The following is a 255,828-nucleotide window of genomic DNA, read 5'->3' as shown; positions in this document are numbered from 1 at the left end:
CAAGCTTTTGGAGTCTTGCTGGAGCCCATCCTGAGGTAAACTCCCTCCCACCAATGAAATTCCGGTGAGAGAGAAGTTTCCTGAAAATGGGCTCCAGCATGAGTCCGAAACCTCAGCAGACTAAACTTCTTCTGGTCCCGGTGATTGCATCCTTCTCCGTGTTGTTTTTAGAACTGTGTTGAACATCAATTTTTAACCCCTTCAGTTGGCCAGAGATGATGTCAAATTGATGCTCAGCACATCTGGAGATGAGGATAAACAGACATGAATTAAGATGAAGAGTGGAATCATTAGTATATTCATGTATGCACCTGACAGGAAGACAGTCTCTATATTGTACAGGGAAATGTGTTATGAAGATGCAATCCAACATCTCGGGTTCCTTCTGAAAGAATCACTAAAATGTGCCATTTGTAATTTGTTGTTGCACCTGCTGCTGCTGTGCAGTTGTTCAGGCACTTCTGATTCTTTGTGACACAATAGACCACATTTTGTCAATTATTGCTTATTTAGATTCTTTAAATCTCTTGCTTGTGCAATCAGTATTCATATCTAGTCGTGTACTCTTCTCTGGGCCTCTTTTTTATATTACTTCCTAAACTGGGGTCTTTTCCATTAACTCTTGCTTATATTTTATTTTATTTTATAATTTTATTTTATTTTTTTGCATTATATACATTTAAAAAAAAAGCTTTAGTATCATTGTTAGTGCTTCTAGTGACCAGCCTGGTTTACTTCACCTACTATTGAATTGTTGGATCTTCTTGCAGTCATAGGTATTGTCAAAAATTTTCTCCACTGCTACGATTCAAAGGTATCGCTTTTTCTTCATTCAGCCTTTCTGATGGTCCAGCTTTCACAGTTCTATGTTTCCACTAAAAAAAATAATAGCACTGACAATACATTAATTATTGTACTGTCAGCATGATGTCTCTGCACTACACAGGTGGTGCTTGACTTTCAACCATTCTTTAGTGATTGTTCAAAGTTACAATGGCACTGGAAAAAGTGATTTATGGCAGGAGTCCCTAACCTTTTGGGCACCAGGGACCGGTTCTGCGGGGAAAAGTTTTTCCGCGGACCAGAGAGTGTGTGGATTTATGTGCTGCCTGCATCCCACGGGTGGGGCTTTGCTTGTTTGTGCGGACCGGTTGCTGGCATGCCACGGTCCAGTATCGGTCCATGGACCGGGGGTTGGAGTCCCCTAATTTATGGTTATTTTTTACTTATGACTGTTGCAGCATCCCCATGATGGTGTTGGTACTTACCTTTAAAGCCCTACATGGCCTAGGCCCGGGATATTTGCAGGACCGTCTGCTGCCAGAAACGACTTCCCATCGCCCAGTGCGCTCACACAGGGAGGGCCTCCTCAGGGTGCCGTTGGCTAGACAATGTCGGCTGGCGACCCCCAGGGGGAGGGCCTTCTCTGTGGGAGCGCCAGCCCTGTGGAACCAACTTCCCCTTGAGCTCCGGATGGCCCCGGATCTCCGGTCCTTTCGCCCCGGCCTTAAAACATTCCTTTTCCATCAGGCTGACCTGGACTGACGATAGGGATTTTTAAAATGTTTTTAAATTTTAATTTATTAATTTTAATTATTTTATTGTGGCTGTTAGTTTGATTCTTTTTAACTTTTGCATTGCTGTATTTTTATTGTTGTTAGCTGCCCTGAGTCCTTCGGGAGATAGGGCGGCATATAAGTCCCAAAAATAAATAAATAAATAAATAATGATGATGATCAAAATTCAAACGCTTGGCAACCGAGTCATATTTATAATGGTTGCAGTGTCCGGGGCTTATGTGATCAATCTTCTGACAAGCAAATTAGTGGGGAAGCCAGATTCACTTAACAACAATGTCACTAATTTAACAACTGCATTCATAACTGTGGCAAGAAAGGTTGTAAAATGGGGCTAAACTCACTTAACAACTGTTGCTTAGCTACAGAAATGTTGGCCTAAATTATGGTCAGACGCTAAGGGCTACCTATAATGATTAAATCTAGGAAGATGAAGATAAATGTACTACTCCAGCTTCTTCTTACCTATTTGGATTAGATTGGTATTGCTTGCTAACATAATTTTAGGTTTTAAATACTCAGCTGCAGACTAGCCATTTTATTCTCATATTCAGTGCTTTTTTTGTAAAAGAAAAAGGTGCCGGAACACACACATGTCATACAACCCGCCTTGCCTATCCTACAAGGTTCCATCCAAAAAAGGTGCCGGAAGTCCGTTCTGAGCGTTCTATGAGAAAAAAAGCCCTGCTCATATTCAACGAGACAGTGTCTTAAGCCTTCCTTTCTTCCAGCCATCAAATTGTATAATCAGCATATCTGAGTTGTTGATATTTCTTCTAGCAGTTTTAATCCCAAATTTTATGTATTTTATCCAATCCCAAAAGACTCTAGGCTAAGTGGGTCCAACTTGCCACCCACGTACCACATGCAGCCCTAAACTGCTAGTAATGTGGCCCCAGAACTTTTAACATTACTGTGATTTATATATATTAACTGTACTATTTACAGTATTTTACATGCGATCCAAGACAATTCCTCTATTCAAAATGTGGCCCAGGCAAGCGAAAAGGTTGGACACCCATGCACTAGGCGGATAACAATTTCATCGTAAAAGAAAAAGAAGAAAAATAAATAACACAAGCAATACCAAAAAAGTCAAAAGATAAAAAAACAAACAGAAAACTACCAAAAATATCTTTGTCTTTCCATCACCTCTGACTTATTAGAGGTTTTGCCTTGCATAACTTACTAAATCAACCCTTCCCCTGAAAAACTTAAAGAGTGAAATTAATGGGTTTTTTGCTGATGTTTGAAAATTAATGTACAATTAAAACAAACCAAGTAGTTAAAAGGAATAGATATACCTAACTGTAGCTGCATTATTACTACCATAGTATCTGATTCGCATACACAGACAGGTATGACGTTAGCTTAATTTGCATTAGTACATTTTTTTTAAAAAAATTCCATTTATATCCCGCCCTTCTCCGAAGACTCAGGGCGGCTTACAAGCTTAGCAGTAGCCTTCATTCTATGTATATGCCTGCTTATTAGGGCTTTCGCCCCCCCCCAGCGGCATTATTACAAAGTCAGCTTAATTGCCCCCAACAATCTGGGTCCTCATTTTACCTACCTCGGAAGGATGGAAGGCTGAGTCAACCTTGAGCCTGGTGGGAGGCGAACCTGCGCTAATTGCAGGCAGCTGGTGTTACTTAAGGAGGCATTAGCCCACTGCTCCACCAAGACTCACAAATGTAGTCTGTTCTTAAGCAGTATGTATAAATATTTGAATAATATGTAAATTGCTCTGAGTGGGAATTCCTAATGTGTAACACATTTTTATCTTGCATAGTTTTCAACAAAGGTTTATAAAACAAATAGTACTTCTGCTTAATGTTTCTCTGCCACCTTATGGTACATTCCCTCCCCTGATGATCCGTTCTTGTTGATTTACCAGAAAACAACACAGTTGTTAAGCAACTCAGTGCAATTACGTTAATCATGTGGCTGTGAATCTGCCTTCCCCAATTGACTTTGCTTGGTTTCACTAAGCTCATAGCCACAATGTAGTCTTATGGACATAAAGTACAGGTAGTCCTCGACTTACAACAGTTCATTTAGTGACCAGTGTTACAATGGCACTGAAAAAAGGGACTTATCATTTTTTACACTTACGACCTTTGCAGCATCCCTGCGGTCATGTGATCAAAATTCAAGCGCTTGTCAACTGGCTCATATTTATGACAGGTGCAGTGTCCCGGGGTCATGTGATCCCCTTTTGCGATCTTCTGAGAAGCAAAGTCAATGGGGAAGCCAGATTCATTTAACAACTGCATTACCAACTTAACAACTGCAGTGATTCACTTAAGAACTGTGGCAAGAAAGGTCGTAAAATGGAGCAAAATTCACTTAACAAATGTCTCACTTACCAACAGAAATTTTGGCCTCAATTGTGGTTGTAAGTAGAGGACTATCTACTCTCTATTGCCAAGCTTCATTTCTTAGTCACTTTTGGAAACTGTTCTGTACCAGCCTGCTAGCGGCCCTGCAGAAAAGGCAGGGACAACCCCTTTTACAAGAAGGCAAGAGGCTGGAATTACGCCTGCCAAACTGAGGGCTCTCATTAGCAAGATCTTCAACCCCCTCAGCAAGGTCTTCAACACCCCCCTCCTCCTCTGAGTCGTCTGACCCAACTGCCGAACCCACAGGCTGACCCTGAATCACAACAGAAACTGCTTATTCATTGCTTTTTAACTATTAAGAATCTTTCAACTGATAAATTTTATAACATGCACTGGTTGAGTTTCCTTTAATCCTTAGTGATTTTTTTTTAAAAAAATACATTTATGGACAAAAAATACATCTTCTTTTGGGATAAACACCAAAAAGATTAGAATATTGATTACGGAAATTTACATTTGGACTAAGGGTCCAGATGGACTCAAATAAGATAATGAAATTAATCATAAGATTCTTTTATGTGGGAACATTTTCTTGCTTTAAACTATTAAAATAATGGTTAAATGAGAATTTGAACATCAGACAATACCAGGAACTAAAAGGAACTAAAGACTACAATTGGAGGAAAAGAGAACTTAAAGTTGACCTACCAACACAAAATGGAGAAAAATATTTTAACACAGGACATATTGCAAAATATTGGTGAGCAAAGGAGCCAGAAATTAATCTTAAAAAATCTCTGTCATTATTGATAAACTGTCTTTAAAATACATTCTTGAAGAGGTACAAGTTTTACTGGGCAAGACTGAGACTGATCTGAAAGTGGGTTTAAAAGTGGATTTAAGAGGAATGATATGGAAAAAGATGTTACGGTGGATATACAAATGAAACCAGATGATTCTTTATTGATTAAAAAGAAGTCATTTTTTCTCTCAGACCAACCCACTCAGTCCAACCCACTCCACAAGTTGGTTGTTGTTGTGGAGGAATAGAGGGGCAGGATTATAAAGACTTAAACAAACCAATAAATAAATATACAAATGGCAAATCAAAAGATTTTGTTCTATATTGGATATAAAAAAGAGATCCGTTAAAAGTTCTGAAGGATTTAAGTTCTAGGACATTATCTGAAGGGATTAAAGATCAACATTGTTAAAAGTAAAAGGAAGGAATATGATGTGAATTCATTTGATTAAGGTTAAAATAGCTATGTTATTATTTCTAGTAATCCTTGATGGACTTTTGCTGACTGAATAACAATGACAAGGCTTTAAGGATCTGTTTATAGTAAGAGATGAGTTATGAGTTTGTTGTGTTTTAAAAGAAAGGTGATAAGGTGCTAAAATTGTTTATACTTGTTGTGATGAAGGGGTGATTAATTCTATATGTATTTTCTTTCTTTCTTTCTTTCTTTCTTTCTTTCTTTCTTTCTTTCTTTCTTTCTTTCTTTCTTTCTTTCTTTCTTTCTTTCTTTCTTTCTTTCCTTCCTTCCTTCCTTCCTTCCTTCCTTCCTTCCTTCCTTCCTTCCTTCCTTTATCTTTCTTTCTTTCTTTCTTTCTTTCTTTCTTTCTTTCTTTCTTTCTTTCTTTCTTTCTTTCTTTCTTTCTTTTTCTTCCTTCCTTCCTTCCTTCCTTCCTTCCTTCCTTCCTTCCTTCCTTCCTTCCTTCCTTCCTTTCTTTCTTTCTTTCTTTCTTTCTTATACTTTACGCAAAGGAACAATACTTCTCCTTGCTTGTTTATCTTCTAAATTTTTTTTTGTCTGTCATGATTGGATGAACAAATGTGATTACCATATTCCTAGATTCCTTCATCCTTGTGAACCTAAGATTATGAGCTGTAAATACTTGGCATTCCTAGTAAGCAATTAAAGCTCAGGAAATAATTAACGTCTCCCCCCCACCAATTATTCTTATTAATATTCTTTGCTTTTTTTTAACCACCTCTGACCCTCAATTGCTCCTTCAGCTGCAGTCCTTTAAATAGTAAACACCAAAGTTCTGATGTCTGTTAATGTCTTTTAGGATTTTTAAAATACTAAAGGCATTTTCTATACTAAGAGCATGCCACAACATGCAGTGCGACACAGTCATTCAAATAACATGAATAATGTACTCACAGCAGGTCATGACATGAAATGATGCAAAAGTACCTAATTGGCATCATTTGCACAATTATCTCGTGCCACATGTGTCAATTTTAGCATCCTCGTGGTTTGTGAAGACGTTTATGCCCTGCAATCTTTCCTTCTCCAGGTTAAATGTACTCAATGCCTCCAACTTTTCCTCGTAAGTTTTTCCTTAAATATTTCTTACTGTAATTTCTCTGTGTTCGTCCTAAAATGCAGAGTCCAGACCTGAAAATAATATTCTGGGTGTGATCTGATGAAGACAGAACAGAGAGAATTAATTACGTATGGATACTTTTGCTAGCATTTTAGCATTTAGATCAGGAAGAAATACCTCACTTTCTAGTTTCATTTTCTCTTTTCTTTATTCTCTCCAAACTGTTTTCATTTTGTGAACTAGCTGAATTGGCAATTTAACCAATTCATTTGTCCCATTGAAATCAGTGAGGATACTTTAACTAGGCATACACCTATACAAAGGGGTGTGTACCTTACTGGATGGGGAAGCCTTTCCGATCTCATAACCTAGTAATTTCAAAGCTTACCGTAATTAAAGCAATATGCTTTACATGGGGCTGCTCTTGAAAAAAACCCTCAGAATAACAAATAATAATAATAATAATAATAATAATAATAATAATAATAATAATAATAATAATAATAATAATAATAATAATAATAATAATAATAATAATAATAATAATAACAACAACAACAACAATAATAATGATAATGATAATGATAATGATAATGATGATAATAATAATGATGATGATGATGTTGAAAGGGACCTTGGAGGTCTTCTAGTCCAACCCCCTACTCAGGCAGGAAATCCTATACTATTTCAGACAAACGGTGTTCAGTCTCTTCTTAAAACCTTCCAGTGTTGGAGCATTCACAACTTCTGGAGGCAGGTTGTTCCACTGATTAATTGTTCTAACTGTCAGGAAGTTTCTCCTTAGTTCCAGGTTGCTTCTCTCCTTGATTAGTTTCCATCCGTTGCTTCTTGTCCTGCCCTCAGGTGCTTTGGAGAATAGCTTCAACAGGTCCAGAATAAAGGGGCACGTGCACGATGTGTATGTCCACATGAGCCTCTGATTCCCAAGGTGCACTGGTTGCCTGTTTGTTTCTAGGTGCTTTTAAGATGCTGGTGATCTATATACTACTAAAACTCTCATGTCTGTAACCTTTAATTGGACAAAATGGTACATTATGGGACAAAAACATTTTGAGGTCAGGTATCTCAAATGGGCTAACTTACCGAATGTGTCCAAAATCAGGGGCCTCTGACTCTTGTAGAACTGAAATTTGAGAAATGTTATGAAGCTTTTTATGACATAAAAATTATCATAAAGCATTGTATGACTTAATACAAAATGTCATAGAACATTTCCTATGGTCAGCTCCTGATGTTGGACTGTGTTCTACAGATCAACGTTGGCTCTGTTCAACACAGATACCTCGCTGATTATCTCCCTGAATTTTTACGAACCTTTCCGGTACATTAGAAGCTCTGTCATTGCTGAAGGCATTAAGGAATCTGATAAGGGAATATCTCTGAAACCATAACCCAAGGGATGGTGGGCTGTCTTGTCACCTATAAAGCCCTAAATGGCATACAGCCAGGTTATTTGAAGGACCATTTACTTCTCAAGGTTTCTGTCTGGTTGATATCCCTATTTATTGGGATATAGGGACGTGGTGGCTCAGTGGGTTAGGACGCTGAGCTTGTCGATCAGAAGGTCGGCAGTTTGGTGGGTTGAATCCCGAGTGCCACGCAGCAGAGTGAGCGCCTGTTACTCGTCCCAGCTTTTGCCAACCTAGCAGTTCGAAAGCACGTAAAAATGCAAGTAGAAAAATAGGGACCACTACGGTGGGAAGGTAACAGCGTTCCATGTGCCTTTGGCGTCTCGTCATGCCGGCCACGTGACCACAGAGACGTCCTCGGACAAGTGCTGGCTCTTTGGCTTTGAAACGGAGACGAGCACCAGCCCCTAAAGTTGGAAACGAACTAGAACGCATGTGCGGGGGAACCTTTACCTTTACCTATTTATTGGGATACATAGGATCATGCTTTCTCTCATGGTGCTTGCAGTGTATGCCACTCAGCATACACAATGAACAGCACAGCAGGAGGCTGGACAGCTCCGGGCTATAACCGTTTACGCGGGAAAAGCCTGAATGGCTCAAGCAGTTGACAGCGTCAGGCATGGTCAGCCCTGGCAGGAAGCCAGGGTTTAAATCTATTGGCCACCTGCACTGGCGGGAAGCCCAGGTTTGAATCGATTGGTTGTGATTCACCTGGGCAGGTATAAATAGACGACAGGTATCCCCTTTGCCCCAGATTCATTCTGCTCCTGAATAAACGCATCGTTACCCAGCTCTTGTGTCCGTCTCTCTGTGAATCACGCGATCTTGCATTGGCGACAAAGGTGGGATCCTGCACCGGACAACGCTAGCCGCGGATGAATTCCAATCGGCAGCTCGGAACCCAACGCAGGACGACCGAGACCACGGTAATGGCACAACTTGGTCTGGTCAATACCCCATTTTCCACAGCAAACGCCCTGAGGAGTGGGAGGCGTTCATAGGTCAGCTCGAGTGCTACCTGCAGGCGAACGGGGTCAAAGATGACCGACAGAGAGCGGCGGCGCTACTCTGCAGCTGCGGCACGGAGATGTACCAGCTGGCGGTCGGTCTTTGCGTGCCCGACGACATTCACGCCGTCGGGTACAACGAACTAATAGCTAAATTGACTGAGCATTTTAAGCCCGAGACATCGGAAATAGCATGGCGGTACCGGTTCAAGAAGCGGGACCAGCGACCAGGTGAGTCGGCCAAACAGTACATGGCCGCCCTGCGACAAGCAGCTCGGCTCTGCAACTTCGAGAATTTAGAGGTCCGTTTGCGAGACCGGATAGTCTGCGGGCTGAGGGATCGCAAACTGCAGCAGAAAATATTCGCTAAACAGAAGCTGTCCCTACGGGACGTCCAGGAGGAGTTCCTAGCCTGGGACGCAGCAGAGGAATCTGAAGCGAGGGAGGGTGGAGCCATCCACCAGCTGTCTGGCCACAGCGACACGGAAGGGGGAGAGCTCGAGGTGGACGCCATTCACCGCCAGCAACGACCTAATGCCTTCTCCCGGGACCGCATGAGGGAACAAAGACCAGCGGCGGCTGATCAACGGTACCAGGAGTGCGGGTGTGGAACGAGCGGACCCCGGTCTACCCAACTCTCCGGCTGCGGCGCAAATCATCCCCGGTCTACCCAGCATTGCGGCTGCAACCCCAGGTCTACCCAGCCCGGCGGTTTCGGTCAACCCCGATCTACACAGTGCACCGGATGCGGATCAGGAAACTCCGTCTACCCGTTGCGCCAGCTGCGGAGGACAGCATCCCCGGTCTACCTGCCATTTCAAATCGGCCAAGTGCAGAGCGTGCGGAAAGACCGGTCACATTGCGGCGGTTTGTCGGAGCCGGCAGAGGGACAGTCTACACGAGGTGGAGGCAAAATTCCAGCTGGCCACAGGTACTGGGGAGTGGTTGCCGAGGCTAACGGTTAGCCACACGGCGGGACAGTCGGCTGTTTGTGTGACGGGGGGGCGTCCGCCCCTAACGCCGAAAATCAAACTAAGGGTCAAACTCCAAGGGGTCCCCTGCGTAATGGAGCTTGACTCTGGGTCGGCCGTATCCATAATTTCCGCGCGGACATTCAACGAAATCTGTAAGCGGAGCGGCCAACGGGTTCCCTTGAGGCCATCCAGACTGACCCTCTTGGATTTCCAGAACTCTCCAATTAACATCAGGGGGGAGGCGTCGGTGATGGTCCATTACAAGGGGTTCAAGGGAAACCTAAGCGTACTGGTCATCGAGGGCCAGCGGACCAGCCTCGTGGGGCTCGGGTGGTTCAGGGCGCTGGGCATCGGGATCACGGGGATTCACCAGACGTAGAGCCATCTCTCGTTGGAGGGTATTTGCAGGGATTTCGCAGATGTCTTTGACGAACGGCTGGGCAAGTACACCAGGACCCCAATTTCATTTAAACTAAATCCCCAGGTCCAGCCTGTCAGGATGAAGGCGAGGAGAGTCCCGTTCGCACTTAAGCATAAAATTGAGCGGGAACTAGACAAATTGGTGGAACAGGGGGTGTTGACGGCGGTAGATGGGGCGGAATGGGAAACTCCCATAGTCACACCATTAAAAGCAAACGGCGACATTAGGATCTGCGCCGACTATAAGGGGACAATCAACCGGGCTTTAAGCGCACATTCCCACCCAGTCCCTGCCGTAAGCAGCATCCTGGCGTCCCTGCAAGGCGGGGCAGTGTTCGCTAAGCTCAATCTTGCCCAGGCTTACCAGCAATTGCCGGTAGACCCAGAGGCAGCAAGGGCTCAAACAATCATCACTCATAAGGGGGCGTTCCGGGTAAACCGGCTGCAATTCGGAGTCAGCGTAGCCCCGGGGATTTTCCAAGAGGTCATGGAAAGGACGCTCAAGGGGATTCCCGGGGTTTGCCCATATTTCGACGACGTTCTCATAGCAGCCAGCTCAGAGGACGTCCTGGCATCCCGTCTAAAAGCAGTACTTGGACGGTTCAGGGATGTTGGGTTAAAATTAAAAAAAGAGAAGTGCAAAATTGGGGTGACGGAAACAGAGTTCCTGGGGTTCAGAATCGATGCCCAAGGCATCCATCCGTCCGCCTCTAAGGTCAGGGCAATCAAGGAAGCTCCGACCCCCCAAAACAAAGCAGAACTGCAGGCGTTTCTTGGTCTTTTAAATTTCTACCACACATTCTTACCACACAAGGCAACCATTGCAGAGCCCTTACACAGATTACTTGACAAACAAGCACCCTGGGACTGGACTGCCACACACACAAGTGCGTTCAGGACTCTAAAGAACATGCTAGCAGGGGACGCCACAGTCACACACTTCAGGGAGGACCAGCCTATCTGCCTGGCATGCGATGCATCCCCTTATGGGATCGGGGCAGTCCTCAGCCACCTAAGGGAGGATGGCACACAGGCTCCCATCGCATACTACTCCAGGACCCTGTCAGCTGCTGAAAGGAACTACGCCCAAATAGATAAGGAGGCACTAGCAGTGGTCGCTGGAGTAAAAAAGTTTCATGATTACCTCTATGGGAGGAAATTCCTTATTTACACAGACCACAAGCCCCTGTTAGGACTATTCACCACGGAGAAGCAAACACCACAAATCCTTTCACCCAGAATGCTTCGATGGTCCATATTCCTGTCAGCATACTCCTGCAAGCTGATCCATAGACCAGGGAAGGAAATGGGACATGCTGATGGCCTCAGCAGACTTCCATTAAAAGAGGCTGGGCCAGACCCCGCTCCTGCTAATCAAATACTAGCAATACAGGAGTTGGCTGAATGCCCGTTGGACGCTAGGGATATAGCATCTGAAACTCCCAAGGACAAGGTCCTCAGCAGAATACAGTCATGGGTAAGCAGCGGGTGGCAAGACAAATCACCTGGGCCAGAATTCACGGCATACTTCTCAAGAAGGCACGAACTATCCACTCATAAGGGGTGCCTGCTGTGGGGAAGTAGGGTCATCATCCCCACAAAACTTAGGGAGAAAGTCCTTCAGTCACTACACGAGGGCCATCCAGGAGTGGTAAGGATGAAGGCTCTGGCCAGGAGCTACCTGTGGTGGCCAGGGTTGGACAAAGACATAGAGGGGCTGGTAGCTGGGTGCTACAAATGCCAAAGGTCACGACCAGAGCAGGCACACGCACCAGTCCACAGGTGGGAACAAACACACCCCCCATGGTCCAGGGTACATATAGATTATGCGGGGCCCTTCCAGGGACACACATTTCTGGTCATTGTGGACAGTCATTCCAAATGGTTAGAGGTGGTACCTGTGACTAACATGACATCAGCAGGAACCATCCAAGCCTTAAGGGGGGTGTTTGCCACTCATGGGCTGCCAGATGTATTGGTATCAGATAATGGAGCACAATTTACCTCCTCGGATTTTCAGGTGTTCCTGAGGACCTTGGGGATTAGGCACGCCACATCAGCACCTTTCCACCCTGCCAGTAATGGATTGGCAGAGTGATTCGTGAGGACCACCAAGGATGCACTCAAACGGATAGTACAGGGGGACTGGAAACAGAGGCTGGCCACATTCCTTCTCCATCAACACGCAACACCCTGCACAGCCACAGGCAAGAGTCCAGCGGAGCTCAGGTGGGGCAAACGCCTCATAACAACACTAGACAGACTCCACCCAGACAGGGTAGCAGCTGACACAGAAACCCCAACTCTCAAGACCACTTTCAGCGCAGGAGAGCAGATCTGGGCCAGGAATTATAGCACAGGCCATCCGTGGGTACCAGGGGAGGTAGTAGAGCAGACAGGGCCCCTCTCCTGCAAAGTAAGGGTGGAGGAAGGACTCCTGTGGAGGAGACATTTAGACCAATTAAGAAAGAGGGCCCCTGAAAGGACAGGAGAAGCATCAACAAGGGCAGTGGGGGAAGAGGCAGTGCAAACACAAGCACAAGCACAAACACAAACCCATTCACATTCACCCAGAAGAACAACAGGGAGGAACCAGGGGCAACCCCTCACCTGGCAAGAAGCTGGCAGGGAAACAAGGCAGGAGCCCGAGGCCAGCAGGTTACAGAGATCAGATACAGAATCACACACCCCCACACAAAACAGACCACTTCAGCTACACCAAGAACCAAGAAGCAGAACCGCACCACCTGGAGAGCCGATCCTGAGAAGATCCAACAGACCACACAGAGCCCCTAGTTACCTTAACGACTATGTTCGCTCTTAAGCCTGGGGGAGGGGGAATCACAAGGGTTAAATGTAAATATTGTAAATTGACTGTATATAGTTAATATGGAATGACAGAGGGTAATTCCTCACCATGGGGGAAGGGGTGCAGTGTATGTCACTCAGCATACACAATGAACAGCACAGCAGGAGGCTGGACAGCTCCGGGCTATAACCGTTTATGCGGGAAAAGCCTGAATGGCTCAAGCAGTTGACAGCCCCAGGCATGGTCAGCCCTGGCGGGAAGCCAGGGTTTAAATCTATTGGCCACCTGCACTGGCGGGAAGCCCAGGTTTGAATCGATTGGTTGTGATTCACCTGGGCAGGTATAAATAGACGACAGGTATCCCCTTTGCCCCAGATTCATTCTGCTCCTGAATAAACGCATCGTTACCCAGCTCTTGTGTCCGTCTCTCTGTGAATCACGCGATCTTGCAGTGCTGCCCTTTGGAATGAGATCTTCCCTAAAATCCATGTGGCTTCCATGCTGCTGGTATTGTGTGAAGCCTGCCTGTTCTCCCTGCTTGTTGTCCAACCCTCTCTTGGGGTTGACATGGATAAAGCCTCCTTTCAGATGTGGGGTCTTTTTTTGGGAGTAACGTGATCCTATCCTATTATCTTTTGTAATTTTTATGGTACCAATAGAAGATCATTTTTGTAGCTCGGTGTCCTTGGTATTCTCTGGCATCGATTGTTTTCCTGCAGACCTTTCGGTGCCCAACGAGATAACACCATCAGGGCTAGAAGGAAATGCAGTTTATATACTAGTGGCTTGCCCTGTTAGTGTTGATGGGAGTGTTATTGTTGGTTCCTTAATTAGATGTTGTTTACTGTTGTGGGTCTAAGCTGGCACTTTTTATGGTTTATTACAGATAGTCCTCCACCACAATTGAGCCCAAAATTTCTGTTGCTTAGCGAGAAAGTTGTTAATTGAATTTTGCCCCATTTTACGACCTTCCTTGCCACACTTGTTAAGTGAATCATTGCAGTTGTTAACTTAGTAATACAGTTGTTAAGTGAATCTGGCTTCCCCATTGACTTTGCTTGTCAGAAGGTCGCAAAAGGTAATCACATGTCCCTGAGTCAGTTGCCAATCATCTGAATTTTAATCATAAGACTACGGGGATGCTGCAATGGTCATAAGTGTGAAAAACAGTGCAGTTGTAACTTTGAATGGTCACTAAATGAACTGTTGTAAGTAGGACTACCTGTATATTGTGAGCCACCCAGAGCTGATTTGGAATCAGGCAGTGCCTAAATTGAATTGTATGAAATAAAAATATTTTCCTAAATCTGGTACCAATTTATAGCTATGTCTTTACATATGAGAACAAATTGAGGAGAGAATATGGGAAAATCTACGCACAACTGTGTGAAGCAGGTGGAAGAAAGACCACCAGTTGAAGTGTCCTGCTGCTTGGTGATACAGTAGGCTAAAAATGAGGCTGAAATGAGATACCAGAATGGGATAGAGTTTAAAAAAACAAGATTATGAGGATAACAAAGGATTAGCAGATCAGAAGTAGAACTTGATGTATTCTTTCAACAGCAGAACTCAATCTGTAACGCTATATGTGCTTAGCTTGAAGCAAGAGGGACTGAACTCAGCAGAACAATAATTCTGTGAAGAGATGCACAGGATTGTATTGTCAGAGATCACAAAGATATGAGTTGTTGGTAGAAGATGTTGACTTTCACCAATTACACGGACTATTCTGGAAGTGGATATGCATTCTAATTTCCTTGTCTGTGGGGATCTTTACCTTTCTAACCTGGGCACACCTGGGCATCAGTGTTTCTCAACCTCAGCCACTTTAAGATGCATGGATTTCAACTCCCAGAATTCCCAGTCAGCCTGCTGGCTGGGGAATTCTGGGAGTTGAAGTCCATGCATCTTAAATTTGCTAAGATGAGAAACACTGCTGTAGATCATGATTCATCAAGGCTGGGAATTAGACCAGACTTTTCTAGACTGACAACCCTCCTTGTGAGATTTCAACTCTCAGAATGCTTTGCAATGGTCAGGCTGGCAGCTGAATTTTGAGATGTTTGTGTACTTGAATAATACTCAATTCAGTAAGTTGAATAAGTTAAGCAAGTTGAATAAATCTCTATCTCTGGTCCATCAGTATCCTTTCACCAACTTTTGGGAATAGTCCTGCATTGCTCCCCAAAGTTTGCTCCCCTAAATCTAAAATGTCTTCAGAAAACTATGGTTAAATAAATCATGGTTTAGTACAAAGTGTGATCGCAGCAAAGACCCCCCCCCCATAAATTGTGTTGAATTATAAAAGACTCACACCAAGGACAAAATGTGTGGGTTCTAAAGTCAAGTCTGATAAATGTCAGGATACGGAACTAAGCCATCCATTACGCTGTCACTTTCTGAAATTCAGACAGAGAAACGCTACTTCTATAATTAAAAAGTATGCTAGGAAGAGATAAGAATCGAACTGGAAAAGTGACATTTGCAGAAACCGCCCGAAAGAAAGAAACATTCAAAGAAACTTCAGCCAAACAACTCTGCACGTGCTTAGTTATCACAGGATGTTGGCTGATGGAGGAGACGAGATTCCACGTGAGCTAGAATGCATACAGGAAGTGTGACCAGCAGCATATTTCTCTATACAGTCTTCTTTGTGCTAATTTAGGGGAATGTGGTCAAGGAGCATTGGCAGGTCCTGAGAAACTGGCTAGTTCATTGTGCCTGATCCCTTCTGCAAGCCTTGGGACTTCTTGCATGGCTTATTGCAGGGGTGGGCAGCTATGGCTCCTTTATGATCTGTGGACTTCAACTCCCAGACCTCAAGCCAAAGGGTGGCCTTGCTTTAGAGGCTTCAGGCTCAATCTTTCCCCTTTGCCTCCCCACCAACATTGAGTGGAATCAACCATAGAAAAGCAGGATGACCACACCACTGTGCTCCCTATTCCTAATCCAAGTACACTATTCAGAGGGCTACCATGATAGATGCTATCAAAAGCTGCTGAGAAATCAAGGAAGACCAGGGCATTTGTATGACCTCCTTCCAGGCTGCACCAGAGGTCATCAACAAGTGCAAACAATGTTGTCTCAGTACTATCTTCCAATCTGAACTATGACTGAAAAAGGTCTTGATATCCATTTCCTCCAGGACCCTCTGAATCCATAGCCCAATAACCTAATCAAAAATCTTCTCTTAAAAATGAAGTTAGAAACTGGACAAAATTTTTCCCTGAACTATTGAGTCCAGCAATGGCTTCTTGAAGAAACTGTACTACTGCCACTTCAAGGCAGGCAAAACTATCTCTTCCCTTAAGGATGATGACACCACCACAAGGACACAACCACAGATCATCTCCCAGGTAGACTTCACTAACTAGGAGGGCATGGATCTCAAATACGTGATCAGATTTTAGGACTTGCCCAGTCAGAGTCCAATTCCAAGGAGATCAGAGTGACCTTATCCATCAAGTATTTGGAATATTCTTCATAGTAGCCCTGTAGATCAGGGCTTTTCAACCAGTGGTACTGGTACCACCTGTGGTACATTGGCACCTGGCAGGTGGTACGTGACCATCCTAGAAAAGTGGTAGCGGGGGAGGGGAAGGAGCTGAACCGGTGGCAGCACCGCACAAGCCTGAGCGAGAGACGGCTGGAGCTGCCGGGCTGTCAGGGCTCAACGGAAGCACCAGGATCAGCACCAGGCTCCAACTGGAGCTCAGCACTGATCCTGGCGCTTTTGCTGAGCCCAGAAGCTGGAATGTTTCAGCATCTCCAGGGTCTTGTGATTTACATTCAGATGCTTGGCAACTGATTCATATTTATGACGGTCACAGTGTCCCAGGGTCATGTGAAGTGACCAAAACCTGCTGCAACCACCCAGAAGACGGGGGGGGGGGGATAAAAACCAAACACCTTCCCCACCCCACCCCGGCTGCCAATCCTCAACAGAAATGCTCACAACAATGAAAACCTCGGACAGGAGGAAGAGCGCTGACTGGTGGGCAGGCAGATGACTTGCTTGGCTGTGGCTTGGGGGGCACTTTTTTAAGTGCCATTGTAACTTCGAATGGTCACTAAGCAAACTGTTGTAAGTCGAGGACTACCTGTACATCACTTTTTTCCTTTTTTGGGGGGGGTATCATCAAGGTTTTGACACCTTGCTAGGCGACTGGTGGTCCTTGGATGTTGCCATATCCTAAAAGTGCTACAATGGGTGAAAAGGTTGAAAAGCCCTGCTGTAGATGATGTTGTGCCTCAGCCTTCCTCAGGAAAGATAAGTGACTGGATGACTATCTCCAAATGGAACAACAATGGAAAAATAACTACATTTTGCCATTGTTATCACTGCAGTGTCTTCCCTAATATGGGCTCTTGCTCACATTTGCTCAGAGTCATTGTCTTTCATATTAGGGCTATGATTCACAGAAATAATTGGAAGCTATAATCTTAACACATCTGGAGCCCAGCAGATCAAAAAAGACTACTTTGAACTTTCCATAAACAGCATGTTTGCTTTTTTTCATCTCTTAGAGGAATATCGATCTGGCCATAATTAACTTCTGCTGCTTTGGGGAAGTTTTGGGTATTTTGCGTTAAGATCAGTTGAAAGTCTCTGCATTTGTACAGAAATGTATCACCATCTTACAAAAGATTCAACTCGCTCCTGGTTCTAATAAATGAAACTGAGCTTATTTTTCAGCAGGGGTGAAGTTTGATTCAGGAAAGGAAATTCAAATATCTCTCAGTGCTCCGGCTATTTTGTTTTGCTACCTCGCCCCTAATACGAAAAAAACCCAAAACAATCTAAGATAACTCTACTAGCCCAGCCAGATACGTGGATGGGCGAAGAATCAAAAATATTTAAGAAGCAGATGGACTTTTTTTGCTGCAACAATGGCCCATTTTTTTTAGAAGGGTTTAGCCACCAGGTGGTGCCAGAGGCTGTGGCTTCTTCTCCCAACCTCAAGGAGACATCAAACCCATTCCAGCTCACCAGTCAAAAATGTCTCTTGTCAACTTCCTAGATCTCTGTTTTTCTAAAGCTTTGAGACCACTCCTTTCCCAGAGTTAAGGTCAGGAATTCTGGCGCTCATCACCTCTTCTGTGAGGCTCCCTCCCACTTTGTGTATGGCTTACCCTCCCCCAAGCCAAGCCCCCAGGAAGGTGGAGTGATAGATCCTCAGGACTGAAATTCAATAGCTTTCCTTTACTCTTTCTCTCCTCTCTCAACCTCTAAAGCTGCAGAGGAAAAGCCAGAAGAACTGAGGGAGAGAAAACCATGATTAGGAAGATTAATCACAGGGGATTGAAGACTGCAATGCCTTAAGAGCTAGGAAGCTGAACAACCTCCTAGAGGCAAAAGAGGGGGGGAGGGATTGGAGGGAAATGGGTAGGTGGAGAAGAGAAGGCTAGATAAGAGGACTAGAGTGGGACTAGCGAAAGAGAGTGATAACAGAAGTGGGGAGCAGCCAGGAGTGCTGAGAGAGGTGACTGGCACAAATAAAAGCGGGGTATAGTCCCCCCAGTACTGATGCCCAAGAGCTACAGCTGTGGAAAGCAAGGAAGACAGAAAATTTCCTGGGACCAGTAAGTTGCCAAGGAGGGTGGTCCAACTTTCTTCCCTCAATCTACCTAGAGATTGGGCCACCACCCAGAAGCCAGGTAAGATCAATGATTCATCCCTTTCATCTTAATATTGCCCTTTTTATTCGCAGGTTCCCAGGTGGGGGGTGGGTGACCCTACTAGAGGCAGCAGTTGCATTCCAACCACGCTTTGCAAGCAAACTGTGCAAGATTGCAAACAAAAGTGGCATTTTCCTGCAACGGGATGGAGGGACAAGGAGAAAAGTGGGCATCAGGCACAGCATTTGGGATGCTGTGTGAGAGAGGTTTGAAGAACGGATATCCGCAGATGAAGGGATAAAAAATGTTAAGGGGCCATAGTATGGAAAATCTACTGCTTTTTATGTGCATTGCAGATGATTGTTCACTGTGGTCACCAGCTTGAGTTTGACAGATGTTTGGAAAAAGTGGCTCAGATTTTGCCCTCGGAACCTACAGTTGCTCCTCTGTAAATGTTGTGTGCTTAGAGAGATAATGTTTTGAGTTCAAGAGCAACTTTATCTTCTTGCCTAGTGGTAGCAGTGGCTCTGCAGCATGCTGATCAGCCACAATTAATTGAATCATAGCTTACTGCATTAGTCCAACATGTAGGGTTCATGTTATGCCCAGAATTGCAAATGAACCACAGGCCGGGTGTGCAAATACTAAAATGTAGTTGGCTAAATTGTAGCTCAGGGGCCTCCTACAAAGATAAGTCCCTGTATTCTGGAACGACGATGTTGTGCTTTAATTAATCTCTTGTAAGACTTCTATGGTCTGTGTAAGCAGATATAATTAACTTTAACAGGTCTCTCCAGATAGTTTAAACTCGTAGAAACACCTTTTATATAGAAATACCTTTATTGCAATTCAGATGACGTTGTACAGCATTTCCAAGATATTCCCGAGGTGTCTCCAAGGTTAGAAGATGATAATGGTCCCAGGGTCTACATGTTGGGACCCCATGTTTTCTGCTAATGAAGCATGGCTCACTAGGCAAGAGGGAGGAGGAAGCCCATGCCAGAAAGGGGAGGGGAAAGGAAATACATCATATGGTAGGAGGGTCTGACTGCCCACATTGTGATTTCTCCACCCAGCCACGTGGTGGCAGCACACTCCCCGTCTGGTATTTCATAATACCACCATATAAAATCCCATAACGGTAGTTATGCAAATGTGAACACGTTTGTGGTTTGTTGTTGTCAGAAAACGCCTAAGAAGTATAGGTAATACATCTGAGAAAAATATATAAAAATAAACATGCATACATATAAATGTAAACTTGAGGGATATAAAAAATAAACATGATATATGAGGCATAAAAACCTGAGAGATATAAGAGGTAAACATGCGTCCATATAGGACATAAAAACCTGAGATATATAAAATAAACATGCATACATATTGCAATAATAAACTGCCATTTCAGGCTGAGGTTTTGCTTGTTGCGTTCAAGACCTGAAAGATATAAAAGAACATGCATATATATTGCAACAATAACAATTGCCTTTTCAGGCTTCAATAGTCTGGATCAGGTTGAAGGCACTTTTCTTCTTGAAGGCAGGATTCAACAGGGAAAGCAACGAGTTCAGTCTTCAAGAGGTAGAAGCAGGATGAGTTCTGTAATGGGTCTGATGAAGGTTTTTATGGTGCCTTGCTTTGCGACCCTTACTTCCACTTTACGTACCTTCCCATCGTCGCTGAGAATGGCCTTCTCGACAAGTCCCATGGGCCACTCAATTCTTTGAACTTGTTGGTCTTTGAGCAGAACAAGGTCTCCAACTTGAAGATTGGGGTATTGATTTTTCCATTTTCTGCGACTTTGCAAAAGAGAAAGATATTCCATCTTCCATCGATTCCAGAAGCAGTTGGCAAGGTGTTGTACTCTCCTCCATTGATCATGATACAGAGTTCCTTTTCCAAAATCTCCAGGTGGAACAGGAACAGATCCAAGCTTTTGAGTGAGAAGAGTAGCTGGAGTGAGGATGGTCGGGAATTCTGGATCGGTAGACACTGGTACTAGTGGTCTTGAGTTGATTATAGCAGACACTTCTGCTAATAAGGTGGTCAAGACCTCATGAGTAAGCCTTGTGGAGTTCAAGTCCATTAACATAGAGTCCAATATTCTACGTGTGATTCCTATCATTCTCTCCCATGAGCCGCCCATGTGGGAAGAGTGAGGAGGATTAAAGATCCAAGTGCAGCCCTTTCCAGCTAAAAAGTCCTGGACTGACTTAGAATTGATGTCTAATTCTTTGCAGGCTCCAATGAAATTAGTTCCACAGTCAGATCTTAATGAGTTTACTGGTCCTCTTATGGCAAGAAATCGCCTTAGAGCATTAATGAAACATGAGGTATCCATGGATTCCAAAACCTCAATGTGTACTGCACGTATGCTCATACAAGTGAATAGGACTGCCCAACGCTTGTTATTTGCTTGGCCGCCACGTGTCCTACGTGCTGTTACCGACCATGGGCCGAAAACGTCCAGACCAACATGAGTGAATGGTGGGTCAGTGCTTAGTTTGTCGGTTGGCAGGTCTGACATTTGTTGTTGCTGATGCCTTCCTCTTAATTTACGGCATTGCACACATCTGTGCAGTATAGCTGCAATCTGTCTTTTTGCTCCTACAATCCAAAAGCCTGCCGCTCTTATGGCACCTTCTGTGAAATGTCTGCCTTGGTGCTTAACCTCTTCATGGTGATGGCGTATGAGCAAGGTACAGAGATGATGACGACCAGGTATTATAAGAGGATGCTGTTCACGCTCTCCCAAATTGGCCTTATGTAAACGACCGCCAACCCTTAGCATGCTGTGAATGTCTATGAATGGGTTCAGGTTGGCGATTGGACTGTTTTTTGGGATGTTCCGTTTGTCCTGGATGGATTTGAATTCTGCGCTAAAGACATTCTGTTGTACACAGCATATGATGAGCAGCTCACTGTTAGCGATGTCTTTTGCTGATAGAGGGTTTTTACACAAGTGCCAGCCTTGACATTCAATGTCATCGGACTTGGTGTGATAACATCGTGCGATGTGGACTAACCTTGCGATGGTGCGTACGAGCTTTTTCCACTCGGAGAACCGTTCAAAGCGTTGACAGTCCATGATGGTTCTTTGTTCAAATCTGGTAAGAAGAGTCTTGATTTCAGAACGAACCTCCGGATCATTGTCCGGATCTTGAAGATCAAAGGATTCGACTTTGTTTTCTTCTGTATGATCAAGCAGGAACTTAGGACTTGTTAGCCAAGAGGAACTTGTAAAAGCACTTGCTGATAGTGGTCTTGTAGCGTGATCTGCAGGATTAAGTTCTGATGGAATGTAATGCCATTGTTCAGGCTTAGAGGATTTTCTGATCCGTTCTACACGATTGCTGACATAAACATAAAAGCGTTTTGTCTGGTTGTGTATGTAGCCTAAGACAACCTTGCTGTCTGTATAAAATTTAATGTCATGTATGTGAATGTCCAACTCACGCAATATGAAGTCTACAATTTCAACAGCCAATACGGCCCCACAAAGTTCAAGTCTAGGGATTGTGTGCTCAGGCTTAGGTGCCAACTTGGCTTTGCCAAACAAGAACCCAATGTGGGTCCGATTTATAGAGTCTTTAACCTTGAGATAGGCAACAGCTGCTATGGCCTCAGTGGATGCGTCTGAGAAAATGTGAATTTCCCTGGTCTGACTTGCTGTAAGGGAGGCTGGAGTGTAGCAGCGTGGTATGTTGATTCCATCTAAGGCATGTAGAGATTGTTTCCAGGACTCCCATTTTGGGAGCTTGTCTCTTGGTAATGGTGTGTCCCAGTCTTTGGTGGACTCTGAAAGCTGTCGTAGTAAGGATTTACCTTGTATGGTGATGGGAGCTACGAAACCAAGTGGATCATACAGGCTATTCACTACTGACAAAACACCACGTTTGGTGAATGGTTTATCGATAGAGCTGACATGAAAGCCCAAGGTGTCGTTAGATAAGTTCCATCGTAGACGCAAACTTCTCTGTTTGGGGGGCATGTCCACTCCCAAGTTAAGGTCCTTAAATCCTTTGGCATAATCACTGGGCTGGAAGGCTTTCATAACTGCAGCACTGTTTGAGGCAAATTTGTGGAGTCTAAGATTAGCTTCAGAAAGCATACTTTGTGTTCTTTGGAGTAGGTCTATGGCTTCTTCGTCTGTGGGTAAGGATTTGAGTCCATCGTCCACATAGAAGTCCCTTTCGACAATATGTCGAGGATCTGCACCATAGTCTTTCTCACCTTCTAGAGCGGTCCTTCGTAGACCATATGTTGCAACAGCAGGTGAGGGACTGTTTCCAAAGACATGTACTTTCATGCGATATTCGGTGATGTCATTGTCCATGTTGTTGTCACGGTGCCACAGAAACCTTAAGAAGTTCCTATGGTCTTCTCTTTCTTTAAAGCAATGAAGCATTTGCTCAGTGTCAGCTGTTAAGGCGACGGGTTCTTTTCTGAACCTCATGAGTACACCTACAAGGTTGTTGGTTAAGTTTGGACCAGTGAGAAGGGCGTCGTTCAGGGACACGCCTTGATATGGAGGTTTTAGTGCCTTTCCATTCCTGAGCTCGTTGGTCCTTAAACAGAACAAGGTCTCTAGCTTGGAGATTGGGTGAAGATGAAACATTGGTGACTGGAGCATGACTTTGATGCTCCCCGCCATAACTTGAAGCAGGGTTGGATACAGGTGGTTGCTGTGGATTGCCTGGAAGTGGATCAGGATGCGTAGCTGTATCCTGTTTGTCGCTGCCACATTCTGTGCACTTGATGAAGGCTTTTCAATTTTTAGCAAAATGGCCATATGAAGCACAGCACCTGTAACGTATACGTCCCCACCACCTGAATTGCTCCATTTAGGAGGAGGTGGTACAGGATGTGAGTTGCCACCGCCTGAATCACTCCAAAGAGGAGAGGATGGTACAGGAGGTGAAATGCTACCACCTGAATCACTCCATAGAGGAGGAGATGATACAGGAAGTGAGATGTCCATCTTTCTTGTAGACACAGCTCCACGTGAGTCTCTGTGTTGAGCTGCTGTGTTATCATTCCTTGGTGATGGTAATGGAGCAGGCACACTGGATTCAGCGAAGTCGAAGCTAGGTTCATTGTTCGTCCAGGCGTGATGACTTATAAACCTACAAAAATATGAGAATAGGGGAAAGGAAAAGAGTATGTCGAGTTCCTTTCTGGCGGTAAGGTTGAGATCACCAACAACCGCTTTGAAGATTGTTTTCCAGGATCTGAAGTCTTCTGGATGGTCATTAAACTTTGAGAGGCTATTGGCAGTGAGCTCTCGACAAGTCGCGTGTTTGGCGTACTCAGGGAGGTCTGGTCTCTCACTCTTTGATGCCGAAGAAACTTGTGGAACCTCTTGGGTGTGAGGGTTCTCTGGTGAATAAGGATCAGGTACACCAGGATAAAATGATGTTACAGGATCATTTAACTGTGGTGTAATCTCTAAAATTTGTGCTGGTTGTTGATTCAACCATTGATCATTGCTGGAAATTATGTTGTCACTGCCAAGAGGTAATGCAATTTGAGGTGTTGGCGCACCTGTTTCTGGGCGTTGAAGAGGTGCTGGCCTTGGCAGGCTTGGGGCTTCTGTGCTGTCTGTAGGAAGCACAGTTGATGCACCTGTGCTGCTTTGAAGAAGAGGTGTAGGCTCTGGCAGGTGCGGGGCTTCTGTGCTGTTTGGCGGGAGCACAGCTGACGCACCTGTGTTGCTTTGTTGAAGAGGTGTTGGCCCTGGCAGGCACAGGACTTCTGTGCTCTTTATGGGAAGCACGTTTGACGCACCTGTGTTGTTTTGAAGAAGAGGTGTAGGCTCTGTCAGGCGTGGAGCTTCTGTGCTGTTTGGAGGGAGCATAGCTGACGCACCTGTGTTGTTTGGTTGAAGAGGTGTAGGCTCTTGCAGGTTCGGGACTTCTGCGGTGGTTGTGGGAAGCACAGCTGACACACCTGTGTTGTTTTGGAGGAGAGGTGTAGGCCCTGGCAGGTGCAGGGCTTCTGTGCTGTTTGGCGGGAGCACAGCTGACGCACCTGTGGTGCTTAGAAGAAGAGGTGTAGGCCCTGGCAGGTGCGGGGCTTCTGTGCTGTTTGGTGGGAGCACAGCTGACGCACCTGTGTTGTTTTGGAGGAGAAGTGTAGGCCCTGTCAGGTGCGGAACTTCTGCGGTGTTTGTGGGAAGCACAGCTGACGCACCTGTGGTCTTTGACTGGTGAGTGGGAAGTGCCGAAACTGCACTTGTGCTGTGGTGTTGAAGGAGTGCAGGCCCTTGCAGTTCTGGGATGTCTATGATTTTTGTCGGCAGTGCAGAAGATGCACTTGTGCTGCGTTGTTGAAGGAGTGCAGGCCCTTGCAGTTTTGGGGTGACTGTGATGTTTGTAGGCAGTGTGGAAGATGGCTTTGCATCGTTGCAAACATTTTGCTTTAACACATATTGACTGGTGCGCTCCATCGGAGCCTTCACTTTTATTGGGATGGAGCACTCTGCATCGGTGTTTTTCTTCACTGCTTGTTCATAGATCTTCAGCTTTGCTAAAGCAGCTACTCGTTCCTTTTCTATTTGCAGAATTTTCATTTGGGCTTCTTCCTCTGCTTGGCGGATTTTTCTCTGGGCTTCCATCTCTGCTTGACGGGCTCTTTCCTGTGCTTCCAACTCTGCTTCCTGTTTGGCAAAAGAAGCTTGTACTTTCTTTGCTTCTAGGTGTGCACGTGCCTCTAGTAGCTTGTCATGTATCGTTGAAGCTCTGGAGCGAGTGTGTCTGCTTGAGGTAGACCTATGAGATCTAGTTTCTTGCAGGTCAGCAATACGCTTTTTTGCCTTATACTTTGCCCCTTGCACCAGGAGATCTCTTTGCTGGTTCAGATCCTCGATTTTAATTAGTTCTGCTGAGGAATCATCTTCATTAGAGTCCTTTAAGAAAAATGTGTATTTTGCAGATAGCCGCTGGTAACGTTCATAAGCTGCAGATAAGCGATCTATAGAGTCTCTTAATACAGCAGGATTACCATCAACACTGAGCAAAATTCTCATGGCGTATGCCGTTCTGTCCCATCGTTCTGACAGATTAGTGGAAAATTCATCTTTCATTGTCTCATAAATTTCTCTGAGTATCTGGGTTAGGTGTATTGTACGCTTGGGTCTTCCATCTTCTTGATGAAATTCAGGGTTGTTTGGTTGAACTGGTTCTTCAAAATCAATGAGACATTCCGCCATGGCTAAGACAGATACAGAAATTTTCTAGATATTTTCTGATTAAATTCAGTGAACTTTGCTCTTCGACCACTAGGGGGCGCCTTCTGTGCGATCAGAGACTTCAGGGAAGTTCACCTGTTGGCCACTAGGGGCACCTTCTGCATGGTTAGGGACTTCAAGAAAGTTCACCCTTTGACCACTAGGGGCACTCTACACGTGCCTGAGGACAAGCTTTTTAATGCTGAGCTGCCACTGGAATGCTGCTTGTGTAGGTGAGTACTTCAACGAACTTCACCTCTTGACCACTAGGGTCGCTGTATGGATGCAAGCCTGGTATCTTCCCTAGCTTAAGTTAGGACATTAAGTGAAGCAACTCTTCTTCCCTATGAGCACAAGTTGTGAGCCGGTTTGAACCCTTGGAGGAACTGTCTCTCCGTGTTGAGAGCTAAACCGTAGGCTGTAACTTGTCACTGACAGAGGATAATTGCTCCCTCGTTCCTTTGTTTAAGCTAGTGGGGCTGGGGCACTCTACATGTGCCTGAGGACAAGCCTTTTAATTGCTGAGCAGCCACTGGAATGCTGCATGTGTAGGTGAGTACTTCAATGAACTTCACCTCTTGACCACTAGGGTCGCTGTTTGGATGCAAGCTTGGTACCTTCCCTAGCTTAAGTTGAGACATTAAGTGAAGCAACTCTTCTTCCCTATGACCACAAGTTGTGAGCCGGTTTGAACCCTTGGAGGAACTGTCTCTCCGTGTTGAGAGCTAAACCGTAGGCTGTAACTTTGTGTCACTGATGGAGGTTAATTGCTCCCTCGTTTCTTTGTTTAAGCTAGTGGGCTGGGTAGGATTGATTTGCTTGCTGAATGATCTCCTTTTTGGAGGTTTAAACACCTATTTTAGGATTTTAGATCATTGTCCTATCATAAAATGCTTGCATAGCTTGCTATAAGTGTGAAGCAAAGTCTCTCTCTGTATACAAGCTTTCAGCTGCGTTTTGAATTTGCAGACAATTTAAGCGTTTTAGATTGGCCACAGGACTCCTGCCTGTTACTAGGCAACTAATTGCTTAATTGCTCTTTTATTGTTGTTTTCTCAGCAGAGAGGAAGGAGAAAAAAAAATTGCTAGCTGGCAAACTTTTGTTGGAGCTCAACTTTAAAACCAATGGCTAATAGCACAGGATGATCTCTGTAGAAATGCTTGCATAGGTTTCATTTGCAACTGGCAAAATTTTGTTTGAGAAAAATTCAACTCTGAAGACAATGGCTATCAATGAATGCTTTTCTCTCTGTATAACATCAAGCTTACAAGCTGTCGCACAGCTCGCATTCCTGAGGTGGGGTGAACCACCAAGAGCTGGTTACCAGGACAACAAATTACTTTATTGTCTATCCTTCTGGCCACTTAATAGCTGGCCAGAGAAGCAGAGTTGTTTTTCAAAAGGTGAATCTCTGAAACTTTTAGAGAAAAACTATTTGAAAAAAGGCAGGCAGGAACTTTCTTAAAACTTTCCTTTCGTTTGACAAACTTGAAGGTGCAAACAGTGATTCTAGATTGCAGGCAATAACTGGCAAAGAGGCAATGAGATGTTTACTAGCCTTTTCAAACAAAAGCTCACAGGATGTTATCTCCAAATCCTTTGTTATCTCTGCCTTGCTCAGAAACAACATGCACATGAGGGATGCAGAGAGAAGGAATTCAGATTGCATTTCCTGACTGTTTAAACTTGCTTGTAGAAACGTTACAGACTTTGAATTGCAGATTTTAGAAATTAAAACACATTTCTAACTGGACTTTAAACTTCATTGAGATAAACACATGCAGGCCAGTAAGAGTAATTGTTATCCTTGACTTCTTACTTGTAGACAACACACACACAATGCAGCTAGTTAAATTGATCACTGATTTTTCACTTAAGCTTTGCAGATAACATGCATACACGATGGATTGCAGGCAGTAAAATTAGTACTAGTCTTTTGACTGAGCAAGGATGCAGAGAGAGGGAATTCAAATTACTTTAAACTTGATTGCAGAAAAATTTTCTAACTTTTGTTTGTTGAGCAACATGCAGACAAGAGGAATTTAAAATCATCTTCTAACTATTCTGGAACGACGTGTTGTGCTTTAATTAATCTCTTGTAAGACTTCTATGGTCTGTGTAAGCAGATATAATTAACTTTAACAGGTCTCTCCAGATAGTTTAAACTCGTAGAAACACCTTTTATATAGAAATACCTTTATTGCAATTCAGATGACGTTGTACAGCATTTCCAAGATATTCCCGAGGTGTCTCCAAGATTAGAAGATGATAATGGTCCCAGGGTCTACATGTTGGGACCCCATGTTTTCTGCTAATGAAGCATGGCTCACTAGGCAAGAGGGAGGAGGAAGCCCATGCCAGAAAGGGGAGGGGAAAGGAAATACATCATATGGTAGGAGGGTCTGACTGCCCACATTGTGATTTCTCCACCCAGCCACGTGGTGGCAGCACACCCTGTTAGTTGATAAGTGCATTCCAGAAAGGAAAGGCCCATAGATACACAAGTAATCCTCGACTTAAGACCACAACTGAGTCCCAAAATTTCTGTCGCTACGTGAGACCTTTGTTAAATTGAGTTTTGCCCCATTTTACAACCTGTCTTGTCAGAGTTGTTAAGTGAATCACTGAAGTTAAGTTAGTAACACGTCTGTTTCTGAGAGGAGTCAGTTGCCAAGCATCTGAATTTTGATCACGTGACTATGGGATGCTACAACTGTCGCTAAGTATGAAAAATGGTCACAAGTCCCTTTTTTCAGTGCTGCTGTAACTTTGGTCACTAAATGAACCATTGTAAGTCGAGGACTACCTGTACGGGGGGCAGGGCAGTGACACCATCACTCAAATGACACACAGTGAAGCACGTGATGTCACTGTGGCTTGCACCACAGGGCTATGGGAAGCATTGGAGATATGTTTAAAGTCCTTATTTGCACTGCCAGAGGCCTCTTCCTGCCTCAGTGGGTGGAGATTGGGATAGGACATGGAGCCCTGCTGGGACCAACACACTTAATGAGGCTTAACCTTAGGGCCAAAGCATAGGAATCCAAGCCCGGAGGAGATTTCAAATGGCCAGAAAGTAACCTAAGGGGTGGAGAGCAGCTAACATGACTTCATTTATTTAAAATGTGTTTATTCAATGCCTGTTCATTCTTCCTATTAGGAGAGATTGTTTATTCCCAAGAGCTTCATACCTAGATTAGACTATTGAAAGCGGCCTCCGGGATTTAAAACAGACACAAAGCCCCTCCAGTTAGCAACAACGTTGATCTCATACTGAAGCTTAACAATAACGACTATTTATTTATTTATTTATTTATTTTATTACATTTATATACCGCCCTTTCCCAGAGGACTCAGGGCGGTTTACAGGGTAATTAAAAACCAAAAATACAAAAGTTAAAAAACCAAGTTTAAAAAAGATTAAATTTATCCCTGTATAAATAAAACCCCAATTAAAATAAATTAATCCTCAGGACTATGCATATTCCGACAGTTTTAACCTAGCGTGCTGCATGATACTGTCTAGCCTGTGTGTGTGTGTGTGTGTGTGTATGTGTGGGTGTCCTGCGATGCTATGCTACAAAAATAAAATAAAAAATAAAATGGATTGATTACATCCAGAATAAATATGGGACTAAAAAGTTTCATTTAGCATTTGAATACCGGTAAGTATTGATGGGATATTTATATTGCTTGTAGTCATTTTATAAGAGCTAAAGTGCGATAGACCTAATAGTTTATTGTTGTTAGCATATGGTAGTTTATGATTGTTTTTTACTTTTATACCTTGTATTTAGCTCTGGGAAGTCGGGGAGGGGGGAAGGGGAGGGGGGGAGGGTTGGGTTGGGTTGGGAAGGGGGGGAGGGGGTGGGGAGGGTTTGTTAAAGATAAAATGTATTGAAAAACTTTTCAATAAAATAAAATAAAATAAAATAAAAAATTAGTTTATTCGGTTACCTTCACTCCGGAGGACAAATAGACGGCAGGAAAGAGTCCGTGTATGTCTGTGAGCTGCCCTCTATCGGTTCCCCGAATTTCTGCAATCCAGACCCCATAGCCCTATCTGAGTGAACCATGGTTAGTTAATCCTGGGTAATTACATTCTATCCACCTGGGCAGAGTTTCCAAAGTCAGCACCTGCTTGGCTGTGGCTTAGTTTACAGCCTGGCCCCGTGTTCCCAAACTCTTCTGCGCCCGATTGCCAGTTCTGTGATTTTAAAGGGTTGCTGCGCTCCTGTGTTTTTTCACTGCACATCACTACCAGCCAGGAGAGGTTAGTGCAGGTGGTCCTCGACTTACGACCACTACTGGGTACAAAAATTATTGCTGCTAAGCGAAACATTCGTTAAGTGAATTCTGCCCCATTTTATGACTGTTCTTGCCATTGTTGTTAACTGAGTCATTGCGATGGATAAGTTAGTACCACGGTTGCTAAGTGAATCTGGATTCCCCATCGACTTCGCTTGCCAGGTCATAAAAGCTGATCACGTGACCCCAGGACACTGCGACTGTCATAAATACGACCCAATTGCCAAGCATCTGAATTTTGATCATGTGACCACAGGGATGCTGCAACGGTTGTGTGAAAAACAGACCTCAGTCACTTTTTTCAGTTGTAACTTTGAACGGTCCCTAAATGAACTATTGCAAGCCGAGGACTAAAGAATGTGAGGTTTTTTCCCCCTACTGGGCTGCTGTAAGCTGCGTTGGAGGAAGCAAAGCTGGTAAAGGAACAAAAGAAGAAGAAAAAATTTAGGTTACTTTAGCTTGAGTTGCTAGTTGTCCCATCTAAGATGTCTGTTGAGATTGTTATCCAGGTTGTGATTGTCTCAAAGGCGCTTTTTCAAGAGGCAACTGGACTTTCTTGTTTTTCTTTGAAGACATTTAGCTTCTCATCCAAGAAGCTTCTAGAAGCTTAAAAGGTCTTCTAGTCCAACCCCCTGCTCAAGCAGGAGAACCTATACCACTTCAGAAAAGTGACTGTCCAGTCTCTTCTTAAAAACCTCCAGTGATGAAGCACCCACAACTTTGGATGGCGAGCTGTTCCGCTGGTTAATTGTCCTCACTGTTACCTCCCCTTAATTCCAGGTTGCTTCTCTCCTTGATTATTTGGAAAATAAGTTGACCCCCCCTCTTCTTTGTGGCATCCCTTCAAATACTGGAATACTACATGTCTCCCCTAGGCGTTCTTTTCTCTAGACCAGCCAAACCCCAATCCTTCAACCGTTCATGTGTTTTAGGCCTTTAGTTGCTCTCCTTTGCATTTCCCCCCCCCCCCCAAAGTCTCAACATCTTTTCTGTAACGTGGTGACCAAAACTGGATGCAGTATTCCAGGTGTTTGCCTCACTAAGGCTTTATGAAGCGGTACTAATACTTCGCGGGATTTTGATTCTGGGCCTCTGTTTATACAACCAAGGATCGTCTTAGCCAGTGCTTTTTTTGTAAAAGAAAAAGGTGCCGGAACTCACACATGTCATACAACCCGCCTTGCCTACTCTACAAGGTTCCATCCAAAAAAAAAGGTGCCGGAACTCCGTTCTGAGCGTTCTATGACAAAAAAAGCCCTGCTTGTCAGGATACCCTCAGTCCTCTTGAGTTCTATAAGATCTTGATTGAGTCAAACATGATGGAATCTAGCCAGTGCTTTTTTTGTAAAAGAAAAAGGTGCCGGAACTCACACATGTCATACAACCCGCCTTGCCTACTCTACAAGGTTCCATCCAAAAAAAAAGGTGCCGGAACTCCGTTCTGAGCGTTCTATGACAAAAAAAGCCCTGGTTTTAGCTTTTTTTTTTTTGGGCTGCTGCCTCCGCCCACCACTGGCTCAGGTTTAAGTGAGAGACTAGGACTCCAAGGCCCCTCTCACAAGTTACTGTTTTTGAGCCAGGTTTCACCTCATCTGTAAAAGGTAAAGGTAAAGGTTCCCCCGCACATGCATGCTAGTCGTTTCCGACTCTAGGGGCCGGTGCACATCTCCGTTTCAAAGCCAAAGAGCCAGCGCTTGTCCGAGGACGTCTCCGTGGTCATGTGGCCGGCATGACTAGACGCCAAAGGCGCACGGAACGCTGTTACCTTCCCACCATAGTGGTCCCTATTTTTCTACTTGCATTTTTACGTGCTTTCGAACTGCTAGGTTGGCAGAAGCTGGGAGAAGTAACAGGCACTCACTCTGTTACCTTCCCACTGTAGTGGTCCCTATTTTTCTACTTGCATTTTTACGTGCTTTCGAACTGCTAGGTTGGCAGAAGCTGGGACAAGTAACAGGTGCTCACTCTGCTACGCGGGATTCGACCCGCCAAACTGCCGACCGCCACCGCGTCCCTTCTACCTCATCTGTACTTGTAACCTTTTGTTTTGTCCTGCCTAAGCGTAAAACCTTGCTTTTCTCCACATTAAATTTCATGTTGTTGGAGAGGGCCCATTGTTCAAATCCGTCAAGATCTTTTTTTTTTGGATCCTGAGCTTGTCTTCCGGTTTTTTTCAGGCCATTCCTGAAAAAGCATCTTTGGGACGTCCATCTAAGATCCTTCTCTCTCTCTCTCTCTCTCTCTCTCTCACACACACACACACACACACACACACACACACAAACCCCTTTTAGGCATAGGGGCGAAAGTGGCAGGAGGCGGCTTCTGGGTGGGGCCGGGGTTATGCGGACACACGAAGCCCTGTGACTGATGCGAAGTATGCTTCTTCGCCCCCGCGACCAGCTGCCCCCCGACCCCCTTTGTCTCAGCTGCCGGGCTCAAATGCCAGCGGATGAATAAACGAAGCGATCCAACGGCTGAGAAAGAAGCACCGCCAGCCAGCTACGCTTAAAGACTATTCCAAAGAAAAAAAAACCCACCCAGCCCTCGGTTCACTTCGGCACACCCAGCGCGAGAATCGGGGCTGCTGGTTTGGTCGCCGCACCTCGCAGAGGACTAGCCCCGCTGGAAGTACGTAAGGCAGAGAGGAGCGCGGGGGGGGGGACGGGGGTCTTTTGCAAGCGGAGGCTCCAGGGGCCTCTGGCTGTGAGTTTGGGGGAAGTTTCTGGGCGGGGAACTCGACCTGTTGAACTCATTTATCCCGCAGTTGGCTGGCCCTTAGCTTCCCGGGCTGCGTGTTAACGTCTGATTGTAACTAGCTTTGTTACAACGGGCTGGCGGAAAGTTTCACCTACAGTAAGTACAACGCGCTGAGGAGCGTTGGTTACCAAGTTCGTCGGGGCAAATTCGGTTGCAAGATTTGAGCCCTGGAAGGGCAAAAGCGGGATCTTCGGGGAATGCTGATAGAATTCCAAACATCTGGAAAGGATTGGGAGGCTGCCGGGCTGCCAATGTACGTACTCCCGATTCTAGGAGTAGCAGGAAACAGGTGCCTTTGTTGCAATCCCTGAGTAGTATTTCCAGGACATTAAAAAGGAATTTTAGCTACTGACCTTCTTCCTTTAGCTTCCACAGATGGGAAGAAAACTCAGAGGCAGCTTTTCCTGCTCTGCTGCTATCTTAATAATTTGAAATTATATGTAATTTTCCATTTAACGGGTATAGAGTGCATGTCCCTATTAGATGCTGCGCTTGCACAGAAAAGGATCTTGTTTTTAGTGGCCCCATGCGTTCCAGTGGTGTTTGGAAGGACTTCCTAAATTTCAACCTCAGGTTATAGTGTGTGCATTTCCCCACGCAATTTTAAGTTTTGGTATTGTTGCCTCTAGAAATCCATTGCTTACGTGGGGATGGCACCATTATTCTACGTTGGTTTGGCAAAGCTGCAATTCTATCACTTAAATACTTTGCCTTATTTGCATGCTGCATTAGAATGTCAGGATGAAACTTGGATCACAAAGTATTAAAAATCTATAAAATGTAGGACCAGATATTGTGGAGCACTGTAAGTCACTTGAAATGGTACCTATTCGTAGAAATGTACAGCGGTTTCTGGACCCCTTTCAGAGGGTCCACAAAGTCAGCTATTTTAAAATTCCTAAGTTTTAGGTTCTAACGCAGTAAATTTCAATAGAGATAACCCAAGGGCCTTTGGCGTCCTCAATCATTTTTAAGAATTGGGTTCTGAGACCAAAATATTTCAGAACTGCTGCTAGTATGATGACTAACAGAGATAATGCATTACAGGTTGTCCTCGAGTTACGACCCTAATTGAGCTCAAAATTTCTGTTGCTGAGTGAAACATTTGTTAAGTGAATTTTATGACCTTGGCGTATTTGTTAAGTGAATCACTGCAGTTGTTAAAGTTAGTAACCCAGTTGTAAAATGAATCTGGCTTCCCCATCGACTTCATTTGTCAGAAGGTTGCAAAAGGGGATCAGATGACCCTGGGACGCTGCAGCCGTCATAAGTGTGAAAAACGGACCTGAGGCACTTTTTCCAGTGCTATTGTAACTTTGAACAGTCACTAAATGAACTCTTGTAAGTCGAGGACTACCTGTAGTGGCTCTGCTCTTGTCTGTGCCATAATTTTAATTAAGCTTTTGTTTCTCCGCTTTTCTCCATGTGCGCTATTAAAAGTAAATTAATTTGCATAAATTTGTAAGGATGAGGATTAGCTAAGGAATGCCAAGTGTTTTAAATATTCCAAAGTTATGCAGAACATTACTGGTTGCATTCTTTAATCATGCTCCCTTAAATAACCATCCTCAAAAGATTCCCTTTGCTAAGGAATGCAAAGTGCTTTAAATATTCCAATGTTATGCAAATCATTACTGTTGTATTTTTAATCACGCTCCCTTAAATAATATATCGTCAAAAGATTCCGCGGTTTTTCCACTCTGCTTTTGCAATATGTACATGAACATTTGATTGATTTTCTGCTTCACAGTTCGTCTCAATAGGTTAATTCAGGGGTCTTCAAACTTGGCCCTTTTATGACTTGTGGATTTCAACTCTCAGAATTCCTCAGCCAGCTCCACAAGTCATAAAAGGGCCAAGTTTGAAGACCCTTGGGTTAATTGCTTGGCAAGACTTTTGTGAGGGGTAGTCTCACCTCCTATGGAGGAATCCATGTGGAATCCATTATAGAATGGATCGTTCTTGTGGATTCTTGAGAAATGAGCTGCAGGCAGCAAGAGACCTGTTGGTTAGAACTCTGTGTGGGTGACTCTTGTGAGATACAGCATGTTCCAAGTGTTTTTCTTCACCGACATGATTCTCCCCTTAGGAAGATATCTCAAAGCAAGATCTTTTTCTTTGATTTTTTGACCCATGCTAGCAAATAACCATCGTAAGCTTTGGAAGAGCAGAGTTGCCCAAGCAAGATTAGTTTCCCGTGCTAACTCCTTTTATAAGTTAACTTTATGCAACCTAGTGTGCATGTGAAGGATTGCAATGCACCTAGAAACAAACTGGTTGAATACTTTGGAGTTTGTTACTGAGTAAACTCATCCAGGTTACTAATAAAGGAGAATATTTTTTTAAAATCCCATTTATATCCCGCCCTTCTCCGAAGACTCAGCGCGGCTTACAATCTAAGAAGCACAAATCAACGTGCTTAGCAATAGCCTTCATTCTATGTATATGCCTGCTTATTAGGGCTTTCGCCCCCCCCCCAAGCGGCATTATTACAAAGTCAGCTTATTGCCCCCAACAATCTGGGTCCTCATTTTACCTACCTTGGAAGGATGGAAGGCTGAGTCAACCTTGAGCCTGGTGGGACTCGAACCTGCACTAATTGCAGGCAGCTGGTGTTACTTAAGGAGGCATTAGCCCACTGCTCCACTAAGGCTCTTCTTTGTAGCTAAGGGTATTTGAATTTGAATTTGAATTTTATTGAATTTATATACCGGTAGACGTGAAGGATCCTTTGTGGTCTCTGAGCTTGCTTGTTTTCTTGCAGACGTTTCATTACCCAAACTGGATAACATCATCAGTGCTAGACTAGAAAACAAGCAAACTCAGAGAGCACCAAGGACCTCTCACATCCAGGTTAGGTTTCAGACTTTCAGACTTTCTTTCATGGAGATGAGCTAGAAGCGTTTTCAGGTAAATCTATGCTGGGTTCACCCATCAACAGCTAGGATTTAACAGAATAACAGAACTGAAAGGGACCTTGGAGATCTTCTAGTCTAGCTTAAATAGGAAACCCTGTAGTATTTCAGACAAATGAGTTGTCCACTCTCTTCTTAAAAACGTCCATTGTTGGAGAATCCCACAACTTCTGGAGGCAAGTCATTCCGCTGATTCATTATTCTGTCAGGAAATTTCTCCTTAGTTCTAGATTGGTTCTGTCCTTGATTCGGTTCCATCCGTTGCTGCTTGTCCTGCCTTCAGGTGCTACGTTTAGAGGATACCGTGTTTCCCCAAAAATAAGACCTGTATTTTTTTTTCGCCTCCAAAAGAGGCATAGGCTCTTATTTTATTTATTTTATTTATTTATTAATTTTATTTGTATACCGCCCTTCTCCCGAAGGACTCAGGGCGGTGAACAGGGCAGTACATGTTAAAAGACAAAATACAAAAATTAAAAGAGATTAAACAAAATGCCCACAACTCTTACAATAGGTTAAAACACAGTTAAAAGTAATAAAACCCAACCCCATCCCATCAGGCCAGGCCAGCTTGTTCAAGGGATGTCTTATTTTTTCCGTGCTGCAGGGCTGTTGCTGCCGTCATTGCGACACCTGTTGTGAGGTAGCCACTGCCTTCGCGAGGCACGTCCTACCACCATTGCCGCCACCACTGCAAGGCATGTCCTGCTGCTGTTGCCACTGCCACCGTGAGGCGCATCCTGCCGCCACTGCCTCCGCCGCAGTGGTGGCGGCAATGTCAGAATGCACCTCGCAGCAGTGTGATGCACCTCATGGTGGCAACAACAGCAACAGCAAAAGGATGTACCTCACGGCAACAGCAATAGCAGCACACTGCACCTCACGGCGGTGGTGATAACAGCGGCGGAACACGCCTTGCGATGGTGCAGTGTGCCTCATGGCGGCAGCAACAACAAGACACGCCTTGCGGTGGCGGCAGTCAGAGCACAACACCCCACACAGCGGTGGCGGTAGTGGCAGGACATGCCTTGTGGTGATGTGATGTGCCTCGTGGTGGCAGCAACAGGACGCGCCTTGTGGTGGCGGCAATAGCAGCAAGTTGTACCTTGCGGTGGCAGAAGCAGCAGCGCAACACACCTTGCAGCAGCAGCAGCACAAGGAGCCCTGTGGCACAATAAGTGAGTCTGGGGCACGTGGGGCAGCTCCCCCTCCCCCCTCCCCCCACCTCACCAGCAAATAAGTAAGGGCTTATTGTTGGGGTAGGTCTTATTTTCAGGGAAACAGGGTAGGTTGACCCCCTCTTCTTTATGGAAGCCCCTTAGATATTGGAGCATTGCTATTAGCTTTGGGTAAATATACCCAGTTTGCTGAGCTCATTTATCATGGAGCCAAACCCCAAATCATAGTTTAGCATGATGCGTGAGCCCAATCTTTTTTGTTGGGTGCAAAGGACATCATTTTCTGGTGGTAACCCTCATGAAGGTAATTGGAAAAGCTGTACCATGTCTTTGGCTTGGTAGTGTCCTCAAGCTTTAGAAATATATAAGATTAGAGGCTGAGGTGCAGCTCTTACCCGGAAGTAGCCCTTCCGATGTAATGGTGCAACTCCCAGAATTCTGAACTGATTTTCAAGCTGGATGGGAATTTTGAGTCCCATAGATCCAACCCACCTCTTAAGGGTGGCTAGATAGAGGAAAGAAAATGAACCCACTGCAGAAGTTGTGAAGTCATAACATGTACAATAAAGATAAAACGTTTTCTTGGATCTGTTGACACACAATGGTGTACTCATAGGATTGCTTCAGTCTAAAGGCTGGATCTACTTCTGAATCAAGAACTGAATCCACTACATACATACACTGAACAAGCCAGGTGATGGCAGAGCACAAGGTTGTTAGTGCTTCGTTCCCGTTAGCATACATTTTTCTTTCCACAATGGGACAAATAAATGGATTTTCATCTCATCTTGTATGGAGAAGAGTTAAGGTGTCAAAATCGGGAATTGGTGATCCCTGCTTTGCTGAGCAGGAAGTGGCTTTCATTGCTCGTCAATTGGAGAAACTTCCAAGTGGACTGTACCAGAGCCATGCTAAGGTATGTGGTCCAACACAAAATGTACAAGTTGGCTTTCTAAGCTTGGCTGCTCCATGGCTTCCTTCTGTGCAGAAGTTACGGGGTGGCCAAGACAGAGCTGCCTTTGAAGAACAGCTTTAAATGTGACTTTTGGCCTGCTACCTTCCCTGTCAGAACCACAGGATGAGGTAAAAAGTTAAGAGTGCGGGTTTTTTTTATAAGGAGCACATAGGAGCAGAACTCTAGAGATCTCAAAAGGAAGATGATTTGTGGAAGGGCCTCACTCATAACCAGAGTAGGCCCATGGGCTGAAAGTTCCCCATGCCTGCCTTGTAACCTGTAAATTAGAATCGTAATTCTTACTTAAACGTACTTTCTAAAGATGCAGAAACAAGAAACAGATCATTCAACAAAGCAGGACAGCAATGAAAGAATCTCGAACAGGTTTGAGTTAAACCTTGTGGCTTTGAAATTGGAGAGTAGAAAATGCCTTGAATATTTTCTCTCTTTACATAACTTTAGGGGTACAGTCAAAACAAGAGGTCAGGGTTAGATCATCCAAAATATTAGTATTGGATGGGAGTTGGAGGCAATAAAGCAGCAGAGGAATTTTTAACAATGATTTGTGCATAAAGATATATTGGGGCAGGGGGGGGGGAGGTCATTTGTAGGTGCCAGACATAGTTGCTGCAGCGTTTCATCGGGTAGTGCAAAGTATGACTGTCAATCAGCTCATTACTGCAAAATGCTGTTTAGTGCATGGAATTATTTTGGAAGTTTACCATTCTAATTAAACTTCATAATTAAAAGCTATTCCTTTATTTTAACCTAAAGTTTTTAAGGCCTGGATGATAAAGCTGTGGTCCTTTAAATTTGGTTGAACCTCCTTGTAATCTCTGACTGTTGACTGCCCTGGTTGTGTCTGATGAAAACTGAAGCGCAGGAGAACTTAAAAAGGTTTCCATCTCTGCTTTAGGAGAAATATGTACAACGTAGAATCTTAGAACATAGGGTATATTTAGAGGGAGGATAAGATGCACATTTTGAGCTCCATTGGAAGGAGGATAATTATGTTTTCTAAATGTAATATATTGTTGGATTCAGTAGAACTTAAATTCAAAGCAAACCTGCATAGAGTAAGAGAAAAATGCTATAGGTTAGGTGGGAACAGTTATATAGGGCCCCCGAGATTCTGAATTCCTTGGGATTGCATCACCAAAATTTGTAGTAAATAGCCTTGCTCTAAGGGCATGTCTAATTCTTTTTACCAACAAAATAAGCACTAAAATAGATAGTTTAAACATCCTGAACCCTTTCAAAGCAAGTAATCTGTCCTAGGCGTGTTGATACGATGGCTGTGCTGGGATGAAACACTTTATAAGGTCTCTATCTTTTTTTTTAAAGGATTTTTCTGAAAGTTTTAACAAGAATGAAAATTAATGCATAAAGTGTAAAAAGAAAAAGAAAAAGGTAGAAGAAAAATAGGAAAGAAAAAAAAGATAAACTAGTGTCCAGTCATTATACCGGTTATAACTACAAATGTAAATTTACTCTTTTCTGCAAAGTTACATCATGACTCTCTTCTTTCCCTAATCTATCCTATCTAATAGTCAAAACCGTAGATCAGAAATTCAAGGTTTCCTGTTTTATGCAAAAAGTCCATAAATGCTTTCCAGTCAGCAGTAGATGTAGATACTGCCTTTTCTCTAACCAAACAGGTCAATTTGGTCATCTCGGCAAGTTCTACCATCTTCCTGGGTCGTTCTCTTTCTAACCATGGATTTAAGGGAAGAACAGTGCCCCGCTATAAACTCATCATGAAGGGTTGCCAGACAAACTGGAGTGTGTGCCTTGGTGGGTGGAACAATGCTTGACTTCTTGCAAATCATCTCTGGAGTTTCCTTCTTTATCTGGAGCAGGGGTGTCAAACTCAATTTCATTGAGGGCCGCATCAGCATTGCAGTTGCCCTCAGGGGGCCGGGTGGGTATGGCCAGGGTGGGCGTGGCCTACTGGGTGGGCGTGGCTAGAGTGCGTATGGCCTACTGGGTGGGCATGGCCAACTCTACATAGTTCGTATCAAGGGTGCCTATGGGGGCCTGGGCAGGAGTGGGACAGATCTGAGGGTCTCTGGCAGAAGGAGGGTCTCTGGGCCAGGGCCAAGGCAGCGGGGGCCGTTCCCTCACTGTTTCCAGGATGGCTTCGCGGGCCACACGAAACCACTTCGCGGGCCGGATCCGGCCCCCGGGCCTTGTGTTTGACATGTCTGATCTGGAGCCTTCTGTGTTTGTGTGCTTTCTCTTGGCTTTCCTCTGTCTTCAGAAGTTATTGGGGGAAGAGTTAAACTTACCGGACAGCTGCAAAAAACAAATTTGACCATGTAAATACTTAATTTCATTCTGACCTTTGGTCAAACTGTGAAGTGCCAGAGCTAAGCCATGGTATTAGGACATTTCAAAACCTCTTCTGTGTGTTCTTTGAAGGGGGGGGGGGGGAGAGGGGAAAAAAGAAATTTGAGTTAACAGGCTGAACAAAGCAAGGCACTGCTGTGGGGAAGTGTACCAAGCTAGAGTTGGAGACACAACAGCATAGCCCCAGCCTAAATGCTAAAACGTGCCAACTCCAACTGCTCTCCAGCTTTTAACTACTCCCATTTTTTTAAAAAAAGAAAGAAACGGCAATTACATGCCATTTTAAAATATTTCATGTTTCTATTTTGTTGGGTAATGCTCCGAGAAAGCCACTTTGTTGAAGGGCAGCATATTCATACATAGAATTAAATCAAAAGAAACTTCCCAGGACCTCTCATTATGCCTCCAATGCTCAGCCAACATTCCTGCAACTGGTAACTTTGAGAAAGATTACATGCAACCTTATCATCTCAACTACTGTAATAGGGTCAACAGCTGTCCTGGCTGGGAACGATGGGAGTTTTAATCTGGTGCTGTGGTAAATCAGTCACTTTTCAGCAGCTCTTTATCTACTCCCCAAAATATTTATATAGCCATTTTCGGAGAATTTGAAGCAGCTTGTGTTTGTTTCCTGAATATTGTTTACAACAACCTGTTTTATTACAGTTGGCAGCTGAGAATGAAACTACATTACTTAACCTGGGTGGTCCTTTGCAAGCTAGGCATCCAGCCCTGGCATCTTTGGACAGCTGCCAGAGCTTCAGTTTCTCAGTGCAACTCATAACCAGTATTTATTCCAAACTTCCTCCAGGGAAAGAAAAACAAGCTCCTCCCCCCCCCGCATTATTTTTTTTGGGTAATGAGTTCAATTAAGCACTTAGTTCAATGTTTCTCAACCTTGGCAAGTTTAAGGTGGGTAGACCTCAACTCCCAGAATCCTGATTCTGGAAGTTGAAGTCCGCCCATCTTAGATACCAAGATGAAGAAATACCGATTTAGGTCTTCCGTGGGAACCTGGAATCACATTATAATCGGGTGTATTTGGAGGTATCAGAGACGGTGTACACTCACTAATCTGACTCAAGGCGCTTGGAGGACACTAACGTCGCATCCTGGATGGTTAGAACATAGAATAATAGTGCTGGAAGGGACCTTGGAGGTCATCTAGTTCAATCCCCTGCCAAAGCAGGAGACCCTATACCATTTCAGACAAATGGTTGTCCAGTCTCTTTTTGAAAGGCTCCAGTGATGGAGCACCCACAACTTCTGAAGGCAAGTTATTCCATTGGTTGATTGGTCTAACTCAGGGGTAGGCAACCTCGGCTCTTTTATGACTCATGGACTTCAACTCCCAGAATTCCTGAGTCAGCTGACTCAGGAATTCTGGGAGTTGAAGTCCATGAGTCATAAAAGAGCTGAGGTTGCCTACCCCTGGTCTAACTGTTAGGAGTTTTCTCCTTAGTTCTAGGTTGCTTTTCTCCTTGGTTACTTTTCATCCATTATTTCTTGTCTTGCCTTTTGGTGCTTTGGAAAATAGTTTGACCCTTCTTTGTAGAAGCCCCTCAAATATTGGAACACTGCTATCATGTCTCGCCTAGTCCTTCTTTTCACTAGACTAGACATATCCATTTCCTGTCACCGTTCTTAGTATGTTTTAGCATCCAGTCCCCTAATCATTCTTGTTGCTCTTCTCTACACTTTTCCAGAGTCTCAACAATTTTTTTTTATAGTGTGGTGACCGGAACTGGATGCCGTATTCCAAGTTTGGTCTTACTAAAGACCTTACGTTTACTCTTTGTCTCCTTAAAGCTGAACTGATATCCCTGTCCCTCATACTAAATTCTTAAATAATTTTTACTAATTCTACAAAAGGAATTGAGAGAGAACTGCACGCTTTCTCCCATCTTGACTGGATCTCTGTGGTGGAACACATTATTTCAAGCAGGAGAGTTCAATCCTTGGTGTCTTCTGGAAGGCCTAGAAAGTCTGTAGAGATTTGACAGATTAGCTTAGATATTTTCCCTCAATAACCAATATGGTAACTGTCCCTTCTCTTCCTGGCCTCTGATGCTGCAATTTGACTGATTTGGCAGTTGAATCTCCCTTTAATAGAACTGTATCCTGAACTACACGTGAAGGGAGAAAGCAAGTTTAAGAGCCATGGGTCATTCCCTGTGACATATATTCTCCTGGCATCTGTCTCACTTTGCTTAGTGCACCGTTTCCTCACTTAGTAAACTTTAAGATGGATGGACGTCAACTCCCAGAATTCTCCAGGAAGCATTTTATACAGTGCTAAGGAATTCTGGGAGCTGAAGTCCACATATTGGACTTGGTGGAGCAGTGGGCTAATGCCTCCTTAAGTAACACCAGCTGCCTGCAATTAGTGCAGGTTCGCATCCCACCAGGCTCAAGGTTGACTCAGCCTTCCATCCTTCCGAGGTAGGTAAAATGAGGACCCAGATTGTTGGGGGCAATTAAGCTGACTTTGTAATAATGCCGCTGGGGGGGGGGCGAAAGCCCTAATAAGCAGGCATATACAAATGAAGGCTACTGCTAAGCTTGTAAGCCGCGCTGAGTCTTCGGAGAAGGGCGGGATATAAATGGAATTAAAAAAAAATTAAAGCCACTGAGCTTGGGAAACACTGGTTTAGTGATGGGGCTTGCCCTAAATCCTGAAGACCTGGGTATGTGCTAAATGTTTTGGGATTGGGCTGGGAATGTTGGGAAATGGAGTTTTACATCTTTTAGAGCCTTAGATGAGTAATGTTAAACTTGATGGATATAAATTCAAAACGGTATCCTGTCTTCAGCAATTACAACCTAGGATCATGTCTCATCACCAAAGTTGGCTTTTTCCCCCTCATTTTTGATTCCTCCAAAAGTATAACCTGTCACCATGAACTGGTATATTTTCTTGCATTGTCAGTTGGCAACCTTGAAATCTTTGAATTTGGAAACAAGAAGATGACTGACTGTACAAGCTTCTGATTAGATTCACACATTGCATTGAGCCAAAGTGTGATACCATAGGTTTTTGTTCTATATGAGTCAGCCATTTGACTTAATATCAAGTGTGAGCTTAAAAGCATAATTGAAAGCAAATCATAGCTTAGCACGATGTACCCTTCTAAGTAGTGAACTATGCAAATTAGCATGTTAAAAATTAAAGCAAGGGAAGGAGCCCCTGTACATCAAGGCTTTTCAACCAGTGGTACGGGTACCACCTGTGGTACATTGACATCTGGCAGGTGGTACGCGACTATCCTAGAAAAGTGGTAGCGGGGGAGGGGAATGAGCTGAACCAGTGGCAGCATCACACAAGCCTGAGCGAGAGATGACTGGAGCTGCAGGACTGTCAGGGCTCAGCGGAAGTGCCACGATCAGCACCAGGCTCCAGCTGGAGCTCGGCACTGATCCTGGCACGTCTGAGCCCAGAAGAAGTGCCAATCAGCTGGAATGTTGCAGCATCTCCAGGGTCTTGTGATTTACATTCAGAAGCTTGGCAACTGATTCATATTTATGACGGTCACAGTGTCCCAGGGTCATGTGAAGTGACCAAAACCTGCTGCAACCAACCAGCAGCTGGGGGGGGAAATAAAAACCAAACACCCCCCCCACCCCTGCTGCCAATCCTCAACAGAAATGCTGACAACAATGAAAACCTTGGACAAGAGGAAAAGCACCGCCGGGCGGGCAGGCAGATGTCTTGCTCAGCTGTGGCTTGGGGGGCACTTTTTTCAGTGCCATTGTAACTTCGAACAGTCACTAAGCGAACTGTTGTACATTGAGGACTACCTGTACTTCATCACTTTTTTCCTTTTTTTTGGGGTCATCAAGTTTTTGACACCTTGCTAGGCGACTGGTGGTACTCGGATGTTGCCATATCCTAAAAGTGGTACAATGGGTGAAAAGGTTGAAAAGCCCTGCTGTACATCACTGCAATAAAGCTTATGCTAAACTTTATGGCCCTAAACACCAAGCTTGGAAGCAACCTAGCCACGTGTTGCGTTTTGCATCATGTAGTGCATTTGTGAAGACGGTTCTTCTTCACTCCCATGATTATGGGGAAGGTCAAGCTGCTCCTTGCCAGTTCCCTCATTGTATCTTATTGCCCCCATCTTAAATATTCCATCTTTCCCTATGGCTCCGGGCGAAGGCAACAACATGATGTTCCTCAAACGCAGTGTGGGTGTTTGAATAAGGGCCTTCAGTGCTCCCCTTGCTGTTCAGGATCCAGGCGGGGTTTGGGGGTGGGGGGGGTCCTTCCTGAATCAATGCTCCATTCATCCACTTGGCGTCATAGCTGGGGTAAGAGGTGGGAGGGAGAGAAGGGATGCAAAGGCAACGTGTGCCAGGAGTTATGGAGGTGCCCTTTGGTTGGGGATCATGAGACAAAATGTGTTGCCAGCCAGCGCTGGTTGGGAAGAGGTTTTCTGCAAAATGCTGCGTTATCTTCTTTGTTTTGTTATGGTGGATGGCAAATTCCCATTGGTTTACATGTAGTCCTCGACTTAACGACCATTCAAGGTAGTTTTAAATCCTGATCATCTCTTTGCTCAGGTCTCTTCTCCCAATGCTTGATAAGGTACTCCTCGTTTAGAAACCATCTCGTTTAGCGACCCTTCGCAGTTACGGCGGTAGTGAAAATGTAACTTTATGACTTTACTACCTTGGCAGGTTTGTAAAGCTGAAGGTCAGAAGCACAGTCCTGGTCTTACTGCTTTTCTTAATGATTAACCCAGTTGTAGTCACTGAAGTAGAACTGCTGTGTGAAATTGATTTTCTGAATGGTTGTATGGAAATACAGCTAGTCCCCAACTTAACAACCACAAGTGAGCCCAGATTTTTTTTTGCCAGGTGAGACATTTGTTAAGTGAATTTTGCTCCACTTTCCTGCCACAGTGAATCAATGCAGTTGTTAAATTATCGTAGTGAAATGGTTGCTAAGTGAATCTGGCTTCCCTATTGTCTTTACTTGTCAAATGTTCTCAGAAGATAATCACATGACCCCAGGACCCTGCAACCGTCATAAATATGAGTCAGTTGCCAAGCGTCTGATTTTTGACCACGTGACCACAGGGAAGCTGCAACGGTCATAAGTGTGAAAAACGGTCATAACTCACTTTTTTCAATGCCCTTGTAACTTTGAGCGGTTACTAAATGAACTGTTGTAAGTTGAGGACTACCGTAGTTGTACTGTAATTTTACAGGATTGTTTTAGCATATTTGATGTTATACATCAGAGGTGTGAGACTTTTTGAGGGGCGGGCAAAGGCTGCTTTTGGCATCCAGGGATGGAGGGCTCCAAAAATTGGGCAGGACAGGACAAAGTTTTGAGTTTTGCAAAAATTTGATTGAAATATTAATGTAATTTAAAAAATAAATTATTTTAATACAATTAGATTACTTCCTATCTATTTAATACTTCTTTCTTTCACATTAAAACTTACATTTCAGTAGCAGTTCAGGGGGAGGACACATGTACTCCATTGACCGCTTAAAAAGGTAAAGGTAAAGGTTCCCCTGCACATGCGTGCTAGTCGTTTCCAACTCTAGGGGCCGGTGCTCATCTCCGTTTCAAAGCGGAAGAGCCAGCGTTTGTCCAAGGACGTCTCCGTGGTCATGTGGCGAGCATGACTAGACACCAGAGGCGCATGGAACGCTGTTACCTTCCCACCGTAGTGGTCCCTATTTTTCTACTTGCATTTTTACGTGGTTTTGAACTGCTAGGTTGGCAGAAGCTGGGACGAGTAACAGGTGCTTACTCTGCTACGCGGCACTCGGGATTTGACCCGCCAAACTGCCGACCTTCTGATCGACAAGCTCAGCGTCCTAACCCACTGAGCCACCGTGTTTTTTTAAAAAAAAATAAATATTTTTTTTTTAAAAAATGTAGGTATAATTTGCAGCAACAGCATTCCTGTGAAATAGAAGCCGTGGTATTTGAAAATTATTCTAATTGCAGCACGGTAGACCTGTAGGGTGTCAAATCATGCTTGCGCTCGACAAAATATGAATTATGCATGGAAACCAACCATAACAAAGAGTTATCATCAGTAACTGAGAAGCTGGAAGCTCCAAATACCACTTAAGCATGAATCAAAAGTGGCCTGCGAGAGTTAGAATCTCAGATATTTAGAAATGTGGAGGTTCTGGGTTTTAACAACAAAGGGGACAAGTAACCGCAGAACCCTTCTGGCAGCGAAGGGGATGGAATTTCCCATCTCCAAGTCGATAATGTCTGGAAAGAGATGCCAGACACAAGCAGGTGGGTTTGATCCAAAAATAACTGAAGGGAATTAATGGCAAAGGGCCAAACAGAAGGGTTACTTCCCTAGTTTCAATACTTCCATTTTGAGTTTTGGCTCCATTTAAAAGAAGGAGAAAAGATCAATGGGGCATTTAAAAATCTCATGGTAAATGTGTAGATGCAGGAATGAAGGAAAGGATTTTAATTAAAGCAGGCTGGGTTGGTTGTAAGCCTTTCTGCTTCTGCCCTAAAAACTTTTAATTCTGTGCCCCTCCCCACTTTTTCAAATTTTGCTCTGACGTAAAGTAGGGAAGGGAACACAACAGGTTAATACAGATTTCATATAAGGTTGATGATAGGAGGAGTGCTTTTTTTTGTTTGTTTCCTGAAGATTAGGCTGTAAATGTGAAGAAAATGATTCATAAATTGAGAGGAAGGGGTGGATTTGACAGAGAGGTTTGTGGGGTGCTGGGTTTGTAGGGTGGAAGTAAAGACTTAGCAGGGCACAATATTTTTCCTATTCTCTGGGTTATGCTTAACAGATTTTTAAAAAAAAACAAAACAAAAAACTTCACTGCTATTAAAACCCAGCAAAGTCTTTGTTAATGAAATGTCCTGACAACAAAATATGTTAGCAAATCTGGCCTGCATATTTTCTACAAAGAAAAAAATCCACCACTGAATATGCATATCTTCGGGATTTTTTGCAAAATGGCTAATAAAAGGAATAACTAGAACAATGACTCATTCCTTTAAAAATAGGAATAATTTAACTTGTGGCTTTAAAAAAAAAAAACCCCAGAAACAATAGAAACAAGAATGCTGATATGTTCAGGAATCCAAATTCCATGTCATGCATTGGATTTTGGATGGAATTCAGGATGATGAAGTTCTGATTACAGATATCATAAGCCAGTTTTGTATTTAAGCATTATCTGGTTGCCATAGGTGACAGAAGAATTCTCAGCAGATCAATGATCAGGCTGATGGGAAAAGGTGGTTGCCTTCCATTTGTGGTCTGAAGTTAGAATAAAAAATTCTCATTTATTACAGACCTCCAGCCAGAATCCCCGAGCTTTAAATGTCTGATCCCAGTTGGCCAATAAATTCTTTTGCAGATATGGAAACTTCATTTACAAGGCTGTTATAAAAAGTGAGTTCGTATTTCCTGAAGTAGGCCACTGTGGCTTGTTTGATAAACTTGGATTAGGACAATATATTATCCTAGACAGAGACAAAATGCATTTTTGTTAAGAGATGGAAAAAGAAAGAAGGAATGAAAGGGAAGTGGCCAAATATGAATTCATCAATTGATTGGTTAGGGTTAGAATTACATACAATAACAAGGGTTAGAAGGGACCTTGGAGGTCTTCTAGTCCAACCCCCTATTTGAGCAGGAGACCTTACACCATTCTGGATAAATGGCTGTCCAATCTCTTGAAAATCTCCAGGGATGGTTACATTTGATACCTTTTGAAAAGCTGACGACGTATGCTCTGTCTTTCTCAAAAATGGATTGTTTCAAATTGGTGGTCTTCTACTTGTAAGTTCCCCCTAAGCCAGGGGTCTTCAAACTTGGCCCTTTTATGACTTGTGGACTTCAACTCCCAGAATTCCTCAGCCAGCGTGCCTGGCTGAGGAATTCTGGGAGTTGAAGTCCACAAGTCATGAAAGGGCCAAGTTTGAAGACCCCTTCCCTAAGCAGAGGTCCCCAAACTTTTGGATACCAGGGACTGGTTCCACGGGGAGAGGTTTTTCCATGGACCGGAGGGTGCGTAGTTTTGTATGCTGCCTGCATCTTGCGGATGGGGCTTTGCTTGTTTGCGTAACCCAGTTGCTGGCATGCCACAGCCCGGTACTGGTCCACGGACTGGAGGTTGGGGACCCCTGGCCTAAAGCAGTGTTTCTCAGCCTTGGCAACTTGAAGATGTGTGAACTTCAACTCCCAGAATTCCTCAATCAACATGGCTGGCTGAGGAATTATGGGAGTTGAAACCCATGCTTTCTCTTGTCGCCATGGCTGAGAAACACTACTCTAAAGCATTACATTTATAATATAATCTGGTTGGGTTTTTTTTTTTGCAGATTAACATCAAATTCACCGGGGACAATGTCAGAAGGGAATAGACCTAAAAGTGGTCTGAGTTTAGCCAGCAGTACAGCCACCATCTCTTCAGTCTCGATGGGAACAAAGGTGAGGACCTGGAATTGATGGGAACCTGACAAATGAGACATAAAAATGAGTCACCCACCATTTCTTTCACCTATATTTGTTTTTCCTGAGTGTTGTTGGGCTGTTACTCAAGTCTTATTTTCAAAGAACTTCAAAGTAATTGGTTATCTCTTGGGTCAAACACTTGTGCTTTTTAAAAGAACAACACTAGAATCCTATTCCAAGAAAGAAGGAAATCTAAAAAAACTTGCATAACAATTTCTAATCCTCAAATATTTACTCTTGTCCTTATATGCCTGCATTAGCTATTGGGGGTATCTTGATGGTTTGAAAAGAAAATCTCACTGACCTTTTAGTTCCTTAGAAAGATAAAGCACTTTTCAAGGAATAAAGCCACAATATAATAGTCTCCTATGCACCTAGATACAATTTTAATGGTTTAAACTTCTTATTTAAAACTTGTGATACAGTAATAGCAATTAAAACATCCATTGCTTACTATGAGAAACAGGACACTCCCTTTGGGGCTAAACAACATTATACAAAGCACAGAAAAGGAGTTAAAAGTAGTAAGTAAAAAAACAATGAAGGCAAGAAATGAGGGACAAGAAAATAAAATACAGCTGGGTTCAGACTATATCCCTCAAGTCCATCCATAAATTTGTGGATTGCCTTTGATTCTTTTAACTTCTCCTTTTGAGGATCTCATCAATTTCACCCAATCAAAACTTATTTTCGTCCACTTCCTTTTGATCCATTCATTTTTCCCCCCGCAATTAATGGTTGCAACTGACGGATCAACATTTGATCCAAAAAGCACACCTTATACCTGCGGGAAAACACCAGAAAGAAAAAGTAAGTTTTCTGATACAGTTCTCATTTGTTCTTTGTATATGGCCAACTTCCTTGATGTTTCCTACAATGTTTCACATTTATTTTCAGTTCAAATTCATTCCTTTACATTCCAGACAGCCCTCAATGTACGACCACGGTTGAGCCCAAAATTTATGTTGCTTAGTGAGAAATTTGTTAAGTCAGTTTTGCCCCATTTTACGACTTTTCTTGCCACAGCTGTTAAGCAAATTCACTGCAGCTGTTAAATTAATAACACAGTTGTTAAGTGAATCTGGCTTCCCCATGGACATTGCTTGTCAGAAGGTCACAAAAGGAGGTCACATGACTTTCCCCGGGACATTGCAACTTACCTTAGGGAGCACTTGCTGCCGGCATCAACTTCCCTCCGCCCTGTGCGCTCCCACAGAGAGGGCCTCCTCAGGGTGCCACCGATCAGAGAATGTCGATTAGTGGCCCCCAGGGGGAGGTCCTTCTCTGTGGGCGCCCCGGAGCTATGGAACCGGTTGCTGGTTGAGCTCCGGATGGCGCCCGACCTTCGCTCCTTCCGTCGCGATCTGAAGACACTCTTATTTGAACAAGCCGGCCTGGCCTGAAGGGGGATGGGTTGGGTTTTTATGGTCATTTTTAATATCTGTATTTACTGTTTTTAGTTGGGCATATGTTTAATTTTCTTTTAACTTTTGTATTTTTGTATTTTTTATATATCTGCCCTGTTCACCGCCCTGAGTCCTTCGGGAGAAGGGCGGTATATAAATAAAATTATTATTATTATTAACTGTCATAAATGTGAGTCAGTTGTCAAAGTGACCGAATGTAAATCACGTGACCACGAGGATGCTGCAACGGTCATAAGTGTGAAAAATGGTCATAGCTCAACTTTTTATTCCAGTGCCATTGTAACTTTGAACCATCACTAAGCAAACTGTTGTAAGTCAAGGACTATCTCTAGTCCACTCACTCATCCATTCTGTTGATTTTACCATATTCCCACTGTTGCAATTTATGTTTGGATGTCTCCTGATTCACCCAACTCTCACTTCGGTATAACTGAGTGTATAGATCAGTGATGGCGAACCTTTTAGAGACCGAGTGCCCAAACTGCAACCCAAAAACCACTTATGTATCGTCGGGTGCAGGGTGGGCGTGGCCCATCGGGTGGGCGTGGCCCATCGGGTGGGCGTGGCTGCGGTGGTAACGGCAGACTGGGTGGGACTAAAAAGTTCAATCAATTCCAACTTTGCAAGATCTTTTTTTTTCCATGAGAAGTTGAAATTGATTGATTGAAACTTTTTTTTTTTTTGCACACGGCGGCAGAGGCCTAAAGCGAAAAGGTTTTATAAAACCCAGCTGAAGGCCTAGGACAGGGGTAATGGCGCGTGTGCCCAAAGAGAGGGCTCTGCCTGCCACCTCTGGCACACGTGCCATAGGTTCGCCACCACGGGTATAGATGCACATTATTTTCCCTTCTTTTGACAGATTTATTCTTCATAACAGACCACATATTATCTTCTCAGATCTTTTTCACCTGGCCCTCGAATACATTGCTAATACACCCCTTTCCTCTTACCGTAAGACCAGGTCTTATATTAATTTTTGCTCCAAAAGACGCACTAGGCTAGGGCTTATTTACAAGCGCTGTCTTATTTTTTCACATAGAACAATCTACATTTATTCAAATAAATAATGTCAATAATATTTATTTATATTTAATTAAAATTAATATAATTATTTTATAATTTAGTACACCCATCGTGTGTTGCAACGGGCGTACTAAATGCATCCAACTGGCTGATGATCTTAACTGGGGCTTATTTTGGGGGTGGGGCTTAAATTATGAGCCTCCTGAAAAGTCACTCTAGGTCTTATTTTCTGGTTAGGTCTTATATTCGTGGAAATACGGTATTTCTAACTTGGAGATTTTAAATTCCTTGAAAGCTGCAAAAACACCTTTTTCCCCCCCTGCGGTGGGTCACAGACAGAGACATGGTTTTCTTCACGGAGGATTTTGGTTCAGCTCTTAGCTTTTTAACTAGGATTCTTGGTTTGAACATCGTTCTGGAGGACTGTTTAAGGTCAGTAATGCTGAGCTAAATGGATGGATAGCTCAGTAGAGAGTGTACTCTTTAATATAGTAAGTTTATTTTGCATTTATCCATTTGTTTCTCCATAGCCACATGTAGCCCGGCCGGTCCGGAAAGTGCACACATTTGGGAAGAGAGCAAACTCCTTCAAGAGAGATCCTAACTCTCCTGTTGTAATGCGTGGCTGGCTTTATAAGCAGGTAAATGGTTTCTGAGAAATGCAGGAGGATGGATAAGCTTTCACGAAATTGAATCCAGGTACTCTTTGGCTTATGACCACAACTGAGCCCAAAATTTCTGTTGCTAAGCGAGACAGTTGTTTTTTTTTTATTGAAAAGTTTTAACATACAATTTTTCCCTTAAAAAATCCCCCCTCCCCCACCCTTCTCCCTCCCCCCCTTCCTCTCCCCCCTCCCCCCCTCCCCCCCGACTTCCCAGAGCTAAATACAAGGTATATATAAAAAAAAACAATCATAAACAACCATATACTAACAACCATAAACTCTAAAATCTATCACTCTCTAGCTTATATAGGATAAAACAAACCTTAGTAATATAAATATATATAAAGAAAAACTAATATAGAAAAAGAAACAAAGAAAGAAGACTTATTCAAATATAAAACTTCTTAACCCTATACTTATTCTAGATAAACTCAAGCCATTTTCTCCCTTCCATAATATAGCGTTCCTGCAAGTAATCTTTCAAATAGGCCGAAATCTTCGCCATTTCAACCAGGTCGGAAACCTTTAAAGTCCACTCTTCTATGGTCGGCAGTTCCTCTTTCAGTACTAACCTATCAAAAGTCTTGCTGCCGTAATTAAATTCAACATCAACTTAGTATGTTCCACCAGACTTTTATCCAAAAAGCCTTAACCTTTTTACAAGTCCAGCATATATGAAAATATATTACGTCTTCATCACCGCACCTCCAACATTTAGGCTAATAATTCAAATACATACTTAGCTTTTTAAAATCTAAATACCATCTATAAAACATTTTGTAAAAATTCTCTCTTAGATTTCAAACTTATATAAATTTTACATTCCTCACCCAAATCTTTTCCCACCTCCCACTACTTGGCTGTAAGTACGTTGTGAAAGTTCCATAGACTTCTGCTGATCTTGTTCTTTTATCTTTCTTGATCGTTTTAAAGCAGCACGCGTCACCCTCTGTTCTCTGGGATCATCCAAAGGTGTTATAACTTGATCTCCTCCAGCACCATTCTCCTCTGTCTGTCCATCTTCAGCCTCTTGATGTTCACCTTCTCCAGATCCCTTTGCAGCTTCCAGAAGTGTTAATGGGGTTGCTTTTAAAACATTATTGTAAAAATCACGCGCTTGCATCACAGTAACCAGACGGTACCTTTTACCTTCATGCATCACCATCAACCCAGCTGGGATCTCCCATCTGAACCTTATATCTCGTTGCTTGAGCTCTTGCACAAGAAATGTAAAATCCTTCCTTCTCCTTAAAATCTTTGGAGGAATTTCTTTTAGAACCAGAACTTCTTGATCAGCAATCACGACTTTAGTATCATAGGCAGCTTGTATAACTTCATCTCTAATTTCCCTTTTTACAAAATAAACCACCACATCTCTAGGCAACTTTCTCTGTCTAGCAATCCATGAGTTCACACGAAACACTTTATCCATGCCTCCTTTTATTTCAGATGCTGGCTGATTCAATACCACTTCGAGAGCCTCAGAAACCAGCTGCTTTAGATCTTCCTTAATATTCTCCTTTAAACCTCTGATTCTAATGGCAAACTGCATCTGGAAATATTGAGCAAGACTCAATTCTCTATCCATTTTGTCTCTTAAATCTTCATTCTCCAATACTTTTGCTTCTAATATGGCATTCTTTTGAGTCAAATCTTCCACTTTTTCATCCAAATCTTCCACACATTCAGCCACTTTATACACTGAAGACAAAATGTCTACCTTCATCACCCTGAACTTCTGTTCCATCCTCTCCTCCATTCTCTCCTCCAACTTCTTCAATTTCTCCTCCATCTGTGCAAATTTATCACCCATTGATTTCAAAATTGATTTCAAAATTACCTGGGTATGTTTTTCAAGAGCATCTTGTAAGTCCTTCGATGTCAATACATCAGGAGGATGCAATGCCTGCAATGATGATTGTTGCACCGGAGAAGTTCCAGCACTCCGAAGAGTTTTAGGGGGAGGTTTAGCCGCCATCTTTTACTTTCAATTGTGACGCACTTTCACTTTAAGTTTAAAAAGTCCATCAAGCTCGAGAGTAAAATAAAATAATCCTCTTCACCTTTTCCTCTTGTACCGCTCTGCCTGCTCTTTTTATTCCATAGTCCTTCCTTCAGGCAGGGGTGGTCGCAGACGCCTGGCTCTGCTCCATGAAATCAGGAGCAGAGGCGCTGGCCAGCTGGGAGCGACCCAGGCTACGGGGGAGTTCGATCCTTCGGCCGCCCAAGCTACAAGCTCAGGCGGCCCCGGAGAACTCGACCCCTACCTGGGGCCTCACCCCCTCCTCTTCTCCCGAGGAGGGGGCTTCAAATTCGCCCGAACAGCTGATCGGCGCTGTTTCGGGCGAAAATCACTCAGCTGAGCCGCGGGCAGCCCGGGAAGGCTGTCTCCGGCGCCGCACAGCCACCGGAAGTCCAGCGAGACAGTTGTTAAGTGGGCTATGCTCCATTTTACGACCGTTCTTGCCACACTTGTTAAGCAAGTAGTTGTAGTTGTTAAGTTAGTAATACAATAAGTGAATCTGGCTTCCGCATTGACTTTGCTTATCAGAAGGAGGTTGCAAAAGGTGACCCCGGGACACGCAACTGCCCTATCGTAAATACACGCCAGTTGCCAAGCGTCTGAATTGTGATCACATGTCTGTGGGGAAGCTACGATGGTCGTAAGGGTGAAAACCAGTCATACGACACTTTGTTCAGGGCCATTGTAACTTCAAACGGTTACTAAACAAATGGTTGTAAGCTGGGGACTACCGGTACTATTGCTGAACTGTTGTTTTCTTGCTAGCTGGACTTTGGAAACAGGCTAAAACTGTAGCCAGTTTTAAATTGGGTTTAGCATCATGCAAAAATGAAACAACTCTTCACAATTCCCTTTTAAAACCTCAGGGGAAAAAAAATGAAAAATTCTGATCATGGGTGCGAAATGGCCCCAAATCACTTGATATCTTTGCAGAACTCTGGCAGACCTGGGCCCTAAAAGGGGTTAAAATTGGGGAATCCTGTTCTACCTGGGTAAAACTTTTGACACAGCTTTGGACTAACCCACCACTTTTTCTTTTCGTTTCTTTCAGGATAGCTCTGGGCTCAAATTGTGGAAACGGCGCTGGTTTGTCCTTTCCAATTACTGCCTCTTCTACTACAGAGGTAATTTGGATTTTCTTGATTTTTTTTCTGTTTCAGTTTCCTTGAGGTGGAAGCAAATCATTTGGAGGTAAGGACCGGTGGTGGGATTCAGCCGGTTCGCACCACTTTGGCAGAACCGGTAGCTAATTTTTTTGGTTGCCCAGGCCCAGAATGGACTTCCGGAAGCGGCATCCACACAGAGAACTGGTGGTTCACCTATTTGAATCCCACCACTGGGTAGGCCTGTTTCGTGGGCCAAGTGTGGCGATGCATCAACAGGCAGAAATCAAAGGCAACATTCCTAAGGACTAGGAACAGAAGTTTAAAAACAGAAAGGCAGGCAGTCCTCGGCTGACGACTGTTCGTTTAGTGACGGTTTGAAGTTGAGAGACACTGCTGTGAGCGTAACCCAGTTCCTTGAAACAGTCGTGTTGGTGGACAACGGGGAGTTTTCTCCCCATCTGCTCTGAGCAGGAGCCCTGACAAGTTTCTTTCTGTGGGGGTTTTGCGGGGTGTGTTCTAGACAGCCGTGAAGAGATGGTTTTGGGCAGTATCCTCCTCCCCAGCTACGAGATTCGGACAGCTTTCTCCAAGGAGAAGAAGAACCGACGCTTTGTATTCAAGGTCAGGAGGAAGGACCCTCATTTATGCTTTTGTCCCTCCTGTGATGATGGAATTTCTCCTTAATTTATCCATGGTCACCACCATAGAGTCTGACCATCGCCTCAGCTTTAAGCAGCAAGATCTATATGTGGTGAATACTGTACGGGAAGCTATTTGCCTCCATTATTGGCTCATCTATCTAATACAGGTGGCCTTCGACTTAATGAACGTTCACTTAACCCCAGTGTGAAATTATGACAGACTTCAAAAAAAGCTAGTTAGGACCTTGAAGATACAAATGCTACCACTCCTCCCCCCCCAATCACCTGATTGCATTTGGGGTGATTGACAGCTGGCTCACGTTTTCCAGCAGAAAATAGCAAAAGCCACCGGTTGAATACACTTAATGACCATGGGGTTTTTGTCCTAACGACCACATGAGTTTGCTTTATGAATCATCATAAAAGGGGTACTAAAAATCAAGTCATTTGTTGACCCTCTTCATGATCACAATGATTTTTAATCAAAATTCCAGGCTCATTTCTAGTTGTAAGTTGAGGACTAACTGTATGATATATTGATTTAGAACAGACTTGTCAAACTCACGACGTCACGTGACGTCGCAAAACGTATCGGGACTATTTTGCCATTGCCGGCAATGGGGTGGGCGTGGCTTCCAGATGACGCGTCCAGCCCAATGGCCGGCAGTTTGACACCCCTGATTTAGAATCTTTGAGCCTGCTTTTTTTTTCTTCTCAAGGAACTCAAGGGCATGTGTGCATCCAGCTTCTAGCAAAACAGTGCTTCACTTATCCTAGTTTAAAAGCTGTATCAACTAGGATTTCTTGCTCTGCCTGCTAGCAGCTGATCTACAGAGACTTTCAGGCAGAGGAACCAGAACACAGAATAATAGGGTTGGAAGGGACCTTGGCGATCTTCTAGTCCAACCCACTACTCAATACCATGAGATGCATAGACTGGAAGATATACAAATGGTACCGAATCTAATGCAGGACCTTTTTGTTGTTGGTGGTGTTGGTGTCTCTGAGTCAGTATTGACTCCTGGCTACTACTGCCTAAACAAGTCCCTGCAGCATTTTTGGCAAGGTTTTAGAATTGCTTATTGAAGCTCCTATCCTACCTTTAGGACAGTGAAACAGCCACATTCGACGGCAGGCAGCGACAAATTGAATGCAAACCTACTCATTATCTTTCACTGCATCTCAGACAAGAGGCTGCCCAGAATGTTTTGCCAGTATAGTTGGCTAGCTTTCTCTAGTAGGTGTCTTCAAAACGATGGATTGCGAAATAGCCATGTTGTGTCTCCTTACTAAGGCAATCATGCAACCGTCCTACAGAGCAGCGTTTCTCAACCTTGGCAGCTTGAAGATGTGTGGACTTCAACTCCCAGAATTCCCCAGCCAGCCATGCTAGGGAATTCTGGGAGTTGGAAGTCCTCATATCTTGCAAGTTGCCAAGGTTGAGAAAGGCTGCTACAGAGTATCTTGAAGCTCCCCACAAAATGAAATGAGCAAGAGTCCAGCCACTTACAAAGCAGAGTGACGTTATTTGCTAGGAGTGGTATAGGACAGGGGTCTCCAACCTTGGCAACTTTAAGACTTGTGAACTTCAACTCCCAGAATTCTTTGCTGGCTGAGGAATTCTGGGAGTTGAAGTCCACAAGTCTTAAAGTTGCCAAAGTTGAGGACCCCTGGTATAGGAAACCAACAATTCCAGCTCTCTCCTTTTCTGCTGGTGTTTGAAGTGTATCTTCTGCCCTCTTGTGGAGACTCCAACCATTACAAGGAACTTCTTTCTCTTTTCTTTTTTCCCATAGGCTGAACACCCTGGCATGCGGACTTACTATTTCAGTGCAGACACCCAGTTGGATATGAATAGCTGGATCTGGGCCATGAACCAGTCATCTGTGGCCGAGTGCAACTGTGGAAATCTGTAAGGGCTGGGTATGGGGACAGACACACAGCCCAGTTGTGAGTGCATTGCCAATTTTGCGTAGTCAGGTGTCTAAGGAGATGGGACATAATGTACCGTAGAAAGTTCTGGAAAGAATAATCCCGTGAAAAGAGAGTGAATGCTATTAAAGTAAGAACTGGACAAGAAAAAAAAGATAGTGGGAGAAGACAAGAGCTGAATTTTATGAGAAAACTGAATTTGTAAGTTGTCCTTGTGGAAGAACTGGGAAGGTATCTTGATGGAGCTGGTCAGACAGGGCAGCATTTGGCTGAAGAGGGAGGGGCTGGACTTCGCACTGGGAATAATGGGCAATGTTATGGAGACCTGGAACAGTCACTCGGATGTATTGGTCTAATGCTTAAGGCACAGGAGACTGTGAGTTCTAGTCCTGCCTTAGGCATGACAGCCAGCTTTGGGGCAATCACCAGGAAACAATGGGTTCTATTCCTGTCTTAGGCATGACAGCCAGCTTTGGGGCAATCACCAGGAGTCTTTGAGTTCTAGTCCCACCTTAGGCAAGAAAAGCAGCTAGACTTCGGGCCAATCACCAATCGCCAGGAGCCTGTGAGTTCTAGTCCTGCCTTGGCATAGAAAATCAACTGGGAGACTGGGCCAATCACCAGGAGACAGTGAGTTCTAGTCTTGACTTAGGCATGAAAGTTGGCTGGGTGACTTTGGGGCAATCACCAGGAGACTGTGAATTCTAGTTCCACCTTAGAAAAGAAAAGCAGCTAGACTTTGGGCCAATCACCAGGAGCCTGTGAGTTCTAGTCTTGCCTTAAGCATGACAGCCAGCTTTGGGGCAATCACCAGGAGTCTTTGAGTTCTAGTCCCACCTTAGGCAAGAAAAGCAGCTAGACTTCGGGCCAATCACCAATCGCCAGGAGTCTGTGAGTTCTAGTCCCACCTTAGGCAAGAAAAGCAGCTAGACTTTGGGCCAATCACCAATCGCCAGGAGTCTGTGAGTTCTAGTCGTGCCTTAGGCATAGAAAATCAACTGGGTGACTTTGGGCCAGCCGCTCACTCTCAGCCTAACACACCTCGCAGGGTTTTTGTTGTGGGGAAAATAGGAGAAGGAAGGTGCATTTGTTTGCCCCTTTTGAGTTATCTGTAAAAAAAAAGCAATAAAGGTGGGTTATAAAATAAATACCATAAAATAAAGATGTCCCCTTCTGCTTCCACCTCAGCAACCAAGGGGGTCTCCACAGCCACTCAGTCTCTGCCCACACCAGCTTTGAGGACATCCGGCTCCCCCAGGATGATTGTGCCAAAAGCACCGAGTCGCTGGAAGTTGCCCACCTCTCGGGGATCCAGGAGGCCCAGACCTCCTCATCCGAAAGCCTCCACCTTCCTGACATCCAGAAGGGATCCCCTTGCTTTAAGAGGGCTTCTCTATCCAGTTCGCTCAACGGGAGCTACTGCCGTGAAAAGAAAGAGCAGCCAGAACTGAGGTAAGGAGAGGCAAAACCAGATTCGCCGCAGTGGGTGTCGTAGAGGAGGGATGTGTCCAACCTTGGCCACTTTTAAGACCGGCGGACTTCAACTCCCAGAATTCCCCAGCCAGAATTCTGGGAGTTGAAGTCCGCCGGTCTTAAAAGTGGCCAAGGTTGGACACATCCCTGCTGTTGTAAAGAGTGGGAAGGATGTAGTAGCAGATGGCTACTCTGGCTCTCCAAAGCCCTTCAGGATCACCAACAATTGACTTTCTCCTTCTCCTTCATCTCCTCTTGGCAGCTCCCTGTCTTCCCAGACCCATGGATGTCCTTCTCCTGTCAGTTGCACCAAGTTCTCTTCCCGCCCGCGGACCCCGCTACCGCCTTCCTCTGAAAGCCCACCTCCTCCTCCTCCATCTCGGATGTCACAGCCTTCTCCTGTGATTTCCCTGCGTTCCTCCCGAGCCTATTCCCTCCCGCTAGCCCCAGCAACCGACCCTCCCAAGTTGCCGCGGACTCACCCGTCGGACGCGCAGGATGCCCGTCGGAGCCCTCAGGATGCCCACCGGAGCCCTCCGCGATCAGCTGTTGCACAGGCTGCCTCCTGTGACGATCTCTCCATCATGAGCTCTCCTAGGAGTCTGCATGCCAACACCCCCATGGGAAGGGTGGATATTGCCCCCAACAAATGCCTGCCCAATAACCCTTATGCTGTTGCATCACCGGCCCACAAAGGCCACTCTCTGACCCCTGCGGACCGGTACGATGTGTTCCCGACTTCTGAGGACTCCTATGCCAGGCGCTACGCTCAAAGTCCTCATCTCCATAGAGTCCAGCCTGTGGGTGAAGATGGCTTGGTCCCTTCAATGGGGAGACTGCAACAAAACAGAGTAAGTGGGAATTTCAGCTTCAGTAAGCACAACAATCCCATTGGAATATCGTTCCTCCTGAGCTTAGACTAGACACGATCCTCCTGGACTTTAGGAAGACCCTGAAGATGTGACTGTAGGACTTCAAACGTGGCCCTTTTATGACTTGAGGACTTCAGCTCCCAGAATTCCTCAGCCAGCAGGCTCATGGCTGGCTCAGGAATTCTGGGAGTTGAAGGCCACGAGTCATAAAAGAGCCAAGGTTGCCTACCCCTGGGCTAAACCAGGGCTTTTCAACCAGTGGTACGGGTACCACCTGTGGTACATTGGCACCTGGTAGGTGGTGCGCGACCATCCTAGAAAAGTGGTAGCGGGGGAGGGGAATGAGCTGAACCGGTGGCAGCACCACACAAGCCTGAGCGAGAGATGGCTGGAGCTGCAGGGCTGTCAGGGCTCAGTGGAAGCACCAGGATCAGCGCCAGGCTCCAGCTGGAGCTTGGTGCTGATCCTGGCGCTTCTGCTGAGCCCAGAAGAAGCACTGATCAGCTGGAATGTTTCAGCATCTCCAGGGTTTTGTGATTTACATTCAGATGCTTGGCAACTGATTCATACAGTATTTATGATGGTCACAATGTCCCAGGGTCATGTGAAGTGACCATAACCTGCTACAACCACCCAGCAGATGGGGGGAATAAAAACCAAACACCCACCCTCACCCCACCCCCGCTGCCAATCCTCAACAGAAATGCTCACAACAGTGAAAACCTCGGACAGGAGGAAGAGCGCTGCTGGGCGGGCAGGCAGGTGTCTTGCTCAGCTGTGGCTTGGGGGGCACTTTTTTCAGTGCCATTATAACTTCGAATGGTCACTAAATAAACTGTTGTAAGTCGAGGACTACCTGTACATCACTTTTTTCCTTTTTTGGGTGGTGGTGGTGTGTCATCAAGTTTTTGACACCTTGCTAGGCGACGTGGTACTCGGATGTTGCCATATCCTAAAAGTGCTACAATGGGTGAAAAGGTTGAAAAGCTCTGGGCTAGACAAAGGTCAAACAAGCAGAAATTGAGTCCACAGAAGTAATTGGAGGAGGGGGCACGGCAAACATCTCAAAAGGGGACCAATCCTAGTTTCTTACACTGTAAAAATGAGGAGGGAAGAGCTGTGCCTTTGGATTTTTAAGCTTCTGTTAATGTCATTTTACAGTAAAGATAGCACTTTTTTTTTCTGGAGTACCTCACCAGACTGATGGAGAAAACATTTAAAAAGAGGCGAACTAGCCTATCTCTTCTGGGGATGGCATGGAATTCTGGGAGTTGAAGTCCACAAGTCATAAAAGGGCCACGTTTGAAGACCCCTACTGTAGGAGATGACCAGGCTCGAGCCCAAGGGAGGGGTCAAACACATCATCAGTCTCGCCTTCCTTTGCACCCACAAGAGATCTTAAGTCCAGCCCACCTTGAATTCCATTGACTCATCCACCGCCAATTCGCTTTGACCATTAGTAGTTCAGATTCTTGCAGAGAGCGTTAGCATGCAATAAAGCTTGTATTCATTTGAACCGCCTTGGCTCCTGATTTCCTAAGTTTGTCGGTGATTTTTGCCAACACCTTGGGAGTAGTCTGGTGGCTTTGGAGATTTTTTTTCCCCCAATGGTTGAATTGCATGTAATGTATCCATGAATCCCGCCATTGATCCTTGGTTGTTTTTTTTATTGTGCTGCTTGTGTTTCTACTGCTGGTTCAGCATGCTCGTATTTTTATTTTTATTGATTCATTTTTTGATGTCGCTTGAAGGTAAGATGGGGCCTGTGCACACCAAGTCAACCAACAAATACAACGTTGAATTCACTCTGTAATCTGAGTTTGAACATCTCACAAATGTCTCTCTATCTCTGCCAGTTTACAGAGCGAGGATACCTCTCTCCATCGGTCGGCCCGTCCCGTGCTTTGGTCATGTCTCGGCTTCATGGCCGACTGGTGAGTATCGGAAAGGCAGACATGTATAGCATTTTTCATTTTCCATTTTCCCGATCTATTGGCTATGCTCCCTCCCATCTGTTATCTAGCCTGCAAAATCTAGATATGCTAGGTCTGGAGTATCACATATACCAGGAGTAGGCAACCTTGGCTCTTTGATGACTCGTGGACTTCAACTCCCAGAATTCCTGAGCCAGCCATGCTGAGGGGAAAGGGAGAGGTTTCCAAGCTGAGCCATGCTGGCTCAGGAATTCTGGGAGTTTAAGTCCACGAGTCATCAAAGAGCCAAGGTTGCTTACCCCTGACAAATACAGACAGAAGGTGCCCTCTGCATTCATCATGACCAGGACTGTGTGTGGCTTCCTGCATTTTTTTGTGAAAATATTGCATTCTGTGGCTAAGTACGGGTAGTTCTTGACTTACAACTGTTCGTTTAATGACCGTTCAAAGTTGCAATGGCCCTGAGAAAAGTGACTTAGGACCATTTTTCCACACTTAACAACTGTTGTAGCATCCCCACAGTTACGTGATGTACATTCAGATGCCTGACAACTGACTCACATTTGTGACGGTCTGCAGTGTCCCGGAGTCACATGATCCACTTTTGCGACCTACTGACAAGCAAAGTCAGCAAGGGAAGCCAGATTCCTTTAACAACCGCGTTACTAATTTAAGAACTCCAGTGATTCACTTAACAGATGTGGCGAGGAAAGTCGTACAAATGGGGCAAAGCTCACTTCATAGGTTTCTCACTTAGCAACATAAATTTTGGACTCAGTTGTGGTCGTAAGTAATTCAGCCCCAGCAAAAGCTGAGTTCTCCAGCCCAATTATATAATTGGTATAAAGGTAAAGGTTCCCCCGCACATGCGTGCTAGTTGTTTCCAACTCTAGGGGCCGGTGCTCATCTCCGTTTCAAAGCCGAAGTGCCAGCGCTTGTCCGAGGATGTCTCCATGGTCATGTGGCCGGCATGACTAGACACCAAAGGCGCACAGAACGCTGTTACCTTCCCACCGTAGTGGTCCCTATTTTTCTACTTGCATTTTTACGTGCTTTCGAACTGCTAGGTTGGCAGAAGCTGGGACAAGTAACAGGCGCTCACTCTGTTATGTGGCACTCGGGATTCAACCCACCAAACTGCCGACCTTCTGATCGACAAGTTTCAGCGTCCTAACCCACTGAGCCACCGCGTCCCTTATAATTGGTATAAATGATGCCAATAAAGCAAAATACAGGTAGTCCTCAACTTATAACCAGTTGCTTAGCAATCATTCTGTGTTGCAATGGAGCTTTCTGGGGTACTTATGACCTGTTTCTGAAGTTCCAGCAGCCGCATCCCCCCCCAGGTCACATGACCGCATGTTGGGCACTTGGCAACCAAGCGACATTTACAGCATCCCACGATCACGTGACTTCATTTTACGTTCCCCCCCCCCCCCCCGGAAATCGGCATTTAGTTATAGTGAACGATGAGTTTGCTTAGCAACTGCAGTTTTTGCTTTATGATCACTGTGCGTGTTTAATGACTGCTGCGAAAAGGGCATAATAAAAATTGGGTCTGGTCACGTGATGACCTGTTTTACGAGCGTTATAACTTAACAACCATAATTGCCCTGTTGCAACTTGGATTGTCTTGCAAGAAGCTGACCCGGGTCCTCAAACCATTTTCGAAGTTCCTGTCTAGAATGAAAGCTCAGAGTTTTCTGAAAAGTACTTCGTGTATAATGTACATTCGAGGGGTTTTTTTGTTTTTTTTGCACTGTCACATGACCTGCTCCTAACCCTTCTTGGCTATATTCCTTAATATTGCCTTCCCTTTTCCTACAGATAACCCCCCACTCCGCCTCATCAAGCTACCTGCACCTACCACCCCTTCCTCCCCTGCCCACTCGGTCCACCCCTGGGAAAAGGACATCTATAGGGTTCACGGTATGTCGATTCGTACTCGGTTCCTCCCCTGTTCTTGGCCAACAACCCTACCATCACGGACAATGTTAGTGCAAAAAATTAACTAGATAACTGCATAGAATGTCTAGCTGTTATATTTATGTGACTCTTTTCTACTGCTGTTCATAGTAATACGAACCAGGCAGTAGCTGGAACATTTATTCCTGGTTGCACAGTAAGGATTTGGGCAGGGATGTGAACAACCAGATCCAAATTGTCTCAGAAGAACTTTTAAGTATTCAAATATAATGGTTTGTGGTGATGGACAACCCATCACCCATTGGGTTTTCCTTCTTTCCCCATATACAGTTGCAAGAAAAAGTATGTGAACCCTTTGGGATTACGTGGAGTTTTGCATGAATTGGCCATAAAATGCGCTCTAAACGTCATGTAAGTCACAACAATAGAAAAACACAGTCTGCTTAAAATAATACTACACAAACATTAGCTGTTGTCATGTTTTAATTGAACATAAGATGGAAACATTCACAGTGCAGGGTGGAAAAAGTATGTGAACCTTTGGACTTAATAACTGGTTGACCCTCCTTTGGCAGCAATAACCTCAACCAAACGTTTCCTGTAGTTGCAGATCAGACCTGCACAACGATCTGGAGTAATTTTGGACCACTCCTCTTCACAAAACTGTTTCAGTGTAGCAATATTCTTGGGATGTCTGGTGTGAATCGCTCTCTTAAGGTCATGCCACAGCATTTCAATCGAGTTGAGGTCAGGACTCTGACTGGGCCACTCCAAAAGGCGTATTCTGTTCTGTTGAAGCCATTGTTTTGTTGAATTACTTGTATGCTTTGGGTCATTGTCCTGTTGCATCACCCATCCTCTGCGGAGCTTCAGTTGGCGGACAGATGGTCGTACGTTTTCCTGCAAAATGTCCTGATAAACTCTGGAATTCATTTTCCCATCAATGACAACAATCCGTCCAGGCCCTGAGGCAGCAAAGCAGCCCCAAACCATGATGCTCCCTCCGCCATGTTTTACAGTGGGGATGAGGTTTTGATGTTGGTGTGCTGTGCCTTTTTTTCTCCACACATAGTGTTGTGTGTTTTTCCCAAACAACTCAATTTTGGTTTCATTTGTCCACAGTATATTTTGCCAGTAGTGCTGTGGAACATCCAGGTGCTCTTTTGCAAACTTCAAACGTGCTGCAATATTTTTTTTTTGGACACCAATGGCTTCCTCCGTGGTGTCCTCCCATGTACTCCATTCTTGTTTAATGTTTTCCTTATTGTAGATGTGTCAACAAAAATGTTAGCATGTGCCAGAGATTTCTGTAGGTCTTTAGCTGACACTCTAGGATTCTTCTTTACCTCATTAAGCATTATGTGCTGTGCTCTTGCAGTCATTTTTACAGGACGACCACGCCTAGGGAGAGTAGCAACAGTACTAAACTTTCTCCATTTGTAGACAGTCTGTCTTACTGTGGGCACATGAACATCAAGGCTTTTGGAGATACGTTTGTAACCCTTTCCAGCTTCATGCAAGTCAACAATTCTTGATCGTAGGTCTTCTGAGAGCTCTTTTCTGTGAGGCATGGTTCACATCAGACAGTGCTTCTTGAGACTAGTAAACCCAAAACAGGTGTGTGTTTTTAAAGGGCAGGACAGCTGTCAGCAACACATCCAATATCATCACACTGATTGGAGTCAAGGTTGGCTCACTCCTGGCTCCAATTAGCTCTTGGAGAAGTCATTAGGCTAGGGGTTCACATACTTTTTCCACCCTGCACTGTGAATGTTTACATGTTATGTTCAATGAAAACATGACAACAGCTAATGTTTGTGTAGTATTATTTTAAGCAGACTGTGTTTTTCTATTGTTGTGACTTACATGACATTTAGAGCGCATTTTATGGCCAATTCATGCAAAACTCCACGTAATCCCAAAGGGTTCACATACTTTTTCTTGCAACTATAATATGGGCTGGCAGTGTTTCTCTTCGTGACCTTTAGCAAAGCCATCTTGAAACTTCTGTCTCCTCCTCCTCCTCCTCCCCCCCCCGCTCCTCTTCCTCAGCTGACCCATGAACAACCAGATCCAAATTGTCTTGGAAGAACTTTAAGTATTCAAATATAATGGTATGTAGTGATGGACAACCCATCACCCACTGGGTTTTCCTTCTTTCCCCATATAATATGGGCTGGCAGCATTTCTGTTCATGACCTTTAGCAAAGCCATGTTGAAGCTTCTGTCTCCACTTCCTCCTCCTCCTCCTCCTCCTCTTCCTCCTCCTCCTCCTACCCCCGTTCCTCCTCCTCCTCCTCTTCAGCTGACCCATGGAACTGCCTGCCCCTGTGCTAAGGATAGGGGGAACCAAGGGAACTGTTGATCTCCTCCCACCAGGGAGACTCACCTGTCAACTGCCAGCAACCTCCAACCAGCCTTAACTTGCCAGAAAGCATCTAAGTCACGCTCTCATCGTTTCCTCTCTGCCCACCGTGGTTAAGAAATTTCAGATTTCAGCCTTGGTTTCAAAGCAGCCAATTGCTGCTCACCCATCGGGCCTTGCTGCCAGCCAATTGGGTGCAGAGGCCAGAGGGAGGCGGGACAGAGAGCCATTTTGGGGAAGTATAGTAAGAAGTGACAGTCATGTGGCTACGGCTGACTGCAGCGGTGCAACAGTTGGTGGCATCGGAACAGTCACCGTTTCGCCAAATTTCAATCCCATGGGAGTCAGGGCTCCTGGATTTTGGTCACATTCTTTAAGTTAGCCTATTTGAGATAGGTTGACTCAAAAATGGTTTCCCCATGCAACAATTTGCCCAATTGCAAGAACTGCAAGAATTTTAGTAAGACATAGATAGCACAGGTAGTTTTTCACTGACAGCCCTTCGTTTAGCAACCATTCAAAGTCACAATGGCAATGAAAAAAGTCACATGGTCATGTGATCAGAATTCAGGCACTTGGCATGCATTCATGATGGCCGCAGCATCCTTGCTTTATGTGATTGCCATTTGCGATCTTGACTGTCCCCATTAGAATATTGTATTGCTGCTGAGGTAATATAGCTTAGCAAGATTTTGGTTAAGTCCTGTTTAACCGCATCACTTTTACTCGGTTAATTTTAGCAAGAATCAGCATTTGGATTTTAAACAATTTCTTTCGGGCTCCTTGTTTTGAAATGCAAACCGTCATAATTTGACCAAATCCGACTTGATGTCAACATCTCCCCGCGTGTGAAAATCTAGTCCCTCAAACTAAGGTTTTGCCTCGCTTTCTCCCTGACTGACTGGCTAGGTTTCTTTAGGCAAGAGTTGCACCAAAGTACTCATAGAAACCTTGCTAAGATCCAGGTTTGGGGTTTTTTAATGATTTTAAATTGGGATTTTAATTCTTGGGGCCATATTTTATTTTATTTTATTTTAACTTAATTTTATACTGTATTGTTTTTAAATTTTGCCCTGTAAACCGCCCTGAGTCCTTCGGGAATAGGGCGGTATACAAATTGAATTAATAAATAATAAATAAATAAATAAGTATCTTGAGCACGTGTGTAGTGGCCCCTGCTTTGGTGCAAAAGCCAGCGCTGCCACTTTTTCCCCCCTTCTATTTGTGGGGTGATAACATGGATGCTCTATTTGCTGTCTTTCTAGGGTCGAAACGCACTGCAGGAAAGGAGCAGCCATTCTCCTGGCAGGCAGCGGTTTGAAAGTGACACCGACGTATGCATTTCTCTTCTCTTACCAATGGATGATGTGTATTGCTTTTGCTTTGCCAATTTCCCTTACAGGCAGTCCTTGACATACGACAGTTCACTTAGTGACCATTCGAAGTTACAACAGCACTGAAAAAGTGACTTATGACCATTTTTCACACTTACGACCGTCGCAGCATCCCCATGTTCCCATGATCAAAATTCAGATGCTTGGCAACTGACTCATCCTTAATGACGGTCGCTGTGTCCTGAGGGTCATGTGATCCCCTTTTGTGACCTTCTGACAAGCAAAGCCAGCGGGGAAGCCAGAGTCATTTCCCAACCATGTTACTAACAACTGCAGCGATTCACTTAACAAGTGTTGCAGGAAAGGTCGTAAAATGCGGGCAAAGCTCACTTAACAAGTGTCTCACTTAGCAACAGAAATTTGAGGCTCAATTGTGGTCATAAGTCGAGGTACCAAAAGTACCATTTGAAAAAGAAAAGAAAGAAAATCTCAAAGGTTAATTGTGAAATGAAAATGAAGAAATATATTTCACTGTTGGCCTAAGAACAGAAAAAAAAAAGATGATTAGGCAGATTTCTCCAGGACCAAATGGCAAAAATCTGGTCCCCCCTCCCCCCCCACCCCAGAAAAGATTCCATCAAAGTCTAGAAGATTATTTTAGTTTGAGTTAAATAATTTTACATGGGCCTACAGCTTCTTTGAAAGAGCTTGTGGTTAAGGCATCATCAGGCTGGAAAATGGGAGAGCATGAATTTTTCTCCCACTTTGGATGCAAAGCCAACTGTGATTTGGGGCCAGTCATTCTGTCTCAACCCTAGAAAAGAGGCAATGGCAATCCACTTCCAAAATACCTTGCCAAAAAACCTGCACGGACTAGTCTAGGCAGTCACCAGGAGTCAAAACTGACTTGAAGGCACGCATACACCGTGATCAATGGAAGAGGCATTTTCCTTTTATTATAATCTAGGCCAGGGCCTTAATCACCAGATCAAACTTCCATCATTTGGCCATCTTGGAGCTGTGAGTTCAGGTCTAAAGTTCTGCTCTTATAATATCTCTGCTATCCCTCTAATCCAGTGCTTCCCAAACTTTTTTCTTCGTTCCCCCAAAATGCTTATCAGAAAGCCTTTTCACTGTTTATCAGAAAGTTCTTATTTAAATGTCCCTGTTGTGATTGAGTGTGTGTGTGTGTGTGTATGCATATGCATGCATATATGAGATTTACATATATAGCCACCCATTCACTTTCAGTGGCTCTGGGCTGCTTACAAAAAATAAAAAAAAACAATATAAAAGAATAAAGAACAGTATCCCCCCCACGACAACACACAATCAAACAAGCTATTTGATAGGTTTTTGTGTTGTTAGCTCCCTCCCCAAACCCCAATTTTACCCAATTTTGGCAAGTTAACCAGGTTTGGGATTCACATCTCTAATCAGTGTTCCTTCCACTCTCCTAGGGCCAGACAATAGGTTCCCTTTACATTGTATGGATAGAGGGTAGCTCATTGGGACTAACCCTGGCCTGTGTCCATGCCTTATTCACACACTTATCAGCAGAGAAAGCTTTACACAATATAAACATTTGTTTGTAGTAGGTGGTCAAGCAGCTGGCAGAAGCATGTGCTTAATTTGGAACTTTGCAGTGAATTAAATTCAAAGGTTGATCAATTGAATTTTGGAAACGTGGAACTTTTTATCATCATAAAATGAAGGATTTCTTCCATGAGTAGTAAGCTTCTGTAGTCAACCTTCTCCGGGTGAGTTGAGGCTGTAACTTCCAATCTCCCGCCTAGCACGTCCAAAAATGTTGGACGTTGCAGGCCTCATTGTAAAAACCCCAAATGTTCATTCAAAGAATTTTGACTTGTAAGCTAAGTCCTTTAAAAAAAAAACTTCTGCGCCTGTAGAGCTTTAATTGGAATCAGTCCATTTTCTCTTCCCCCCCCCCCCACTATGTTTTCAGGCTCTTTTGACAAAATTGTGTGGCCAAGACAAACTGCTTCGAGGTCTGGAAGAAGAGAGAGGGCAGCTTTGCGCTGAAAAGGTATCTGATCCCACTTCCATTGAACAAATGAGCATTTGCTTAGCTCTTGTTATGTTTGAGAACACTGTGTTTGGTGAGTCATTCTGGGACCTCCCCTCTTTTTGCTATGGTTGGGGAAAAGACTTGCAAGATTCTGTTTATGTATCCTTACAAATAAAGTTGCAGCTAGTACTTCTGGGTGTGCTTCTTGGTCTGGACTACCTTGCAAGGCTGACCTTCCTTAATAGTCCTTGTTACATTTCTTTTATAAAAATAGAACTGGACACACAATGGATTACTAAGGAGGTTTGGCCTTACCTTCTCCCCTGTAGCCAGACTCTCTCTGTCTGTGTGCACTTTCTTCTCTAACTTAAGTTATCCTGCCAGAGTCTTCAGTGAGAAAGCTGATGGAGCCACGCCATCCCCAGAAGAGATAGGCTAGTTCGCCTCTTTTTAAATGTTTTCTCCATCAGTCTGGTGAGGTAGTCCAGACAAAAAGTGCTATCTTTACTGTAAAATGTCATTAACAGACTCTTAAAAATCCGAAGGCACAGCTCTTCCCTCCTCGTCTTTACAGTGTCAGAAACTAGGATTGGTCCCTTTCTGAGATGTTTGCCATGCCCCCCACCCCCAATTCCTTCTGTGGACTCAATTTCCATTTGTTTGACCTTTGTCTAACCCAGGGGTAGACAACCTTGGGTCTTTTATGGCTCGTGGACTTCAACTTCCAAAATTCCTGAGCCAGCCATGAGCCAGCTGGCTCAGGAATTCTGGGAGTTGAAGTCCACAAGTCATACAAGAGCCAAGGTTGCCTACCCCTGGGCTAGCCTGTGGCTATTCCTTTTGTTTCCCAAGGTCTTTTTCACAGGGTGCCACCGATCAGAGAATGTCGATTGGTGGCCCCCAGGGGGAGATCCTTCTCTGTGGGCGCTCCGGAGCTGTGGAATCAGTTACCGGTTGTTGTGATTCAGGGCCAGCCTGTGGGTCCGGCAGCCGGCTCGGATGTCTCGGATGACTCAGACGAGGGGGAGGAGGAGGGTGTTGAAGACGAACTTGCTGATGATGGCTTGGAGGCTTCGCAGAGCCCCCAGCCAGGGCCCTCTTCTCAGCTGCGCGAGCCCGACAGTGCGGATGATGATGACCCACAGCTGGCCCTGTTCAAGGACGCCCGACGCAGGAGGCAGTCAAGCAGGAACAAGCAGAGAAAGGCTGTGGGACTCCTCGGAAGGAGGCACAGGAAGGCCACGCCCTGAACTCTAATAAAGGGAGTGTTTGGGGAAGGGCTGGTTGCTGAAAGCAACCGCTCCGTTTGAGGATCAAAGTTCCGGTATTTTGTTTCTTGTTCTGTTGTTTTGCTTGTGAATTAAACTTGGCAGACGCCTTCCAGCCTCAGTTGTTTTCCAGTCTCTACCGTTTGTACAGGGGTTGCCTTTCTGCAAGGCCGGTAGTAGGCTGGTACAGAACAGTTTGCTTTCAGCCTCCCACCCCTTACTACTAAGATGGAGCAGCTACGTGCCGAGAATGCTCAGCTCACTCAGCAACTCACTTTGCTGGCAGCTCAGGTGGCTCAACTGCAAGCTCAAGTACATGCTGCACCCCCACCCAGGAGGAAATTTCAGATAGCAATGCCGGATAAATTTACTGGCAATCCAGAACTGTTTCCTGCCTTCCTGGGACAATGCCAGCTTTTTATCAGCGTGAGAGCAGCTGATTTCCCCACTGACCGGGATAAGGTGGGATTTGTGTTAAGCCTTCTTTCGGGGGATGCAGCTCGTTGGGGCACGCCTCTGCTGGCACAACCTAGCCCTTTGTTGGATAACTTTGTGGGGTTTTGTGACCATATGCGCCTAATGTACGAGGACCCAATTAGGACGCAGACTGCCACCCGACGCCTGAAAGCTCTGAGGCAGGGTCAACGCCCCCTACAGGCCTATATCAGCGATTTCCGGCTGCTTAGCCAGGATTCCGCCTGGAATGAGGCTGCGCTCGTGGATGCCTTCCAGGATGGATTGTCGGAGGAGATGTTGGATGAGCTGGCCCGCGTGGACATTCCCTCAGACCTGAATGGGCTGATCCATCTTTGCCTGCGGATCGATGCCCGGCTGCAGCAGCGAAAGAGTCGCCGTGCCACCCCACAGACCCCTGCTGCCCCTGTTGTGCGTGAGCCCCCAGTCCAAAGGGAGGAGCCAATGGAGCTGGGTGCCGCCAGGTCTCGTCTATCGGTGACGGAAATGGACAGACGACGATCGGGGGGGTTGTGTTTTTACTGTGGGGACCCTGGACATTTGGCTGCTTCTTGCCCAAAGAAGCGTCAGCGGGCATCAGTGACCAAGCCTGCCCCGAGAAAGTCCCCTACTTTGCTGTCGGGAAACGCCCCGAGCCCGATCTAGACGGTGTGATAGATCGGGCGTCCCACAACAACCACACTGAGCGACGCCGTTCCGATGGTGCCTGTGAACCTCCACGGCATTTGATTTTGGAGGCACGTCTGATCCTTCCTGGCAAGCCAGAGGGGATTCCAGTCCATGCCTTAATTGACTCTGGGGCTACCACAAACTTTATGGACTCAGCCTTTGTGGCCAAATGGGCTGTTCCCCAGTGTCCGGTGGATCCGCCCATGTTAGTGGAGACTATCGATGGTCGAGTGCTCCTGTCCGGGCCTATTACGGCCGCCACGCAACCAGTGTGTATGGCCATCAGTTCCCATGTGGAGGCCATCCAGTTCTACATCACTTCGGATCTGCACTTCCCCGTGGTCTTGGGACTGGCGTGGCTCCGGGCGCATGATCCACAGATCTATTGGTCTCAGAACTTGGTCACCTTCCCAAGCTTGCAGTGCGTGGACCACTCCCGCCATATCTGTGCCGGCCAGGTGGAGGGTTCCCCAGGGGTTTCCTTGCCTCCCGAACTGTCCGACTTTGCTGATGTGTTCAGCGAGTCAGAGGCGGATCAATTACCCCCGCACAGGCCCTTTGACTGCTCCATTGATTTAGTCCCTGATGCGCCTCTCCCAGTGGGGCGTTTGTACTCCATGTCGGAGCCCGAGTTGGCTGCATTGTGGGACTTTCTGGAGAAGAATTTGGCTCACGGTTTCATCCGGCCCTCATCCTCGCCAGTGTCTGCACCCGTGCTCTTCGTCAAAAAGAAGTCGGGCGAGTTACGGCTTTGCTGTGACTACCGGAAACTCAACGCCATCACGGTGCGCAACCGTTACCCGCTGCCCCTCATCCCCGAGCTCTTGGACCGACTCCGGGAGGCTAAGATCTTCACGAAACTGGACCTGCGTGGAGCTTACAACCTCGTCAGGGTTCGGCCGGGTGATGAGTGGAAGACGGCGTTTGGTACTCGCTATGGACATTTTGAGTACACGGTGATGCCGTTTGGCCTGACCAACGCCCCCGCTGTGTTTCAGCATTTTATGAACGACATCTTTCGGGATCTGTTGGACCAGTTTGTCGTGATCTACCTGGACGACATCCTGATCTACTCCCCGTCGCGTGAAGTGCATCATCAGCATCTCCGTCAGGTCCTGCAGCGCCTCCGAGAACATCGGCTGTTTGCCAAGTTGGAGAAGTGCCAGTTCTACCGGGTGACCATCGATTTCCTGGGTCACCGCATTTCTCCTGAGGGCATCGCCATGGAGCCGAGTAAAGTTGAGTCGTTGCAGAGTTGGCAACCCCCGCGTCGCGTGAAGGATGTTCAGCGACTTCTTGGATTTGCCAACTACTATCGAACATTCATCCCTGGCTTTGCTGCCTTGACAGCCCCCCTCACCCGGCTCCTGCAGAAGAAGACTCGGTTCCAGTGGAACGCACCAGAACAACAGGCGTTCCAGGCTTTGAAGGAAGCCTTCATGAAGGAGCCCATCTTGAAGCATCCTGACCCGCAACGGCCGTTTGTCGTGGAGGCGGACGCCTCCGACATTGCCATTGGGGCCGTGTTACTCCAGGCAACGACGCCCAGCGGTACCCTTTTCCCTTGCGCGTATCACTCTCGGAAATTGAACCCCTCGGAGCGCAACTATACCATCTGGGAGAAGGAGCTGCTGGCCATCAAGGCGGCGTTCGAGGCTTGGAGGCATCATCTGGAGGGGGCGCGGCATCAAATCGAGGTCCGGACGGACCATAAGAATCTGGAAAGCCTGCAGACCACTCGGAATTTGAACCAACGCCAGATCCGGTGGTCCCTTTTCTTTGCGAGGTTTGACTTCCGGGTTCGGTAAATACCAAGCGGGCACAATCAGAGAGCGGATGCTCTGTCCAGGAAGCCCGAATATACCCGAGTGGAAGACAAGCTTCTGCCCAGGACAGTGATCCCCGTCGAGTCTTTTGCTGCGGTGCGGGAGCCGGTTGATATACGGGCTCGGATCCGGGAGGCGCAGCAGCAGGAGGCGTGGGTGGCTCAGCGGAAGGAGGAGGTGGGGCCAGATTCGCCTTGGACGGTCACGGATGGACTCTTGTATTATCGTGACCGGCTCTATGTTCCGGGAGGGCCACTCAGGGGACTCGTCCTCAGCCAGTGTCATGATAACCCGGCAGCGGGGCATTTTGGCCTGTTCAAGACTCTGAACCTGGTCTCCCGTACCTTCTGGTGGCCCCGAGTCCGACACGACGTCCAGTCTTATGTCACCTCCTGCATCCCATGCAGGCAGGCCAAGTCAGCGACAGGGGCCCCGCCTGGATTACTGCAGCCTTTGCCAACACCCAAGAGACCCTGGGGGGCTGTGTCCATGGACTTTCTGACGGATTTACCCCCATCCTCCGGCTTCATGACAGTGTTTGTGGTGGTGGACATGCTGACCAAGATGGCGCACTTCATCCCCTGTCGCGGCTTACCGTCAGCTCGCGCCACTAGTCGCATGTTCATCCAACAGGTGTTTCGGCTGCACGGCCTCCCCGATAGAGTCGTCTCCGATAGGGGGGCCCAGTTTACAGCCCGCTTCTGGCAGGAGTTGATGTGTGCGTTGGACATCAAGGTTTGCCTCTCGTCCGCGCATCATCCTCAAACTGACGGGGGAACCGAGAAGGTCATCGGTATCCTGGAGCAGTATCTGCGCTGCTACGTCAACCTGCAGCAGGACAATTGGGTGGACTATCTGGCCATAGCCGAGTTTGCCTTTAACAACTCGCAGCACACCTCCACGCAGATGACACCGTTCTTGGCCAATGTGGGTTATCACCCCCGGTTTTTCCCCCTTTCTCCCGTGGACTCACCGGAGCCGGCAGCGAACGACTTCATGGCAGAGTTACAGGCGATCCAACGATTGGTGCGACGGCAGCTGGAGAAGGCCAAGGCCGATTACAAGAGGTTTGCTGATCGGTCAAGACGGGATACGCCTCCACTATCGGTGGGGGATCGGGTCTGGCTGTCCACCAGGAACCTACCATCCACACGGCCGGCGAGGAAGTTGGATCACCGTTACCTAGGACCGTTCCCAGTCGAGGCTGTCATCAATCCGGTCGCCTATCGTTTAACTCTGCCACGTTCCCTGCGCGTTCACCCAGTTTTCCATCGGTCCCTGTTGGTCCCCGAGCAACCGGCTTGTCCACTCTGCCAAGCGGAACCTCCCCCATCAGGACCTCGTGATGGAGGCAGCACCCCCGAGTACGAGCTCACCAGCATCAGGGATTCCCGTTGGCTGAAAGGTCGTTTCCAGTACCTGATCGAGTGGAAAGGATACGGACCGGAGGACTTCACCTGGGAAGACGCGACCGCCGTTCATGCCCCTGCGTTGGTGACTGCTTTTCACGAACAATTCCCATCCCGACCGCATCCGGATCGGCAGACCCGGGGGAAGGGCCCTGCGGTGCGGGATAGTGTTGTGATTCAGGGCCAGCCTGTGGGTCCGGCAGCCGGCTCGGATGTCTCGGATGACTCAGACGAGGGGGAGGAGGAGGGTGTTGAAGACGAACTTGCTGATGATGGCTTGGAGGCTTCGCAGAGCCCCCAGCCAGGGCCCTCTTCTCAGCTGTGCGAGCCCGACAGTGCGGATGATGATGACCCACAGCTGGCCCTGTTCAAGGATGCCCGACGCAGGAGGCAGTCAAGCAGGAACAAGCAGAGAAAGGCTGAGGGACTCCTCAGAAGGAGGCACAGGGAGGCCACGCCCTGAACTCTAATAAAGGGAGTGTTTGGGGAAGGGCTGGTTGCTGAAAGCAACCGCTCCGTTTGAGGATCAAAGTTCCGGTATTTTGTTTCTTGTTCTGTTGTTTTGCTTGTGAATTAAACTTGGCAGACGCCTTCCAGCCTCAGTTGTTTTCCAGTCTCTACCGTTTGTACAGGGGTTGCCTTTCTGCAAGGCCGGTAGTAGGCTGGTACAGAACACCGGTAGAGCTCCGGATGGCGCCCGATCTTCGCTCCTTTCGTCGCGATCTCAAGACGTTTTTGTTTGTACAAGCCGGCCTAGCCTGATGGGGATTGGTGGGGTTTTTTATTTTTTGTATTCTTAATTTTATCTTTGGGGTTTTATAATTGTATATTAATTGTTTTAACTTGGGCAATCATTTAATCTCTTTTTAATGTTTGTATTTTGTATTTCACTTTTGCCCTGTGAACCGCCCTGAGTCCTCAGGGAGAAGGGCGGTATAGAAATATTATTAAATTAAATTAAATTAAATATCATGATATCGCCTTATATATCTATTAGAATTGACTTTCAACCTCAAATTGATTAGAAGTCCTTTTTGTCATTTGCTGCCAAATATCAGCTGCAAGGTCTTGGGACTGGTTCTCTCCCTATGCTAAGTAGTCTGCGATACTGTCCATTTCTGTGGTTCTGCAAAAGGCCTTGAAACAAACGTTTGTTTTGTTGATTCTGTCAACTCTACAAATGAGCATGGCTGCAGCCATTTTCCTTCTCATTCTAGGTTGCCACATAGAACAGAGGGGGTTTTTGCTTCGCTAGTCAAAATAATCTTTTGTCCCGTGGGAACCAAGGTCATCGGCTGCTCCCGAGACTGTGGACTGGGTGTTTCATCAAAAGCCTGCCAAATAATCATATTGGGGAATGTAGTTGCTTACATAGCTTTTGTGGGTGGAGCATTTAGCTTTGTTTTGGGAAATTGTTGCTTGTGTATCCAGACTTGGTTCCACTCTTGACCATGCCGATACTTTGTAACTAATAAAACCTATTTGGGGAACTTGCAAGCCTCCGAGTTCTGCTTTATTCGTCTCTGTCGGAACCATGACAGATTCATCAAACTGCAATGAAGGAAAATCTCTGCTGGGCTGACAGTTCTCAATATGGTATTGTTTCAGGAACGTCTGGAAAAGGCCTTGGAAGTAACACACTTGAGGCTGGAGGAGTTCAAAGGCCAAGATGCCACCGTGGAGAAGATCTGCTATCAACAAAGGCAACTGCAAGACGAACTGGTGCACATCCGTGCCCGTCTCTGCGATCTTGCGTTGGTGAGTGGTTGCAGCTCCCTGATACTTAAGTGAAAATATCCTTTGAAGAAACATCCTGAGTCGATCTGCACACAGGTCAATTGGTAGCTGTATATCAGGTGAGGTCCAGCTGTTTGAACATCAGCTGGTAGTACTTATGGGAAAAGAGAAAGAAATACTGCATATTTGTCTTTCCCAGCCTGGAAACATCCAAATGCATTGAGGGTTCTGTGGAGTATATTAGTCGTTCCTAACATTGCGCTGTTCTGGACAGAGAGCTCTGAAGCTGTTCCTGGGATCTGTTGTAGCCATTGCCCAGCTCAGAGTGCTTCTGTTATCACTGGGATCACTTCAGCCTTTATTTCCATGTCCTCTCTAATTCCTCCTTCAGGCCCGGGTGCTCCTTCTCCTTCCTGATGTTGCACTATATCATTTTGTACACTATATCAGAGGTCACCAACCTTTTTATGCTGGTGGCCCGGTGGGAGAGGGAGCAGGTGGGAAATTTGTGTGTGCATGCACGCATACGCCTGCGTGAATGGGGCTGCGGGCACCTGCATGGGGCTAGCAGCCCCATTTGCATGTGTGCACTGGAGCTAGCTGCCGCCGCTACTAGTCCCACGCAGATGTGCAAATGGGCTGTGTAACCCCCGTGCGCTAGCGGCCCCATTTTTGCATGCTTGCATGTTCTAGCCACCGCCGCTGCTAGCCCTGCGCGCATAGGCAAACTGGTCTGCAGGCTCTAGTGCGAGTGGGGTTGAGTGCGCACACAAACGTTCGTGCACTAGCCAGCCTGTCTCGCAGCCTGGTGGTCGGTAGCCCACGGCTTGGCAGTGGGCTGTGGACCATAGATTGGGGACCCCTGCACTATATCTGTCGCCGCTCTTGTCTTCTGGCCCTTGTCTCCTGCCACAACGTCTGGTTAATTACCCAGTACCTGCCTGACTATCTGGATCTGAAAATCCCACAGGATCTTAACCCTCTTATTCTCCATGACCTTCTTTGGAGTTTCCCATCTGGACTTGGGAGAGTGTCACCCAGGCAACGTGCACAATGTTTCTGTACACAAGGCCAGCCAGCTGGCTATATTTCTGTGCTGCAAAAATCCAGATGGACTGCTAGCCACCTGGTGGTTGTCCAGATATTTTGCAGGACAGATTCAGTAAGACCATATAGTATACAATGATACCTCGGTACTCGTTAATTGCTCTGGGAGGCGTGATGAGTATCAAAAAACAATAGCATCAAACAATTTTGTCTCATAAGGAATAACATAATGAGCCGCAAGGCAGCCAACACCAACAAGTTCTAGCTTGTGCGTTGAGTATCAAACAGACAGTGGGTACCAGGACAAAATTTTCACGGCAAAGTGCTTTGAGTAGCAAATGTGATGAGTTTCAAAGCAGCTGAGTGCCAAGGCACCACCGTGCTGTATCTCATCAGCTTTCTCTCTTACCATACAGTAGCACAGGTAAGCTGGATCAGATCTTAAGATTTGGTTGTTGTACGAATATATATTCAGTAGGGAATGTCTGACTAAGTAGCTGGGTCACTGTTTCTGTCCAGGACAGTGAACGAGTATGGGAAGATTATACGGCCTTGGAAAGTGACGTACAGATGCTGAAGTGCTCCTTGGAGCATACTCGGACTTCCGGGCATCCCCAGGTAAATCTTAAATATGAGGGACGGAGCTTTCTCAGTTGCATCTCCAAAGATACAAGATTCTGTTCTAGTGGATACCCACCAGGCTGCATTGCTAAGTAGACCATAGTCACTCACTGACAGGAGCCTTTTGACTCAGTTAATTCTTTCTTTCTTTCTTTTCTTTCTTTCTTTCTTTCTTTCTTTCTTTCTTTCTTTCTTTCTTTCTTTCTTTCTTTCTTTCTTTCTTTCTTTCTTTCTTTCTTTCTTTCTTTCTTTCTTTCTTTCTTTCTTTCTTTCTTTCTTTCTTTCTTTCTTTCTTTCTTTCTTTCTTTTCTTGGCGTATTTGGGTCTTTTCCCGTGTAAGACTGAGGGTGTCTTGGTGACGTCATCTTCAGGCTGATGTCTTCGGCTTCGTGCTTGTGCGAGCAAAGCGTGATCGGAGCTGCCATCTCTCTATAAATATTGGTGGGGGGGTGGGGGGTGCTGGCTTTGTTGCTGTAAGCGGGTTGGTTGGCTGTGCTGTTACAATAAGCCCATCAACCAATCAACATGTAACAACACAGCCAACCAATCCGCTTACAGCAACAAAGCCAGCACCCCCCACCAATATTTATAGAGAGACGGCAGCTCCGATCACGCTTTGCTCGCACAAGCACGAAGCCGAAGACACCAGCCTGAAGATGACGAGTGGGACCTCGTCGAAACGTCACCAAGACACCCTCAGTCTTACACGGGAAAAGACCCGAATACGCCAAGGCCTACATACCTGTACCCTTGAAAATAAATAAATAAATAAATATATATATATATATATATATATATATATATATATATATATATATATATATATATATATATATATATATATATATATATATATATATATATATATATATATATATATATATATATATATATATATATATATATATATATATATATATATATATATATATACATACATACATATATATATATACATACATACATACATACATACATACATATATATATATATATATATATATATATATATATATATATATATATGGATCCTTGGTTTTTCGGGTTTTTCCCCGCGTAGAACTATTGGTAAGTCAGCTTTTGAACCTTAATGATAGCTAAAATGAATGCGTGGAACTAATAAACAATTGATTTGGTATTTTACAGCCATAAAAAAAGATACTTTCATTTTATGCAAATTATTCGGCATTCCTAATTTAATTATTTAATAACAGGAACAGAAAGCAGGAGACAACTTGGATTCCTATCTTCAGGGTCATCCGCCCTCTTTTTTTTATTTATAGGAATTCCTGTTTTTCTTTGATTAACTGCTGTTTTAAATACTAGGAAAAAGATTTTTAAACAATGAAAGAAAAACTAAAAAAGGCCTCAATATCTGTACACTTGATACCAACACATACTGAAAATTCCCATCCATGGAAGAAATACTGCACAGCTTTAGAAATAATGCTCTGCCTTAAAAACATAGGGGAGTGTTCGACAGCAGCGCTCCTGTCACCTGAGAAATTTCGGCTCTCGTTCAGAAGTGGTGATGGGAAAAGGCAGAAAGATAGGAGGTGTGGCCGTTCTCTCTATTTGTCCATCAATTCCCTTCCTTTAGGACCAAGCAGCAGCTCAGCAGGATTTGTGGAGAATCCATGACATCCTGGCGGGATTGAGATGCAGCCATGCAAATTACCGCACCCTGGAAAACCGAAGATCAGGTGCTTAATTGCAGTGTGATCAGCACTGCACTGCACTAGGTGTGGGGAGGGTGTGTGTGCAGAGCGGGGTAGTTCTCTGTTATGAATTATCAGCATTGCAACCAAAAGGGTTCCTTCCTGTTACGTGTGTCCCATTACCTGGGCTTTGTTCCTGGGAATGGCACCCCACCTTTCCACCAATAGGTGGGAGTAATCATTGTTGATTGCTGTCAAAGATATGACATCAACAGTGCAGTTGAGAAGGTAAAGATCCTCTTGATTCAGTGTGATTCTCAGCGACTATCTGAACCCTCATGTGCAGATTTTTTTTCTTTTCATTTTTCTGAGATGGCTTCCACTTTCCCAGTCTTAAGTGACAGTCCTGTAATTTATTCCGGGGGGGGGGGAGGAGGAGGAGGGCTCACCTCCAATTAACAGAATAACAGAGTTGGAACAGACCTCAGAGGTCTTCTAGTCCAACCCCTGGCTCAGACAAGAAACTCTATACCATTTCAAGCGAATGCCTGTCCAGTTTCTTCTTTAAAACCCCCAGGGATGGAGCACCCACAGCTTCCAATTAATGTACCACTGTTCCACTGATTAATTGTTCTAACTGTCAGGAAATTTACTCCTTAATTCTAGGTTGCTTCCCTCCTTGATTAGTTTCTGTCTGTCGCTTCTTGTCCTGCCTTCAGGTGCTTTGAAGGATGACCCCCCCCTCTTCTTTGTTGCAGCCCCTGAGATATTGGAACACTGTGACCATGTCACCCCTAGTCCTTCTTTTCATTCGGCTAGACCAGGGGTAGGCAACCTGGGCTCTTTGATGACTTGTGGACTTCAACTCCCAGAATTCCTGAGTCAGCATGGCTGGTTCAGGAATTCTGGGTGTTGAAGTCCACAAGTCATCAAAAGAGCCGAGGTTGCCTACCCCTGAACTAGACATACCCAATTCCTGCCACCATTCTTCATATGTTTTAGTCTCCAGTCCCCTAATCGTTACCTAAATTGCCAAGCTGCCATCTCCTATCTTGTAATTAAAACACTATCAAAAGTGTAATGAAACATGTCCCTGACGGTGTTCTGACTATGGTAAGAGAAGGATCTCGGGAGAAAGGAATCCATTGCAATCTCTTTTGCTTTCTTCATTGCAGGTGTGTCTCCAGGTTCACCCTCACCTCTGGATTCACATTTGGGGGCAAATCATCCCCCTCTGCTCTCCTGCACCGAAACAGAGGTACTTCAAAAAAGGAACAAGTCACTTCATCTGGAGTTTGGCTTCAGAACGTGATGGACTCTCCCCGTTTGTCTTTCTTTTAGGCTTCTGTCCTGTTCTATTTTTTAAGAAACATTCTTTAGAGGCTGAACATTCTCTCTGTTTAATACTGACTGTGTATCGAATATGAAAATCTCCTGCCAGAAGATGTGCCAATGTTTGTGCGTGTGCATGAGGGTATAAGGCAGGGGTAGGCCATCTCGGCTCTTTTATGACTCATGGACTTCAACTCCCAGAATTCCTGAGTCAGCTGACTCAGGAATTCTGGGAGTTGAAGTCCATGAGTCATAAAAGAGCCGAGATGGCCTATCCCTGGTATAAGGGTACACATTCGAGGACCACTAATTATCCAGGTAGCCCTTGACTCACAACCACAATTGAGCCCCAAATTTCTGTTGCTAAGTGAGACACTTAAGTGAGTTTTGCCCCATGGTAGGACCTTTCTTGCCACTGTTGTTAAGTGAATCACGGCAATTGTTAAGTTAGCAACATGGTTGTTAAATGAATCTGGCTTCCCCGTTGATTTTGCTTATCACATGACCCCGGAACACTGCAACCCCCTCATAAATATGAGTCAGGTTGCCAAGCATCTAAATTTTGATCACATGACCACACGGATGCTGCAGTGGTCATAAGTGTGAAAACAGACATAAATCACTTTTTTCAGGGCTGTTGTAACTTTGAACACCGAAGTGTTGTAAGTCGAGGACTACCTGTATAGTCTTCCCTAAAACGCGGCACTTGATTTATTAGGATGTGTCTTCCTACACTTTTATTTATTTATCAATCATATTTATATAGCTGCCCATCTCATGTAGTGCCTCAGGGCAGCATACAGAATAAAACAACCCAAATAGATTAAAAATGAATTTAAAATGCAATCAAAGTAAATTAAAAAAGATAAGAAAGCAAAACACTGGTGGTGGGGGGAAACCCCAGTGTATTCCAGTTAACCATCGTGTAACCATCATGGGATCCCCAAAGTAGTTAATAAAACCATGTTATCTGGTAGTAAGCTTCATTGGACTTTGTGGTAACTTTCCTTTGGCTTTTAGGATTTGTTACAAAAGGGGCGACATGCAATCTTTAATTTTGCTTCAGAAATGCAAATAATTTTGCAAAAAGTACTGGTGTTAAATAGAAGTTCCATTCAAGGGAAAGAAGTACTTGGATTCTGCTTGGTCACTGTCAGTGCTTTTTTTGTAAAAGAAAAAGGTGCCGGAACTCACACATGTCATACAACCCGCCTTGCCTACCCTACAAGGTTCCATCCAAAAAAGGTGCCGGAACTCCGTTCTGAGCGTTTTATGACAAAAAAAGCCCTGGTCATTGTATTCTTCCTCTGATTTTTGTGTCATAATGTGTTCTTTAAAAGTGGTAAAATCTGAAAATTCTTTGTCACCAGTCCAACAATTTGGTCAAAGGAAGCAGAGTACATACCTGTGGCGGCGAACCTATGGCACGTGTGCCACAGGCGGCACGCAGAGCCCTCTCTGTGGGCACATGCGCCATCACCCCAGTCCTGGGCCTTCAGCTGGGTTTTATAAAACCTTTTCGCTTTAGGCCTCCGCCACCATGTGCAAAAAAAAAAAAAGGTTCAATCAATCCAATTTCAACTTCTCGCAGGAAAAAAAAAGATCTCGCAAAGTTGGAACTGATTGATTGAACTTTTTAGTCCCACCCAGTCTGCTGTTACCACCGCAGCCACGCCCACCCAATGGGCCACGCTCACCCAGATTGTAAGCCGCCCTGAGTCTTCGGAGAAGGGCGGGATATAAATGGGATTAAAATAAAAAATAAAAAATACATAAGTGGGTTTTGGGTTGCAGTTTACTGTATCAATTTCTCTAATACTCCAGTAGGTGGCGCTGGATATCAATTTGACAACAAACACCACTTTCACTGAAAAAATTCTGGAGGCTGCACTAAAGTTCCAGTTTCTTCCCTTTTTTACGTGAATCTGAGCTTCCTTGAATCAACTGGCTGGCCTTTCTGTAAACCAGTTACAGGTAGTCCTCATCTTATGACCACAATTCAGGCCAGATTTTTTGTTGCCAGGCAAAGATAATTTGTCAAGTGAGCCGCACCCAATTTTTACGACCTTTTTAATAGTCTTTTTTGGGGGGCAGGTTTATTAAGTGAATCACTGCAGTTGTTAAGCAAATTGCATGATTGTTGAGCCAATCTTGACTTTGTGGTTGGAAGGTTGGGAAGGTTGCGAATGGCAATCACACAACCCCAGGACGCTGCAACCATTGTGAACACATCTGGGTTGCCATGCGCCTGAATTTTGAACACAATGACAGTGGGGCTGTTGCAACGGTCATAAGTGTGAGGATCGGTCATCGCATTTTTCAGTGCAATTGTAACTTCAGAGGGTTGCTAAACAAATGGTTGTAAATCAAGGACTACCTATACAACTTATGACCCCAATACAGCCCCAGAGTTATGTTGTTAAGCAAGACGGTTGTTAGGTGAATTTTGCCCCATTTTACAGCCTTTCCTGACACCGCCGTTAAGTGGATCGCTGTAGCTGTTACTGTAAGTTAATAACACGGTTGTTAAGTGAATCTAGCTTTCCCATTGATTTGGCTTGTCAGAAGGTCTCAAAATATGATCACGTGATCCTGGGACACTGCAACCATCATAAGTATGAGCCAGTTGCCAGGCATCTGAATTTTGATCACGTGGCCATGTGGATGCCGTAACTGCCGTTAAGTGTGAAAAACAGTTACTTTTTTTTCCAGTGCCGTTGTAACTTTCCATGCTCACATTAAATGAACTGTTGTAAGTCGAGGACTACCCGTACTGGATTCTGTGCACATTTCAACCGATTCAGTGGTTGTTTTTCGCCCATCCCGTCTGTATATTTTCTGCTTCCCCAAAGGAGCAGATTTCCCTCTAACCCAGGGGTAGGGCAACCTTGGCTCTTTTATGACTCGTGGACTTCAACTCCCAGAATTCCTGAGCCAGCATGGCTCAGCTTGGAAACCTCTCCCTTTTCCCTCAGCATGGCTGGCTCAGGAATTCTGGGAGTTGAAGTCCACGAGTCATAAAAGAGCCAAGGTTGCCTACCCCTGCTCTAACCTGTCACCTTATCCATAACACGATGATATAATCCTGATTGTATCCATTGGGAAATGTGTGCTGTGTGTTGTGGTATTTCAGAAGGTAACCTGAGGACATGGCCCAAATTAAGCATTCTCTTGCTGTGGAAGCCACTTGGTGGAATCTGAAACAGCTTCTCCAACTTTTACCATTTATTCCAGGAATCTACGCCCAGCTATGGGCCGGATACAGGAAAACCAGGCAGAATGGGGGGCAAACAGCAGGATGGCCCTAGTTCAGCAGACTGGCAGGTAAGGCTGTTTCTAGCGCATCAGGTGTGGGCTCCGTTCCCTTCCCCAACTCTGCCCTTCCCTCTGGGCAGTGCCCTCAGCTTTTGACCGCCTTTGTATTCCCTTCCAGCAAAGTCCACCTCCCTCTAGCAGAGGGCACCTGGGAGCATCTCAGCATCTGGATGGACTCAAGGGCCCCCCCGAACATTCCTCCATTGAGCCCCCAGAGAGCGAGAAAGGCAAGCTTGGCAGAGGAGCGGATTCTGTTAGACCGGGTGAGTGAAATTGAGAAATAAGTACGTATCTGGGCGACAATTGGAGCACGGACCCACTTCCCTGGGTGAATCCAGTGGAAAAGCTACCCACTTAGCTTTCACCCAGCAAACAACTTTACTGGCATAAATTGTGCTGCCTTTCCCCCCCCTCCCCCCCGTGCCGTCCCCAGTTTAGAGATGCCATCAAATGGTGGTGTCCTTTGTGGCATGCAGGGAAGGGCAAGAGAAGGGATGGTGGGTTCCCTTAACTTTGTTCCTCCCCTCCTTCTGCCTATGACTGGGCAGCTCCCCGACACCTATCAGTGTCTGAGATACAGCTTGGAGAACATCCTATTAAACCTGTTGAAAGAACAGTTACTCCAAGTTGCTAAGCACATTGCTAAGCACATTGATTTGTGCTTAGATTGTAAGCCGCCCTGAGTCTTCGGAGAAGGGCGGGATATAAATGGGATTTTAAAAAAAAGTTCAGGTTCCTTTTGAAATTGTGCTTGAATCTGGACTTTTAAGGTAGTCGAATTAACAGGTGACCATACAGGAAGGAAAAGTTTGTCTGGTGCGGTGAGCATCTCCCTTTTCCCATGTTGCTCAACTCCTCTGTTGTCCAGGGACAACTCCACACAATCACATCTACCCATCCCATCAGGTCCGGCAGAAAGAGTATTCTGTGGGCCCCGTCCATGAAAGAATGTCACCTGATGGGACCCAGAAGGAGAGCCTTTTCTGTTTTGTCACCTGCCCTATGGAACATCATTTCCTCTGGGGTCAGACTAGCCTGATTTTGTTGGCCTTCTAGGAAGGACCGGAAGACGTGGCTTTGCCACCTAGCCTGGATGGAGATTTGATGGCACTGATGTAGAGCCTGCAAAGTGGCTATGTAGATTGATGGACTCTGTGCTACAAAACCCTTGTCAACTCTTAGCAACGACATTCAGTCCTTGACTTTGGACTGCCCGCTTAGTGACCATTCAAAGTTGCAACAGACTCAAAAAAACAACAACAACTTATGACCTGGATTCAAAGTTTGAACGGCGGTCAAAAAAAGTCCATTAAATGAGACGCCATGACATGATGACCCACTTAATGAGCCGTGTGACTTACAACATAATTCCAGGCTCAGTTATGGTTGAAAGTCAAAGACTACCTGATTTTCTCCGCAATTATCTTTCCCTAACCTGGCCTTTCAACTCTTCTAATAATTCACTCATGGCTACTGTAACTAAGTCTATCCATCTTGCTGCTGGCCATCCTTGTCTTCTCCTTCCCAGCATCAGATAGCCTTCTCTAGAGCAGTGTTTTTCAACCTTTTTTGGGCAAAGGCACACTTGTTTCATGAAAAAAATCACGAGGCACTCCACCATTAGAAAATGTTAAAAAATTTAACTCTGTGCCTATATTGACTATATATAAAGTAATTCTCTTGAATAGGAATCAAATAAACACAAAGAAAGTATTTTATAATTACTTTTCAATATTTCCCACGGCACACCAGGCAACATCTCGCGGCACACTAGTGTGCCGCGGAACAGTGGTTGAAAAACACTGCTCTAGAGAACTAGGTCTTTGCATAAAGTGTCCCAAGTAGGATAATTTGAGCTGGGTCCTTTGTGCCTTGAGCGAGACCTCTAGAGTGGCTATATTGTTAATGACATTGTGCTGTTCTGCTAATTATATTTTTGTAAAATATATTACTTCCCGTCCTGCCCCAGGACCCTATATATATCTCTCCTTCAAAGTATGGTGTTTTACCCTAAAAAGTTTTGAAAAAGCTTGAATTTTCGTAGCTGTGTCAGATCTCTGTATTAAACTGTGGTATTAGGCATTGTTTTGCATTCTTTTGTATGTGAGCGTATGCTGGTTTGCCTATATTGGAACATGAAATTGGAGAATCAAGGTTGTTACTGGTACATATGGATGATGTCTGATTTTGTTTAAATTCTTTGTTCCCTGCTTTTCCATCCGTCTGTTCCCACAAGTCTGCTGAGAAAACGAAATAAAGACAAAAGCTCCAGTAAAGAATCAGTCGGGACAAATCACCCAAGCCAAAAAACAAAACAAAACAAAACCCCCAGTAAAAGTAGCATGAACTGCAGTAGAGGTAGAACTAATAATTTTTTTATTTTTTTTATTATTTTTTTTATTGAAAAGTTTTAGAATACATTTTATCTTTAACAATCCCCCCTCCCCCCACCCCTACCTATCCCTCCCTACCCCTCCCCCCCTTTCCCCCTCCCCCCCCCCCCCGACTTCCCAGAGCTAAGTACAAGGTATAAAAACAAAGAACAATCATAAACATCCATATGCTACCAACAATAAATTCTTAAATCTATCACTCTCTAGCTCAGATAAGATAACTACAAGCAATACTAATATTACTAATATTACATATAAAAAGAAAAAAAAGGAAGACTTATTCAAATGCTAAATGAAACTTTTTAGTCCCATATTTGTTCTGGATATATTCAATCCATTTTTTCCACTCCATAATATAACGTTCTTGCGAATGATCTTTCAAATAAGCCGAGATCTTTGCCATTTCCGCCAGGTCAGAAACCTTTAAAGTCCATTCTACTATAGTCGGCAGTTCCTCCTTCTTCCAATATTGACCTATTATAAGATCTTCAAGCAAAGGATAAAGTTTTGTCCGCAATTGTTTTTGTTGGGTATAATTACAGATGCTACTGTTGTGGACACTAAGCTGATGTTGAATTTAATTACAGCAGCAAGACTAATAATTTTTTTATTATTAATAGTAATGATGAAGGCGATAATGCAATTTTAAAAAAATGGAAAGGATATTTCCATTGGAAACAACAAATGACTGGATTTCAAGCACTGTGCAGTAGAAACTCCTAACTGCAGGTTGTCTTTGACTTACGACCATTCATTTAACAATGGTTCAAAGTTACGATGGGAAAAGTTAACTTACGACCTGCATTCGCACTTACAACCACCTCATCACCCCTGAAGTTAAGTGACTGAATGCAGTCACTTGGCAACCAGCTCCCATTTGCAGTGGTCACCGTGATCACAATTTGTGACCCTTTTTGCCATTTTCCAAAAAAAAAAAAGCCCATTGAGGAAACAGGATTTACTGTAATGACTGTGTGATTTGCTTAATGATTGCTGTAAAAAATGATCATGAAATCAGGTCTGACTTGACTTATACTGTAACTGCAATGACTTAATGACAGGAAATTCTGGTTCCAGTTGTGATCATAAGTCGAGGATTACCTGCACATCACTTTAGACTAGAATAAAGGCATCTCTCTAAAGAGTGCATTAAAATATTATAATCTTAATGGAATTAAGGCTTGAGAAGATGGCCAGGTCATCTCCTTCCTCCCTTAAGCTTGGTCGCTCAACAGCGAGACACTGGTGAAGTGAGCACAGCAGCGCCTGCATTTTCTGCGTCGCCTGAGAAAAGCACATCTTCCTTCCCCTGTCCTGACCACTTTCTACAGAGGGACGATCGAGAGCTTCCTGTCATACAGCATCAAGTCTGGTTTGGAAGCATCACTGCTTCAGACAGGAAGGCGGTGCAGAGAGTGGTGAGGATGGCTGAAAAGATCATTGGCAGTTCCCTCCCTCCCATCCAGGACATAGCACAGAAGCGTTGCTTGAGCCGGGTCCGCAAGATTATCTGGACACTACACATCCTCTTCACGACCTGTTTTCCTTGTTACCTTCTGGGAGGAGGGGGCTTCGTGGTATCCGAAGCAGAACATCCAGGTTCAGTCACAGTTTTGTTCCGTACAGTATTAACTTATGAACTCTCAAGCTTCCTCTTACCGCTATGTATTCAAAATGGACAGTGATAAATATTTATATGTATTATATGTAAGCGTGTAGGTATATACATATGTTGCATATAGCATGTTTATATGTGTGTTATGTATGTGTACACTTTTGAGAGCAGGCAACAGAATTTCATTTTTAATGTGTGCCAGTGGGCCCACTGTAAAAAATGACAATACATCTTATCTTAATCTTAATCTTAATCTTAATCTTAATCTTAATCTTACTTTACCTTACCCTATCCTATCCCTTTTATCATTTCCTGCTTCATTTTTTAAATTACCCATAATGAATAGAATAGAATAAAATCTTTATTGTCGCTTTAAATGTACACTAATCAGCATACATTAAAATGAAATTTAGTTGCATTCAGCTCTCAAAAAACCCCCATTTTGCCATATACCTACATACACACATATATATGACACAGAGAAACATCACAGTCTAGTTTGAATATATACATATATATGTGGCAAAAAAAGAGAAGAATCCTGAGAATTTACAAGACAGACGGCATAAGGAACAAAGCTGTTACAGAATCCAGTAGTTCTGCTATAAATGCTTCGAAACTCCTCCCAGAAGGGAGCAATAGAAACAATTCTTTCTTCCCTTCCCGTACCAGGGCTGCTTTCCCATTGGTCAGAAAATGTTCCCTTGGCAGAAGCAGGACACATCTGTCACCTGCTCTAACCTTGAAGGATGGATGCTTCTCTGTCCTGCAACTAAGAGGATGCCATTTATTGATTGCTTACTCAAATGGTGTGGAAGCAGAAACTAGGGAGAGAGAGGAAATTTAAGCTTGACAAGTTTTTTCTTCCTTGCTTCCCTTCCCTTCCCTTCCACTCCATAGACCATGAAGGCTGCATCCATAGAAGTGAAGTTCCTGAACACAGCGTTGTCAAGGTATGACGGATGGCAAAATTATTGCCGCCTTCCTCACTTGGCTATTTATTTATTTGCTAGGTTCTACCCTGCCTTTCCTCCAAGAGCTCAAAAGTGTCATCCATGGCATTCCCTTTTGTTTTTCCAAAGAACAGTCCTGTGAGGTAGGTTGGGCTGAGACACAGCGAGTCGCCCCCAGGCAGAATGAGAATCTTCATGGTGCTAAATGAGCGTTTTCCAAGCTCATCAACTCAGCCAGTGGCCAGCAGCTGAGGAATTCTGGCAGCCGAAGTCCACACAAAATTTTGAACTTGAGAAACACTGATCTAGACCAACTCCTTAACCATAATGCCATCCCGGCTCTCCTCTAGTGTTTTTCAGATGTGACCTGGGGAATTCTGGGAACCGTTAGTTCCAAGACATCTGGTTGGGGAAGATTGACGAGGGATGGCAGTTGACGCGATTTAAACAATTGTTTTATTCATTCCAGCTTTTCATGAACATTCAGTGGCTCTTAGAACTACAACTAAAAAAAACCTTGTTTTAACATTACGAGGAAAGAGATGAAGTCCTAATGCAGCCATGGGGAACCATGGCCCTTTTATGACTCGTGGACTTCAACTCCCAGAATTCTTGAGCCAGCCATCAGCCATGCTGGCTCAGGACATCTGGGAGTTGAAGTCCAGAAGTCATGAAAGGGCCATGGTTCCCCACCCCTGTTGTAATGGATGGATGGGGGTGGGCAAGTCATAAATGATTGCAAAGCCCATGCATGGTGGGAAAAGAATGCCAGCATGGCAAAGCAGTAGCTTAGGAATCGGCCACACATTTTTTTGCGTCCTGCCTGGAAGCCGTGAGGGATGTGCCTTATAACATCATGGTATCACTGGAATGGGCAGGGCCAATGTTTTTTTGGAGGTGCAATATAGGGTTCCTTAAGAAGTGGGAAATTGGCCTGATTTGGGAGCTGGCTTAGGATTTGGAAGGAATGCCACAGATGCCTTCAAGTTCAGCCCAGCCATTAATTTCATCCCTTTATGGAAAAAAGGGGTTCAAAATTCAATCCTGCCCAATGCAGGGGAGGTAAAGAGGGTGCTGAAGTAGCTTCCCATTCCCTTCGGGTGTGGCTTATTCATTTTTGAAGTTGTAGCATTAAAGACAGGGACGTGGTGGCTCAGTGGGTTAGGATGCTGAGCTTGTCGATCAGAAGGTCGGCAGTTTGGCGGGTTGAATCCTGAGTGCCGCGTAACAGAGTGAGCGCCTGTTATTCGTCCCAGCTTCTGCCAACCTAGCAGTTTGAAAGCACGTAAAAAATGCAAGTAGAAAAATAGGGACCGCTACGGTGGGAAGGTAACAGCATTCTGTGCGCCTTTGGCGTCTAGTCATACCGGCCACATGACCACGGAGACGTCCTCGGACAAGCGCTGGCTCTTTGGCTTTGAAACGGAGATGAGCACCGGCCCCTAGAGTTGGAAACAACTAGCACGCATGTGCGGGGGAACCTTTACCTCTTACCTTTAGTATTAAAGAGGAAAAAAAAACCTTTGTAGGTAAAAGTGTGGCACCTGGGCCGTGACTTCTCCCAACCCTCCCTTCTTCCCTCACATCCAGGTGGCCTCTTCCGAAACGACGGTCCCTCGGCGGTCCCGCATGAGCGCCCAGGAACAGCTGGACAGGATGCAGCGGCACCAGGAGGCCAAACGGAAATCTGAGGCTGCCCAGCCCACTCCCCTGGGCCACTGGCGAGACACTCTCAAGCATGGGTCTAGCCGGGTGGGTGTGAAGCCTTGTGGGGAGGGGGAGGAGGGGGAGCGTAAGAGAACGGCAGGGGTCTTGGGTGGACGCTTTAGTGAAACACCCTGACGCTAAGTGGGAGAGAGGCTCTGTGGCCCAGAGAGGTGCCAAAATACATTGGGCAGTTGGGCGGGAGAAAGATAAGATTTCTAGACTCTCTTTCTGGTGGTGGAAACCAGCCAATTGGGTTTGTTAAGAGGAAGCTGGCCGAAGGATCAGATAAAGACAGCTGGGTCTTCGGAGCCAGGAGTGAAAGGGGCTGCTTCACGCTTGGGCAGGGTGGGGGGGGGGGCTGAGAAAAGGAAAGGTTCCCACCAAGAGGTGTTACGATTTTGCACACGTATCCAGCGAAACCGAAGGCTTTGTCTTCCAGGCTTTGTAAATCGAAAGCAGAAGGAAAGGATGGGGTGCTTAATCTGTAGCTTTAGACAGTAAACGAGGGGTGGCTTTTGTCAAGAGCTTGGGCCTAGATCTGTGTGTTGCTCACGCCACGTTCCCCTCCCATCGTTTAATCTCTCCTTCAGCCCCTCCCCAATGCCCCCCCTGAGTCATCACCCAAGGAGGGAGTGCAAATTGGGGAAGTCAAGCCTCCTCGGTGCCCCCCAACCCCTGAGTGGGAGCGACAGCGAGTAATCCAGCTCTCCCATGCGCTGGCAACAGAGGCTTCGCAGCAGGGAAAACTCCTCACAGGTACTAGGATAGGCCGCTGCATTTCTTTATTTGTCCCAAGCATGTATGTCCTGCCTTTTGATCCTCCCCCCCTTCCCCCCCCCCCCCCGAATAGGTCCATGTTAGGGTGGTGATGCACCTAAGTGGGTAAAATGCTGACTCAGATCCCTGATAGGCAAGGCACAGGGGTAGGCAACCTTGGCTCTTTTATGACTCATGGACTTCAACTCCCAGAATTCCTGAGCCAGCTGGCTCAGGAATTCTGGGAGTTGAAGTCCACAAGTCATAAAAGAGCCAAGGTTGCCTACCCCTGGGCAAGGGTATCGTCCCTGGAGGTTACATTTTGGTTTGGGTTTTTTTTTTGCAAAACCTGATCCAAAATGTACAACTCACAGCCTCCTTAATTCTGCATCGCCTCTTGGGTTGTCTCGTTCTGCCTTTTATTTCCCTGAAAGCAAATGCCTTGTTTAAGTAGTAGAGGTAGTCCTCGACTTACGACCACATTTGAGCCCAACATTTCTGTTGCTAAGCGAAAGATTTGTTAAGTGAGCTTTGCCCCATTTTACGACCTTTCTTGCCACAGTTGCTAAGTGAATCACTGGAGTTATTTAACATGGTTAAGTGAATCTGGTTTCCCGATTGACTTGGTTTATAAAAAGGTCACAAAAGGGCGATCGCGTGACCCCAGACCACTGCAGCCGTCATAAATATGAATCCGTTGCCAGGCGTTTGAATTTGGATCACGTGGCCGTGGGGATGCTGCAACGGTCGTAAGTGTGAAAAATGGTCACAAGTCACCTTTTTCGTTGTAACTTTGAACAGCCACTAAATGAGTAGTTGTAAGTCAAGGACCACCTGTATACAAATATTCTACAGCCTCTGGACACTGGTATGCCTCATTCACACGTCTTCCAAGGCGTTGTCAGAACATCATCTTTGTCTTAGATACAGCCCAAGAGCCCTAAGCTTCACATGATTTTCCTTTGTGTTTTGTATGGATATAATCTCATATTTTTTTCTTTTCCTGCCAGTCCCTTCCCAACAGGTGCAGATAGTCCTCAGTTAACAACGGTAATTGAGACTGGGAATTCCATCACTAAGTGATGAGAGTTGTAAAAGCATGACATCATGTGATTTATGACAGCAGTTCCAACTGCAGTCATTAGGTGAACCCTGTAATTGTTAGGTGTGATGTCACCTCATCCCCATTGATAACCTCCCATTGGCTTCCCCCATTGACTATGTCAGTGAAGATCACAAATGCCCCTCACATGGGACGCCGCAACCATAAGAATTGCATGCCAGTTCCCAAACGTTTGGATCATGCTCATAACCCATGTTATCTCAGCACAATTTGAGGACCACCCGGAAAGGCCTTCATAATTTGAATGCTGGCTGAATGAATGGTTGCTAACTGTGGGCTATTTATTTATACACCAAACTTCTTAACCATCCATCTCCTTTATAGACGGGCTCTATGTATAAAGACTAAAGACTCTTGTGTACCTGGACTTTTTCCGTGGTCAGTGTGTTTTCCTATCCAAAATCCTGTACACAATACTGACTTTGTTAGCTGCAGAGGCCGTAATAAAACTGTTTCACTTCTGTGTTCTTGACCAAAAAAGCCACGGCTCCCTTGAGTCAGCTTTTGGTGATGACTTGGACAGATCTGTGATGTTCTCCTGGCAACGATAACAGAAGTAATTCATCGCTGCCTTCTTGGGAAAGTGCTTTTTTCAGCTATCCAGTCTGGCCTGTAGCCCTTTCAATACACAGATTGTCCTCAACATACAACAGTTCACTTAATGATCGTTTGACGTTACAACGGCAGTTGCAGGAACTGAGTATGGCCAGCCTAGAGAAAAGAAGAACTGGGGGGGGGGGAAAGAACATGACAGCAGAGTTCCAGTATTTGAGGGACTGCCACAAAGTAAAGGGGGGGTCAACTTATTTTCCAAACCACCAGGAGGCAAAACAAGAAGCAACGGATGGAAACTAATCAAGGAGAGAAGCAACCTGGAACTAAGGAGAAACTTCCTAACAGTGAGAACAATTAGCCAGTGCAACAGCTTGCCTTCCAAAGCTGTAGGTCAGGGGTATCAAACTGCCGGCCCACGGGCTGGATGCTTCATCCGGAAGCCACGCCCACCCCATTGCCGGCAATGGCAAAACCGTCCCGATATGTTGCGTGATGTCACGTGACATCACGGGTTTGACATGTCTGCTCTAGGTGCTTCATCACTGATGATTTTTAACTGGACAGCCATCTATCTGAAATAGGGTTTCCTGCTTGAGCAGGGGGTTGGACTAGAAGACCTCTAAGGTCCCTTCCAGCTTTTGAAAAAAGTGACTTAGTATCATTTTTCACACTTATGACCCCATTGCAGCATTCCCCACGGTCATGTGATTTATATTCGGATGCTTGACAACTGACTGAGATTTATGATGGTTTGCAGTGTCCCGGGGTCACGGGATCCCCTTTTGCGACCGTCTGATAAGCGAAGTCAATGGGGAAAACCAGATTCATTTAACAACCCGTGTTACAAAACTAAGAACTGCAGTGATTCACTTAACAACTGGGGCAAGAAAGTTCATAAAATGGGGCAAAAACTCACTTCACAAATATCTCACTTAGCAACATAAAGTTTAGAGTCAATTGTGGTTGTATGTTGAGGAGTATCTGTAGTTTTAAGTACTCTCTAGGATGCCACATGGGGCCTTCATTAGTGGGTTCCCCACATAATAGGTTGGTCCCCGTGCTTTACAAACAGAAGCCAGTAGCCTACTTTCAGCATGCCTAGGTATGAAGAGTTGAATATATGCCAGTGACTTAACACTCTGTTTAAGCCACGGAGTCCTGTACAGGTAGCCCTTGACTTAAACAACCAGAAGTGGGATTAGAATTTCCATTGCCAAGCATCTTAAGTGAGTCATGAGTCATGCCTGACTTATTTTGATACCGTATGGTTGTTAAGGGAAACGCTTCAGTTGTCAAATGAATCGTGTGGATCATAGGCAAGTCCACCCTTCCCCCATTTACTTTTAACTTGTCAGGAGCAAATGGTGACCATGTGACCCTGGGGTGCTGCAACTCTTGGAAATACATTCCAGTTGCCAAGCTCTCACATTTTGATCACGTGACCCTGGAAATGCTGCTACCGTCATAAGTGCAAGGACTGGTCATAAGTCAGTTTTCAGTGAGAACTTCGATGCTTGAAAGTCAAGGATTACCTGGATGTTCCAGCCAAGGCTACAGAGGCTGCACTGTTATTCCACTATGCCAGGGGTCTTCAGACTTGGCCCTTTTCTGACTTGTGGACTTCAACTCCCAGAATTCCTCAGCCAGGCTTGCTGGCTGAGGAATTCTGGGAGTTGAAGTCCACAAGTCAGAAAAGGGCCAAGTTTGAAGACCCCTGCACTACGCCCTTATCATTGTGTGGACTTCCCGTTCGCTTGTTTGTTGAACCCCGAGACTGACTTGCATATCAAGCCCACCCAAGATGCCAGATGAAAACTGATCACTGCTTACACAGTATAACAAAAACAGGCTCGTGCCTGCAACCCAAGGGAATGTTCACAGTTGACTGAGATTAGTTTCATCCTTTCTTGCTTTTGGTCATTTGTTTTTGCTCTCTCCTTTTCAATACATGTCTTCTTTAGGACATTTTTAATTAAACCTATGTGCCGAACTTTAAAAATGAAGCCCCAAATAGCCCTCCGAATTTCTGTGCAGCTTGTTAGAAGTGTAAAAAATATGATTTGTGGCTGACTTGTAGCTTCCCAATTGGAGTTGACTTTGGTGTTTTGGGGCCTTGCAGCCAAGGCTCTGCTACATCCCAGAAGATTTGAATGGAGCAATAGCTCACAATATTGTGCTAAGGGCTTCTCATCTGGTATCCACAATTCACTATCATTAGTTACTCTAGCCCAGGGGTAGGCAACCTTGGCTCTTTTATGACTCATGAACTTCAACTCCCAGAATTCATGAACTTCAACTCATGAACTTCAACTCCCAGAATTCCTGAGTCAGCTATTCTGGGAGTTGAAGTCCATGAGTCAGGAATTCTGGGAGTTGAAGTCCATGAGTCATAAAAGAGCCGAGGTTGCCTACCCCTGCTCTAGCCAATTGCCCTGTCATTCTCTGGTCATCTTCCCCCACCAACTCACTAACCAGAGCTGACTCTCCTGTAGCTTCCAGATCAGCCAAAGTTGGCTATTGTTGCCCTCCTATTGAAACTATCGGCCATCTTATGTGCCAAGTGATTGTGCCTATTGTCCACAGAGCTTGAGTGCTTGGTAGATCAAGGTTTCCTAATATAGTTCGTGTCCTTTTCTCCCCAGGAAGGACCAGTTCTCGCTCCTCCCTAGAGGATTTGCTTGCCTCACAAGATGGCTTGAACCATCACTATTTTCCTGGGGATGGCACCTGCATAAAGCTAGACTCTAGCAGCACAACAGCTGGACACAATCAAACAGTCGCTCAGAATCCCAGCTGCAGCGCTGACTCTAAAGCTGCAAATCAGATGCCAGCTTCACCCCAAGGAACCAAACCATTGTCGAGTGCCTCAGAAGCTTCCGACTGGTCCTCGCCTTGTCCTTGCAAGGAAAGCTGGTTGTCATCCAAAATGAAGGCTCCACAGCCAACACCTCACCTGTTTGACTCAGCCAGAGAGGAGCCATTCCTACTCAGCAGCCCTCATTGGGAGGAACCTTTGCCTCAGCCAACCAATTGGAATGCATGCTTTTGCAGAACGGCCAATTGGGTTCTGCCTCCAGTATGGGACTTAGAGATGTGGGCAGCTGATCAAAAGCTAGTCGGCAATCCGAGCCTAAACAGTGGTAGATGCATCCATTGGAGAGGTGAGCCTCAACAGGTGGCAGCATATTTTGGAGAAGTGGCACAGCCTGTCAAGGTCACCTTGATAAAATCAAGTTTTTAAATAAAGCGGGCCGAGATGAAGAGAAGATTTAAAGGGTGATAAAAGAATAGGGACAAGCCCCTGGAGATGGTTGCCTGCTCTAAATCTTAGAAATATTCAAAACAAGAACAGTTAAAACCTTGGCCTTTTAGGTCAGAAACACCATATCTCCTGCATGTGAACATCTCCAGCATATCTTCTATATATTTCTCGACCAGCTTTTTCCGGTTACTTTCTCATCAACTCATCCAGTCTAGAGAAATAATGTTTTGTTTTTTTAGCTTTCATTGTTGCTCCAATCCTAGACACTTCCCGAAAGAAATCATGATGAGTTCCATGATCTTGAGTCTACAGCAGTGTTTCTCAACCTTGGCAGCTTTAAAATACGTGGACGTCAATGTATCTTAAAGTTGACAGAGTTGAGAAACACTGGTCTACAGATTTACACACCGGGTTGGGAAATGGGAGCACTCAATTTTAAATCTATACATGTTCAAGAAATTTAGTAGTTATGGCAGAGAATGCTCTTACTCCTTGATGTTTAGGAGGTCAAAATCCACCAAGATTGCCTAAGGAGACAGCAGTAGTGTTCTCCCTTTAAAGGGAAAAAAAAGCTAAGGTATCCATGTACAGGTGCCTGTGGGATACTCCTAAAAAAATAAGATTACCATGCTTAAAGATGTACAAGTGTTTGATTAAAAAAGGTAGACATTAATGGATATCCCTGACTATTGGTCTCTGCAAATACTCACTCAACAAAGCCATTCTGAAGACATATCATACTGTACATCCTAGCTGGATGATACTAATACTTCCTGCGTTTTTTAAAAGATTCCCACCTTTATTATTTGAGAAATCCCACCTTTATTATTTTTATAAATAATTCAAGACAGCAAACGTAACTAATACTTCTTCCTCATCCTATTTTCCCCACAGCAATAATTCTATAAGGTGAGTTGGGCTGAGAGAGAGTGATTGTCCCAAAGTCACCCAGCTGGTTTTCATGCCTAAGGTGGGACTAGAACTTACCATCTCCTAATTATTGTCCCAAAGTCACTCAGCCAGCTTTCATGCTTAAGATGGTACTAGAACTCTCATTTCACTTTTGCTTACAACTTTGCAGAAATTTCTGGCTTCAGAGAGACAATTTCCCATTCCATCTTGCAAACACCTATGTTTCAGTGCATTTTTGAGACATCGTTCAATTCCCAGATTGCGATTTGGAAATTAAAAAAAAAACTTTTTCATACCAGAATATTTGAGCATTCCGAGGGTGTGTGTGTGAATGTAAGAACACAGAGGGGTTTTTTTCCAGCAATTGCATCTGACTACTGAATCCTTTTCATAATTTTGGTTTGTTATGGCTGTCTTGGGTTATAAATAGATATCTTTTTTTTCTGTAAATAGGGGTGGGTTTCAGAGATAGGGATTATTTTCTTGGAAAGCCCTATCGAAATGCAAGCTCTCCTCCTAGATGACTCAAGAAGCAGCTGTACTTGCGTTAAGAAGAAAATATAGCAAGGAAATTGCCACTAAGATCTGTGAATGGGAGTTTTATCTCCAATTGGGAAGAGAAAGAATAGTTTGATTGTGTGGGGAGAACGATTGGGCAATGGCTTGTGTTGAAAAAACATTTGGATCTGTCCTAGCAAGCACAAGGAATGTCTCTCGTGAAAATTGGTGTCTCTTAAAACAAAGGCAGTGATTTATGTCTTGAATGCAACTCAGGACTGGCTGACTCATTCCCAGTACAAACAGTTGGTGGCCTGCGCAGGAGCACATCCCATAGTTTTTGATCAGAATGGACATGCCATTTTGCCTAGAGCCGCAGCAGACAAAGGTAGGGAAGTTAGTAAGGTAATGGAACAGGAAGGCGATGAGAAGTGTGGGAAGTGAGAGAATAGACTGAACGGAATTGGATTGACTTCAGAAATTATAATGATAATAATAAACCTTTATTGTCAAAGTACAACATGTGTACATTGAGATTAGCTGAGCCTCCCCCCGTGCTCTCCCCCCAACACACAGTGACAACAAACCCTCCATCCTACCACACCATGTGAATGTGTGACAAAAATGACAAAAAAATGACAAAAAGAAAATGACAAAAATGACAAAAAGAAAATAGAGCTAGCTAGAAAAGCTGAAGAAGAAAAAGCGATAGCGATTATTGACGAGGGACATTTTCTTCCATTTCTGGTGTCTGAAATGTAGGAGCCTGGATGAAGGATTTGCTTACATGGAAGCTACCTGGAGAATTAAAACATAAAGAGAATTAAACCGTAATGTGCGTGCCAGTTTGGTGTACTGGTTAAAGAATCAGACTAGAAACCGGAAGTCTCTGGAGTTCTAGCCCTGCCTCAGCACAAGGCCAACTAGGTGACCTCGGGCCAGTCAGTTTCTCTCAGTTCAAAAAAGGCAGTGTCAGACCATTTCTGAAAAAGAAAAAAAAAACTTGCCAAGAAAACTGCAGGAAGTTTCTAAATAATCTTCAAGAATCAAATAGGAAGAAAAAAATACTCCCTAGTTGCTCCAGACTAAGCCTGCGATACCTAGGCTATAACATTTGGGCAACCAGTAGAGATAAGGGACGCGGTGGCTCAGTGGGTTAGGATGCTGAGCTTGTTGATCAGAAGGTCGGCAGTTTGGCGGGTCGAATCCTGAGTGCTGCGTAACTGAGCGCCTGTTACTCATCCCAGCTTCTGCCAACCTAGCAGTTCGAAAGCACGTAAAAATGCAAGTAGAAAAATAGGGACCACTATGGTGGGAAGGTAACAGCGCTCCATGCGCCTTTGGCGTCTAGTCATGCCAGCCACATGACCACGGAAGCGTCCTCGGACAAGCGCTGGCTCTTCCGCTTTGAAACGGAGATGAGCACCGGCCCCTAGAGTTGGAAACGACTAGCACGCATGTGCGGGGGAACCTTTACCTTTACCTAGGTCAGGGGTAGGCAACCTCGGCTCTTTTATGACTCATGGACTTCAGGAATTCTGGGAGTTGAAGTCCATGAGTCATAAAAGAGCCGAGGTTGCCTACCCCTGAACTAGAGATAAGCAAAGAGGCAGAAATCCTAAATCTTGACTGCCAGCTTGTGTTTGGACTTTTCTGCCAGCCTTAAAGTCTTTCTAACAACCCAACAGATTCGGTAGGCCTACTTAGCCACATTGCTGAGATAGGATTAGCTGCGAAATTTGTCCTGAGATTCTTGTACAGACTTCGTTAAGAGATTAAGCAAACAGCACTCAAAATTGTATCCTGGAGCACAACAACTCAAAAATCTGAGCAAAGCAGTCAAAGATTCCTGTTGTAACAGCTCCTTGCTCTGTTGAAGCACCTGTCTCTCCGTGCAGAATTATAATTCCCTCTTAAGAATTAGAATCTTTCTACTGTATTTAAGGAGAATGTGCCAGCTACTGTGGGAACTTCCTCAGACATAAACACTAAGCCTTTCCATGTGTGAATTATTCCAATTTGTATAATCAATAAACATTTTAACGTAATATATCTCTGAGCCTTTGCCTGTTCATTGAGTGGTGCTGACAGATTAGGACATGGGCTGCCAAACTTGGCCATTTTATGACTTGTGGACTTCAATTCCCAGAATTCTGGAATTGAAGTCCACAAGTCATAAAACGGCCAAGTTTGAAGACCCCTGGATTAGGATTTGGAAACAGTCATTCACTTTGCAACAGGAAAGATTTCAAAACTAACATCTGAAAAGTTGTTCTACATTCCAAGTAAGTGAAATCAGTAACTTCAATGCCTAGCAAGAGACTTCCTTTCCACTTTTAATTTAGCTACACTGTTTTATACTCCAAATAATTTGTCTTATCTATTCTTTATAAGTTCACTTTAGAATGTAAAGATTTTTTCAATGTACAGATCTAAGAAAATGTCTCTCAGCATTATACCACCTAAGCTACTTCCAAATAATAAATAATGAAGAATACTTTATACCCAGTTTCCCTTTTATATATACATACACATATGCTTACAAGAAACAAAAGAAATAGGAATAATTGGATCTTGGGGGAACATGTATTAGAAGCAATGAAACAATAACATTTTGGCCAATTCATCCCATTCTCTTTTTAAGAAGTAGCTAGATAGTCACTTATCTGAAATGCTTGAGCAGACTAGAAGACCTCCAAGGTCCCTTCCAGATTTCTATTCTATTCTATTCTATTCTATTCTATTCTATTCTATTCTATTCTATTCTATTCTATTCTATTCTATTCTATTCTATTCTATTCTATTCTATTCCATGAGTCTTTTGACAGGTGCCTTTTCTTTTTTTTAAAGCAATGTTCTATCTACAAATTATATTGTGTTCAGACAGTGATAATCCAGCAGCAGAATTCCAACTTATCTCCTTTGGCTTCCTAGTTTTGCGAGTGGAACATTACTTGAGAAAATCAATCTGAAAATGGAATGAATTTGCCAAAATGTGGTTCAGCAATTCAGAGAATATTGAAACATATTTTTCCAGCAGGAACTCAGGATAATATGTCCTGTAGGCATTTGCCTGCTTCTAGAGTTCTGTCGGTCAACTCCTATTAACTGAAAGGATCAAAAGAGGAATCACTGTAGAGGAGTTCCCCAATTTTGCTTAGCAACAGAAATTTTGGGCTCAGTTGAGGTCATAAGTCAAGGACTACCTGTAAACTAAAGTCAAGAATTTACCCAATCTACCTATCTACATCTCATCTCATCTCCTCTGAATACACCCAAAACATTTTAGAGCCACTGGAAACAATCCTGATTATTTTAGCCTTTCACGTGCCCAACTGCAGCAAAATGGAGATGGGAAATAGGATGCCAGCCAATCCTTACTCTGGTTTGCATCATGAGGGGAAAAATTTGGTGAAGAGGGATGATGAATTCAACAGGCTGAAGCGTGAGATGAAGGCCAAGGGATATGAGAGGGGAAATGACTTTACATATCTTTACCAGGTAAGTACAAGTAAGAAGCCTCCTCTCTTTGTTTGATTCCTTTTCATCGATAATTGATGTAATTGGTCTGCATCCTATCAGCAACCAGGAAGACACAACTTTTGGAGAGTTAGTGGCAGCACTCAGTCTTGAATGAAATGCTGGAGACCATGCTGGCATGGGTCTGGATTACCTTAGGGAGCACCTACTACCAGCATCAGTCTCCCATCGTCCTGTGCGAGCCCACAGGGAGGGCCTCCTTAGGGTTCCGCCGGTTAGAGATTGCTGGCGGGTGATTCCCAGGGGGAGGGCGTTCTCTGTGAGTGCGCCCGCCCTTTGGAACGAACTGCCGATGGAGCTTCGGACTGGCCCCGACCTTCGTTCTTTTCGCCGGGACTTAAAAACCTGGTTGTTCGAATTGTCTGGCCTGGACTGAGGGATTTTAAATTTTAAAGTATTTAATTAAATTATATTAAATTATATTAAATTAATTTTAAAATTTTAATTTTATTGTTATTAGTAATTGTGGGCCTGTACTAATTTAATTCTATTTTATTCTTTTTTGTACTGTTTTAATTGCCCTGTGAACCGCCCTGAGTCCTTCGGGAATAGGGCGGTATATAAATTCAACTAATCGGAAACGACTAGCACGCATGTGCGGGGGAACCTTTACCTTTACCTTACTAATAAATAAATAAATAAATAAAATATTCCAAAAGCTAGGTATTGTCAGGGCAAAATTAAACTTCATGCCACTCCATCTTCATGTGAGTTTCATTAAGATGAAATTAATGCAGTCCACATTGTTTCCCATTTATTTAATAAGATTTCTCTCATATAATAAAGATTCCAATTTAGCAGCATCTTTTGGAAGGTCCTGAGTGTGGACCACAAATCCTGCAGTGGTTAACTGCGGTCCATGAAACTCCAGTTTCATAAAACTTATAAAATTACAACTAGTTTAGAGCAGAGTTTCTCAATTGTGCCAACTTTAAGATGTGTGGACTTCAACTCCCAGAATTCCCTAGCAAACACAGAATCTAGTCTAATCTCCTGCTCAAGGCAGGAGACTCTATATATCCCAGCCAAATGACTGTCCAGTCTATTTTTGAAAACCTCCAGTGATGGAGCATTCCCAACTCCCCTCAGAAAATTTCTCCTTACTTCTAGGTTGGACCTCTCTTTAGTAAGCTTCCACCCATTACTTCTTGTCCTGCCCTCTGGTGCCTTGGAGATTGTGTCAATCTCCTCTTCTCAATGACAGCCCCTTAAGTACTGGAAGATGGTTATCATGTCCCCGCCCATCCTTCTCTTTGATAGAGTAAGCATGCTTTTAATTTTCATATTTTAACTCTGTACCCTGATCTATGATTGTACACAAATGATGAAATAAATAAAATTACTGCACTCCTATTCCCCCTTACTGCTTCGGAGTAATCTCTTCCAAACGCGGAAGTGAATTATGATGTTTTCCCCCCCTAATAAAAACAGCTGAGAACAAAAAGACTCAATTTCCCAGCATGCCGCTGGCGAAGGAGCGTGCGTAAGTGTCGGAACCACGGGAGACTGAAACTTTGTGTCCGAAAATTAGCTGGCTCGCTTGGAAACTGGGATTGATTTCGATCGCAACCGGAATGGCAAGTGGGCAGCGGTACCCAGACAAGGTCGTCATAGTAACGGGGGGAACCAGCGGCATTGGCGAAGGCATCGTGAGAGAATTTGGTGAGATTAGGGAGATGGAGTGGGAAGAGGAGCAGGGAGATTTTACCAAAAAAAAAAGTCTTCGGATCTTCAGTGCAGCGTCTGACATGAAACTTTTATCCTCAAAACTAATGTGTTGGCTGGCTCAGGAATTCTGGGAGTTGAAGTCCACGAGTCATAAAAGAGCCAAGGTTGCCTACCCCTGGTCTAGACGAAATTTGGAGTGAAAGAGGTGAACTCGGTATGTGCTCAGAGGCACGATTGTCTGGACTGTCTACATTCAAGGAACTCCCATTCCCCCCCCACCCTCCCCCAGCAGCATCTGCTATGGGGGGGACTACACCTGAACAGCGTTGCCATTTAGTTAGAGGTTTAGCCTACATAAATTCATTAGATTTTAAGATGCTATTAAAGAAAATGAAAGAATCTTTTTCGGCTGAAACATGGCTCTGTCTTGTAATCAGAGGGTTTGGTGTTTTGTGTGAATCCAACCGTGGTGTAAACTGCAGGACTTTGGAATGTGTGTTTTTCCCCAATTATCAGTTCCTGTGACAGAGTTCAGCCTTTTTAGCATGAGCCCCTCTGTTCAAAGATTAACTGCAAGTCAGTGTACACAGTGTTGCTCAATCAGTCAGCTGGAGAATTCTGGGAGTTGAAGTCCACACAGCTAAAATTTGCCAAGGTTGAGAAAGGCTTCACTAGCAGAACCAATTCTGCCTGTGGTGTCAGAAAGCCCTTTCCGTCCAGGAAACAGACTGAATCAACATCCTGTCTCTCTGACAGGCACACACACACAAGTAGTATAAGTACATACAAACTTTTAATGGATCTTATCAGTAGTTTTGATCAGTGACGTCATCAAAGTAAACAAAGCCACGTGCTGATTACGTCACCAGGCCATGCCCATAAATGGAAGTGACGTTCGCACCCCTCCTCCCCGGAAGTGACGTGCATAATCCACACCCCACCCCTCATGGTACAGGACTCACAAGGCCATAACCCTAGCCGGATATGACGTGTCTGCCCAACCCCATCAAAATAAGCATGGGTAACCCTAGCAGATAAGGTGTGATATAAGGTGATAGCCCTATTTCCAGATGGTGCTTGCCAAACCTAATCCCATCAACAAACATGTGGCGGTCAAGCTTCTGTGTACTTGATTACATTAGCCCTAGACTAATTCCATGGACGTGCAAATCCAAAAGAAACACAGAAACACAGCTGGTTTTTTACCTTTGTAAAAATCTAAAGACTTATATTTTGGCATTTGCAACTCCCTCGAATTCATATGTACGCGTAACCGTTCATAGCAGAGATTTAATAAAATTTATTCTAACCTTACAGCAAAAGCGAAGCGTTTCTGAATGGCCAGAACAGATTGATGTATTAGGTATGTGTATTGTGGGCATGTCTGGACATGTCATTCCCCGTGATTCTGGACAGGCACAAGGCTCAAGGACGTGTCATAGCATGCGTGAGGATGTTGTACAGGCAGGTCTGAACAGCTAGCAAATTAATTCCAGCAGTCTTTTGAAGATGGCAAATATTGATGGTGATTTGTTTGATGTAAATTTGACCCCCAAACCTCCCAAGCGTAGACGTAGAATAAGAAAAGGACCTGACCTACGTGGCGTCGTGGAAGACAACAAATTTATAAAGCCTTGTTGTTGCAGATTCTGCAAAACATCAAATGGTAAGTAAATATAAAAATTAAGAAAACAGTATTTTTGATTAGTTGAAACAGCTAGACTAATTCTACCTTATTTCCTGTTTTAGAAACGGTGGAATCTCAAAATGCCAGCATGCATCAGATTCTGAAAGCATGTATCATTAAAGTATTACACCATTGTTTAATGGGGTGCCTACAATCAGATGAAGACCATACGGATGGAACTAGTGAAACAGAGCTTATCAAAGTAAACAAAGCCACGTGCTGATTACGTCACCAGGCCATGCCCATAAATGGAAGTGACGTTCGCACCCCTCCTCCCCGGAAGTGACGTGCATAATCCACACCCCACCCCTCATGGTACAGGACTCACAAGGCCATAACCCTAGCCGGATATGACGTGTCTACCCAACCCCATCAAAATAAGCATGGGTAACCCTAGCAGATAAGGTGTGATATAAGGTGATAGCCCTATTTCCAGATGGTGCTTGCCAAACCTAATCCCATCAACAAACATGTGGCGGTCAAGCTTCTGTGTACTTGATTACATTAGCCCTAGACTAATTCCATGGACGTGCAAATCCAAAAGAAACACAGAGACCTGTGTTTTTGGGAAACAAAACCCTGCTTTTGGGGGGGTGATAATTAAAAAAAGCTTTTTATTTCTAATCATTCTAGCCTAATGATGCTTTTAATTTTTGTGGAGTTTTAAAAATCAATACCTCAAAAGCTGGGGGTGGGGGGGAAAAAGGATCACCTAAAAGGCTTCCAGGGTTTGCATTTAAACCAGGCAATTTTAAAAACATTTTCCCTGAATGTAGGGGGAAAAAACCACAGGCCTTTTAAAGCCCACAGCTGGTTTTTTACCTTTGTAAAAATCTAAAGACTTATATTTTGGCATTTGCAACTCCCTCGAATTCATATGTACGCGTAACCGTTCATAGCAGAGATTTAATAAAATTTATTCTAACCTTACAGCAAAAGCGAAGCGTTTCTGACTGGCCAGAACAGATTGCTGTATTAGGTATGTGTATTGTGGGCATGTCTGGACATGACCTGTAAGCTCGTGCTATAGAGCATGCGCGTGGCCACAGACAACTCGGAAACTTTAAAGCGTAGATCTATTTTAACAGCGTCATGGGAACTTGTGAAGGAAATAATAAAAAGGGTGTAGAACCTGCTGCATCTTGGTTGGCGACACAATCTCTTTGGAAAGATTTCCATAAGATGAGCTGTGATGTTCGTGATGAAACCCCGGACTACTCCTGGTCTACCTTGTCTGAATGTCGCTTGCCCTGTTGTAACGTGCGGGAGATGGCGTGTCGTGAAGATGAGGCCATACCGCGTAAGTAAAAACCTGTTATGTGTTCAAATGTGTAAAGCGCAATAACCCCACCGTTAACAATGTGATTGCTAATGGCTAAATACATTTTCCAGGTTCTGTTCCGGGGTATAGCTATAATGCCGGCGCCTCCTTAATAACAAACGTCTCAAGTGATGAAGAGGATGCAGAGGTCGATCTAGGTAAATGAATTGTCTTTTTACTATGCATGCTGCCATTAATATTATATAATAAAAGGAGAGTTAAAGAGGGTTTTACTAATGGATTATTTTTGCATTTTTAAACAGGTGGGTACCCCGGATATTACCTAGCCCCGTCTCTGTCTGATTGTCCATGCTGTCTACAGATTGATCTCAAAAGAGATACTCCAAATGACTGCTATATAGAATGTGATTGTGGCGCATCGAATTGTATATGTACAATGCCTACAGAGAATGAAGATACTGATGATACAGATGACCCCGGTAATGATAGTAATGATGAAGGATATTATTCTGTAAATGAACGTGATGATAATTGCGTCTAAATTACAAATAAAAGGTTTGTGCTAAACCGCAGTGTGTTTATTGTAAGGTTTGAACGGTGCAGAATGAAGTGTGAAAATGTACTAAAGGAACTGTATTATACGCCGGAAGGTCCAGGTAGCTATGGTGGAGTAAAACCCCTATTTGAGGCTGGGAGGAAACGCTTTAAAAACTTAACCTTGAGGCAAGTCAAGACATGGCTTTCCGGTCAAGAAGCTTATACCCTGCATAAGCCTGCAAGAATAAAATTCTCCAGGAACGCTACAATAGTTTCCTGCATAGATTGCCAATGGCAGGCTGACCTTGTGGATTTATCAGGATTTGCCTCTGAAAACAGCGGCACAAAATTTATTTTAACGGTAATCGATGTACTTTCCAAATATGCTTGGGCAGTCTGTTTAACCGATAAGTCTGGACGAGGGGTTGCCGGTGCTTTCCAAAGTATATTCCAATCAGGAAGGGCGCCCAGAAAGCTGCAGTCAGATGCCGGGAAAGAGTTTTTAAACAAGCCTGTAAAGAAGCTTTTTGAACGCTATGGCATACATCACTTTGTCACACATAGTGAAACTAAAGCAGCGGTTATAGAGAGGTTTAATAGAACTCTGAAAAACAAGCTGTGGAGATTTTTCACAGCTAAAAATACGCACAGGTATGTGGATGTATTACCAGCCCTCATGCGGAGTTACAATAGCGCTTACCATCGCAGTATCCGGACAGCCCCCAACATGGTGAAACACTCTAATGAAAAAGATGTGTGGATGCGTCTATATGGGAATATTTTAAAATCGGACAGAAAGGCAGAAAACTTTAATGTGGGGGATCACGTTAGGATATCCAGGCTAAAGGGGAAGTTTGAAAAGGGGTATCAGCAAACCTTTACAGATGAAACATTTATCGTCAAAGAAAGGGTTAGGCGGAGAGAAAGGGATGTATATAGATTAATGGATTATGCAGAAGAGCCGGTACAAGGGTCTTTTTACCCAGAAGAGCTGCAAAAAATTCCTAGTGATCAAGAACGCGTCTACAGAATTGAAAAAATATTACGGAAAAGAGGGAGGGGTAAACAAAGAGAATTCCTGGTTAAATGGCAGGGGTGGCCAGAAAAGTTCAACAGTTGGATTAAGGAGTCTGAAGTACAACATCTTTGATATGGAGGAGTTTTACATCACCCTACCCAGCAATGCATCAGCAGCAATTTTCCCCCAAAACAAAAATTCTAATTTTACCATACAATTAGCGAGAGCGCTGGATCTTCCAGGAGCGTGGGAAGTAGCGCTAGCAGAGATACAGTATCCGCATAGTTGGTACACATTAACTTCACCTGGATATTTTGAAATTGCTAACGAGAGAAAGAGATGGCATTTTTCTTTGAGAAGCGGGTACTATAACAGCATCCGTCACCTGTTAGAAAATATGAACAAGCTTATATCAAACGCCAAGGATGGACCTAAGACAACCCTACATTATGATTCGGTGGGACGAAAAATTAATCTTAAAGGAGACGAACTTCATAGTGTTAATAGTTTCTTGTAATTAATTCTGCTGAGTTCTTCACCCCTTTTGACCAGTCCACCCTCATATCAAGAAAAAAATATAATACAACTTTCATGTGATTTGTAAAACACCTTTTATTATAAATTTCATAGCGTTAACAGTTTCTTGTAATCTATTTCTGTTACATTCTGACATATGATCCTCTTCAGAGACAATGGCAATTTGGCTTCAATCTTTGACATTAATGACAGCGGATAATGCATAAGAGCTATACGATATATAAATTTCTTGAGCTCCCCAAGGGAATCCCTGGTGAAATATAAGTTATTCACTTTGTCAGAAATACTGACGATGACCCAGAGAACATGAGGCATAGAAAGTCTAAAGCATAAGCTGCTAATAAGCTCTGTTTCACTAGTTCCATCCGTATGGTCTTCATCTGATTGTAGGCACCCCATTAAACAATGGTGTAATATTTTAATGATACATGCTTTCAGAATCTGATGCATGCTGGCATTTTGAGATTCCACCGTTTCTAAAACAGGAAATAAGGTAGAATTAGTCTAGCTGTTTCAACTAATCAAAAATACTGTTTTCTTAATTTTTATATTTACTTACCATTTGATGTTTTGCAGAATCTGCAACAACAAGGCTTTATAAATTTGTTGTCTTCCACGACGCCACGTAGGTCAGGTCCTTTTCTTATTCTACGTCTACGCTTGGGAGGTTTGGGGGTCAAATTTACATCAAACAAATCACCATCAATATTTGCCATCTTCAAAAGACTGCTGGAATTAATTTGCTAGCTGTTCAGACCTGCCTGTACAACATCCTCACGCATGCTATGGCACGTCCTTGAGCCTTGTGCCTGTCCAGAATCACGGGGAATGACATGTCCAGACATGCCCACAATACACATACCTAATACAGCAATCTGTTCTGGCCAGTCAGAAACGCTTCGCTTTTGCTGTAAGGTTAGAATAAATTTTATTAAATCTCTGCTATGAACGGTTACGCGTACATATGAATTCGAGGGAGTTGCAAATGCCAAAATATAAGTCTTTAGATTTTTACAAAGGTAAAAAACCAGCTGTGGGCTTTAAAAGGCCTGTGGTTTTTTCCCCCTACATTCAGGGAAAATGTTTTTAAAATTGCCTGGTTTAAATGCAAACCCTGGAAGCCTTTTAGGTGATCCTTTTTCCCCCCCACCCCCAGCTTTTGAGGTATTGATTTTTAAAACTCCACAAAAATTAAAAGCATCATTAGGCTAGAATGATTAGAAATAAAAAGCTTTTTTTAATTATCACCCCCCCAAAAGCAGGGTTTTGTTTCCCAAAAACACAGGTCTCTGTGTTTCTTTTGGATTTGCACGTCCATGGAATTAGTCTAGGGCTAATGTAATCAAGTACACAGAAGCTTGACCGCCACATGTTTGTTGATGGGATTAGGTTTGGCAAGCACCATCTGGAAATAGGGCTATCACCTTATATCACACCTTATCTGCTAGGATTACCCATGCTTATTTTGATGAGGTTGGGCAGACACGTCATATCCGGCTAGGGTTATGGCCTTGTGAGTCCTGTACCATGAGGGGTGGGGTGTGGATTATGCACGTCACTTCCGGGGAGGAGGGGTGCGAACGTCACTTCCATTTATGGGCATGGCCTGGTGACGTAATCAGCACGTGGCTTTGTTTACTTTGATGACGTCACTGATCAAAACTACTGATAAGATCCATTAAAAGTTTGTATGTACTTATACATACAAACATAAGTACATACAAACATACTTATACATACAAACATAAGTTCTTACAAACTTTTAATGGATCTTATCAGTAGTTTTGATCAGTGACGTCATCAAAGTAAACAAAGCCACGTGCTGATTACGTCACCAGGCCATGCCCATAAATGGAAGTGACGTTCGCACCCCTCCTCCCCGGAAGTGACGTGCATAATCCACACCCCACCCCTCATGGTACAGGACTCACAAGGCCATAACCCTAGCCGGATATGACGTGTCTGCCCAACCCCATCAAAATAAGCATGGGTAACCCTAGCAGATAAGGTGTGATATAAGGTGATAGCCCTATTTCCAGATGGTGCTTGCCAAACCTAATCCCATCAACAAACATGTGGCGGTCAAGCTTCTGTGTACTTGATTACATTAGCCCTAGACTAATTCCATGGACGTGCAAATCCAAAAGAAACACAGAGACCTGTGTTTTTGGGAAACAAAACCCTGCTTTTGGGGGGGTGATAATTAAAAAAAGCTTTTTATTTCTAATCATTCTAGCCTAATGATGCTTTTAATTTTTGTGGAGTTTTAAAAATCAATACCTCAAAAGCTGGGGGTGGGGGGGAAAAAGGATCACCTAAAAGGCTTCCAGGGTTTGCATTTAAACCAGGCAATTTTAAAAACATTTTCCCTGAATGTAGGGGGAAAAAACCACAGGCCTTTTAAAGCCCACAGCTGGTTTTTTACCTTTGTAAAAATCTAAAGACTTATATTTTGGCATTTGCAACTCCCTCGAATTCATATGTACGCGTAACCGTTCATAGCAGAGATTTAATAAAATTTATTCTAACCTTACAGCAAAAGCGAAGCGTTTCTGACTGGCCAGAACAGATTGCTGTATTAGGTATGTGTATTGTGGGCATGTCTGGACATGTCATTCCCCGTGATTCTGGACAGGCACAAGGCTCAAGGACGTGCCATAGCATGCGTGAGGATGTTGTACAGGCAGGTCTGAACAGCTAGCAAATTAATTCCAGCAGTCTTTTGAAGATGGCAAATATTGATGGTGATTTGTTTGATGTAAATTTGACCCCCAAACCTCCCAAGCGTAGACGTAGAATAAGAAAAGGACCTGACCTACGTGGCGTCGTGGAAGACAACAAATTTATAAAGCCTTGTTGTTGCAGATTCTGCAAAACATCAAATGGTAAGTAAATATAAAAATTAAGAAAACAGTATTTTTGATTAGTTGAAACAGCTAGACTAATTCTACCTTATTTCCTGTTTTAGAAACGGTGGAATCTCAAAATGCCAGCATGCATCAGATTCTGAAAGCATGTATCATTAAAATATTACACCATTGTTTAATGGGGTGCCTACAATCAGATGAAGACCATACGGATGGAACTAGTGAAACAGAGCTTATTAGCAGCTTATGCTTTAGACTTTCTATGCCTCATGTTCTCTGGGTCATCGTCAGTATTTCTGACAAAGTGAATAACTTATATTTCACCAGGGATTCCCTTGGGGAGCTCAAGAAATTTATATATCGTATAGCTCTTATGCATTATCCGCTGTCATTAATGTCAAAGATTGAAGCCAAATTGCCATTGTCTCTGAAGAGGATCATATGTCAGAATGTAACAGAAATAGATTACAAGAAACTGTTAACGCTATGAAATTTATAATAAAAGGTGTTTTACAAATCACATGAAAGTTGTATTATATTTTTTTCTTGATATGAGGGTGGACTGGTCAAAAGGGGTGAAGAACTCAGCAGAATTAATTACAAGAAACTATTAACACTATGAAGTTCGTCTCCTTTAAGATTAATTTTTCGTCCCACCGAATCATAATGTAGGGTTGTCTTAGGTCCATCCTTGGCGTTTGATATAAGCTTGTTCATATTTTCTAACAGGTGACGGATGCTGTTATAGTACCCGCTTCTCAAAGAAAAATGCCATCTCTTTCTCTCGTTAGCAATTTCAAAATATCCAGGTGAAGTTAATGTGTACCAACTATGCGGATACTGTATCTCTGCTAGCGCTACTTCCCACGCTCCTGGAAGATCCAGCGCTCTCGCTAATTGTATGGTAAAATTAGAATTTTTGTTTTGGGGGAAAATTGCTGCTGATGCATTGCTGGGTAGGGTGATGTAAAACTCCTCCATATCAAAGATGTTGTACTTCAGACTCCTTAATCCAACTGTTGAACTTTTCTGGCCACCCCTGCCATTTAACCAGGAATTCTCTTTGTTTACCCCTCCCTCTTTTCCGTAATATTTTTTCAATTCTGTAGACGCGTTCTTGATCACTAGGAATTTTTTGCAGCTCTTCTGGGTAAAAAGACCCTTGTACCGGCTCTTCTGCATAATCCATTAATCTATATACATCCCTTTCTCTCCGCCTAACCCTTTCTTTGACGATAAATGTTTCATCTGTAAAGGTTTGCTGATACCCCTTTTCAAACTTCCCCTTTAGCCTGGATATCCTAACGTGATCCCCCACATTAAAGTTTTCTGCCTTTCTGTCCGATTTTAAAATATTCCCATATAGACGCATCCACACATCTTTTTCATTAGAGTGTTTCACCATGTTGGGGGCTGTCCGGATACTGCGATGGTAAGCGCTATTGTAACTCCGCATGAGGGCTGGTAATACATCCACATACCTGTGCGTATTTTTAGCTGTGAAAAATCTCCACAGCTTGTTTTTCAGAGTTCTATTAAACCTCTCTATAACCGCTGCTTTAGTTTCACTATGTGTGACAAAGTGATGTATGCCATAGCGTTCAAAAAGCTTCTTTACAGGCTTGTTTAAAAACTCTTTCCCGGCATCTGACTGCAGCTTTCTGGGCGCCCTTCCTGATTGGAATATACTTTGGAAAGCACCGGCAACCCCTCGTCCAGACTTATCGGTTAAACAGACTGCCCAAGCATATTTGGAAAGTACATCGATTACCGTTAAAATAAATTTTGTGCCGCTGTTTTCAGAGGCAAATCCTGATAAATCCACAAGGTCAGCCTGCCATTGGCAATCTATGCAGGAAACTATTGTAGCGTTCCTGGAGAATTTTATTCTTGCAGGCTTATGCAGGGTATAAGCTTCTTGACCGGAAAGCCATGTCTTGACTTGCCTCAAGGTTAAGTTTTTAAAGCGTTTCCTCCCAGCCTCAAATAGGGGTTTTACTCCACCATAGCTACCTGGACCTTCCGGCGTATAATACAGTTCCTTTAGTACATTTTCACACTTCATTCTGCACCGTTCAAACCTTACAATAAACACACTGCGGTTTAGCACAAACCTTTTATTTGTAATTTAGACGCAATTATCATCACGTTCATTTACAGAATAATATCCTTCATCATTACTATCATTACCGGGGTCATCTGTATCATCAGTATCTTCATTCTCTGTAGGCATTGTACATATACAATTCGATGCGCCACAATCACATTCTATATAGCAGTCATTTGGAGTATCTCTTTTGAGATCAATCTGTAGACAGCATGGACAATCAGACAGAGACGGGGCTAGGTAATATCCGGGGTACCCACCTGTTTAAAAATGCAAAAATAATCCATTAGTAAAACCCTCTTTAACTCTCCTTTTATTATATAATATTAATGGCAGCATGCATAGTAAAAAGACAATTCATTTACCTAGATCGACCTCTGCATCCTCTTCATCACTTGAGACGTTTGTTATTAAGGAGGCGCCGGCATTATAGCTATACCCCGGAACAGAACCTGGAAAATGTATTTAGCCATTAGCAATCACATTGTTAACGGTGGGGTTATTGCGCTTTACACATTTGAACACATAACAGGTTTTTACTTACGCGGTATGGCCTCATCTTCACGACACGCCATCTCCCGCACGTTACAACAGGGCAAGCGACATTCAGACAAGGTAGACCAGGAGTAGTCCGGGGTTTCATCACGAACATCACAGCTCATCTTATGGAAATCTTTCCAAAGAGATTGTGTCGCCAACCAAGATGCAGCAGGTTCTACACCCTTTTTATTATTTCCTTCACAAGTTCCCATGACGCTGTTAAAATAGATCTACGCTTTAAAGTTTCCGAGTTGTCTGTGGCCACGCGCATGCTCTATAGCACGAGCTTACAGGTCATGTCCAGACATGCCCACAATACACATACCTAATACAGCAATCTGTTCTGGCCAGTCAGAAACGCTTCGCTTTTGCTGTAAGGTTAGAATAAATTTTATTAAATCTCTGCTATGAACGGTTACGCGTACATATGAATTCGAGGGAGTTGCAAATGCCAAAATATAAGTCTTTAGATTTTTACAAAGGTAAAAAACCAGCTGTGGGCTTTAAAAGGCCTGTGGTTTTTTCCCCCTACATTCAGGGAAAATGTTTTTAAAATTGCCTGGTTTAAATGCAAACCCTGGAAGCCTTTTAGGTGATCCTTTTTCCCCCCCACCCCCAGCTTTTGAGGTATTGATTTTTAAAACTCCACAAAAATTAAAAGCATCATTAGGCTAGAATGATTAGAAATAAAAAGCTTTTTTTAATTATCACCCCCCCAAAAGCAGGGTTTTGTTTCCCAAAAACACAGGTCTCTGTGTTTCTTTTGGATTTGCACGTCCATGGAATTAGTCTAGGGCTAATGTAATCAAGTACACAGAAGCTTGACCGCCACATGTTTGTTGATGGGATTAGGTTTGGCAAGCACCATCTGGAAATAGGGCTATCACCTTATATCACACCTTATCTGCTAGGGTTACCCATGCTTATTTTGATGGGGTTGGGCAGACACGCCATATCCGGCTAGGGTTATGGCCTTGTGAGTCCTGTACCATGAGGGGTGGGGTGTGGATTATGCACGTCACTTCCGGGGAGGAGGGGTGCGAACGTCACTTCCATTTATGGGCATGGCCTGGTGACATAATCAGCACGTGGCTTTGTTTACTTTGATAAGCTCTGTTTCACTAGTTCCATCCGTATGGTCTTCATCTGATTGTAGGCACCCCATTAAACAATGGTGTAATACTTTAATGATACATGCTTTCAGAATCTGATGCATGCTGGCATTTTGAGATTCCACCGTTTCTAAAACAGGAAATAAGGTAGAATTAGTCTAGCTGTTTCAACTAATCAAAAATACTGTTTTCTTAATTTTTATATTTACTTACCATTTGATGTTTTGCAGAATCTGCAACAACAAGGCTTTATAAATTTGTTGTCTTCCACGACGCCACGTAGGTCAGGTCCTTTTCTTATTCTACGTCTACGCTTGGGAGGTTTGGGGGTCAAATTTACATCAAACAAATCACCATCAATATTTGCCATCTTCAAAAGACTGCTGGAATTAATTTGCTAGCTGTTCAGACCTGCCTGTACAACATCCTCACGCATGCTATGGCACGTCCTTGAGCCTTGTGCCTGTCCAGAATCACGGGGAATGACATGTCCAGACATGCCCACAATACACATACCTAATACAGCAATCTGTTCTGGCCAGTCAGAAACGCTTCGCTTTTTGCTGTAAGGTTAGAATAAATTTTATTAAATCTCTGCTATGAACGGTTACGCGTACATATGAATTCGAGGGAGTTGCAAATGCCAAAATATAAGTCTTTAGATTTTTACAAAGGTAAAAAACCAGCTGTGGGCTTTAAAAGGCCTGTGGTTTTTTCCCCCCTACATTCAGGGAAAATGTTTTTAAAATTGCCTGGTTTAAATGCAAACCCTGGAAGCCTTTTAGGTGATCCTTTTTCCCCCCCACCCCCAGCTTTTGAGGTATTGATTTTTAAAACTCCACAAAAATTAAAAGCATCATTAGGCTAGAATGATTAGAAATAAAAAGCTTTTTTTAATTATCACCCCCCCAAAAGCAGGGTTTTGTTTCCCAAAAACACAGGTCTCTGTGTTTCTTTTGGATTTGCACGTCCATGGAATTAGTCTAGGGCTAATGTAATCAAGTACACAGAAGCTTGACCGCCACATGTTTGTTGATGGGATTAGGTTTGGCAAGCACCATCTGGAAATAGGGCTATCACCTTATATCACACCTTATCTGCTAGGGTTACCCATGCTTATTTTGATGGGGTTGGGCAGACACGTCATATCCGGCTAGGGTTATGGCCTTGTGAGTCCTGTACCATGAGGGGTGGGGTGTGGATTATGCACGTCACTTCCGGGGAGGAGGGGTGCGAACGTCACTTCCATTTATGGGCATGGCCTGGTGACGTAATCAGCACGTGGCTTTGTTTACTTTGATGACGTCACTGATCAAAACTACTGATAAGATCCATTAAAAGTTTGTATGTACTTACATAAGTCAGGCATGACTCATGACTCACTTAAGATGCTTGGCAATGGAAATTCTAATCCCACTTCTGGTTGTTTAAGTCAAGGGCTACCTGTACAGGACTCCGTGGCTTAAACAGAGTGTTAAGTCACTGGCATATATTCAACTCTTCATACCTAGGCATGCTGAAAGTAGGCTACTGGCTTCTGTTTGTAAAGCACGGGGACCAACCTATTATGTGGGGAACCCACTAATGAAGGCCCCATGTGGCATCCTAGAGAGTACTTAAAACTACAGATACTCCTCAACATACAACCACAATTGACTCTAAACTTTATGTTGCTAAGTGAGATATTTGTGAAGTGAGTTTTTGCCCCATTTTATGAACTTTCTTGCCCCAGTTGTTAAGTGAATCACTGCAGTTCTTAGTTTTGTAACACGGGTTGTTAAATGAATCTGGTTTTCCCCATTGACTTCGCTTATCAGACGGTCGCAAAAGGGGATCCCGTGACCCCGGGACACTGCAAACCATCATAAATCTCAGTCAGTTGTCAAGCATCCGAATATAAATCACATGACCGTGGGGAATGCTGCAATGGGGTCATAAGTGTGAAAAATGATACTAAGTCACTTTTTTCAAAAGCTGGAAGGGACCTTAGAGGTCTTCTAGTCCAACCCCCTGCTCAAGCAGGAAACCCTATTTCAGATAGATGGCTGTCCAGTTAAAAATCATCAGTGATGAAGCACCTAGAGCAGACATGTCAAACCCGTGATGTCACGTGACATCACGCAACATATCGGGACGGTTTTGCCATTGCCGGCAATGGGGTGGGCGTGGCTTCCGGATGAAGCATCCAGCCCGTGGGCCGGCAGTTTGATACCCCTGACCTACAGCTTTGGAAGGCAAGCTGTTGCACTGGCTAATTGTTCTCACTGTTAGGAAGTTTCTCCTTAGTTCCAGGTTGCTTCTCTCCTTGATTAGTTTCCATCCGTTGCTTCTTGTTTTGCCTCCTGGTGGTTTGGAAAATAAGTTGACCCCCCCTTTACTTTGTGGCAGTCCCTCAAATACTGGAACTCTGCTGTCATGTTCTTTCCCCCCCCCCCCCAGTTCTTCTTTTCTCTAGGCTGGCCATACTCAGTTCCTGCAACTGCCGTTGTAACGTCAAACGATCATTAAGTGAACTGTTGTATGTTGAGGACAATCTGTGTATTGAAAGGGCTACAGGCCAGACTGGATAGCTGAAAAAAGCACTTTCCCAAGAAGGCAGCGATGAATTACTTCTGTTATCGTTGCCAGGAGAACATCACAGATCTGTCCAAGTCATCACCAAAAGCTGACTCAAGGGAGCCGTGGCTTTTTTGGTCAAGAACACAGAAGTGAAACAGTTTTATTACGGCCTCTGCAGCTAACAAAGTCAGTATTGTGTACAGGATTTTGGATAGGAAAACACACTGACCACGGAAAAAGTCCAGGTACACAAGAGTCTTTAGTCTTTATACATAGAGCCCGTCTATAAAGGAGATGGATGGTTAAGAAGTTTGGTGTATAAATAAATAGCCCACAGTTAGCAACCATTCATTCAGCCAGCATTCAAATTATGAAGGCCTTTCCGGGTGGTCCTCAAATTGTGCTGAGATAACATGGGTTATGAGCATGATCCAAACGTTTGGGAACTGGCATGCAATTCTTATGGTTGCAGCGTCCCATGTGAGGGGCATTTGTGATCTTCACTGACATAGTCAATGGGGGAAGCCAATGGGAGGTTATCAATGGGGATGAGGTGACATCACACCTAACAATTACAGGGTTCACCTAATGACTGCAGTTGGAACTGCTGTCATAAATCACATGATGTCATGCTTTTACAACTCTCATCACTTAGTGATGGAATTCCCAGTCTCAATTACCGTTGTTAACTGAGGACTATCTGCACCTGTTGGGAAGGGACTGGCAGGAAAAGAAAAAAATATGAGATTATATCCATACAAAACACAAAGGAAAATCATGTGAAGCTTAGGGCTCTTGGGCTGTATCTAAGACAAAGATGATGTTCTGACAACGCCTTGGAAGACGTGTGAATGAGGCATACCAGTGTCCAGAGGCTGTAGAATATTTGTATACAGGTGGTCCTTGACTTACAACTACTCATTTAGTGGCTGTTCAAAGTTACAACGAAAAAGGTGACTTGTGACCATTTTTCACACTTACGACCGTTGCAGCATCCCCACGGCCACGTGATCCAAATTCAAACGCCTGGCAACGGATTCATATTTATGACGGCTGCAGTGGTCTGGGGTCACGCGATCGCCCTTTTGTGACCTTTTTATAAACCAAGTCAATCGGGAAACCAGATTCACTTAACCATGTTAAATAACTCCAGTGATTCACTTAGCAACTGTGGCAAGAAAGGTCGTAAAATGGGGCAAAGCTCACTTAACAAATCTTTCGCTTAGCAACAGAAATGTTGGGCTCAAATGTGGTCGTAAGTCGAGGACTACCTCTACTACTTAAACAAGGCATTTGCTTTCAGGGAAATAAAAGGCAGAACGAGACAACCCAAGAGGCGATGCAGAATTAAGGAGGCTGTGAGTTGTACATTTTGGATCAGGTTTTGCAAAAAAAAAACCCAAACCAAAATGTAACCTCCAGGGACGATACCCTTGCCCAGGGGTAGGCAACCTTGGCTCTTTTATGACTTGTGGACTTCAACTCCCAGAATTCCTGAGCCAGCTGGCTCAGGAATTCTGGGAGTTGAAGTCCATGAGTCATAAAAGAGCCAAGGTTGCCTACCCCTGTGCCTTGCCTATCAGGGATCTGAGTCAGCATTTTACCCACTTAGGTGCATCACCACCCTAACATGGACCTATTCGGGGGGGGGGGGAAGGGGGGGAGGATCAAAAGGCAGGACATACATGCTTGGGACAAATAAAGAAATGCAGCGGCCTATCCTAGTACCTGTGAGGAGTTTTCCCCGCTGCGAAGCCTCTGTTGCCAGCGCATGGGAGAGCTGGATTACTCGCTGTCGCTCCCACTCAGGGGTTGGGGGGCACCGAGGAGGCTTGACTTCCCCAATTTGCACTCCCTCCTTGGGTGATGACTCAGGGGGGGCATTGGGGAGGGGCTGAAGGAGAGATTAAACGATGGGAGGGGAACGTGGCGTGAGCAACACACAGATCTAGGCCCAAGCTCTTGACAAAAGCCACCCCTCGTTTACTGTCTAAAGCTACAGATTAAGCACCCCATCCTTTCCTTCTGCTTTCGATTTACAAAGCCTGGAAGACAAAGCCTTCGGTTTCGCTGGATACGTGTGCAAAATCGTAACACCTCTTGGTGGGAACCTTTCCTTTTCTCAGCCCCCCCCCCACCCTGCCCAAGCGTGAAGCAGCCCCTTTCACTCCTGGCTCCGAAGACCCAGCTGTCTTTATCTGATCCTTTGGCCAGCTTCCTCTTAACAAACCCAATTGGCTGGTTTCCACCACCAGAAAGAGAGTCTAGAAATCTTATCTTTCTCCCGCCCAACTGCCCAATGTATTTTGGCACCTCTCTGGGCCACAGAGCCTCTCTCCCACTTAGCGTCAGGGTGTTTCACTAAAGCGTCCACCCAAGACCCCTGCCGTTCTCTTACGCTCCCCCTCCTCCCCCTCCCCACAAGGCTTCACACCCACCCGGCTAGACCCATGCTTGAGAGTGTCTCGCCAGTGGCCCAGGGGAGTGGGCTGGGCAGCCTCAGATTTCCGTTTGGCCTCCTGGTGCCGCTGCATCCTGTCCAGCTGTTCCTGGGCGCTCATGCGGGACCGCCGAGGGACCGTCGTTTCGGAAGAGGCCACCTGGATGTGAGGGAAGAAGGGAGGGTTGGGAGAAGTCACGGCCCAGGTGCCACACTTTTACCTACAAAGGTTTTTTTTCCCTCTTTAATACTAAAGGTAAGAGGTAAAGGTTCCCCCGCACATGCGTGCTAGTTGTTTCCAACTCTAGGGGCCGGTGCTCATCTCCGTTTCAAAGCCGAAGAGCCAGCGCTTGTCCGAGGACGTCTCCGTGGTCATGTGGCCGGTATGACTAGACGCCAAAGGCGCACAGAATGCTGTTACCTTCCCACCGTAGCGGTCCCTATTTTTCTACTTGCATTTTTTACGTGCTTTCAAACTGCTAGGTTGGCAGAAGCTGGGACGAATAACAGGCGCTCACTCTGTTACGCGGCACTCAGGATTCAACCCGCCAAACTGCCGACCTTCTGATCGACAAGCTCAGCATCCTAACCCACTGAGCCACCGCGTCCCTGTCTTTAATGCTACAACTTCAAAAATGAATAAGCCACACCCGAAGGGAATGGGAAGCTACTTCAGCACCCTCTTTACCTCCCCTGCATTGGGCAGGATTGAATTTTGAACCCCTTTTTTCCATAAAGGGATGAAATTAATGGCTGGGCTCAGGAATTATGTACCGCTCTCGCTAATTGTATGGTAAAATTAGAATTTTTGTTTTGGGGGAAAATTGCTGCTGATGCATTGCTGGGTAGGGTGATGTAAAACTCCTCCATATCAAAGATGTTGTACTTCAGACTCCTTAATCCAACTGTTGAACTTTTCTGGCCACCCCTGCCATTTAACCAGGAATTCTCTTTGTTTACCCCTCCCTCTTTTCCGTAATATTTTTTCAATTCTGTAGACGCGTTCTTGATCACTAGGAATTTTTTGCAGCTCTTCTGGGTAAAAAGACCCTTGTACCGGCTCTTCTGCATAATCCATTAATCTATATACATCCCTTTCTCTCCGCCTAACCCTTTCTCTGACGATAAATATTTCATCTGTAAAGGTTTGCTGATACCCCTTTTCAAACTTCCCCTTTAGCCTGGATATCCTAACGTGATCCCCCACATTAAAGTTTTCTGCCTTTCTGTCCGATTTTAAAATATTCCCATATAGACGCATCCACACATCTTTTTCATTAGAGTGTTTCACCATGTTGGGGGCTGTCCGGATACTGCGATGGTAAGCGCTATTGTAACTCCGCATGAGGGCTGGTAATACATCCACATACCTGTGCGTATTTTTAGCTGTGAAAAATCTCCACAGCTTGTTTTTCAGAGTTCTATTAAACTCTGTGATGTATGCCATAGCGTTCAAAAAGCTTCTTTACAGGCTTGTTTAAAAACTCTTTCCCGGCATCTGACTGCAGCTTTCTGGGCGCCCTTCCTGATTGGAATATACTTTGGAAAGCACCGGCAACCCCTCGTCCAGACTTATCGGTTAAACAGACTGCCCAAGCATATTTGGAAAGTACATCGATTACCGTTAAAATAAATTTTGTGCCGCTGTTTTCAGAGGCAAATCCTGATAAATCCACAAGGTCAGCCTGCCATTGGCAATCTATGCAGGAAACTATTGTAGCGTTCCTGGAGAATTTTATTCTTGCAGGCTTATGCAGGGTATAAGCTTCTTGACCGGAAAGCCATGTCTTGACTTGCCTCAAGGTTAAGTTTTTAAAGCGTTTCCTCCCAGCCTCAAATAGGGGTTTTACTCCACCATAGCTACCTGGACCTTCCGGCGTATAATACAGTTCCTTTAGTACATTTTCACACTTCATTCTGCACCGTTCAAACCTTACAATAAACACACTGCGGTTTAGCACAAACCTTTTATTTGTAATTTAGACGCAATTATCATCACGTTCATTTACAGAATAATATCCTTCATCATTACTATCATTACCGGGGTCATCTGTATCATCAGTATCTTCATTCTCTGTAGGCATTGTACATATACAATTCGATGCGCCACAATCACATTCTATATAGCAGTCATTTGGAGTATCTCTTTTGAGATCAATCTGTAGACAGCATGGACAATCAGACAGAGACGGGGCTAGGTAATATCCGGGGTACCCACCTGTTTAAAAATGCAAAAATAATCCATTAGTAAAACCCTCTTTAACTCTCCTTTTATTATATAATATTAATGGCAGCATGCATAGTAAAAAGACAATTCATTTACCTAGATCGACCTCTGCATCCTCTTCATCACTTGAGACGTTTGTTATTAAGGAGGCGCCGGCATTATAGCTATACCCCGGAACAGAACCTGGAAAATGTATTTAGCCATTAGCAATCACATTGTTAACGGTGGGGTTATTGCGCTTTACACATTTGAACACATAACAGGTTTTTACTTACGCGGTATGGCCTCATCTTCACGACACGCCATCTCCCGCACGTTACAACAGGGCAAGCGACATTCAGACAAGGTAGACCAGGAGTAGTCCGGGGTTTCATCACGAACATCACAGCTCATCTTATGGAAATCTTTCCAAAGAGATTGTGTCGCCAACCAAGATGCAGCAGGTTCTACACCCTTTTTATTATTTCCTTCACAAGTTCCCATGACGCTGTTAAAATAGATCTACGCTTTAAAGTTTCCGAGTTGTCTGTGGCCACGCGCATGCTCTATAGCACGAGCTTACAGGTCATGTCCAGACATGCCCACAATACACATACCTAATACATCAATCTGTTCTGGCCAGTCAGAAACGCTTCGCTTTTGCTGTAAGGTTAGAATAAATTTTATTAAATCTCTGCTATGAACGGTTACGCGTACATATGAATTCGAGGGAGTTGCAAATGCCAAAATATAAGTCTTTAGATTTTTACAAAGGTAAAAAACCAGCTGTGGGCTTTAAAAGGCCTGTGGTTTTTTCCCCCTACATTCAGGGAAAATGTTTTTAAAATTGCCTGGTTTAAATGCAAACCCTGGAAGCCTTTTAGGTGATCCTTTTTCCCCCCCACCCCCAGCTTTTGAGGTATTGATTTTTAAAACTCCACAAAAATTAAAAGCATCATTAGGCTAGAATGATTAGAAATAAAAAGCTTTTTTTAATTATCACCCCCCCAAAAGCAGGGTTTTGTTTCCCAAAAACACAGGTCTCTGTGTTTCTTTTGGATTTGCACGTCCATGGAATTAGTCTAGGGCTAATGTAATCAAGTACACAGAAGCTTGACCGCCACATGTTTGTTGATGGGATTAGGTTTGGCAAGCACCATCTGGAAATAGGGCTATCACCTTATATCACACCTTATCTGCTAGGGTTACCCATGCTTATTTTGATGGGGTTGGGCAGACACGCCATATCCGGCTAGGGTTATGGCCTTGTGAGTCCTGTACCATGAGGGGTGGGGTGTGGATTATGCACGTCACTTCCGGGGAGGAGGGGTGCGAACGTCACTTCCATTTATGGGCATGGCCTGGTGACGTAATCAGCACGTGGCTTTGTTTACTTTGATAAGCTCTGTTTCACTAGTTCCATCCGTATGGTCTTCATCTGATTGTAGGCACCCCATTAAACAATGGTGTAATACTTTAATGATACATGCTTTCAGAATCTGATGCATGCTGGCATTTTGAGATTCCACCGTTTCTAAAACAGGAAATAAGGTAGAATTAGTCTAGCTGTTTCAACTAATCAAAAATACTTTTTTTCTTAATTTTTATATTTACTTACCATTTGATGTTTTGCAGAATCTGCAACAACAAGGCTTTATAAATTTGTTGTCTTCCACGACGCCACGTAGGTCAGGTCCTTTTCTTATTCTACGTCTACGCTTGGGAGGTTTGGGGGTCAAATTTACATCAAACAAATCACCATCAATATTTGCCATCTTCAAAAGACTGCTGGAATTAATTTGCTAGCTGTTCAGACCTGCCTGTACAACATCCTCACGCATGCTATGGCACGTCCTTGAGCCTTGTGCCTGTCCAGAATCACGGGGAATGACATGTCCAGACATGCCCACAATACACATACCTAATACAGCAATCTGTTCTGGCCAGTCAGAAACGCTTCGCTTTTTGCTGTAAGGTTAGAATAAATTTTATTAAATCTCTGCTATGAACGGTTACGCGTACATATGAATTCGAGGGAGTTGCAAATGCCAAAATATAAGTCTTTAGATTTTTACAAAGGTAAAAAACCAGCTGTGGGCTTTAAAAGGCCTGTGGTTTTTCCCCCCTACATTCAGGGAAAATGTTTTTAAAATTGCCTGGTTTAAATGCAAACCCTGGAAGCCTTTTAGGTGATCCTTTTTCCCCCCCACCCCCAGCTTTTGAGGTATTGATTTTTAAAACTCCACAAAAATTAAAAGCTTCATTAGGCTAGAATGATTAGAAATAAAAAGCTTTTTTTAATTATCACCCCCCCCAAAAGCAGGGTTTTGTTTCCCAAAAACACAGGTCTCTGTGTTTCTTTTGGATTTGCACGTCCATGGAATTAGTCTAGGGCTAATGTAATCAAGTACACAGAAGCTTGACCGCCACATGTTTGTTGATGGGATTAGGTTTGGCAAGCACCATCTGGAAATAGGGCTATCACCTTATATCACACCTTATCTGCTAGGGTTACCCATGCTTATTTTGATGGGGTTGGGCAGACACGTCATATCCGGCTAGGGTTATGGCCTTGTGAGTCCTGTACCATGAGGGGTGGGGTGTGGATTATGCACGTCACTTCCGGGGAGGAGGGGTGCGAACGTCACTTCCATTTATGGGCATGGCCTGGTGACGTAATCAGCACGTGGCTTTGTTTACTTTGATGACGTCACTGATCAAAACTACTGATAAGATCCATTAAAAGTTTGTATGTACTTATACTACTCACACACACACAGATTCTGTCCATGCTGCCAAATGAGGAACAAAAGAAATTCAGAAAACTGAATTTCTGTTCAGAGATTGATGGAGACGCTCTCTATATGTGGATATTTATAGTACAGGTACTCCTCAATTTAAGACCGCAACTGAGCCCAAAATTTCCGAGATGTTTGATAAGTGAATTTTGCCCCATTTTACAATCTTTCTTGCCACAGTTGTTAAGTGAATCACTGCAGTTATTAAGTTAGTAACACAGTTGTTAAGCAAATCTGACTTCCCTATTGACTTCGTTTGGCAGAAGATCACAAAAGGTGATCACATGACCCCAGGACATAAATGTGAGTCAGTTGCCAAGCATCTGAATTTTGATCATGTGACCATGGGCATACTGCAATGGTTCTAAGTTTGAATGGTCACTAAATGAACTGTTATTTTCAAACTTTTCCATATTTCAAGGGTAGAAATAGATTTTAATGAATTAGCGTTGGTATTTCTTTCAGTTCAGTTTCTGTTCCCAGTTTTGCACCATAGCCTGAAAATGAATTAAAATTACTTGGTTTCTGTTCTACCTTTAAAAATAAGTATTCTCCCCCAAGCCAGTTCATAGAAACTTAGAAAGCAGCTGTTTAATCACCCAATATTAAACAATATACAATGTAATAATTATAAGCACCTTGGTTTAAAAAAAATGAGATCCAACAGTGAACAACAAAATTAAATGTAGCCTGTAGGGCAGGGGTGTCAAACTCACAACATCACGTGACATGTCGCGACGTATCACGACTTTTTTGCCATTGCCAGCAATGGGCTGGGCGCGGTTTCGTTATGATGCATCCGGCCCATGGGCCAGCAGTTTGACACCCCTGCTATAGGGAAAGTAATAAACTTTAGGATTCTTAGATTGCAAAAATTTTAAACAAGAGTATTCATTGTGCAGTCTCCCTTAACATTTTAGATGCAACTGCCAAGGGCTGAGTCAACCTTGAGCCTGGTGGGATGCGAACCTGCACTAATTGCAGGCAGCTGGTGTTACTTAAGGAGGCATCAGCCCACTGCTCCACCAAGGCATAATAAATAAATAACTCAAGGCAACGAACATATTCAATACTACTTTCTCCTCCTATTTTTCCTACAACAACCACCCTGTGAAGTGGGTTGGCTGAAAGAGAGTGACTGGCCCAAAGTCACTCAGCTCACTTTCATGCCTAAAGTGGAACTAGGTGTTCTGTACCAGCCTGCTACCGGCCTTGCAGAAAAGGCAACCCCTTTACAGACGGCAAAAGGCTGGAATACGTCTGCCAAATTTATTACAAAAACAAACAAAACATGAAACAAGATACCGGAGCTTTGAAACTCTATCGGAGCGGTTGCTTTCAGCAAACCAGCCCTCCCCCAAACATTCCCTTTATAAAGAGTTCAGGGCGTGGCCTCTCTTTGCCTCCTTCCGAGAAGTCCCACAGCCTTCCTCTGCTTGCTCCTACTTGACTGCCTCCTGCGTCGGGCGTCCTTGAACAGGGCCAGCTGTGGGTCATCTTCATCCACACTGTCAGGCTCACACAGCTGGGTCTGGGTCTCCACCAGGTAGGAGGGGCCTGGCTGGGGGCTCTGCGGAGCCTCAAAGCCATCATCAGCAAGTTCTTCAACACCCCCCTCCTCCCCCTCATCTGAGTCATCCGACCCAACTGCCGAACCCACAGGCTGACCCTGAATCACAACACTATCCCGCACCGCAGGGCCCTTCCCCCGGGGCTGCCGATCCGGATGCGGTCGGGATGGGAATTGTTCATGAAAAGCAGTCACCAACGCAGGGGCATGAACGGCGGTCGCGTCTTCCCAGGTGAAGTCCTCTGGTCCGTAACCTTTCCATTCAATCAGGTACTGGAAACGACCTTTCAGCCAACGGGAATCCCTGATGCTGGCAACCTCGTACTCGGGGGTGCTGCCTCCATCACGAGGTCCTGATGGGGGAGGTTCCGCTCGGCGGAGTGGACAAGCCGGTTGCTCGGGGACCAACAGAGACCGATGAAAGACTGGGTGCACGTGCAGGGAACGTGGCAGAGTTAAGCGATAGGCGACCGGATTGATGACAGCCTCGACTGGGAACGGTCCTAAATATCGGTGATCTAACTTTCTCACCGGCCGTGTTGACGGTAGGTTCCTGGTGGACAACCAGACCCGATCCCCCACCGATAGTGGAGGCGTATCCCGTCTTGACCGATCAGCAAACCTTTTGTAATCGGCCTTGGCCTTCTCTAACTGACGTCGCACCAATCGATGGATCGCCTGTAACTCTGCCATGAAGTCGTTCGCTGCTGGCTCTGGTGAGTCCACGGGAGAAAGGGGGAAAAACCGGGGGTGATAACCCACATTGGCCAAGAACGGTGTCATCTGTGTGGAGGTGTGCTGCGAATTGTTAAATGCAAACTCAGCTATGGCCAGATAGTCCACCCAATTGTTTTGCTGCAGATTGACGTAGCAGCGCAGATATTGTTCCAGGATACCGATGACCTTCTCGGTTCCCCCGTCAGTTTGAGGATGATGCGCGGACGAGAGACAAATCTTGATATCCAACGCATGCATCAACTCCTGCCAGAAGCGGGCTGTAAACTGGGCCCCCCTATCATAGACGACTCTATCAGGGAGGCCGTGCAGCCGAAACACCTGCTGAATGAACATACGACTAGTGGCGCGGGCTGACGGTAAGCCGCGACAGGGGATGAAGTGCGCCATCTTGGTCAGCATGTCCACCACCACATACACTGTCATAAAACCAGAGGATGGGGGTAAATCCGTCAGAAAGTCCATGGCCACAGCCCCCCAGGGTCTTTTGGGTGTTGGCAAGGGCTGCAGTAATCCAGGCGGGGCCCCTGTCGCTGACTTGGCCTGCCTGCATGGGATGCAGGAGGTGACATAGGACTGGACGTCGTGTCGGACTCGGGGCCACCAGAAGGTACGGGAGACCAGGTTCAGGGTCTTGAACAGGCCAAAATGCCCCGCTGCCGGGTTATCGTGACACTGGCTGAGGATGAGTCCCCTGAGTGGCCCTCCCGGAACATAGAGCCGGTCACGATAATACAAGAGTCCATCCGTGACCGTCCAAGGAGAATCTGGCCCCACCTCCTCCTTCCGCTGAGCCACCCACACCTCCTGCTGCTGTGCCTCTCGGATCCGAGCCCGTATATCAACCGGCTCCCGCACCGCAGCAAAAGACTCGACGGGGATCACTGTCCTGGGCAGAAGCTTGTCTTCCACTCGGGAATATTCGGGCTTCCTGGACAGAGCATCCGCTCTTTGATTGTGCCCGCTAGGTATGTACCGAACCCGGAAGTCAAACCTCGCAAAGAAAAGAGACCACCGGATCTGGCGTTGGTTCAAATTCCGAGCGGTCTGCAGGCTTTCCAGATTCTTATGGTCCGTCCGGACCTTGATTTGATGCCGCGCTCCCTCCAGATGATGCCTCCAGGCCTCGAACGCCGCTTTGATGGCCAGCAGCTCCTTCTCCCAGATTGTATAATTGCGCTCCGAGGGGTTCAGTTTTCGTGAATGATACGCGCAAGGGAAGAGGGTACCGCTGGGCGTCGTAGCCTGGAGTAACACCGCCCCAATGGCAATGTCGGAGGCGTCCGCCTCCACGACAAACGGCCGTTGCGGGTCAGGATGCTTCAAGATGGGCTCCTTCATGAAGGCTTCCTTCAAAGTCTGGAAAGCCTGTTGTTCTGGTGCGTTCCACTGGAACCAAGTCTTCTTCTGCAGGAGCCGGGTGAGGGGGGCTGTCAAGGCAGCAAACCCAGGGATGAAAGTTCGGTAATAGTTGGCAAATCCAAGAAGTCGCTGAACATCCTTCACGCGACGCGGGGGTTGCCAACTCTGCAAAGACTCAACCTTACTCGGCTCCATGGCGATGCCCTCAGGAGAAATGCGGTGACCCAGGAAATCGATGGTCACCCGGTAGAACTGGCACTTCTCCAACTTGGCAAACAGCCGATGTTCTCGGAGTCGCTGCAGGACCTGATGGAGATGCTGATGGTGCACCTCACGCGACGGGGAGTAGATCAGGATGTCGTCCAAGTAGATCACGACAAACTGATCCAACAAATCCCGGAAAATGTCATTCATGAAATGCTGAAACACAGCGGGGGCGTTGGTCAGGCCAAACGGCATCACCGTGTACTCAAAATGTCCATAGCGAGTACCAAACGCCGTCTTCCACTCATCACCCGGCCGAACCCTGACGAGGTTGTAAGCTCCACGCAGGTCCAGTTTCGTGAAGATCTTAGCCTCCCGGAGTCGGTCCAAGAGTTCGGGGATGAGGGGCAGCGGGTAACGGTTGCGCACCGTGATGGCGTTGAGTTTTCTGTAATCGCAGCAAAGCCGTAATTCGCCCGACTTCTTTTTGACGAAGAGCACGGGTGCAGACACTGGCGAGGACGAGGGCCGGATGAAACCGCGAGCCAAATTCTTCTCCAGAAAGTCCCGCAATGCAGCCAACTCGGGGTCCGACATGGAGTACAAACGCCCCACTGGGAGAGGCGCATCAGGGACTAAATCAATGGGTCAGTCATAGGGCCTGTGCGGGGGTAATTGATCCGCCTCTGTCTCGCTGAACACATCAGCAAAGTCGGACAGTTCGGGAGGCAAGGAAACCCCTGGGAAACCCTCCACCTGGCCAGCACAAATATGGCGGGAGTGGTCCACGCACTGCAAGCTTGGGAAGGTGACCAAGTTCTGTGACCAATAGATCTGTGGGTCATGCGCCCGGAGCCACGCCAGTCCCAAGACCACGGGGAAATGCAGGTCTGAGGTGATATAGAACTGGATGGCCTCCACATGGGAACTGATGGCCATACATAATGGTTGCGTGGCGGCCGTAATAGGCCCAGACAGGAGCACTCGACCATCGATAGTCTCCACTAACATGGGCGGATCCACCGGGCACTGGGGAACAGCCCATTTGGCCACAAATGCTGAGTCCATAAAATTTGTGGTGGCCCCAGAGTCAATTAAGGCATGGACTGGAATCCCCTCTGGCTTGCCAGGAAGGATCAGACGTGCCTCCAATATCAGATGCCGTGGAGGTCCACAGGCAGCATCGGAAAGACGTCGCTCAGTGTTGTTGTGGGACGCCCGATCTATCACACCGTCTAGATCGGGCTCGGGGCGTTTCCCGACAGAAAAGTAGGGGACTTTCTTGGGGCAGACTCGATCACTGATGCCCGCTGTCGCTTCTTTGGGCAAAAAGCAGCCAAATGTCCAGGGTCCCCACAGTAAAAACACAACCCCCCGATCGTCGTCTGTTCATTTCAGTCACCGATAGACGAGACCTGGCGGCACCCAGCTCCATTGGCTCCTCCCTTTGAACTGGGGGCTCTCACACAACAGGGGCGGCAGGGGTCTGTGGGGTGGCATGGCGACTCCTTCGCTGCTGCAACCGAGCATCGATCCGCAGGCAGAGATGGATCAGCCCATTCAGGTCTGAGGGAATATCCACATGGGCCAGCTCATCCAACATCTCCTCCGACAATCCATCCTGGAAGGCATCCACGAGCGCAGCCTCATTCCAGGCAGAATCCTGGCTAAGCAGCCGGAAATCGCTGATATAGCCCTGTAGGGGGCGTTGACCCTGCCTCAGAGCTTTCAGACGTCGAGTAGCAGTCTGCGTCTTAATAGGGTCCTCATACATCAGACGCATATGATCACAAAACCCCACAAAGTTGTCCAACAATGGGCTAGGTTGAGCCAGCAGAGGCGTGCCCCAACGAGCTGCATCACCCGAAAGAAGGCTTAACACAAACCCCACCTTATCCCGGTCAGTGGGGAAATCAGCTGCTCTCACGCTGATAAAGAGCTGGCATTGTCCCAGGAAAGCAGGAAACAGTTCTGGAGTGCCTGTAAATTTATCCGGCATTGCAACTTGGCATTTTCTCCTGGGTGGGGGTGATGGTGGAGGTGCAGCATGAACCTGAGCTTGCAGTTGAGCCACCTGAGCTGCCAGCAAAGTGAGTTGCTGGGTGAGCTGGGCATTCTCCGCACGTAGCTGCTCCATAATATTAGTAAGGGGTGGGAGGCTGAAAGCAAACTGTTCTGTACCAGCCTGCTAACGGCCTTGCAGAAAAGGCAACCCCTTTACAGACGGCAAAAGGCTGGAATACGTCTGCCAAATTTATTACAAAAACAAACAAAACATGAAACAAGATACCGGAGCTTTGAAACTCTATCGGAGCGGTTGCTTTCAGCAAACCAGCCCTCCCCCAAACATTCCCTTTATAAAGAGTTCAGGGCGTGGCCTCTCTTTGCCTCCTTCCGAGAAGTCCCACAGCCTTCCTCTGCTTGCTCCTACTTGACTGCCTCCTGCGTCGGGCGTCCTTGAACAGGGCCAGCTGTGGGTCATCTTCATCCACACTGTCAGGCTCACACAGCTGGGTCTGGGTCTCCACCAGGTAGGAGGGGCCTGGCTGGGGGCTCTGCGGAGCCTCAAAGCCATCATCAGCAAGTTCTTCAACACCCCCCTCCTCCCCCTCATCTGAGTCATCCGACCCAACTGCCGAACCCACAGGCTGACCCTGAATCACAACACTAGGACTCTCCTGTGGCTTCTAGGCCAGCACCTTAACCACTACGTTAAACTGGCACCAATATGACTGAAGGAGAAAATGATGAAGGGCTTGGAATTAATGATCACTGGATTAGTTTAATTTAATCAAACATATAAAGGGAAAGTGTCTATTGAGTCAATCTTGACTCCTGCTGACTAATGGACATGATTTGCAGCATCAAATTCCCAGGTGTGCAGCTAGCGAGTAGGATGGCTTGGTCGCTCAACAGTGAGACACTGGTGAAGCGGGCACAGCAGCGCCTGCACTTTCTGCGTCGCCTGAGAAAAACTCATCTTCCTTCCCGTGTCCTGACCACTTTCTACAGGGGGACGATTGAGAGCTTCCTGTCGTACAGCATCACAGTCTGGTTTGGAAGCATCACTGCTTCAGACAGGAAGGCGGTGCAGAGAGTGGTGAGGATGGCCGAAAAGATCATTGGCAGTTCCCTCCCCTCCATCCAGGACATAGCACAGAAGCATTGCTTGAGCAGGGTCCGTAAGATTATCTGGACACACCACATCCTGTTTTCCTTGTTACCTTCTGGGAGGAGGGGGCTTCGTGGTATCCGTAGCAGAACATCCAGGTTCAGCCATAGTTTCATTCCATACAGCATTAACCTTGTGAACTCTCAAGTTTCATCCTTCCGTTATATATTTAAGATGGACAGTATTTAATATTTATTTGTTATGTATATGTAAGGGTGTGGGTCTATACATATGTGTATATAGTATGGTTAGGTGTGTGTCATGTATGTGTTCCACTTTGAGAGCGGGCAACTAAATTTCATTTTTGATGTGTGCCATTGTGCCCACAGTAAAAAAATGACAATAAAGCTTATCTTATCTTATGTTATCAATCCAGCAGTGGCTTGCTATATTCTTCCAGGATATTTTTTTCAATTCCCTAGTTTAGCCCAAAGTCTTGGGATTCCCTGGTGATCTCCCAACAAAGTGACCACCAGACCTTACTCCGCTTATTTTTCAAGATGAGTGAAGGTCAGTTGGATGCTGCAACTTACGTGGGAGGCAATGAAACATATGCCTTTTCAAACTGTAGCCAATTGCCCCAAGTCATATGGATTTAATAGACCAACAGTCTAATAATCTAATCCAATGGTCCAATAGTCAACCTTGGCAACTTTAAGATGTGTGGACTTCAACTTCCAGGATTCTGGGGGTTGGAATTCACGTATTTTAAAAGTTGCCAAGATTGAGAAACTCTGGTCTGACATGTCATAGTTTCTATATTCATAAGCTGTTATTGGGTGAAAGGAACCAACATTACATAGCTAGTCCTTGATTTAAGCCAACAATTGGGACCAGAACTTTTGTTCCTAAGGAAGATGATTGCTGAGTGAGTCATGCCCGATTTTACAATTTTTTCCCCCATGGTCGTTAAGCAAATCACTGCAGTTGTTATGTAAATCAGACATTTTTATTAAGCAAATCCAGCTTCCCCTATTGACTATGCTTGTGGGAAACCAGGGGTAAGGTTGTAAATGGTGACCACATAATTCCCAGGGTGCTGCAACCATCATGAATACATGCTGGTTACCAAGCGCCCAAATTTTGATCATATGACCATGGGAATACTGTGACAGTCGTAAGTGTGAGGACTAGACATACATCACTCTTTTCAGTGCTGATGTAACTTCGAATGGTCACTAAATGAATGGTTGTAAGTCAAGAACTTACCTGTAGCTTGCTATATATCCCCTTCCTGTATTGCTCATCAAATGGTGGGGCGAACGAAATTCACTGGAGTTTCTCTCCCACTCGGTTTCTTTTCCTTTCCAGTTCACCATGGAGCCAAAGTGGTCTTCTGTGCGCCGGCATCAGAAGGTGAGGCCTCAAAGCTCTCTCACTATCCTCGCTTTATCCTGGATGATTTATGGTCCTGCTCCCATCCAAGTTAACCGGAGCAACGGACTGAAAGGAAATACAGGCAGTCCTCAACTTACGACCACAACTGAGCCCCAAATTTCTGTTGTCAAACGAGACGCTTGTTAAGCAAGCTTTGCCCCATTTTACAACCTTGCTTGCCGCGGCTGTTAAGTGAATCACTGCAGTTGATAAGATAGTAACCCGGTTGTTAAGCTTCCCAATGGACTTGGCTGGTCAGACGTTTGCCAAAGGTGATCACATGACGTCGGGACCCAGCAAAGATCCTAAACCTGAACCCGTTGCCAAGCATCTGAATTTTGATCACATGATCATGGGGATGCTGCCAAGGTCGTAAGTGTGAAAAATGGTCATAAGTCATATTTTTCAGTGCCACTGTAACTTTGAACGGTCATTAAGTGAACTGTTGTAAGTCGAGGACTACTTGTACCAGGTTTGGACAACCAGGAAGTTGCCAAATCTCTAAGGAAAAATAATACGTAGATAGAACAACGATGAACCTATAGTTCATGGCAGCATGTGTCTTTTAATAAAATCCATCAACCTCACATGATGGGGTAACTTGCAGACTCAATATGCAGTTCCCGGGAATACTACCATTTTCTATCTATTCTGGATCAAAGCTGTTGTACTTTAATTAATCTCTTGTTAAGACTTCTATGGTCTATATAAACAGATATCATTAACATTAACAGATCTCTCCAGATAGTTTTGAACTCTAGAGACACCTTTTATCATATAGAAATACCTTTATTGCATGTAGAGTTGAATACAGTAGGTGGATGCATTCAGATGACCTTTGTACAGCATTTCCAAGATATTTCCAAGGTATCTCTAAGGTTAGAAAATGGTAGTATTCCCAGGAACTGCATATTGAGTCTGCAAGTTACCCCATGTTTCAGGCTAAAAGAGAATGGACTCTCTAGGGACAAAGGAGGAGGAAGTCCATCCCAGAAAGGGGAGGGAAAAGGAAATACATCATAGGGTAGGAGGGTCTGACTGCCCACATTGTGATTTCTCCACACAGCCACGTGGTGGCAGCACAACAACATTTATGCTTACCAAACCGGCAACGTGCCTTGTCAATGGTGTGAACTTAGTAAATTGGCATTAAAACGGACAAGCCTTTTCCCAATGGGTTGTATTTGAGAATGCTACTCATGAGTAGATCTTGGGGCAAGATGGAAATACCCTAATTCCTATTTTTATTTAATTATTCAAATCTGTAGTAACCATCCAATTCCAATCGACTAACCAGATATATATACCGGTATATATCACCGGGATGGATAAAACAGTCGTTTATTGCTAAAAGTTCATAATAAGCAATACAAAGTAACTATTTAAAGTATATCTACCTAATCTAAGCTTTCGCTGGTCCTCTGCCAGCATCATCAGAGAAAAAACATTGAAGGTTTGGAAAAAAAACCCGTTGGTAAGCCTGTTTAGTTCTCTGCTCTGCTCATTGGCCTTGTGATGGACCTTGCTGTAGCCAATTGCGATTATTCTGACTGTCTCACATCGCTTCCCTTGCAATCCGGTTTTACTGTCCCTTTTTTAAAAAAAATTCTCCTCCCTATCTGTTTTGGTTTGACTACCTTAACTGATCTTGTTTTCTTTTGATGTTCGTCATCCAATGTCATAGCTGTTGGTATTTGTATTTCCTTGTTCTCTGTGTCCTCCTTCTCTACCCTCCTTGCCTGTGATTGGCCATTCTGTGCTATGCCTGGGTTTCCCTCTTGACTCCAATCGCAATTGGCTAGAGCAAGGTCCATCACACGGCCAATGAGCAGAGCACGGAACTAAACAGGCTTACCAATGGTTTTTTTCTTCTTCAAACCTTCAATGTTGTTTCTCTGATGATGCTGGCAGAGGACCAGCGAAAGCTTAGATTAGGTAGATATACTTTAAACAGTTACTTTTTATTGCTTATTAGCAATAAACGACTGTTTTATCCAATATGCCTGGGATTCGTATTTTTAAAATTATATATATATATATATATATATATATATATATATATATATATATATATATATATATATATATATATATATATATATATATATATATATATATATATATATATGCATACATACATACATACATACATACACACACACACACACACACACACACACACACACTTAATGAAGTTACTGGGCCTCGTGTTTTCAAATCCGGCTATGGAAATTTTTTCAGGGGTTGGTGGAAATCAATTTCTGAGGTGTGAGTGGCACACCTGTTAGCTTCACTTGGACCATGGCTGGAGTAGAGAGGCAGCTAAAGACTCCAAGTATAAATAATTTGGGAGAAAATGGTTATTTTCCCCTCATAGTTAAATCTACTTTGCATCTCTTTGCAGAGGGAAAAGGAAAAGTTCTTGAGAGGGAACTTGCAGAAGGTGGATCAGGAGAAGGCCGCTTTGTGGTCTGTGATGTCCTCTGTGAAGCAGACATAAAGGTAGGCTGGAACTGAGAGAAGAACAATGGTTTAGCAGGCCCATGATATTCTTACGGTTTTCTTGAACTTCTGCATTTTCTTTATAGCTTCTCCAGTGGAACTTCTCACATTGAAGTCCAATGCTCCTGGTTCCCCTTGTCAAAGCATTGCTCTCCAATCTCCCCGATGCACAAATCCAAGGTTTCCCAACCTTGGCCATTTTAAGGAAGTGCAGACTTCAACTCCCAGAATTCCTCAGCCAGCATGGTTGACTGGGGAATCTTGGGAGATGAAGTCCAGGCACGTTAACAGTTGCCAAGGTTGGGAAACCCTGACCAAGATTCTTCACCCTATTCTTTGTTTTGGATATAATGCTGAGTTGAAAATAGTTGAAAGGCAACCACTAGATTCACACATTGCACACTCTTCATGTTACAAATTTGGTTTTGATTTAGCATGAAATGCAAACTCAGCCAGTCAGGTTTGTAAATTGTGGCTTCTGGCTTTGTATTCTGAGCAAAGAGGCCTTGTCTAGCTTGTTCAACAAATAAAAGAAACTTATGATTTTGCGTGGTGTGGAAACCTAGCACAGGGCCAGCTCAAAGGGTCATGTGTATCTACACTATCCTGATTCTTCAGTAAATGTGCAGAATAAGTGGTAACCAGTGTCTGTAAAGTTGCAATAGCAATTCATAATCTATAGAGAACTTTGGGGACAACATTCCCCCGAATAACAGCAATGAAGGAATAGGTAAAATGCCAAATCTTTCCCCATTCTCATTGGTTGAATGTCTACTTCATCTCTCTTTAGTCTTTACTTTGTAAAAATATATGTTTGAGATTCCTACTTAGCTGCTTACATATCCACCTGCCATTATCATCTCAGATTTTCCACATGGTTCCCATCCAAATACTAAGTAGATGTATTAGTACTTACCTTAGCTTCAGAAAGATGGCCATATCACAGGTTCAAAGGCCACATCCTTGGACAATTGCCTTAAATCTACCCTCCTCTATTACTCAGGCAGTAGCCGCCAACCACATTTTTCATATTGATAAGAAAAGTTTATGCTTGGACTTGGTTGTTTAAGAAGGTTGCAGCTCCTAAAGAGCCAATAATTTGATTCTCTTCCACATAGCAATAGCAATAGCACTTCAACTTATATACCGCTTCATAGTGCTTTACAGCCCTCTCTAAGCGGTTTACAGAGTCAGCATATTGTCCCCAACAATCCGGGTCCTCATTTTACCAAACTCGGAAGGGTGGAATGCTGAGTCAACCTTGAGCCAGTGAGGAATGAACTGCAGGCAGTGGGCAGAGTTAACCTGCAGTACTGCATTCTAACCACTGCGCCACCACAATTCCAAACATTCATGAAATCTTTCTCTTTTTACCCTGTACCTTCTCTACAGAGGTTGGTGTTGGTGACCGTAGGACAATATGGACAACTAGATTGCCTGGTGAACAATGCTGGAAGGCGTGAGTCATTTCCAAAAGGATTGGGCCTGTCTTGCTAACCATTTAAAATGTTGTTACTCATCCCACTAATCCCGACAGTATTCTTATTTTTGTGATGGTGGCAAATATATCCATGGCTCAGGTGGAAGATGAGGGTGGACGTTCATTCTCTGAGCTTGTGGGTTGGTTTCCAAATGTTTCGTTACCAGGCTAGGTAACATCTTCAGGGGAGTTTAGAGGATGTCAGTGTCAAGTGTTCCTCTGTTCATGTGGTCAGTAGGTCTTGTGATGGAAAGGTCACAAGACCCATCACAAGACCCTCACCTCAACTGATGCGATCTCCCTATCACAAGACCCACTGACCACACAAAGCCCTTATAAACAAAGGAGCACTGACATTGGCATCCCCGAAACTCTGCTGAAGACGTTACCTAGCCTGGTAACAAAACATTTGGAAACCAACCGAGAAGCTCGGAGAACGAACCTCCAGCCTCGTTCTTATTTATTTTGATGGTTTTGTCCATTGTTTCTGTTTGAAGCTTTTATCACACTGAGTCTCTGTAGATTTCTGTAAAGGCATCTGTTGATCTAATGATGATGATGATGATGATGATGACGATGATGTTGGAAGGGACCTTGGAGGTCATCTAGTCCAACCTCCTGCTCAGGCAGGAAACCCTATACCAGGGGTAGGCAACCTTGGCTCTTTTATGACTCGTGGACTTCCAATTCTGGGAGTTTTTTTTTTAATCCCATTTATATCCCGCCCTTCTCCGAAGACTCAGGGTGGCTTACAATCTAAGAAGCACAAATCAATGTGCTTAGCAATAGCCTTCATTCTATGTATATGCCTGCTTATTAGGGCTTTTAGCCCCCCCCCCAAGCGGCATTATTACAAAGTCAGCTTATTGCCCCCAACAATCTGGGTCCTCATTTTACCTACCTTGGAAGGATGGAAGGCTGAGTCAACCTTGAGCCTGGTGGGACTCGAACCTGCACTAATTGCAGGCAGCTGGTGTTACTTAAGGAGGCATTAGCCCACTGCTCCACCAAGGTTCTTTGGTGATGTCCACGAATCATAAAAGAGCCAAGGTTGTCTACCCCTGCCCTCTACCATTTTAAACAAATGGCTGTCCAATCTCTTCTTAAAGATTTCCATTGTTGGAGCATTCACAGCTTCTGGAGGCAGTTGCTATCTGCATAGCAACCCTCTGAGATAGATGGATAGAGAAAGAACGTAATTAACCAGTGAGCTTTAGTCAAGAGGAGACTTGAATTGGTTCTCCCCGATCATCACTTTGAAGAAACTAGAAAGAGAACCAGCAAGGATAATACTGACTTTTAATTTGGTGTACAAACTGATCTGGGTGAGGTGTGGACCTTAGGATTAAAAAAACCTTACAGTGCTAGGAAAGCAAAATACACCCACCAGTGGGCAGGAAGGCAATCTGTATAGATCTATGCAATATTCTTTCTCTGCCAAACAGATCCCCCCGATCAAATAATCGATTACGTGTCTGCACAAGAATTCCGCAACCTCATGGATCTCAACGTTGTCAGCTGTTTCTTAATGGCCAAGGTAGCTTTTCATATATATATTTCTATATACACAAATAGCACAACATATGCATACAAGATGGCTTTTTGCCACGCTGGTATTGCCTACATCTCATTGCTTACCTTACAGTTGTAGATTAAGGATTGGTGCAGAGTTTCGGGGAGACAGCAATACAGAATTCTTGATGGGGCCTTCTTTCTTCTTGCCTAGATTCCTATCTACGTTCTCCCGAGTCAGGAAATGGGCAAGTCACAGGGGCAAGAACCATCTACTTCCTTTCATGGCCTGCTCTCTCCTTTGGACTGTGTGGTCATACGGACACAGTCCAGTTAGTCCTCGACTGAATGACCACAGTTGAGACCAAAATTTCTGCTGTTAAGTGAGACAGTGGTTAAGTGACTTTTGCCCCGTTTTTACAACTTTTCTTGCCACGGTTGTTAAGTGAATCTGGCTTCTTCTCCACTGACTTTGCTTGCCAGGGGGGCACAAAAGGGGAAATCACACGATGCTTTCTTATCGTAATTCTCCACTTCCCTTCATTTTGACGTTAACAGTTTGCACTGCCCTACCTCCGGAAAACGAAAGGAAACATCATTAACATTGCGAGCATCGTTGGTCATTTTGGACAAAAGTTAGCTGTACCATATGTGGCAACCAAGGTAATCCAGATCAAAATGTTCCGGTCTTATAAGTCCATTTTCTCATCTAGATTGCAAAGTCATAAAATCTCTGCCAGTGAAAATATATTTTTGCTCATTTCTCTGTATCAAGCTGCTGCTGAGGACTCTAGGCTCCAGTTCAATGTATTTCTCTGATTTTGGTAATTTTGTTTAAACCGCCAGAAGTGCTTTCCATGTTGTGGTGTGGGGGAGCTTTTTTTGCCTAAAGGCAACATAAAAAAACCCCTTCCAATTCCAGGAAGGTTAAATTGCCTTAGAATTGAATAACTAAATTCATTTTAAGGAATAGAGCCACTTAATTAACTGAAGGATCCTTACTTTCAGTTTATCAGTAGGTGAGTGTCAGGGTTTCCTGAGATTATTTGAAGATCATTAATAGTGGATGGATGGATGGATGGAGGGAGGGAGAGAGAGAGAGAGAGAGAGAGAGAGAGAGAGAGAGAGAATTATCAACTATTCTGTCAAATCCTGCCTTGGTGGAGGTTGTACTGTAGATGTGTTGTGATTCAGCGTCAGCCTGTGGTACTGGCAGCTGAGTCTGATGATTCTGAAGAGGAGGAGGAGGGGGGGTTTGGAGAGCCTTTGGTGTCAGAGGGAGGCTCTGATGCACTGCAGGACTCTCAGCCTTGCCCCTCCCGTCATGTTCCTCATCAGACTCAGCAGTGTGAGCACGAGGTATTGGACGTAGATGATTCACAGCTGGATCTATTTAGGGATGCTAGGAGCAGGAGACATTCCAGCAGAGTAGAACAGACTAAGGCAATGAGGCAACTCGCTGAGAGGAGGAGAAGGCAATGAGAAGCCACGCCTTGGGACTGCTGATAAAAGGGGAAGGTGTGGGAGGTGCTGGTTGCTGAAGGCAACCGTTTGAAGATCTTCTGTTAGAATCCTGGTCTGTTATTCCTGTTTAACTCTTGTTTGAACTTTTTGTTTAACTCTTGTTTGAACTTTTGATTTCTTTGTAAATAAATTTGGTTGGGTTTTTCCAGCCTTTTGACCATAAGAAGAAAAAAGGGGTTGTCCCTGACATTCAAACAGGGCTGGTCGTAGGCTGGAACAGAACAAGATGGAAGCTAATGACGTGAAAAGATGGCCTGATAGGCAGGAGAGAAATTGTCAAGTTGCTGATTCCCTTTATAACTTCTCAATGCTTTCCATTTGCAGGGGGCTGTGATTGCGATGACTAAAGCCATGGCTATAGATGAAAGCCAATATGGCGTTAGAGTCAACAGGTAAGATTGATTGACCCCCATGGTTAGCAAACGGTGGCCCTTTGCAAAATGTCTTGTGATAAAAGATCCGGGTTCAATATCAGTTCTGGAATGTAACAAATGATTTCCCCCCAAAAAACAACATTAGAGAAGAGTCTTTTTTTTTTGCCTGCTGGGATGGGCAACCTGCAACTCTCGGGGTCAAATGCGCCCCCTGATGATTTTGTGCAGCCCTTTGCCTCAGCCCTTTGGCTCTCAATAGATTACTTCAAGGAGATGCAGCCTTTTGTTAGAAAAACAGGCAGTTGTCCCCCCCCCTCACTTCAATCATCTACTGGAGGTCTAGTCAAGGTTGTATTCACATGAATCCAGGGACTAATTCCTTAACAGAAAAGCCACATAGAAAGTAGTTCCGTTCAGACCCTGGTTGCATCCCGCCTGTTAGAATGGATGGATGGACGGACAGACATAGGAGAGACAGAGAGACACAGAGAGAGAGATGATAGAACACATGATAGAGTTAAGAAAGAGAATGAGAAATTAGATGGACTGTGTTTTAAACAATGGACACCCTTTTCTGGAAAGATTACAGAAGTGGTTTGCTAGTTCGTTTTTCTAGAATGTATAGTTATTGCTCGACATAACAACAGGCTGTTTAGTGACTGTTCAAAGTTACAATGACATGAAAAAAGTGACTTATGACCGTTCTTGAAAAATGGCCATGCGTCACTTTTTTCATGTCATTGCAACTTTTTCACACTTATGACCATTGCAGCATCCCCATGGTCACGTGATCAAAATTCAGGTACTTGTTAACTGACTCATGTTTATGATGGTTGCGGTGCCTTGGGGTCATGTGATCACCTTTCGTAACCTTCTGACAAGCAAACTCAGTGGTGAAGCCAAATTCACTTAACAACTAACTTAACCACGGCAGTGATTCACTTAACAACTGTGGCAAGAAAGATCATAAAATGGGGCCAAAATTCAGTTAACGACTGTCTAGCTTAACAACAGAAATTTTGGGCTCAGTTGTGGTTGTAGGTTAAGGACTACCTGTATTTCTTTTTTTAACTACCCCAGTCTAGTTTACAAGGATCTCCTGTTTGCCAACTTAGCTTTTAAAACATCAGCCAAGGAGTCCCATTTTATTGGTGGGGTAGAGCTAAGAGTAAATCAGTAGGATTTGCTTCCAAATAAATTCATACAGAATTCTCCTTGGGATTTTATCATTCTAATATACGATTCACAGCACTCCAAGATATTTTTAGCAGGCCCGTGATATTCTTAACTATTTTTCACTTTTGGAAGAGTTGATTTGCAAGGTGGCAGTTTTGCCCTGCTATTCATTTGTGCTGTGTTGCCAGAATTTGCAGAGTGGCAGTTTTGGAGGTGATAGATGCCCTGGTGTTCATTTGTGCTATGGTGCCAACCTCTGCACTACCGTACGTAAGGCAGTTTTGATTTAATTGAATGAGGTTACATTTATAAAAAACAAGAATACGGAATTGTGAAGCATTTCTTACATAAAAGTGGATCAATTTAGTTGCTTTTCCACAATGTTTTCCCCGTCAACATTCTCTAACCATTGGAATTCCAGCATCTCACCCAGCAATGTTTGGACTCCTGGATGGGAAAAACTTGCAAGCCAGGCAGCCAATGCAGAGGCAATGATCAAGGAAGGCAAAGAGGCTCAGGCAAGTGCATTGTGGGGAAATGGGGACTGTACGATTTGAGCAATTTAGATAATGTTTCAGAGGTCCATATACAAACATTGTGAAAATACAACCACGGCTTTTATGGCAGGAACAGCAGTATCTTTGCATTGTACAAATTAAGGATACCTGCATATATTATCTGTTTAGTTTAGTTGCTTTTCTTGTCGTGCAGCAGCTTTGGAAGTCCCGCTGGTGAGCCAAATGGAACTCACTCTTAGCCTGACTTTCTAACTTGGGGTCCCCATACATTTTAGGTTGAGGAGCTAATTTAGGGGGCATGTTTGCAGCACTTCCCCAAGTGGGCCTTAATTTGAAATTTTCCCAGAGCGAAGGTGGCGAATCACAAAACACTAATTTATCAAAAGCCAAATAAAAATATAAAACTATACAACGCCGCAGGATCCAATTTGGGTCAGTCACCGGGACCAGATGTTTAATCTTCTGAGTTTTCAGAACTTATGCTGGAGCCCATCCAGAAGGAAATTCTCTCTCACCGACTGTGTGCTTTGGGCTATTCTGCGCGTAGTATTTATGTGGTGCCTGATTTTGTGTGTGTGGCTTTTTAATTATTGATTGGGGTGTTGATGGCCTGCTATGCCATCACAGAACAAAGAAACAAAAGCTGCCTTTCTCCAACTTCCACAAAGACAGAAAACAGGAAAACAGAAAAACATCAACCCATTTCTTTTTGGCTTGAATGGGTGGGAGAACATGCTTCCAACCCAAATTACAGGCTGACGCCACCCATTTTTATTTTTTTTTTAAAAAAACATTCTTGTGGGACTTTGGCAGGCTTGGAAATGAAGGTGATGATCGACTCTTCTGGTTTATGTACTTAGCAGGTACACTCTAGCACAGGGCTCTTCAAACTTGGCCCTTTTACGATGTGTGGACTTCAACTCCCAGAATTCCTCAGGCATGCTGGCTGAGGAATTCTGGGAGTTGAAGTCCACACGTTGTAAAAGGGCCAAGTTTGAGGACCCCCTGCTCTAGCAGCTACAAACAGAAACATCTGTGGATATATTGGAGACTGGTTTGGGATCCCAGTTCTAGTTACTGAACTATAAAAAAAAACCTCATCGTATAACTTTGAGCTCTGGAACCTTTGTTTTCTCTTCAATAAGGGCCCAAATTTCATGAGTAAAAGTAAATGTATCAGGGCAGTGTATGTACCTCCTTGGATAGAGAGTCCAGATTTTCCTCCTTCTCTCTTGTGTTTGCAGCTTATGGGACGGATGGGAACTCCGGCTGAGTGTGCAAAAGCTATGGGAGGAAGAGCCACCAAAACCCCACTTCTGGTTTTGATGGCTAGCAAGAGCCTTCTGAGATGGGACATTTTTTGGCAAATTTCAAAGTCAAGTTGGGAGTTGTACTAGAGCTCCAATCTCAGCCGGGTTTGCGAGACTGAAGTGGAACGGTTCCACTGCTGCATTGATTTGTGGTAGTACAAAAATACTGTAATCGTAAATGCTCTGGGACCTTTTGAGGTTTTAATAAACTCTAATCCATCGCAAAAATGAAGAGGCTTTCCCTTTTTCTCACTCCAGAAAGCTCTCTGCCTTGCATTTACTTGTGTGGTAGGCAGCAATCATTCACTGGCAGAACAGCTGGTCCTCAGCAAGGAAAGGCCTGGCATGCCAAAATCAGGAGCCCACCCACTTTTCCCATTGACTGACATGATGCATGTCCAGTAGGAAATCTTAAGGCCAAATGATCTGCTTCCTGCACGCCAACATTTCCCTGCAGTTTGCATTTGGTTACTTGAGGCGAGGGAAAGGAAGTGCACATGTGTGAATGCCATAACCCACCCAAATTACATCCCAATGAGGGGAAATCAACACCACTTCAGACTCCTGAAGACTATGGAGCTAGAAGGATTGCCAACTTGTGTGCTTATTCAGCCTCTAATTCCATTTTGCCCCTCTGCGCTACCAAAATTCCAACAGCAAAATGCCAATTGTTGGTAGTGTGACTTTGGGGAGAAGGTTAAAAAAAAAGAAAGAAAATAAAATGAGTCAAAACTTTGGGAGTATAAATAATCTGTTTTTAGTGAATTCCCTCTCTCCCAAACCTAAGAATTGGGCTGAAAATATCAACACTATGATATCTTCAACCTGACTGCCTCACCTTATGAGCTGCTCCTGAGGCACAAAACATTAACATAGTTCAGAATTGTTCAACCTAAACTTGGAGAAGAAATTTGTCAAGATCATTTTAAACCCCATCTTTATGTTACTTTTCATCAGTCTTCTCCTTGTTGATGCCCACCAGATAAAGGGACTGCAACCCCCCTCCTCCCCAAACTCAAATGAGTGCTTTGTGAACAGAAGCTACGCAAGTCCTGACCTTAACAATAAAAATACATTTCGAGTTCAGCTCCAGTGAACATTCCAAATCAAGTCTTTGATAACAGCACAGACCTGTTTTTCACACAGTTGTGCCTAAGGTGAACTAGACCTTCAGGCTAAATCTGTTTTTTTTAAAGCTTACTTTGTTAAGCATGAAAATGTTTAACTGGCAAGTTTTGATTTCCTGACCATGAAATGTATTATCAGCCATTGTTTCTCTGGATTAATATGTAGACAAAGTTGGGCCTGTATTTGCCTTAGCTGGTTCTGGCGTTGGCACATAACAAAAGAAATATTATTGCCATCGACATTTTTTCCCTGTCTTTTCCCAAAAATATTAATCTTGCTCCTTTTCTTTAATCCTCCAAGGAGGCCTGTAAAATTGGCTTACATATTCAATTTGGGGAGGAGCTGAATTCCTTGACCTAGTAGGCAATCTATGGATGCTTAGAACTTATTTCCCATCAGCCCAGCCAATATGAGCAGTGGGAAAGTCCATGGAAGTGACTGTCCAAAACTTCTGGAAGATATCTCATTTTCCTTGAGATTGACAGCCCTACCCAGAAACATAAGTGATTGGATTTGCAAACTTCTTAAGACATGGCCTCAAAAAACATGCTGGGAATATGAAGTATATGATATTTTGATGTATCAAGAGTTGTTGCTCAGTTATTTCAGATCTAACAGTAAACCTCATAAGCCAACAGAGATTGTGAGATGGTTCCAGAATTGGCTGGGTTTTAGTATTTAACCAGACTTTCTGCCATACAGCCTCTTGCCATGGTTTTGAATTATCCAAAAAAGACTTTGGAAAGTTAAAAAGATAGAATAAACTGGGAGACCAGTTGTAAAAAAAGAGTAGCTCCATACATTAAAAAGTCTATGTTCATCTCTACGTAAAATCCAAAAGCAGCTGTATTCCTCTGCTAAGGGGGAAAAGCTGGATTTATGAACTTTCCATGGAGCAAATAATTAAGATGTAACACTAAAACACGATGGAAGAATATTAAGGTTGATTAAAACAAACAACTGCTTCTGTTCTTATAATGAAGAGCTGATATACAGGGAGTGCAGAATTATTAGGCAAATGAGTATTTTGACCACATCATCCTCTTTATGCATGTTGTCTTACTCCAAGCTGTATAGGCTCGAAAGCCTACTACCAATTAAGCATATTAGGTGATGTGCATCTCTGTAATGAGAAGGGGTGTGGTCTAATGACATCAACACCCTGTATCAGGTGTGCATAATTATTAGGCAACTTCCTTTCCTTTGGCAAAATGGGTCAAAAGAAGGACTTGACAGGCTCAGAAAAGTCAAAAATAGTGAGATATCTTGCAGAGGGATGCAGCACTCTTAAAATTGCAAAGCTTCTGAAGCGTGATCATCGAACAATCAAGCGTTTCATTCAAAATAGTCAACAGGGTCGCAAGAAGCGTGTGGAGAAACCAAGGCGCAAAATAACTGCCCATGAACTGAGAAAAGTCAAGCGTGCAGCTGCCAAGATGCCACTTGCCACCAGTTTGGCCATATTTCAGAGCTGCAACATCACTGGAGTGCCCAAAAGCACAAGGTGTGCAATACTCAGAGACATGGCCAAGGTAAGAAAGGCTGAAAGACGACCACCACTGAACAAGACACACAAGCTGAAACGTCAAGACTGGGCCAAGAAATATCTCAAGACTGATTTTTCTAAGGTTTTATGGACTGATGAAATGAGAGTGAGTCTTGATGGGCCAGATGGATGGGCCCGTGGCTGGATTGGTAAAGGGCAGAGAGCTCCAGTCCGACTCAGACGCCAGCAAGGTGGAGGTGGAGTACTGGTTTGGGCTGGTATCATCAAAGATGAGCTTGTGGGGCCTTTTCGGGTTGAGGATGGAGTCAAGCTCAACTCCCAGTCCTACTGCCAGTTTCTGGAAGACACCTTCTTCAAGCAGTGGTACAGGAAGAAGTCTGCATCCTTCAAGAAAAACATGATTTTCATGCAGGACAATGCTCCATCACACGCGTCCAAGTACTTCACAGCGTGGCTGGCAAGAAAGGGTATAAAAGAAGGAAATCTAATGACATGGCCTCCTTGTTCACCTGATCTGAACCCCATTGAGAACCTGTGGTCCATCATCAAATGTGAGATTTACAAGGAGGGAAAACAGTACACCTCTCTGAACAGTGTCTGGGAGGCTGTGGTTGCTGCTGCACGCAATGTTGATGGTGAACAGATCAAAACACTGACAGAATCCATGGATGGCAGGCTTTTGAGTGTCCTTGCAAAGAAAGGTGGCTATATTGGTCACTGATTTGTTTTTGTTATGTTTTTGAATGTCAGAAATGTATATTTGTGAATGTTGAGATGTTATATTGGTTTCACTGGTAAAAATAAATAATTGAAATGGGTATATATTTGTTTTTTGTTAAGTTGCCTAATAATTATGCACAGTAATAGTCACCTGCACACACAGATATCCCCCTAAAATAGCTATAACTAAAAACAAACTAAAAACTACTTCCAAAAATATTCAGCTTTGATATTAATGAGTTTTTTGGGTTCATTGAGAACATGGTTGTTGTTCAATAATAAAATTAATCCTCAAAAATACAACTTGCCTAATAATTCTGCACTCCCTGTAATGATACAATGCTTAAGGTGTTAAGACGCACACCAAAGACCTCCAGATTATACAATAGTCCACTTTCAGCCATGGAAGTTCAGTGGGTGACTTTGGGTCAGAATAACAGAGTTGGAAGGGACCTTGGAGGTCTTCTAGTCCAGCCCCCTGCTCAAGGAAGAAACCCTATACCTGTGGTGGCGAACCTATGGCACGCGTGGCACACAGAGCCCTCTCTGTGGGCACCTGCGCTGTTGCCCCAGTCCTACGCCTTCAGCTGGGTTTCTTAAAATCTTTTCGCTTTAGGCCTCCACTGCTGTGTGCAAAAAAAAGGTTCAATCAATCAATCAATTTCAACTTCTTGCGGGGAAAAAAAAGATCTCGTAAAGTTGGAATTGATTGATTGAATTTTTTAGTCCCAACCAGTCTGCCGTTACCACTGCAGCCATGCCCACCCAATGGGCCACGCCCACCCGGCACCCAACAATTCATAAGTGGGTTTTGGGTTGCAGTTTGGGCACTCGGTCTCTAAAAGGATCGCCATCACTGCCCTATACCATTCCAGACAAATGGTTGTCCAATCTCTTCTTAAAAACCCCCGTGTTGGAAGAACCCACAACATCTGGAGGCACGTTGTTCCACTGGTTAATTGTTCTAAATGTGAGGAAATTCCTCAGACATACCTTGCAGCGTTCTTAGGGGAGAAAACTAGGCAGGAACTCCTAAAATAAAGTACAATCTAAATCAAATCAGTCATTATCATTCCACCTTTTAGATCCCAAACTTGCCCCCCCCCAAAAAACCAAAAACCTTACAAGTGATATTCACAATCCAAAATACAAATAATTTTTTTAAAATGAGAAAATAAATGGATATTTCAGGGATTTTTTCCACAGGGCTCACGATGGTAAAAGCCCTGTGAATGACATGTGATAAGAGCCTAGCTGAGGCCGTTTTCTGAACAGTCTTTGCCTAACGTCCTCCATTTCTCTTGAAAGTTCCCTCCTGCATGGAAATTTTTCATTTGACTTGAGTATCCAGCGTTATGTAACAAATGAAAACAGAACTTCCCTTTTTAAAATGAAAATATCAATCATTCAAAAGCATTTAATTCCTTTAGTCTTCCTTCCTGTTTTATCTAACGGATGAAGCTGGGGCTTTGTTACGATTTGTTCAAGGACATAACAAAGCAAGAGAAGTGGATGAAGTTTTTAGCATTTAGTTATGGAATTTAGCATTTAGACGTTTGTAAGCGATCAGGATCCTTTCTGTAGGGGATCACAATCTTTTGAAGTATAACCACCTTTTAAGGAAGGGGTGCAGCTATGATTATTCTCCCCCTTTTTTGAGAGAGGGGTGGAAGATAGTGGAAGATTCAGTTGTTCTTGATCAAGCACTAGCTTCCCAACTTATCATTTATACTTGGAACAAATCAATATTTAAGTAGAATTCAGACCAAGACGGTAGACAGAACGCACATATCTGTTCAATGGCATATAATTCAGCAGATTCTCGGAAGCATTTTTTTTTCAAAAAAAAAACCCAACAATGATCAGTTGGATCATTTGAACAAATAACAACAACAACAACATTTTATAGTTTATTTAGTCCAGCAAGCGAGAATAGGCTTGGCTTCCTTTTGATGTTTTCCAGCCCACATTGATTTTAGGTGGAAACTTGATATACGATGTTTTCCCATTTCCTCTTCAACATGCCCTACTTTTTCGAGAAGGCTTATAACATTAAACAAACAATGCATAGCCAGATGAGATACAGAGTTTGCCGGTGCCTCACCCAGTTGTGTGTGCCAGTGCAGCTGTTGTTTGCTCTGCATGTGCTCCTTGAAAGGTGTAAATGCCAATCATGTTATTGGCTGCGTTAAAGGGCGTGTGCGGTGGACCTGGGTGTGATTGGCTGCGTCCCCCCACTCCACTTGACTTGTGTAGAAGGGGTGGGAGCCAAGAAAGGTGTGTATGCAAGTAAACAAAACCAAGCAATTAACAATCCCAGCGCGTACAAAATACCTCGTACACACCCCTCAAAGATACTTCCCAACTTTCAGCCATAGCCTGCCTCCTTTTTGGTTTTTTTTCCTGTATCTGAGGCATTATCCACTTGTACTCCACCAAACTGCCTCTTTTCAAGAGGAGGCAGGCTACTTTCGATTTTTATTTATTTTGATTCTACTTGGGAGCCTTTCAGACAAGGGGATTGTATTGCGCGGATGCACCAAAGCAAAATCTTAAGTTTTCTCCAGGAATATGGGAGGAAGTGCAGCCGCCCGTTTTGTAACAAGAAAACCCTGGCACAAATATCCTCTGAAGAAATATCTCTCGGAGCTACCGCATCATATGCTGGTGTAGTGGCTAAGGCATCAGGCTAGGAACTGGAAAGTTGAGAGTTCTAGTCCTGCTGCCCTTAGACACAAAGTCAGCTGGGTGACCTTGAGCCAAACCACTTGCAAAAATGCTGCCAGGAAAGCTCCAGGATCTTGTCCAGGCAGAATACAGAATAACAAGAGTTGGAAAGGGTCCTGGAGGTCTTCTAGTCCAACCCCCCCCTGCTCAAGCAAGAGACCCTGTATCGTTTTAGACAAATGGCTGTCCGGTCTCTTCTTAAAAGCCTCCAGGGATGGAGCCACACACAAAATCAACCCTTGCCTCAAAGGGAAAGGAAGAAAGAGAGGGACACTCTGTACATGCTCAGCGGCGCTCTCTTCTACCAAGTAAGTCCGATCCCAAAAACCGCATCCCGGCCACGCAACCTCCACCCCCAAAGCCCAACCCCCCAAAATTAAAAATAAAAAACAGCCTCCCGGATCGGCCAAACGGGGGCGTCGCCAGAGGCGGCCCGGGGGGCGGAACCCTTTGGGGGCTTGGTCTCCCGCAGGCCCCGCCCAGTCCCGTTAAACCACAGCCTTAACAACAACAGCATGGCAGTTACCATGGGAGTCCCGGGGTGCTTACGGCAGGTAAGTTGGGGTACAGGAAACGGCCGGTGGGCATGACCTCCATCCCTCTCGGATAAAAGGAGAAGGGGGGGGGGTTTCGACGTTTCCGGTTCTGTTTATAAATAGCTCCGGGCGGAAACGTTGCTGATAGAAAATGCCCCCTCCCTTCCCAAATGCTCCCTTTGGGGTCCTCCCCCCCCGGTCCCTTCTCCTTGCAGTCCCCAAAGTGGGATTCCTCGTGTCTTCCCAGATGTGAGATCGTTTTCTGCATCCCAAGTCCTGCCTTCCTCAGCCCTCCCAATTTTTGCCCTTCCCTGGGGAGTCCCGGACTAGGTTTGCCATCTGGCAAAAACCCTCTGCTGTCTGCCTTCCTCTTCCTTCTGTGTCCCCTGGGCTCCTTCTCCCCCCCCCCCAAAAAAAAAAGAGCTAACGAAGCTCTGCCCCACCAAAACAGATGCACTGATTACCCGCCCTGCAATTTCTCAAAGGCACCTTCCGGATAGACTAAAACGATGGTGGGAACAAAATACCCCTCCCTTGTCTCCCCACCAGGAAAAGTTTTATGGTTTTCAAAAGGAGATCTAGAATTTGTACTTCTGAATATGTTGCTGCTTTAATGGTGTGTGTGTGTGTGTGTGTGTGATGGGGATACACTCTCCCAGCTGGAATTGCCTTAATTACTCTCCCCCCCCCAACATCTTTTTTGACAGAAAGGTACTTCTGTCAAATGGATTTTTTGTTTGCGGATGCTTTTGTTTCTTTTAAGTCGGTGGAATTTCCCCAACATCTCTTTAAGATAGCAGTCCTTTCAATTACACTCATTTGAGCCTTTCAGCTCAATCCTGCTTAAAATTCTTCCTGGATGAGGTTAGATTTCCCACCCCTACCCCCCAATTATTTTTTTTTTACTTTACCTTTTTAAAGTGTATATTTGAGAGTGGAAAAATACTTATTCCCCTCACTTTTTTTTCCTGGCTTCCCTTTCTGTGCAACATTAAGGACATTTTTCTCGAGCTGGGTAAAAGGTCCTGAATAAAGAAACAGTAAACATTCTTCTTCAAGTTAGATGTTTCTTATGCTAACAATGAAAAGATATACACCTGCCCATGGATTTGGTGACAGAGTTACAGCAGTTGGTTTTTGAGGAAATTATGAATTCTTTATTCATTTCTTTGACTATATAACAACTTGACCTAGAGACAAAGTTGATTTGCAGAACAGGAAAATTCTGAGAGATTTCTGAAGGTGAACTTTCTTCTAGAAAGTCTTAAACTCACGTTAAAGAAAAAATAGATATTTTTTTTACAGATTACATAATGAATGCTTAATTTTTATGTATGGATTTCTCGGAGAAAGCACCCTTCATCTGTAAACATGCTTTTTATTTCCTTTCAATACATGTGTCGAGCCTGGTGGGTGAAATAGTAGTTCTTAGGCTGAACTAAGACATATCTGTTTTCAGAGTAAGCCACTAATACGTAAAGACGCAGTTTAGAAAACCTCACTTTTCTGATTCATTGTTTTGGCCAATGGGGCATATTCCACATGTACTGTTACTGTAACACCCGGAATTCCCAGCCAACACAAATTTGCGGTCTCATCAAAACTTGTGGCAAATGCCATAACACCATGTTCAGAAAGTACAGGTTAACCCAAAGACTTTGCTCATGCAGTTTGGAATTTTGAGAGCTTCAATTCCAACTTGGTTGCAAGGTGTCAGTTGGGGAAAGGGACGTACATCAGGGCCATAACATCTGGAGAAATGTTTTGATATTTTGAAGTTGTTACTTGGTACCAGGCCTGCCAGATGTTTGAGACTACAGCTTCTGATTGTTAAGTCATAGTGGGCTGATGAAAGTTGTAGGAGGTGCTAGAATGACTAGCAATTCTCTTTCCTGTGTTGTTGCATTCTAGCCCTTTCTGTGCAACATTAAGGACATTTTTCTCTGGAGCTGGGTAAAAGGTCCTGAATAAAGCAACAGTAAACATTCTTCTTCAAGTTAGATGTTTCTTAGGCTAACAATGAAAAGATATACACCTTCCCATGGATTTGGTGACAGAGTTACAATCTTTTCAGTTGCATGCATCATACTTTTTAAAATGTAAGCTACTCCTATTTGGAATGTCATGTTCCTTTTATTTATTTATTTTTTGTTTCCTCACCTTTGACCTTTTGACATTCAGCTTGGGAGAACTGAAACTTCCTGATGAATAAAGGTGATTGGGGAGGTGGCACACAATCAGGTTTCTGTACTGAAAGAGAGAAGCATCAGTGTGTTATTACTTGCCAAGAATGTAAAGAAGGCCAAAATTTTGAAAGGCCAAGAATCAGGGTCGCTGTTATTACTGGAATTACTTCTGTGTCTCTCTACTATGATCAGGAAATCTCCTTTCCTCAGTGTTACATCACCAAACCCAATTCTTTGTGGTTGGTCTGAGGGAGTATGCATATTCTTTCAACAAGGAATCTCAATCCTGAGGAGAGGAATTTCAGGTTAATTTACATGAGGTGGGGGAAAGAGAAGTAATTCACAGGATTGCCTCCTTGGGGGAATGTGCAAAATACCCAGGCAATCCTTCTCCTTTGTTACGGGGGTTTAGCAAACTTACATAATTGCCCTGCCTGGACTAAAAGGCCTCAGGTTCCTTCCCACTCTATGATTCAATGATCTTTATTAATTTCCTACAATGTTTAGACAGGGACGTGGTGGCTCAGTGGGTTAGGACACTGAGCTTGTTGATCAGAAGGTCGGCAGTTTGGCGGGTTGAATCCTGAGTGCCGCGTAACAGAGTGAGCGCTTGTTACTCGTCCCAGCTTCTGCCAACCTAGCAGTTCGAAAGCACGTTAAAAAAATGCACGTTAAAAAAATAGGGACCACTACGGTGGGAAGGTAACAGCGTTCCGTGCGCCTTTGGCGTCTAGTCATGCCGGCCACATGACCACGGAGACGTCCTCGGACAAGCGCTGGCTCTTCGGCTTTGAAACGGAGATGAGCACCGGCCCCTAGAGTCGGACTAGCATGCATGTGCAGGGGAACCTTTACCTTTTACCTAATTTCCTACAATGTTTCCTAATGCTAAGCTGAGCATTATGGGAAGAAGTATGCTTGATTGCACTACTTGAATTCCTTAGTAATGTGGGTCTCAAAGAAAATCCCACCAACTGCTTGTCAGGTTCAAATGTTTAGTTATTAAAAGGTAGTTTTCCAAACGGAATGGTTAGAATTCTGGATTTATAAGAAATCATACCTGTGCTTGCATCTTGCACAGTCAGGGGATTGATTCTAGCGCCTTGAAAAAAAAATGACCCCTCGGTACCTGTCTCTGGTTGGTGAACTTTAGAATAATATTACTTAAAGTCAAGTCAATCCCTTAAGCTTACATAATGGTCAAATCTTATTTTGCTGTTAAAGGAAGCAGCTGCTGGTTAGGATTTTTGAGAATTGTAAGACAATTGAAAGGAAAGCAGAACAGTTTGATTTGGGGGTTTGGTTAAGCTTTGTTAGGAAAAAAAATGGGAAAGTAGAGAAGAAGGAATCTGGCTAGGAAAACTGACCTATGTGGAAGAACAACTTGAGCTGTATTGGTTCTGAACAACTCACCCATCTAACTTGGATTTGTAGATTTTGCCCTAAGAGATGGGTAGTGAGGTGTCTAGTTTCCTACACATTAAGCACACTCTCTTGAGGCTGTTAATAATCTACTGTTTGCTTTCTAATCCCTTTAATTAGAGGCTGACAGGATACACCAGGGATAGCTTTTCACCAGGCTGTAGAAATGGTTTGCCCCCTGCCAAGTAGCTGCAGTTCTTCCTGGGGATTTGATGTCTCTGCTTTCCCTTTTCCCGGAGGAATGTTGAATTTGCCTGGGAGTTCACATTAATTAACCTTTTAACCTTCTGAATTTTAACTGATTTTTTATTTTTATTTTTACTTGTACGTTGTAATTTGTTCTGACCTGTTTTTAATTTGTTTTATTCACATGTTTAGATGGTTTTATTACGGTGTTGTAGTTGTCGCCAGGGGCACTAACCGGGAGGTGAGAAATTTAATAAATAAACTCTTTAACTCCTCGGCAGTTTAAAGCAGAGGATGCATTTCGGGAGAGTGGAAACCCATTGGCGAGGCAGCTTCTGTTGTAAACCTAAAAGGATTGAGAGACTTGTTTTACAGATAGCAAATCGAAACCGACTCCTAGCAATGGGTGCATGTTTCAGTTCAGGCTCCTTAGATTCAAAACTTCCATACTGGAATATTTTGGGATCTCTGCCCGTACTTGTAGGCTCATGTTCTCCTCTTGACATTGACAGTGTTGCCATTGTTAATGCGTCTTCTCTTTCTCTTAGAAGGGCGAGGCGCTCTGTCTAACTCACTTGCAAATCCATCTGGTGCACTTCTAAACGGAGCCCTTCCTTTAGGCAAGGGGAAATGTCATTGATCTCTGGCCATGATCCCAGATACCAATTTGGAAGGAAAGAAACTGGTTTAGTCAGTCCTTCTGTTCCTGTCACTGATTTTTTCCCAAGGGCAGAATATTCTACAGGTAGATAAGGGTTTGCTTTCAAGTAAAACGCTTAGGGTAAAATGTGAGTTTTTGAATCTTAAAATGAACCACAACTTTCTTCTCCTTTTGCTTAGAGCCGTGGTGGCGAACCTATGGCACGCGTGCCTCAGATGGCACGCAGAGCCCTCTCTGTGGACACGCGCGCCATCACCCCAGTCCTACGCCTTCAGCTGGGTTTTATAAAACCTTTTCGCTCTAGGCCTCCGCCATACGCAAAAAAAAAAGGTTCAATCAATCAATTTCAACTTCTCGTGGGGGAAAAAAAGATCTCGCAAAGTTGGAATTGATTGATTGAACTTTTTAGTCCCACCTATTCTGCCGTTACCACTGCAGCCATGCCCACCCAATGTGCCACGCCCACCCATTGGCCACACCCACTCAATGGGCCACGTCCACCTAGCACCTGACAATACATAAGTGGGTTTGGGGTTGCAGTTTGGGCACTCGGTCTCTAAAAGGTTTTCCATCACTGGCTTAGAGAGAGAGAGAGAGAGAGAAACCTTCTCCATGGAAACACTTTAGGGATGGTTGTAATCAGGGCTTTTTTTTTTGTCATAGAACGCACCGGAACCGAGTTCCGGCACCTTTTTTCAACGGATTTGTGCATGGTAACACTAATAGTATTAACTTACCTTGAACAAAATCCTAGTCTTTTAGATACACTAAAAATTAAAGCACTGGTTGTAATAATTGTTTGCCTTATCACCTGCAGGGAGTTAACTTTTCTCCAGGCTACCCAAACCTTCTCAAAACCGGAAGAGAGTGGTTGTTAGAAGCTATTTAAAGCAGATGGAATGTAGATTATAGTTTTATGCAGGGAAGACTGTCTGTGTGGTTTGGCTTTTGCTGCCCTCTGCTGTTAAAAAGGTTTTCTGCATGTTTTCAAATAATTGCCATTGGCTGGCAAAATCACCTATCCGTACTTTTTTTCTTTTTTTAAAGATATTAAATTTATATACCTCCCATCTCGCTATCCAAGGGGGATCTTTTGAGGGGATTCATCCTTTGGAAGTCCAAGATGTGTTGCAATATTTTTTTAAAAAAACTTTTCAATAGCTTTACAATCTCTCCTTTCAATGGAGAAATTCTTTCCATCCGTTACTGGATATCTAAAAAGTCTATTGCTTGCAGTTACAGGTAGTCTTTGACTTACGACCACAATTGAGCCCCAGATTTCTGTTATTAAGTGAGAAATTGGCTAAGTGAGTTTTGCTCTATTTTACGACCTTTCTTGCCAGAGTTGTTCAGTGAATCACTTCAGATTATAAGCCAATAATCCGGCTGTTAAGTGAATCTGGCTTCTCCATTGACTTTGCTTGTCAGAAGGTCGTAAAAAGTCATGGGGTCACCTGACCTTGGGACATAGCAAGGGTCATAAATATGAACCAGTTGCCAAGCAGTCTGAATTTTGGTCACACGACCGTGGAGAAGCTGCAAAGGTTGTAATTGGGAAAAACGGTCATAAGTCACGTTTTTCAGTCCCATTGTAACTGAATGGTCACTAAATGAGCTGTTGCAAGTCAAGGACTATCTGTATATTGGCCACCAGGAGGCACACCACTTTCATCCTCACTAGGGGTCATCTGTAATAGGAAATGTAGCGCCTCCTGGTGGTCAAAGTAACTGAAAATATCACACAGGATGTACACTACCTGTATACTCTCCCCATCTCAGGAAGGGATAGAAGTCATGTACAGGTGGTCCTCAGCTTACGACCACAATTGAGCCCAAAATTTATGTTGGTGAGTGAGAAATTTGTTAAGTGAGTTAAGTGCCCCATTTTAGGACTTTTCTTGCCACATCTGTTAAGCAACTCACTGCAGTTAGTAATGATGTTACGTTAGTAATGATGTGGTTGTTAAGTGACTTTGGTTTCCCCATTGATTTTGCTTGTCAGAAAGTCACAAAAGGGGATCCAATAATTCCGGGACACTGCAACTGTCATAAAGGTGAATCAGATGCCAAGCCTCTGCATGTAAATCACGCGACCATGGGGAATGCTGGAACGGTCGTAAGTGTGGAAAAAGGTCATAATCACTTTTTTCAGTGCGGTTGTAACTTTGAACGGTCGCTAAATGAACCGTTGAAAGTTGAGGATTACCTGTAAAACCTTGTACAAGGGGGCATGATACAATATAACATCTTTATCTCTCCATGTCTATGGAGATTCTCAGCCATCCCAGTCGTGGTTGTCCCAAATTGTGCTTTTTCAAGAGGCTACTGGACTTTCTTTTTTTTCCCTTTGAAGATGTTTCGCTTCTCATCCAAGAAGCTTCTTTAGCTCTGGGCCGCTAATTTGAAAGAGGGATCAAAGAGGACATCTATGTCAAAACTGAACAGTCCTCTCTCAATAGCGGGGGAAGGATACAACATCATCTATCTCCAGTCTACAACACAGTCCTTTCAGCAGTTCCAAGAAGGCTCCACACCCATTTGCACTACTCAGGTGACCCCGAAGACACAGACAAAAACCCCCAGCTGGCCTCAAGGGCTCTAAAAGAAGGCAAATGACCAGCTTTCTGTAAGGAGTATAAATCCTTCTATTCCCCACCATCCAGTCATTGCTGAAGAAGCTTCTCGGATGAGAAGTGAAACATCTTCAAAGAAAGCAAGTAAGTCCAGTTGTCTCTTGAAAAAGCACCTTTGGACATCTATATTTCTCTGCTCTGAGACCTGAAGGGGAGACGGACTCTACAGTATATACCACAGGTCTGCAACCCGCGACTCCGGAGCCGCATGCGGCTCTTTCAGCCGTCTCCTGCGGTTCCCAGTCCTCTGCCATGTGCAGTCCCCCCCCAAAAAAAAGTGGGACTAAAAAAGTTCAACCAATCAATTCAAATATGCAGGGTAGGTGCATATCTCGCCTTGGCTCCACTCTTCAAACCCTGTTCTGCGCATGCGTGCATGTACGCCGGCTCCCAGTTTTTCCTTTTGTGAGGGAACCGGTTCCGAGTGGCTCTTTCACTGTTTCAGGTTGCTGACCCCTGGTATATACCATTCTGGTGGCTTCTGTTGCTTCCCAGACTCCGTACGGATTTATGCAGCAGAGGGAGAAACATGGAAGAAAGTTCCTCCAGGCATAATTATAAAATCTGAGAATTACAGCTTAACTTTAAAAAAAAAGGGGTTCCACGTCCTTCTCTTCCACCTGATTTCAAAGCACAGCCCATAATGGGAAAAACTCAGGGATTTAATACTTGGTTTGCTTCCGGAATGTTCCATGGCATCTCCAGGTTAAAAAAGGCTTAGGCAAGAGGCGAGGAGAAAGTCTTTTTGCCAACCAGTTTGCCACCCTTTGGAATCCCTAAGAAGCTGATAGTTGGTCGAGTCAGAGATTAGTGGATCCAGAGAACTTCCAGAAGGCTCCAGGGAAAGGGTTCCTTAAGTTCAGTTGCCTGATTGATTGATTGATTTATATATAACTCAGGGCAGTGAACATATTTAACACATCTTTCTCCTCCTATTTCCCCTACAACAGGGGTCTTCAAATTTGGCCCTTTTATGACTTCTGGACTTCAACTCCCAGAATTGCTCAACCAGGCATGCCTGGCTGAGGAATTCAGGGAATTGAAGTTCACAAGTCACAAAAGGGCCACGTTTGAAGACCCCTGCCCTGCAACAACAACCCTGTGAGGTGACTTGGCTGAGACGGAACGATTGGCTCAAGGTCACCCAGCTAACTTTCATGGCTAAAGTGGGACTTGAACTCGCAATCTGCTTTCTAGCCTGGTGCTTTAACCACTAGACCAGGGGCAGGCAACCTTGGCTCTTTTATGACTCGTGGACTTCAACTCCCAGAATTCCTGGGCCAGCATGGCTCAGCTTGGAAACCTCTCCCTTTCCCCTCAGCATGGCTGGCTCAGGAATTCTGGGAGTTGAAGTCCATGAGTCATAAAGCGGCCTAGGCCTAGGCCAGGGGTAGGCAACCTTGGCTCTTTTATGACTCGTGGACTTCAACTCCCAGAATTCCTGGGCCAGCATGGCTCAGCTTGGAAACCTCTCCTTTTCCCCCTCAGCGTAGCTTGCTCAGGAATTCTGGGAGTTGAAGTCCACGAGTCATAAAAGAGCCAAGGTTGCCTACCCCTGCACTACTAGACCAAACTGGCTCTCATTTTTTGGGTGACCTAATTGTGGCATGGAATAATTAACGGTATTGTGGCTTCTCAGCTGTCCTTGCCTCACTTTGGTGCCCTTGACGACTCTCAGTTTGACTCTTTGTGTTTTTCCTGCTTTTCCTACAGGTGGTTTCTTTTCCCTTTTTTTTCTTCCTCCACAACACCAACCCTGGAAGGTAGGCAAGGTTGTGGCCTTTCTTTTGAAAAAGGAAGCAGGTTTCCCCCTTCGTCCTTTTGATCTTTTTAGAAAAAAATCTTACTGGGTTGAACTTCAGCCCTGAAGGTTGACACTCCAGCTTTGCAGTTCCTCTGGCTGGTGTTCAAAGCTGCAGGCCAATCTAATCTCCAGTAGAAGACTGGACTTTACTCAGCAATGGCGGGTGGGGGGGGGATCAAAGCTCAAGTCGTTGCTTTTCAAAGAAGCTGAATAGATAAACTTGGTTCAGCTGCTTTCATTTTATCCATCATAATCACAAAATAGAAATGACTTGCCCTCAGAAGTTGTGAGTGCTCTATCCCTGGATGCTTTTTAGAAGAGACTGGACAGCCACATGTCTGAAATGGTGCAAGGTCTCCTGCCTTTATATATATATATATCTCAGCCATCATGTGAACTGTTCCTCTAAGCCACGGTTTGTCATTTACAACATCATGTGATGTGGGAACCCAGCAAGTTATGGTTTGTTAAATATGGTTAAAGCATAGCTTAATCACGTGTAAGGCGGTGTTTCTTATCCTTGGCAACTTGAAGATATGTGGACTTCAACTCCCAGTATTCCCCAGCCAGCAAGGAGTTCCCAAAGCAGCAAGACTGGCTGGGGAATTCTGGGAGTTGAAGTCCACATACCTTCAAGTTGCCAAGGATGAGAAACACTAGTGTAAGATATGAATCCTACCTTTGCATCTCTTCTGGAACTAAGGTGGTGGGGGGGAGGGAAATCATCTCCCTTTACTTTGAGGTTTATTTTAAACCTCGAATACTTCCTGCTCCAATGAAATGATCTCTAGATGAATTGGGACAATTTCTCTCAGAATTTCTAACCAGCCTAGCCCCTTTTGGGAACTCTGCAATCTCTAATTACGGTTCACTAATCCTAATCAATCCTAATTACTGTTAGGAATTCACCGCAGAATTTTATTTTATTTTTTACTTGCTCCATTTTTTTTATTTTCTCTGCGTAAGCGCACTTGAACCCCTCCTCGCTGTCCCACTTTCTAACAGGTTGCACAGTTTCCAATCGAGGAGGTGGGACAGGGCAGTTGGGGGAAAAAACGTAATTAATGGTCTTGCTTCCCGGATTCATGCAGACTTACCTTTTTCCAGCTTCGTTGTTTTCGTCACCGGCGACAGCTGTCTTTTAATTTTTCCGAAGAGAACATCCTGGTCAACGGCAGTCTTCCTTCTAATGGTAGTTTGTATCAAGGCTCTTGTCAGTTGTGATTCAACAGGGGTGAAGTTCAGTCCGGATTGAAAGGACGGGGTGGCGGGGGCGGGGAGGGGGGGAAATCTGCTCCTGCCTCTGATTGGCAGAAACCCATCTCTGCAGAAGTACATTTCCCACGCCTGCCTTGTCAATTGCCCCCTTTGTGCCTGGCCTGGCCAGTGAAAACTGACAAAGGCTTCTTCTTCCAAAAAAAACCTGCCGCTGGTTGCCCTCTTCCCCCCCCCCCCCCCCGGACAGGAAAAAAATATTACAGAACTGGACAAAAGTCTCCCTTTCCCGTAACAGAAGCAGAATGAGATGTCATCCACCACTCTCCCATCAGCCCCTTCTTTTTATCTTTGTGGATTACCTATTAACTGATGTTGTTTGCTTAAGAATGTTGTGTCTTTGTTTATATCAGGGCAGAGATTTCAGCCGAGTAGCTGGTGTTGCAGGAAGGTAATTGTGTCGCTGAGACTCTTGGTACTGAATTTTTGGATTGCTACCCTCTCTGTCCCTCCTCATGCCTTGCTGGGGAGAATCTGTTCTATGTCTGGTGGTCTTTTTAGATGGAGATACGGGAAATTGGGTAATAGTTTCTAAGAGTCAACGCAAGTGTCTTACGCCAGAGGTGGGGAATCTGTAGCCCTCCAAATGTTGGTGGAATCCATCCCCTTGCTCCTTTCATCATCCTGGATGAAACATCTGTGAATGAGAGGGCCAGTTTGGTCTAGTGCAGGGGTAGGCAACCTTGGCTCTTTTATGACTCGTGGACTTCAACTCCCAGTAATTCCTCAGGAATTCTGGGAGTTGAAGTCCATGAGTCATAAAAGAGCCAAGGTTGCCTACCCCTGGCCTAGTGTTTAAAGCAGGGCTTTTCAACCAGTGGTACAGGTACCACCTGTGGTACATTGGCACCTGGCAGGTGGTACGTGACCATCCTAGAAAAGTGGTAGCGTGGGAGGGGAATGAGCTGAACTGGTGGCAGCACCGCACAAGCCTGAGCGAGAGACGGCTGGAACTGCAGGGCTGTCAGGGCTTCGTCCCCAGGAATGCCTGCAGATGTTTTTCCTTTACCTTGGTAACAATTCAAGAAAGCTCTTAGAGGTTATAATCCAATTCCCTTGTGAAGGTGGAAGTTCCATTGAGCTCACTGCAAGTAAACCTGGTTTGGTGAGGTTGCTCCGTATACAGGAGGTTTCTACATCAGACCAATAGCCTGTTGACTCTAGGGGGAGGGGGGAAATAGGTTGCCAAGAGCTACATTTGACATTTTAGAACAGGGGTCTGAGGAATTCTGGGAGTTGAAGTCCACAAGTCATAAAAGGGCCAAGTTTGAAGACCCCTGTTTTAGAAAGTAAGTGGGACTGGTGCTTTGAAGGTTTTTTGTTTGTGTGCTTTTATTTATTTATTTATTTATTTATTTATTTATTTATTTATTTATTTATTTATTTATTTATTTATTTAATTGGATTTATATACTGCCCTTCTCCCGAAGGACTCGGGGCGGTGTACAGGGCAGTTAAAACACAATATACAAGGTTAAAAATAAATTAAGCCGTTAAAGGAACTGTTTCAGACAATTCAGAGGGAGGGAAAGGTGCCACCGTCTTGGAGAACAGCTTTTATTTCTTTGATTCTGAAGGAAGACCAGGATGCTACTCAAGTTAAAAATTACAGACCGATATCGCTTTTGAACACAGATTATAAGATATTTGCTAAGGTTTTGGCTAATAGACTGATGAGGGTTTTGCAACAGGTGATTCATGGGGATCAAACGGGGTTTATTAGTGGTAGGCAAATGAAAAATAATGTGAGACATATAGTTGATGTTTTAGAGTTTTTGGAAAGGCACAACCAGATCTCTGCAGCGCTAATTTTTTTAGATGCTGAAAAGGCCTTTGATCAATTGAATTGGCAATTTTTGTTGAAAGTTTTAGATAAAATGGACTTTGGGGAAAATTTCTTACAGCCGATTAGGGCATTATATCAAAAACAAACTGCCCGAATCATAGTTAACAATAGCCTGACAGCAGCATGTAACATTGAGAAGGGCACAAGGCAGGGGTGTCCGTTATCGCCCTTGTTATTTGTGTTAACATTAGAGATATTATTGGTTAAGATTCGGAGTTCGGGAAAAATTAAGGGGATACAAGTTGGGGATCAGGATTATAGATTGAGAGCATTTGCAGATGATCTGGTTGTTACAGTGACCCAGCCAGAGCACTCTGTTGTGGACCTGATGGAGATAATAACACAATATGGGAAGGTTTCTGGATTTAAGGTAAATACACAGAAAACTAAAATTTTGGCTAAAAATATGACAGTTTCACAGAAGGCTCTCTTAGAAGGATTAACTGGATTTGAGATTGTTAAGAGGGTTAAATATTTGGGGGTGATTTTGTCGCCCTCTAATACAAAGCTATATAAAAATAATTATGAAAAACTATGGGGGAAAATTCAAAAAGAATTGGAGAGTTGGCAAAAATTGCAATTGTCTTTGTTGGGACGGATTGCAGCAGTGAAAATGAATGTCCTGCCCAAATTTTTATTTTTGTTTCAAATGATACCGATTCTTAAGAAAGATTCTAATCTGGAGGAATGGCAGCGAGGTATCAATAAATTTGTGTGGGCAGGGAAAAAGCCACGAGTTAAACTTAAGATTATGCAGGATACTCGTGAGAGAGGTGGCCTTAAACTGCCTAATCTTAAATTATATTATGAAGCTGCTGCATTAGTAGGAATAAGTGATTGGATTAATTTGACGCAAGGGAGGTTATTAAATCTTGAGGGCCATGATTTGTGGTTTGGCTGGCATGCATATTTGTTGTATGATAAGAAGGTAGACAATGTGTTTAGGGTGCATATTTTAAGACAGGCATTGCTGAGGGTTTGGAAGAAGTATAGGCATAAGTTGAGCTGCAAGATACCATTGTGGGCAATTCCAAAACACGCAATAGAAAATATTCATGCTGGCTTCAAACATGATGTGACTACGTACAAGGAGATTTTAACTTTGGAAAGAAATGTTTGGTGTTTGAAATCATATAGCCTCTTGCGAGAAGAGAAGGTTGTTCAAAATTGGTTTCAATATATTCAGCTACGGGCCAGGTGGAAAGAAGACCAGAAAAATGGTTTTACAATGACTGATGAAAATTTGATAAAGCAAGTTAGAAATCAGGGATCAGCACATATCAAACGGATATATCTTGCATTGATAGAGATTGATTCAGAGACAGAGCTTGTTAAGGATTGTATGATAAAATGGGCCCAAAACATCCAAGAAGTTATCACAATGGACATGTGGGAAAAGATATGGGTGAGGAACGTAAAATTTACTCAAGCTCAAAATCTAAGAGAGAACTTTTATAAAATGTTTTATAGATGGCATTTAGATCCTAAAAAGCTTGCAAGTATGTATCCGAATTACCAGCCTAAATGTTGGAGGTGTGGTGATGAAGATGCAACATATTTTCACATATGGTGGACATGTAAGAAGGTTAAGGCTTTTTGGATAAAAGTCTGGTGGAATATGCAGAAGATTTTTAAACAGAGGATAAAGTTTTGTCCGCAGCTTTTTTTGTTGGGAATAATTGCAGACGCTACAGTTGTGGACACTAAGTTGATGTTGAACCTAATTACGGCAGCAAGACTTTTGATAGGCCAATATTGGAAGAAAGAGGAATTGCCGACCATAGAAGAGTGGACTTTAAAGGTTTCCGACCTGGCAGAGATGGCGAAGATTTCGGCTTATTTGAAAGATCATTCGCAAGAACGCTATATTATGGAATGGAGAAAATGGATTGAGTTTATCCAGAACAAGTATAGGGTTAAGAAGTTTTATGTAGCATTCGAATAAGTCTTCTTTCGTTTTTTCTTTTTTCTTTTAGTTTTTTATATATAGTCAATATTGTTAAGGTGTGTCTTATCCTATATAAGCTAGAGAGTAATGGATTTTAGATTTTATAGTGGGTAGTATATGGATGCTTATGATTGCCTTTTTATAGATATATACCTTGTATTTAGCTCTGGGAAGTCGGGGGGGGGGAGGGGGGGATGGAGGGAGGGGAGGTTGGGGGGAGGTAGGGGGGGGAGTAGGGAGGGGGAAGGTGGGTTTGTTAAAGGAAAATTGTATTTTAAAACTTTTTCAATAAAAAAAAAAAAAAAAGGTTAAAAATAAATTAAATTAAATTAGCCCCAACAAGTAAATCACATTCTAAAAGTTTAAAATCCCAAACCCTCAGTCCAGGCCGGCAAGCTCAAATAACCAAAGTTTTCAGGTCGCGGCGAAAGGAGCGAAGGTCGGGAGCCATCCGGAGCTCAACCATGATTTGATTGTTTTAGGATTTATACTATGGTATTCACATATTTCCTAACTCAACATGGTGCGAACACATCTTGTCAGTTTTCATCAGTCTTCGTCAAGGCGCTAACAGTTACAAAAAGTAGAAATAGGACTACATGCGATTGCCCATAATTTAGCTAACTTAATTAATTGCAAGCCATAAGAAGTTGACACTTAAAAATAAAACCCAGATCTTTAGTATCCCTGGTGAGAATCAGTGAAAACCAAATGCAGCCATTTGTTTTTGCTTTCTTGTCACAGCAGATAATACTACTTTATGTCTAAGTGATAGTTGAGCTTTTTGTTAGTTGAGCTCACAGGGAAATGTTAGTTAACTGTTACACAGGGGACAGGAAAGGATATAATAGATTACTCCCCCCCCACACACATTTCAACTCCATATTGGCATTTTCGTCTAGGAGTTCTCTAAAACCAATCACCAACTTTTGAAATTAGAACTAGGCACACAAATGCTGGTTCACAGGTTGGAAAACAGCATTAATGATTAGCCATTTTGTGGAATGCTCTGGCTTAACTAACGGACCATCTGCTCACTGTGCCCATCCTGACTAACTATGCTTCTCCAGAGATTCTGGGGTCGGCAAAACAGTCTTTCCCAGCCAACTTTTTGAGATAGTTTTAACCAGAGGGAGATTTTAATCTAAGGGTCACTTGCACACAGCAAAGCGTGTGTTCGGTTTCGCCATGGTTCTTTCGTTAAAATTGGGAAGAGCTCCTGGGTAATTGACAAACAAATCAAGAAGGACATCTGCACGTCTACTTCAGACATTTTTCAGGCACAGCTGCTAACTCATGCAATAGGGAAACGGATACCTGCAAGATTGCTTGCTTCCCTATTCCAAGGGCAGATATTCAGTTCAGATTCTTAAAATCCTTTTTTCATTTCATTCTAGGTTTTGAGAGGAAAAGCTGGAGATGTTCTACTTCTTGCTCCTCAGAGATTTTTCAGTACCACGTTCAAGGTGAGAAAATTGACAGGAATCCGTTCCATGTTGGGGAGAGGTGGGTAGAATGTAAACCCACGTGTTTGGGGGTAACTTTCAATTTTTAATTTGACATTGAGGGGAAAGTCAAGTCAATGATCCTGCATTTCTTCCAGGCTTCAGATCTCCAGATTGAATTGAACAAACATTTAAAGCCCAAACCAGATTCTAACAAGTTGGTCTTTGGGAAAAATTTCACGGACCATATGCTCACCGTGGAGTGGAGCAAAGAGAACGGCTGGGGAAAACCACACATCAAACCTTTCCAGAATCTCTCTCTGCACCCAGCGTCTTCAGCCCTGCATTATTCAGTGGAGGTAATGGTTTCCCATCTAAAGATCTACTTTGCTGGAAAAGGTTCTTATGTCAGGACTTGATAATAATAATAACAATAATAATGTTGGAAGGGACCTTGGAGGTCATCTAGTCCAACCCCCTGCTCAGGCAGGAAACCCTATACCATTTCAGGCAAATGGCTGTCCAGTCTCTTCTTAAAAACCTCCAGTGTTGGAGCATTCATCACCTCTGGAGGCAGGTTGTTCCACTGGTTAATTGATGTATGATAAGACAACAGGGAGATGACGAAGAGTGGATGGAACCCAGGTGAGTGATAAGATGAGGAAGGTCACAGGGTTACAGGAAGAACTGGGAGTATGACAGATTAGATACGGTCCTCATATGGTGCTAGGCTGTGGGTTATCAAACCATACATGCAATGTACCATGGACTTGTCAAAGCACAGGAAATCAGGAATCCAGGCAGTTCAAATGAATATAGGTTCATTGCGTGCTAATGTTCTCTACAAGAATTTGAACTACTAATGGTCCAAGCAAATTAGTGGTATAGATATAAGAGTCAACAGAATTCAAGGTAGTTCTGGCCTTAGATCTCTTGTAGACGTAAACAGACTGGAGGATGACATGTTTGACCCCTCTCTCAGCCTGGTTATCTCCTACAGGGCTATGATTTACAAAAGCTGGATTCAAACAAATCAGCAAGCTTAGCTTGATAGGATCAACCAATCACAGAGAGAAATATTGAAAGGAAGCTTTTGAAAAGAGAGAGAATTAAGTTGGGTTAGATCAGACATGTCAAACACAAGGCCCGGGGGGCCGGATCCGGCCCGTGAAGTGGTTTCATGTGGCCCACGAAGCCATCCTGGAAACAGTGAGGGAACGGCCCCTACTGCCTTGGCCCTGGCCCAGAGACCCTCCTCCTGCCAGAGACCCTCAGATCTGTCCCACTCCTGCCCAGGCCCCCATAGGCACCCTTGATGCGAACGATGTAGAGCTGGTCACGCCCACCCAGTAGGCCACACACACTCTGGCCATGCCCACCCAGTAAGCCACGCCCACCCTGGCCATACCCACCGGGCCCCCTGAGGGCAATCGCAATGCCGATGCGGCCCTCAGTGAAATTGAGTTTGACACCCCTGGGTTAGATTAATCTGGATGCAGCAGGGCCACCGCCTTTGTATTCCTGTCCATCTGGAACCTATCAAATTAGGGAAAACATAGGTTACATTATTGGGTTAAGCTGTTATTCTTCATAAGATATCTCAGAATAAAGATTAAAGCCCCAGAAATCTTTGTTAATGAATGGATCTAATAAATTAGAATTCAGAAAGAAGATGTGTATCTTCTTCACATGTTAATTTTGCATTCCACAAGTGTTTAATCCAGGACAGAGTCACTGCACTCCATAAATCCACAGGAGTAACATCTTGGAGATGAAGCCAAATGACCAAATTCATGGACATATCCGTTTAGTTTTCTGGGCTGCATCCACAAAAGGTTGAAAATTGAGGTCTAGGCTAAAATGGGCTTGCCTAGTTGGTGTTTCAGTGTTATGGGGGAAAAATAATCATAGGATGATCTGGGAATGTTAAACCATTTAGCATTGGAGGTGGAGGAAGCCTGACAGCCCCAGTGGGCAAACGACAAAGCAAATGAGGCTGGGAATTAGTTATTCTTTTCCTGGGAGATCAGAGTGGCACAGAAAAGCACCTTCTCTGTTTGCATGGTTAGAGAGAGTTCTGGGATGTCAATGGAAATTCTCAAATCATCCAGATCATGGTTTGTCTCAAAGGTCTGGGATCAGCCAAAACAGGTTGTAGAGGAAATGTAAATTACCCATCTTTGCATTAAGCCATAACAATGAGGTCGTATGAAGAAAGCCACTGTGTTTCATTAACCTGCTAAAGTTTAAGCCCAGCTCACGTATCAGTAGATTATCTCTGCCGCATAATTTACTTTCTTATCTCCCTTTCCTCCTGTCTTTCTCTAGCTTTTTGAAGGAATGAAAGCTTTCCGGGGCTTGGATCAGCGCATCCGGCTTTTTCGTCCCATGCTCAACATGGATCGCATGTTACAATCGTCTCAAAGAACTTGCTTGCCTGTGAGTGTGTGGAGCACCCTCTTGCCCTAATTCCAGGATCAGCTAAGTTCTTAAGCTAGGATCTTTCTCCCGAGGCCATCTGTGGAACAGTGAAACGCAAAGTTCTCAACCTGAGTCCAATAAAAGGAAGTAGCCGTGGACAGAAAATACTTGGACACCCCCACCCACCCCAAGATATTTCAAGAAAAACTGGGGGAAGTCTCTCCTTGCAACCTGGGGGGGGCAGTTGGAATAGACTTCAATTTAGTGCATTCCAGTTGGGTTGGCTTTTTCTACCCTCATAATTTCCAACGAGGCAGTTATGTGGGGATGGAGAAGTGGTGTGTGTTTGAGATATATTGTAAGGGTCCTTGGTGCTCTGTGAGCTTGCTTTTTTTCCCCCTTGCAGACGTTTCATTACCCCCACTAGATAACGTCATCAGTGTTAGTCCTGATGATGTTACCTAGTTTGGGTAATGGAACCTCTGTAAGGAAACCACCAAGCTCAGAGAGTACCTGGAAGCCTTCATTTCAACCCTGAGTTATAAATATTCTCCTTTATTGGTAAGGTAAAGGTAAAGGTTCCCCCGCACGTGCTTGCTAGTCATTTCCGACTCTAGGGGCCGGTGCTCAGCTCCGTTTCAAAGCCGAAGAGCCAGCGCTTGTCCGAGGACGTCTCCGTGGTCATGTGGCCGGCGTGACTAGACGCCAAAGGCGCACGGAATGCCGTTACCTTCCCACCTTAGTGGTCCCTATTTTTCTACTTGCATTTTTTTTACGTGCTTTCGAACTGCTAGGTTGGCAGAAGCTGGGACGGGTAACAGGCGCTCACTCTGCTACGCGGCACTCGGGATTCGACCCGCCAAACTGCCGACCTTCAGATCGAGAAGCTCAGCGTCCTAACCCCACTGAGCCACCGCGTCCCTTTATTGGTAGACATATCATAATCAAAGCAATTCCATGGTTTGCTTAGTTAGAAGGAAAACGTCCCATATTTTAACATCTCTTGATATTTTTTGTGCACAGGGTTGCCCTGTCAGGAGATGAGAGGAATCACTATTGGATTCAGAGCAGGCAATATGAAGTAGAAGGAAAAATAGTTTCTTGTAGCTTCCTATAGAACAGGGCTTTTCAACCTTTTCACCCATTGTACTACTTTTAGGATATGGCAACCTCCGAGTACCACCAGTCGCCTAGCAAGGTGTCAAAAACTTGATGACCAAAAAAAAAAAAAAAGAAAGGAAAAAAGTGATGAAGCACAGGTAGTCCTCGACTTACAACAGTTCGCTTAGTGACTGTTCGAAGTTACAATGGCACTGAAAAAAGTGCCCCCCAAGCCACAGCTGAGCAAGACATCTGCCTGCCCGCCCGGTGGCGCTTTTCCTCTTGTCCAAGGTTTTCATTGTTGTGAGCATTTCTGTTGAGGATTGGCAGCAGAGGTGTGTGGGGGGGTGTTTGGTTTTTATTCCCCCCCCAGCTGCTGGGTGGTTGCAGCAGGTTTTGGTCACTTCACATGACCCTGGGACACTGTGACCGTCATAAATATGAATCAGTTGCCAAGCATCTGAATGTAAATCACAAGACCCTGGAGATGCTGCAACTTTCCAGCTGATCGGCGCTTCTTCTGGGCTCAGCAGAAGCCCCAGGATCAGCGCCGAGCTCCAGCTGGAGCCTGGCACTGATCCTGGCACATCCGCTGAGCCCTGACAGCCCCGAAGAAGCGCTGATCCTGGCGCTTTCGCTGAGCCCTGCAGCTCCAGCCGTCTCTCACTCAGGCGTGTGCGGTGCTGCCACCGGTTCAGCTCATTCCCCTCCCCCGCGACCACTTTTCTAGGATGGCTGCGTACCACCTGCCAGGTGCCAGTGTACCAGAGGTGGTACCCGTACCACTGGTTGAAAAGCCCTGTCCTATAGGAGGGAGTGAAGAACATTCTTCTGCTTTCAATTAGGACAGTTACCTGTTTCCTTCGGAATCGGATGCTTCTGAATGGAAGCTGTGGGGTGGTAGGAGCAGAAGGCACTGGTGGCTACCAAATCTTGCTTCTGGGTTCCCCAGATGTGTCTCCCTGTTTCCATTGGGGAAGGGATGCTGGAGACTAGATGGGGCTTAGTTCTATCTAGCTGGGTCTTTCAAGGTTCCCAGCAGGATCCTTTATTCTCCGTGCGAGGGCAAACAGCAGGAGCATCACGTTCTTGTCTCCTTGCAGGCATTTGATCGGTCCGAGTTACTTGAATGCATCCGGCAGCTGATACGTGTGGACCAAGACTGGGTCCCCCACTCCAGCGCAGCGAGTCTCTACATCCGCCCCATCTTGATTGGCACCGAGGTGGGTATTAGTGTTTCTAATTTTAGACATTTTAGGCTGCAGACGTCTAGGGATTTCCATCATCAACCCTAACAATTATTTAAACAGGGTTGCCATTTCTAAATGTTGTCCTTCCCTTGTTTTTCTGATTTCTCAAAATCTTTTTTCCACCATGTATATGCATACATTTGAACTAAACTGTGATGTTTCTCTGTGTCGTGTGTGTGCTCGCAGGTGCATAATGGTATTTTTTTGAGAGCTGAATGCAACAAAATTTCATTTTAAAGTATGCTGATTAGTGTAGATTTAAAGTGACAGTAAAGTTCTATTCTATTCTATTCTATTCTATTCTATTCTATTCCTTATTCTTTCCTGTTTTCTATTCTATTCTATTCTATTCTATTCTATTCTATTCTATTCTATTCTATTCTATTCTATTCTATTCTATTCTATTCTATTCTATTCTATTCTATTCTATTCTATTCCTTATTCTTTATTCTATTCTATTCTATTCTATTCTATTCTATTCTATTCTATTCTATTCTATTCTATTCTATTCTATTCTATTCTATTCTATTCTATTCTATTCTATTCTATTCCTTATTCTTTCTTCTATTCTATTCTATTCTATTCTATTCTATTCTATTCTATTCTATTCTATTCTATTCTATTCTATTCTATTCTATTCTATTCTATTCTATTCTATTCTATTCTATTCTATTCTATTCTATTCTATTCTATTCTATTCTATTCCTTATTCTTTCTTCTATTCTATTCTATTCTATTCTATTCTATTCTATTCTATTCTATTCTATTCTATTCTATTCTATTCTATTCTATTCTATTCTATTCTATTCTATTCTATTCTATTCTATTCTATTCTTATCCTTATTCCCATCCCTATCCTATTCATTACAGTCGTGAGTCAATCCAGTTAAGTGTGTGATGGAAACAGGAACAGTGTAAAAAAAAGTTGAATCTCCTTTCAGTCAGGCTTAGCTTTTGGAGATGCTGAAGTTAGGCTCACATAGTTTTCTTGGCTAGGGTGTGGAAATAGTTTGCCGCTACAATTTCCCATATTGTTTTTCAACTTCTCCGTCTGGCCTATGGATAGGTCTGGAAATTCTGGTGGTCTGACTCTTCGGCACGGAGCAGGCCTGACTTCGCTTAGCTTCTCAGCCGACAAAATTGGCCGTTTGTTGCCTTTATAGATCTGGCCATGGAGATTCTCAGTTATCCAGGGAGAGTTGTCTGGAAGTTCGAGTCATGGCAACTGGAGTTCTTTTCTTTTCTGATCTGACACGTTTTGCTGCTTTTTCCAAGAAGCTTCTTCAGGCTGAGCAAAGTCGGTTATAGGAGGACCATTTCAAACCAAAAAGAACTGGAGTGCGGTTGCCGTGACTCAACTTCCAGAGGTTTATAGATCTGCATATTCTGATCATGTTTGCTTATCAGCCCCTTATGCAGCATTCTCCCCTTCTCCCCTTCTCTGCAGCCTTCCTTGGGGGTCTCAATTCCCAATCACGCACTGCTCTTTGTGATCTTGGGCCCCGTGGGTCCTTATTTTACCACTGGCAGCTTCAGTCCTGTTTCTCTCCTGGCTGATCCCCAATTTGTCCGTGCCTGGATGGGTGGTGTTGGCAATTGCAAACTGGGCGGGTAAGTCTAGGACTTCTTTTAACCTAAGTGGCTGGATGAAGCTGGTCTGTTTTAAGTCAGGCTTTTCTAACCTGGACATTTTCCAGATGGGTGAACTTCACCTCCTAACATTCTGGGGAATGCCTGGGGAATTCTGGGGCTTGAAGTCCCCAGTCCCGGAAGGCATATATAGGTAGAGAAGGGCTACTGTCGTCCAATGTTTTGTAGAGATGGGACATTTTTCTTCAGACAAGAGTTGGACTTTTTCCTGTTTTTAAATTTCCTCTAAGCCAGTGATGGCGAACCTTTTAGAGACTGAGTGCCCAGACTGCAACCCAAAACCCACTTATGTATCGTCGGGTGCCGGGTGGGCGTGGCCGTTTGGGTGGGCGTGGCCCATTGGGTGGGCGTGACTGTGGCGGTAACGGCAGACTGGGTGGGACTAAAAAGTTCAATCAATCAATTCCAACTTTGTGAGATCTTTTTTTTTTCTTCCGTGATTTGAAATCGAATGATTGATGGAACCTTTTTTTTTTTTGCACACGGCGGCGGAAACCTAAAGCAAAAATTTTTATAAAACCCAGCTGAAGGCCTACGATTGGGGCGACGGCACGCATGCCCACAGAGAGGGCTCTGCGTGCTGCCTGTGGCACGTGTGTCATTGGTTCGCCACCACTGGTCTAAGCCCTTGAAGACTGCAGGAATTTGTGATATGGCGACAAAGGAGATAATAGGGGTCAAAATGGAGTAGGAATCATACTCAAAATACAGTCTTTTCCCTAACCCTAGCAGAAGCATAAAGTATATATTTTAGCTGCTTTTTTCTTTTTTTTTCAAATGGGGAAATTTTTCATCCCTGAAAATTGCCAATTTGCCCACATAGGTCAATTTTATAGAGCAACAAAGATGATTAGTGGAGGCTAAAACGTATGAGGAACAGTTGCTGGAATTAGGTATGTCTAGTTTAACGAAGAGAAGGACGAGGGGGGACACGATAGCAGTGTTCCGATATCTCAGGGGTTGCCACAAAGATGAGGGAGTCAACCTATTCTGCAAAGCGCCTGAAGGCAGGACAAGAAGCAACAGGTGGAAACTAATCAAGGAGAGAAGCAACCTAGAACTGAGAAGAAATTTCCTGACAGTTAGAACAATTAGCCAGTGGAACAACCTGCCTCCGGGAGTTGTGAATGCTCCAACACTGGGAAACTTTAAGAGATTGGACAACCATTTGTCTGAAATGGTATTGGGTTTCCTGCCCGAGCAAGGGGGTTGGACTAGAAGACTTCCAAGGTCCCTTCCAACTCTTATTTTGTTATAAGTAAAGGTAAAGGTTCCCCCGCACATGCATGCTAGTCTTTTCCGACTCTAGGGGCCGGTGCTCATCTCCGTTTCAAAGCCGAAGAGCCAGCGCTTCTCCGAGGACGTCTCCATGGTCATGTGGCCAGCATGACTAGATGCCAAAGGCGCACGGAACGCTGTTACCTTCCCACCGTAGTGGTCCCTATTTTTCTACTTGCATTTTTTTTACGTGCTTTCGAACTGCTATTTTGTTATAGGGCCCTGGAAAAAAAAAAGAGGATTGCCACAGACAGTCTATAGATGTTCCACCCCTGTTTTAATATTTAAGTAGTGGTCTATTTTCCAAATACTGTATATGCAGGGGTAGAGTAACCGGGCCTTGACTGGAGGAAAGTTTTGGGGAGAAGAGGTATTTAGAGAAGCCTTGTTGGCTGCCTCTTTTCACCAAGGGCAGAGGCCTTTGGTTTAATTGGAGATGTGCTTGATCCTCCATCTCTTGTCCCTTTCCTCTTTCCCTTTTAGTCTTTCAGGCTGGCTTTGCATTCATTTCGATCGACGGATAAATGCCTTTGAATCTGATCAGAGTCTTGTCCTGTTCTTGTGTTGCCTTTAGCAACTATGGCCCCACCATATATGTGCAAGGAGAGGCTGCCAAACTGGGTTGCCAGCAGGTTTTGTGGCTGTATGGAGACGACCACCAAATCACCGAAGTTGGGACCATGAACATTTTCTTGTTTTGGAAGGACCAAGAGGGAGGTAAGGAATTTGATTTCAGGCTAGTTGTGGGTTCATATTAGTTCTTTTGGGCTTTGATGGGAACATGGTCCTGTTGTAAAGCTGATTCAACATATTGGGTAAACATCATTGCCTTGTTCCTAAAATAAATTACCATTAGGAAATTCCTTCACTTATCCAAAAAAACCACCTCGTCTTGGTTTTTCATCCAAAACTGTTCAGTCTCTTCTCCTCATCTCCTGGATATATTTATTGGGGTAGTGTATGGGCATCTGTTCCTAACTACCAGGTAGTCCTCAAATTACAACCACAATTGAGCCTGGAATTCTAATTATGGTCATTAAGCAGGTCACTATGTGAATGGACCCAAGATTACACTATGTGTTTGGTGCTGGTCTGTTCAGTGAATGCTGTGGTCACTAAGCAAATCCATTATACCCAATGGATGTGTTTTGCTGGGAACCAGAATTAACTGTCGGAGATGGGCAAAAAAATGTTGACAATTGTCGCTGTGTGGGACATTGTAAATGGCCATAAAGGTGAGCCAGTTGCCAAGTGCCCAAAATGTGATCATGTGAGTGCGGAGGTGGCGTTATGGCCACTGTCGCTTTGAAATTGGATGGTAAGTGACTTTTGGTAGGGGTCCGTCATAACTATGGACAGCCTCTTAGTGGCTGTTGTAAGTCGAAGACAGTGATGCCAACATGATGAAATGGTTGTCACCAAAATGAGGAAACACACCCCCCCCCCAAAAAAAGCTCTACCCTTTCACCTGTGCTACTGCACACAGGGGCAAAGTTTTCGTTGTGATGCATATTTCACACTTGCTGCCCTCCTGCAGACACCCACCATTGCAGGAAGGAGGAGGAGAAGGCAACCTTGGCGAATCTTTAAAAACCACCTTAGCATCCAAGCCATGCATTCTCTGGATTTGTGGATTTTATGACTTATTAAATTAGTATCCAAAGGCAAGCGCTTACCGTATTATCCGGCGTATAAGACGACTGGGCGTATAAGACGACCCCCTACATTTCCTGTTAAATTATAGGGTTTGGGCTATACTCGCTGTATAAGACTACCCCTCTTCCAACGCACACCAAATAAAAATTAAAAAACATCAGATTTGATTTTAATATGGTAATTTTAATTCAAATGCTTATGACATGCAGGTACTTAGTAGGAAAACTGTCACTTATAAACATAAGGCTGTTTGTCATCAAACATGTAAACATAAAACAGTGCAAGTGGATTAAACTTTTCCTAATTCACTCTAAAGCTTTCCCTGCACAGACCAAATGGGAGATCCGCTCCAGGTTTTCCAGCCAGCCCGCCCAGTTCCTGAGTCAAATGTGTCCTTAGAGCTAAGCAGCTGCTCTGGCTGCTGCATTCCCCACCTGCCTTTCAAGTTGGGATAGACTGCAGCTGCTCTTCAACTTTAGAAGGAAAGACGCCCAGACCCCAGCCTGTAAAAAAATCACAGACTGCAGCTTCTTTTCCAATTGGTCCCGCTTTCCCTGCGCAGACCAAATGGGAGATCCGCTCCAGGTTTTCCAGCCAGCCCTGTCCTTAAAGTTTCAGCACCCGGCGTATAAGACGACCCCTGACTTTTGAGAAGATTTTCATGGGTTAAAAAGTCATCTTATATGCCAGAAAATACGGTACTCAAAATGACAAGTGGCCAGGGATTTTATTTTCTTGTGTCATAGAGAAAAGGGTGTCATTTCTTAACAGGGCACAAAGAGCACCAAGAGGCATCAGGAAGGATATGTTTGAGTTTTTCCTTTAGTCCTATACGTAGTCCTTGACTTAGAGCCATTTGAAATTACAAGTGGTTTACAACAGGCGCTCCCCCTTGCAACCTTTGCAGGTCATGTGATCAGAATTCAGGTGCTTGGCAACTGGCATGTATTTATGATGGTTGCAGGGACCCGGGTGGGGGTCATGTGATCGCCATGTGTGATCTTTCCAGCCAGCTTTCAACAAGTCAATGGGGGAAGCCAGGTTTACTTAATGATCACACGATTAGCTTAATGACATGGCAATTTGCTTAACAACCATGCCACATTAGTCAATTAGGATTCCTTAACCTTTGGTGCTTGCTTGCTTGATCAGTCTATCTGTCTGTCTGACATCTGTCTATCTGTCAGTCTGACTATCTCTTTGTCTATCTGCCTGTCTATCTTACCTATCCTTGTTCTGAAATTTTAAATAATTCAAAAAGAAAATGAAAACTTACATAAGTGTTGCCATATTACATGTTCCAAAAATTAAACCTCTTGAAAGTACGACCGAATGTATATTAAATATTATCTCATGATCATTTATGAAAATAATATGTGTATATTTTTGGTTGCTCTTCTCTGATTAAACATAGCTAGTGGTTGGATCCCAGGTTAGTTACTGTATGTGCAGAATTGGCACATTGAAACCGCCAGAGTTTATCCACGGCAACTTTGTGCCATTTGGATTGATAAATTCTGTATACAGGACTTAAATTCCCATGCAATTCAGCTTTCTAAAGCTTCTGTCAGACCTGATTTTGCCTTTTAATTATAATCATGTTCCCTCCCCTCAGTTAGTTCTGCCTTTTGGAGTTTCGGAAATATTTTTGTGCTGTGACATACAACCATCCCTGGAAATGTATAACTGTAATGTTCATTTTTCAGATATGGAGCTGGTCACCCCTCCGCTTAATGGAATCATTTTACCTGGTGTGACCCGACAAAGCCTTCTTGATTTGGCCCGCAAATGGGTGAGCATGCAGAAGTGTGGGGTAGCCCTGCCTCCAATGGGGGGATTGCATGCTTCTTATTGAAACTGGTGCTTTTTTTTCCTTGCTGGGTAAAAGTAAGGGTGTTGATGTCAAATCATGAGTTACGGAGAGAATCAGAGTCTACATTTTGGTGGGGTGACTTAGGACCATAGAAATGAGCAATATTGTCAAGGGAGTAGGGCTGGGATTTTCCATTTTTTTCCCAGGTGGCCAAAGAGTGGGATGTGGAGATCTCTTGGAAGAGAAGCTCAAACAGGTCAGAATAGTGGTTGCAACTATGCAACCACTAAAAGCGCCCTTCGCTTTTAGCATACAAAAAAAGAGAGTGAAGTGTGAAGTCGCAGATGCTTCCCCCCCATTGTTACTTCTAGTGGGATGGGTTTTTTTTTCCCCCTGACCTTTTTTGTACTGTTGAATAACAATAACTATTAAACCGATTGTCGGTCTTACAGGATGATTTACAAATGTTTCTGACCTGGTAGGAAGCTTGACTATGAACGTTCAACCTTCTTGCCACCGATACTGGGAGTGTGGGATGAGCAGAGTCAAGGAACCACTGGTCCCTAGTCTTCATTGACTGACAGAGAATCCCCAGAAATTTAAGACAGTTTCTCTAAGACCTCTTTGAAGACAGAATGGCTTGACTCTGAGATGTTTTGCATGCGGTGCCTGTGCAGCCAAGAAGTGGCCCTGAAATAGATGGACTCAAAATTCAGTTGCAAGATCGAGTTTGGGTCGCTCACCGGGTTCAGAGATTTACTTTTCCGGAGCCCATCTTCAAAGAACTTCTCTCTACTGGAATACGTGCTTTGGGCTGTCCTGTGAGTCCTATTTATTTGGTGACTTCCTATTGGCTGATAGGTGTGTTGATGGCCGGCAATTGGCTGTCGTTTCCTTCCTTCCAAAACTTCTGGTCCCGATGACCGACTCAAATTCCATCTTGCAACATTAGCCTGGGATGTGTATACTTGCCTTCATTCAAAATTCGGTCTTTCTGCATTTTAAAACATGGCTGACAGCAGGATTTAAACGTGTTTGTCTCTCTTTCTACCCAGGGGGAATTCAAGGTTTCAGAGAGAGTCATCACCATGTCTGACCTGATTAAAGGCTTGGAAGAGAAAAGGTTGAAAGAAATGTTTGGATCGGGCACGGCCTGCGTGGTATGTCCCGTGGACAGAATTCTCTTTCAGGGCAAGGTGAGGGTCACGGGACATTCCCAACTGCGACTTTCTTGGTTTCCCTACATCTATGTTGTTCTTCTAAATGCAAACTGGGTTTCTGTCTCTCTTGGAACAGAATTATCATATTCCCACAATGGAAAATGGACCTGAGATTGCAAAACGGTTTCTGAAGGAGCTGACAGATATTCAGGTAAAATCCTCAGTGGGAGACAGAAAAACGTGTTTTTGCTTGATTTTTTTTTCACATTTACAATTTTAAATTCTCTCTGTCCTTTTTCTTCATTGATCTGCACTTGAAAAAGTACCTGTTTCAGCAAATTCTCTTGCATTTCAGCCGTGGCAAGGCGAAAGGGGCCTACTTTTCCTCATATCCTCAGTCAAAAACAAACCTTTCCATGCTGCTTCTTGGGGTGCTGGATGGGCTATTCCAGTGACAACACACCGTCTCTGGCTATGCTCCTTGTGACCTCTTAGGGCAGAAAGAGAAAGTACATGGAAATGGTACCATCTTGCTGAAATTTGGGGGGGGGGGGGTGGCGGCTCAGAAAATAAACCAAATTAGGATTAGCAAGCATAGCGATGAAATTCCTGCCCTGAACGTTAGATTCTTTGTGTTTTACCATCTCTGTGCAACATAACCTGACGTCTGATTGGGACAATCCTGAGGATACTGATGCACCTTACACAATTGAAGTCATCTGCTTTCTTTTTCCAAGCAGTGAGGTGTTGTGAATAAAAAATTTGACTCGGAGTGGAGAGACCCAGGCTTCAGTTCCCTCTCTGCCGTGAAAGCTTACTGGGTGACTTTGGGCCAGTCAATCCCTCTCATCCCAAACACCCTCACAAACGCGGTGGTTACCTGTACTAAGATATAAGCCTGTACTAAATCAAAATACTAAAATGGAGCCCCCAGGCTAGGTTAAGTTACCCGTCCCAATAGACAGATTCACGAACAGCAAAGTGCGTTGGTTCTCATTAAAATTACCGAGTTAATTTGAGAGAGAGTCCTGGGTCAGTTTCCATTTTTAGGCCCTGCCTACTACTTCAAAATGAAAGCAGATTTCGGCTTGCTCTGCCTTTCCGTGATTGAGCCACAAGAGGGCAGAATAGCTTTGTGATGGAATGTTTGTGTTTGTGTGTGCCTGTGTTATCAGTTTTGATACCTGGGAAAGCAGTTTTCTTGGCAAGATGTCAGAAGTAGCTTGCCATCACCTCCTTTGTAGGGGTGAGAGTGAGTGACTGGCCCAACGTCTAGGTCAGGGGTAGGCACCCTCGGCTCTTTTATGACTCGTGGATTTCAACTCCCAGAATTCCTGAGCCAGGTAGGCAACCTCGGCTCTTTTATGACTCATGGACTTCAACTCCCAGAATTCCTGAGCCAGCATGGCTGGCTCAGGAATTCTGGGAGTTGAAGTCCATGAGTCATAAAAGAGCCGAGGTTGCCTCCCTTGTTGCAGCAAGTAGATCAATACTGGGCTCTCTCTCTCTCTCTCTCTCTCTCTCTCTCTCTCTCTCTCTCTCTCTCTCTCTCTCTCTCTTTCAGTGTCGTTGTAACTTTGAACAGTCACTAAATGAACTGTTGTAAGTCAAGGACTACCTGTACATCTTTTCAATAAAAAGTTAACTGTTTTCATGACTCTTTTCATATTTTTCGTACTTTTGTTTAAATAGTTCTTGTCATTCTGCATAATGCCTAGATATTACGTATGCACAATGCCTAGGGAAAATATATAGCATATTAAAATAACCTTTCATATTTTGCCTGAAAATGTCACAGACTCTATAGATTTCCTGGGCATTGTGTGCTATGCCAGCTTTTCACATACTGCTGGTAATGTATATAAAAATATGATTCTCTCTAAAACTGGGATTTCTAGTGAGAGGGAGAAGGGCCTTCTTTAAAAAGTTTCAGGCTTACAGGTAGTTCTCAACTTATGACCATAATTATTACAGTTGTAAGTCATGACAGTTGTAGAGCAGGTCCTCACATGATTGGACACCAATTTATAGGGGGGGTTTTTTGGACCAGTCGTTAAACAAACCCATTGTTCTTTATGAGGCATTTTTTTGTAAAAAATGGAAGTAAATGCCAGTTTTTGGCAAAAACATCATAAATCATCATGGCAACCAGCCCAAAATGTTGCCAAGTGCCCAAAATGTGGTTACATAACTGTAAGGGGAATAATGACTGTTGAAACTTTAGAACCAGGCCGTAATACCTTTTGTGGTGTATGTAATACTTTGAACAATCACTAAGTCAAGGAGTATGGGAGAAGTAATTCTTAATTTTCACCCTCCCAAACTTCTAGGAATTTGTTGCAAGACACACTGGGGGGTAAAATAGCACCCCATAGGAGCTCAATTTTATGAGTAGCTGAAGCACACACTTAAAAAAAAAGAAATAAAAAGGTGGGGTGAAGAACAATTATGCCAACAACAGTAATCCAGGTTCTTGAAAAAAAAATCTGGTTTGCACTGAAAAAAGTGTCAATATCGCCCCTTCTCCACATCATTACTTGTAATTCAAGTAAATCAAGAGCAGTGAGCTAATGCCTCCTTAAGTAACACCAGCTGCCTGCAATTAGTGCAGGTTCGAGTCCCACTAGGCTCAAGGTTGACTCAGCCTTCCATCCTTCCGAGGTAGGTAAAATGAGGACCCAGATTGTTGGGGGCAATAAGCTGACTTTGTAATAATGCTGCTTGGGGGCCCCCCGAAAACCCTAATAAGCAGGCATATGGATAGAATGAAGGCTATTGCTAAGCACATTGATTTGTGCTTCTTAGATTGTAAGCCACCCTGAGTCTTTGGAGAAGGGTGGGATATAAATGGGATTTAAAAAAAATCGTGTCTGTAAATGTGGAGGGGAAAGCAATTCTGATTAGCTCTGCTCCTGCTTAGTAGTTTGGGAGTCTACAACCACGAAGTTTGATATTTTTTTTATCTTTCACAGTATGGACGCATCGCCAGCGACTGGGCCCAGGCGGTTTGCTGAAGACTGTGGGATTTGACTTTTCTCTGCTCTTGTTCAGCTTCATTCTCTTCACCACAGCTATATTTATGATATGGTTCTAAAGCTTTTCCAATTTTGCCTTCCCTTTTGTCAGAGATTTTACTGATCCTCTGCCTGGTTTGGGAGAACTACACTTTCTCTGTATAAACCCAGGCCCTTGATGGCTCTGCAAAACACTCCATATCAGGAAGGCCTGCCCTGGTCCAGGACCCAGAGGAATACCAGATAAACCTCTTTGTGATGGAAACAAAGCTTTGAACTTTGAGTGGCTTGCTCTGCTTCTCTCTCTCCACTCCAAAACTCGGCTGCTTTTTGCTTTTAAGTGCAATATTGAGAGAGAGTGGGAGAAAACGAAGGAATGTGGGGTGTCCGCAAAGCTCTAATACTTCATGTGCATGATTGCCAATTTTTTTTCTAAAAAAAATAGTCGCTTGGATTCATGTAGAAGCACATGTAAAAAAAATGTAATCATATTGCTCTTATAAAAGTATTCATTTTGGTATCTTTACGGAGGGCGCCAACATTTTAAATTTTGGTTTCTGTATCTTAAACGGAACATTTCCAGAAATGTGAAATTCTTGTTTCGTGTGGATGACTCTTCTTCACTTTCTAAGCTAAATCTGCTGGCTAGATAAAAAAGAAGTCTTAGATCTTCAGAATTAACGTGGAGCTACAGTTGGCTTTTTAAGGTGGAAAATGATTCAAAAATCTTGTGACAAGATAGGTGGCATATAAATTTAATAAAGAAATAAAATTAAACTGGATCTTGAGGAAAGCTCCTGCCACCCATTTCTGACTTTCTTGCTCTGTGTAGTGAGCAATGTCTATTCTAGTGCTTGGCAACTTTGGCAACTTTAAGAAGTTTTGACTTCAACTGTCAGAGTTCCCCAGCTAGGTGTCTTTGGAACTCTGGGAGCTGAAGTTGACACATCTTAAAAGTTGCTAAGGTTTAAAAAAATTAATCTATAAGCAGTACAGTTTGGGATAGTTTGTTTGTTCCTTTGTTTTATCAAATTTATATAGCTTCTCATCTCATGAAAAGTGACCCTGGGTGTCATACAATCATTCTGAGTAGCCATGGTGGTGCATTGGTTGGAATGCAATATTGCAGGCTATTTCTGCCAGCAGTTCGATTCTGACCGACTCAAGGTTGACTCAGCCTTCCCATCCTTCCGAGGTCGGTAAAATGAGGACTCAGATTGTTGGGGGCAATAGGCTGACTCTGTAAAACCGCTTAAGAGAGGGCTGTAAAGCACTGTGAAGTGGTATATAAGTCTTAAGTGCTATTACTATTGCTAAGCCATGACTTCCCAGAATTCTTTGAGCCATTTGAACAGTTTCTGTAAACCAAAGGGTCCTAGCAGAAAAAAAATATATAGCCCCATTATCGCTAGCATTGTAATGCGCACATCCCATGAAGCTAGGTGCCGCACTTGGTACCTACTAGGCTGTCTCCTCTGATTGCTAATGCATTTTTTTAGATCTTTTCATTAATAAAAACAATAGAAAATTGATGTACCACAAAGCAAAACACCAGGATCATCATTTTCCAGGAAGAATTAATTCTTGAAGGAGTTCATTAGAGTTCATTAGACCTTATTAGGAAATAAAGTTATTGGCTGGTTGTAATCCTTAGTTATTGGCTGGTTGTAATCTTGCCTATCTAGGGGGGGAAAACACAGCTTGGAGCTAGAGGTGATGGTGGACAGCCTTTTTCTTAGTGGTGGTTACAAGTCTGATAGCCATAAAGGTGATCCAGTTGTACGGGAATTGTTTCATTTGAAATTTGCCCACACTTCAGCTCCCCACCCACCTATCTCCCCCCTCGTCTCTTTCTTTCTGGCTGTCCTGCCCCTGGCATTGCTGCCAACCCCTGCCCACCTCCGCTGCTCCCAGCAGACATTTATATTTTCTTCCTCCTGCTGCGAGTGAGCCCACGTAGCTGCTAGCCCTTTGTGAGGCTGTGTGAATTGGAAGCGAGCACAGCCAGACGGGAGAAACTTGAGTTCCTCGCCTAACAATGGCGTGGTCCTCACCTAATGACTAAAGTGGGAACTACTGGAATTACTGTTGCTAAGTGGTACAGCTGTGATCTTTCGCCTAACAACTAGTCCACCTAGCAATGGAAATTCCAACTAAGGTTATTAAGTGCGGATTGATCCAAATGTGCTGGGCTAAGTCACACTGTATCTTGGTCAAGTAAACCCAAAAGAAAAGTACAAAAAACCCCATGCTTGTCTAAAAAACAGAATTTCACTGGGTTAAAGATCCACCTGACCCCAGCTTTTCCATCTGCACATTTTTGCTGAAGATTGTTCTTGACCAGCGAAGAGTTGATATTATATTTATATTCATAAAGTAATTGAAGTTGGAAACAGGCATGTGATTTAGGATTAATTTGGAGCAGGGGTGTCAAAACTGCTGGCTCGCAGGCCGGAGGCGTCACGCCAAAACCGCGCCCACTCCATTGCCGGCAATGGGAAAAAAGTTGCGATACGTCGCGACACGTCACCTGACGTCATGGGTTTGACACCCGTGATTTGCAGGGCACAACATTTTAAGAAGACCTTTTATGCATTGTGCAACAAACAGGTCCCTGAACATTGGGAAAGAGAAAAATTTTGGACTCTGCCATTGGAGATTTCTGGGTAAAACTAGAATTTGCCCCAACCTGTGGAGATGATGGCTCCTCTAAGAATGTAACTCCAGAAGGATTCTGGCCTATGCTAGAAAGAAATAAAGGAGACTGCTATTTCTTGTTGTGAATCACATGGTCCATAATATATGATACATGCTCAGTGCATTTTGGAACTCTAAAACCTGGGGTAGAGTGGATAGAAGGAATCCTATCATTTGCAGCCGAAAAGTCGTGTAGATATTCCCAACTCATCTACCTCACTGGAGTTTTGCTTTGCTTTGTTTATTTATTTAATTTTTTGGAAAACAAATATGAAAGGAATAATGGAAAAAAGTAAAGCAATGGAAGATGAGCTGATCCTTACACCAAATGTGAGCTGACATACAAGAAATAACTTCTTATTAATAACTCTTAGTAGAAGCTCATTATTTGCTATCCTGAAATGTACGAGATAATACATTTTTTTGGGTTCAGCAATATGCTTTAAGCTCTAGACCAAAATAGCAATCATGGTCCTTCTGCATTAAAATTCGTCATTGGTTATGCTGCCCCAAATTCTTCCCTTCAGCAGAATAATTTAGGACAGAAGAGAATATTTTTGTTCTACATTCATTAGAAATCAAGTATTTTTCCTGATTTGCATCCAACCATGGAGAGGTCTGCCAATACCTTGCGATCTAACATCTGCTTGTCCTGGTTTAAACCTACTGTAAATTTCTCGGAATGAGTTATTCAGAAGAATGCCATGTCTGAAAGCGTCATATGTAATTTTGAAGCTCATCCATGTAGCCCTCAACACAATTTGGGAGAGAATTTCAATTGCTAAGCAAGGCGGTTGTTAAGCATATTGCACCCAATTTTTATAGCCTTGTTTGTCCCTGTTAAGTGAGTTATTGTAGTTATTACCAGGAATCATGCAGTTGTTAAGGAAATCCAGCTTTCCCAATTGGCTTTACTTGTCAGAAGCCACCTGGGAAGGTTGCAAATATGGTGATTTGTGGTATAGTAAAACTGACAAATATCTGAAAACAATGAGGGTCTTCACATTATTTTGAGAAGTTTGCATAAAATAACCACTTCCTGCTTAAAAATGAGATGAGTGGAATTTGGCTTGGCACAGCCTTTGAATGAATAGACAATATAAGCATGGGGGAATGTAATCTTTGAGGGCACCTTAGGACAATTCATTGTCGGGAGATGACATGGTTGTATCCATCATGAAGTCATAACAAGGTGAGCTCTTCAATCATTATCAAAGCCCTAGGGGTCCATTTGGATCTTGCCCTCTGACAATCCAACCACATTTCTCATCACACACACACACACACACACACACACCACCCCATCTAAGGGCAGTTGCTGTGGGAGCCACTGAAGAGGAATTAGTGACTCCCAAGAAACTAGAGAGATAGCTTCAAGATCATGTGAAGTACGAGGGCAATTCAGAAATAAACCTCCATTTAGTTATCAATGACAGACAGTCACAAATACAGAACTTTTATTATACACATTAGAAAACTGCAACATTACTTTTCGACATAATCACCATTCAAACTGAGGCACTTGTCATAATGTCTTACAAGGTTTGAAATTCCTTAGTAATAGTCGCTTGGCGCCAAATCTAGGCTATGGGGGGATGGTGATCAACAACATCCCAATGTTCTTGGGTGCATCTAGCAGTTTGTGTGAACCAACACCGCACTGGAAGCCAGCATGCCCCAACGCTTATTATGCATGGCTTGACTGAGTTTTTGTAACGTTTCACAGTAGACATCTGCCTGGTTTGGGAGAACTACAGTTCTAGATGGGGAAGAAATGGAGGTAGTGACAGATTTTATTTTCCTGGGCTCCAGGATCACTGCAGATGGGGACTGTAGCCAAGAAATTAAAAGACGCTTGCTCCTCGGGAGGAAAGCCATGGCAAATCTAGACAGCACACTAAAAAGCAAAGACATCACCCTGTCAACAAAAGTGCGTATAGTCAAGGCTATGGTCTTCCCAGTTGCAATGTATGGCAGTGAAAGTTGGACCATAAAAAAGGCTGAGCGCCAAAGAATTGAGGCCTTTGAACTCTGGTGCTGGAGAAGACTCCTGTGAGTCCCTTGGACTGCAAGGCGATCAAACCAGTCAGTCCTAGAGGAGATCAACCCTGACTGCTCTTTAGAAGGCCAGATCCTGAAGTTGAAACTCAAATACTTTGGCCACCTAATGAGAAGGAATGACTCACTGGAGAAGAGCCTAATGCTGGGAAAGATTGAGGGCAATAGAAGAAAGGGATGACAGAGAATGAGGTGGCTGGATGGAGTTACTGAAGCAGGAGGCGTGAGCTTAAATGGACTCCAGAAGATGGTAGAGGACAGGAAGGCCTGGAGGAACGTTGTCCATGGGGTCGCAATGGGTCGGACACGACTTCGCAACTAACAACAACAACAACAACAACAGTTTCCCTGTATAAACCCAGGCCCTTTATGGCTCTGCAAAACACTCCATATCAGGAAGGCCTGCCCTGGTCGAGGACCCAGAGGAATACCAGATGAACCTCTTTGTGATGGAAACAAAGCTTTGAACTTCAAGTGGCTTGCTCTGCTTCTCTCTCTCCACTCCAAAACTCGGCTGCTTTTTGCTTTTAAGTGCAATATTGAGAGAGTGGGAGAAAAAGAAGGAATGTGGGGTGTCCGCAAAGCTCTAATACTTCACATGCATGATTGCCAATTTTTTTTAAAAAAAATAGTCGCTTGGATTCATGTAGAACAGACATGTCAAACACAAGGCCCGGGGGCCGGATCAGGCCCGCAAAGTGGTTTCATGTGGCCCTCGAAGCCATCCTGGAAACAGCGAGGGAATGGCCCCCACTGCCTTGGCCCTGGCCCAGAGACCCTCCTTCTGCCAGAGACCCTCAGATCTGTCCCACTCCTGCCCAGGCCCCCATAGGCACCCTTGATGCGAACGATGTAGAGCTGGCCATGCCCACCCAGTAAGCCATACGCACTCTATCCACGCCCACCCAGTAGGCCACGCCCACCCTGGCTATACCCACCCGGCCCCCTGAGGGTCACCGCAATGCTGATGCGGCCCTCAATGAAATTGAGTTTGCCACCCCTGATGTAGAAGCACATGTAAAAAAAATGTAATCAAAGTCATATTGCTCTTATAAAAGTTTTCATTTTGGTATCTTTACGGAGGGCGCCAAAATTTTAAAGTTTGGTTTCTATATCTTAAACGGAACATTTCTGGAAATGTGAAATTCTTGTTTCGTGTGGATGACACTTCGCTTTCTAAGTTAAATCTGCTGGCTAGATAAAAAAGAAGTCTTAGATCTTCAGAATTAACGTGGAGCTACAGTTGGCTTTTTAAGGTGGAAAATGATTCAAAAATCTTGTGACAAGATGGGTGGCGTATAAATTTAATAAAGAAATAAAATTTATTTATTTATTTAATAAGTAAATAAAATTAAACTGAATCTTGAGAAAAGCTCCTGCCATCCATTTCTGACTTTCTTGCCCTGTGTAGTGAGCAATGTCTGTGCTAGTGTTTGTCAAACTTGGCAACTTTAAGAAATTTGGACTTCAACTTTCAGAGTGCCCCAGCTAGGTGTCTATGGAACTCTGGGAGCTGAAGTTGACACATCTTAAAAGTTGCTAAGTTTCTCTAAACCAAAGGGTCCTAGCAGAAAAAATATATATAGCCCCATTATCACTAGCATTGTACTTCGAACATCCCATGAAGCTAGGGACCTCACTCGGTACCTACTAGGCTGTCTCCTTTTCATTAAGAAAAACAATAGAAAATTGGTGTACTGCAAAGCAAAACATCAGGATCATCATTTTCCAGGAAGAATTCTCAAAGGAGTTCATTAGACCTTATTAGGAAATAAAGTTATTGGCTGGTTGTAATCCTTAATGTAGAAAAGTCCTGCCTGTCTAGGGGGGAAAAACACAGCTTGGAGCTAGAGGTGATGGTGGACAGCCTTTTTCTTAGTGGTGGTTACAAGTCTGATAGCCATAAAGGTGATCCAGTTGTACGGGAATTGTTTCATTTGAAATTTGCCCCACACTTCAGCTCCCCACCCACCTATCTCCCCCCCCCCTCGTCTCTGTCTTTCTGGCTGTCCTACTCCTGGCATTGCTGCCAACCCCTGCCAACAGTAGACATCGGAATTGATGGTCAAGCCGCGCTCCATGAACTTCACTAGCAGTACTTTGGCATCTTCACATTTGGCAGGATTTTCTATGGCACCACTTCCGGTGTTGGTGTTGGTTCACGATAATACTCGTCCGCACACCGCTAGACGCACTCAAGAACTTTTGAAGCAGTTCCACTGCGATGTTTTTGATCACCCCGCATGGACCAGATTTGGTGCCGAGTGACTATTACTAAGGAATTTAAAACCTTGTAGGACAGAGATGTCAAACTCGCGATGTCACGTGACGTCACGCAACATACCAGGACGGTTTTGCCATTGCTGGCAATGGGGTGGGCGCGGCTTCCAGATGACACGTCCGGACCGCGGGCCGGCAGTTTGACACCCCTGTTGTAAGACATTATGACGTGCCTCAATTTTAATGGCAATTATGTTGAAAAGTAATGCAATGTTGTTTTCTAATGTGTATAATAAAAGTTCTGTATCTGCGAGTCTCTGTCACTGATAACCGAATGGAGATTTATTTCCGAATTGCCCTCATAATAGTACTGCTTTATACTGTACTGGTGAAGCCACACTTCATCCAGTTCTGGTTACTACGATAGAAAAAATATGCTGAAAGCCCTAGAGAAGAACAACCAAGATGATAAAGGGTCTGAAGGCTAAACCATGCAATGAATGATTGAGAGAACTAAGTGTGTGTATTATAGTCTAGGAAAAATAAAGGACTGGAGCAGGGGTAGGCAACCTTGGCTGTTTTATGACTCGTGGACTTCAACTCCCAGAATTCCTGAGCCAGCCATGCTGGCTCAGGAATTCTGGGAGTTGAAGTCCACGAGTCACAAAAGAGCCAAGGTTGCCTACCCCTGGACTGGAGCGATATGATAACGGTGTTCCAGTACTAGGGGGACTCTCACAGAGAAGAGGGGGTCAACCTATTCTCCAAAGCACCAGAGACCAGGACAAGAAGTAGTGGGTGGAAGATCCTTAAAGAGTGATTCAACCTAGAACTAAGTAAAAATTTCCTAACAGTGAGAACAGCTTGCCTTCAGAAGTGCTCCACCACTGGACATTTTCAAGAAGAGACTGGGCAGCCATTTGTCCTGAATGGTAGAAGGTCTCCTGCTTGAGCAGGGGGTTGGACTAGATGACCTCCAAGGTCCCTCCCAACCCTATTATTCTGTGTCCTATATAATTACACTGTTTGAGCTGCAAAATGGATAGACCCCCCCCCACCAGCTCTACTGTGTGCCCAACGATGCAAGATGCCATGGGTGGCAAACTGTATACCATGGTAGAACAGGTGGGTTTCAGGGATCTTTTTAGATTCTTTACTAAGGAATTTAGATCTCCTTTTTCCCCAGGCCTCACACTTGTCCACAACAGCCTCGTGACAAGGATCCCTCTTCTACAATCACCGCTAAAGAAAGGAAGTGTCGTCATTTTTTTTTTCAGATCAACCCTGGAGGGCAAACCAGATGACTGATTTGCTTTGATGTTGTTGGTTCCCCCCCCCCCTTCCACTTTCTAGAGGTATTTGCTGAAGAATGAGATAAGGCTGATGCTGCAACAAACATCACACTTAGGCTGGCGCCTGAGTGGGGCTCTTTGTGTGACGAACGTTATCCCCAGTTTACTGCAAATATGGTGTTGATGTGGTGTCAATGAGGTTTAGAAATCCTTTTGCACAATGAGGGTTCTACAAACACCATGAGAGTTGGGGAATGAGAGTCAAACTTCAGGCCTTTACCCACATCTGAATTGTGAAGCTTTTTTCATGCTTCCCTGAATGGGCAAAATGGAATTTCTGTTCTCTTGGGTCTGGTCTCCTACCTCTGTTTCAAGTCATTGCAGTCAAAAGAGGTGAGATAATTGGTGACAAAGCTTCAATGGATTTTGTACACCTGAATAATCAGAAACGTTATCAGAAAATGCACAACACAACAACTAGACACAAGGACAGTTTTCCCCCCATGTTGTCACTCTGCTCATCAACTAATTCCCACAACACTGTGCAACTACTTAATAGGACTGTATTACTATTAGCCTTCTCATCTTTCCTATTTCCTTATCTTCTTCTGACTATAACTTAGTTGCTTGTATCTTATGATTTATATTGACTGTTTATTTAGTATCCTAGTATGATTTATGTTGATTGCTTATTTAGTATCCTATCACTGAGCATTGTATCTTGATGATTTATGATTGTATTTTATGATTGTCCTCATGATTTATGACTTGTTGCTTGTACGTACACTGAGAGCTTATGCACCAGAGACAAATTCCTTGTGTGTCCAATCACACTTGGCCAATAAAGAATTCTATTCCATTCTATTTATGTGTAACCACAGGTTTTAGCAAAATTCATTTTAAATTATAGCTTTCCATATTAGTTCAATATACTGCCTCTAATGCTAACAGCACTGTCTGTCAGCATGTACTTTTGTATATAATCTTTGAGGCCATTGCAAACAATGCAAGTTGTTTCTGTGACATGTTCATCTTCATCACATAACAGGAAATAGATTTTTTTTCTTTTAAACTAGATTGATTTAGTTGGATTAACAAGGATCTAATGAACCTAGCTTTAGGTTCCTGATTTTCTTTCCTGATTTTTCCTGATTCTCGCCATGTATTATGTATACATCCAAACTAGACTGTGTTGTTTCTCTGTCATATGTGTGTGTATGTGGGTATATACATAATCTTTTGTCATGTGTATGTAGTTAATATTGGAGGTGCTTACTTTTTGAGAGTTGAATATAATGAAATTTCATTTTAATTTATGCTGATTAATGTACATTTAAAGTGACAATAAAGTTTCTATTCTATTCTATTCTATTCTATTCTATTCTATTCTATTCTATTCTATTCTATTCTATTCTATTCTATTCTATTCTATTCTTCCGTTCTGTTCCGTTCCATTCCATTCCATTCCATTCCATTCCATTCCATTCCATTCCATTCCATTCCATTCCATTCTATTCTATTCTATTCTATTCTATTCTATTCTATTCTATTCTATTCTATTCTATTCCATTCCATTCCATTCCATTCCATTCCATTCCATTCCATTCCATTCCATTCTATTCTATTCTATTCTATTCTATTCTATTCTATTCTATTCTATTCTATTCTATTCTATTCTATTCTATTCTGTTCTTGTGATAAAGTTTGCAATGTAATGAGTAATGAGTCAAACCTCCCACCTGTTACTTATTGAATAAATGGTGTGTAATTGGTAACACTTTAAATCTGTCATACAGATAGACTGTGGGCATTGTTTGAAAGCAAAGTTATGTCAATATGTCTTGTAATTCATTGTTCAAATATATTTCTATGCAACAACTACAATCGTATTCAGCCAGTAGATGACAGTATTTACAGGTTTGGATCTATGGTATACACTCTATGCTCTTTAATTCTAAGTAGAGTTTCCTGCTTCAGTTTACAGTTAAATAGTTGAGCAGTAAAGCACATGGTTACTGTACTCTTTCTTTCCTCTGTGGTTCTTTATATAATCAGAATTTCTAACAATATGACATTTCTTATCCTTCTTTAAAAATTAATATCACTTAGCCAATTTAAGCTTATATACTTGCTGTCTGTCATATCTAAAATCTTTTTTAAAAAAAACAAGTAGTCCCTCAACAGTGTGTGATAATTTGTGTCACTCAGCAGTTCCTAATCTAGTGAGAATTACGAGAGTAGTTTTAGACACAGTTTCACCCATCTATTACTGCTAAATTGTTTAATCATATAAGTATTGGGCATGGTAACTAGCCTCCTAATATAAGATTATTGCTTTCATTACTTTTATATTTATTGATGGAAAGCCCACTTCTAATCTCAACATTGGGGTATACATGAGTATAAGACTAAGATTAATCTTATGAATTTGTTATGGACCACTTCTAATTCTAGTTTACTGAAACCCCAAATCTGGGGCCCTTAGATCAACTATCTTAAGGTCAGAATGTACTAACCATCCTCCTTTTGAATAGAAAAAGAATCAAATGGCTGTCATTGATTTCATGTCCATTGTTCTTGTTAGTGCTATATGTGTTTTCCATGATAGTATTTCAGTAAACTGAATGCCCACATTCTTAAATGACCTCGCTTGTTCTATCTCATTCCCATCTTGGGTCCACCTCTTTTCTCTTTGGTCTTTTGGTTTAAATAAGCCCAGGTGGCAACATCTGCTTCCTTTGGGTTCATCTTTGCAATGCCTTTTCCATTAAATTTTGTCCATGCAGTTGCACTCTTCCTGTATGTGCTAGGCTGGGGGGTGGAAATATAAATTACTGCTAATAGAAAATATTTCCACTTAACGGTGATCTCATTTTTGAGAAAGAAAACCCAATCTCTTTTTAAAGGATTCTTTTCTTCCTTTTGGAAAAAGAAACTAGCCTTCTTTCTGGAAATTTGAGGAGTGGTCCAAGTGAAGCTGGGCTGTTGTTCAAGATGTTTGTAACTGCCCCCTTTCCAATCTGCGCTCTTCTAGCGAAGATGACTTCACAGTTCATCATCTTTCCAGGACTAAACACAACACATTTGGATGGGAAAGAATGCCAACGTATACAGCAGCATCAAACCAGAAAGGTGGGATGGAAGAGAAACATGGACTCCAGAATTCCAAAACAGTTTTTTAATTTACATGCACCTTTTCTTGATCCCACTGATAGATTGCTAGTCAATAGCACCCAAACGAAGCACATTAGAAAACAGAATTAGTCCACACCCTGGAAGAAGGAGGGCAATTTCCTTTGAGAAAAACCACACAATTAAATCTTTTTCAAAAGGAAATAATTACAAAGGAAACCCAGACCCGTAAACTAGCTGCCATCACACATGCAGATGAACCCAGGAAGGGTGGGACACACCTCAAGAAAATGACCATTTAAGGGATAAGCCAAGCTGAATTTAAAAGACCAAAGAAAACGTTTCCCCCCTCTCTTCTCTCATTCTCCTTCCCCCGCCCTGAGCAATTCTGGGCAAGAACCATTTAGCTAAAAACATCTTAAGGACAGGAAAATGCAGACATATATGCCTTGGACAAACAATCAAACCCATCCATCCCACTAGATAGGAACAATATAATGCTAACAAAACAGACATAAACCACATATAGAAACCCATTTGCACGAACAAAGAAACAACTCCTAAGGACAATATTGACCACTCCTGGTCTGAACAAACACAAACTAAGGGAAATTAAGGGAAGAAAAATACCTTTGTGAAATCTAAATCATAATGTCAGTAACTCAAGGGGTATAAGAGCAGGACCCCTCACTTTGGGAAAGCACCAGCTAGTCCGGAAACCATCGTGGTGTCACTACTCTGTCCGGTTTGTGTAATAAAACCTACTTTCTGACAGCTTGCTTCATTTTGTGTCAGTTCTTCCCTCTGAGCCGAAGGTCTGCTTCCCAGCTGAAAAGCCGAACCACGGGAAATTCTTCCCACAATCGGGCACCCCAGATGGGATTCCAGCCAACCCAGCCACCGGACCGGGTCCATAGGGCACCAGACTCCCTTTAATCTGTAGGTAATCCCGCGGACCCTGCCCGGGAAGCAAAGGGTAATAGAGTCTTTTGAGTCTTGCGCTCAACAGCTGCCTGAAAGGACCTGGGGAAAAGGACCTGGGGTATGTGGGAGTGCGTGAGCTTCCCCCTCTGATCACCACTAGGTCTTTGTGGCCTGAATCCTCCATGGACTGTCCTGCTGAAAATTGGCCCACCCTTGCGCCAGATAGCAAGAAAAACAAGGCAAGTCCTACAATAGGATTAGCCGTTCAGAAAATAAAGACGGCCCCTCCCCCCCTCCAGATAAAATGGCTCCTCTCATTTGGACTTTTGCCCTGCCTTGTAGCAACAGAAAGAGAGCATAGGTAGTCCTCAACTTATAACCATTTGTTTAGTGACATTCGGCACAGAAAAAGGTGACTTAGGACCAGATTTCACACAACTGTTGAAGCATCAAAATTTGGATGCTTGGCAACCGGCATGTATTCACGACAGTTGCACTGTCCCAGGGTCATGGGGTCATCATTTGTAACCTTCCAAGCCGGCTTCCGAAAACCAAAGTCAATGGCAGAAGCCAGATTTACTTAACGACCACATGATTCACTTAACAGGAGTGATTCACTTAACAACTGCGATAAAAAAAGATCAGAAAATGGGGAAACACTCACTTAGCGACTGCCTTGCTTCGCAGTGGAAGGTTTGAGCTCTGTTCTCATAAGCCAAGGATTACCTGGTCAGATAGTCCTCGATTTATAACCACAATTGGGACCCTAACATTCGCCATTAACAAGACATCATATGACCACACCTGTTTTTACTGTCCTTTTTGTTGTGGTTTGTGAAGCAAATCGCCATGGTCATTAAATGAGAAATCACATGATCGTATGATTTACACTGCCTCCAGAAGTGGTGAATGCTCCAACACTGGACGTTTTTAAGAAGAGACTGGACAGCCATTTGTCTGAAATGGTATAGGGTTTCCTGCCTGAGCAGGGGGTTGGACTAGATCAGGGGTCAGCAACCTGAAACAGTGAAAGAGCCACTCGGAACCGGTTCCCTCACAAAAGGAAAAACTGGGAGCCGCAAAAAATGTGTGTGCATGCGCGTACATGCGCACATGCGCAGAACAGGGTTTGACTGAAGAGTGGAGCCAAAGCAAGATATGCACCTACCCTGCATATTTGAATTGATTGTTTGAACTTTTTTAGTCCCACTTTTTTTTTTTGGACTGCACATGGCAGAGGACTGGGAGCCGCAGGAGACGGCTGAAAGAGCTGCATGCGGCTCCGGAGCCGCGGGTTGCAGACCTGTGGACTAGATGACCTCCAAGGTCCCTTCCAACTTCTTCTTCTTCTTCTTCTTCTTCTTCTTCTTCTTCTTATTATTATTATTATTATTATTATTATTATTATTATTATTATTATTATTATTATTATTATTATTATTATTATTATTACACTCTTTGAGCTTCCAGCTTTCCCACTGACTTTGCTTGTCAGAAGTTGTCTGGGAACGTCACAAATGATGATCACGTGATCCCGGATGGCTGCAGCTGTTCTGAATGCAGGCTATTTGTCAAGCTCTCACATCTCAATCACACGGCGGAGGAGGAGGAGCCTTGCAACAGTTGTAAGTCTGAGGACTGGGTTACTAGTCACTGTTTTCAGTGCTTTTTCCCCCAGCACTTTGAATGCTTGCTACACGAGTGGTCATAAGTCCAGGACAATCTGTAAGGGCAGAAGAAATGAGAAACCCAGTTTTCTGGCTCTCGCATGGCTTCCAGCACTCTGATGAATCTTTTGCACCCCACTTTCACATGTGCCAATTGCACGTTTTCTCTGGCCACCTCAATGCACAAGAGCCAAGTTTTCTGTTTGTATTTCTCGTAACCTTTTGGATGTGCATGTAGGTCTCTCTCTCTCTCTCTCTCTCTCTCTCTCTCTCTCTCTCTCTCTCTCTCTCTCTCTCTCTCTCTCTCTCTCTCCATTTCTCCTGACCTTCGCTCTTTCCGCCGTGACCTGAAAACTCACCTATTTGAACAAGCCGGCCTGGTCTGATGGGTTTGGGGTATTTTAATTGTAATTTTAATTAACCTTTTACTGCAATTGGGCTATTCTATTTAATTCTCATTTTAACTTTTGTATATTGTATTTTTATTGCATTTTATTGCCCTGTACACCGCCCTGAGTCCTTCGGGAGAAGGGCGGTATAGAAATTAAATTAATAATAATAATAATAATTTCTCTTAAGACTTCAGGGTGCAAACATTTGGCAGCTGGGTGATGTTGCAGAGAAAAAGAAAATGAAATTCACTCATTCACCCAAACACTGAAGTAAGTGTGGGGGAAGAGACAGGGACTAATGTCGAAACAGAGGGAGGCTGTGGTTGAGGAGAACAAACATGTCAGAAGAGAACCCCGATTCCTGTTTGTTTTTTTTTTTAAGTAAAACAACTCCACTGCTTTTCACAGGCTGCTGATTGCTTAAGAGAAGCTCTCAAAACCACATGGTCTCTTAAAGTCCAGGAAAGCTGCTGTCTGAATCCTTCCTTTCCTATCTGCCCTGCTTGATCAGCCCAAAACAATCCCTGAAGTGGGATTAAAATATAATCCCGCATGTTATTGCAATATTGTCATATGCTTCAGTTTACCAGACCTTTGACTTCAGTGTTCAAAAAAAAAATGAACAAAAAAATTGCACTGGCTTTGATTGAAGAAAAGAGAAGAAAACAGAACATCTGTCTGCAAACTGCTCAGACTCTTAATAAGGACTTTTTAAGATTCCTTTTGCTTCAGACCAAGAGTGGGCCACCTGCTTGTGTTAGCCTAGTTTTCTTGTGACCCGTCGCCTAGATTCAATAAACTAGCATATTACTGGCAAAAGCTATTTGGTTGGAGAGAAAAGAAAGTAAGAAAGAAAAGGGGGGAGGGAGGAAAGAAGGAAAGAAGGAAAGAAAGAAAGAAAGAAGGAAAGAAAGAAAGAAAGAAAGGAAGGAAGGAAGGAAGGAAGGAAGGAAGGAAGGAAGGAAGGAAGAAAGAAAGAAAGAAAGAAAGAAAGAAAGAAAGAAAGAAAGAAAGAAAGAAAGAAAGAAAGAAAGAAGCAATGGTATTGAACATTTGAAGATCTACCTGTCAAGCTCCGGGGAAATCAAGAGATTCAGGCAGTTGAATACTATGAATATAAAGATTTATTGCAAGCTTAAGCTCTTTGAAAGAAGCTGACCAATTGGCAGTTAAGGGAAATGAGCAGGAGATAAGAGAGGCATTCAAGGTGGGCTGGTCTTAGCTCTCATGCGGGCACGCAGGGACTCATGACTGATGACGCATTTGACCCCCTCCCTTGGGCTCCTACACTACTTTCATCACCTTTGGCTTTAACATCTCCCAAGGGTTTCTGCAGGAGAGAGAAGAAAAGTCAAGATGATGACTGAAGCAATAAACGTAAAAGAGACACACGTTCAGCCACATGGGTTTCAGCTACCATCTTGCCTTATTAATTCCCCTTCCCAGGGAGACTCGGCACCTCCCATCCTTGAGTCCCAGACTAATTAGGCTATGGGCAAGCCAGATCTTGAAAGAGAAAAGATCCCCCTAGCTGAATTGAAGAGTTTTTTCATCCCCCAGATTAAAAAAACAACAACCCACATACAGTGTAAGGATTGTTAACAACCACTATGCAAGAAAAACAGGCAGAGTGCATCCATGAACACCAACTAGCAGCCAGAAGATATGATAGCAATAGCACTTAGACTTATATACCGCTTCACGGTGCTTTACAGCCCCCACCAAGCAGTTTACAGAGTCAGCCTATTGCCCCCAACAACCTGGGTCCTCATTCTACTGACCTCGGGAGGACGAAAGGCTGAGTCATTCTTGAGCCAGTAAGACTCGAACTGCCAGACTGCAGGTGGCCAGCAGTCAGCAGAAGCAGCCTGCAGCACTGCATTCTAACCACTGCGCCACCAGGGCTTTAATGAAAACCCCTTAATTGCACAACAAATGGGAAGATCTCACTATAGTTTCAATTGGGAATGGAGCATTCTAGACCTAACTAAGTCCAGAAACACTAGACAATTCCTGGAAACTTGGCATCAGACAAATCAGCCATCAACAGGCATATAGAGATAAAGAACATCTACACACTATTTAAAAGAGACAGTCAAAAGGTAGAAACAAAACCAAAAAACCCAGACGCTTCCTCACCAGTAAACAACACCCAGATAAGCAGAGATCACTAGTATATAAAATGAGAACAAGGCCCCATTCCCTTTCAGCACTGATGATGTTACCTAGTTCGGTAATGAAACGTCTGCAAGAAAACAACCAAGCTCAGAGAGCACCAAGGACCCCACAGTTCAACCCTGAGATATACAGTAACTAGTCTCTTCTATTAGGGATTATTAAACCATTAATCTATTCTTTGTAAAAGGAAATTATTAGGCCCCATTTATATAAGCAGAAGGAAGAGGAGAGGTAGTAGAATATAAAAGGAGTTGTTTCAACCCGTAGCCCATTATATATCTTATCAGTTGGCAAGGGAGCAAGATTTTGGCCCTTTCTACATTAAAAGCAAAAAAAAAAAAGGAAAGTTCAGGCAATTTTCACAATTTAGAGTCTTCCAAATAAATCCGATTATCTCCTCCCAAGTCGGAAAACCACGAGTGGAATTTTATGGGGGTGACTTGAGGTCAGCTCAGATTCTGAAAACTAATTCCCGAGTAGAGCAGATGTTCAAATCTATCCTTGTTTCTTGGCTTTAATAATGTCTCCCCTCCCCCCCACATCATCTCCTGGACCTTTGTTTTGAATATGGCTTGTAAGGTAAAGGTAAAGCTTCCCCCGCATGTGCGTGCTAGTCGTTTCCAACTCTAGGGGCCGGTGCTCATCTCCGTTTCAAAGCCGAAGAGCCAGCGCTTGTCCGAGGACGTCTCCGTGGTCATGTGGCCGGCATGACTAGACGCCAAAGGCGCACAGAACGCTGTTACCTTCCCACCGTAGTGGTCCCTATTTTTCTACTTACATTTTTTATGTGCTTTCGAACTGCTAGGTTGGCAGAAGCTGGGACGAGTAACAGACGCTCACTCTGCTGCGCGACACTCGGGATTCAACCCGCCAAACTGCTGACCATCTCATCGACAAGCTCAGCGTCCTATCCCACTGAGCCACCGCGTCCCTTTTATATGGCTTGTAGTAGTGGTTAAAACCCACAGCAAATCCCATAAGCTTGTCTGTCCCTAATCCTGGAGAATCTCTCAAGCAGATAAGAACTTATATAAAACTATTTTGATGCACCTTTTGCATGGCATCTAAGGTGGGCATCGTGCTTGCAGGAGTGAGGGGTTTAGAGGCACTGGTGCTCCAGTGGTTCTGCTTCTTCCTTGGGGGACGGTTTCAATAGTGGGGTGAAAGGAGCCTGATGACTTTGGATATATGGGGTGACTTTCCATTCTTCTATTTTTTTTAAACATCCACATGAAGCTGCTGGGTGAGATTATTCAACGTTTCGGGGTACGGTATCATCAATACACCGATGATACTCAATTGCACGTCCTTACCCCGGGTCATAAGGGAGATGCTGACAAAGTCTTTCCCCAGTGCCTGGAGATTGTAAGGATGGGAGAAAAACAGGCTGAAGTTGAGTCTAAGTAAGCTGGAGTTTCTGATGCATTGCAGATCTTCCTTGCCTGCTCATCAATGTTTTTCACTTGTTGGGCAGGCATTGGCGGTAAAGAAGCATCTTTGCAAACTAACTGTTCTGTTCCAGCCTACAACCGGCCCTGTTTGAATGTCAGGGACAACCCTTTTTTATAATCAACAGGCTGGAAAAAACCCAACCAAATTTATTTCCAAAGAGTTCAAACAAAAGTGAAACGAAAAGTTCAAACAATACTTAAACCAAAAGGTTAAACAAGAGTTAAACAAGAATAACAGACCAGGACTCTAGCAGAAGATCTTCAAACGGTTGCCTTCTGCAACCAGCACCTCCCACACCTTCTCCTTTTATCAGCAGTCCCAAGGCGTGGCTTCTCATTGCCTTCTCCCAAGTTGCCTCATTGCCTTCCTTTGTTCTGCTCTGCTAGATTGCCTCCTGCTCCTAGCGTCCCTGAACAGAGCCAGCTGTGGATTGTCTTCTTCCAATCCCTCCTGCTCACACGGTTGAGTCTGAACAAGATGGGAGGGGCCAGGCTGAGAGTCCTGCAGTGCATCAGAACCTCCCTCTGACAACAAAGGCTCTCCAAACCCCTCCTCCTCTTCCTCTTCAGAATCATCCGACCCAGCTGCCGGAACCACAGGCTGACGCTGAATCACAACACTAACGGTCCTTCTTGGGCTCACGTCTCCTGTTTGAAAAAGAGGTGATGGAGGAGTCTCTGATCAGTTTCAGCTGGTGGGCTTACTTGGGCAGGAAGAATGGACTACAAAAACTCAGGTCCTTTAATACAGTCCAGTTAGACTACTGCAATGCTCTTTACTTGGACCTGCCATTAAAGGCTAGCTGAAAACTGCAGCCAGTCCAGAATGCAGTCGCTTATTTACATATTTTGATGCCTACAACCTTGATTTTTCAGAGCCTGAACTGGTTGCCAGTTGCTTTCTGGGTGCAGTTTAAGGTGCTGGCTTCAACCTACAAAGCCCTTTATGACTTGGTACCCAGGTAACTACAGGGCTGTCCATCTCCAACCATCATCAGTATCACTTATTAGAACATCCATGGAGAAGCTACTTACAGTACCACATATCTGCTTTCCTGGGTCAGTGCTGATGTTTGGAAACTGCCTTCCAAAGGAGACTAATCATTAGGCTAACCTTCTTCCTTTGCTGATTTTTTAAGGAGAAATGATCAACTATTTTGTAGAGTATTCTCTTCAATTTATGTATGACACTGCTTTCTATTTTTTTTTCTTTCCCTACTTTCTATCACTCAATAATATTTACTTGGTCAATGACCAGCAAAAATTTCAAAAACCAATACCAGAGTAAAACAAATAAATACAATAATATACTAACAATAAATTGTAGAATAGAACATTCACTTCTCTATTACAGTGTTAATACGGCTTTTACACGGGTGATAAATTTAAAACATACTGTAAGTAAGGATAAAATAAAAATAAAATAAAATAAACCGTACTTTTTAATTTGTTACCCTTGATGTTGTTTTTGATGATCTAGGTTTAGGGTTCATGCTGTGGTTCCAACCGTGATTATGATGGGCTTTAATCAGATTGTGGATGTTTTCATTTGTGTTATATTCTATGTATGCTGGTAAGGTTTATTTGATGATGGTGGGGCAGAAGCTTGATGTATGAATAAATGAATCAATCAGTCAATGAATGAATCAATGAATTAATGTCTGGAAACAGTGATCAGGCCTACCATATAAAGATAAAAATAAAGGTTTCCACTGTCCAGTTGTGTCTGATTCAACCGGGCGATACTCATCTCCAGCATTGTCCAAAGACATTTTCCATGGTCATTTGGCCAGCATGACTATACACCAAGGCACAGAGAGCCTGTTATCTTGTCACCAAAGGGATACCTATTTACCTACTCATGCTTGCATGCCTGCAAACTGCTAAGTGGGCAGGAGCTGGAGCAAGTAATGGGAGCTCACCCCATCATGTGGCACTTGGTCCTTGAACCTGGGCTGTCAGCTTTCCAGCTGACAAACTCAGAGGCTTTAAACACTGAGCCACCGTTATTGTGTAGTGGGTTCTGGAACGCAGGAAAGACGCCAGGCAGAGGAGTACAGCATGCAGCTCTTTATTGGTGGTAGAAACTGTACTGAGAAATCAGGGTTACCTGTGCCCCTTATATACCTGGCCAGGTACGCATTCAACCAATCATTTCAAACCTCAGATTTCCCGCCGAAAGCTGATCCCTGTCACAGCAGTTTCGGTACAGCGCCACCTGGTGGTATCGGCTGTGCAGCTGTTGCACTGTTCTCATTTAACCCAATACATAACAACTATAACTCCTGCCTGCCATATCTGAGCTGCAAAAATGTATAGCAATTGGATGGCAGCAGAGAGATACAGAACATTCTACCTTTCGTTGCCAATCTAATCATCTCTATCTTTGCAGCCCAAATGTTGTAGCTCAAGTCATTTGGAAAACAAAGCACTGTGGCTAAGTTTGGATCAAGGACTGGATGACAGCTCATATCCTTACCCACAATTTACTCTCTTAATTTTATCTTTCCCTTGGCCTGGGAACCAGATGCCACCTTTCCTGGATTAGCGATAGCACTTCCCAGAAAGGAAACAGTTTCCATCTCATGATGTCCTCGCAATTCATACATTTCCAAGCATGTTTAGACCACAGGCATTTCCTAGAGGTAACTAGTTGCACATTTCACTTTCTCTAAACTCATCTGACAGAAGCTGCAATCGTTCCTGGCCTGGCCCGTAAAATTATTACTGGCATAGCCCATTAATATCAAGTGCGTTGTTTGGGTACAAATATAACACAATTCTTAACGTGACGTGCTTGGCACTCTGCTGAAGTCACTTGGGATGCCATGAGGTTGAGATCAGCTTCTTCCTTAAGAGTCACATCCGTTCATTTTGAAATAAAGCAGCCCTCTGGGCTGAAGGAAGCACGGTCTATTGGTTAAGGAGAACGTAAGATAAACAGGAGAAAACTCACAGCGATTTCCCAATTTTGTCCAAAGGAGTAAGCAGGATTAAATTAGAAGCGGGTCAGGTGTTTCTCTGTTGTCTCTCTAAACTTAGAACTTAGAAGTTCAGTTGATGGAGGGTCAAGAGCCACTTCAAGGAGCCTGCAATTGTTTAAAATCTTATCAGACTCATGTTGACCAGGTGCAAGAACTCTCAATGGGTGTTCTGGGGTTCGCTCTTTGATTTGGCTGTGCAAGTTCGGTGGGCAAAAGGGGTTTTGGGGAGGGTATTCCTTCAAGTCAGTGTCGACTCCTGGCAACTATTTGGATTAACTATTAACTCCTGGCAACTATTTGGATTAACTACTGTATTACGTTGGTATGGTAGCCCGCCGTACCAACAGGCTGAAGAACAGCTTTTATCCATGGGCTGTCAGGCTCTTGAACGGGAAATAATTTTATAATTTTATGTGTGACTGACTTGCGAGGCTGGTGTGTTGTGCAATTAGCTCACAGAGTGTAACAAGATGGAGGGTTTGTTGTCACTGTGAGTTGGGGGGGGCACGAAGGGAGGCTCAGCCAATCTCAATGTATACACGGTTGTGCTTTAACAATAAAGGTTCATTCAAATCCTTGCAGTTTTCTTGCCAAGGTTTCTCAAGAAGTGCTTTTGCCATTGTCTTTTTCCTAGAGATGAGAGGGAATGAGTGGTCCTATGCCACACAGCTGGCTTTGTGCCCAAAGCAGGACTAGGACTCACAGTTTCCTAGCGTAGAGCTTTCCTTAACCTCTACACCACACTGGCTCTTAAAGAAGCAGTAGAACCACATACAATTATTTAACTTATATGAACTAAGATAATCTTTTGGATTTGGACAGAGTCTTTCCTGTGAGGGCACCAGATTTTTGCAATTTGGTCCAGGAGGAAATCGGCCTAATTTCCAACGCTATTTTCTGCCCTTCTCAAATCTCAGCTTGGTGATAAGACTCCAGGGGGAGGGAAAGAATGATCTCTTTCAGGGCTAGGTAAATAAACAAGGGAAATTCCCAAAATAAATCAATACTGTACAAATCGTCTATTGGTAAGAGAAGAGAAATGCATACGTCGTGTCACTTTCAAACCGCTGCCTGCCAGCCAGGAGAATGGCTGCTCCTTTCCCGCAGTGCTTTTTGATCCTGGAAAGACAGTAAATAGAGCATCCATGTTATCGCCCCACAAATAGAAGGGGGAAGAAGTGGCAGCGCTGGCTTTGGCATCAAAGCAGAGCGTCACGGATTCTTAGCTTCTCCGTGGATGCCTAACCACAACGCCAGATTAGCTCTCTGGGTTAAACTCTTTTGTGCAAAGATTTGACTTTTTTGTTCCCTTAAGTCCATTTTTGCTTTTTCTGGCAATCTCCTGGACACGTCCCTGCAGTTTTCTTGGCAAGGTTTTCCAGAGGCAGTTTGCCATTGCCTCCTTCCTAGGGATGAGAGAGACAGACTGGCTCAAAGTCGCCCACAGCGGGCTTTGTGCCAAACTGCCTCTTGGTGGGCAGTTGCATTAGAATACTGCAAGGTTTGAGAATCACGGTGATATATGGAGATTAAAGTCTAACGTTTCAAAGTGAGGGTGATCACCTGACTAGAGACCTAACCCCAATGAATGAATGGTTTTTATTCGTGGCAGGAAGTCAAGAAATAGTCCAGCTGCTGGCCCATTTGCAGGTGAAGATAGGGAAAAATCTGAGAGGGGTAAGGACAAAGTCTCAGGGATGACTCACACCCTGGACGGGATCTCTTTACTCTCCTACCATCGGGTAGGAGATATAGGAGTATAGCCAGCCGCACCAACAGGCTGAAAAACAGCTTTTATCCGTGGGCTGTTAGGCTTTTGAATGAGAAATAACTTTTGTGAATTTTTTGCAGAACTGACTTGGGAGGCCGGTGTGTGGTGTAGTTGGTTCACATGGTGTAGTAAGATGGAGGGTTTGTTGTCACTGTGTGTTGGGGGGTGGGAGCACAAAGGGAGGCTCAGCTAATCTCAATGTACACACAGTTGTACTTTGACAATAAAGGTTCATTTCATTCCATTCCATTTCATTGCAAAGGACAAGATTTCGTTCTTCTCTGCCCAGCATGGAAGGCAATTTCCCCCCTCTTTTGCCAGCCTGATCACTCTGGCTTGTATGGAGTTGCATGCATTCACCTGCACAAACCCTTGATAACCCCGGAGTACCAAGAGACATGTTAAATACAAGTCTGCTTTAAATAAGTCCCTATACAGGTAGCCCTTGACTTGTGACCACAGTTGAGCTCCAAATTTCACACTGTTAAGTGAATCACTGCAATTGTTAAGTTTGTAACAAAGTTGTTAAGTGAATCTGGCTTCCCCACTGACTTTGCTTGTCAAAAGGATCGCAAAAGGGGATCGTGTAACCCTGGGACACTGCAACTCTCATCAATATGAGCCAGCTGACAAGCATCTGAATGGGGATGCTGCAATGGTCTTAAGTGTGAAAAATGGCCATAAGTTCTTTTTTTTTAATTCTGAACGGTCATTAAATGAACTGTTGTAAGTCGAGTACTGTTTACTGCAGCACTATATTACATTCACCAACACTACTTCTTCATACAGTGAGCATTTTTGGCAACCGCAGTGTAAAGAGGCTGAGACTCTAGATAGAGTGCAGAGAAGAGCAACAAAGATGATCAGGGGACTGAAGGCTAAAACGTATGAGGAACGGTTGCTGGAATTGGGTATGTCTAGTGAAAATTGGACCATAAAAAAGGCTGAGTGCCAAAGAATTGAGGCCTTTGAACTGTGGTGCTGGAGAAGACTCCGGCGAGTCCCTTGGACTGCAAGGCGATCAAACCGGTCAGTCCTAGAGGAGATCAACCCTGACTGCTCTTTAGAAGGCCAGATCCTGAAGCTAAAACTCAAATACTTTGGCCACCTAATGAGAAGGAAGGACTCACTGGAGAAGAGCCTAATGCTGGGAAAGGTTGAGGGCAAGAGAAGAAGGGGACGACAGAGAATGAGGCGGCTGGATGGAGTCACTGAAGCAGTAGGCGTGAGCCTAAATGGACTCCAGAAGATGGTAGAGGACAGGAAGGCCTGGAGGAACGTTGTCCATAGGGTCGCGATGGGTCGGACACGACTTCGCAACTAACAACAACAACAACAAGTTTAATGAAGAGAAGGACGAAGGGGGACATGATAGCAGTGTTCCAATATCTCAGGGGCTACCACAAAGAAGAGGGAGTCAAGCTCTTCTCCAAAGCGCCTGAAGGCAGGACAAGAAGCAACAGATGGAAACTAACCAAAGAGAGAAGCAACCTGGAACTAAGGAGAAACTTCCTGACAGTGAGAACAATTAATCAGTGGAACAACTTGCCTCCAGAAGCGATGAATGCTCCAACGCTCGAAGTTTTTAAGAAGAGATTGGACAAATATTGTCTGAAATGGTATAAGGTTTCCTGCCCGAGCAGGGGGTGGGACTAGAAGACCTTCAAGGTCCCATCCAACTCTGTTATTCTATTCTATTCTATTCTATTCTATTCTATTCTATTCTATTCTATTCTGTTCTGTTCTGTTCTGTTCTGTTCTGTTCTGTTCTGTTCTGTTCTGTTCTGTTCTGTTCTGTTCTGTTCCTACTCTGAAACTGTCATTCTTCATTCCTTCTTCTTTTCAACCAAGTGATCCACTTAGAAGACTGCTTGTAAAAGGGATTACCGCAGGTAGCTCATCTTCTCTCACTCTCTCTGCCCCCCTCAGCTGCTGAACAAATTATCTTTGGAAAATGAAACAATGGAAGACATTGTCAGAAGACAAGGGAGAATTACAGATGGGAGACAGTGAACGACGGAAGACACAGAATCATTAGGCAATTACTTCGTCATCTGTAAGTAACACAAAATTCTTGTACCTCATTGTCAGCTCCGTTTTTTTGGGTTTTTTTATACTGTCCTCTTACTCATTTCCTTTTTTTTTTGCTTCTTCTGAATGACAATACCGTACAGCACAATTTCACAAGAGAGAGAGAAAAGAAACAGAAAGAAATCAGACCTCCATCCACCTCCAAACTGGGAAACAGAAACTGGCTAACCATTAAGCAATGTGAGTGTGTTTCCTGTAAAGACTCAAGGACTGGGAGAAAGTGAAGGAAGAAGCTTATCATTAACTTTTTAATAGCAGGCCATCCTTTGCATGTTTGCTTAGAACAGGGGTCTTCAAACTTGGCCCTTTTGTGACTTGTGGACTTCAACTCCCAGAATTCCTCAGCCACTGTGCCTGGTTGAGGAATTCTGGGAATTGAAGTCCACAAGTCACAAAAGGGCCAAGTTTGAAGACCCCTGGCTTAGAAGCACGACCTATTGTGGTCAATAACACCCTTTGATAAGTACATCACAGGCTTGCAAATTCTGCCCTCTGCAAAATATATCATTTCTATGCCATAAGGAAGCTCAGAATTGCTTTTCCAAATACAGGTAGTAGTCCTCAAACCACAAGCGAGCCCAAACTTTCCATGGCTAAGTGAGACAGTTGTTAAGTGAGCTTTGCCCCATTGGATGACCTTTCTCGCCACAGTTGTTAAGCCGGTCATTGAGGTTGTTAAGTTAGTAACACGCTTGTTAAGCAAATCTGGCTTCCCCACTGACTTTGCTCGTCAGAAGGTCACAAAAGGGGATCACATGACCCCGGGACACTGCAACAGTTATAAGTATGAACTGGTTTCCAAGGATCCCAATTTGGATCACGTGACTCCGGGGATTTTGCAACGATCGTAAGTAGGAAAACACTTTTTTCAGTGTTGTAACTTGGAATGGTCATTAAATGAATGGTGATAAGTTGAGGACTATTGTATATATTGTTCAGGGGAACAAACTTAGGTAGAAGAGAAGGGCGAGGGGTGACATGATAGCAGTGTTCCAGTATCTCAGGGGCTGCCCCAAAGAAGAGGGAGTCAAGCTATTCTCCAAAGCGCCTGAAGGCAGGACAAGAAGCAATGGATGGAAACTAGTCAAGGAGAGAAGCAACCTAGAACTAAGGAGAAACTTCCTGACGGTTAGAACAATTAACCAGTGGAACAACCTGCCTCCAGAGGTGGTGAATGCTCCAACACTGGATGTTTTTAAGAAGAGACTGGACCAAGCCATTTGTCCGAAATGGTATAGGGTTTCCTGCCTGAGCAGGGGGTTGGACTAGATGACTTCCAAGGTACCTTCCAACTTTATTATTATTATAAAACTTTTATTCATAAAACATGAAACTCTGCCAACTGAACACTCAAATTTACTGGCACTAATGGTTGACACGGGTTGCTGTCAGCATCCTAGGTATCAACCCGGTATCTCCTTAAAATGTAAGATGTTCTGAGTAGTGCAGTTTTTTGTAGCTTTGCTGGAGTTATTGCAGGAAGCTGCAATTTTTTGATGTATTTTGCAAAGTTTTTGGACATAGTTCCCAGTGCCCCGATGACAATGGGTATCACTGTTACACGTTTTATCCATAATCCCGCAGTTTTGATGGCCAGGTCGAGGTATTTCGTAATTTTTTCCAGTTCTTTTTCTTCGACTCTGGCATCTCCTGGTACAGCGATATCAATCATCATCATCATCATCATCATTATTATTATTATTATTATTATTATTATTATTATTATCATCAACAGCAACAACAACAAAGGCGGCACGGCTCTCAGAACAGTTAAGAAATCAGCAACTTTCCGTTGCTTAATTTGGGTCTTAAAAATTTGGCACAGTTTTCAAACAGAGATGAGGTACCTGGAGCTCTTCACAAATTGGAGAACTAAAACGATCTTCATCATTCCCTCTTGGTCTGGCTGGCTGGAGCAGTTGGGCTTTGCAGTTCAGCTTTATGTAGAAGAGAGTTTCTCAAATTTGCTGGCTGGGAAATTCTGGGACTTGAAATCCACACATCTTAAAGTTGGCCAAGTTTAACACTGATAGAGGGGACAAGCAAAGGTAACAAAAGTTCTTGCAAATGGGAGTTGCCCTTTCAGGTGGTTTTTTTTGGGGGGGGGGGGGTTTCCCTGAAGTTATAGTTGATATCATTGCAATATCACCCTAACAGCCTGGATTTGGGGTGGTGGTGGTTTCTGTGGCACCAAATAGGTACTTCTGGAAGAGTTCGCAGTAAAAGGAAACCAGGCCATCAAAGAACACGGTGGCTGGACAACATCAAAATTGACCGCAGCCAGAGCATAAAAAAGTGCAAGATCGGAAGAAGTGACCTGGCACATAAGTCGGACACAATTGAATGAAGAACATCATCACCATTGCAGGTGCTTCTGTAAAAGCCTTAGCCACCTTCCTTAGTCTCCAAAATGGGGAGGAAAAAAAATGAGAAGATCAATGGATAAAAAGAGTCAGAAGAAAACCTTTGGGTCAGTCCACTCCAAAGGATTGGAGGGGCGGGTGTATGTGGCTCACGGCCCACAGGTTGTCCACATATTTTAGGTATTTCCCTATGCGAAGTGTTCTCCACCCATGCACGGATGGGAGCGGTAGGGTCAATGAAGATCTAATGCAGGGGAGGCAAAAAGGACGATGCTGACATTAGTTGTCTTTAGGGGGAAAATCTAAGCAACCCGTTGCCAGCAGATTTTTGTACCAACATCTAATGATTGGCTTCCTTTCATTATTATTTTTTTTCTCAAGGAAAGAAAACCCCAAAGGAAATCTTTATCTGTCCACCCCCCCACACACCTCCCAAAATATAATTATTTCCCAACTTCCCCATCATTCTTGTAGAAAGATTAATTAAAGGCCGGCAGAACTTATGCTAAATGAGAATTATTTCTTGGAAATAATCTCTGCTGCTGGGAATAGCATTCCTGGATAATACTGTAACCAATGCCAATCTTGTATAATTCCAACTTTCTGAGCATTGGGGGAAAGAAATGCTTCAGTATGGAAGCAACCACTTGCATCGGCCTCTTACTTACCGTGACTTAATAGTGGGAATATAACAATCCAAATGCACCATCCCAAATGGTGGCAATGGCCCTCCGATAGCCCAGAAACAGCCCTATGTTCAGCTCTGGTTTGACTCAAGTGGTTTGAAGTGGGTCTATTTAAAAGGGAGAGTTTTGGGGCACTAGTTTAGAAGCAGAGGCATTCCTCATCTTAAAACCATTTGTTTAGTGATCGTTTGAAGTTACAACGACATTAAAAAAAAAGTGATGTTGAAGGAAAGGTCTTCATCATGGTTCAGTCCAAGCCGGGAATAAACAACATGTCGACTGCTTTAGAAAGAAGGTTGCAGTTTATTGAAGAGGAGAGCCAGACAGGAAGATGGCTCTGGAAGAAAAGCGAGAGAGCACATGTAGGGAGTGGGTTTTTATACCCTCTGGGGTTCTTGAGGTTGTTTCCTGTTCCTGTTTGAGGCTTTGTATTTCCTGTGTCATGTACTTTTGACCTGAGGGTGCCCCTTTGGCATCTGTGGGTTAATCCTATTATGTCCTGTCTTAGAGTTTGGGTGGGGTATGTAGATTTTAGGTGTCTTTGTCTTCTTAATCTTCTAGCTTCAACCTTCCTGAATGGTTTACATCTGCATTTCTATAGAGTTGGTTTCCGCTTGCTGGAGGGAGACTTGGGGATATTAAGAAAAAAACTGGGCATGCTTTTCTGCCTCTTTAAGATCCTTTGAGGAAATATAATATTCTGCCTTTTTAATATTTCCTTTTCTGGGGTCTGTGTGTGACCTGACTTCCCACAGTGACTTATCACTGTTTTTCATACTTACAACCGTTGCAGCCTGCCTATGGTCATGTGATCAAAATTCAGATGTTTGGCAACTGGCTTGTATTTATGACGGTTTCAGTGTCCTCTGTGTGTGTGTGTGTGTGTGTGTGTGTGTGTGTGTGTGTGTCAGGTGATCACCTCTTGCGAACCCTTTGACAAGCGAAGTCAAAAGGGAAGCCAGATTCATTTCATTTTCATTTTCATTTTATTAAATTTATATGCTGCCCTTCTCCCTGAGGACTCAGGGCAGCTCACAACAATAAAAATTAAAAAACATAGAGTAAAAAATTTAAAAGAGAATTAAACAATAAATACAAAATTACAAGACAATTTAACCCAGTAAAAAGCCTAATTAAAAATTGTAGTCAGTCCAGGCCCGCTTGTTGAAACAACCACGTCTTCAGGTCACGGCGGAAGGACCGAAGGTCAGGGGCCATCCGCAGCTCCGGAGGCAACTCATTCCAGAGGGTCGGCGCACCCACAGAGAAGGCTCTCCCCCTGGGGGTCACCAGCCAGCATTGCCTGGCTGACAGAACCCTGAGGAGGCCAACTCTGTGGGAGCGAACTGGGCGATGGGAGGTTGACAATGGCAGCAGGTGGTTCACTTCACCAATGTGTTATTAACTTAACCGTTGTGGTGATTTGCTTAACAAGTGTGACAAGAAAGCTCGCAAAATGAGGCAACACTCACTTAGCAACAGAAATTTTGGGTTCAGTTCTGGAATAGTTGGGGATCTCTTTGAAATAGCCATGCTAGTGTGTGTGTGTGTGTGTGTGTGTGTGTGTGGTGTGCGAGCGCACGCACATGGGTGCACCTTCACATCCACGTTGACTTCTGGTGGCTCTCTGAATAAGTTTCTCTGGTTTTCTTGGCAAGATTTCGGACATGGTTTGCCCATGCGAAGGTTGTTGAGAGTGTGGTGGCGCATCAGCTCCCTCTGGTCCTGGATGAAGCGGATTATCTAGACCCGTGCCAATCGGGTTTCAGGCCCGGGTACAGCACGGAGATGGCATTGGTCGCTCTGGTGAATGATCTCTGGAGGGCCCGGGACAGGGGATATTCCTCTGTCCTAGTCCTATTAGACCTCTCAGCGGCTTTCGATACCATCGACCATGGTATCCTGCTGCGGCGTCTCAGGGGATTGGGAGTGGGAGGCACGGTCCTTCAGTGGTTCTCCTCCTATCTCCTGGGACGCTCGCAGTCGGTGTTGGCAGGTGGGCAGAGGTCGACCCCGAGGTCTCTCGTTTGTGGAGTTCCTCAGGGGTCGGTCCTCTCGCCTCTCCTGTTCAACATCTACATGAAACCGCTGGGTGAGATCATTCGTGGTTTTGGAGTTGGGTGTCATCAGTATGCTGATGATACCCAGCTTTTCATTTCGACCCCAAACCACCCCAGTGATGCCCTCGACGTGATGTCCCGTTGCCTGGAGGCGGTTCGGGTCTGGATGGGGAGGAACAGACTTCAACTCAACCCCGACAAGACTGAGTGGCTGTGCATACCGGCATACCGGGATATTCAGAATATTCCACCTCTTTCCATGGGGGGGTGAGCTTTTACCCCCCGTAGATAGGGCTCGCAACTTGGGAGTCCTAGATTCGCGGCTTACTTTGGAAGATCATATAGTGGCTGTGACTAGGGGGGCTTTCGCCCAGGTTCGCCTGGTGCGCCAGTTGCGGCCCTATCTAGACCGGGATGCCCTGTGTACGGTCACTCATGCGCTCGTGACCTCTCGTCTGGACTACTGCAACACTCTCTACATGGGGCTTCCCTTGAAGACCACTCGGAGGCTCCAGCTGGTACAGAATGCAGCCACGAGAGTTGTCTTGGGAGTTTCCCGGTACTCCCATGTTACACCTTTGCTCCGCGAGCTGCATTGGCTACCAGTTGTCTTCCGGGTGAGGTTCAAGGTTTTGGTAATGGTTTTCAAGGCCCTACATGGCATGGGTTGGGAGTACCTCGGGGATCACCTGCTGCCGGCATCAACTTCCTTCCGCCCTGTGCGTTCCCACAGAGAGGGCCTCCTCAGGGTGCCACCGGTCAGAGAATGTTGGCTGGTGGCCCCCAGGGGGAGGGCCTTCTCTGTGGGCGCCCCGGCTTTATGGAATCAGCTGCCGGTTGAGCTCTGGATGGCACCTGACCGTCACTCCTTCCGACGCGGTCTGAAGACCTACCTATTTGAACAAGCCGGCCTGGCCTGATGGGGGATGTGCTGGGGTTTTTATTGTGGATTTTTATATTATTCTACTGCTTTTAGCTCGGGCTCTTATTTAATTCTTTTTTTAATTTTTGTATTCTGTATTTTTATATGTGCCCTATTCACCGCCCTGAGTCTTTCGGGAGAAGGGCGGTATACAAATATAATAAATGAAATGAAATGAAAATGAAATGCCTACTTCCTAGGGTTGAGGGAGAATAACTGGCTTAGGGTCCCCCAGCTGATTACCCAACTCACATTCTCCTGGTTTCTAGCCTGCTGCCCTTAACCACTATTCCAAGCTAGGTAGAGCAAGTTTTAATAGGTGGCTAAGCCTACTCCTCTAGCCATTTGTAAAAACCTGCTTCTTTCTCAGGCTCCACCTCTCATCAGTGATTGGTTGATGTTTCCCCACTGGCTGCCAATAGGAGGGGAGAAAAATAGAACTGGGGGGGGGAACTCATCAACCTCAGTCCTTAACATTATACTGTAAATAAGGACAGCACCATTTGCTGGGATCAAGCCAGTAGCAGAACAGTGGCTAATCCTGATTAATTTCCTTGATCTTTCCCCCCCTTTTTTATTATGCATGTACAACTGAGAATTATAAATAAACTTTAGGAAGAACCGCATTTTCTCTTTTCTCCTTTCTATTTTGTGCATCACACGCGCACAAACATACACACTTTTCCTTTTACAGATTTAGTAACACTCATTGTACACAGGACTAACCCTTTGCTAATTTCTAGAAAATATCAATCACAGCCATGAAATTATTCCACTCCTTTGTTATTCTGTTTCCATTACATTGACAGCTTGCGTATGCTCATTGGCATAGCTATACAGTATTTCTTAAGAAAACATTAGCTGCTTTTTAATCTGAAGAAAATGCAAAGCGTAAGTAGGCCATGTGTTCCGCATATAAACATAAACATTCTTTGTCTGACAGAAGACATAGGATTATTCTGCCAGTTATGAGGCAAATAACTAATTTTCCAGTATTGTTTCTGAGGACCCTGCCATTTTGAGGATTGTTGCCTTCATCTCCTCCTTAAGCCGGGCCTAAAAGCTAAAAGATTGGGAGCCTGCAAAATCACCAGGCAGAGGGTGATCCATAAGGAAAAAGGCCCACTTCTGTGGCCCACCAGATTGCAGAATTTCAGGGAAGGGACGAGAGCATGGCTACTTGTGGGAATACATGTTAGAATATATTTTGTATTGCAACAATTACAAAATTATTCAGCTGATAAGATTTCGCTGAAAGGGATAAACTGACTTCTTTGAATAGAGAAAAAACATGATCTACATTTATTGGTGACTGGAAGTCTCTTATGGACTTTTTCCGTAAAAATGAAAAACAACAACAACATTATTTATTGTTTGGATTAGATAGGATATATTATAGAAAGACGAGTAAGATGATGCAATTTTAGAGCGAGAGGTTAAATTATATTTGTACTTATAATTGCTGGGATAAATATCCGAAGCCACTTCATTATTTTTTTCTTTCTTTCATTTCTCAGGAACTCTTTATAGCAAGCTTAGCTTCAAGTGGGGACACAATCTAAGGATCAGAGCCCCTAAACGATCAACAACTTGAGATGCACCAGTAGATTCTGATCTACCTACAACTGTTTACAATAATTGATAATGGCTAGAATGTCATATTGCAGGCTGACTGATTCTGCCCACTGCCACGAGTTCAATCCTGATCAGCTCAAGGTTGACTCATCCTTTCGAGGTCAGTAAAATGAGGACCCAGATTGTTGGGGGGCAATATGCTGACTCTGTAAACTGCTTAGAAAGCGCTGTAAAGCACCATGAAGTGGTATATAAGTGCTAAGTGCTATTGTATCCCAGAGTTTGCAGCAGGATTTGTGCTCTGCTCAATCTCTGGATGTTTAGCAACTGAACCAGGGGTCTTTGGCATCTGAAGCACATGATCTCTCTCTTTACAGGATAAGGGCTGTGAGAGTTACACAGAGAAAGAGCGTGACTGTTTCCCTGTGCCTACAGTGGGCAATTGCTCGAGTCCAGCGCACAAATGGTCAAGAGAGTCACATATTTAGGGAGATTAATAGATACACAGGACAGGTTGGATAAGTCAGAGAGCGGTTCCAGGATGCTGAGGCAATCCTAGCCTTTCCATCATCCCCCTCCCCTTTCTTTTCTCCCCCTCCTTCTGGCCATCATTTTCTCAGTCTTGTATTCCCTATGTTACATCATCCTTTCCTGTCGGTAGCTTGAAAGCAGCTGCAGAATGATAATATTTAGACTTTGGCATCCTCATGACCCCATGTTAGGAGCAGTAGGAGCAAGAGGCACCCCTGTGACTCACCCTTGGGGGACCTGGTGAGAGTGTGGGGAAATGGAAGTGGGCGGAGAGTTGTAGGCAAGGCAAAAGTCAAGGGGACGGTCATTTACCTCTGTTGTAGAGAACGCAGGCGTGTGTGTGTGTATATATATTGGTGAGTTTGCTGATTTGGAGCAAACTTGGCATAAGATAGAACAAGAAGGAAGACACTCTCCTTATTCTGACTATTCCCATTGATTAGGTGACCGGCAGTTTACTAGATTCCCCAGATCCCATCCACAGAATAACAACCTTCAGAAGTCCTGGACTGCATTTCTTTGTGAATTCTGGACATAATTCCTGGGTGAGACCAACAAGTTCAAGTTAGAAGGACAGGAACGCAGAATTCTCTATAGTCTCCCCACCCCACCCCAAAACAGTAGAATCCAGTGACTGGCAAAACTAGGCTAAGACTCAAACTTTGAGTTGCTCCTTGAATTTCTTCTGACGGCAAGACTATCTTTGCCATCCCAGAACTACGTCTTGCCTGGATCGGCCACCCTTGAGCCATGCTGTCCATTTCAGTTTTTCTCCAACGCAACCGTTATTTCCTGCTTCCCCTTAAACTGCTTTTCTGCGCTGCGTTGGTCCCCAGGATTGTGGCCTCTCCAGTGCCAAATTCCAATCCTCTGTACCAGTTTGATGGGCAAGTCCGGCTTTGCCATCTCTATACGGGCAATGATCAGACCGAGCTCTACCTGGAGATCTTCTCAGATGGCACAGTGCGTGGCTCCAAATACAAGAACCTCTTCAGTGAGTATTTGGGAAACAAATTACTTGGGATTCCTCCAAATGAGTTATATGTGGAATTGGGGCACAGTCACCTGGGTTCTTTGGGGAAGGATCAAGTACTAGATCGTAAAATATGGTTTTTCAGAAGAGGGTATTTCAGAAGACGTAGCTTCTTAACACATGTGTTCTCTGGAAAACAAGTCTAACGTGGTCCTCTGTTGCAGATGGTCATATTAAACTTTCAGAGTAAATCAAGTAGGAGAAATGGGAACCGTAGAAGGTGCTGTGGTGGCCTCCCACAGATTATGTTCCTTCTTACAGATGTTACAAATCAAGACTACTAAAAGATCTGAAGAGGTTGAAGGCTATTTGAGTTTAAATCTAAAGAGTTCTCCTTTTTCATGAGCTATTTTCTATTTCCCCCCCCCAGGCTTGATGGAAATCAAAGCAGTGAAAGTGGGAATTATTAGTATCATGGCCAAGAAAACCTCTAGATTTCTTTGCATGGATTCTGAAGGACATCTATATAGCTCAGTAAGTATAATTATACAAGTTATGTCTCTGTGTTTAGAGCAGTGCTTCTCAATCTCAGCAGCTTTCAGATGTGTGGACTTCAACGCCCAGAATTCTCCAAGCAGCACACTGGCTGGAGAATTCTGGGAGTTGAAGTCCACATATCTGGAAGTGGCTAAAGAAGAAACAGTGGTTAAAAGCAAAGGATCAACGGGGAAAGATAAAGCTATAAATTGAAAGATCTACCTGTCTGATCACCCATTTCCAAAATAAGCATTCTGGGGGATCATCTCACACATTATTTGGCAACAATTTTGAGTCTGCCATTGAGAACACTCAAGTACCGGTTATGTCTTCTCGGATACAGGTAAGTGTTTTTCCAGAGCTAGCTGAGTTGTTTTCATTCATGAGTTAAACCTGCACCCCAAAAATCACACATAACCAAAAATAATGTGTGATAGTACTTTATTAAAATCAGAAGCGAGCTGTTCTTGCAGACTGGACCATTTTAATCTTCTTGATGCTGAGGGGGCTTAATAGATTGGTAGATATATTCTGAAATGATAATAAAACGCCTAGATTTTTAGGAACAAACTAAAGTGTGGTGACATCCCTTAAGAAGCTCTCTATCTTCTTTTTAAAGTCATAGCGGCATTTATTTTTTCCGCAGCCCCCTATATTTATTTATTCGTTCAGTTTGTATAGCTGCCTATCTGAAACCATTGACTCTGAATGGTAATTCATAAAAGCAATTAAAACAGTTGAAACACAATAGAAAAAAGAAATTAAATAGAAATAAAAACCGAGGTATATACTCTGCCTTACATAATAACCAGGAAAAGAGTGTATATTACCGGTTGTCTCTCGAATTACAACCACAACAGAGACCAGCATTTCAGTTGCTAAGCAAGATGATTGTTAAGTGAGTCACACTGAATTTCATTACCTTTTTTTCCATGGTTGTTAAGCGAATCACTGTATTAAGTGAACCCATGTAGTTATTAAGCAACTATGGCTTCCCCCACTGATTTTGCTTGTCAGAAGCCAGCTGGGAAGGTCACAAATGGTGATCCCATGAGTCCAGGATGCTGTAACCATTATAAATGTATGTTTGCTGTCAAGCCCCCAAATTTACATCTCATGATCATGGGAATGCGGTGATGGTCATAAGTGCGAGGAATAGTTGACACTTGTTTGAGTGTTGTTGTAGTTTTGAATGGTCACTAAATGAATGGTTGTAAGTCAAGGACTATCTGCGTCTATATACCATAAAACTCTTCTTTTGTAACCTTTAAGTGGGTGAAATATACATCATACAGTAAAACCTTTTCAACTGAGGTATCTCAAATGGGCTAACTTCTAGAATGTGTCCAAAATCTGGGACTGGTGACTCTTGTGAAACTGAAATTTGGAAATTAAAAAACCCCAAACATTTTAAGACATAAAAATGATCATAAAGCATTTTATGATGTAATGCAAAATGTCATAAAAATCTTTCTTCTTGTTGATGTTTGACTGGGCTACTTTCAAGGCAGATGCAGCTCTGAATATTCCCCCTGGATTTTAAAGAACTTTTCAAAAACATTAGTTCTGTCAATGCTGAAGATATTCAGGCATCTCCCAAGGATATATCTCTGAAACAATAACCCAACATGTCATGGGGCTGTTTAGGATGCTAATAGAGCAAGGTAAAAGCACTCATTACAAGAGGAGTGTGTTTTTGAGTTTTTGAGTGTTTTTCACTGGGCCAGTGAAACAGAAATACTTTGTGAAAGGAGAAAAATAATTTGAGTAAATATTTCTTGTTTTGAATCATTGTGTCTGTGAAAATGAAGGGGATTGCAAACTGCAATGTGACTTTTTTTGACTTCTGAAATTTGAACGTGTATGCTGCAACAAGTTGACCACAGTGTATAAAAATAGAAACTTTTGGTAGATGCTCATGATTTAAAGGATGCAAATAAACAAATGGTAAAGATGTTAACATGGCAGATTTCATGCTGAATTCCGAGCCTGAGTAGAGAAACTGCAGATTTGTTGACCATATGACACTAAATTCACATATTAACTCCTCGGCAGTGAAAAGAGCATTTCTTTAGCTGGAATCATTTTCTATTTTGATGTAGCTTGAGTGCCTAGATTAGGTCCGGCAATGTATGCAGGGCTGAATTATCTATGGATTATATGATCTTGAGTTAATTCCATAGGTGCCCAGCCAGGTTTGACTACTAGATGCTAAGAGAAAGTTATTGGTGATAAGAACTGTCTGACAGTGGAACAGATTACCTAAGGAGATTGTTGTCTTTCTTAGCTTGAAATGCAACAGTAGGAAGTAACTGCTAACTGGGTAACTGAAGCCACAGGACATAATATAATGGAGGGGATGGCAAAACACTGAATATTTTTTTTCCATCAAGCTTACCAACTTGGTATGATTCTACACCAAGTTAATTCTATGCTCAATTTGCACAGATAATTGTTGTACAATCTCCTAGCCATAGGTAGTCCTAGAATTATAACCGTAATAGAGCCTGCAATTACCATTATATGTAATGACAGTCATAAAGCAATATTGCCATGTGACTGGACCTGATCTGATGTCCTTTTTTTTTTTTGCAGCAGTCACTAAGCAAACCCCGTTTGCTGTGAGCCAGTTTTTCCCGAACACCACAACTAAATGCAGGCTAGTTGCCGAGTGTCCAAAATGCAATTATGTGACTGTGGGAGAGGTAGAATTTGAACATTAAAACAGTGTCTTAAGTCCCCTTTTCAGCATCCGCTGTAATGTCAAATGGTTGCTGAGCTAACCTGTAGATACGGCCCAACCAAAATCTCGATGTGGTCTTCAATGGGCCCCTAACAATTGCTACTTGATTGTATTTTTTTAATATGACCCAAGAGAATGTAATACACGGGGAGCAATGGTAGGAGCAAGATAACAATAAGCTAAATTTAAGGAGAGGCCCCTTGACGGTAAATGAAATCAAATTCAGTTGTTGTCTTTGCTTCTTTATTCTGGACTATCTGTAAAGCCCAATAGGGGTTCTGCATTCTTGAAGGCTTAATCCAAGCGATCTCGTCTCTTTGCAGCTGTCGTACTCGGAAGAGTTCTGTAACTTCCAAGAGAAGCTTCGTCATGGTTATAACGTGTACTATTCAGAGGCCTACAGTCTTCCCCTCAGCCTCAATGTGATGGAGAATTTGGCCCACAGCCATCAGCTGCCCCCTTTCTCCCAGTTTTTACCTTTACGTAAAAAGGCTCACGTTGAACCAACACATATCAACTACGAATACGTTCAACCGAGGGATAACACTGACTCATCTGATCCCTTCAACATATTCGGTCAAAATCAGGATGTGAGAAGCCTAAGTTTTGGCTTCAGATAGAGCAAGACAATGGCTGGGCTGGGCTGGGGCACAAAATCAGATGTTCAGCAGGATCCTTCGTAAGCTGGGCCATCTGTGATTTATTGCATTAATATGAAATATAAGGAAGATAGATTGGGGCAAAGGAGCAAGAACAGTGAAAGGGATGGGTGTAATTGACTGAAGCGTTTTGGGACTCCCAAATCCCAAAACAGGGACAGAATTTCTGTTCTGTCTGAATCACTTCAACTTTTCAGTTTCCCATTGTTAAACTTGCTGGCTTATTATTTTTTTTTTAAAAAAACCAAAAACCCAAGGTTTTATTTCTATTTATCCAACTATTTAAGTAACTTATTTATTCTATGAGATTGATTTATTTATTGAAGAAAGTTAGATTGATAAGGAAGCAGGAAGAGCAGGCATAACGTGAAAAACTTTTGTGCGCAAATGTTTATATATCGTTATTTATGTGCAACCTTTTATGTATGTATATTTTTCTGCCTGCATATTTATTTCCCTTTCTGGTGAGGACCAACCAACCAAATTTTAAATCTGAATTGCAGATATGATCATGATTGTATGCCTGATATCTATTTACCTTCCTTTTCTTTGTTTTCCTTTTTGAGTAATGTTTCTGCAAAAATTAATTCATGAGCCGTAACAATGGAGGCAAAGAGGTTGGGGGCGGCATGTAAAAACGAGGCAGGCCTTCCATCGCACCCGCCATCTTGACTTTTTTGACCCCCACAGATATTCTCACAATGAAGTTTTTGAATCAGAAAAGGCCAGGAGGTTGCCTCAAATGTCCCTTTGAACAGGACCCCATTTTTAATTGGCTTCTGTTTTTTTTTTAAAAAAAACTTGTATTGTGTCTGTAAGCCATCAGAAAAGTTAAAAGAGAACTCTAATAAGGAAATGCAAAGTAAAAGGCTCCTATATTGATTATGAATGTTTATTTATTTATAAGTTATACTACATTGTCATTAAAAGGATGTGCCTCTGTTGTATGTGTTTCAGCAGCAGCTGTTTCTAGTTAAACATGTTGCCATTTTGACAATTCACTGACTTGACACAAATCTGCAAATTGTTGCATTCTCTTTCTGTTTCTTCATTTTTTAAAAAAAATTTACCTGTTTCTTTGTGCTTTAATTGTGACCAGTGTTAACCATCAGTGGACTGAAGTGTGAATGGTGTATTTTTAATGTGAACAGAAATAAAAGATTTTTTTTAAAAAAGAAGCAATTAATTGAAGGCAAATAAACTAGTTGCTAGAAATATTTTCATCGGGCAACAGTAATTCATTAGAAAAACAAACAAACAAATGAGGGCTTTGGCAGGGAGGGCAAAAAAAGGTCAAACTACCCCAATGGTACAAGAGAATCCTCAACTCAGTTTGAGCCTCAGATGTGTTCAAAAGGGGTGGGGCTTCCATCATATCCACCATTTTGACATCCACCTACCCCCCTCCATTCCAGTGGACACCCCTCGCAGGCAGGACTCCTATTACTTTGGGGTTACCCAGAAGTAATTAATCAGAATTCAATTCCAGCAATTCAATACCTCTTTCAATGACTTTTATAGAACATATGATAACTGTCTAATGATAAAAGACCATCATTTCATCACACAGTTGATCCTCCTTCAACGCGTCGTAGTCTCACAATTTGTATGTCTGGGTGTTTTCACAAAATGGCTTCCTACCAGCCTTTCCGAAAGCCTCCCCTTATTCCCAGTTCACTTTTGTCTTTTATTCATCTATCTGGATTTCCATCCCTTCAGAAGTTCAAGACGACATATATAGTGCTCCCTCTTCTCCTTTCCTCTCATGACAACAACCTTGGGAGGTAGGCTGAAAGAGAATGGGAGGCTCAAAGCCACCCATTGAAGGGCTGAGAATGAACCTGGCTCTTCCTGCTACTAATCCAGTCTCTAAGCCTGCTTCTTTCTGTGGGGGGGGGCAACTTTCCAAACCAAGATTGAGCTTAGACCAAGCACCATTTGTGTTGTCTGTATGGGAAATATTTTTGCAGATTGCCAGCATTTAGCAAAGCTTAAGCCCCAAACCTGTGTGGTACAAAAAGCTGGCATGTGCCAAGAGAGATGTCCTGGAACCATGTTAGACAAAGAGCCAATTGCTGTTGCCAAGGGATCAAAGGTTGGTTGGTTGGTTTCCCCAAAATGAACTGACTGGAATTCCCAAGAAAGTGAAAGTGTTCAGAATCGGGAAGCAAAAACCAGGATCCAACTGCCCTCCCCTTGACACCGGGGGGGGGGGGGAGGGGAAAGGGCGCTCGAGAAGAACGGCAGCAGTATTTGCCAGTAAAATGGGCAACGTCTTGATCGTCAGGGATTGGACAACATCCTGACTGGAACACCATGCAAAAAAAAAAAAAAGCATTGCTGTCTTTTCCAAAACACCCCTTAGTGCTGGGGGTCTTCAAACTCGGCAACTTGAAGACTTGTGGACTTCAACTCCCAGAAGGGCTGGCTGAGGAATTCTGGGAGTTGAAGTCCACAGGAGTCTTCAGTTGCCAAGTTTGAAGACCCCTGCCTTAGTGTAACCACTGTTAGCTACAAAAGTGCTGATTGAACGGCACAGCTTCCCCCCCATTTCCTTTCTTCTTTGGCATCACTTCCTTCTTTGGCCTCAAGATCCTCAGGGCTTCCAAGTCAGGGTGAAGCATGCATCATCCAGAGAGGGGCATCTATAGGGGGTGGTAAAAAAAAATAAAAAAAAATCAAGATGGCCGCTGTGATGGTGCATTAAGAAGAAGCGGGCTTCAAAGGCAGAGTTGCGTCCCCCAAGGTGGTCTTTTTGACCCCCTCCTTTGGATGCCTGCCTGCTGAGGCGGATCTGACGGAGCTTCAGCCATCTGCTGGATCACGAAAAAGCTCTACTGTCCCCAGGCTTTGCTGGAATTGCAAAGAAGAGAGCTCTTTTTGACAGCCATTTCTCTTTGTGCATATGCCAGCCTTAAAAGGCACCCTTAAAAAAAAGGGCAAGAGTGCACACAGGCAGGTGCAGACAGTCCTCAACTTACGACAGTTCACTTAGCGACCGTTCGAAGCGACTGGAAAAAAATGCCTTCTGGCTGTTTTTCCCACTTACGACCATTGCAGCATCCCAACGGTCAAGTGATCAAAATGGCTGGACAGCCATTTGTTTGAAATGGTACAGAGTTTCCTGCCTGAGCAGGGGGCTGGGCTAGATGACCTCCAAGGTCCCTTCCAACTTTATTATTATTATTTTTATTATTAAAATTCGGACACTTGGCAGCTGACTCATATCTATGACGGTCGTAGTGTTCCAGGATCATGGGTTCACCTTTTGGGACCTTCTGACCAGCAAAGTCAATGGGGAAGCCAGATTCACTTAACAGCTTTTATTACTAACTTAACAGTTACAGTGATTCAGTTAACAACGGTGGCAAGAGAGGTCATAAAATGAGGCAAAGCTAATTTAACAAATGTCTTGCTTAGCAAGAGAAATTTGGGGCTCAGCTGTGGTCGTAACCCGAGGACCACCTGTAGTAGACCAATTGCTTATATCAAGAGGCTTACGGGTGATCCTCAACTTGCGTCCACACGTGGGACTGGAGCTTCTAATGCTAAATGAGGCTGTTGTTCAGTGAGCCGCACCCAATTTTACAACCCTTTTTGCCACGGTTGTTAAGCGAATGACTGCAATTGTCGAGTGAATCATGCGGTCGTTAAGTGAATCCAGCTTCCTCCATTGTCTTTGCTTGTCGAAAGCCACCTGGGAAGGTCACCCCAGGATGCTGCAAATGTCATAAATACATGTCCATTGTTAAGTGCCTGAATTTTGATCGTGTGACCATGGGGAAGCTGCAACAGTTGTAAGTCAGTTTTTTCAGTGCCGTTGTAACTTAGAATGGTCACTAAATGAATGGTCATAAGTCAAGGACTACCTGTACTGTATCTGAGCTGTAAAAAAACCCTTGACCATTAGGTTGTAGCAAAGAGATGCTCAAAACCTTAACTCTTGACAGCCATCTACTGGCCACAATTGTTATATATGGGATAATCCTACTATTAGAGGTGTGCAGGCCTCAAAAATGTTTTGGAATTGTTTTTGCCTGTTTTGGAATTACAGTTATTTTTGCCACAGGAGCAAAGCATCTCTCTACTCTTGATTAAAGTAGCCCAGCTGTGTGTGCCCCAACTCTTTTAAGATTTCAGCAGGAACTTAAGAAAAAGAGAGATCCTCCTACTTGAAGGGATTTATACTTTGTGTCACCTTTAAAGCAGCAACTCCTTTATTTTTCCTGTTGGTGTGAAATGCTGAAAAATAGAATTGAGCTGCTTTAATGAGAACAGAGAGGCACTGGGCAAATTCAAGATCTAAACCAGGGGTGTCCAACTTTGGCAAATTTAAGAAAGAGTACAGAGAAGAGCAACAAAGATGATTAGAGGACTGGAGGCTAAAACGGTTGCTGGAACGGTTGCTGGAATTGGGTATGTCGGTTTTAATGAAGAGAAGGACGAGGGGGGACATGATAGCAGTGTTCCAATATCTCAGGGGCTGTCCCAAAGAAGAGGCAGTCAAGCTATTCTCTAAAGCGCCCGAAGGCAGGACAAGAAGCAACGGATGGAAACTAATCAAGGAGAGAAGCAACCTAGAACTAAGGAGAAACCTCCTGACAGTTAGAACAATTAACCAGTGGAACAACCTGCCTCCAGAAGAGGTGAATGCTTCAACACTGGAAGTTTTTAAGAAGAGACTGGACAGCCATTTGTTTGAAATGGTATAGGGTTTCCTGCCTGAGCAGGGTGTTGGACTAGATGACCTTCAGGGTCCCTTCCAACTTTATTATTATTATTAAGACTTGTGGACTTCAACTCCCAGAATTCCCAGCCAGCATGGCCAGCTGGAGAATTCTGGGAGTTATAATAATAATATTATTTCTAGATGATCAAGGTATTTCATAAGTTCTGCTATCTGGAAGAGAGCTGTTAACAGTGATAACATCTGCTTATATAGACCAGCACAGGGGTCTTAACAAAGGGATCAATCACAATACAGCAGCTTGATCCAGAATAGTCAAAAGACATTTAAATTCCTTCTGTCTGCAATCCATATATGTGCATGTTATTTATTTATTTATTTATTTATTAAACTTATATACCGCCCTTCTCCCGTAGGACTCAGGACGGTTCACAAGGTTTTTTAAAAAACTACAATTACAAAAATTAAAAACAATTAAAATGATTACATTAACCTTGAATACATAAAAATCCCAATTAGAATCCAATTAAAACTCTCAGTCCAGGCCAGAAAGCTCAAAGAGCCAAGTCTTCAGGTCCCGGCGGAATGAGCGAAGGTCAGGGGCAGTCCTAAGCTCTACAGGCAGCTGGTTCCAAAGGGCAGGCGCACCCACAGAGAAGGCCCTCCCCTGGGTATTGTCCGCCGTCAATCTTTTGCAGTCTGCAAGCAAGCTTAGTTAAAAGGCAATCCATATATGTGCATGTTATCTGCAAGCAAGCTTAGTTAAAGGGCAATCCATATATGTGTATGTTATCTGCAAGCAAGCTTAGTGAAAGACAGTTTGAACTCCTTGCCTGCCTGCAATAAATAAGGAGATGACTTAATTCGCCATTCTCCAGCTGATTCTGCAAGAGACAGAGTCGTGCTTCTAGGATTTCTGCTTTTGTGAACTGTTGTCTTTCTGGCTTCCTGAGGAGACCAGCCAAAAGACCTGTTAAAATCTTACTGCCTTTTCTGCCATTGAATTTCTAGCCAGCGTCTTAAAAGTAATTTGGAGAGACTTTGAAATGCAAATGAATTTCTGCTCAGATCTACTCTGAATGTTTACAAATGTTCCTAATTGCAAAGAGAGACTGTTTGTTTGTAATCTTCGAGTCTTTGTGAAATCAAATGCAGGATCAAAATTTCCCTGTCTGTCTTCTCCAAACTGCCTTTCACTCAAATTGACTGAGAAGATCAGAGATATCCTGTGTTGCAAACCCAATTTGTGTTCAGAGCTGAATTTTACTAAAAAGGAGAGAAAAAGTTTGTCAGTTTGCTAAACTCCCTTTGTTTAACAGACTTTTGAGAGCAGGAATAAAAGGGCCATAAAACAATTAATTGCCTTGGTAAGCAAGACCCTGGTTTACTGCTGAGTGAAAGAGGCTCCTACCCTTGGAATGCAAAGGTAAACAGCAAGCTTGGATTTATGTCAAGCAGGCAGCGACCTCTGGTGGACAAACTGAAATGTTTATACTGTCTGCAAATTTAAACTGCATGTAGAGCTGTGTAGACAGAGAAAGGTGTTGATTCACACTTATGACAAGCCATGAAAGCATCTTTATATGTAAAAAAACCCCACAAGTGATTTAGCTAACAATCCTAAAATATATGTTTTCAATCTCCAGAGGGGAGATTATTCAGCAAGCCTACAGTTAAGTTACCCGCAACTGAACGCCTAAAGCAAAGCAATCCTACCCAGTCCCACTAGCTCTAAACAAAGGAACAAGGAGCAAATTAACCTTCATTAATGGCACAGTTTACAGCCTACGGTTGACACTCTTAACATGGACAGGCAGTTCCCTAAGAGTTCCAGACCGGCTTACGACTTGTGGTCCTAAGAAGAAACAATTTGGCTGACCTTGTGTCCAAGTGAAGGCTAGGGGCAACAACAGGCAAATAATAGGCTTGCTTCCAAACAGCGACCTCTAGTGGTCAAAGGGTGAACTTCGTTGAAGTACCCACTTATGCAAGCAGCACCCTGGTGGCTGCTCAGCAAATATAAGGCTTGTCCCCAGGCATGTGTAGAGTGCCCCCTAGTGGCTAAAGGGTGAACTTCCCTGAAGTCTCTAACAAATGCAGAAGGCGTCCCCTGGTGGTCAAAGAGCAAAGTTCACCGAATTAGTTAAAAATACCTAAAATACCTAAAAATACCTAAAAATACAGAAGTTTTCTGTATCTATCCTAGCCATGGCGGAGTGTCCCATTGATTCAGAAGAGCTGGTTCGACCAGACTACCCTGATTTGTGCAAAGATCCTGCTGTAAAACCCAAGCGTACAATAAAACCAACCCAGAAACTCAGAGAAAATTATGAGGCAACTAGAGATGAATTTTCCAGTAATCTGTCAGAACTATGGAACAGAACTGCATACAGCATGTCAGTTTTGCTGAGCCTTAAGGATAATCCTGTTGAATTAAGAGGCTCTATAGGTCGTCTATCTGCAGCATATGAAAGTTACCAGCAGCTGTCTGCAAAATACACAGGTTTTTTGAATGACTCTAATGTACATGATTCCTCAGCAGAACTAACCAACATTGATGAACTAAACCAGCAAAGAGATCTCCTAGTGCAAGATGCAAAGAATAAGGTGGAAATCCGTATTGCTGACCTGCAGGAGACCAGATCTCATAGATCTACATCAACTAAAGTCACAGTACGCTCTGCTAGAGGGCTTCAATAATACATGACAAGTTGGTAGAGGCCTGTGCACAGCTAGAAGCAAAAAAAGTGCTTGTTTCCTTTGCCAGAAAGGAAGCTGAAATAGAAGCTCAGAGCAAAGCCTGCCAAGCAGAGGAGGAAGCTCAGAGCAAAGCCCTCCAAGCAGAGGAGGAAGCTCAGAGCAAAGTCCGCAAAGCAGAGGAGGAATACAGATCTATCTGGGTCAGCTAACCCCTCCTTCCCTATGACATATTTCCTCCTTCTCCTGACCATGTGTCCTACACCCCTCCCCTTTCTGGGATGGACTTCCTCCTTCTTTCTCCCTGGGGACTCTCCTCCTCCATAGCCGGAGACACATGTGCTCCTCCATAACCGGCAGATACGCGTGCAGACACTGGGAGTCGTAACTGTCTTTTGACTATTCTGGTTCAAGCTGCTGTATTGTGATTGATCCCTTTGTTAAGACCCCTGTGCTGGTCTATATAAGCAGATGTTATCACTGTTAACAGCTCTCTTCCAGATAGCAGAACTCATGAAATACCTTTATTTGCATGCAGAAGAGATTACAGCAGATGAGGTGTAGTCAGATAATTTATAGACGGTAATTCAAGGTCAAAAGACAGTTATGACTCCCAGTGTCTGCAGGCGTATCTGCTGGTTATGGAGGAGCACGTGTGTCTCCGGCTATGGAGGAAGAGAGTCCCCAGGGAGAAAGAAGGAGGAAGTCCATCCCAGAAAGGGGAGGGGTGTAGGACACATGGTCAGGAGAAGGAGGAAATATGTCATAGGGAAGGAGGGGTTAGCTGACCCAGATAGATAGCATATTATAATTTTCCCAAACAACCACGTGGTGGCCGCACAATGGGGCTCCCCTTGGAGACCACTCGGAAGTTATAACTGATCCAGAATGGAATGAGACAACTCACCATGGTCAAATTGCCATGGTCAAATTGCCATGGCCAACTTGCTATGGGACAACTCACTGCAAGAGAATTCAACAATTCAGTAATTATTTAAAATAGTTAAAATTAATTTAATTTTTGTCATACACATTAATTTTGTCCCTCCTTTGGCATCCTTCCTTTAATGATTCTATTGTTCTATTTCTTGGATATTAGTGTAACTCTTGTCCCATGGCAAGTTGTCCTGTAGTGAGTTGGCCGCAACAGGTTGGCCATGGCGAGTTGGCTGCAGAGAGTTAACCATGGCCAGTTGGCCATGGCAAGTTGGCTGCAGCAAGTTGGCCATGGCGAGTTGGCTGCAACAAGTTGGCCATGGCGAGTTGGCTGCAACAAGTTGGCCATGGCGAGTTGTCCACAGTAGTTGACTACAACAAGTTGGCCATGGCGAGTTGACCATAGCAAGTTGGCCATGGCGAGTTGGCCATAGTAGTTGGCTGCAACAAGTTGGCCATGGCGAGTTGGCCTTGGCGAGTTGGCTGTGGCGAGTTGGCTGCAGCAAATTGGCCATGGTGAATTGGCCACAGTAGTTGGCTGCAACACGTTGGCCATGGCGAGTTGGCTGTGGCGAGTTGTCGTAGACCTGTGCAGAATGTGGCAGCTCACACCGTACTGGCCATCCTTTATAGTTTACCCATGTTACACCACTGTTGAAGAGTTGCATGTGCTCCCATCTCCCAGATGCCAAAATAGTACGGTTGGAACCCAAATATTGTAGAAATGAATGGGAGTGGTTGATGGGTTGGGCAGCTGATTTTTCTTGGTTTGTGGTTGTATTATTTTTATTGCTTGTGAATTACGTACCACAAGATGGGTGCCCATATAACTCTTTTAAAACCTACAGACAAGCATCTGGGAAGAAAGAGGCCTTTTTCCAGATGCAATCTCTGAACGGCAATGCTGCTCTTGGATTCGACCAGCCACCGCTTAAATATGCAAGGAATCCATCAACTTATAACCACAATTCTGACCAAAATTTCCGCTGCTAAGCAAGGCAGCTATTAAGTGAGTGACACCTGATTTTACAACCTTTTTCCGCCATGGTTATTAAGGGAAACATATGGTCGCTAACTGAATCTGGCCTCTCCCATTGACTTTGCTTGTCGGGAGTTGGCTAGGAAGGTCACAAATGGCAGTCAGGATGCTTCAACTATCAGAAAAACCTGCCAGTTGCAAAGCGCTCAAGTTTTGATCACGCAACCACTATTGATGCTGCCACCATCGTAAGTGTGAGGACTGGTTGTCAATGACCTTGCTCAGTGCTGTTGTAATGTCGAACGATCGCTAAACAAATGGCGGTAAGTTGAAGACTATTTGTATTTCAGTGCACACATCCCCAAAGGAATTTCTCTCACCTGGTGTGCCTCAGGCTTGTCCTGCAACCGAGGTCTCAAATATCTTCTTGCGTCCTTCCATGCCACTCAGAGCATCGATATTCTTCCTCCAGTCACCTACTTCCCGATTCTCCTGGGGTGGGGAAGAGACCAAGGGTCGGGAAATCAGTGGAGTCCCAGGCTTTGTGGGAGAAGTAACGTGGGTCCTGTTAGCTCATTTATGTTTTTATTGATCTGAACTCAGAGCAACTTACTCAGAGCTTTCCTTCCTCACATTCTTCCCCACGCCAACCCCGTGTGATTGGTTGGGAGACAGTGGCTGGTCCCCAGGTTCCCAAAGGAGCTTCTACAGCTGAGAATGGACTACAATCTGGGTTTTGATGTTCTTAAACAGCCCATCACCATGACTGCTGTGCCCATAGAGGGCCTGGTTTCCCATTGCTTTGTGGACTCATCAAAGTAAGCCACAGGAAACTTTCACGAATGGAATTCCTTTCATAGCTAAGAGAGATTCTTATTGTTGACAATGTTCTCCTTCCCCCATTCTACACCCCAACCAAATTTGGAAAGATCACTTGTGCCCAGTGATGTAGTCGGATGGTTCCTGAATTTTGCACCGGTCACTTCCCTGGATGAGACCAGAGGGATCTCTGTGGTTATGAGATATCTTTCCACATTTTCTAAGCTGCGGTCTTGGTTGGATAAGTACTCAGACCGAGGAAAGGAGAGGTGCTACTACTACATGCATTCTTGAAATGCAAAGGTTTTTCAAAACTCAAAATCAGCCCAGCTAATTTCCCTTTCCCCAGGTAGACTTTACACATGTTCCTGTATAACCAGGGTTTCCCAACCTTGACAACTTTTAAGATGCATGGACTTCAACTCCCAGAATTCTCCAGCCAGCATGAGAATGAAGTCCACATGTCTTTAAATTACTATGGCTGAGAAACCCTGCTTTATACCCTTGCCAAGTAATGTACTGGGGAAAAAAAGTTTTGCAAGGGTATCCTCCAAGGAAGGAATTTTTTTATTTTTTTAAAGAAAAATCAAGATTGTGGTCATAATACACGTGAAAAGGGTTTTTTGCAATGTGGTGGCTGCCATCTTGATTTTTGTGACCCTTTACCTGTGAACTTTCCTGCAGTTTTGGAAGGAGTGTTGAACTTTTTATGAAAACCAGGAATTGGACAAAGGGCTCATTGCCCATCTAAATTGATTTTCCCAAGTGAACTTTAAGGTTGCTATTTATGGGTAACAAAAACAAACAGGGTGCTGCCCTGCTGGTAAAATGTAGCCCAAGGTGCCAAGAACTAAATTTAAGACTTTGACATACAACGTCACTGATGGGAAATTTGTGCCTGGAAATTATTCACCACCAATGAATGATCAGTCAGGCTGTAAGTAAATAAGCAGGCAAGTATGCAAAGCTTGGGCAGTTCAGTCACCTCAGAACGCCTCACAATGATCTTAGACCAGGAATGGGGAATTTCTGGAGGCCACAAGGGGCTGCAACACCCCATTCACGGTCTGCAGGGCCTCCAGAGAAGAGGGTCAAGGGACAAAATATATTCAAACTATCCAAAAAGACTTAATTGTGCTCTTTTGGGTGGTGGGTCAGGGTTTAAATGACTCTTTAGTCACTAAAATCTCCAAACCATGCAAACCCACCCCCCTCAAAGGCTAAGCAGAGTCTCTAGCTAACAAAGATTGCTCACTCTTTTCCTAAATCAAGGTGCTAAATGACTCTGCAGCTACCAACCGTCCACTTCCTCTTCCCTCCCCCTCACTCTTGCTTGATGATCCATCCAGGCTCACCTTCTCTGTGTCATCTTTCTTGACCTGTTTGAGGTTGGCCCGCAGATCCATGGAGACCTTGTGCTTGGAGCCAAGCAAGGCCTGCATCATGGCATCGGCTGAGAGACGCACCCGGCGAAGAGCAGGGCGCTTAAATTTGCCTCGCAGGTCAAAAATCTTCTGGTTCAAATCTTGGATCTGGAGCCAGAACAGACAGTCTGTTAACACATTGGAAATATTCACAGTTCTCCCCAGCTGGATGCTTTCCAGATGGGTAGACGACAATACCCTGAGTCATGGTGATTGGAAATTCCGGTCTCAACACGTCTGAAAGAGGTGGGGAGAGCCCAGTTATATGAAGAACCCTTCAGTTAGGAGTGAGATGTTGCACTGTCCTTCCAGATCTCCTCACACTTTCCCATAAGCTGTCTTAAATAAAGAACATTCTGAAACTGTAAATCAGCATTTCTCGACCTCAGCAATCCAGCTCCAAGAATCCTCCAGCCAGCCTGCTAGAGAAAGTTAAAGTCCACACATTTTAAAGTCCACGCATTTTAAAGTGGCCAAGTTTGTACAACACTGCCCTAGCAAGATCTTTGGTCTGCTGGGGTCCTCCTGACATCAAACTCTCCACTCATTAGCACTGACGGTCTTATCTAATAGGGTAATGAAATGTTTTCAAGCGAACAACCGAGTTCTGAGAACACCAAGAACTCTGAAGGTGTAGGTTTAATGATGTGTGAAAGAGTTAAAGCTTTTGTAGGTGCATTTGAAAATAGAATCCTATAGGTTGGCAATAACTGGAGGTAAAGGTAAAGGTAAAGGTTCCCCCGCACATGCATGCTAGTTGTTTCCAACTCTAGGGGCTGGTGCTCATCTCTGTTTCAAAGCTGAAGAGCCAGTGTTTTGTCCGAGGACGTCTCCGTGGTCATGTGGCTGGCATGACTAGACGCCAAAGGCGCACGGAACGCTGTTACCTTCCCACCGTAGTGGTCCCTATTTTTCTACTTGCATTTTTACATGTTTTCGAACTGCTAGGTTGGCAGAAGCTGGGACGAGTAACAGGCACTTACTCTGTTATGCGGCACTTGGGATTCGACCCGCCAAACTGCCGACCTTCTGATCGACAAGCTCAGCGTCCTAACCCACTGAGCCACCGTGCATGCAGGGTAAAAATTGTTCTTAATTCTAAATGATATGAATGGGTGGGTGCAAATGCAGTAACGGAATTACAGAATTACAGAAAAAGCAATTGGGGTAATCCAGTCCCTAAGAATGAATGAAAATGGTGACTGCATAGATCTTCTTCTCAGATCTTCTTAGAAGGCTCGTAGTAATATCAAGCACGGAGCCTGGAAAAAAAAATGGATGTGACAGGAGGGGAAAAAAAGGAAAGAAATGAAACTAGAAATAGAAGGGATGGCTCTGAAGAAATGTGGACTGAATGAAAAAAAAATGAATAGTCAGTATGAAAAAGTACACTGAGATGATTTGGTCACATACGGGAAATGAACGAGTATTAAACTGCAAAACAAAAGGAGAGTAACTAAAGCGAGGAGAAAGAGAAGACGGAGACACCCATGACTGAATCCAGGATGCAGCTGAGGAGATCCTCAAAAATGGAGAGGTGAAAATTCTGAGAAGTCAAAATGGAAAGCAGCAGGTGGACACGGCTGAAGAAACTAGGATGCTTTTCAAGGATAGAATGATATGGAGAGGTAGAGTGAATGTTACTGATGCAAAGTAGGTTTATCTGAGCTCCCTTTTATTCTCATCTCATGCCATTTGTTCCCACCCCCACCCCCACCCCCGGCTTATTATTTCTTACACCTTTTCTGCACTTTGCAAACCTAGAGCCATGGGTATATTGTGGTTGTTCTTAAAATCCCCCCTTCTTCCCAAGAACATTAAAGTGGCATATATTCCAGCTTTTCCTGATTCAGATTTACTCAAATCAGTGGCCCTAAGTGATTATTTTTAAGCTTGGCGAAAAAAGACCAGGCTGTGTTTTGCATTTCCCCATTACTGTCATTAAAATGCCAAATTCCATTGGCCCAATCCTTCATCTGAAATACACTTAGCGCTCTCTTTCTATCTTATATGAACGAGATCCGCAAGCGAGGCCCTGTAAAGACAATTGTGGCCCCCACCCCCCAAGGGCCATGTTCAGAAACTCACCTCGTTAATGCTCTTATTCACCCGGGCCTCCATGTCATAACGCTCCTCATCAACTTTGTCGATTTGTGCATGCAGCTGCTGACATAACTCCTGTAGCAAACAAGGTAGTATAATTTGAAAGCCAAATCAAAGATCAGATTCAAAACTAACGAAGAACAAGGTGTTCCTGAATGAGCGCAAAGTGCATTTGCAAGGCTACTGAGTGATGAGCCATACAACTATTTTTTTTAAGAAAGACATCAACCATTTACAGTAAATCAGAATGGTCTAACTGGAGAAAAAAAGAAGACAATAATTTCAAAACACTTTTGGAGAAATCCTGGTGATATAGCAGTACCAATAGCACTTAGACTTATATACCGCTTCTACAGGATCAGCCTATTGCTCCCAACAAGCTGGATCCTCATTTCACCGACCTTGGAAGGATGGAAGGTTGAGTCAACCTTGAGTCTGTGAGAATCAAACTGCCGAATTGCTGGCAGCTGGCAGTCAGCAGAAATAGCCTGCAGTACTGCATTCTAACCACTGCGCCACCAGGGCTCTTTAATTTAGATTCCATTAATACCCACAATTATTTTTTTTTTCTCCAAGCTAAGAATCTCTTAGAGTAGTCCGAATCGAACAGAAGAATCAGCTGCCCTTCCAGTTGTGTTTTCCTACAAATCCCACCTCTGGTTCATATACCTGGAGTGCAACAGATTGAAGAAAGCTAATCTTGTAAGCATAGGCTTACAAGAGAGTTTTAACTGGGTGGATTCTTCTAAAGCTATGTCATCTTTCTATGGAGTGTGGATCGTGCTGCCAATGATGGGCTGCCCAAGTCTTGCTTGAGAGCTGCTGGTGCAAAGCAAGTTGAGTAGCAAATGCATAGTGTGGTCCTCAAGGAGCATATCACCTTCCCTAACATTAAGCCGATGTCTAAGATAGTTTACCTTGAGAATCAAAGATACACTTTAGAGTTTTCCTTTCACCTGGCATCTGTCTTTATCTCTCTTCCAACTAGAGACTTTCCATGGGAAGCCCAAAACATCTGGAGAGCAACAGTTCAGAGAAGGCTGACTTCACTAGACCCAAGAAGCAGATCTTCTCCAATTTGGCCTGCTTTCTCCCTCCTTCATTGTCCCCACTTCTGTCCTGACCTGCAGTTCTGTGAAGCCGAATTGTGCCAGTTCTAATGGGATGCAGTGGTCGGAGAGAAATCGTTCTTTATCCTGGCAGCGTTCTTCTTCTTCCTTTTCCATTTCCTTCTTGGCCACTTGGAGCATCAGTGACTGGGTGAAAAGACAATAGTTTGGATCAATGAGCTGGGCTTATTATCTTGCTTGCAGATATAACTTCAACTTTCAACCTGATGAATATACCGGGCTTAAGCTAGCTTTTCCTTTCCGAGGGACTCTGCAGAAGTATGGATGGCCCCCGAGGATGGTGAAGGTTGCTCATACTAAGCCAAGAATGCTGGGTGTTGAATCACAGATCTGGAGGGTGTTCAGGTTGGGCAAGTCCATTTTGTCAAGAGTTCCTCCCTACCAACTATTTGCGTCAAGTATGTGTGTGGGTAGGTGTGGTTGTATGGGTATTCTATTCTCTTGGAATCTGATCTACTGTACCTCTTTTCTACCAGGGTCTATACCAGTGATGGCAAACCTTTTAGAGACCGAGTACCCAAGCTGCAACCCAAAACCCACTTATGTATCGTTGGGTGCCGGGCGTGCGTGGCCCATCGGGTGGGCGTGGCCCATCGGGTGGGCGTGGCCCATCGGGTGGGCGTGGCCCATCGGGTGGGCATGGCTGTGGTGGTAACAGCAGACTGGGTGGGACTAAAAAGTTCAATCAATCAATTCCAACTTTGCGAGATCTTTTTTTCCCCCGAGTTGAAACTGATTGATTGAACCTTTTTTTCTTTTGCACACAGCGGTGGAGGCCTAAAGTGAAAAGATTTTATAAAACCCAGCTGAAGACCTAGGACTAGGGCGATGGTGCGCGTGCCCACAGAGAGGGCTCTGTGTGCCACCTGTGGCATGCATGCCATAGGTTCGCCACCACGGGTCTATACACTACACGTAGTCCTCGACTTACAACCACAATTGATTCTTTTTTTTAGTGCCTTTGTAACTTCAAATGATCATTAAATGAATAGTTGTAAATCGAGGACTACGTGTACTACGTTTTGCCTTCCTATCTCCTAGAAACTTGCCAGATGTGCTCCCAGAGGTGTTTAGCCCCTTGTGTACTTTTCTAACTGTTCTAATACCCAGGAAATCATTTTTTCCACATCACCTTGAGTTGCAATTTCCGAGAAGCCGATATCTTGCATTTTATCTGTGGTAGAACAAAAAAAAAGAGAGAAAGAGATTTGAGAGGGATATTTCACACATGGGAAAGATGGTGCTCAGTTGGAATTCCTAAAGTTACAGTGATAATTGCTTATCCTGGACATAACATGGGGAGCAGTTTAATAGGAAAGGAGAGAAACAGAATCAGCTGATTTGGTTTAGGCCTGTTTTAACGCTCAAGTGACAAAGATCACTTGATCTTAACATCAAGTGACAAATTTTCATTTAGAGCAGAGTTTCGTGGAGAAAGGTTTTTCCGCGAACCGGAGAGTGTGTGATTTTGTGTGCTGCCTGCATCCCACGGATGGGGCTTTGCTTGTTTGTGTGGACCAGTTGGTGGCACGCTGTGGCCTAGTACCGGTCCATGGACCGGGGGTTGGGGACCCCTAACTTAGAGGAAAGGAGAGAAAATAAAATACAATCTGCTTTGTCCAGTGGGTTTAATTTCTTTCTAAATAAAATAATAGATGGGATTAGTCTAAATCCGAGGTAGGCAACCTTGGCTCTTTTATGACCCGTGGACTTCAACTCCCAGAATTCCTGAGCCAGCACAGCTGGCTCAGGAATTCTGGGAGCTGAAGTCCACGAGTCATAAAAAAGCCAAGGTTGCCTACCCCTGGTCTAAATCATGTGTGTCCAACTCTGGCAACCTTAAGGCCTGTGGACTTCAACTCCCACAATTCCCCAGCCATCCATGCTGGCTGGAGAATTCTGGGAGTTAGAATACAATAGAATAACAGAGTTGGAAGGGAGTTGGAGCATTCACCTCTTCAGGAGGCAAGTTGTTCCACTGGTTAATTGTTCTAACTGTCAGGAGGTTTCTCCTTAGTTCAAGATTGCTTCTCTCCTTGGTTAGTTTCCATCCGTTGCTTCTTGTCCTGCCTTCAGGTGCTTTGGAGAATAGCTTGACTCCCTCTTCTTTGTGGCAACCCCTGAGATATTGGAACACTGCTATCATGTCACCCCTCACCCTTCTCTTCGTTAAACTACACATACCCAATTCCAGCAACCATTCCCTCTATGTTTTAGCCTCCAGTCCCCCAATCATGTTTGTTGCTCTTCTCTGTACTCTTTCTAGAGTCTCAACATCTTTTTTACATCGTGGTGACCAAAACTGGATGCAGTATTCCAGGTGTGGCCTTACCAAGGCATTGTAAAGTGGTATTAGTACTTCACGAGATCTTGATTCTATCCCTCTGTTAATGTAGCCTAGCACTGTGCTGGCTTTTTTGGCAGTTGCAGCACACTGCTGGCTCATATTTAAGTGATTGTCCACTAGGACTCCGAGATCCCTCTCACAGTTGCTACTATTGAGAAAGGTACTACTTATACTATACCTGTACATTTGGTTTTTCTTGCCTAAATGTAGAACCTTACTTTTTTCACAGTTGAATTTCATTTTGTTAGATAGTGCCCAGTGTTCGAGTCTCTCCAGATCCTCCTGTATCTTAAGCCTATCTTCTGGAGTGTTGGCTATTCCTACCAGCTTGGTGTCATCTGCAAATTTGATGAGTTCCCCATCTATCCCCTCATCCAGATGATTGATGAAGAAGACTTAAAGTTGCCAAGGGTGGACCCCTTCTGGTCTAAATTAAATTATGCCTAGAGACCATTTGGGAAAGGTCACTTCTCCTCTATGTTTTTGAAAGGTTTGAATAGGTTTTAAGGAGTAGAAACATCTTGAAACAAGAAGGAAATTTGAGAGGCTAAGCATGAGGACAAATGCCCAATTTTCTGACTCTTGCAGCAGAACTGCAATTTGAGCTTACGTTGGGAGAGAGAGGTGCCAATTAATCCTGACTTCACCTTGGTGTATTGTTTTCATGTATGATGATAAAATTTGCATTTCTCTCCAAAAACACAGAGACACACCCATACAGAGACCCAAACATGAGGGGCTGTATTGTTTCCATTGCTGCATTTCTTCCCCCCTCTCCCTTCAAACGATGGGTTTCCCCTTTGATCTCCTGAGGCAACCAATCCTTAATCTTGCCCTGGGTATTTCTGCATTTCTCTTAAAGAGACTGGCACTCACCTTGTCGTGCGGCTCAATGGCGTAGGCCCGGTAATTGGCAGATGACTTTCGGCGTAGGGGGGGCACTGTGGCATGGGGAGGAGGGGGTGCATGTTTGGGAGCCACTGGCACCTTTTTTGTTTCCACAATGGTCTCCTGTTCTTCCTCCTCTATGTATTCCTCCTCTTCCTCTTCCTCTTCCTCATACTGCAGATTTAAATAATGTATTATTTCCAAAATGCTCCCTGCAACCACATTTTAGGACATATAAAGGCCAGCTGCACTTGCTGCTCTTAGACACACACACACACACACACACACACACACACACACCTCCCAAATTTCAGATTTTGAGAGAGGATATTTATGGAAGTGAGGGAAATGGCACAAACCTGCTCCTGTTCCTTTAACTACTCTGTATCTTAATTGCTGACTTTCACTGGCCTACAGCTGGTCCTCAACTTACGACCACAATTGGGAACAGCTTGCTAAACAAGGTGGTTGTTAAATGACTCACGCCTGATTTTTTAATAGCCTTTTTTGAGGGAACTACTGCAGTTGTTAAATGAATTATGCAGTCGTTAAGCAAATCCAGCATGACTTTGCTTGTTGGAAGCCAGCTGGGAAGGTTGCAAACGGCCATCACATGACCCCTGGGACATTGAAACTGTCATAAATACATGCCATGTACTTTAATTTTGATCAGGTGACCATGGGGATGCCGCAACTGTTGCAAGTGTGAGGTGCAAGTTGTACCTCACTTTTTCCAGTGCCGTTGTAACTTTGAATGAACCAAACAAATGGTGTGAACTAAAAATTGGAAAGACAGAATGCTACGGTAATAACAAGAATTGCACTACCGTAACTTTTATTTTCTCAACCTCAGTACGGACTGTGCTTTTTGCCACTAGATGGCGCATGAGTAAGCCGAGTTTGAGTTTTGGATTCTTTATGGAAGATGACAATACTAGAATATTTTTCTTGGGTTTTGCCAGATTCCTGATTCCTCAGAATGGCTTGCTGTGATCTCATCAGGATGGGCATATCGATGGGCAAAAGAGCGCTTTTGGATGCAGTGTGAATTTCTCTTGGTGTCATGTCTCCATAGGCCTACAATGATGCATATTAGAACTACCTTGTCCCATCAATGCTTTCTGTATCACTTGCTCTAGAGCAGTGTTTCTAAAGCTAGGCCATTTTAAGCTACGTGGACTTCAACTCCCAGAATTCCCCAGCCAGGAAGAAAAAAGGCTGAGTGGGAAATTCTGGGAGCTGAAGGCCGTGCAGCCTAAAGCGGTCAAGGTTGAGAAACATTGCTCTTCAGCAGTGCTTCTCAATCTCACCAATCTTTAGACCTGTGGACCTCAACACCCAGAATTCCCAGCCTGCATGGTCTCTTGCTACCGCTGATAGCAGCTATGCTAGCTAGGAGAGATGGTAATTGACGATCAACATATCTGGGGTCGTCCATGGACAAGCCAAAAAATCCAGATGGTGTCCCTTTTTACATATGTTGTCAGTAAAGAGTGGGGACTAGATTGGATGGACTCAACCGCCATTATAACTTTTTAAAGCTGTCTGTGGACATCCCTGACTAGATATCCAATAGGAAAGGCAGGAAAAAATAAAATAAAATCAAAAGTACTTAAACAGAGATAACGTCTTTTAAGAAATGAAATGATTAAATATGCTAACAGCAAAGACTGTAGAGATTGCCACGTACGAGGATGGCTTATTTAATTTATTTTTTTCCATAAAGGAACTATTTATAGACTTTAATCTGAAGGGATGCTGGTGACATTTTGTAAAGCTTATCTTAAACTATTTTCTAAGGAGCTGATATCTGGCAAGACCTGGCAAAGCAGCTTTTGCCAAGTTTATCCTAAGTGATAAGTACTTTGTGGCAAGATTCAAAACCCTGATGTAGGGCACATTTATTTATATATTTATTATTACTTTTTTACCCTTTATTACTTTATGGGTAATACAACAGAAATAACCCTTCCTCCTCCTTTTTACCACAAGAACAGTCCTACCAGGTGAGTTGGGCTGAGAGAAAGTGACTGGCCCAAAGTCATCTCAGGACTAGAACTCACAGACTCCTGGTGATTCGCCCAAAGTCACCGAGCTGGCTGTCATGCTTAAGGTGGGACTAGAAGCAACAGTCTCCTGGTGATTGGCCCAAAGACACCCAACCGTCTTTCTCTTCTTAAAAACCTCCAGTGTTGCACCCACCGCTTCTGGAGGCAAGCCACTTCACTGATTAATTGTTCTAAACGTCAGGACATTTCTCCTTACTTCTAGGTTGCTTCTCTCCTTGATTAATTTCCACCCATTCCTTCTTAACCACTAGACCAGGGGTAGGCAACCTTGGCTCTTTTATCACTCGTGGACTTCAACTCCCAGAATTCCTGAGCCAGCATGGCTCAGTATGGAAACCTCTCCATTTCTCCTCAGCATAGCTGGCTCAGGAATTCTGGGAATTGAAGTCCACGAGTCATAAAAGAGCCGAGGTTGCCCACCCCTGCACTAGACCAAACTGGCTTCCCGCAGTTACTTTTCAGAAAGCAGACTGTATAATTGTGAATAGAATAGTATTTACTTGCCTGCAATGACACAACAACCCCAGTGCTAGAGTAACATTTCCCTGGATAATTTACTTTCTGTTCAACTCATGTGAAGCGAACATCTTGACAATCTCTCCCAATTTATTAAAGCTCTTTGAAAGAAGAGAGAAAGATGCCTGTATAAAATAAAGGACAGTGTTTCTTTCCCATGAGTTCTGGCAAAGTTGCTTCATTTGTACTTACGGCCATCTCTTCCCTGCGGAAAAAAACAGGAAGATACAAATCAGGCTGAATAATTCCTTGTTTTCCCCGGGTGCTCCCCCATCCCCCAGGACCCAAAGCTGCTTCCTAGCTTTTCCCCCCTGCTGTTGGCATTTTAGTAGGATTATTTTTTTAATCTAAGGAGTCTTGTCTGCCAGCTCAAAGGACAGGAGTCCCATCCTGGAGATCCTGAACCCCCCTGTCTTGCTCAGTGAACTCTGCCAGGATGCACCCCGTACCCCTTCCCTCTGGTACGAAATGTGCAGTAACTCCCACTAACGTGCCTTTTAAAAGACAAAACTACTCACTCTTCTGCCATCTTGAGAAAGCAACCTTCAGGTCCACTGGAATGAGAAGAGAACAAGAGAACAAGAGAAATACATCATTCATAACCTTTTCTCTATTTCTAACCATCCCTAGCTCTCTATCATTTCTATCATCTTGAATATATAAGCATACATGTCTACACTGTAATGTATAATAATATGCATTTACAATAACTATCCAATCGGAAGTCAATATGGTGTAGTGGTTGAGGCGCCAGGCTACAAACTGGGCATCCAGGAGTTCTTGCTCTGCCTTAGGCACAAAGCCAGTTGGGTGATCTTGAGCCAATTACTTTTTAACAACCCTAAGAAAGAAGCAATGGCAAACGACGGGCAGTCCTTGACTTACGATCACAATTGAGCCCCAAATTTCTATTGCTGAGTGAGATATTTGTTAAGTGACTTTTGCCCCCTTTTACGACCTTTCTTGCCTCAGTTGTTAAGTGAATCATTGCAGTTGATAAGTTAGTAACGTGACTGTTAAGTGACTCTGGCTTCCCCGTAGACTTTGCTTGGCAGAAGGTCGCAAAAGGGGATCACGTGACTTTGGGACACATGACTTTGGTCATAAATATGAGCCAGTTGCCAAGCATCTGAATTTGATCACGGGGATGCTGGAAAGGTCGTAACTGTGGAAAACGGTCGTAAGTAACTTTTTCCATGCCTCTGTAACTTTGAACGGTCACTAAATGAACTGCTGTAAATCGAGGACTATCTGTACTGGGAAAAAAACTTGCAGAGAAAACTGCAGGGATTTTTTCTAGGCCAAGGGTGGGGAACCTTGGCTAGAAATTGGCTGGAATTCCTGTGGCTCAGGAATTCTGGGAGTTGAAGTCCACAAGTCATAAAAGAGCCAAGGTTCCCCACCCCTGCTCTAGGCAGTCTCCAAGAATCAGACATGATTGAAAGGAAAAAAAAACATCTATCCTGTGTCTTTCTTTCTTTCTTTCTTCTTTCTTTCTTTCTTTCTTTCTTTCTTTCTTTCTTTCTTTCTTTCTTTCTTTCTTTCTTTCTTTCTTTCTTTCTTTCTTTCTTTCTTCCTTCCTTTCTTTCTTTCCTTTCTTTCTTTCTCTTTCTTTCTTTCTTTCTTTCTTTCTTTCTTTCTTTCTTTCTTTCTTTCTCTTTCTTTCTTCCTTCCTTCCTTTCTTCTTTTTCTCTTTTCTCTTTCTTCTTTTCCTTCCTTCCTGTCTTTCCTTTTTCTTTTCTTCTCTCTTCCTCTCTCTCTCTCTCTTTCTCTCATCTATCTATAGATAGACCTCAACTTACAACAGTTCATTTAGTGACCGTTTGAAAAAAGTGACTTGTGACTGTTTTTCACGCTTATGTCCATTGCAGCATCCCCAGGGTCAGGTGATCAAAACTCAGCCGCTAGGCAGTTGACTCATATTTATGACGGTTGCAGTGCCCAAAGGTCACATCATCCCCTCTCGCGACCCGACAAGCAAAGTCAATGGGGAAGCCAGATTTATTTAACAACTGTATTGCTAACTTAACAATTGCAGGGATTCACTTAACCACTGTGGCAAGAAAGGTCATAAAATGGGGCAAAACTCACTTGACAAATGTTTCACTTACTGTAGCAACAGAAATTTTGGGCTCTATTGTGGTCGTAAGTCGAGGACTACCTATACTTTTCCATTAGAGTCCAAAAGCTTCTTTCTAATATTAGGGTCTTACAAAGCACCAGTCACGTTTATCCTCCGTGACTCTTCTTGGATGTCCTGGCTACCTCATAAATGTTTGCCCTTTGTGGGTAAACCCTATCGTTTTGATGTCATTTCAGGCGATCAGGATCATAATCCCGAATGTCACACCTGTAACTGCCAATTGGGAATCTTGGTTGGAAGGCAATCCACTTTTGATGTTTTGCACTACTTCTGCAGGTCCGTGGTATGTGAAATACAGATTCAAAGTAATTCATCTTGCTGTTTTACCTCCCCTCCTGCCCTCATTCTCCAAAAGACTGGTAGAGCAGGTGTGTGAAGGTTATTTTTTAAATCTTTTGTCATCACCTTTCAAAGCAAGCCTCTTCTTCAATGTATTTTGATGTGTGTCTCTATATGTGTGTATGCAGGCATGGGTGCCCAGGTTGCAGTGCTACAATATGCTCGCCTAGAAGTAAACAAACCAAATTTCAGCTTAAGATGATACGTGAATTCAGCCACAAAATAATCTTGCATCAGCAGGAATCTCTCCAGTAGACTACCTCACAGGGTTGTTTTGCATAGGTCGAAGTAATGATGTTATGTGATTATACACGTTTAAATAAATATTTAAATTGAAGTGGCCACTGGAAATTTCTCACAAAAACATTGCTATTGATTATTTAGTTTGCATTTGTTTTTTTCCTACAGGATCACACATCACAATATGGCTCATTTTATAACGTCTGAGCTGTTCAGTATTTAAAGAGTTGTACATACCATAAACACACTACAAAAATTAGCAAATTCACCTCCATTGGGCCAAATTTCCTGCACGCCAGCTAGGGGTCTCCAAATGAGACAACTTTAAGACTTGTGGACTTCAACTCCCAGAATTCCCCAGCTGGGGAATTCTGGAAGTTGAAGTCCACAAGTCTTAAAGTTGCTGCATTTGGAGACCCCTGTTTTAAGGGGACATTTAGTGTGTGGTGAGAATCAATTTATGCCAGCCTAACCTATTATGGCCTGGAACTTTTAACAGAACACTGGGTCACGCCACATCATAACACAAAAGAGCAAAAACAAAGTAGCTCTGGCTATAATCAAGAGATTAACTCTCTGTCTTGACAACCTCTTGATGTTGCTTTTCCAAGTTCAGATCTCGCTTCTCACTCGGGCCCACCAGCAGCCAAGTGTTGGCCTTTCTGGATGGTCGTATTTGCCCGGACCTTGTATGTGACATCCTGTTATCACTTGAGTAATTTGGGCTGCTAAATTTGTGCCATCTTATCGCTTCAAAAATGGGGCCAGGTCGTTCCACAGGGAAGAGGCTGTGAGTTTGGCAGGCGAAGCACGTGCTCCAAAACCAGCAGCAGATGGACGGCTGCTTGTTCACTCAACTTGATATGGCGTGTGTGCGTGTGTGCAGCCATGCAGCAATTTTCAGGGCAAGCTGGATTGAGACTAAATTCCCAACTCTATTAGTTTAAAGCAAGGCTTTTAAAATAAGATCTCTCTCCCCCGCCCCACAAAAAAAAAGAAAAAAAAAGATGATAAGTTGGAAGCTGGGGAAGGGGGTAAGGGCAGAAATCGCTCCGGTGGAAAACAACAAAAAAAAAACAAAAATACAAAGGCTGCGTGTTCAGCCCTCCCCTTCTTTGGAGCACTGCAAAGGGATGGCTTTATTCTTAGCGTGAGGTGTGAAATGAATCCTTCAGCACTCTTGTGAGAGACATCTGTTGTGAGGCTCAGAAATAAAGCCGGAGGGGCCCTGCCCAGCACTGCTAAGCTCTCTCAAAGCTTTGTTATCTCTCTCTTATTCTCTGGCTGATGAAAAGAACAGCACTGCCAATGCTTGTTTGGGCCGAGCCCATTTGATTCAATGGTTAAGATGTGGAGTGGGGAAGCAGGGTTCTGGTCCTATTTTAAGAATAGAATTAGAATTAGAATTAGAATTAGAAATGGAAAATAGAATAGAATAGAATTAGAATAGAATTAGAATTAGAATAGAATAGAATAGAATTAGAATTAGAATAGAATAGAATTAGAATTAGAATTAGAATAGAATAGAATAGAATAGAATAGAATAGAATAGAATAGAATAGAATTAGAATTAGAATTAGAATAGAATTAGAATGGAATGGAATGGAATGGAATGGAATGGAATGGAATGGAATAGAATAGAATAGAATAGAATAGAATAGAATAGAATAGAATAGAATAGAATAGAATTAGAATTAGAATTAGAATAGAATTAGAATGGAATGGAATGGAATGGAATGGAATGGAATGGAATGGAATGGAATGGAATAGAATAGAATAGAATAGAATAGAATAGAATAGAATAGAATAGAATAGAATAGAATAGAATAGAATAGAATAGAATAGAATAGAAATCTTTTTTTGGCCAAGTGTGATTGAACACACAAGGAATTTGTGTTTGCATAGCTGTCATATCTGTGGAGATTTAAAAGTAGTTGCTCTGCTACTTGGAATGCATCTTGGACATATCAAGTATCACTGAGTAGAATAGAGTTGGAAGGAACCTTGGAGGTCTTCTAGTTTCCTGCTCAGGCAGGAAACCCTATAGCATTTCAGACAAATGGATGTCCAGTCTCTTCTGGAGCATTCACAACTTCTGGAGGCAAGTTGTTCCACTGATTAATTGTTCTAACTGTCCGGAAATTTCTCCTTAGTTCCAGGTTGCTTCTCTCCTTGATTAGTTTCCATCTGTTGATTCTTGTCCTGCCTTCAGGTGCTTTGGAGAATAGAATAGAATAGAATAGAATAGAATAGAATAGAATAGAATAGAATAGAATAGAATAGAATAGAATAGAATAGAAGAGAAGAGAAGAGAAGAGAAGAGAAGAGAAGAGAAGAGAAGAGAAGAGAAGAGAAGCTGGAAGGGGCCAGCTTCAGACAAGTGGCTGTCCAGTCTCTTCTTAAAAACCTCCAGCTATGGAATGTCCACAACTTCTGGAGGCAAGCTGTTCCACTGGTTAATTGTCCTCACTGTTAGGAAGTTTCTCCTTAATTCCAGATTGCTTCTCTCCTTGATTAGTTTCCAACCATTGTTTCTTGTCCTCTTCTTTGTGGCAGCCCCTGAGATATTGGAACACTGCTATCGTATCACCCCCTAGTCGTTCTCTTCATTAAACTAGACATACCCAATGCCAGCAACCGTTCTTTATATATGGAATGGAAACCAGCTGGCCAGTCGCTCTCTCTCTCAACCCTAGGAACAAGGCAACAGCAAGACGCCTACCTCTCTTGCCAAGAAAATGCATGGACTTGCCAACATGCAAGTAGTCCTCCATTTACCACAGTTCATTTAGTGACCATTCAAAGTTACAACGACACTGACAAAAACTGACTTAGGACCGTGTTTTTCACCCTGACAACCGTTGCAGCATCCCTTCAGTCACAGGATCAAAATTTGGATACGTGGCAATTTATGACGGTTGCAACGTGCCCCGTTGCAACGTGATCACCTCTTGCGACCTTCTGACAAGCACAGTTAACGGGGAAGCCAGAGTCACTGAACAACCAGGTTGCTAACTTGGCAGCTGCAATGGTTCGCTTAACAACTGCGGCGAGAAAGAATCGTAAAAGGGGGCAAAATTCACTTACCAAGTGTCTCACTTCGCAACATAAATTTTGGGCTCAGTTGTGGTCGTAAGTCAAGGACTACCTGTCCTTGCCAGGATCAAGACTTACTCCAAACAAAAGCAGGTCTATTTAATTTCAGCCAGTGGGGCCGAGGCTAATCAGAGTTTTCCCACCGAGCCTTGCACAGGAACCCCTTGCGCTGAGGTCATGCTGGACTGCTCTGGCCTTGGCATCTGCCAGAAAATACCCAATTCCAATACACTGATGAGGATCAGGAACCATCACCACCCCTCACTGGGCACTCCGAGAGAAATTTTTCATAGCCAGACTTAAAAAAATGATGCCCCTTCCCCATAGAGATTGCTGGAGAAGACTCCTGACTCAAACTGGTCAGTCCTAGAGGAGTCCTAGAGGAGATCAACCCTGACTGCTCTTTAGAAGGCCAGATCCTGAAGCTAAAACTCAAATACTTTGGCCACCTAATGAGAAGGAAGGACTCACTGGAGAAGAGCCTAATGCTGGGAAAGGTTGAGGGCAAGAGAAGAAGGGGACGACAGAGAATGAGGTGGCTGGATGGAGTCACTGAAGCAGTAGGCGTGAGCCTAAATGGACTCCAGAAGATGGCAGAGGACAGGAAGGCCTGGAGGAACGTTGTCCATGGGGTCGCGATGGGTCGGACACAACTTCGCAGCTAACAACAACAACAACCCCATAGAGATATTCCTTATTGACTTGAAGGGGTCTCAGTGTGGCTAGTTAATAAGAGAACAAGGCATACCCATCAATATAAAAGGCAGGAGGAACGAAGAAGCAGCGATTAAAGGACAGTAGCAACAAAAATCTCCCCACAGCCTTTAACATTCAGGATTAAGATTTGAGGAAATTAAATTGTCATTCTACAATAATAGGGTTAACTCTGGTTAGATCAGGGGGGGCATTTATTTCATTCATTTTGAATATTCTGTCCACATATGGACAAGGTGGTGGTGGGAACACCTCTTGCATGCTTTGTGAAGGCTGCTCTGATCTGTAGAATAGAATAGAATAGAATAGAATAGAATAGAATAGAATAGAATAGAATAGAATATACAGTAGAATATAGAATAGAATAGAATAGAATAGAATAGAATAGAATAGAATAGAATAGAATAGAATAGAATATAGAATATAGAATAGAATATAATAGAATAGAATAGAATATAGAATATAGAATATAGAATATAGAGTAGAATAGAATAGAATAGAATAGAATGGAATGGAATATAGAATAGAATATAGAATAGAATATACAATATACAATATAGTATAGAATAGAATATAGAATATAGAATATAATATAGAAAATAGATTAACAAACTCGGAAGGGACCTTAGAGGTCTTCTAGTCCAACCCCTTGCTCGGGCAGGAGACCCTATACCATTTCAGACAAATGGTTGTCCAATCTCTTCTTAAAAACTTCCAGTGTTGGAGCACTCACAACTTCTGGAGGCAAATTGTTCCCCTGATTAATTGTTCTAACAGTCAGGAAGTTTCTCCTTAGTTCTAGGTTGCTTCTCTCCTCAATTAGTTTCCACCCGTTGCTTCTTGTCCCGCCTTTGGGTACTTTGGACATAGCTTGACTCCCTCTTCCATGTGGCAGCCCCCGAGATATTGGAACACTGCTATCATGTCCCCCCACCCACTCGTCCTTCTCTTCATTAAACTAGACATATCGAATTCCAATAACCGTTCTTGATGTTTTAGCCTCCAGTCCCCTGATCATCTTTGTTGCTCTTCCGAGGGATCAAGAAAGGGCAAAGCATAAGAATGGAACAAAGTACTCCACTGCTTGTTTCCTAATCGTCTATTTTTTTTCAGCTGAGGAAAGGGACAACTTAAGGTAACCCCCAAATCCCTTTCCGTTTCCCCAAAGCAAAGAGTAAGGGTCCCTCTGATTTACCTGGAGAGCAGCCAGCCAGCAAAGGAAGCGTTTCCTGGTGAAGTGTGGGCATCAAAATGGCTGGTGTTGGTTTTTTTTTTTATAGAGAGCTGTCGAGCATCAGCCAAACCTTTTAGGGAAGAAGGAGAGAGGAATGCATTTCTCTGATAAGAATGGCCCTGATATGCCTAAGAGAAGGATGGAAAGGGCTGCAGGGGGGGGGGGGGGAACTGACCTAGGTCGACATTGCCCCAAATAGAAAGGCTGGTATTGGCTAATTGCTGTCCCTCTAATTCCAACCCTCGCCTGTCTCCCATCTAAAGCAAGGAGATGGCCACAGTTCATTTAACCATCGATCAAAGTTACAACAGCCCTGCAAAAAAAAAAGTGACTTATGGCGTTTTTCCACACCTAGGACCGTTGCAACATCCCCTTGGTCACGTGATCAAAATCTGGATGCTTCACAATTGGTTCCTGTTTGTGACGGTCGCAGTGTCCTGGAGTCACGCGAACAGCCTTTTGCAATCTTCTGCCAAGCAAAGTCAATAGGGAAGGCAGAATCGCTTGACAGCCGGGTTACTAACTGCAGCGATTCCCTTAACAACCGTGGCAAGAAAGGTCGTCAAGTGGGGCAAAACTCACTGGACAAATGTTTCGCTTAGCAACAGAAATCGTGGGTCGTAAGCCGAGGATTACCTGTACGTTCAAACTCCGGTTCCAAGTTTGCCCATGACTTGCAGAAGCAATTGAGGGGAGTAAAGATTTAAGTCCAAAATGTGATCGTGTAAAACCTGTTTATGAAAATGCTTTAGACTTGGAATGACCAGGCACACCTGTACCATCGTAAGTCCCTGTGTTACTCATGGCCCCTGTGACCCAAAGACACCGGTGTCCATGGCACTTTGTAAGAGATGCGCACAAGAGTGTGAGCAAGTACTGAGGAGCAATCAACTATTCCCAACTTCTCCTCTGGATGTGCCTGGATTAAAACTTTCTGAATTCCCAGCCAGCACGTCCAATAATATTCTCATCTTAGCTGGGAATTTTAGGAGTTGTAGTCAGCGATACCTGCAAGAAAGGTGGGCATCAACCAAGGCAAGACGTTAGCCACAACTATGCAACTGAAGCGCTGCCTCTGATTTTGGCTGCCGTCTTGACCCAAAGGTGCTTTTTCAAGAGGCAACCGGACTTTCTCGTTTTTCGCTTCTCATCCAAGAAGCTTCTTCAGCTCTGACTGGATGGTGGGGAATGGAAGGATTTACATTCCTTGCGGACAGCTGGTCATTTGCATTCGTTTAGAGAATCATTTGAGGCCACTTGGAGCTCAAGAAGCTTCTTCTCATCCAGTCAGAGCTGAAGAAGCTTCTTGGATGAGAAGCGAAATATCTTCAAAGGAAAAACAAAGAAGTCCAGTTGCCTCTTGAAAAAGCACCTTTGGAACAACCGTGACCTGGATGACTGAGAATCTCCATAGACTCTGCCATCTTGTTGGGTTTTTTTTTTTGAGTCATCCTTGCTGATACCCTGGCTGTCACCTTCATCCTTCTGGAGCCTTCAAGGATGGGGAAGGTGTAGAACTTTCTCTTACCTGAATATGAACTACAATGCTGAGATTAAGGCGGATGATTTTCAGAGTGCCTGAAGATGGGGTCGAGCAGATTCATAGTCTTGTTTTAGCAGTTGCTGCTGTGCTGCGTCTGATACCGCTACCTAGGGAACTGGCACTGCATTTGCCTGCTTCAAATAGTAACACGCTATGCTGGAAAAAGAGAGCAATCAATTCCTAGAGCTGATGTAATTTTTTTTTTTGGTCTAGAATGGATCTGCAATCGGATAAGACCGATGTTCCAATCTCCCCAAAGTTTTCTCAACCAAATTAAGTGCCAGCCTAAATTATCTGTCAGGATTACTGAGAAAGGAAAAACATCAGAGGATACCGAGTCCCTTGGGTGAAAGAGCAAGAGAAAAGCTGTAATTAACAACATGCCAGGAAAAGCGATCCTCACTCACTATTAGCTTCTGTGTCATCACAACCACAGCTCTTAATATTCCTTGATTCATAGGTGCAGTTCTTAAGACTGCAGTCGGCCCGGAATAGTCTGGTTTATTTTACACGGAAAGCAAGAGATCAACAAAGACACCAGAGCAGCATTTCAGAAAGATTGCTGATTTCAAGGAATCTTCTCCCGTTCTCATCAGTTTGCCAGGTTCTGGAGAAAAGTGTTAGGTTAAACAATGTTCTCTTGAGGCTGATGAAACCTCATTGTCCCTCTCTGTGAAATGGACATGCTTTACAGCTTTACCCTACAAAGGAGTAGGGGGATTAGAAGTAGCAGGCAAACCATCTTTATGAGAGATTTGCATTGTTATCTTCCATGGCTGGTTTTCCTATGGAGGAAGTCAGAGGCAGCCGTGCATTTGAGAAACCACTGCCTTGAAATATTTAGGGACGAATCCAACAGACTTGTTGACGCAGGAAGAGGGAGACGTTTTTCCCCCCCTGCATTACTGGGAAACAGGCTTGGCTGGTTGTATGAAGTGGCCATGAGAACAGGAATTAAGTTGTTGGGTGAAGATAACCCACTGATGCTGATGTAGTAAAAGAACAGCCTACCATGTCTAGGGGCAAGAAGCAAGTTACGTATGAGTGCCTATACCAGTGGTGGCAAACCTTTTAGAGACCGAGTGCCCAAACTGCAACCCAAAACCCACTTTTGCATCATCGGGTGCCGGGTGGGCGTGGCCCATTGGGTGGGAACGGCTGTGGTGGGAACGGCAAACTGAGTGGGACTAAAAAGTTCAATCAATCAATTCCAACTTTGCAAGATCTTTTTTTTTCCCTCGCGAGAAGTTGAAATTGATTGATTGAATATTTTTTTTTTGCACATGGGGGCGGAGGGCTAAAGCGAAAAGGTTTTATAAAACCCAGCTGAAGGCCTAGGACTGGGGCGACGGCGCACGTGCCCACAGAGAGGGCTCTGCGTGCCAGCTGTGGCACGGGTGCCATAGGTTAGCCACCACGGGCCTATAACATTCTTCCGTGTGTCTGATAGATAAGACCAGTATTTCTCAACCATGTCCACTTTCAGATGTGTGAACTTCCAACTCTCGGAAGAGAATTCTGGGAGTTGAAGTCCACTCATCTGAAAGTTGACAGAGTTGGGAAACGTTAGGTAAGATTGTTTCAGAAACATGCATTCTACTTCTCTTTTGATCTGACAAGCGAGACACCGATCAACAAACATGGCAATTTTCAACAAGAACCTATTTTATTAAAGGATCATTTTAAAAAAATTAATGTATAACAAAATGGTAGCCTCAGGGACCAGGGACTACCATCTCTGGTGGAATTATCTCACGGGGGTTATCTCCAACCTCCTGGTCTCCAAGTTGAAACAAAGCAAAATGTTTTTTGTCTGTTTCAACTGGAACAAATCCTGCATCTGTTGCCAGACGAGTCACTCGGGAGGAGAACTCGGAGACTTGTTCTTTGCGGAGGTCAGGCAAGAAACTACAAGCAGAACACACAAATTGACAAGGAAAGATTGTGAGCTGTTTGTGTCTTGGTAACCATTCAGTTATCTAGCTTATACATCAAGCTGCTCTAATTAAGGGGGGGAAAACAACAAAAAACAACTTTCTGTTATTTTTTTCTGGTCATTTGCTTTAATAAATCGTTTGCTCAATGAGCAAACAATGTATTCACTCGGCAGAGAGGCCAGACCTTTTATTGCATTATTTTGTATTATGTAATAAAGACAATTTTCAAAAGATGTTAAGAACTGCAGTGGAGAAAATTGTAACCCAACATCCCAAAGGGAGATAAACAGCTAAAAAACGTATCAGCAGCCGTGAGGGGTAAAGGAGGAAATTGACTTTAGTGCTTATTCACGCAACCGGTTTTTGCCATACCCTTTTCTTGCCATGGAACCGGGAAGAACTACTGCCCTCAATTTTGCTGTCCTCCTGGCTGCCGTTGATATTCATCCAGAAAAGACTTTGTTGTGCTGCTATCTGTACAGGCGCAGCGTGCAACATTGTAAGGGTAGTGATGGCTGGCTTACCGGGGCTAAATCTGAATGTCACCGGCTGTGATAAAGGACCTTACTAATCACTCACTCTTCCATAGAATGTGTCCTGGGGTGGTCCTTGTCCACTCCAAGTACTCCATCCAATCAACTTCTTTCCTGCTCCCTTCCCTCCCTGAGCTGTCAGTCCATCAATAGGGACACAGTGGCTCAGTGGGTTAGGACATTGAGCTTGTCGATCAGAAGGTCGGCAGTTTGGCGGGTTGAATCCCGAGTGCCGCGTAACAGAGTGAGTGCCTGTTACTCGTCCCAGCTTCTGCCAACCTAGCAGTTCGAAAGCACGTAAAAATGCAAGTAGAAAAATAGGGACCAGTACGGTGGGAAGCTAACAGCGTTCCGTGCACCTTTGGCGTTTAGTCATGCCGGCCATATGACCACGGAGACGTCCTTGGACAAAACGCTGGCTCTTCGTCTTTGAAACGGAGATGAGCACCGGCCCCTAGAGTCGGAAACGACTAGCACGCATGTGCGGGGAAACCTTTACCTTTACCTTTACCCTGCATGCAGTTATTGCCAACCTATAGGATTCTATTTTCAAATGCACCTACAAATGATCGGAGGGCACGGAGAGAAGAGCGGAGGCAGGCTCAAAAGAGGGCTGCGGGGCTACTTGGGAGAAGGTCGCCAAGCTCCTCCTCACAAGGAACACCTGGCTTGGGTTGACTTAAGCGGAGCCTGGGGGAGACTGTCTTTGTCGGGAACAACTGTTTGCTTTGGCATGCACTCCCCCGGCCTTGGAAAAACAGCCTTGACTCTTGTTTCTGCCTTTGCCTTGCCTTGTGCCTTTGCCCTGTGGATTTGCCTTTGCCCTGTGGAGTTGCCTTTGCCCTGCGAGCTTGCCTTTGCCCTGCGGAGTTGCCTTTGCCCTGTGGAGTTGCCTTTGCCCTGTGGAGTTGCCCTTGCCCTGTGGAGTTGCCCTTGCCCTGTGGAGTTGCCTTTGCCGTGGACTTGCCTTTGCCCTGTGGACTTGCCTTTGCCCTGTGGAGTTGCCCTTGCCCTGTGGACTTGCCTTTGCCCTGTGGACTTGCCTTTGCCCTGTGGACTTGCCTTTGCCCTGTGGACTTGCCTTTGCCCTGTGGAGTTGTCTTTGCCCTGTGGACCTTGACTCTGGACCTTGCCCCGTGAACTTGCACCTTATCTTTGGACTTCCTCTCTGCCTTTGCAAATCGGTTTTGTTGCTTACTGGCTTTTGTTTGTGGGACTGTGGGTGGCTGCCTTCGGGGAAGTCTGGAGTAGAGCCTTACTGGCAGTTGTCGCACCATTTGTTGTGGAAGTTAACAAAGCAATAAAGGACTCTATCGAAGCCTGCCTCTGCCTAGGTGACCTGGGTCATACTATTCTAGACTGTCCACGTAGAAAGCTTTGACTCAGCCTAAGCTGGGAAACTTCTCTTCCGCCAGACTTTTAAAGTTCTCCTTAGGCTGATGAGAAAAGAGATACTGATAAATGGCCATCTTCATGCCAGGGTGACTAGGCTGTGTAGGAAGATTCTTAGCTTGGCACCAAAAACTCAACAAGACAAGCGCTTGATGTCATTGGGGGACTGGAGGCTAAAACATATAGGGAACAGTTGCTGGAATTTGGTATGTGTAGTTTAACGAAGAGAAGGGTGAGGGGTGACATGATAGCAGTGTTCCAGTATCTCAGGGGCTGCCACAAAGAAGAGGGAGTCAAGTTATTCTCCAAAGCACCTGAAAGCAGGACAAGAAGCAATGGATGGAAACTAGTCAAGGAGAGAAGCAACCTAGAACTAAGGAGAAACTTCCTGACAGTTAGAACAACTAACCAGTGGAACAACCTGCCTCCAGAAGTGGTGAATGCTCCAACACTGGAAGTTTTTAAGAAGAGACTGGACAGCCATTTGTCTGAAATGGTATAAGGTTTCCTGCCTTAGCAGGGGGTTGGACTAGATGACCTCCAAGATCCCTTCCTCCTCCTCCTCCTCCTCCTCCTCCTTATTATTATTATTATTATTATTATTATTATTATTATTATTATTATTATTATTATTATTATTATTATTATTATTATTATTATTATTATTATTATTATTATTATTATTATTATTATTGCAGGGAAGGCTTCCACTCCACTTACAGGCCTTCTAACTTCTAAGGACAAGTCTGTCTGTAACTGATGCCCTCACAAGAATGGCCAAGCGCATGTGACACACATGTTTACAGGTAGCACACGTGGAGGAGATAAGAGCCTATTAAAGTACACAAACTGTAGTGAAACTACAGTTCTCTGCTTCAAAAACAATTTATCCAAACCAACTTTTTAAATATTTACATAGGCTAGCAAACCTTGTGATTTTCTTCAACACATCAAACTTCAATTATAAATTGACTACACATCATGAAAGGGGCTTCTGCCGAGTCAAGCCGCTTGTTTAACCAGTTTATTTTAGCCTTGTTTGATGGTGGTAGGCAAGCAGCTGCTTTGCGAACCTTCTCCACCTTGGGGTCCCGCAGACGAGTGGATTTCAACTCCCATAATTCCTAAATATTAACTGAATGAAGTTGTAAATTCTTGTACAAACGTTACTACAGAAATTGTTCATGAAGCTGATTGTCCTGGGCTACCCAGTATAAATCTGTACAGGTAGTCCTCAACTTAACAACAGTTCGTTTAGTGACTGTTCATAGTTACAACGGCACTGGGGGAAAAAATGGCTTAGGACCATTTTTCACATGACGTTTGCAGCATCCCCATGGACATGGGATCAAAATTTGGACGCTTGGCAACCGGTTCATATTTACGACAGTTGCAGTGTTTCGGGGGTCACGTGATCCCCTCTTGCGACCTTCTGAAAAAGCAACATCAATGGGGAAGCCAGAGTCACTTAACAACCGGGCTACTAACTTAACAGTGGAAGTGATTCGCTTAACAACCGTGGCAAGAAAAGTCGTAGCGTGGGGCAAAACTCGCTTAATAAAAGTCTCGTTTAGCAACATAAATTTTCGGGTCAGTTGTGGCCGTAAGTCGAGGACTACCCATACAAGCAATGCAGCTGAATGGAAAGAAACATGAGTGACAGCAATTCTGAAAAAAATGGCAACCGTAGCGTAGAACGTGGAGGTTGCCTTGACCTGCTGGAAATGAGAGAATGAAAGAAAGCAAAACTTACTTTGTTAATTCAACAATAAGAGTGGCTTTTGGAGCTGACACCAGACTCAGATTTGGCTTAAGATAATGCACCATGCTACAAAAAAAAAGAAATAAGAAATAAGAAATGAATGTCATTGGAAGGAAGATTATCTTGGTCCCCCCACTTGATCTGACGTGGTCTATGCAACTATGAGTTTTTTTGTCTATCAACTTAGAAAAATATTAATTGAATTTCCCCAAAATTCCACTTGTCTCATCATGCTGAGATATACACGGTAACAGTGGCAACAACCTGCCTTGATATATTGACTGGAATATGTTCCTTTTCACATGGTATCTTAAGGAGGCATGATTTTAAATGTGGATAGCTTAAAGTTGCTTTAAAAAAATCATACAGGTAGTCCTCGACTCATGCCCACAACGGAGTCCGAAATTTTGGTCACAAGTTGTTGCAGTCATAAGTTGAGTCACCATACTGAGTCAATTTTTTTGCAATCCTTGTTATGATAGTCATAAAGTGAGCCAATGTGGTCATTACATGAATTATGTGGTTATTAAGCAAGCCTATTTGCTTATTATTATTGGGCAAATCCAGCCTATCCAGTTGGCATTTGGGGGCCTTCTCTGTGACATGCAATCTCATGACCATGGGGCGGTATGGTAGTTGTAACTCTGAGACAGATCAGGAGTAACTTTTTTCAAGGCCGACGTTATTTGGAATGGTCATTAAGTAACCAGTCGTAAGTTGAGAACTGCCTGTAAAAGAGTTTGGAGA

General features: G+C 43.9%; 5 protein-coding genes, 3 long non-coding RNA genes and 1 pseudogene across 9 annotated transcripts in view; 5 read left to right on the top strand and 4 right to left on the bottom strand.

Annotated features, from left to right (window-relative positions):
- Positions 1-48,578: 48,578 nt before the first annotated feature.
- Positions 48,579-93,261, top strand: LOC308676306 (pleckstrin homology domain-containing family A member 4-like; the record flags this gene model as incomplete). The annotated part of the gene is made up of 21 exons (XM_081342118.1): positions 48,579-48,662; positions 51,667-51,777; positions 54,876-54,948; positions 55,451-55,551; positions 57,368-57,483; positions 58,692-58,955; positions 59,239-59,827; positions 61,705-61,782; positions 63,610-63,711; positions 67,339-67,407; positions 69,374-69,454; positions 76,691-76,840; positions 78,386-78,484; positions 80,088-80,190; positions 81,321-81,403; positions 84,712-84,801; positions 84,911-85,055; positions 89,701-89,753; positions 91,344-91,505; positions 92,051-92,216; positions 93,227-93,261. 21 exons carry the CDS (start codon positions 48,579-48,581, stop codon positions 93,259-93,261), a joined length of 2,754 nt encoding a protein of 917 aa, XP_081198244.1.
- Positions 93,262-103,618: 10,357 nt separating this feature from the next.
- LOC308676572 (L-fucose dehydrogenase-like) lies at positions 103,619-144,452 on the top strand (annotated as a pseudogene). Its single transcript has 8 exons — positions 103,619-103,768; positions 133,819-133,863; positions 136,289-136,386; positions 137,779-137,845; positions 139,312-139,403; positions 139,937-140,041; positions 141,227-141,294; positions 144,215-144,452. The product of its transcript is annotated as an L-fucose dehydrogenase-like (transcript).
- On the top strand, positions 106,400-107,326 carry LOC308676573. The gene is made up of 3 exons (XR_014028322.1): positions 106,400-106,761; positions 106,854-106,940; positions 107,046-107,326. It is a non-coding gene; the product is annotated as an uncharacterized lncRNA (long non-coding RNA).
- LOC308676575 lies at positions 113,789-114,715 on the bottom strand. Its single transcript, XR_014028324.1, has 3 exons — positions 114,354-114,715; positions 114,175-114,261; positions 113,789-114,069 (listed from the first exon to the last, which is right to left on the bottom strand). It is a non-coding gene; the product is annotated as an uncharacterized lncRNA (long non-coding RNA).
- Positions 122,398-123,846, bottom strand: LOC308676574. Its single transcript, XR_014028323.1, has 3 exons — positions 122,963-123,846; positions 122,784-122,870; positions 122,398-122,678 (listed from the first exon to the last, which is right to left on the bottom strand). It is a non-coding gene; the product is annotated as an uncharacterized lncRNA (long non-coding RNA).
- A 6,394-nt stretch (positions 144,453-150,846) lies between the features above and the next one.
- On the top strand, positions 150,847-182,396 carry LOC308676095 (branched-chain-amino-acid aminotransferase, cytosolic-like). The gene is made up of 11 exons (XM_081341819.1): positions 150,847-150,916; positions 166,257-166,325; positions 166,463-166,663; positions 168,633-168,743; positions 170,930-171,049; positions 172,524-172,687; positions 174,579-174,721; positions 177,367-177,452; positions 178,529-178,669; positions 178,770-178,844; positions 181,606-182,396. The coding sequence occupies exons 1-11, from the start codon at positions 150,878-150,880 to the stop codon at positions 181,645-181,647; spliced, it is 1,191 nt and encodes a 396-aa protein (XP_081197945.1). The 5' UTR covers positions 150,847-150,877; the 3' UTR covers positions 181,648-182,396.
- A 32,429-nt stretch (positions 182,397-214,825) lies between these two features.
- Positions 214,826-219,514, top strand: LOC308676304 (fibroblast growth factor 21-like; the record flags this gene model as incomplete). The annotated part of the gene is made up of 4 exons (XM_081342117.1): positions 214,826-214,881; positions 215,478-215,635; positions 216,045-216,148; positions 219,218-219,514. The coding sequence occupies 4 exons, from the start codon at positions 214,826-214,828 to the stop codon at positions 219,512-219,514; spliced, it is 615 nt and encodes a 204-aa protein (XP_081198243.1).
- A 9,728-nt stretch (positions 219,515-229,242) lies between these two features.
- LOC308676303 (troponin I, cardiac muscle-like) lies at positions 229,243-240,677 on the bottom strand (the record flags this gene model as incomplete). Its single annotated transcript, XM_081342116.1, has 8 exons — positions 229,243-229,344; positions 231,027-231,203; positions 233,184-233,273; positions 234,323-234,454; positions 235,461-235,502; positions 237,552-237,737; positions 240,341-240,353; positions 240,667-240,677. 8 exons carry the CDS (start codon positions 240,675-240,677, stop codon positions 229,243-229,245), a joined length of 753 nt encoding a protein of 250 aa, XP_081198242.1.
- A 10,495-nt stretch (positions 240,678-251,172) lies between these two features.
- Positions 251,173-255,828, bottom strand: part of LOC308676302 (dynein axonemal assembly factor 3-like) — a gene marked incomplete at both ends in the record, with an annotated part of 17,241 nt that continues 12,585 nt past the window's right edge. The window contains 2 exons of the mRNA XM_081342115.1: positions 251,173-251,365; positions 255,073-255,147. Of these exons, the coding sequence (XP_081198241.1) occupies positions 251,173-251,365; positions 255,073-255,147 (268 nt within the window). The remainder of the gene's footprint in view (positions 251,366-255,072; positions 255,148-255,828) is intronic.

This window comes from Vipera berus (assembly GCF_964194415.1).
Source record: "Vipera berus genome assembly, chromosome: W".
NCBI classification, from domain to species: Eukaryota; Metazoa; Chordata; class Lepidosauria; order Squamata; family Viperidae; genus Vipera; species Vipera berus.
The sequence above is the reverse complement of the archived record's forward strand: the minus strand, read 5'-3'. Positions and strand labels throughout refer to the sequence as shown.

What these genes read in the sequence shown, in the direction of transcription:
- LOC308676095 (XM_081341819.1), top strand. Translation starts at nt 150,878, where the DNA reads ATGGCAGTTACCATGGGAGTCCCGGGGTGCTTACGGCAG. An exon ending in CCCTGCATTATTCAGTGGAG is followed by an intron (nt 166,664 to 168,632) that starts GTAATGGTTTCC and finishes GTCTTTCTCTAG; the next exon opens with CTTTTTGAAGGAATGAAAGC. An exon ending in GGCAATTGCAAACTGGGCGG is followed by an intron (nt 172,688 to 174,578) that starts GTAAGTCTAGGA and finishes TGTTGCCTTTAG; the next exon opens with CAACTATGGCCCCACCATAT.